The following is a 259316-nucleotide window of genomic DNA, read 5'->3' on the forward strand; positions in this document are numbered from 1 at the left end:
GCCCCCTCTGGGTCTTCTCTTTTCCAGCTTGGCTGCCGGCCCTCCAATATGGCTGCAGAAAAAGGTTTTATCCTTCCATGGTGGCCGAAGCTAAAAAAAAAAAGAAAAAACGACTGGCGTTGGAAAAGGTTCCCCAAAGGGCAACAGAAGGGAATGGGGTCTGGGACGGCTTTTGTGTGAGGAGAGATTAAAAAAAGGGGCCTTTTCAGAGACCCCGACAGGAGGCGGATAAGCGAGTGTTATTCACGCCTGGCCGTAACACAGGAACTAGGGGGGACCCGAGGAAATGAACAGTCAGCAGCTTGACGAGAAGCAACAGGAAACGTTTCCTCACTCAACACGCCGCCAGCCCGGGGATTCAGCGCTGCCAACCAGGCGGGGGGTATAAACCCGAACACAGGGGGCCGCGTTGGGCTTTTCTCCCCTCCCCCCACCGGTGCTGTGAGCAACAGGGACCCTCAGAGACCTGAAGACCCCAACAGAGGGGACTGGCCCAGGTTTGAGGGACACACCCGCAGTATCTGGAGGGGAGGAGGTGAAAGAAATTGCTTCCCCTGGTTGTCGCCTAGTGTCCAAGAGGGGTAGTTTTGCTCGCCTGCTTCTATTTTGTTGTCTTTGGTCACTGTCAGCAAGGCGCAAGGTGTCACGGGGCCGGCCCCCCCCCACATACGCAGCCAGAAGAGACTTTTGGCCAGCTGGTAGAATGGGCTTATTAGTTTTTAAAGTTTTTTTAAGTGACAAACTAACACGGCTACCCCTCTGAGAGGTTTATTGGGCGCCAGGGACACGTGTAGAACAGACTTGGCAGCACAGGAACCAGAATCATAGAAGGGGAGGGGACCTCAAGAGGTCATCGAGTCACGACCCTCATGGCAGGACCAGGCACCGTCTAGAGCAATGGTCCCCAACCTTTGGGGGCTGCCGGGCGCCCGGGGGCGGGGCCACTCACGTGCCAGGCACCCGGGGGCGGGGCTGTGCATGCGCCCCGGGATGGGGCTGCTCACGCACCTGGGGACGGGGCCACCCATACGCCGGGTGCCCGGTACTGGCGCCACCCATGCGCCGCACTCCCGGGGCTGGCACCGCGCCTGTGACGCACGCCCAGGGGCGGGGCCGCCCATACGCCCGTGCCCGGGGCCAGAACAGCCCGTGCGCTGCATGCCTGGGGATGGCGCCGCTCCTGTGCTGCATGCCAGGGGCTGGCGCTGCCTCTGTGCCGCGTGCCCGGGGGCGGGGCTGGCCCCAATCACTCGGCGGGTGCACAGAAATGGCCCGGCGGGCACTCTCGCATTGTGGACCACGGGTCTAGAGCATCCCTGACAGGCGTCTGTCCAACCTGCTCTGAAATATCTCCAGGGATGGAGATTCCACAACCTCCCTGGGCAATTTATTCCAGTGCTGAACCACCCCGGAAGTTTTTCCTAATGTCCAACCTAAACCTCCCTTGTTGCAATTTAAGCCCATTGCTTCTTGTCCTGTCCTCAGAGGCTAAGGAGAACAAGTTTTCTCTCTCTTCCTTGTAGCATCCTTTTAAGTACTTGAAAACCGGTGTCCTGTCTCCTCTTGGTCTTCCCTTTTCTAAACTAAACAAGCCCAATTCTTTCAGTCTCCCCTCCTAGCTCATGTTCTCTAGATCTTCCATCATTTTGTTACTCTTCTTCTTTCTCTCATTTCTCCACATCTCTCCTGAAATATGCTGCCCAGAACTGGCCACAGTCCTCCAGCTGAGGCCTGATCCGTGCAGAGCAGGCGGAAGAACGACTCCTCGCGTCTTGCTCACAGAAGCAGTCAGTACAATCAGAACGAGGGCCCGAACTCTCCCCCTGCACCCCAAACCAGCTGGGACGAACACCACACAGCCCAGCCCGAGCCCCTTCCCCGGGCTTTGGTTCTGCTTCCCGGGCAAAAAGGAGACATCTGCTCAGGTTAGGAGGGGCATTGGCCACTGCGTACGTGCTGGGGCCGGGGCAGCCTCCTTCAGTGAGAGTCACACCTAAAATTTTCCTCACCTGTGAAGTATTAGTGCAGTGCCCCGGGGAAACTGAGGCACACGCACAGGCTTTCCGGAGCAGCGGTTCCCAACTGCCAGTCCGCACATTGCCAGGCCACGCCCCCAGCTTTTAATTAGCCCTGCCCACTGGGGTTCCCCATAAGGCAGTGGTCATCAACCAGTCGATCGGGATCGACTGGTCGATCTTGGAGCCTCTGACAGGGGATTCTGACTGGCTTGACCAGGAAGCTCTCAAGAGCTGGCACTTCAGTTGTCCCTCCTGCCACAGTCCTGCTGCTCCTGCCCTCTGCCTTGGAGCTGCCCCCCTGGGCAGGGTGTGGGAGGGAGTGGGAGTGGCTGTGCAGGGTGTGGGAGGGAGAAGAGGGGGGGTGCTGATGCCAGGGTGTCCCTCCTCCCCCCACTCCTGTATCCCATCCCGACCCAGAGAGAAGGGGATGGAGGGAGCTTTGTGTAAGCGGGGGAATGGTTCCACTATTGTGGGGAACTTTCCTGGCTTCTATACACCCCGGTGAAATGAAGCAGCGAAAGGATCTGAGTCCCCGCTCCCACTTCCTTTACCCCACGGCTCCCTGATCCTGAGGGCTCCCCCTCCACTCTCCTGAGTAGCAGAGCCCTCAAAACCCCAACAAGGCTGGGCCCAGGTTTCCTGGGGCTTAATCCCTGACCTTGTAGTCACTAGGGGCAGGAGTTAGGGTGTCCCCACTCGGAGGTGCTCTCTTTACACTGCAGGCCTTCTTGGCCCAGTGATCACTTCATAAGGTTCAAAGCAAATACAATTTATTAAACATCAACTGATTAAAGAGAAAAGAATAAGATAAAATGAGAATGGTTAAATGAGAACACACAGCCCTGCTCTGTAGCACAGGGACATCAACACAGCAGTCTGCAGAGTGTAAGGACAGTTCACAGTCTCTTCCTTAGAAGCCCTGGATGTGCTGCAAGGGGCTGCAGGCTGGACACGCTTGCACTGGCAGTGACCACACAGCCTCAGTCTCTAAGGGTGTGTCTAGACTACATGCCTCCTTCGACGGAGGCATGTAGATTAGCCAGATCGGAAGAGGGAAATGAAGCCGCGATTAAAATAATCGCGGCTTCATTTAAATTTAAATGGCTGCCCCGATCTGCCGATCAGCTGTTTGTCGGCAGATCGGGGGAGTCTGGACGCGATGCCCCGACAAAGAAGCCTTTCTTCATCGGCACAGGTAAACCTGGTTTCACGAGGCTTACCTGTGCCGATGAAGAAAGGCTTCTTTGTCGGCGCATCGCGTCCAGACTGCCCCGATCTGCCGACAAACAGCTGATCGGCAGATCGGGGCAGCCATTTAAATTTAAATGAAGCCGCGATTATTTTAATCGCGGCTTCATTTCCCTCTTCCGATCTGGCTAATCTACATGCCTCCGTCGAAGGAGGCATGTAGTCTAGACACACCCTAAGTGGCCAGACCCCTCTCCCAGTCCAGAGCCTTTCCCCACACTTTGCAGGCCCCAGTAGCTCACCACATCCAGCTGCAGGCTGTGCTGCTTGGCCAGTTCCAGCTCCTTGTGTTGCTTCTCTGTTCCTTTTGGCTTTCTGAGCACTGCCAGTCTGCTGCTCAACACAGGGTCTGCACTGCTTGGCCTGTCTGTGTCTGGTTCTGTCGCTGCAGGACTTCTTCTTGTACTCCTCTTTCAGCTCTCTGTCTTTGCAGGACCTCTTCTGCACACAGCTGGCTCTGCTCTTTCAGCTCCCTGTTTGCTCAGAGAGAGCCAGAACAATCCCCACTTACAACCTGTCAGTCAGGCTGAGCTGGAGTGTTGACTGCTTTCCATTGTCTCTGGGGTCTGTCAGTCTCATGAACCCTTCCCCTTCTGAAGCTGGTAAACCAAAAAACTCCCACAGAGTTTTAGTAAGGGGTAACAGTCCCCTTACATTTGCAATGCAAATCTCTGTCACACTCACACAGTGTGTGTCTCTGTCACACTCACACACACCCTGTCCTTCCCTCTCCTCTCCTGACCCAACACACACGTGGGTTGTTGTTCCTGCTGCTGCTGCTTGCAGAGTGGGGTATTCTGGGTTTCTGACTGGTCTGTGCGTTTCATCGCTTTCATTTCTCTTGCGCTTACATGTAATTCTTCGGGCCGTGAGTTCTAAACTGCCGTACCTGCCGTGGCTGGAGTCATCAGCCCCGTGGCGATTGCTGCTGCTGGACGTGGCGGGCATGTCCCTGCAGCCCCTGAGAGAGGCAGAGCAGGGGGTCTCCACACGCTGTCCTTGCCTGCACACACCCCTCCTGCAGCTCCTATTGAGCAGTAACGGGGAACCGTGGCCGGTGGACGCTGTGGGCTCAGTGCCGGTAGAGGAGGAGCAGCACGTGGCGCCACGGAGCCGTTGCCGTACCTGCCAGCTGCTTTCAGGAGCGGTGCAGGGCCAGGCCAGGAGTAAGCTGCCGAAAGCCCACTGCTCCACCACCTGGAAGCCGTCTCAGTTAGACGGTGCCCAGCCAGAGTCTGCTCCCTGAACCCCTGGCCCAGCCGTGAGTCCCCCTGCACCCAAACTCCTTCCCAGAGCTTGCACCCTGAACCCCCTTCTGGACCCCAACCCCTGCCCTCGGCTGAGCCCGGAGCCCCTCCCACACGCCAAACCCCTTGGCCCAAGACCGGAGCCTGCACCCCAACCCCCTAGGCCAGCCTGGTGCAAGCGAGTGAGGCTCAGGGAGGAAGGGGGATGGAGGGAGGGGGGAGGCCTTGGAGAAGGGGCGGGAAGGGTATCTGGGGTTGAGGTGGATCTGACATCTCACTGAAATTGAAACAGTGACCTTGTGGTTAGAAAGGTGGGAGACCCCGGCCATAAGGGAATTCCCTTTCCACCCACTTCCCCACACAGCAGCAGGGTGAGCCAGGCGGGGGGCAGCCAGAGCGGGGAGGGAGGGGGACAGCAGCAGGAGCTGGGGCCACGGTGTGGCTGTCCCCACTGGGGCATCCTCACCGCAGCCCCGGCTCCAGCTCCGTCCGGTTGGTGGAACCGCGTGGAGAGCGGCTGTGTTTGTGTGTGGGGGGGGGAACCAGCTGACGCTGCGTGGTGGGCAGCCGGGGCCTGCTCCGGTGGGGGGACAGGACCTGCCACGTGGGGGCGGGGGGGGGGGGAGGCTGCTCCGGTGGAGGGGCAAATAACGAATATGCAAATATGCCAATAAAATGGTACCGCTCCGCCAAACGTTTGTGCCGGGGTGTGCCGGCCCGCGGGGGGGGGGGGGGGGGGGGGATCACTTAGCCAGTGACCCAGGGAAGTTCAGAGCCCCTGCGGCCGCTCCGGGGTAAAACATTGGCTCTAACATGGTCCCGCCCCTCCACGGCGTAGTCCTACGGGGCAGGCTCCCTCTCAGCAGCTCGGCCTTGGCTCCTTCCTTCGAGGGGGAGGGGTCGGTTACACGGTCGAACGCCCCCCAAATAGAGCCGGCTGCAGCTTTCGAGGGGCCCAGCCCGGGCGTCCTTCTCTCCGGCCCCGTCGCACTGCTCCTGGGGCGGCAGCTTCTTGCCCAAGGGCACGAGAGGGGGTCACTCCCCCTTTGCGTCCACCGGCATCAGCACCGCCCCCAGCCCCGTGTCCGCGGCATCGGTGAGCACCAGACGGGGCTTGTCACAGTCTGGGTTTACCAGCAGCGGGGCTCCGAGCTGCTAAAGTGGGGCCCAAACCTCTAGTCGTACCCCGGCATCCCGGTGAAAAGCCTGCTTCTTTGGCCTCCACCTTGGCCGGCTCCAGCTTGGAGTAGCCTCGCCGGCTCCAGCTTGGAGTAGCCTCTCCCCTCCTTGTGGCCCAGGTAAGACACCTTGGCCATCCCCACCGTGCACCTTTACAGTCAGCCCGGCCCCTGCAGCCAGCCCAGCACTCGGCTGGCCTGGGCCACGGGGTCCTGCCAGGTCTGGCTGAAGACACAAATATCGTCGATGTGGGCCAAGGCAAAGCTCTCCATCCCCCTCCGCCGCTGGTTCCCAGGCGCTGGAAGGAGGCCAACGGGCAGAACCAGGAAGTCCTAGAGCCCCACCAGGGTGATAAACGCCGATTTCAGCCTGGCCTCGGGGTCCAGTGGCACCTGCCAATAGTCCTTGGTGAGGTAGCGAGCTGACCCCAGCTTGTCCAGCAGCTAGGCTTGGGGGAGGCGTCGGACACGGGGATGGCACGGGGATGGCGTTGAGCTTCTGCTAGTCCATGCAGAATCGGATCGACCCGTCCTTGGGGACCTGCACCGCCGGAGAGGCCCAGGAGTTGGAGAGCGGTTGGATCACCCCTAGCACCAGCATGTCAGAGCTCTCTCTCCAAGTCCTGGGCTGTCTTCCCCCTGACTCTGAACGGGGAGCAGCGCTCTGGGGTGGGAGCCCGTCTCCATCCGGTGCACAACCAGGTTAGTGAGGCCAGAGTTGTCCGAGAGCAGCCCCTCCCGGATCTCTGCCTGCCGGGCTGGGGGGAGCTGGTCTGAGATGCGGCGACTAGATTCCAGCAAGGAGTCAGCTCCGCTCCGCTCCTAGGGAACAGACCCAACAGACCCACCAAGGGATCAGATTGTATCCCTGCCCTTCCCAACACCCACACACAGCCAGCATCCAATTCTCCCTGCCCCATCATACTGCCACAGTGCACCTGCTGGCCATGCCCAGCTGGCCTGTTCCACTCATTCAGCTGCTTGATGACCTTGTGGGGCCATCCAGGGCTGCCTGCAGCTTGTTCTTCTTCTGTATTGGGATGAGACCCAATGAGACCCATCGCCTGGTCCCCAGTGGTGCAGGCGCAGGCTGGTGCCATGCGGTCCTACCAGCCTTTCTGCTTCCCTTGGGCCCTGCCCAGGCCCAGGAGCTCAGCTAGCCAGGACATCCTCCACCCCCCATCAGGGCAGGCCTTCCTCTACCATTTGTCCACTCACCCTCCTCCCATACAGTAGCTCAAAGGGGGAGGACCCTGGGGATTCCCAGGGCACCTCTCTGTGTGTGAGTAGCAGCTGGGGTAAGTACCTTTGCCTATCTCCTAGAGCTGGAAGGGACCTTGAAAGGTCATCGAGTCCAGTCCCCTGCCTTCACAGCAGGACCAAGTACCATCCCTGACAATTTTTGCCCCAGTCCCTAATGGCCTCTGCAAGGATTGAACCACAACCTTGGGTTTAGCAGGCCAATGCTCAAGCCACTGAGCTATCCCTCCTAGTCCTGTGCCTAAATGTCTTCAGCTTCACTTTAGCGCCCCACTGGTGTATCTCCGCCAGCCCCCTGGTCTGGGGGTGATACACTGAGGCCTAGGTGTGCCGGACCCCGCACTTCTCCCACACACACCGGAGCTGGGATGAATTCTTCCCTGAATCTCTGCCCAAGATGGCTGCTGCAAACCCTGAAGACTGCACTGGGGAAGAACACACTTCCCGAGGCGGGGGAAAGTGTCTGGCTTGCGAGAGACACGCCTACAACAACATTCAGGGCGAGAAATTACTGCTGGCGGCCTGTTTCTTTAGCGCATTGAGCTTTGTTGGCGAGTTTGTTTGCTCAGGAATCTGCTTTGCTTGGTCCGTTTGCTCTGCCTTATGCACACTCAACACCCGTCGTTTTCCGGGAAGAAATCGGTTGTCTCCGAACCCACTTTGTGAAACTCATACCTGGGGCAGGGAGGGGTGACATAAAGCGGCGCACATCCTCCTCCACATTAAGGGAGGAGGTGACATTCGAAGAGCTGACGCACTACGGGTCTCTGTGCCGCGCCAGACAACACAGTTTGGGATTTGCGCCCCTGAGGGCGTGTGCGCTTGAGGCCGGTCCAGTGTCTTTCTCCAGCTGGCTGGGCCCCCTCTTGGGTGTGTGCTAGAGCAGGCTCCAGGGCCTGGCTCAGCCGGACGGGATGAGGGAGCCCAGGCTGGTGAAATGGGGGGAGGGACTCGGAGGTACCCCTCAATCCATCAGGCGGCACCCCCGAGTGGGGGCAATTCATCACACCAGTGTGGGAACTGTTCTCCACTGCTGACGGGGGGGTGGGGGGAATTCTGGGTATCATCGCACCTGCACAGAATTCACACGCTCCACATCATTTGGCTTCCCCCCACCCTGCACAAAATCCTTTCTGGCCAAGAAGGGCTGCAGTTCCACTTTTGCCCACCAGAGGCCGCTATGAGACCAGAACAGTGAGTGGCGTGGAGGCTGTTCTGGCACCCCAGCGACCCCTGGTGGGCCAGAGGGCGAAGTGCAGCGCTTCAGGGACTGAATCTATTTTGTGCCCAGGAGGGAGTGTGTGTGGGGGGGGGGAGGCGGGGGGATCAGAATTCCCCCCAAGAGTAGCAGTGATTTGTCCTTTTCATATTTGTTCATTTTTTTAATTGTATCCTTTGGTATATATGGTTGTGACTACTTTCTTCCACTATTTGATCTGAGGAAGTGGGTCTGGCCCACGGAAGCTCATCACCTAATAAACCATCTTGTTAGTCTTTAAAGTGCTACATTGTCCTGTATTTTGCTTCAGCTACCCCAGACTAACACGGCTACATTTCTATCACAGTTCATCACAGCACCCTATCTGTGAAGCCAGGTTAGGACAGAGGGGGGCACACAGGGCTGCTGGGGGTTGGGGGTCACAGGCTGGGGCATGGGCCCAGGAGCTAGTGGGGTGACAGCATTGAATCTGGGGAGGGGGGTGCAGGGATACATGGGAGCAGGGAGGGGGCTGCAGGGATGCATGGGGGTGGGGATTGCAAGGACAGGGGCTGATGTGCGTGACTGGATCTTACCCACAAGGTCACGCTAAGCCAATCCTTTAGAATTTACAATCTAACGGTTTATTACTAAAGGTGACATAGTGTTTTCCTCCCATAGCTTACATAATAGCTTACAACAAGTATTTAAAGAAAGCAGACATCAATTATCAATTATGTGTGAAGTGGCGATGTGTCTGTCAACTTCAGGAAGGTATCTTTGCACGGATGTGGTCCATCTGGGGATTAAAGCAGAGACATTAGGAGGACTTGACAATTGTGTATTTGTTCCTAGCACTATTGAATGTGTCATGTCCTGTCTCCCATCCTGGGTCATTAGCTCTTTGACGACCTTTCGTCCATGGGCTAGGCGGGGGGAGGGGAGTAACGATCATGTGCCGTGTTTGTGTGTCAGCTTCAGATTGGAAATTTAGAATAGGGGTTCTTAACAGAATATTATAGCCTGCCTCCGAAATGTTTACCCTACACATATAGACCAGTGTTTCTCAACCAGTGGTATGAGGACCCTTGGGGTACTCGAGAGAAGTCGGGGGGGGGGGGGGTATATAAACACAACTGCAGTTTGGAGACAACTGAATTTTTGTTGTAAGTTTTACAGCGCTTTGTTCTTTTTATACTTTTTACACCCAAACATTTCATCGCCTGCCCAGCTACGATTAAGTTCTTTGGAAAAAAAGAAATGAATGGAGATCGCCTCTCTCCTAGAGCTGGAAGGGCCCTTGAATCCAGTCTCCTGCCTTCACAGCAGGACCAAGTACCATCCCTGACAAATTTTTGCCCCAAATCCCCTCCATAGGGCTTGAACTCACAACCTTAGGTTTAGCAGGCCAATGCTCAAACCACTGAACTATCCCTCTCCACATCTTTAAACAAATGTGTTGCAATAGTAGAAAAAAAAATTTGTTTGTCTGAAAACTGTAGGTACTGGGGGTACTTATACATTTTTTTTTTTTGAAAAAGGGGTACTTTATTTTAAAAAAAGGTTGAGAAATACTGATATAGACCATAGAAACTTGGTAGTCAGTCTTTTGTATTAAGTCTTGGTAGGATAGTCCCTAAAATGAGAACCAGAAGATAATGTCTTTGTAACCAGACTAGATCTCCCCCCTACCTTTGGCTGAATGGATTGCCCTGACGTGTGGATGAGTTATGAATGGATAAGGCATCTCCGGGCAGTTGCAATGGTTGGAGAGGGGATGGAAGCCAGATCCAAGAACAATGGGACCTGGGAAGTGGGCCCATTGAAAGAAGACTGGACCTCTTGAGGCAAGGGACTACTTTTGGGAGCCCCCTCTTTGGAGGGGAATGCAGCAGCATGGAGACCCGCCCCCCCAGAAGAAGGCGCCACAGATGACTCACCGCGTAGGCATTGGGTGACTCGCCCAGATCTTGCATGGGCCTAAGATGATGGATTTGCTACTATAAATTAAAGGCCTCTTGCAGGGAGACCCCGGGTTTTTGTGTGGTCGACATGGGAGCATTGATCTGGACTGGCAGGAGCCCGGCTCCTTAAGGTTTATGGGACCCCATGCAGCACTATTAAAGTCATGCCCCCATGCCAGAGGGCAGCCGGGGGAGCAGGGAGACCTGCTTTCAAAGCGGTGAGTTTATAACCTTCAGCCACACATGCCAGTGAAATATTCTGAAATAAAAAGTTCGGCTAAGTTCAGCTGTCGACTCACACCGTAAATTCGGAAACCGACAGGCTACACCTGAGGGCTCCCAATGCTTGTTAAATGGCTTGTTACCACTGGATTGGCTCTTTCGCCGGCTCATTGTTCTGCTCTCCGGAGGAAGCAGAGCCACGGAAGAGGGCTAGGAAGAGGCAGGAGGGTAGACATTAAGACACAGGGGTGCCCCCAATTTTCGGGTGCCCTACCGCAGCTACGTATTCAGGTAAGGACGGCCTTGGTGCAGCTCTCTGGGGAGGCACATGGTTCTGTGTCCTCCGTCACCCCTTGCTGCTCCTATTGGCCGCGATTACAGCCAATCGGAGCAGCGTGGGAAAAGCTTTGCTGTGCTGCTGTTTCTCCAGCAGGGGGAAGCAGCAGCACATGGAGCAGCTTCCTCCCCCCTGCACCAGGCAGAGGCCATGGGTCAGATCCAGCCCCAGGCTTGCCTGACTCCAGTCTGTGAGTCTCGGAGCCCCCCCGTCTCCCCGCAGCAGGCAGCCGATGCTACAGGGTGGTGTGCCAGTGTAAGCTCACTGGTGCCGGGAGCTGGGGGGAGCCACAAGCCTTGGGGGCCGAATCCAGGCAAGCTGGAGCCACATCCGGCTCCCAGGCCTTAGGTTCCACACCCCTAGTCTAGAGGCAAGCTCTGAGACAGCTTCATTAGCTCCAGTCCCTCAGAGAGCAACAAACACCTCCAGGATCTCTGTCCAACCTTTTTAAAGTTACAGCGCCCACCTGGGGAAAGTGCAGAAAGAGATGGACCAGGCCAGGCATGAACAGAAGCCACCTACCACAGGACAGACCCAACAAAGAAAGCAACAGAACAGATAAAACCTCCCCGAGGACCACCAAAAGACAAACCGGTCTGTCTTGGCACTGCGGAATAAACAGACGCATGCCAGACGCCAAGCATGGGACCCTACAAAGACCAGTGGGGGACCATTTCAACCTCCCACAGGCGTAGACTTGCTCGTTGCCAATCCTCAAGCAAAAGAGCTTCGAAAATGGCCTGCAACACACCACGGCCGAGCTGGAATTCCTCAGCAAATTGGACACCGTCGGGACTGAATAGAGATTGAGAATGGTTTGTTCATTCCCATAATCCTGCCTGTAATTTCCATAATCCTCAGGACTGCCCGGGCACTCATGAATAACTCTCAAAGTCAGGGGTTGTTTTAGGCCAATTCCACAAGCCAAATTCACAGGGAGGTGTTGGAACGTAAGTTCATTTACAGGGCTGGGAGCCATCACAAAGGTATGAATAAAGACGCCACCTGACAAGCGCATTACCTTCCACAAACAATAGGTCCTTAAGAACATTCTGTACCTTCTCTAGCAGCTTCAGGTAACATGAACCCTCTAATTCAGTGTTTCTCAACCAGTGGTATGAGTCCCCTTAGGAGTACTGGAGAGAAATCAGGGAGGCGGAGTATGTCAACACAACTGACGTGGAGAAAACTGAATTTTTGTTATAAGTTTTACAGCATTTTACAATTTTTGTACTTTTTACACCCCAAAATGTCACCACCCGCCCGGCTACGATTAACTTGTTTAAACAAATGTGTTGCAATGGTAGAAAAAAAATGTGTGTGTCTGAAAACTGTAGGTACTGGGGGTACTTATAATCCTTTTTTTTTAAAGGGGTTACTTTATAAAATAAGGTGAAAAACACTGCTCTAATTCACTATTTTTTCCCTTCCTTCTCCACGCCCCATCCCCTATTTATTTTGAAACTGGATGTTTCACACTCCAGTCATCTGAAGAAGTGGGCTGTTCATTGTTTTTTAAGTTTTCCCAGTTACAGACTCACTTGGCTCTCCCACGGAAGCGTTCGTTCCCGTAAATCATTTTCCAGGTTAGATAGTCTCACCTTCTTATCCACACCCACCCTGCTTGCATGTGCTTTGATGTGACGCTCCCCCACCCTGCTCTGCACCCCTCCTTTCTGTGTCTTTTTCTTGCCCTTCATGCATCTGATGAAGTGAGTTGCCACGCACAGAAGTTTACGCCAGATGAGTCCTGAAGGTGCCACTGGATACCTGGTTGTTTTGGCTGAAACAGAGAAACACAAGCTACTTCTGCAACCTGACACGTCTCTGCAGCTGTGAACACAAGCCTTCCCCAGCCCGAATTGGAGACACGATTACATTTTAGCCAGGAGTAGTGATGCGGGGAAATCACAAAAGAACCGTACACCACTGAGTTTGCAATCTAGACAAGAAGCCATGTTAACAAGAGCCAAGCCCTTTTAGCAAACACTCTACTTATTACCATCTTTAGAATTATATTCTTATACCCACAATAAAATACTCCCTTTTGACTACAATGTCCAACCTAAACCACCGTGGCTGCAATTTAAGCCCATTGCTTCTTGTCCTGTCCTCTGGCATTACAGAGAACAGCTCTTCTTCCTCCTGCCTGTAATCATTCTTGCACCCTAGAAAACTGGTCTCATGTCCCCTTACACCTCATTCCAGGAGGAGTAGCACTTAATTCGAACTAAGGACTTAGTTCGAATTACCGTTTCACTGCTGTGTGTAGCAGTTACTTCGGGCTAGTGGAATTTCAAAATGACGGCCGGACGGGAACATGCAAATAAAGTCTGGGATATTTAAATCCCGGGCTTCATTTGCAACTTCGAACTAGGGGGCTAGTGTAGACATACCCTAACTTCTGTTCTCCAGACTAAACAAGCTCAGTATTTGTATTTACTTCACCAGCACAAACCAGCTTCCGCATTCCCTTATAGGTCAATCAGGGCACTTCTGCGTGGCAGGGCAAAAGTTGAATTAACCTTCAGCTACGTTGATTGCGTAAGCTGCCGTTGAAATAGCTTCTTTCGGCTTTGGGCACCGTCCACACCACAGAAAGTCAAAGGGAGAATGATCTTCCTTTGGCTTCCGTTACTACCTGGTGAAAGGGAGGATACAGAAGCCAGAGTAAGAAGCTTTCCGGCTCCAAATGATTTCGAAATAACGGCTTGCTGTGTAGACCCTGTGAGGAAGCGGGGAGTTTGGGGGTACAAAGGGGGGTGTTGCATACAGGGGAGCACTCAGTGCCCGGCAGTGATGGGTTTAATGTGACAAAGGGGGGGAGTTCGTTGTTTAAGAGAACAGCACAGAGTTGGAGCTGGGGTGTCTGGGACCCTGGTGACCCCGACTCTGCTTGGAGGACACAGTCGGTTCTGGCCAGAAGATGGACAATGGTCTGCAGAGAGGGACCTGGCAACCGGCCCAGCTGACCCCAGCGAGAGGAGAACATTGGATGGAGGAGGGAGGCGGAGAAGAGGGGCCCAGGTGATCCTCTTACCTGGGGAGAAGACGATGGATGGGGAGGGGCTGTTGCTGGAGGCTCTGCTCGGAGACTCGGGGGGGGGGGGAGGAGATGAAGGGCCAAGTGTGGGCACGACCTGTGAGCTGTGACAGACCCACTCTTTGTTATTTCGAAATTCCATCGGTTATTTCAATCCGCCCTGTGCCCATCAAGTACCCAGTCTTTTTTTTTTTTGTTCAACACCTTTTCCCCAGCCTCTTTTTTTTTTCTCAACAAAAAGTCCTTGGTGTTCCTCATAAAAAAAATATTGTTTGGTGTCCCTCCGTCTTAAAAAGTTTAAGAAACACTGCTGTATTCTAACTATGGCACATGTCATTCAAAATAATCTTGTTCATAGGCTGCATATCAATGCTAAATCCTGACGCAGAAATAGCTGATCAGTTAATGACTGTCCATTCAGTTGCTTATCCAAAAGACAACGTCCATTAGAAACAACTTGATCTAGGTCAACTACTGATATATCACAGAACAGCTGCAACAAGGTCCCTCACCAAAGGCTCTTGTGTAAATTACATGGCCATGGGATAAGAGGGAAGATCCTTTCTTGGATTGAGAACTGGCTAAAAGACAGGAAACAAAGGGTAGGAATAAATGGTAAATTTTCAGAATGGAGAGGGGTAACTAGTGGTGTACCCCAAGGGTCAGTCCTGGGACCAATCCTTTTCAACTTATTCATAAATGATCTGGAGAAAGGGGTAAGCAGTGACGTAGTAAAGTTTGCAGATGATACCAAACTGTTTAGGATAGTCAAGACAGAAGCAGACTGTGAGGGACTCCAAGAAGATCTCACCAAACTGAGTGATTGGGCAACAAAATGGCAAATGAAATTTAAAGTGGATAAGTGTAAAGTAATGCACATCGGGAAAAATAACCCCAACTATACGTACAGTACGATGGGGGCTAATTTGGCTACGACAAATCAGGAAAGAGATCTTGGAGTTATCGTGGACAGTTCTCTGAAAACTTCCACACAGTGTGCAGCGGCGGTCAAAAAGGCAAATAGGATGCTAGGAATTATTAGGAAAGGGATAGAAAATAAGACCCAGAACATCTTACTGCCCCTGTATAAAACTATGGTACACCCACATCTTGAATACTGTGTACAGATGTGGTCTCCTCACCTCAAAAAAGATATTTTGGCCTTGGAAAGGGTTCAGAAAAGGGCAACTAAAATGATTAGGGGTTTGGAACGGGTCCCATATGAGGAGAGGCTAAAGAGACTGGGACTTTTCAGTTTAGAAAAGAGGAGACTGAGGGGGGATATGATAGAGGTCTATAAAATCATGAGTGGTGTGGAGAGGGCTGATAAAGAAAAGTTATTTATTAGTTCCCATAATAGAAGAACTAGAGGACACCAAATGAAATTAATGGGGAGCAGGTTTAAAACTAATAAAAGGAAGTTCTTCTTCACACAGCATGTTGTCAACCTGTGGAACTCCTTGCCAGAGGAGGCTGTGAAGGCTAGGACTATAATAGAGTTTAAAGAGAAGCTGGATAAATTCATGGAGGTTAGGTCCATAAAAGGCTATTAGCCAGGGGATAAAATGGTGTCCTTGGCCTCTGTTTGTCAGAGGCTGGAGAGGGATGGCAGGAGACAAATCACTTGATCATTGTCTTCGGTCCACCCTCTCTGGGGCACCTGGTGCTGGCCACTGTCGGTAGACAGGATACTGGGCTAGATGGACCTTTGGTCTGACCCAGTACGGCCGTTCTTATGTTCTTATGTTCTTATGTAATGGAACAAAAAAGTTAAGTGTTCCTGTTTCCTGCCCAGCTAAGCTTATCCTAGAGGGTGTCACTCAGTAGTGAGAGTAAAGCATGACAGAATGGACAGTAGTAATTAATTACAAGATAATTATATCTCAAGGCCTCATTTGTAATATCATCGTTCCACATTGGTTTTACTTCTTATATTCAGAATCTTATGGGACACTCTGTAACAATGCGTATCCCAGTATTTCAAAGCAGTCACCCCTAGAGTTGCCAGATACCGTCACAAAAAATCCCGAACAGGCAGGGAAAAATTGGTTGAGCAAAAGAAAAAAAAAAAAGGAGGTTGCTGCGCCTTTAAATTAGCTTGCTCCTTGCACCCCTCGCAGACACTGCCGGCCTTCCATCCGAGGAAAACAGAAAATACCGGACATTTTGTATGTCCAGTATTCTCTATTTTTTTTTACCGGATGGAAGGCTAAAACACCAAACTGTCCAGGTGAAAATTGGACACCTGGCAACCCTAGTCACCCCAAAACCAGTAATGATACAGAGAATAACTATAATTGCCCTAATAGGAGTGTGCGCGATTGGAAAATAAATAGTTATAAGGGTGTTCCATATGTACACATACATGGTATGCCCATATCCATTACAAATATATCCCCGATATCCATTCACAGATGTGATTTGGAAGGGCTTCTAAGGCTCAGTCATAACATTACACTCCTCAGTCATGGTGCCAGGCCTAACATTCCCAGGCCCACCGTAAGGGACTAAGATACAATTGGCAAATAAAATCTGTCCCTCGGTCGTACGAGGGAATGTGCAGACTAAGAGACAGATGGGGCACGAATGTGTGAACGGTAAAACAAGGTGTCCACATACCAGTGTTTAGCCCACTGGGGCATCTTCAGTCCGTGCATCGTGCTTTTCTGGGATGATGGGTAAACATCCTCCCCAGAAAAAACGAAAGTGGGGGAATGTCGTACGAGGAGGGCGTGAGACATAAGCCGACGCAACACAGGTCTGCTCTGAGGCCTAGCTAACCATGGACAAAACATGGCGCACATGAAGCAAAGCTAAGCTGTGAGCAAAAGCAGACCTTAGCTCACAGACCTTGACATAAACAGGGCTAGAACTAACTAGTACTAGGTCCAAGGCTGAGACAGCACAGCCCCAGGTGGAGACCAGTCACTGGGGCCTTTTCAGGAGTTGTAAACACCCGGCTCATTGAAAAAGGCCATGATACTCACTCCTCATAAATACCAGATCAGGGTCAGGAAAAGGGTCTAAGATAAACAGCCTGAGAGAAAAAACAGCCTTAGAAAAGGGTCTAAGATAAACAGTCTGCTCCCCACAGATACTAACTCTGGTTCAAGAAAGAGTCGAGGTTGATACATGATGGATGGAGATGGTTTGATCAGATCACGAGGCATAAGGTGATTGGTGGTCGCCTGGCAACAGCAGAGGAAGGCAACCTCATGCATCAGCAGTGATGTGTTTGTCCCTGTATATAAGGTGGTGTCTTGGGGGACAGTCCTGGAATGGCTTAGGGGGGCAAGGGAAGTGTTTCGTTGTGTTGAGCCAGTCCATTGTTACGGGGTACAAACGCACAGTGGTTCAGCAGAGTCTATTGACAGCTATTAATGTACGTCGCTTAAAAATAAACCCAGCCTGGAGCCGTCAATCCTTATCTGATCTGCAGTCTTTGGGGGCTCTCTCGGAGTCTGCTGTGAAGACTAAGGGTATGTCTACACTTGCAGCCTAATTCGAAATAGGGCTGCCAATGTCGGCATTCGGAATTTAAATATCCCGCAGTTGATTTGCATCGTCCCAGCCGGGCGCCATTTTTTGAAATTGACAAGCCCGGAATAACTGCCCGCGTCTACATGTGGCAGTGGAACGGGTGGTTGAAATAAAGCCCTAGCTCAAAATATCTGTTAAATCTCATGGCAGGAGGAACCCCCCTGGGCAATTTGTTCCAGTGTTTAGCCACCCGGACAGTTAGGAAGTTTTTCTTGATGTCCAGCCATGATGGGGTGGGCAAACCCTGCACCAGAGCAGGAAGGGCCAAAACCCTGCTGGAAGAGGAAGTCCTGCCCCTTCAACAGGACTGGGCGTGCCCCAAGTGCTGGGGCAGCAGAAAAGGCCAGAGAGCTGGGCAGGCCAGAGAGCTGGGCTGGCCGGTGAAGGGGAAGGACTTCTAGCCAGGGCTCCGGAGCAGCAAGCACCAGTGATCCAGACAGCGGGAACCGGAGTCCCAGGAGACGGCGGCTACACGGCCCCAGCGGAGCCCCAGGGAGAAGCCGCTGCTGGGGAACCTGGAGACCCAGCTGCCACGTGGGACGTCGCCCCAGCAGCACAGGTAGGAAGCGACCCAGGGAAGGTGCCGGAGCGGCCTTTCCCATCCAGGTACACTCGGCGTGTTTTGGCCAGATTCCTGCCGAGGGAGTGGTAGACCCATCTGCTGCTCATGGGGCCCTGGGTTAGGATCCGGTGCGGCAGGGTGGGCTCGGCTCTCCCTGCTGGGGCACTTGCCCCCAGTGCCACTGACTCTGGCCCTTAGGCCACACTGCCCTGGACAAGGGCTGCTTACAGACGCTGGCTACTAGGCAATACTGCCCTGAGACAAGGGCTGCCCACAGACTCTGGCTACTAGGCCACACTGCCCTGGACAAGGGCTGCTTACAGACGCTGGCTACTAGGCAATACTGCCCTGAGACAAGGGCTGCCCACAGACTCTGGCTACTAGGCCACACTGCCCTGAGACAAGGGCTGCCCACAGACTCTGGCTACTAGGCCACACTGCCCTGGACAAGGGCTGCTTACAGACGCTGGCTACTAGGCAATACTGCCCTGAGACAAGGGCTGCCCACAGACTCTGGCTACTAGGCCACACTGCCCTGGAGAAGGGCAGCTTACAGACTCTGGCTACTAGGCCACACTGCCCTGGAGAAGGGCTGCTTACAGACGCTGGCTACTAGGCAATACTGCCCTGAGGCTAGGGATGCCCACAGACTCTGGCTACTAGGCCATACTGCCCTGTGACAAGGGCTACTGACTCTCTGTGCTGCCCTGAGGCAAGGGCTATTTACTGACGTTGGCCAATAGGCCATACTGCCCTGCCACCAGGGCCGCTTACGGACTCTGTGTTACCCTGAGGCAAGGGGATATTTACGGACTATAGACACGGCTGACGACCCTGCGGCCAATCAGCAGGTGTCCTCACCCCGGAATATTTTCACAGCCGTGACGGGCTGTGCCTATGCCGCCGCACCAACCTCAACCTCCCTTGCTGCAGTTTAAGCCCCTTGCTTCTTGTCCTATCCACAGAGATTAAGGAGAACAAATTTTCTCCCTCTTCCTTGTGACGCCCTTTTAGGTACTTGAAAACGGCTCTCATGTCCCCTCTCAGTCTTCTCTTTTCTAAACTAAACAAGCCCAATTCTTTCAGCCTTCCCTCCTAGCTCATGGTCTCTAGACCCTTCATCATTTTGGTTGCTCTTCTCTGGACCTTCTCCAATTTCTCCACATCTTTCCTGAAATGTGGTGCCTGGAACTGGCCACACTATTCCAACTGAGGCCTAATCAGCACAGAGTAGAGCGGACGACTGACTCCTCGGGTCTGGCTCACAACACTCCTGCGAATGAATCATGTTGGCTTTGTTTGCAACAGCGTCACACTGTTGACTCATATTATCTTGTGGTCCCTTATGATCCCATATGGTCCCTTATGGTCCCATATTATCTTGTGGTCCCTCTCGATCGCTTTCTGTGGTACCCCTTCCTAGACAGTCTCTCCCCATGCTGTGTGTGTGACACGGGCTGTTCCTTCCTAAGTGGAGCCCTTGGCGTTTGTCCTTATTAAACTTCACCCGACTGACCTCAGACCATTTCTCCAGCTTGACCAGATCTCTTTGAATTAGGACCCCTCCCCCAAAGCACTGGCAACCCCTCCCAGCTTGGTGTCACCTGCAAACTGCATCAGCGTCCTCTCCGCCCCAATACTGAAGTCGTTGACGAGTTAACGTTAACGTGGATGAGAGACAGTTCTGCCCACCCCAACGGATCGGACGCGGTACCGGCCAGGCCCATGAATAGCTCCGACCTTGTCCCAGATGCGCACGTGGAATCATTTCTGTCGCTAGAGTACAATGGATGACCAGAGAAACGAGAGAGCTCATTGGCCAGCGGAGCCGTATGTATCCATGAACCCACGGGCCATGGGCTGCCCCCTGCCTGTAGCTTGTTCCGATGAGGCTCAGGGCTCCCCCCCCCCGCCCTCCCATGCAGCCATGTGAACCCTCGCTGCTGTGGCTGGAGAACTAGGGCCTGCAGCGGTGGGTGGGGAGCCCCGAGCCCCGTGGGCCCGGTGAAGGGTCTCGCAGGCAATGGGAGTGACGGGGGGTCCCTGCACGAAGCCACCTGTGCCTCCCCCGGGCCCTGCACCAGGTTGGTGCCCCGTCGCCTGCCCCCCAATCCTCTCCTGCACCCCCCACCTAGACCCAGCACCCCCACCTGGTCCTGCATCCCCCTCCTGTCCGGTCCCCCGCACTCCCATCCCCGGCCCACTCCTGCACCCTCCCACCCAGCCTGCGCCCTACCCCCAGCCCAGCCCTCACCTCCTGCACCCTCACCTCCAGCCTGCTCCTGCACCCCCCAACCCCCCAGCCCTGCACCCTACCCCCAGCCCACCCCTCACCCCCTGCACCCTCACCCCCAGCCCGCTCCTGCACCCTCCCACCCAGCCTGCACCCTACCCCCAGCCCTCACCTCCTGCACCCTCACCCCCAGCCTGCGCCCTACCCCCAGCCCAGCCCTCACCCCCTGCACCCTCACCTCCAGCCCGCTCCTGCAGCCTCCCATCCCCCTGGCCCTGCACCCTACCCTCAGCCCAGCCCTCACCCCCTGCACCCTCACCCCCAGCCCGCTCCTGCAGCCTCCCATCCCCCCGGCCCTGCACCCTACCCCCAGCCCAGCCCTCACCCCCTGCACCCTCACCCCCAGCCCGCTCCTGCACCCTCACCCCCAGCCTGCGCCCTACCCCCAGCCCAGCCCTCACCCCCTGCACCCTCACCCCCAGCCCACTCCTGCATCCTCCCACCCCCCAGGCCCTGCACCCCCATCCCCAGCCTGCTCTCCTGCAGCCCCCTCCAGCACAGTGAAACTCTCATTTTTGGCCCCATCCCAGAGCCAACAGAGAATTCATAAAACACACTAGCCCCGGCCCTCAGACGAGTTCACCCAGCCCTGGGGTTAGCCTTAAGCGTGGACACTCTGTCCCCCGTGGGGCTGGAGCGTGAGAATTTTTGGGTTTTTTGCTTCTCACCCCCACAATGGCCCCCACCCCCGACCTACGGACAGGAGATCAGACCTTGCGGTGCAGTGACAGAATGGAGATGATGGTCTTGTCATTGCAAAATCACGGATCGACTCCAGGGTTAGGACCCAGACTCAAAGCTTGTGGCCCGGGGCCCTGCCTGCTCAACACAGACCTTCCTACGGACCACCAGCCAAGCACCCACCGTGACAGAATGGCTGGGGGATCTGGGTGGGAGGTAGGGTGCAGGAGCAGGTTGGGGGATGGAAGGTGTTTGAATGAGGGGGATGGGGGCACTTCCCTGGCTCTGCACCCCTCCCTCCACACACTGCTCCCAGGCCCCGCCCCCTGCTGCTCCCATTGACTGGGATTCCAGCCAATGGGAGCAGCAGGGAAAGCCTCCAGGCGACAGGGCGGGGGCGGGGGCGGGGAGGCGGCAGCGCACGGTGTCCCCACCAGCCAGATCTGGCCCACAGGGCTCACCCCCGCCCCCTCTGCAGGAAGCTGGCGCACCAACCTTGGGCAGGGGGCGGGGCTGGAGCGCCAGCGCAGGCTCCCAGCGGGGGGAGGGAGCCCTGCGCCCTTGGCCCACCTGCAAGATGGTCGCGGACCACGCGACTGCCCCGAGCCAACGTCCATGAGCCGGGCACGAGGATCTCCTGGGATCTCATTTCTTAGGGCTTCCCCCCGGAACATGCAAGCAGATCCGTGTCAGGACCCTCCATGTGCCACGGCCCCTTGCCCTGGGTGAACACAGTCGTCGTTGGATGGACCCTCGCGGTCCTTAACCCCCGGCGACGAGCATCAGGGGGTTTATCAGGGGGTTTATCCCTGATCTCGCCCACCACTCGTCTAGATGTTTGTGTTCCCTTGTGAGCTCTGAATCAACAGGTAGCGAGAGACAGGAGCTGTCTGTTGACATGGTTCGCGTCTGTAAACACAAGGGACTAGGAGTACCTGGAATTTTTGACCAGGCCGGTCGGCGTTTCAAAGTTCTAGCATATCAAGCACTGAATGACCTTAATGATCAGTGATATGCTTTTCTTACGGGCCTGTACAGGTTGACTCTGGGGCACTTGGCCTGGGGTTGTTTGTTTATTCTTTTCTGGCCACGTGCCCTGCTTGGAGCAAGGTTTGGTTGCAGCCGTGAGCTGGATCCAATTTTGTTTTCCCTACCTGTGTGCGGAATAAATTTTATTCTGTGCACCAAAGCATGTGCAGATGGGCACCACCCATTGAAATACACGCTGCCGGCGGAGGGTGCTCCACTTGCCAGCTGGGCAGCATTAGAATCTCTCCTGGGTGGCCGCCCGAGCGCTCAGGGCACAGGGAGTGCTGCCCAGGTGGCCACATTTGAATCAGATAACGGTACATCGTATTTTCTAGGCCTGTAATCATTTCCATGAGTTAGCCTGTAACTTTATAAACAACGAGTAGTCCTGAGGGATGAACGAAGATATATATATTTAGGACAGACTAGACTTCCTTGGTCCGGCACCGTCGGGACCTGACTGGTCCTGAAGGAGAAGACTTGCTGGACCAGGGGAAGTCTCCTGCCACCGACTCCCAAGGCTGCCCCAGTGGGACTCTGCCAACTCCCTGGGCTGCAGAGGCTCCCGTGCCTTCTGCAGGGGGCTCCGGCCCCGGCCCCACGCTGCTGGCAGCTGCTGGAGGCTGCCATGGGGCTCTGGCCCCGGTCTCGCACTGCCCTTAGCCAGGTTTTGGTTTTTTTTGCAAACCACTTAGACATGAGCTGATTTCCCAGTACACAGAACTCCGGAACTAGTTTTCCATCAGTAATAATTCAATTCTTTACAGAGCGGGAAAGCAAGAAAAAATGAGACTTGAGAACTTGTAAATTAAAAACCGGCGAAGAAACTTCAGAGCTGGGCATGGTACAAACGGAGGCGGGAAGGAATAGTCGAATCAACAAGTCATGTCTGGGATTAGGATATTTATTTGTGTATTCTGACGGGTTGTAGTGGGGTGGTTGGGGGGTTTTGTGGCTGTTTTGTGGTAGTTGTGCTGGTGCATAAAGGGAGGGAAGTAATATCTTTAATTGGACCAAATGTGGCTGGTGACAGAGACAAGCGATGGAACCGCTCAGGGCTCTTCCTCAGGTCTGGGGGGCTCCGATGGGCAAATCTCTCACTCCTCAAAGCTGTTCCAAAATTTAAAAAAAAGATAGGACCTCCCCCCGCCCTTGTCTCTGTGTGTTTGAACAGCTTTAAAGCTTGAACTCTTTGCATCTCCACTGTGTCGGCCATTAAAAAAACCATCTGCCCTCCCCTCGTGATTTCCCGCAACCGTGAAAAGTGTAAAAAGACAAAAAGTGTAAAACGTATTCCACGTCAAAAGGTCGTCCCGCCCAAGCCGTCGTGTAAGCCACGGGAGGGGGGAGGAGCATTGCAGAGGGGGTGCAGGGATGGGCGATATGCCCATTGTGTTCCCTGGGAGTGTAAGGGCCTGATGGGACATGCAGGTCACTACAATCGCACCTGAGCCTCCGAGTCTCACGCTAGGAACCCGAGCAGTGTCCAGAGCGTGAAGCAGGTTGGCAGCCAAGAGAATGTCCTTGTTTGTCATCCCGAGGCAAGAACCAAGAGCTTTGACAAGGCCCCCTGCCGGAGGAAATTCCAGCATCCCGACACGCACAGCTTGTGGCGTAAACATAAAACCGGAGATTGGGGGGAGCGATCGGCAGCTGATCGGGGGTTCAGCCCCCCTCCCCCGCTGTGACCCGTTTCCCTTCTCCCTTGGGAGGGGGCACACACGATGGTCAATTTCCGAAGCAGGTTCCCCCCCCCCCCCCCCAAGTGAGTGAAGCTTCTGAGCCAGCCAGGGAAGCAGGAGGACAAGACCAACTGTGGTTGCGGGGGGGCACAATTTAAAGCCCCCCCCCCGCCAACAACTCAAGTGTCATACTCCCCTCCCCAGCTGGTAGCCCAGCCCTCCCCCTCAGTTCCCCTATGGGGCTTTTAGGGGGGAAAAGGAAGAAAAGGGGGGGGTGGACCCAGACCTGCTCCTCCAAACCCCAGCCAGGCAGAACACAGAGAGAAGTTGTGCGTACACACACACACACACAAACAAGCGTGCGCACACACACACACACAAACAAGCGCACACACACACACACAAACAAGCACACACATACAGACACACACACACAAACACACACCCTGGTCCAAGCCTCAGCCAGGCAGAACACAGAGAGAAGTGTCACACACTCACATACACAAACAAGCATGTGCGCACACACACATAAACAAGCGCACATGCACACGCAAACAACTGCGTGCACACACACACACAAGCACACTCACACATGCAAACAAGTGCACGCAAACAACTGTGCGTGCACACACACAAGTACACACACACACACGCAAACAAGCACATGTAAACAACCGCGCGCACACACACACACACGCAAACAAGTGCACACGCACACACTCGCAATCAAGCGCACACACACAGACACACACACACACACCCAGGTCCAAGCCTCAGCCAGGCAGAACACAGAGAGAAGTGTCACACACACACACACACACACAAACACACACACACACACACACACACAAGCATGCGCGCACACACACATAAACAAGCGCACACGCACACACAAACAACTGCGTGCACACACACACTAGCACACACACGCAAACAAGCGCACACAAACATCCGTGCGCGCGCACACACAAGTACACACACACACGCAAACAAGCGCACGCAACCGCGCGCACACACGCACAAGTACACACAGACACACGCAAACAAGCGTACGCTCACACACACACACACACACACATTCCTACAATCCCCACCAAACTCAGCCGCTCACCCCGAACCTCTTCCAGCACAGCCTGTCCCCCTCTCTCCCCTCAGGGCTTCTACAGGGGGCCCTCTGTCCCAGGGAGAATGGGAAGCCCCCCGGACATTCGCCCTGCTGCTGCTCCCACCAAAGCAGAGGAGTTACCTAATTCAGTGAGTGAGTGAGGGCCTCTGTCCTCCCTGCCCCGGCTGCTCTGTTTCCCCTCCTGCTTAGCTGGCTGGCCCAGGTAAGGTCATGGGAGACTATTCATATGTGCCTTCAGCACATCGCCCTGGGCAGGTGCCCTGGTTGCCCAGGTCTAGGGCCCAGTGGACCGGAGAGTCCCAGTTTTTGGAGGTACAACCTGTATCACAAGCTTATGTGGGCAAAACTCACTTCCTCAGATAAGCAAAGATGTTCCCCTAACACAAGAACTAGGGGTCACCCAAGGAAATGAATAGGGAGCAGGCTTGGAACAAACCAAAGGAAGTCTTTCTTTCACACAGTGCACAGGCAACCTGTGGAACTCCTTGCCAGAGGATGTTGTGAAGGCCAGGACTCGAACAGGGTTTGTAAAAGAACGACATAAATTCAAGGAGGAGCCAGGATGGGTAGAAACGGTGTCCCTAGCCTGTGGGAATGGGTGACAGGGGAGAGATGGCTTCATGGTTCCCTGTTCTCTTCACTCCCTTTGGGGCACCTGGCGTTGGCCACTGTTGGAAGACAGGACGCTGGGCTAGGTGGGTTTTTGGTCTGACCCAGTTCTTATGTTACGATGTGATAATAAAATACAGAGACATACCATCTCATAGAGCTGGAAGGGACCTTGAAAAGTCTTCAAGTCCAGTCTCCTGCCCTCACAGCAGGACCAAGTGCCACCCCTGACAGATTTACCCTAGATCCCTAAACAGCCTCCTCAAGAATTGAACTTGCAACCTGGAGTTTAACAGGCCAATGCTCAAACCACTGAGCTAGCCCCTATTTTAAGCAGCTGGGCAGGTGTCAGGTTACACAAAGGGTGTCACAAGGAGGAGGGAGACAAATTGTTCTCCTGGGCGTCTGAGGCTAGGCCAAGAGGCAAGGGGCTTAAATTGCAACAAGGGAGGTTGAGATTGGACATGCGGAAAAACTTCCTGCCTGTCAGGGGTGGTCGTCAGAAGGCACCGGGGGGGAGAAGCCCTGAGAGGTCCCCTGCTTCTTCGGTGGCGATGACCCCGTGATGTGCGCTTCTCCGTGGGCCGTGCACAAATTGGCACCACAGCGGACTCCGAGAGAGCCCTCGAAGACCCCAAAATCAGACCAGGGCGGAAGCCGCCCGGGATTAGGCTACGAATTTGGGCCGGTGACAATGGACATGGCTCACTCACAGAACCGTAGGGTGGGAAGAAACCTCAGCCGGTGACGTGGGCTCCGTCACGGCCCCCTCGGCAGCTCCTCGGGTCCACTCCAGACAAGTTCCACGTCCCTCGCGATGCCCCTTGACGTTCCCCGGACCTACCCCCCCTTGCCAATGGCGCTTCGATAACTGTCAAGCTGCCAGTTTAGACCTTGTGTCAGTACGTTCCTCTTATCTGTGGGGAACGCGATGTGACTGAGATGTTCCTTCGCAGGCTGTGCGGTCACCACCCCTCTGGGGGGGGGGGGTGGGTAGGAGGTTGGGTGCAGGAGCGGGTTGGGGGTGGGGAGGTCTGGGTAGGAGGTTGGGTGCAGGAGCGGGCTGGGGATGGGGGGTTCTGGGTAGGAGGTTGGGTGCAGGAGCGGGTTGGGGGTGGGGGGTTCTGGGTAGGAGGTTGGGTACAGGAGCGGGTTGGGGGTGGGGGGTTCTGGGTAGGAGGTTGGGTGCAGGAGCGGGCTGGGGGTGGGGAGGTCTGAGTAGGAGGTTGGGTGCAGGAGCGGGCTGGGGATGGGGGGGTCTGGGTAGGAGGCTGGGTGCAGGAGCGGGCTGGGGCTGGGGGTTCTGGGTAGGAGGTTGGGTGCAGGAGCGGGTTGGGGTGGGGGGTTCTGGGTAGGAGGTTGAGTGCCAGAGCGGGTTGGGGTGGGAGGTTCTGGGTAGGAGGTTGGGTGCAGGAGCGGGTTGGGGTGGGGGGTTCTGGATAGGAGGTTGGGTGCCAGAGCGGGCTGGGGATGGGGGGTTCTGGGTAGGAGGTTGGGTGCAGGAGCTGGTGGGGGGTTCTGGGTAGGAGGTTGGGTGCCAGAGTGGGCTGGGGATGGGGGGTTCTGGGTAGGAGGTTGGGTGCAGGAGCTGGTGGGGGGTTCTGGGTAGGAGGTTGGGTGCCAGAGCGGGTTGGGGATGGGGGGTTCTGGGTAGGAGGTTGGGTGCAGGAGCCGGTTGGGGTGGGGGGTCTGGGTAGGAGGTTGGGTGCAGGAGCCGGTTGGGGTGGGGGGTTCTGGGTAGGAGGTTGGGTGCAGGAGCCGGTTGGGCTGGGGGGTTCTGGGTAGGAGGTTGGGTGCAGGAGCGGGTTGGGGGTGGGGGGTTCTGGGTAGGAGGTTGGGTGCAGGAGCGGGTTGGGGGTGGGGGGTTCTGGGTAGGAGGTTGGGTGCAGGAGCAGGCTGGGGGTGGGGGGGTCTGGGTAGGAGGTTGGGTGCAGGAGTGGGTTGGGGGTGGGGAGGTCTGGGTAGGAGGTTGGGTGCAGAAGCGGATTGGGGGTGGGGGGTTCTGGGTAGGAGGTTGGGTGCAGGAGCGGGTTGAGGTGGGGAGTTCTGGGTAGGAGATTGGGTGCAGGAGCGGGTTGGGGGTGGGGGGTTCTGGGTAGGAGATTGGGTGCAGGAGCGGGTTGGGGTGGGGAGTTCTGGGTAGGAGGTTGAGTGCCAGAGCGGGTTGGGGTGGGGGGTTCTGGGTAGGAGGTTGGGTGCAGGAGCGGTTTGGGGTGGGGGGTTCTGGGTAGGAGGTTGGGTGCAGGAGCGGGTTGGGGGTGGGGGGTTCTGGGTAGGAGGTTGGGTGCAGGAGCGGGTTGGGGTGGGGAGTTCTGGGTAGGAGATTGGGTGCAGGAGCGGGTTGGGGTGGGGAGTTCTGGGTAGGAGGTTGGGTGCAGGAGCGGATTGGGGGTGGGGGGTTCTGGGTAATGGCTAAATTATCTGCCCCCAAACTAGAGTTTTCCAGTGCCTAAGTAGCCCAGAAGAGAGAGATGAGATGTTTGGGGGGGGGGGGGGGGGGGAGGGTGCGAATGGGATAAGGTCCCTCCCACCTTGTTTGCTGCTTGGCTTGTACTGAGCATGCTCGGTAACACTTCTGAAGCTGCTGTCCTCAGTCTGCCCACCCTGTGCTCTTACTCTCTCCCACCCCCATCACGGTGTTCACGAGTTGCCGCCCCCCACCAAAATCTGACATGGCACCCCTGGGGTGCAGGAGTGGGGTATCGGCAAGAGGGAGGGTACAGGAGTGGGATGGAGTGGGGCAGGGTTTGGGCACGAGAGGGATAAGAACATAAGAACGACCAGACCGGGTCGGACCAAAGGTGCATCCAGCCCGGTACCCTGTCTGCCCACAGTGGCCAATGCCAGGTGTCCCGGGGAAGTGAATCGAACAGGTAATGACCAAGCGATCTCTCTCCTGCCATCCATCTCCACCCTCTGAGCCTAACCCTTACCCACACTGGCTAATAGCCATCTGTGGCGGGGCTCAGTCCACCCAGCTGCCCCCCACCTTCAGTCTCCTCCCTGCCGCCTCCCTTTCGGGCCTCCCGGCCGGCGTCCCACCCTCGCACACCGAGCGCGCTGGCCGCCCTCTCCCGGGTCCTAGGGTCTGCCGCTTGCGGTCCGGACCCTCCTGCGCCTGCGCCATCGGCATGCCGCTTGCCCTCGGCCGGGGCAGCCACGGTGCCCCCGGAGCTGCCCCGTCCTGCCGGCCAGCTGGCGCAAGTGCGGGGATTGGCTTCCCCGTCACACCGTCTATGGTCTTAGCCTTCATGAATTTATCTCGTTCTCTTTTTGTAGCCAGACAGAACCGCCCCTCTCTCTGCCCCTCCTCCCTCTGACATACTTGGGAGAGAGAATCCTTGAGCGCGAACCTCTGTCTTCAAAGGCTCCCGGGCCTCCAGAGGTGCTGGCCCTGGATGCTAGACAGGAACCAGATAACAGCGGCAATTGGGCCAGCAGCGGTCGGGGGCCTCGGGCTGCCTTGGGCTGGTACCAGTACTGATATGCCTACACACACTGTCCCAGAAGAGGAATCCGCCGCCCCATCAGAAAAAGGACGTCTGGCCCTAATGATTTAGTCATCTCCACCTCACAGGTGCAAATTAAGCTTTGGACCCCCTGCGGGAACGGGCGTCACAAAGACGTTCCAACTGAATTGGCATTTTAATGACAAGAGAAGCGTCTACGTGCCCACTGGGGTATAAAGTACGGCCCTGTGCCCCACTCTGCTTGGAGATCCACCCATATACCTGCTGGCCAGGCGGTCTTGGACCCCTGAGACTTTAGGGACGCCTTCGTCTCGTACTGACTGCTTCCCATTGGGATTGAGAGAAACGCTGGCTTCACCGGAGTAAAGATCGCAGGGGTGAGAATAGGCCTGCTAGGTGTCTGGTTTTGCGCGCATTTAATAAGAGCTCAGAGAACCAAAAGGGTTTCATGGTACCTGTAAGTGACTTTTTAGCGTCATTTCTGTCTTGTCCTTTTGTGGTGGCTGTGTCATTTGTAACACAGCAGTAACATTTGGCAGCTAAACTTGCCTTGTAACAATAAAATAGCAACTGTTTAAGCTTTAACCTGACTCCTCTTGTTGCTGTAAACAGTGGTCCCAACCTTTTGGGGCTGCCGGGCACCCGGGGGCGGGGCCACTCACACGTTGGGCACCCAGGGGCGGGGCCACTCATGGGGGGGCGGGGCCACCCATATTCTGTGTGCCCGGTGCCGGCGCCACTCATGCGCCGCACTCCCATGGCTGGCACCACTCCTGTGCCGCGTGCCGTGGGGCGGGGATGCCCATGTGCTGCACGCCCAGAGCTGGCGCTTCCCCTGTGCTGCACGCCTGGAGGCAGGGCTGGCCCCGATCACTTGGCGAGCGCACAGAAATGGCCTGGCATGTGCCATGGCGCCCGCAGGCACTGCGTTGGGGACCACTGATGTAACAGAACCAGACACAATTAAAAGACTCATAGCTGGTCAGGGGTAAACGCAGTAAGAGCTGAGCATTGAGTCGTGCCGCCTCCACAGGGCAGACTCTTGGAGCACCCGTCAGCCTCCCTGTGTGCTCCTGCTGTGAAGAGACTTTTTGTCCTAGCAGTCAAAGACTTGGGTGTATCTTTGGGGCGCTCATCAGCCTCCCTGGCTGCCCGCTGCGAAGGGACTCTGTCCTAGCAGTTGAAGACTCAGGTGTGTGATAGGGCTCACAGACTACTCACTACCCCGGCCACTGGCTAACACTTTTAAACCCTGTTCTAGTCCTAGCCTTCACAGCCTCCTCAGGCAAGGAGTTCCACAGGTGACTATGCGCTGTGTGAAGAAGAACTTCCTTTTCTTTGTTTTAAACCTGCTGCCCATTAGTTTCATTTGGTGGCCCCTAGTTCTTATATTATGGGAACAAGTAAATAACTTTTCCTTATTCACTTTCTCCACACCACTCATGATTGTATAGACCTCTATCATATCCCCCCTTAGTCTCCTCTTTTCTAAGCTGAAAAGTCCCAGTCTCTTTAATCTCTGGGGGATGGGGGATGTTTACCTGACTCCCGCTGCTCCCATTAGCCACGGTTCCAGCCAATGGGAGCCGTGGGAAAAGCCTCCAGCTGAGTGGTTTTCCGCACTGTCATTCCCTGCTTCCTGCCTTTGTCAGGAACCCAAATCTCTCCTGAGCAGCCTGGGTGTTCATCCTACATTGAACCCTGGTTGGGGATCCCATCTGGCCCCTGGGCCTTAGGTCCCCATGCTCCCCACCCGCTTTGGACCCTCATTTTAGGACACCAAAGTGGTTCAACACTGGAATCAGTTGCCTAGGGAGGTTGTGGAGTCTCCATCCCTGGAGATATTTCAGAGCAGGACCGACACCTGTCAGGGATGCTCTAGACACTGGTCCTGCTGGGGGGGGCCAGGGCTGGGCCATGATGACCTCCCGAGGTCCCTTCTGGTTCTCGGATTCTGAGTCCACGGTCCCCTCCATGCCGACCGCAGGGGCAACGACAGATGGTGGCCGATGCGCAATTATCATGGGAATCCCGAGACCCGGGACTCTGCTTCTCCTGTCTCAAGTGAGGGGGGCCACTCACCCCTGTCGGAACCTCAGGCGGGCCGGGTGTCAGAGCCCCGTGCAAGCAGGACAGGTAGGGACAAGTATCTGGCCCCGGTGCCTGCTCTGAGACTGGTTTGGCCTGTTCCTCTGTCCAAAACAAGAGCGAAATTGGCTTTCCGGAGAAGCTCTTTCATCATGGAAACCACTGGGGGCAGAATTCAGTGTCTGCCCTGCCTGCTAAGAACCAAAGTGCCCCCCCACTCCCCCGCCCCCGTGCGCTGGGGCAGTGCTTTGGTCCAGCCTACGAAAGCGATGGGCAGATTCCCCCGCGACCGATGGGCAGAGGTGGCCATGGAAAGGCAGATGGCCCGGAGGAGGGCTGAGAGCCAAGTGCATGGATTAGGGGAGGTGTGGCAGATGGGGGTGGTGAAAGCAGTGAGCAAGCAGCCGGGGAGTGGCCAGTGGGGAAGGTGCCTCTTTAACCCTCCCTTTGCCCAAAACTCTGCAGAGGCACCTGTTTGCCTGGGTCTGCACTGACCAAGGACAGCTACCGTGAGTGGGGCGCAGAGGAGGGTCGGGCGCGTGGTGAGGACTTGGGGGGGCGGGGCTGGATTTAAGGACCAGAGCGGGAATGGGCACTGTCCAACCTACTTGGGGTGGGACTTTTACTGGCGGATTTTGCTCCTGGGACCCTGGTTGGGGGGGTTTCCCACAGCAATGCCCCGTTGCTTCCCTCGCTTGCAGTAAAAGTTTCTTTTCTACCCTCCGATTCGGGGCATGCGGGCAGGGAAGCATTTGCCCCCCCTGGAGGTGCCCCGGGGTGGGGGTGTGAATTTCCCACCTGACTGGGTGGCAGCTCCAACCGGTTTGGTGGTGGATCAATGGAAAGGAAGCCCTCGATATTGAACTCGGCCCTAGCTGCAGCCGGTTCAACTTGGCAGGCAGGTTACAGTTCCACCGTTACCTCGCTCACTCCGAGTCAGCTCGTGATCCACTCTAACCCCCAGATCTCCTCCCTACGCCGCCCTCTCTGCAGTTTGTACGCGGGCCGCTGATTTTTCCTTCCTACGTGGGGCACTTTTCATTTGTCCTTTCTCTGCCTTCCACAAAAGGTGTCCAAGGCACACGGCGGAGACGGGGGCTTATGGAGATGAAGGACCCGCCTGCTTGGTGGCTGGGGTGGTGCTGAGACACGGGGGGTGTGGAGACACCCTTGGCCAGCATAGCCTTGGGCCGCTCGGAAGCCGGGCGTCACGGACAGACCGTGGCAGGGCACTGCAGGGGCTGGGCTAACTGACTGGGGAAAGCCGGGAGGAGAGGAGCGGGGGGATCTAGAAGGGAGCAGCCAGAGCTCACAGTCCAGGGCAGGCTGGGAGCCCCCAACCCGCCTCTCCGGGAGCGGCACAGGCTGAGCAGCGGGAGTGAGGGGCACTTTGAAAAACGCTGGTGCTCCAGAGGGGGGAGAGGCACGTCACGGCCTGGCCAGAGAGCTGAGCCATAGAGCACAAGGGGGCTGCCCACCCCTGCTGTTCCCCAGAACGGCCAGCAGGAGGTGCCCTCCCAGCAGCGAGGGGAGCAAGCGTGGCCCCGCTCACACTCTGCCCCGAGCCCCCCCCTTCCCTGTGTCTCCCCCAAGGCTCAGGAGGGTGGGGCTGAGTGCTCCTCTTCTGTGTGCTCACTGGGGCTAGGGAAGGCTGGGCCATGGCCCCTTTCCCGGGTGCAGGCTGGGTCTGGGCGCTGTGGCTGGGGGAGGCGCTCTGCCCCGACCCTGATCCCTCTGCCCCTCCCGTTCTCTGCGTCCCATTCCCCGTGCCTCCCCTGCACCCCGCACTCTGCTCCCCCCAATCCCTCTGTCCCTCTGGCTCTGCGCCTCCTGTTCCCCGCGCCACCCCTGTACCTCCCACACTGTTCCCCGCACCCGTCTGTGCACCCCAGCACCCTAGTTTCCCTGCATCCCCCACTCCCCGTGCCCTTCTGGCTCTGCGCCTCCCATTCCCCACGGTGAACCCTGCCCCCCCTGTTCCCCACGCCCCTCTGGCTCTGCACCCTGCACCCTACTCCCCTGTGGGTCGGGAGTGAAGGGTGCTTGTCCATAGGGAGGGGCTGGACAGGGCAGGGAAAAGGCCGTTGTGACCCAGCAGCGAGCGAAAGGGGAAGGGGAGTTTACCTGAAGCGCCTTTGCCTTTATGGAAAACAAATCATTACAATTCAATTTGCTATTTATAGGGCTAAAATGCCAGGACAAAAACGGAAACAAACAAAACACCCACCATTGCAAAGTGCAAAGGTGTAAAAGCCAACAAAAAAAAGGTGGCCAAATATTTTTGCTTGGGGCAGCAAAAAACCTAGAACCAGCCCTGCCCACAGGGCCCTGGCAGCAGGGGCGGGGCCTCGGGCAGAAGGGGCGGGGCCGGGGGCTTGCCTGCCCCTGTCCTAGAGTTCCCTGCTGCCGGGGCCAGAGACCTCGCCTGTAGGTCCTGGGCAGTGAGGGCGCAGCCCTCCAGAGACGGCCGCGGGAGTTCTGTGTCCAGTTTTGGGTACCGCTCTGTGGGGGGATGTAGAGAAACCGGAAAAGGAGGCGAGGACGCCCCCCGGGTCCGGCCCGCCAGCCGCACGAGCAAAGACTGAAGAAAGGGTCGGTCGAGTTTAGGACAGGGCCCCTCAAGCGAGGCCGTGCGAGCAGCCTGGGAAAAGTTGGAAGGCGGGCGTGGGAGAGACGGAGGCGCCGCCCTCTCCCTCGCCACGGCGGGCAGGGCGGGAGGCGAAGCTCTCCGACGGCAGGCTGGGGTGAAATCCAGGGACAGATATCCTCCCCGTGAGGCACAAGGGATACTGCGATCCTACAGTAGCCCCTTAGCGGGACAATGAAACTCCTCACCAGGGAGGGTGTGAAAACAGGGGGAGGGTGTGAAACCGCCCCCTGCTGGCGGCTGGTTGCAACGTTATCGGTTTGACATCTTAGCCAGCGGATTCAAACGGAGCGCACGGCGGGAAAGGACGAACCGGCTCGCAGGCCGACTGACCCAGGGTCGACCCCTCAGTAAAGGACAAGTGCTACGTGTGCTTAGAGCAAGGATGGGAAAACTTGGAATCGGGGGCCGGATGTGGCCCCTGGCTTGTCTGGATCTGTCCCCTGAGGCTCAGGGCCCCCCCCCCAGCATTGGGGAGCCTGCCCTGGCACTCCAGCCCCCCCCCCCCCCGGCATCTTACCACAAGGCTGGAGCACACACAATCGACTAAGCTGGGCTCCCCTAGACTCTGGGGTGTGTGGGGAGGGACTGTGGGGAGAGTCCTTCTCAGTGGGGGGCTGGGTCAGCGCGGGGTTTGTTTGGGTGTTTTGGTTCCGTTTGGGTTTTTGGCTTCTCACTTGTGTGCGGCCCCCGACTCATTCCCGCCTGGATCCTGGGCCCCCGACCCAAAAAAGGTTCCCCGGCCCCGGCATCTCTGACGTGCAAAGGTGCCTCGTTCGGAGCAGCCGTTTGCTCTGGTCTCGGGAGGGGGAACCAACCACCCGCGTCTGCCGCCACCACCGCCGCTTTAGGAGGGGCTAGTCCCATTTGTGATGAAACGGGACCGAAGAGGGACCCTCGTCTGTCTGTCTCCGGGAAAGTTGCAGTGAGCCGGCTGGGTGCTGTGCAAAGAACAAATTACTTTGCGCTCGCTCTCATCCTGTGTGGAAGATACCGTGCCAGAAGAAAAGTCCACCGTGTTCTTTGCTAAAGGAGAAAGTCCATTTGGAGAGGATCCCTTTTGTCTCTGAGTGGCTTGGCTGCTCCTTGCTGCCAGCCCTAAAGGAGGGTGTCATGATTATGAGGGTTAGCCAGCAGTCTGGGGATTAAGGGGTTAACTACACCTAGCCAGGTGGAGTGACCAGTAGGACTGTAGCTGGGACTTTCAAACTGGGACAAAGGAATTTGGGTTTTTTCCTTTCTCCCTTTTGTCTCTCTGGGGCCGTGTCCAGACTCAGGGGTTTTTTCGGGAAAAGTAGCCTTTTCCCGAAAAAACTTCCCCTGCGTCCAGACTCAAGCCGCGTTCTTTCGAAATTATTTCGAAAGAACGCGGCTTTTCTTTCGATGGCGGTAAACCTCGTTTCACGAGGAAGAACGCCTTCCTTCGAAAGTTCTTCTTTCGAAGGAAGGCGTTCTTCAATGTAAAGAGGCCGTCTTCGAAAGAGAGCATCCAGACTCGCTGGGTGCTCTCTTTCGAAAAAGCGGATTTCTCTTTCGAAAGATCTGCCTGCAGTCTAGACGCGATCTTTCGAAAGATGCTCTTTCGAAAGATGCTTTCGAAAGAGCATCTTTCGAAAGAAGCCTGCAGTCTAGACATAGCCTGGGTGTGTTCTCTGCAGCTACACAGAGGGACAAGTATCTCTCTCTCTCCCCAAGACACCATTCCTCATTTTCTGTAAGTAGGGTAAAGTTTAGGTAGTTTCGTTAGGCTTTATTGTTTTAAGGGTTGGGTATGGGATCTGAGATCTGGCACTGTTTAAAAGATGTTTTGGCTTTTCTTTGTAACTAAGTTCTAGGCCCATGGAGTTTCTCCTTGGCTGTGTCTAGACTGGCAAGTTTTTCCGCAAAATCATCTGATTTTGTGAAAAAACTTGCCAGCTGTCTACACTGGCCGCTTGAATTTCCGGAAAAGCACTGACAATGTCATGTAAGATTGTCAGTGATTTTCCGGAAAAACTATGCTGCTCCCGTTTGGGCAAAAGTCTTTCCCCTGATTACTTTATCAACATTTGGGTGGTGGCAGCGGAAGTTTTATTCCCAAGATCTAGGTTTTTAAGATTTTGGGGGAAGTTTTATACCAAAGCCTGGTAGATAAAGGTTTGGGGTACACTTGCTGGCCCCCACTTCTGCATTTATCATGCCAGAGTGGGGAAGGAGCCATGACAGAGGGGTTCCCTGGGGAGCCTGGGTCCTTTATAATGAGCTTTGAATGAATCGCTCTGGACCAGTGTTTCTCAACCAGTGAAATGCGTCTGCTCTTCTGAAATGTTTTTCGGCAGAGCAGACACATTTTTTCAGCATCCTTGTAAACCTCGTTTTACAAGGAAGAAGGGATGTTCTGGAAAAGGGTTTTTTCCTGACATTTGGGCCAGTGTAGATGGGTCAAATGTCGGAAAAGCCTCTTCCAAAAAAAAACAGGAAAATATACGCCAATTGCGGGTCGCAATTTTTCCGGAAGAACAGTGTAGTCTAGACCAGTGTCTCTCAAGCAGCGGTACGATTACCCTCAGGGGTACTCGAGAGGAGTCTGCGGGATACGTCACCACAACTGAAATTTGGAGTAAACTGAATTTTTGCTTAAGTTTTACAGCACTTGACTATTTTTGTACTTTTTATACCCCAAAATTCCATCGCCCGCCCGGCTACAGTTAAGTTGTTTAGACAAATGTGCTGCAATGGTGTGTGTCTGAAAACTGTAGGTACTGGGAGTACTTATAATTTATTTTTGAAATGGAAGGCGGGACGCCAGGCTAGATGGGCCCGTTGGCTGGAGATGGGGTGGCTGGAGGAGGAGGCTGAGATGCCTTAGAAATGAGGCCAGGCTGGGTCAGCCAGCGCCCCCTAGTGCCATGCTGGGGCAATGGGGAGAGTGCCCCCTAAACAGCCTCCTGCAGCACAGCACCCCCTTGCATCTGGCTTGCTCTGACCCACATGATCCCCTGGACCCCCACTAACCTCCCCATAGAATTGGCTGCTGCCTCTGCCCCGACCTGGCCCCTTGGGTGCCAGGGGTGGGAGGGGTTTGGGGCGACACCGTCTGTTTCATGGCTGCTGCTGTTTCCCAGACGGTTCGGGGTCATCGGGATCTGATAGCCTTAGCACCCTCCTTATCATCGGGGTGAGCGTCGCGGCCATCAGCCTCCTCCTCCTCCTCCTCGCAGCCTTTGTCTACTTCGCTAGAACCCGAGCCAGTAAGTTCCCTGCCCGGCTAGGGAAGGATCGGAGCTGCCGCTGGGCAGGGAGAGAAGGGGTCGGGCTTGGATGGGGGGCTGCAGGGAAAGCCAAGGACTGGGGGTGGAGTTCAGTGGGGGGCGCCATCCCCAGGCAGCACTAGGGCCAGCTGTGCTGCAGGGAATGGGAGCGGGGACACTGCCTGTGGATCCCTGTGCCCAGAGCTGCCCTACCCCAGAGGTGGCCGCATCTCAGGCGAGGGGTCCTTGAATAAAGAGCCACCGATGCCGCACCGCTTAGGTACCTGGGTGCTGGGGGAGCTGACCCCGGATCAGGTTCGTTATAAGTCACTAATGAGGGAAGCTTAAGGGCAGGAAAAGCCCCCAGTTAATCTGCCCCCCCCCCCCCAGCACATGGTGTTGTGCTGCCCCCTGCTGTCTGGCTCACTCCAGCAGGAGGCTCAGCCCCAGCAGGTGAAGGACTCTCCCCCCCCTCGCTCACATCGCCCCATCCTGCCGCCCTGCAGGGCTGGGTGCCTGTACCGGGATCTGATTGGCTCATGGGGGATTCTGGTTTGTGTCCCTCTGCAGGAAAAGGAGACGCCCCAAGACCCAGCAGGTAAGAACCCGGCTCCTCCCCCTCCCGATCCACCTGCCTGGGTCACAAGGTTCCTGGTTCTATCCCAGACTCCAGGAGGGGAGTGGGGCCTGGTGGTTGGGGCTGGGAGCCAGGACTCTTGGGTTCTACTACAGCTCTGGGAGAGGACTGAGCAGTAGTGCTTGGGGTGGTGGGTTTAGGAAACAGGGTAATAATGTGAGATAGGATGGGGGAAGCTCCCTGGGTGTGTTGGGGAATCTCCCTGCAGGTGGGGGGCTATGACATTTACTAGGGGATGTTTCTCTTTTAGCACCATCCCCTTGGGGGCGTTGAAGGCCCCGGCTCAGCAAGATCCCATCTGTGAGTAACACACCCAAGGGGCTACCAGGGTGAGGCAGAACCCTGGGGGAAGGGGTGTGTGTTCCTAGACTTTGCCACTGTCTCTGTGCCTCAGTTTTTATTAAAAAAAGGGTGAGAAACACTGGTCTAGACACAGCCTGAGGAAGCGAGAGGTGGCTCCCGAAAGTTTGTGCTCTCGTGCCCTAATACATTTTTTGGTACCCCTCTGAAACCTCCCCGTGGTGTAGCCGCACCTGGAGAATTGAACTCACCGGCCGGGAGGCAGGTACCCGGCTGCTAGGGATGTCAGCAACTACACGATGAACTGATGAGCCTGGGCTGATGGGTTAATCTTGTCGACTACACGCACTCCCCCTCCCCCTCCTGCTTGCTGCCTCAGTATCAGAGGCAGCTGGAGGGGGGGAGGAGCGGGAGCCGATGCCCCTGAGCTGGCTTGAAAGCTGGCTCCTTTTGAGAACCAGATCAACCTGTTCCCCCGCCCCCGCGCTGCTGTCTCTGCTAGAGAGGGGGGGCAGGGGACTGGGACGCACCGGCTGCCGCCCCCACCCCTGGGGCCTGTGGGATAGTTATGTAACGACGAGGTTTTTCGTGCTGTGACACGACTATTCAGTTACGCTCTCTAACATCCCTGCCGGCTGCACTCCGACCCCCCGACGCCCGCGGGATCACGTCAGGAGCCAGAGCCGGGCAGTCCAATCCATCTTGGGGAGAGGGGGGCCCAGAACCCAGGCCCTGACCCTCTCTCTGCCCCCAAGCCAGCAAGGATGAACCCCCTCGCCCAGCAGCCTGGTCCCAAGCCCCTTCCTCGGGGCTTTGCTCTGCTTCGGGGCAAAAGGGGTCACCTGGCCGCCCCCCTTCCCTGTCCAGGCCATCAGCCTTTGTGTCGGTGCTGGGGCGGAGGCCGCCTCCCTCCGCGAGAACAACGCCGTGGAATTCCCATCCCCATCTCCCAGTTGGCGCAGTGCCCAGGGAAACTGAGGCACACACAGGGTTTAATATAAGAATAGAAGAACAGCCGGACTGGGTCAGACCAAAGGTCCATTTAGCCCAGTGACCTGCCTGCCCACAGTGGCCAATGCCAGGTGCCCCAGAGGGAGTGAACAAAACAGGGAATAATCATGTGATCCCTTCCCTGTCGTCCATCTCCAGAGAAACAGAGGCTCAGGACACAATCCTTACCCATCCTGGCTAAGAGCCATCAATGGACCTAAGCTCTATGAATCTATCTAGCTCTTTTTTGAACCCTGTTAAAGTCCTGGTCTTCACAACATCCTCCGGCAAGGAGTTCCACAGGTTGATGGTGCGGCCAGTAAGACAGTAGAGTGCACATGCAACATCCCCAGGGGAATAAAATCCCCACTTCATTACAGGGACTCAGCCTGACCCTCCATATCACACACTCCTTTGGGGGACGGGGGTTCCCCACCCTGACTCCCTCTGTAACAAAGCAGGGAGGAGGTTGTTTCTTAATGAAAATAGTGGGGATTTTCTTAATGGTTTGCAGGAGTGCAGCGTGTCCTTCAGTTTCCCTGTGTGCTGTGTGTGTAGCAAGGTGATGGTGTGTGTGTGGGGGGGGGGTGTTGGGGCAGGGGGCCAGGCGTGCCCTCGCCTGGCAGCCTGGGCCCCGGACAACAGCCTGGAGACTGGGGAGCCCAGCGACTGACAATCGGGAGACACACCCCAGCTTGGCAGCCAGCTGGTGCTGGCCAGTGATCGCACCCAGGACAGAGGGGAGAGGACCAGGGTGACTGGACCTGTCGCTCCCAGGCAGCGGGAAGAGGGGGGAGGGTGACCGTGATCCCTTTGTTGGGAAACAGGTGGAGAAGGGACCATGGGGGGATTGGCTGGAGGGGGCGGAGGACAGAGGCCAGGGTCTCTCCCCTCTAGGGGACACCAGTCCACATCCGGCCTCAGGGCAGAGACTGGCTGGCACAGGGGGGCAGGGAATGGGTCCCTGGCCTGTCTCCTCTAGGGCTAAGTTCTCTTGGAGTCCTGGGGACGTGCAGGGGGCCCAGGACTCAACAGCCCCAGGTGGTACCCAGGACAGTCCCAGGTGGAAGAGAGGGGCCAGGATGCCTGGGTTCTATCCCTGACTCTAGAAGAGGAGTGAGGCCCAGCGGTTAGAGCTGGGGAGTGGGGGGCGGGAGCTGGGAAGCAGGACGCCTGGGCTCTGTCCTCAGCCCTGGGAGGGGAAGTGGGCTCCACGTGCCCCCTGCCCTGGGATACGGCACCTGACTGCATGGGCAGGCCGTGCCCCCAGGCAATGCGGCGCCGTTAAGCCAGATCCTCTGTCTGCCCGCAGGGAGCCACGGCCGTGATGCTCAGACACAGCTTCTCCCACAAGGGGATCCCCTTCCCCACAGAGATGGAGATCTACCACCCCGAGAGCATCGACTTCATAACGAACCACTTTCAGGTGCTGGACGACGACATCTTTAGTGTTACCTACCCCAAGTCAGGTAGGGACCCTCCCCACCCCACAGCTCCACCCACTAGGCCCCGCTTCCCTCCCAGAGCTGGGGAGTGAATCCGGGAGCCCTGGTTTCCAGTCCTCCTCTCAACCCCACCCCATCCCACAGCCTGGGGGGCGTCTCACATGTACAGCAAAAACCCAGGGGTAAAATCTTTCAGTTTCTCTCCCTAGCTCTGGGAAGGTAGCAGGGTCTAGTGGTTGGAGCAGGGTGGGGTGGGGAGTGAGGGCTCCTGCGTTCTTACCCCAGGTCTGGGAGGGGAGCAGTGTCTCATGCAGTGGTTCTCAACTTGTTTCAGTCCACGGACCACCAGGCCAATCAAAAACTTTTCATGGACCACCTCCTTTTTGAGACTTCTTACTAACAGATTTTTGGTGGCTGCCCATGCCGTGTGACTTTGGACAATGGACCACCAAAAGAGTCACCATGGACCACCAGTTGAGAACCACAGGCCTAGTGGCTAGAGCAGGGTGGGGCTGCGAGCCAGGATTTCTGAGTTCTCTCCCTGGCCCTGAGCGGGCAGCAAGATCTAGTGCATGGGTGGGGAGCCTGGGGGCCAGATGCAGCCCCTGGCTTGCCTGGCTCCAGCCCCAGAGGCTCGGGGCTCCTGGTGAGGGATGGGTTGGTTTGTTTGGTTTTGTGTCTCACTTGTGTTCAGTCCCTGACCGATTTTCTGTGGGCCAGTGGCCCTGAACCAAAAAAGGTTCCCCACCTGGTCTAGTGGTTAGATCAGGACGTGGCTAGGCACCAAGACGCCTGGATTCTCTCCCTGGTTCTTAGAGGGGAGTGGAGTCTAGTGGTTAGAGCAGGATGGAGCCTAGGAGTCAGGATTACTGGGTTTTCTCCCTGGTTCGGGGGGGGGGGGGTCTAGCGGTTAGAGCAGAGTAGGGCTGTGAATCAGGACTCCTGGGTTCTCTCCCCAACTCTGGGAGGGGAGTGGGGTCTAGTGGTTAGAGTGCAGGGTGGGGATGGGTCTCCCCCCGGCTGTGGGAGGGGAGCAGGCTGCACCTGTTTTTTGCTCCCATCCTAGGTACCAACTGGATGATAGAGATCCTGAGCCTCATCTGGCAGCAGGGGGACCCGTCCTGGTGCCGCAGTGTGCCCATCTGGGAGCGGGCCCCCTGGCTCGAGGTCACTGAGAACGTGGAGAAGCTGAAGGCTGCAAAGCCCCCCCGCCTCATCAGCTCCCACCTGCCCATCCAGCTCTTTCCCAAATCCTTCTGGGGCTCCAAAGCCAAGGTGCAATGGGCATGAGGGGATCCCCCCGCACCATTCTGGGATCCAAAAATGGTGGTTCCCTTACCCGGTTGTGGGAGAAGGCTCAGGGGGTCTCGCTCCACCCTCCCCATTCTCCATGTTCCTAAGGGCAGCGGTTCTGCTTGTGGCAGAATGGCCTAGTAGTTAGCACAAGGGGTGCTAGGTGTCCTGGGTTCTCTCCCAGCTGAGGGGGAGGAGTGGGGTCTAGTGGTTAGAGCAAGGAACCCTGATCTAGAACCTGCTTCCTCACAATTGCGACCACCCACCACCAGGAAGAGGTTGAGGGGTCCTGGCTGCCAGCCCCCCAGGACAAGCGTTGCTTATGCACCTTCTTGCAGGTCATCTACACCGTCCGTAACCCCAAGGACCTGCTGGTTTCCCTCCATCATTACTCCAAGCTGGCGAGCTTCCTGGAAGAGCCAGAGTCCCTGGAGGAGCTACTGGGTGCCTTCCTGCAAGGGGAGGGTGAGTGGTATGTGGGGTGGCAGGGGGAGCCCTCACCCCCAGTCCTGGCTGTGGGGCAAGGAGCCTCTGCTCCTGCCAGCCTGGAAAGGGGGAGAAGGAACCTCCGGAGGGGCAGGAGGACAGGGGGAGGGGCAGAACTGATGTGGAGACTGGCATGGGGCAGAATTTATTGCTGGACGGGGGATGGGCCTCCCCCATCTTCTTCAGAGCAACTTTGAACACTTTGTGAGCCTACCCCCCATACCTGCCCACCTGCCCAGTGTGCGCCCTCCTCCCCCACCCAGTCTTCTGTTGGGTCCCACTGTAAAAAGTTGTTTCCATAGCGGTGGGGTGGGGGGCACATTTTTATGCAGAAAGATTCTGCTTCTGATGGAGAAATTAGGTTTTTTTGGTCAAAGTCAACCCTCAAGAAAAATCTCTGTTTGGAAACACAGTGCCCCAGCCTGTCCCTTGTCCCTTCTCTGACCGGACTACATTTCCCATGCTGCATCATGGACAAGCGCTCCCAGAATGCACTGCATTCCAGCCTCCCCTCCCCCCGCACCAGGCTCGTGCAGTGCGACGTCACCTCCCTAGTCTTCTCAATGGGCTGAAACTCTCCAGCTGGACTACGCCTCCCAGGGTGTCATTCGCACCTCGGCTCCCCCAGGCTCAATCCGGAGTCACACCCGGTTCTCCCTGCAGCTCCCGAATCCTCCCTACAGCTACTGGCTGGGGTAGGACCCCCCCTCCCCCGATGTGGGGGGCAGTTCCCCGGGGTGACACCCCCCCCCCTTTGCATTTCCAGTTCAGTTCGGCTCCTGGTTCGACCACGTCAAGGGCTGGCTGGGGCTGCGGGGCCGCGAGAACTTCTTCTGCATCAGCTACGAGGAGCTGCAAGAGGTGGGGCAGGAGGGGGAGGGGACCAAGGGGTGGAGTGGGGGGGGGTATGGTGGAGGATGTTCCAGGTTGGGGGGGGGCGCCTGGGCTGGATGGGGGAGAAAGGGGCTGCAAGTGGAAGGGACAGTAATGAGGGAATCAGGGAGGCAAGAGGTCTGGGGGGGCAGAAGGCAGGGGTCGGGGAGTGAGTCCCAGCAGAGTGGGGAACTGGGGGGCAGAAGGAAGGGGTTTGGGGAGAGAGTCCCAGTAGAGTGGGGAACTGGGAGGGGCAGTAGAGATCGGTCTGGGGAGGGAAACTGGGGGCATAAGGAAGGAGTCTGGGGATGGAGTCCCAGTGAGGAAAGGGGGAGCAGAAGGAAGGGGTCTGGGAAGGGCAACTGGGGGGCAGAAAGTAGAGATCTGGAGAGGCGAGGTGGAGAGGCAGGAGGAAGGGGTCAAGGAAGGGGAGGTGGAGGGGCAGAAGGAAAGGATCTGGGAAGGGAGTCTCAGCATAGTGGGAAAATGGGGAGCAGAAGGAAGGGGTCTGAGGAGGGGAATTGGGGGGGGCAGAAGGAAAGGGTCTGGGAAGGGGAAAGGGGGCAGAAGGAAAGAGTCTGGGGAGGGACTCCCAGCAGAGTGGGGAATGTGGGTAGAAGGAAAGGCTCTGGGGAGAGCAACTGGGGGGCAGAAGGAAGGAGTCTGGGGAGGAGAACTGGGGGGGCAGAAGAGAGGGGTCTGGGGAGGGGAACGGTGTAGGGGGCACAGAAGGAAGGGGTCTGGGGAGGGGAAGTAGGGGGGAGAAGGGAGGTTTTGGGCCGATGAGGAGCAGCGGGGGCCGGGACAACGCAGTGAGGTGCAGGCAGGTGCCCCCCTCACCAGGGCACGTGGCCGCCCCCCCTTTCTCCACCCCGCACAGGATCTGCGGGGCAGCGTGGGGCGGATCTGCCGCTTCCTGGGCAAGGATTTAGCCGCCGCCGCCCTGGCCTCCGTGGTGCAGAACGCCTCCTTCCAGGCCATGCGGGACAACCCCATGGCCAACTACAGCCTGGTGCCTGATAACATCCTGGACAAAACCAAGGGCAGCTTCCTCAGGAAAGGTGGGCAGAGGCAGGGTCCCGGTGCCCATCCTGTGCCCACTCCCTGCCCCCCTGCCAGCCCCTCCCCCAACGTGTGCCCACTGTAGGGGACAGGCAGGAGGAACCTAGTCCGCTTGAATCCTTTCTCCCCGCCCCCACGTGCTTTGATTCCAGACTGGGTCCTGTCTACACGGCGCTGCCCCCCAGGGCTAGTAGAAGTGGAGCGACCCACCCCTGGCTGGAGCGTCCACACTCCGGCGTGACCCCGGGCTGAACCCAGGCGTCCTAGTGCCCTCCGGCAACCCGAGCCTGCGTCAAACCAGAGCCCGGGGTTCGCACCCGATGGCACTGCCGTGTAGACGCGAGCCCTCCGGCCTGGAGGATCGGGGCTGGACTTCCGGAGCCTGAAGCCAGCAGGGCTGCGTCTACATGGCAGAGCCCGGGGTGGGGGCCTGACTCAAGCTGAGCCCTAGTACCCCCCGTGGGGAGCTGGGGGGTGGGACCCGGGGGGAGCACTAGGAGGGACTAGCAGGAAGTGGATTCGAATCTCCTGTTGCCATGGAGATTCCACCGCTGAGTTTGCCGGCACTTCCTGCCGTTGCGCGTCAATTGTTCAGGGTCGGGGTTTCCGGTGCCTCCCTTGGGCCAGTTCCTCAATGCACCGTCCAGCCTAGTCCCCGCTCCACCCCACCCGGAGCAAAGGAGAGAGGGAAACTGAGGCACACTGAGGCATCATGAAAATGTTACCCATGGGGACGACCTCCCCGCTCCGTAGCGGAAGGCGGCTCTACAGCGAGTAGAAATAGGGCGCTGCCCTTTAATGAGGGGGGTGAACAGGTGCCGACCGGGTTCTGGGGAGGGGTGGGGGGGGGCCCCATGCCAGAGACAGTGGCTGGGTGCTAGCAGCCAGGGTGGGCCTGTGGGATGTAGCCGGAGAACGGGGATAGATGGTGCCCGTCGGAGGGGTGGGGGGGCTGCGGAAGGGGCAGATGAGGGGGGCAACCAGACCTGCCATCCTAGTGGGCAATCTGGGGTCATTCACTCCCTTTTGCAGAGCCAGGGAAAGACCCCGGGAGCTGTCTTGGCTCCCAAACCCCCCTTCCCACCCTAACCACTAGCCTCCACTCCCCTTCCCGAGCTCATAGACTTTAAGGTCAGAAGGGACCATTATGATCATCTAGTCTGACCCCCTGCACAGTGCAGGCCACAGAATCTCACCCACCCCCTCCTAGAATAGTCCTCTCACCTATAGCTCAGATATTGAAGCCTTCAAATACTTTGAAGACCCCAAGATGCAGAGAATCCTCCAGCTGTGATCTGTACCCCATGCTAAGAGGAAGGTGAAAAACCTCCAGGGTCTCTGCCAATCTACCCTGGAGGAAAATTCCTTCCCGACCCCAATTATGGCGATCAGCTAAACCCTGAGTATGTGGGCAAGACTCACCAGCCAGACAGCCAGAAAGTTCTCTAGAGTCACTCCTATCATCCCTCCATTGACCTATTTCCCACTGATAATGAATGGTCAATTAGTTACCAAGATCATGTTGTCTCATCAAACCATCCCCTCCATAAACCCAGGCATCCTGCCCCACCACCCCCGCCAGCACTGTGGACCCTCATCCCACCTGTAGGGAAGTGGCCCGGCTGCTGTGGAAATGCTCCCCCAGTAGGGGGCGCTGTGGGGGAGGGGCTCTGCGCTGTCCCAGCCCCCGGCGCCAGGACCGCTGGCCCACCCGTGTCTCTGCTTCGCAGGGGTGGTTGGCGACTGGAAGAACCATTTCACCGTGGCGCAGAGCGAGCGCTTTGGCCGGGCTTACCGAGAGCGGATGCAGGACCTGGCCGGGACCTTCCCCTGGGACGAGTAACCCCCCAGCTCAGGCGGGGTGCACGGGGCTGTACAGAGCTGGGGGGGGGGGGCATGAAGCCAGAGCTCCCCCTAGTGGTGTCTGCAGTACTTCCCCCTCAGCTGCTACTGACCTGTCCGTCCCCCCCACACACAGTCGGCCCCTCTCCCTGCCCCCGCCTGCTCTTTCCTTCCTGCTTTTCTGGGCCTCCCAAATTAAAACTCGCCCCCTCTGGGGGTCTGTTTACACCACACCGCACCTGAACCCCCTAGTCCGGACACCTGGATGCTCTGTCAGCATCTGCCTCCCATAATGTGTCTACGTGGAAGGCGGTGCTGAGACATGGAGGTGGGGGACTGGGGGAGGCCTCGCTAGAGACCTCGCCTACAGGCAGAGGTGTAGCGAGGGTGTTATGAACCCAGGGGCAAAAGCAAAATTTGCATCCCCCTCCCTCCACCACCATGTGACAGGGCCCTGAACCTGCTACACAGCTGAGCTGCCCAACTTGTCAAAGGAGAAAGGAAACAGGGAGGCCAGAAGGAAAGGTTTGGGGAGTGTTTCTCAACCTTCCTTTATAAAATACCCCTTTTAAAAACAATTAGAAGCACCTCCAGTACCTACAGGTTTCAGACACACACGTTTTTCTACCATTGCAACATATTTGTTTAAACAACTTCATCGTATCCACATCACTCCTTACAAGGTACACTGCCCATGGAGACCAATGGGACTGGGCTCGTTTATATGGAAAGTACTGAGAACTGTATAGGTCAATACCATGATGGCAATATGTATATTATGTAAATAATACCGACTAATAATTGCCAAAAGAGACCACTTCCCAACCTGCTTACAAAGGGCCTGATACAATTTAAATTATAAGCAAAGATTGAGCCCAAAACAATCTCTTGATATGACCCCAAAAGATCCAGATAACGTTTAGTCCCCTTCAAACATAAGGGACCAGTCAGTAAAAGCCCCATGGCTTGGTAGAGGTGCTTTGGAGAGACGCTGAATTTACTTTTTCTGACAGCAGCGCTTTCTCTCCCTGAATGTGAGGTCTTCAGGCCAGGTTTCACTCTATGTGTCAGAATAACAGAGAAATGAGTCGTCACGGCTAACTCCATTCAGGTCGAAGCAACGTGCACCCCAAAGACAGAAAAACAAGTCCCTTGAAGCTGGAAGTCAAAACACAAAGGGTCTTGTTCACCCAGAGACACGGGTCATGACAACGCTCTCTGGAGAGAGACGAAACGTCCTGCCTCTCTGTGGACGCACCAAGTGTTTCCACGTGGCATCTCACCATGCTGTTTGAGTCGACTGCTTGCATGAGGAAGACTCACAAAGAGTCTGTCCGTCATCCGCACTGGAGCAACATGGCGATTTCACCACCGTGGGAACAGACCTGACATCTCTGTGGGCTCTTGTCAAGCAGCAGGGAGCCTGCAGTGGTCTCTTGCGAGGAGAGGCCTCTGTTGCAGTGGTCCTCAAGCTTTTTGGCCCATGGACCACGAGTCTCCATGGAAACCTTACCACAGACGGCCCGTTTCTAGTGGAAACTCACTTTTCATTGCACAATTCTCCCCAAGCCGTTTTGCTAGTGCTGCAGCTGGGGAGAATGGGTTCATTTCAATTATTAAACAGATTAAATGTTTTAACTTTCTCGTGTTAGTTTATCAAACTTCATTTTAAATAAAGTAAAAAATTTACTCGCCAATTAGCCTGTCAGAAAACGGGATTTTCAAGTCTCTCCTCCACGTCCTATTCCCTTTCCATCTCGGTCTTCTCTCCTGAGCCTCCGGTCTCTTGCTCCGTCTCTCTCTCTCCCCTCCTCCTACTGCCTCCCCCCCTCTCTCTCAACTCTCCACCTGGTGCCTCTCTCTCTCTGTCTCTCTTTCTCTCTCCTCCTGCATGGGGAGCGCGGAGCCCAAATGGCTGTTTGCGCCGCTTGCTCCCGTGCGGCGGCCCGGCTGAGCGGTTGCCTATGAACGTCAGCTGCCCCCCTGCACTGAACCTGCAGCCTCCCAGTTATCCTCCACCTCCCTCTCCGCCTCGTTCCCCCACCCACCCCCCCGACTAGGGTCTGTTCACGGCCAGGGGGTAGAGCCTGGAGCCGCAGTCACGGCGCACGTCACCGGCCTTCCCCCCTCCCCCTCCCGCCGTGGCACTCGGCTGACTTCGGCGCCGGGCCGCCGCGGGGGAGCAAGGAGAGCAAGTGGCCGTTTGGGCTCTGCCGCAGCGGCCCGGCTGAACGGCGCAGAAGTCACCTAAGCGCCATGGCGGGAGGGGAAGGGGAGCGGGGTGGGGATGTACACGGCCAGGGGGCAGTTTGGGGGTAGGGTGTCTGGCTAGGAGGGAGGGTGCACCGAGGGGACTTGGCTAGGAGTTGGACTCCTTGGCCTGGCACCCTCTGGACCTCACTGGTCCCAGATGAGGGATTTTGTGGACCAGGGGAGGTCATTTCAGGGCTCCTGGGGCTACCCCCTCCCCACTAGGCTTCTTTGCACCTCCGACCCCTGCAACCTAGTTCATCTGCCCACCCCGGCTGGGTCCCTGCGCCTCCCCCAAACCATCCCCACAATCCAAGGGAGCGCAGCACCAGTTCCCTGCACCCCTCGCAGCCCAGCTGAGCTGCCCGTCTGTTCCCTGTGGCTTCCCCCATCCACCTCAGCCCGGCTGAGCCCCTTTTCCCTGCACCTACCCCAAACCCCGCGGACCTGCTAAGCCCAGCACTGATTTCCTGCACCTCCCTCCCCTTCTCCCTCCACTCGAGTCCAACCCTGGGTTCCTGGCATTTCCCTCCTCCTGCAGCCCAGCTGAGCCCAGCACCCCACATGTTTCCCACCCCTGCAGCGCAGGCCGGCTCCCCCCTTGCGAGGCACCCAGGAGAAACTGTCCCCTCTTACTTCCCCCTTGTTACGCCTCCGCCTGCAGGTCCCGGGCGGCGAGAGCGCAGCCCTCCCGAGACGGCCGCGGGAGTTCTGTGTCCAGTTTTGGGCACCGCTCTGTGGGGGGATGTAGAGAAACCGGAAAAGGAAGTGAGGACGCCCCTGGGTCCGGCCCGCCAGCCGCACTAGCAAAGGCTGAAGAGAGGGTGGGGCAGTCGGGCGAGTTTGGGACAGGGCCCGTCAAGCGAGGCCGTGCGAGTGGTCTGGGAAATGTTGGAAGGCAGGCGTGGGAGAGATGGAGGTGCGGCCCTCTCCCTCGCCACGGCAAGCAGGGTGGGAAGCGACGCTCTCCGACGGCAGGCTGGGGTGAAATCCCCAGAAAGATCCCCTCCCCGTGAGGCACAAGGGACTCTATGGTCCTACAGCAGCCCCATAGCGACAAAAGGAGACACACACCCGGGGAGGGTTAGGGTTGCCAGATGGTTTAAACAAAAATACCGAACAGTCCTCCAAAAAAGAAACCCCACTGAGAAAAAATTATGTTGAAAAAAAGCGGGGGGAGACCAAAGATGCTGAGCAAAAAAAAAGGACCCCGAGAGCTAATAAACCCAAAAAATAAAATAAAAAACCCCAGCGTGGCCCCTTTAAGAAATGTTTTTCAGGCTTTTTGGCACAAACAAGCTGCTGGCAGCTGCCCACCATCTTGCCTCCGTGCGCTGGGCCGGACAGTTCCCCTGCGTAACCTGCTAAGCACCCAGAGCTTTCGCCTCCTGATCGGGAAAAAATCCGTAAGTGCTGAACATTTTCAGTGTCCACTATTTTGTGAATTTTATTACCAGAGAGGAGGTGAAAATACCAGATTGTCTGGGTCAATTCCAGACACCTGGCAACCGTAGGGAGGATGTGAAAACCTGGGAAGGGTGTGAAAACTGGGGGAGGTTGTTTGTGGCCTTATCCCCGGGTTCCCGACCTAAAAAAGGTTCCCCGGCCCCGGGAACTCTGACTGCAAAGGTGCCTCGTTCGGGGCAGCTCTTTGCTCTGGTCTCGGGAGGGAAAACCAACCACCCGGGTCTGCCACCGCCACCGCCGCTTTAGGAGGGGCGAGTCCCATTTGTGATGAAACGGGACCGAAGAGGGACCCTCGTCCGTCTGTCACCGGAAGGGTTGTGGTGACCCAGCCGGGAGCTGCGCAAAGAACAAATTCCTTTGTACTCGCTCTTGTCCTGTGTGGAAGACACTGTGCCAGGAGAAAAGTCCGCCATGTTCTTTGCTAACAGATAAAGTCCATTTGGAGAGGATCCCTTTTGTCTCCGAGTGGCTTGGCTGCTCCTGGGGAAAAGCCGCCAGCTCTAAAGGAGAGGATCCTCGGGGAGTTGGGGTCCTTTACGATGAACATTGAATGAATCGCTCTGGCCCAGTGTTGCTCAGCCAGAAGTAGGAGTACCCTTAGAGACTCAAGAGACTTCGGTGGGGGGGGGGGGGGGAGGTTACGTCACCAGAACCGAAATTTGGAGAAAACGGAATGTTTTTTTAGGGTTTACTGCGCTTTATTGTTTAGGAGTAAGTGGTTTAAACAAATGCATTGTAATGGTAGAAAGAAAAGTTGGGTTTCTGAGAGCTGTAGGTACTTATTTCCCTATTGGTGCAGTGCCCAGGGAAACTGAGGCACACACACAGGGTTTAATATAAGAATGTGAGACTGGCCGGACTGGGTCAGAACAAAGGTCTATCTAGCCCAGTGTCCTGTCTGCCCAGTGGCCAATGCCAGGTGCTCCAGAGGGAGTGAACAGAGCAGGGAATCCTCACCTGATCCCTCTCCTGTTATCCATCTCCAGAGAAACGGAGCTGGAGACACCATCCCTGCCCATCCTGGCTAGGAACCATCAATGGACCTACCTCCATGAATCTATCTAGTTCTTTTTTGAACACTCGTCTTTATAACATCCTTTGGCAAGGAGTTCCACAGGTCAATGGTGCGGCCTGTAGGACAGTAGAGAGCACATGCAACATCCCAAGGAAAATAAAATCCCCACTTTGTTACAGGGACTCAGCCTGACCCTGCCCATCACACACTCCTTTGGGGGTTCCCCACCCTGTCTCCCCCTGTGACAAAGTGACAACACTGGGGATTTTATTGATGGTTTGCAGAAGCGCAGCGTGTCCTTCAGTTTCCCTGTGTGCTGTGTGTGTAGCATGGTGATGGCGGGGGACGGGGAGTGTGTTGGGGCTCGGGGCCAGGAGTGTCTTCGCCTAGCAGCCTGGGTCCCGGACAACAGCCTGGGGACTGGGGAGCTCAGCGACTGAATATAGGAAGAGACACGCCAGCTTGGCAGCCAGCTGGTACTGGCCAGCAATTGCACCCAGGGCAGAAGAGAGAGGACCAGGGTGACCAGACCTGCTACTCCCAGGCAGCGGGAGCAAAGGGCAGAGGAGGGAGGGTGACCGTGATCCCTTTGTCGGGAAACGGGTGGAGAAGGGGCCATGGGGAAGATGCTATTGAAGAGGGATTGGCTGGAGGGGGCGGAGGACAGAGGCCAGGGTCTCTCCCCTCTAGGGGGCACCAGTCTGCATCCGGCCCCAGGGACTGGCTGGCATGGGGGGCAGGGAATGGGTCCCCGTCCTGTCTCCTCTAGGGCTGAGTTCTCTTGGGGTCCTGGGGACATGCAGGGGGCCCGGGACTCAACAGCCCCAGGTGGTACCCAGGACAGTCCCAGGTGGAAGAGAGGGGCCAGGATGCCTGGGTTCTATCCCTGACTAGAAGAGGAGTGAGGCCCAGTGGTTAGAGCTGGGGAGTGGGGGGTGGGAGCTGGGAAGCAGGTCACCTGGGCTCTGTCCTCAGCCCTGGGAGGGGAAGTGGGCTCCACGTGCCCCCTGCCCTGGGATACGGCACCTGACTGCATGGGCAGGCCGTGCCCCCAGGCAATGCGGCGCCGTTAAGCCAGACCCTCTGCCCACCCGCAGGGAGCCGCGGCCGAGATGCTCAGACACAGCTTCTCCTGCAACGGGATCCCCTTCCCTGCAGAGATCTATGACCCCGAGACCATCGACTTCGTAGGGAACCGCTTCCAGGTGCTGGACGACGACATCTTTACTGTTACCTACCCCAAGTCAGGTAGGGACCCTCCCTGCCCCACAGCTCCACCCACTAGGCCCCGCTTCCTTCCCAGAGCTGGGGAGTGAATTCGGGAGCCCTGCTTCCCAGTACTGCCCTGAACTAATCCCCTCAATCCCACAGCCTGGGGGGCATCTTACATGTACAGCAAAAACCCAGGGGTAAAATCATGCTGTTTCTCTGCCTGGCTCTGGGAGGGGAGCAGAGTCTAGTGGTTAGAGCAGGAGGGGCTAGGAGCCAGGACTCCTGGCTTTTTTCCCCAGCTGTGGAAGGGCAGCAGGGTCAAGCGCAGGGGTGGGGAGCATGAGGCCTGGGGGCCAGATGCAGCCGCTGGCTTGCCTGGCTCCATCCCCAGAGGCTCGGGGCTCCTGGTGACAGATGGGTTGGTTGGTTTGTTTTTTGTTTCTCACTTGTTTGCAGCCCCTGACTGATTTTTCTGTGAGCCAGTGGCCTTGACCCAAAAAAGGTTCCCCACCCCTGTTCTAGTGGTTAGACAAGGACGTGGCTGGGTGCCAAGACTCCTGGAGTCTGTCCTTGATTCTGAGAGGAGAGTGGAGTCTAGGGCTTACAGCAGGGTGGGTCTGGGAGCCAGGACTCCTGGGTTCTCTTCCTGGCTCTGGGAGAAGAGTGGGGTCTAGTGGTTAGAGCAGGGTGGGGCTGGGAACCAGGACTCCTGAGTTCTCTCCCTGGCTCTGGGAGGAGAGTGGGGTCTAGTGGTTAGAGCAGGGTGGGGCTGGGTCTCTCCCCGGCTGTGGGAGGGGAGCAGGCTGCACCTGTTTTTTGCTCCCATCCTAGGTTCCAACTGGATGATAGAGATCCTGAGCCTCATCTGGCAGCAGGGGGACCCGTCCTGGTGCCGCAGTGTGCCCATCTGGGAGCGGGGCTCCTGGCTCGAGGCCCCTGGTAGCCTGGAGAAGCTGAAGGCTACAAAGCCCCCCCGCTTCATCAGCTCCCACCTGCCCATCCAGCTCTTTCCCAAATCCTTCTGGGGCTCCAAAGCCAAGGTGAAATGGCCGTGAGGGGCTCCCTGGCCCCCCATTCCGGGATCCCAAGTGGTAGCTCCCTTACCCGGTTGTAGGAGAAGGCTCAGGGGGTCTCACTCCACCCTCCCCATTCTCCACGATCCTAAGGGCAGCGGTTCTGCTTGTGGCAGAATGGCCTAGTAGTTAGCAGAAGGGGTGCTAGGTGTCCTGGGTTCTCTCCCAGCTGAGGGGGAGGAGTGGGGTCTAGTGGTTAGAGCAAGGAACCCTCATATGCAACCTGCTTCCTCACAATTGCGACCATCCCCCACCAGGGACAGGTTGAGGGGTCCTGGCTGCCAGCCCCCCAGGACAAGCATTGCTTATGCGCCTTCTTGCAGGTCATCTACACCATCCGTAACCCCAAGGACGTGCTGGTTTCCCTCCATCATTACTGCAAGCTGATGAGCTTCCTGGAAGAGCCAGAGTCCCTGGAGGAGCTACTGGGTGCCTTCCTGCAAGGGGAGGGTGAGTGGTATGTGGGGTGGCAGGGGGAGCCCTCACCCCCAGTCCTGTCCTCCAGTTGGACTACATCTCCCAGGGTGCACTGCAACCCAGTGGTGCATCATGGGAGCTGTAATCTAGCCAGGCAGCTTGGTAGTGAATCAGGGGAACAACAGTTCATGGTGCACTGTGGTCAGGCACTCCCATGAGGCACTGCAGTCTATCTCGGGTGCCCTACTGCTGCCATGCATCATGGGAGCTGTAGTTTGGGTGCCTTCACCCTGTCCCCAGTCTGCTCTCCAGCCAGGCTACGACCCCAGTACATCTCGCAGCTCCTCTGGGGTCAAGCCTATCTGGAGCGTCCCTTCGTTGCCGTGGGGACAGGGTCTGATTCGGAGCTCGGCTCCCCCAGACTCACACTCCGGGCAGGGCTAGGTTCTCCCTTCAGCTCCACTCCCTGTTCCCGAATCCCGCCTACAGCTACTGGCTGGGGTAGGACCCCCCCACTCCCGATCTGTGGGGCAGTTCCCCGGAGTGACACCCTCCCCCCCTTACATTTCCAGTTCAGTTCGGCTCCTGGTTCGACCACGTCAAGGGCTGGTTGGGGCTGCGGGGCCGCGAGAACTTCTTCTGCATCAGCTACGAGGAGCTGCAGGAGGTGGGGCAGGACGGGGAGGGTCGATCGCAGCGGGGCCAGAGGACCTAGGGATGGGTGGGGGGTATGGTTGAGGATGTTCCAGGATGGGGGGAACCGTGCCTGGGCTGGATGGGGGAGAAAGAGGCCGCAAAGTGAAGGGACAGTAATGAGGGAATCAGGGAGGCAGAAGGCAGGAGTCTGGGGAGGGGAACTGGGGGGGCAGAAGGAAGGGGTCGGAGAGGGAGTCCCAGTAGAGTCGGGAACTTGGGGGGGCAGTAGAGATTGGTCTGGGGAGGGAAATTGGGGGCATAAGGAAGGAGTCTGGGGATGGAGTCCCACCATAGTGGGGAAAGGAGGGGGAGAAGGAAGGGGTCTGGGACGGACAACTGGGGGAGGGGCAGGAGGAATGCGTCAGAGAAGGGGAACTGGGGGGCACAGAAGGAAGAGGTCTGGGGAGGGGAAGTAGGAGGGAGAAGGGAGGTTTGGGGCCGATGGGGAGCAGCGGGAGCAACACAGTGAGGTGCAGGCGGGTGCCCCGCTCACCAGGGCACGTGGCCACCCTGCCCCCTTTCTCCGCCTCGCACAGGACCTGCGGGGCAGCGTGGGGCGGATCTGCCGCTTCCTGGGCAAGGATTTAGCCGACGCCGCCCTGGCCTCCGTGGTGCAGAACGCCTCCTTCCAGGCCATGCGGGACAACCCCATGGCCAACTACAGCCTGGTGCCTGACAACATCCTAGACAAAACCAAGGGCAGCTTCCTCAGGAAAGGTGGGCAGAGGCGGGGTCCCGGTGCCCGTCCTGTGCCTGCTTCCGGCACCCGCTCTCCCCCCCGACGGCCCCTCCCTCGGTTCTAGGTGCACCACCCCAGAGAGGGCCGCGAGGCCTCCCTTGCTATGGGCCCCCCTGCCAACCTCCCCCACCATGTGCCCACTGTAGGGGGGAGGCTGGAGGAACCAAGCCTGGTGGAATCCTTTCTCCCCCTACCCCACGTGCTTCGATTCCAGACTGGGTCCTGTCTACACGACGCTGCCCCCCAGGGTTAGTAGAAGTGGAGCAACCCACCCCTGGCCAGAGTGTCCATGCTGTACTGTGACCCCGAGCTGAACCTAGTGCCCTCCTGCAACCCGAGCCTGCATCAAACTAGGGCTTCGTAGGGGGAGGCGGCTCTACAGCGAGTAGAAATAGGGCGCTGCCCTGTAATGAGGGGGGTGAACAGGTGCCGACGGGGTTCTGGGAGGGGCAGGCAGGGCCCCACGCCAGAGACAGTGGCTGGGTGCTGACAGCCAGGGTGGGCCTACGGGGTGTAGCCAGAGAACGGGGGCTGAAAAAGGGGCAGATGAGGGGGGGCGACCAAACCTGCCTCCCCTTTGTGCCGTAGGGTCAGGGCCAGGTTCTGACCTCAGGAAACTTGGGTCATTCACTCCCTTTGCAAAGCCAGGGAAAGACCCTGGGAGCTGTCTTGGCTCCCCACTCTAACCACTAGCCTGCACTCCCCTCCCCGAGCTGGCGTGGAACCCAGGCGTCCTGCCCCGCCACCCCCGCCAGCACTGTGGACCCCTTATCCCACCTGTAGGCACGTGGCCCAGCTGCTGTGGCAATGCTCCCCCAGTAGGGGGCGCTGTGGGGGAGGGGCTCTGCGCTGTCCCAGCCCCCGGCGCCAGGACCGCTGGCCCACCCGTGTCTCTGCTTCGCAGGGGTGGTTGGCGACTGGAAGAACCATTTCACCGTGGCGCAGAGCGAGCGCTTTGGCCGGGCTTACCGAGAGCAGATGCAGGACCTGGCCGGGACCTTCCCCTGGGACGAGTGACCCCCCCAGCTCAGGCGGGGTGCACGGGGCTCTACAGAGCTGGGGGGGGCATGGAGCCAGAGCTCCCCCTAGTGGTGTCTGCGGTACTTCCCCCTCAGCTACTACTGACCTGTCCCCCCCACATACACTCGGCCCCTCTCTCTGCCCCCGCCTGCTCTTTCCTTCCTGCTTGTCCAGGCCTCCTAAATTAAACCCCGCCCCCTCTGGGGGTCTGTTTTCACCACACCGCGCCTGAACCCCCTAGTCCGGACACCTGGATGCTCTGTCAGCATCTGCCTCCCATAATGTGTCTACGTGGAAGGCGGTGCTAAGACATGGAGGTGGGAGGCTGGGGGAAGGTGGAGGCGCCTTTGGCCAGAGACCTCGCCTGCAGGCAGAGGTGTAGCGAGGGTGTTATGCACCCAGGGGCAAAAGCAAAATTTGCATCCCCCTCCCTCCACCACCACGTGACAGGGCCCTGAACCTGCTACACATCTGAGCTGCCCAACCTGTCAAAGGGGAAAGGAAACAGGGAGGCCAGAAGGAAAGGTTTGGGGAGTGTTTCTCAACCTTCCTTTATAAAATACCCCTTTTAAAAAAAATTAGAAGCACCTCCAGTACCTACAGGTTTCAGACACACACGTTTTTCTACCATTGCAACATATTTGTTTAAACAACTTCATCGTATCCGCATCACTCCTTACAAGGTACACTGCCCATGGAGACCAATGGGACTGGGCTAGTTTATATGGAAAGTACTGAGAACTGTATAGGTCAATACCATGATGGCAATATGTATATTATGTAAATAATACCGACTAATAATTGCCAAAAGAGACCACTTCCCAACCTGCTTACAAAGGGCCTGATACAATTTAAATTATAAGCAAAGATTGAGCCCAAAACAATCTCTTGATATGACCCCAAAAGATCCAGATAACGTTTAGTCCCCTTCAAACATAAGGGACCAGTCAGTAAAAGCCCCATGGCTTGGTAGAGGTGCTTTGGAGAGACGTTGAATTTACTTTTTCTGACAGCAGCGCTTTCTCTCCCTGAATGTGGGGTCTTCAGCCCAGGTTTCACTCTGTGTGTCAGAATAACAGAGAAATGAGTCGTCACGGCTAACTCCATTCAGGTCGAAGCAACGTGCACCCCAAAGACAGAAAAACAAGTCCCTTGAAGCTGGAAGTCAAAACACAAAGGGTCTTGTTCACCCAGAGACACGGGTCATGACAACGCTCTCTGGAGAGAGACGAAACGTCCTGCCTCTCTGTGGACGCACCAAGTGTTTCCACGTGGCATCTCACCGCATGAGGAAGACTCACAAAGAGTCTGTCCGTCATCCGCACTGGAGCAACATGGCGATTTCACCACCGTGGGAACAGACCTGACATTTCTGTGGGCTCTTGTCGAGCAGCAGGGAGCCTGCAGCGGTCTCTTGCGAGGAGAGGCCTCTGTTGCAGTGGTCCTCAAGCTTTTTGGCCCATGGACCACGAGTCTCAATGGAAACCTTACCACAGACGGCCTGTTTCTAGTGGAAACTCACTTTTCATTGCACAATTCTCCCCATGCGGTGGCCCGGCTGAGCGGTTGCCTATGAACACCAGCTGCCCCCCTGCACCGTTTCCCTTCACCCCAGCACTGATCCTGCAGCCTCCCAGTTATCCTCCACCTCCCTCTCCCCCTTGTTCCCCCGCCTTCCCCCCCGACTAGGGTCTGTTCACGGCCAGGGGGCAGAGTCGGGAGCTGCTGTCACGGCGCACGTCACCGGCCTTCCTCCCTTCCTCTCCCGCCGTGGCACTCGGCTGACTTCGGCGCCGCTCCGCCGGGCCGCCGCGCGGGAGCAAGGAGAGCAAGCGGCCGTTTGGGCTCCGCTGCGGCGGCCCGGCTGAATGGCGAGGCCGTGCGAGTGGTCTGGGAAATGTTGGAAGGCGGGCGTGGGAGAGATGGAGGTGCGGCCCTCTCCCTCGCCACGGCAGGCAGGGTGGGAAGAGACGCTCTCCGACGGCAGGCTGGGGTGAAATCCCCGGAAAGACCCCCTCCCCGTGAGGCACAAGGGATTCTATGGTCCTACAGCAGCCCCATAGCGACAAAAGGAGACACACACCCGGGGAGGGTTAGGGTTGCCAGATGGTTTAAACAAAAATACCGAACAGTCCTCCAAAAAAGAAACCCCACTGAGAAAAAATTATGTTGAAAAAAAATGGGGGAGACCAAAGTTGCTGAGCAATAAAAAAAAGGACCCCGAGAGCTGACAAGCCCAAAAAATAAAATAAAAAACCCCAGCGTGGCCCCTTTAAGAAATGCTTTTCAGGCTTTTTGGCACAAACAAGCTGCTGGCAGCTGCCCACCCTCTTGCCTCCGTGCGCTGGGCCGGACAGTTCCCCTGCGTAACCTGCTAAGCACCCAGGGCTTTCGCCTCCTGATCGGGAAAAAATCCGTAAGTGCTGAACATTTTCAGTGTCCACTATTTTGTGAATTTTATTACCACACAGGAGGTGAAAATACCAGATTGTCTGGGTCAATTCCAGACACCTGGCAACTGTAGGGAGGGTGTGAAAACCTGGGAAGGGTGTGAAAACTGGGGGAGGTTGTTTGTGGCCTTATCCCCGGGTTCCCGACCTAAAAAAGGTTCCCCAGCCTCAGCAACTCTGACTGCAAAGGTGCCTCGTTCGGGGCAGCTCTTTGCTCTGGTCTCGGGAGGGGAAACCAACTACCCGGGTCTGCCACCGCCGCTTTAGGAGGGGCGAGTCCCATTTGTGATGAAACGGGACCGAAGAGGGACCCTCGTCCTTCTGTCACCGGAAGGGTTGTGGTGACCCAGCCAGGAGCTGCGCAAAGAACAAATTCCTTTGTGCTCGCTCTTGTCCTGTGTGGAAGACACTGTGCCAGGAGAAAAGTCCGCCATGTTCTTTGCTAACAGATAAAGTCCATTTGGAGAGGATCCGTTTTGTCTCTGATTAGCTTGGCTGCTCCTGGAGAAAAGCCGCCAGCCCTAAAGGAGGGATTCCCTGGGGAGCCGGGTTCCTTTATGATGAGCATTGAGTGAATCTCTCTGGCCCAGTGTTTCTCAAACAGAAGTAGGAGTACCCTTAAAACTCAAGAGACTTCGGGGGGGAGGAAGGGGAAGGTGGGGAGGGTACGTCACCAGAACCGAAATTTGGAGAAAACAGAATGTTTGTTTAAGGTTTACTGCGCTTTATTATTTAGGAGTAAGTGGTTTAAACAAATGCATTGTAATGGTAGAAAGAAAAGTTGGGTGTCTGAGAGCTGTAGGTACTTATTTCCCTATTGGTGCAGTGCCCAGGGAAACTGAGGCACACACACAGGGTTTAATATAAGAATATGAGACTGGCCGGACTGGGTCAGACCAAAGGTCCATCTAGCCCAGTGTCCTGTCTGCCCAGTGGCCAATGCCAGGTGCTCCAGAGGGAGTGAACAGAGCAGGGAATCCTCACCTGATCCCTCTCCTGTTATCCATCTCCAGAGAAACGGAGCTAGAGACACCATCCCTGCCCATCCTGGCTAGGAACCATCAATGGACCTACCTCCATGAATCTATCTAGTTCTTTTTTGAACACTCGTCTTTATAACATCCTTTGGCAAGGAGTTCCACAGGTCAATGGTGCGGCCTGTAGGACAGTAGAGAGCACATGCAACATCCCAAGGAAAATAAAATCCCCACTTTGTTACAGGGACTCAGCCTGACCCTGCCCATCACACACTCCTTTGGGGGTTCCCCACCCTGTCTCCCCCTGTGACAAAGTGACAATAGTGGGGATTTTATTGATGGTTTGCAGAAGCGCAGCGTGTCCTTCAGTTTCCCTGTGTGCTGTGTGTGTAGCAAGGTGATGGCGGAGGGCGGGGAGTGTGTTGGGGCTCGGGGCCAGGAGTGTCTTCGCCTAGCAGCCTGGGTCCCGGACAACAGCCTGGGGACTGGGGAGTTCAGCAATTGAATATAAGGAGAGACACGCCAGCTTGGCAGCCAACTGGTGCTGGCCAGCAATTGCACCCAGGGCAGAAGAGAGAGGACCAGGGTGACCAGACCTTCCGCTCCCAGGCAGCGGGAGCAAAGGGCAGAGGAGGGAGGGTGACCGTGATCCCTTTGTAGGGAAACAGGTGGAGAAGGGGCCATGGGGAAGATGCTATTGAAGGGGGATCGACTGGAGGCGTCAGAAGACTGAGGCCAGGGTCTCTCCCCTCTAGGGGGCACCAGTCTGCATCCGGCCCCAGGGACTGGCTGGCATGGGGGACAGGGAATGGGTCCCCGGCCTGTCTCCTCTAGGGCTAAGTTCTTTTGGGATCCTGGGGACATGCAGGGGGCCCAGGACTCAACAGCCCCAGGTGGTACCCAGGACAGTCCCAGGTGGAAGAGAGGGGCCAGGATGCCTGGGTTCTATCCTTGACTCTAGAAGAGGAGTGAGGCCCAGTGGTTAGAGCTGGGGAGTGGGGGGGCGGGAGCTGGGAAGCAGGTCACCTGGGCTCTGTCCTCAGCCCTGGGATGGGAAGTGGGCTCCATGTGCCCCCTGCCCTGGGATACGGCACCTGACTGCATGGGCAGGCCGTGCCCCCAGGCAATGCGGCGCCGTTAAGCCAGACCCTTTACCCACCCGCAGGGAGCCGCGGCCGAGATGCTCAGACACAGCTTCTCCTGCAAGGGGATCCCCTTCCCTGCAGAGATCTATGACCCTGAGACCATCGACTTCGTAGGGAACCGCTTCCAGGTGCTGGACGACGACATCTTTAGTGTTACCTACCCCAAGTCAGGTAGGGACCCCCCCCGCCCCACGACTCCACCCACTAGGTCCCGCTCCCCTCCCAGAGCTAGGGAGTGAATCCGGGAGCCCTGCTTCCCAGTACTGCCCTGATCTAATCCCCTCAATCCCACAGCCTGGGGGGCATCTTACATGTACAGCAAAAACCCAGGGGTAAAATCATGCTGTTTCTCTGCCTGGCTCTGGGAGGGGAGCAGGGTTTAGTGGTTAGAGCAGGAGGGGCTAGGAGCCAGGACTCCTGGCTTTTTTCCCCAGCTGTGGAAGGGCAGCAGGGTCAAGCGCAGGGGTGGGGAGCATGAGGCCTGGGGGTCAGATGCAGCCCCTGGCGTGCCTGGCTCCATCCCCAGAGGCTCGGGGCTCCTGGTGACAGATGGGTTGGTTGGTTTGTTTTTTGTTTCTCACTTGTTTGCAGCCCCTGACTGATTTTTCTGTGATCCAGTGGCCCTGACCCAAAAAAGGTTCCCCACCCCTGTTCTAGTGGTTAGATAAGGACTTGGCTGGATGCCAAGACTGCTGGACTCTGTCCTTGATTCTGAGAGGAGAGTGGAGTCTAGGGCTTACAGCAGTGTGGGTCTGGGAGCCAGGACTCCTGGGTTCTCTCCCTGGCTCCGGGAGGAGAGTGGGGTCTAGTGGTTAGAGCAGGGTGGGGCTGGGTCTCTCCCCGGCTGTGGGAGGGGAGCAGGCTGCACCTGTTTTTTGCTCCCATCCTAGGTTCCAACTGGATGATGGAGATCCTGAGCCTCATCTGGCAGCAGGGGGACCCGTCCTGGTGCCGCAGTGTGCCCATCTGGGAGCGGGGCTCCTGGCTCGAGGCCCCTGGTAGCCTGGAGAAGCTGAAGGCTGCAAAGCCCCCCCGCTTCATCAGCTCCCACCTGCCCATCCAGCTCTTTCCCAAATCCTTCTGGGGCTCCAAAGCCAAGGTGAAATGGGCGTGGGGGGCTCCCCGGCCCCCCATTCCGGGATCCCAAATGGTAGCTCCCTTACCCGGTTGTAGGAGAAGGCTCAGGGGGTCTCGCTCCACCCTCCCCATTCTCCACGATCCTAAGGGCAGCGGTTCTGCTTGTGGCACAATGGCCTAGTAGTTAGCACAAGGGGTGCTAGATGTCCTGGGTTCTCACCCAGCTGAGGGGGAGGAGTGGGGTCTAGTGGTTAGAGCAAGGAACCCTCATCTACAACCTGCTTCCTCACAATTGCGACCACCCCCCACCAGGGACAGTTGAGGGGTCCTGGCTGCCAGCCGCCCAGGACAAGCATTGCTTATGCACCTTCTTGCAGGTCATCTACACCGTCCGTAACCCCAAGGACCTGCTGGTTTCCCTCCATCATTTCTCCAAGCTGGCAATCTTCCTGGAAGAGCCAGAGACCCTGGAGGAGCTACTGGGTGCCTTCCTGCAAGGGGAGGGTGAGTGGTATGTGGGGTGGCAGGGGGAGCCCTCACCCCCAGTCCTGTCTGTGGGGCAGGGAGCCTCTGCTCCTGCCAGCCTGGGAAGGGAGGAAGGAACCTCCAGAGAGGCAGGAGGACAGGGGGAGGGGCAGAACTGATGTGGAGACTGGCATGGGGCAGAATTAAAGAGGGGTTGGGGGGTTAAACACTTTCTGAGCCTACCCCCCGTCCCTGCCCAGCTGCCCAGTGTGAGCCCACCCCCCGGGCTCCTGTGTTGGGTCTCTGTGTAAAAAGATATTCTGTGGGGGGGGGGAGGGGAAGCACATTTTTATGCAGAAAATTTCTGCTTCTGATGGAGAAATTAGATTTTTTTTTTCCGTCAAAACCAACCCTCAAGAAAAATCTCTTTTTGGAAACACAATGCCACACCCTGTCCCTTGTCCCTTCTCTGACCGGACTACATTTCCCATGCTGCATCATGGACAAGTGCTCCCATGATGCACTGCATTACAGCCTCTCCCACCCACCCAGTCCAGTGCATTTTGGGAAAAGCAACCTCACCTTCCTTGTCTCCTCAATGGGCTGAAACTCTCCAGTTGGACTACATCTCCCAGGGTGCACTGCAACCCAGTGGTGCATCATGGGAGCTGTAATCTAGCCATGCAGCTTGGTAGAGAGTGAGTCAGGGGAACAATAGTTGATGGTGCACTGTGGTCAGGCACTCCCATGAGGCACTGCAGTCTATCTCAAGTGCCCTACTGCTGCCATGCATCATGGGAGCTGTAGTTTGGGTGCCTTCACCCTGTCCCCAGTCTGCTCTCCAGCCAGGCTACGACCCCAGTACATCTCTCAGCTCCTCTGGGGTCGAGCCGATCTGGAGCGTCCTTTCGTTGCCGTGGGGACAGGGTCTGATTCGGAGCTCGGCTCCCCCAGACTCACACTCCGGGCAGGGCTAGGTTCTCCCTTCAGCTCCACTCCCTGCTCCCGAATCCCACTTACAGCTACTGGCTGGGGTAGGACCCCCCCACTCCCGATCTGTGGGGCAGTTCCCCGGAGTGACACCCTCCCCCCCTTACATTTCCAGTTCAGTTCGGCTCCTGGTTCGACCACGTCAAGGGCTGGCTGGGGCTGCGGGGCCGCGAGAACTTCTTCTGCATCAGCTACGAGGAGCTGCAGGAGGTGGGGCAGGACGGGGAGGGTCGATCGCAGCGGGGCCAGAGGACCTAGGGATGGGTGGGGGGATTGGTTGAGGATGTTCCATGATGGCGGGGACCGTGCCTGGGCTGGATGGGGGAGAAAGAGGCCGCAAAGTGAAGGGACAATAGTGAGGGAATCAGGGAGGCAGAAGGCAAGAGTCTGGGGAGGGGAACTGGGGGGGCAGAAGGAAGGGGTGGGAGAGGGAGTCCCAGTAGAGTGGGGAACTTGGGGGGGGAGTAGAGATTGGTCTGGGGAGGGAAATTGGGGGCATAAGGAAGGAGTCTGGGGATGGAGTCCCACCATAGTGGGGAAATGGGGGGCAGAAGGAAGGAGTCTGGGGAGGGGAAGTAGGGGGGAGAATGGAGGTGTTGGGCTGGTGGGGAGCAGCGGGGGCTGGCACAACGCAGTGAGGTGCAGGCAGGTGCCCCCCTCACCAGGGTACGTGGCCGCCCCCCCCCATCTCCGCTTCGCACAGGACCTGCGGGGCAGCGTGGGGCGGATCTGCCGCTTCCTGGGCAAGGATTTAGCCGACACCGCCCTGGCCTCCGTGGTGCAGAACGCCTCCTTCCAGGCCATGCGGGACAACCCCATGGCCAACTACAGCCTGGTGCCTGATAACATCATGGACAAAAGCAAGGGCAGCTTCCTCAGGAAAGGTGGGCAGAGGCGGGGTCCCGGTGCCCGTCCTGTGCCCGCTCCCTGCACCCCTCTCAGATGGCCCCCCCCAAGCCCGGGGGTCTGGCTCTAGCCATGCTGCACTACCCCAGACAGGGCTGCGAGGCATCCCTGGCAACGTGACCCCCCTGCCAGCCCCTCCCACCAACCTGTGCCCACTGTAGGGGGCAGACAGGAGGAACCAAGCCCAATGGAATCCTTCCCCCCCCCCCCCCCCGACGTGCTTCGTAGCGGAAGGCGGCTCTACAGCGAGTAGAAATAGGGCGCTGCCCCTTAATGAGGGGGGTGAACAGGTGCCGACTGGGTTCTGGGGAGGGGCAGGCGGGTCCCACGCCAGAGACAGTGGCTGGGTGCTGGCAGCCAGGGTGGGCCTGCGGGGTGTAGCCGGAGAACGGGGATAGATGGTGCCCGTCGGAGAGGTGGGGGGGCTGCGGAAGGGGCAGATGAGTGGGGTGACCAGACCTGCCTCCCCTGAGTGCCGTGCGGTCAGGGCCAGATTCTGACCCCAGCATCCCAGAGGGCAACCTGGGGTCATTCACTCCCTTTGCAGAGCCAGGGAAAGACCCCGGGAGTCGTCCTGGCTCCCAGCTCCTCCTCCCCACTCTAACCACTAGCCTGCACTCCCCTCCCCGAGCTGGCGCAGAACCCAGGCGTCCTGCCCCGCCACCCCCGCCAGCACTGTGGACCCTCATCCCCCCTGTAGGCATGTGGCCCGGCTGCTTTGGGAGCGCTGTGGGGGAGGGGCTCTGCGCTGTCCCAGCCCCTGGCGCCAGGACCGCTGGTCCACCCGTCTCTCTGCTTCGCAGGGGTGGTTGGTGACTGGAAGAACCATTTCACCGTGGCGCAGAGCGAGCGCTTTGGCCGGGCTTACCGAGAGCGGATGCAGGACCTGGCCAGGACCTTCCCCTGGGACGAGTGACCCCCCCAGCTCAGGCGGGGTGCACGGGGCTGTACATAGATGGGGGGGGGGGGCATGGAACCAGTGCTCCCCCTAGTGGTGTCCTGCGGTACTTCCCCCTCAGCTGCTACTGACCTGTACCCCCCGACTCGGCCCCTCTCCCTGCCCCCGCCTTCCTTTTCCTTCCTGCTTTTCTGGGCCTCCCAAATTAAAACGCGTCCCCTCTGGGGGTCTGTTTACACCACTCCGCGCCTAAACCCCCTAGTCTGGAAGCCTGGAAGCTCTGTCAGCATCTGCCTCCCCCAATGAGTCTACCTGGGAGGTGGTGCTGAGATAAGGGGGTGTGTGGAGGCGCCTTCAGCCAGAGACCTTGCCTGCAGGCAGGGGTGTAGTGAGGGTGTTATGCACCCAGGGGCAAAAGCAAAATTTGCATCCCCTTCCCTCCACCACCACGTGGCAGGGCCCTGAACCTGCCACGCAGCTGAGCCCACCCCGGGTGGAGAGGGGGGGGATTGTACCGTGTCTTCCCCCACTCCCTCCAGTTTGGCGCGGGCACCATCCCCCTGTTGAAGAGCAAAAAGGGTGGGGCTGGGGGTGGAGAGACAGGGGGGAGGCTTCAGCTGGCAGTGGTGAGCGGAGGAGGAGCAGGCGAGCCGAGGTCTGATGGGGGGAGCAGAGGAGCAATTTCCCCTCCCCCCACCTCCTTTGCTATGTCAGAGCACGTAAGAGATTAACTTACCTGTTAACATAACACTCAGAAAAATCTTTCAACTAAAACTAACACACAGCACGAGAATCACCTTCACCTCCTTGAAGGCACGTGAAACGCTAAGTAGCCAATGGCTGAGGGTACCCTGCAAGCGCGGCTTTCTGGCTGCCAGGAGGCCTTTTTCCTTCAGGCTGCTGTGAGATTCTGTCCCTAAGCAAAGGAGAGAGGTTTGGCTGAGCTGCTCTTCCAAATTTGACACAAGCCACTCAACGGAAGCCATCGATATCCAGAGTCAAGGCCAGCCTTGCTCTTGGCAGACGCCCTCGCCAGATATTCACAATCACAGCGTCCAAACAGGTATAAGACTTTTAGTTGGGAAAGCCACGTTAATGCCAAGTCTCTGGTAGGACCGGGAGAGGTGGCTGACCTATAGAAAACACCAGCATTTTCTTTGGAAAATCCACAACAAAACGTGGGGTGATCGATCCCTCAGTAATGCCAACTCCTTTCAACTGAGGTGCTGATCGTCCAGCCGCAGCTGAGGAAGAGCGGGCACTGTGTGCACACGTCTGATCTATTTTTACCAAAACTGCTAGCTGCCCAGCTTGCAGCTAGCAAAAGGGGGGGAGACCAAAGTTGATGAGGAAAAAAAATTGACCCTGAGAGTCATTAAAGCCAAAATAAATAAATAAATAAATAAAAACCCAGCGTGGCCCCTTTAAGAAATGCTTTTCACGCTTTTTGGTCCAAACAAGCTGCTGGCAGCTGCTCACAATCCTGCCTCCGTGCGCTGGGCTGGACAGTTCCCCTGCGTAACCTGCTAAGCACCCAGGGTTTTCGCCTCCAGACCGGGAAAAAAATCCGTAAGTGCTGAACATTTTAGGTGTCTACTATTTTGTGAATTTTTTTACCAGACAGGAGGTGAAAATACCGGATTGTCTGGGGCAATTCTAGATACCTGGCAACTCTAGGGAGGGTGTGAAAACCGGGGGAGGGTGTGAAATTGCCCCCCCCCCCCACTGGTGGCTGATTATGATGTTGTCAGCTTGACATTTTAGTCAGTGGATTAAAAGGGAGCACGCGGCTGGAAGGGAGTGACCACTCGCAGGCCGACTAACCGAGGGTCGACCCCTCAGTAAAGGAGAAGTGCTACATGAGCTTAGAGCAAGGATGGAAAATCTCGGGATCCGGCCCGGGGCTTGCCTGGATCTGGCACCTGAGGCTTAGGGGCCCCCCCTTATCCTTGGGGAGCCAGCACTAGCCCTCCAGCGCCCCTCCTCTCTGCACATCACCATAAGGCTGGAGCACACACAGTCGACTAGGCTGGGCTCTCCTAGACTCTGGGGTGTGTGGGGAGGGACTGTGGGGAGAGTCCTTCTCAATGGTGGCCTGGGTCAGCGTGGGGTTTGTTTGGGTGTTTTGGTCGGTTTGTTTTTTTGGCTTCTCACTTGTGTGCGGCCCCCGACTCATTCCTGCCTGGGTCCTGGGCCCCCGACCCAAAAAAGGTTCCCCGGCCCCGGCAACTCTGGCTGCAAAGGTGCCTCGTTCGGAGCAGCCGTTTGCTCTGGTCTCGGGAGGGGGAACCAACCACCCGCATCTACCGCCCCCACCGCCGCTTTAGGAGGGGCTAGTCCCATTTGTGATGAAACGGGACCGAAGAGAGACCCTCGTCCGTCTGTCTCCGGGAAAATTGCAGTCGGGTGCTGCGCAAAGAACAAATTACTTTGCGCTCGCTCTCGTCCTGTGTGGAAGACACTGTGCCGGGAGAAAAGTCCGCCATGTTCTTTGCTAAGGGATAAAGTCCATTTGGAGAGGATCCCTTTTGTCTCCGAGTGGCTTGGCTGCTCCTGGGGAAAAGCCGACAGCCGTAAAGGAGGGATTCCCTGAGAAGCCGGGGTACTCTAGAGACGTCTGGGGGGGAGGAAGGGGATGGTGCATCGCCACAACTGAAAATTGAAGAAAATGGAAGGTTTGCTTAAGGCTGACAGTTCTTTATTGTTTTTGTGCTTTTTCCATCCAAAAATGTCATCGCCCACCCGGCTAGGAGAACGTTTACACAAATGTGTTGCAATGGTAGAATAAAAAGTTGGGTGTGTGAGAACTGTAGGTACTGGGGGTACTTTCTAAAAAAGAAAGGTTGAGAAACACTGCTCCGGACGACTCTGCCTGGGCCCGGTCACTGCAAAATCCCCTTGGGCCACACACTTGCAAGTTGCCCTGCTCACCCAGAAAAGCTTCCAAACCAAACCGCAGAGAGAAACCGCAGAGCTGGACGGCAGAGGCCAATTTGAGCCCCAGAACAGGTGTCAACCAACATCCAGAATGGTTCTGCCAAGGAAAGTGTCTGCTCTGCCGAATATTTTTTCGGCAGAGCAGATACGTTTTTTGGGGACCTGTCTCCTCTAGGGCTGAGTTCCCTTGGGGTCCTGGGGACGTGCAGGGGGCCTAGGACTCAACAGCCCCAGGTGGTTCCCAGGACAGTCCCAGGTGGAAGAGAGGGGCCAGGATGCCTGGGTTCTATCCCTGACTCTAGAAGAGGAGTGAGGCCCAGCGGTTAGAGCTGGGGAGTGGGGGGCGGGAGCTGGGAAGCAGGTCACCTGGGCTCTGTCTTCAGCCCTAGGACGGGAAGTGGGCTCCACGTGCCCCCTGCCCCGGGATACGGCACCTGACTGCATGGGCAGGCCGTGCCCCCAGGCAATGCGGCGCCGTTAAGCCAGATCCTCTGCCCGCCCACAGGGAGCTGCCACCGTGATGCTCAGACACAGCTTCTCCTACAAGGGGATCCCCTTGCCCGCAGAGATCTATGACCCCGAGACCATCGACTTCGTAGGGAACCGCTTCCAGGTGCTGGATGACGACGCCTTTACTGTTACCTACCCCAAGTCAGGTAGGGACCCTCCCTGCCCCACAGCTCCACCCACTAGGCCCCGCTCCACTCCCAAAGCTGGGGAGTAAATCCAGGAACCCTACTTCCCAGTCCTGCCCTGTTCTAATCTCCTCAACTCCACCCCATGCTACAGCCTGGGGGCCGTCTTACATGTACAGCAAAAACCCAGGGGTAAAATTTTGCTGTTTCTCTGCCTAGCTCTGGGAGGGGAGCAGGGTCTAGTGGTTAGAGCAGGAGGAGCTCAGAGCCAGGACTCCTGGGTTCTCTCCCCAGTTGGGGAGGGTTGGGGAGCATGAGGCCTGGGGGCCAGATGCAGCCCCTGGCTTGCCTGGCTCCATCCCCAGAGGCTCGGGGTTCCTGGTGATGGATGGATGGGTTGGTTGGTTGGTTTGTTTTTTGTTTCTCACTTGTTTGCAGTCCCTGACTGATTTTTCTGTGAGCCAGTGGCCCTGACCCAAAAAAGGTTCCCCAGCCCTGTTCTAGTGGTTCTAGTGTCCCTGGTTCTGAGAGGGGAGTGGCGTCTAGTGGTTAGAGCAGGGTGGGGCTGGGTCTCTCCCCGGTTGTGGGAATGGAGCAGGCTGCACCTGTGTTTTGCTCCCATCCTAGGTACCAACTGGATGATAGAGATCCTGAGCCTCATCTGGCAGCAGGGGGACCCGTCCTGGTGCCGCAGTGTGCCCATCTGGGATCGGTCTCCCTGGCTCGAGTCCCCTAATGCTCTGGAGAAGCTGAAGTCTGCAAAGCCTCCCCGCCTCATCAGCTCCCACCTGCCCATCCAGCTCTTTCCCAAATCCTTCTGGGGCTCCAAAGCCAAGGTGAAATGGGCATGAGGGGCTCCCCGGCCCCCCATTCCAGGATCCCAAATGGTAGCTCCCTTACCTGGTTGTGGGAGAAGGCTCAGGGGTCTCGCTCCACCCTCCCCATTCTCCAGGATCCTAAGGGCAGCGGTTCTGCTTATGGCACGGTGGCCTAGTAGTTACCCCAGAGGGCTCTAGATGTCCTGGGTTCTCGCCCAGCTGAGGGGCAGGAGTGGGGTCTAGTGGTTAGAGCAAGGAACCCTCATCTATAACCTGCTTCCTCACAATTGCGACCACCCCCCACCAGGGACAGGTTATGGGGTACTGACTGCCAGCCCCCTAGGACTGGGGTTACTATAAGCACCTTCTTGCAGGTCATCTACACCTTCCGTAACCCCAAGGACCTGCTGGTTTCCCTCTATCATTTCTCCAAGCTGGCAAACTTCCTGGAAGAGCCAGAGTCCCTGGAGGAGCTACTGGGTGCCTTCCTGCAAGGGGAGGGTGAGTGGTATGTAGGGTGGCAGGGGGAGCCCTCACCCCCAGTCCTGTCTGTGGGGCAAGGAGCCTCTGCTCCTGCCAGCCTGGAAAGGGGGGAAGGAACCTCTGGAGAGGCAGGAGGATGGGGGAGGGGCAGAACTGATGTGGAGACTGGCATGGGGCAGAATTTATTGCTGGACGGGGGATGGGCCTCCCCCATCTTCTTCAGACCAACTTTAAACACTTTGTGAGCCTACTCCCTATCCCCGCCCACATGCCCAGTGTACCCCCCCCCCCCGGGTCCTGTGTTGGGCCCCATGTAAAAAGATTTTTCCATAGCGGGGGGAGGAGGGGAGCACATTTTCATGCAGAAAGTTTCTGATTCTCGCTGACTCCCAAATGTGGATTAACCCAGACACCCAGGCTCAGCCTCCCAGGGAGAGACAAAGTGGGCTGGGGGGCAGGGCTGGAAGAGTTTTAGTTTCTGTCTGGAATCGTGGAAGAGGCAGCCTAAGCAAGGGGGCTGGGATTTAGGGGCACAGTCTCCCCCCATCTCAAGGGGGGCTGAGGCATACTAGGCCTGGCCTTGTAACTAGATTACATCTGTGCTGTGCTGCATCCTTGGAGAAGCAATAAACTTCCTCAATCCCAGAGTCTGTTTGTGCCACTACGGGGGTGCAGGAGTCGGGAGAACCCCAAAGCATCATCACACTCACATTCCTAGTCTCCTCAATGGGCTGAAACTCTCCCGCTGGACTACATCTCCCAGGGTGCACTGCAACCCAGTGGTGCATCATGGGAGCGGTAATCTGGCCAGGCAGCTTGGGTGAGAGAGGTAAGTGAGTCAGGGGAACAATAGTTCATGGTGCACTGTGGTCAGGCACTCCCATGAGGCACTGCAGTCTATCTCGGGCGCCATGTTGCTGCGGTGCATCATGGGAGCTGTAGTTTGGGTGCCTTCACCCTGTCTTCAGTCTGCTCTCCAGCCAGGCTACGACCCCAGTACATCTCTCAGCTCCTCTGGGGTCGAGCCGATCTGGAGCGTCCCTTCGTTGCAGTGGGGTCAGGTCAGATTCGGACCTCGGCTCCCCCAGGCTCAATCCAGAGTCACATCCGGGCCAGGGCCAGGTTCTGCCTGCAGCTCTCTTCCCTGCTCTGGAATCCTCCCTACAGCTACTAGCTGGGGAAGGAAGCCCCCTCCCCCGATGTATGGGGCAGTTCCCCGGGGTGACATCCCCCCCCCCCTTTGCATTTCCAGTTCTGTACGGCTCCTGGTTCGACCACGTGAAGGGCTGGCTGGGGCTGCGGGGCCGCGAGAACTTCTTCTGCATCAGCTACGAGGAGCTGCAGGAGGTGGGGCAGGAGGGGGAGGGGGCGAGCGCAGTGGGGAAGGGACCAAGGGGTGGCGTGGGGAGTATGGTCGAGGATGTTCCAGGATTGGAGGGACCCCGCCTAGGCTGGATGGGAGAGAAAGGGGCTGCAAAGTGAAGGGACGGCAGTGAGGGCACCTGGAAGACAGAAGGAAGGGGTCTGGGGTGGGAATCCCACCAGAGTGGGAAAAGGGGGGCAGAAGAAGGTGTCTGTGTAAGGCAACTGCGGGAGTGAAAAAGAGAGGTCTGGGGAGGGGAACTCGGGGGGGCAGACCAGCGGAGTCTGGGGAGGGAGTCCGAGCACAGTGGGAAACTGGGGGGCAAAAGGCAGGTGTCTGGGGAGGAGAACGGGGGGTGGGGGCAAAAGGAAAGGCTCTGGGGAGAGCAATTGGGGGGCAGAAGAAAGTGGTCTGGGGAGGGGAACGCTCTTGGGAGGGAAAGTGGGGGGCAGAAGGAAGGGGTCTGGGGAGAGATTCCCAGCAGAGTGGGGAACGGTGCGGGAGGCACAGAAGGAAGGGGTCTGGGGAGGGGAAGTAGGGGGGAGAAGGGAGGTTTTGGGCCGGTGGGGAGCAGCGGGGGCTGGGACAAGGCAGTGAGGTGCAGGCGGGTGCCCCCCTCACCAGGGCACGCGGCCGCCCCCCCTTTCTCCACCTTGCACAGGACCTGCGGGGCAGCGTGGGGCGGATCTGCCGCTTCCTGGGCAAGGATTTATCCGACGCCGCCCTGGCCTCCGTGGTGCAGAACGCCTCCTTCCAGGCCATGCGGGACAACCCCATGGCCAACTACAGCCTGCTGCCTGGTAACATCCTGGACAAAACCAAGGGCAGCTTCCTCAGGAAAGGTGGGCAGAGGCGGGGTCCCGGTGCCCGTCCTGTGCCCGCTCCCTGCACTCGCCCCTGCCCCTCCAGCCAGGCTGCACTACCCCAGACAGGGCCGTGAGACCTCCCTGGCAATGTGACCCCCTGCCAGCCCCTCCCCCAACATGTGCCCACTGTAGGGGGGAGGCTGGAGGACCCAAGCTCGGTGGAATCCTTTCTCCCCCCCCGACATGCTTCGATTCCAGACTGGGTCCTGTCTACACGGTGCTGCCCCCCAGGGTTATTAGAAGTGGAGCCACCCACCCCTGGCCGGAGCGTCCACACTCCAGAGTGACCCTGGGGCTGAACCCAGGCGTCCTAGTGCCCTCCGGCAACCTGAGCCTGCATCAAACCAGGGCCCGGGGTTCGCACCCGATGGCACTGCCATGTAGACGCGAGCCCTCCGGCCTGGAGGATCAGGGGCTGGACTTCCGGAGACTGAAGCCGGCAGGGCTGCGTCTACATGGCAGCGCCCGGGGTGGGGGCCTGACTCAAGCTGAGCCCTAGTACCCCCCGTGGGGAGCTGGGGTGTGGGACCCGGGGGGAGCACTAGGAGGGACTAGCAGGAAGTGGATTCGAATCTCCTGTTGCCATGGAGATTCCACCGCTGAGTTTGCCGGCACTTCCTGCCGTGGCGCGTCAATTGTTCAGGGTCGGGGTTTCCGGTGCCTCCCTTGGGACAGTTCCTCAATGCACCGTCCAGTCTAGTCCCCGCTCCACCCCACCCGGAGCAAAGGAGAGAGGGAAACTGAGGCATCATGAAAATGTTACCCGTGCGGATGACCTCCCTGCCCCATAGTGGGAGGTGGCTCTACAGCGAGTAGAAATAGGGCGGTGCCCTTTCATGAGGGGGGTGAACAGGTACTGACCGGGTTCTGGGGAGGGGAAGGGGGGGCCCCACACCAGAGACAGTGGCTGGGTGCTGGCAGCCAGGGTGGGCCTGCGGGGTGTAGCCGGAGAACGGGGATAGATGGTGCCCGTCGGAGGGGCGGGGGGGCTGCAGAAGGGGCAGATGAGGGGGACGACCAGACCTGCCTCCCCTGAGTGCCGTGGGGTCAGGGCCAGATTCTGACCCCAGCATCCTAGTGGGCAAACTGGGATCATTCGCTCCCTTTTGCAGAGCCAAGGAAAGACCCCGGGAGTCATCCTGGCTCACTGTCCCCCTTCCCCACCCTAACCACTAGCCTGCACTCCCCTCCCCAAGCTGGCACAGAACCCAGGCATCCTGCCCTGCCACCCCCACCAGCACTGTGGACCCCTTATCCCACCTTTAGGGACATGGCCCGGCTGCTTTGGAAATGCTCCCCCAGTAGGGGGCGCTGTGGGGGAGGGGCTCTGCGCTGTCCCAGCCCCTGGCGCCAGGACTGCTGGCCCACCCGTGTCTCTGCTTCGCAGGGGTGGTTGGCGACTGGAAGAACCATTTCACCGTGGCGCAGAGCGAGCGCTTTGGCCGGGCTTACCAAGAGCGGATGCAGGACCTGGCCGGGACCTTCCCCTGGGACGAGTGACCCCCCCAGCTCAGGCGGGGTGCACGGGGCTGTACAGAGCTGGGGGGGGGGCATGGAGCCAGAGCTCCCCCTAGTGGTGTCTGCGGTACTTCCCCCTCAGCTGCTACTGACCTGTCCGTCCCCCCCACACACACTCGGCCCCTCTCTCTGCCCCCGCCTGCTCTTTCCTTCCTGCTTTTCTGTGCCTCCCAAATTAAAACCCGCCCCCTCTGGGGGTCTGTTTACACCACACCGCACCTGAACCCCCTAGTCCGGACACCTGGATGCTCTGTCAGCATCTGCCTCCCATAATGTGTCTACGTGGAAGGCGGTGCTGAGACATGGAGGTGGGGGGCTGGGGGAAGGTGGAGGCGCCTTTGGCCAGAGACCTCGCCTGCAGGCAGAGGTGTAGCGAGGGTGTTATGCACCCAGGGGCAAAAGCAAAATTTGCATCCCCCTCCCTCCACCACCATGTGACTGGGCCCTGAACCTGCTACACAGCTGAGCTGCCCAACCTGTCAAAGGGGAAAGGAAACAGGGAGGCCAGAAGGAAAGGTTTGGGGAGTGTTTCTCAACCTTCCTTTATAAAGTACCTCTTTTAAAAAAAATTAGAAGCACCTCCAGTACCACCTTCAGGTTTCAGACACACACGTTTTTCTACCATTGCAACATATTTGTTTAAACAACTTCATCGTATCCGCATCACTCCTTACAAGGTACACTGCCCATGGAGACCAATGGGACTGGGCTAGTTTATATGGAAAGTACTGAGAAATGTACCTGCAGGTAGCTAAGTAGAGGTAACTATCATGACATGCCTCCCATAATAGCCAAATTGCTGCTGCATCTCCTTTGGCAGCATTAGAAGGTTTGTACATGAGGATATAATGTGCCAATCTATCCTCTAGGTCAGAAATATTACAAATATCTTCAAGGGCATGTTCAATCCAAGGACTGTGCCCATATCTCTGAAGGATTTGTATAAAGGGTGTTATTTATTTTATAAAAGGCGAGGTTAGAGCTCCTTCAAACTCCGTGCCTCCCTCTGAGACTGCTTTCCCTGGACTCTTCTTAAACATCTTTAACAGGTGTGTAGTTTCCTTTATTACCCCTGAACTTTTGCAGCCTAGACTATCAATGAATAACCGTAGCTTCTATTTACAGCCTAAATTATTGCAATAATTGTAGCTTCTAGTTACACAGCCTAGATTATTTCAATGAATAACCGTAGCTTCTATTTACAGCCTAAATGATTTCAATAATTGTAGCTTCTAATTACACAGCCTAGATTATTTCAATAAATAACCGTAGCTTCTATTTACTATGAGCTCTTTTGTGAAGCCTCTATTCTCTGGAAGTCAGCAGGCTTTGGTTAACCAAAAAAATAAAAAAAAAAGAAGAAAAAGAAAAAAAACCAACAAAAAATAGAACCGCTCTCTGTAGAGTCAGCTGTGTGCACACCAATGTCCACAATACCTGAGGCTCTTTACCAATATTCCCCCTTTTGCATTCTCCACCAAAATGTTGTACCAATAAAAGCAAGCAGGCTCTTATGAGGGGGATAAGGCAAAAAGCCACATTTTGTAAAGATAATAATAATGAATAAAGAAAAGATAGAAGCAAACAACGTTGTTTAGCTACTTATTCCTATCACTACTTAACCCTTATACACTTTTATATAGATAGATAAACATTCATTCAATCATTCATCTATTCATCCAGGTTCTGCGTATTTGTTATAGTTACCAGCCTGGATGTTGCTTGTGACAGAATACTGGCCGGGTACTCTGTACACAAGTGATGGGAGTGGGGAGCGAAGTCCTGATCAGATGCGCATCTGAAGCTCCTGGTGGGCTGGCAGCAGAACCTTGGACTCTGACTCCATAGCCTTTTAGTCCAGTTCTTCTAGGAATTTCTTCCTATGCCAGTCTATGGGAATTGCTGCATCATGCTGATGTCCAGGATGGCTGTCAGGTGCTTGTCAGTGATCTCATCGGGTGGACTCCAGTACTTGGTTTTCTCCACTTGACACCTTTTGGTTGCACTGGCACCTGACGCCTTCTTCAGCCCTTTGTTGCTGCATTCTCAGGCTGGCACCTCTCAGAACCATTCATTCATCGTCCAAGCACTCTCTCTCTCTCTCTCTTCCATACATTCCCTAATTCATGTTTCTCAGACAGTATTTTGTATAATAATAACTTTACATATACAAGAGTTGTGGTTACAAAAAGTCACAAAAGTTTCTGGGTGGCATTTCTTAAAACATTCTCTCTCTGAGTGCTGAGTTAGTTACTGTTATAGTTACAATGTTTCACTTTGGGATTAGGGTTAATTGTTTCACAATGCTTTGAAGAGAACCGGCGTCAATTGTGTAACAATAAGTTTGAGCCTGCCCTAGGACACAGAGAAGGGAGCTGTTTCTGGCTACATAGTATTATATTCTTAACAGTTCTAAGTTACATGACCTAATATTACATTCCTAACGAATTATATTCTAAAGGGGCAATAATAATAAATCTAAACATTTAACAATCTTGTCGGGGACTCGAACCCGGACGGCCTCTGTTCGTTGTCTGACCGCAAAGAGACAGGCAACACCAGCAAGATCCAATCAGAAGCTCTTTATTGAATGGTGCACACAACAATAGAGAGCGGCCCATCTCCAAAGAGAACCAGCCCCGATTTCATTAACAGGTAGGCTTATATAGACAGTTCCGTCGCATCATAGACTATTTGCCCAAGCAACCCACCCTCCTTTATCGGTTAGAAACTTTAGTATCCATGCACACCTGGCCAACTATACATCATGGCCTTAAGCAATTCATAATACATCAGCAATTTCTTATCAGCCCAAAAGACAGGTACTGGGCAACAAGGAGAGAGTTTGTTATGGCCAAAGGAGAACATAAACAGGGAGTTTGGAACGAACAGGGGGAGAGCAGAAACAGGGAGTCTCCTTATCAGTTCTCAAAACAAACTGTTCCTCATCACAGCAGGTACAAAAATGCAGCTTCTTACTTATCTCATTTTGCAACTTGAGCAAGTGTGTAGGGTGCATCTCTGCTTGAACCTGTCTCCAGTTCTGTCCAGGGACTACCCAGAAACCTTTGTTACATCTGCTTTAGCATAACTGCACTAAGCCTAATTTTCTAGGGCCTAACAATCTTAACAAATAATAATAAAAAATCTAAACTCTTATATGCTTATGCTACTTAACAAACTTATGCTACTTAGACTTTAAGTTGTGGGGAACAAATTATGGGGAGTCACTTCCACTTGGGGGAATCATTTTTAATACTTTAAGATGTTATCCCTACAGCCGTGCGAGCGGCCTGGGAAAAGTTGGAAGGCGGGCGTGGGAGAGACGGAGGCGCGACCCTCTCCCTTGCCATGGCAGGCAGGGCGGGAAGCGAAGCTCTCCGACGGCAGGCTGGGGTGAAATCCCCAGAAAGACTCCCTCCCTATGAGGCACAACGGATTCTATGGTCCTACGGCAGCCCCATAGCGACGCAAGGAAACACACACCCGGGGCGGGTTAGGGGTGCCCCCCATTGGGGGGGGGGGAATTCTGTTGAGAAAAAAAAGGGGGAGACAAATGTTGTTGAGCAAAAACAACGGACCCTGAGAGTTATTAAACCCAACCCCCCCCTCCCAAAACCCAGCGTGGCCCCTTTAAGAAATGCTTTTCACGCTTTTTGGCCCAAACAAGCTGCTGGCAGCCGCCCACCATGTTGCCTCCGTGCGCTGGGCCAGACAGTTCCCCTGTGTAACCCGGTAAGCACCCAGGGATTTTGCCTCCAGATCGGGAAAAAATCCGTAAGTGCTGAACATTTTCAGTGTCCACTATTTTGTGAATTTTTTTACCAGACAGGAGGTGAAAATACCTGATTGTCTGGGTCAATTCCAGACACCTGGCAACCATAGGGAGGGTGTGAAAACCGGGGAAGGGTGTGAAAACGGAGGGAGGTTGTTTGCAGCCTGATTCCTGCGTGGGTCCCGGGTTCCCGACCCAAAAAAGGTTCCCCGGCCCCGGGAACTCTGACTGCAAAGGTGCCTCGATCGGAGCAGCCGTTTGCTCTGGTCTTGGGAGGGGAAACCAACCACCCACGTCTGTCACCACCACCGCCACTTTAGGAGGGGCGAGTCCCATTTGTGATGAAACGGGACCGAAGAGGGACCCTCGTCCGTCTGTCAGCAGAAGGGTTGTGGTGACCCAGCCGGGAGCTGCGCAAAGAACAAATTCCTTTGTGCTCGCTCTTGTCCTGTGTGGAAGACACTGTGCCAGGAGAAAAGTCCGCCATGTTCTTTGCTAACAGATAAAGTCCATTTGGAGAGGATCCCTTTTGTCTCTGATTAGCTTGGCTGCTCCTGGGGAAAAGCCACCATCCCAAAAGGAGGGATTCCCAGGGGAGCCTGGTTCCTTTATGATGAGCATTGAGTGAATCGCTCTGGCCTTGTGTTGCTCAACCAGAGGTCGGAATACCCTTAGAGACTCTAGAGATGTCTGGGGGGCGGGGGGGGGGGGGGGGGGGAGAAGGGTACGTCACCAGAACCGAAATCTGGAGAAAACGGAATGTTTGTTTAAGGTTCACAGCGCTTTGTTATTTGGGAGTAAGCGGTTTAAACAAATGTGTTGTAATGGTAGAAAGAAAAGTTGGGTGTCTGAGAACTGTAGGTACTGGGGGTACTTATCCTGTTTTTTAAAGGGGTACTTTCTAAACAAGAAAGGTTGTAAACACGGCTCTGGACGACTCTGCCTGGCCCGGGTCACTGCAAAATCCCCTTGGGCCACACACTTGCAAGTTGCCCTGCTCACCCAGAAAAGCTTCCAAACCAAACCGCAGAGAGAAACCGCAGAGCTGGACGGCAGAGGCCAATTTGAGCCCCAGAACAGGTGTCAACCAACATCCAGAACGGTTCTGCCATAAGAATAGGTCGTTTCCTTTAAGAGATGTGCCGCGTCCACACTGATCTAATTAGCACTGATGTTGCCCTCCCATCTCTGGGTTTCCTCTTTTTTTTTTTCTTTTCTGTCTTTCTTTTTCTCCTCAGCATCTGAGGGTACGTCTAGGCGGCAGGGTTTTTCCGGGACACCTCCGCTCCTCTGGCAAGGAGTTCCACAGGTTGATGGTGCAGACTGTGGGACAGTAGAGAGCACATGCCACATCCCAAGGAGAATAAAATCCCCACTTTGTTACAGGGACTCAGCCTGCCCCTGCCCATCACACACTCCTTTGGGGGTACCCCACTCTGTCTTCCCCTGTGAGAAAGTGAAAATAGTGGGGATTTTCTTAATGGTTTCCAGGAGTGCAGCATGTCCTTCAGTTTCCCTGTGTGCTGTGTGTGTAGCAAGGTGATGGTGTGTGGGAGGAGGTGTGTTGGGGCTCGGGGCCAGGCGTGCCCTCGACTAGCAGCCTGAGCCCCCGACAATGGCCTGGAGACTGGGGGCCCAGCGACTGACAATCAGGAGACATACCCCAGCTTGGCAACCTGCTGGTGCAGGCCAGCGATCGCATGCAGGGCAGAGGGGAGAGGATCAGGGTGACCAGACCTGCCGCTCCCAGGCAGCGGGAGAAAAGGGCAGAGGAGGGAGGGTGACCGTGATCCCTTTGTCGGGAAACGGGTGGAGAAGGGGCCATGGGGAAGATTTTATTGAGGGGGGATCGGCTGGGAAGGGGCAGACTGGGGGGCAGAGAATGGGTCCCCGGCATGTCTCCTCTCGGGCTAAGTTCTCTTGGGGTCCTGGGGAAATGCAGGGAACCTGGGACTCAACAGCCCCAGGTTGTACCCAGGACAGTCCCAGGTGGAAGAGAGGGGCCAGGATGCTGTAGTCAGAGAGGAAGTCCCCTGTAACATCCATCTTTGCTTGCCTGGATATGCAGGGTGCCGTGTGACCCTGAATGGCTGTAAACAGAGACACGCCAATTGCTTACCAGGAGTGCCCTTGACTAAAACCCATATTGATACAAACACACAGCCTCCGCGGGGGGAGGACTCTCTCGCCCAGTAAAAAAAAAAAGTCCAGTCCTCACAATTTAGTTATCTCCCTTGCAAGTGTAAATTAACTTGAAACTTGCTTGTAAGAACTGGCGCCACAGAAACGGACCAGTACAATTTGGCATCTTAGATAAGAAAGAGGATACGGGCCCCCAGGGGTATATAGATGAGTCCAGCAGCACATTTCCTCTGATTGTCAATCTGCCATCTATCTGCTGGTCGGGTTAGGTGTTTGAGCTCCCGAGGTTCCACCTCGTATTCATCTTTCCCAGGAATTGAGGGACCGGCCCTGGCTTGACCCGCTGGAGTAGAGAGGCACAGAAGGGGGTAAAAATTGTACCCGGATGTGTCCTTTATCTTAAGTGTAGGGCTCTGTCCCCAGCCCTGGGACGGGAAGTGGGCTCCACGTGCCCCCTGGCTTGAGGAATGGCACCTGACTGCATGGGCAGGCCGTGCCCCCAGGCAATGTGGCACCGTTAAGCCAGATTCTCCACCCGCCCGCAGGGAGCCGTGGCCGAGATGCTCAGACGCAGCTTCTCCTGCAAGGGGATCCCGTTCTCTGCAGAGATCTACGACCTCGAGACGATCGACTTCGTAGGGAACCGCTTCCAGGTGCTGGACGACGACATCTTTAGTGTTACCTACCCCAAGTCAGGTAGGGACCCTCCCCGCCCCACGACTCCACCCACTAGGCCCCGCTTCCCTCCCAGAGTTCGGAAGTGAATCCGGGAGCCCTGCTTCCCAGTCCTGCCCTGAACTAATCCCCTCAACTCCACCCCATGCCACAGCCTGGGGGGGTGTCTCACATGTACAGCAAAAACCCAGGGGCCTTGCAGTTTCCCTGCCTAGCTCTGGGAGGGGAGCAGGGTCTAGTGGTTAGAGCAGGAGGAGCTCAGAGCCAGGACTCCTGGGTTCTCTCCCCAGCTGTGGAAGGGCAGCAGGGTTGAGTGCAGAGGTGGGGAACATGACGTCTGGGGGCCAGATGCAGCCCCTGGCTTGCCTGGCTCCATCCCCAGAGGCTCAGGGCTCTTGGTGACTGGTTGGTTGGTTGGTTGGTTTTTTCTCATTTGTTTGCAGCCCCTGACTGATTTTTCTGTGAGTCAGTGGCTCTGACCCAAAAAAGGTTCCCCACCCCTGTTCTAGTGGTTAGATAAGGACGTGGCTGGGTGCCAAGACTCCTGGATTCTGTCCTTGGTTCTGAGGGGAGTGCAGGCTAGTGGCTAGAGCAGGATGGGACCTAGAAGCTAGGATGCCTGGGTTTTCTCTCTCTCTCTGGGAGGGGAGCGGGGTCTAGTGGCTAGAGCAGGGTGGGGCTGGGAGCCAGGACTCCTGAATTCTCTCCCTGGCTTTGGGAGGAGAGTGGGGTCTAGTGGTTAGAGCAGGGTGGGGCTGGGTCTCTCCCCGGCTGTGGGAGGGGAGCAGGCTGCACCTGTTTTTTGCTCCCATCCTAGGTTCCAACTGGATGCAGGAGATCCTGACCCTCATCTGGCAGCAGGGGGACCCGTCCTGGAGCCTCAGTGTGCCCATCTGGGAGCGGATCCCCTGGCTCGATCTCTCTGAGAACATGGAGAAGCTGAAGGCTGCAAAGCCCCCCCGCCTCATCAGCTCCCACCTGCCCATCCAGCTCTTTCCCAAATCCTTCTGGGGCTCCAAAGCCAAGGTGCAATGGGCATCGGGGGCTCCCCGGTCCCCTATTCCGGGATCCCAAATGGTAGCTCCCTTACCCGGTTGTGGGAGAAGGCTCAGGGGGTCTCGCTCCACCCTCCCCATTGTGCAGGATCCTAAGGGCAGCGGTTCTGCTTATGGCACGATGGCCTAGTAGTTAACACAAGGGACGCTAAATGTCCTGGGTTCTCACTCAGCTGAGGGGGAGGAGTGTGGCTTAGTGGTTAGAGCAAGGGACCCTCATCTACAACCTGCTTCCTCACAATTGCGACCATCCCCCACCAGGGACAGGTTGAGGGGTCCTGGCTGCCAGCCCCCCAGGACAAGCATTGCTTATGCACCTTCTTGCAGGTCATCTACACCGTCCGTAACCCCAAGGACCTGCTGGTTTCCCTCTATCATTTCTCCAAGCTGATGAGCTTCCTGCAAGAGCCAGAGTCCCTGGAGGAGCTACTGGGTGCCTTCCTGCAAGGGGAGGGTGAGTGGTATGTAGGGTGGCAGGGGGAGCCCTCACCCCCAGTCCTGTCTGTGGGGCAGGGAGCCTCTGCTCCTGCCAGCCTGGGAAGGGGGGAAGGAACCTCTGGAGAGGCAGGAGGACAGGGAGAAGTGCGGTGTACTGGTAGTTCGAATTAGGATCTTTAATTCGAACTACCTACTCTGGGCCGTGTGTAGCTGCTGGCACAGAGTTTGAACTAAGGGGGATTAAAAAATGGTGGCGCCCGGGAACATGCGCATGAAGGCTGGGATATTTAAATCCTGGGCTTCATTTGTAACTCCACTTGCGCTAATAACCCTATCTAGCTCGAACTAACGAGCTAGTGTAGACGTAACCTGGTATGTTTGGTGGTTGGTGGCAGAATTAATTGCTGGACGGGAGATGGGCCTCCCCCATGTTCTTCAAACCAACTTTAAACACTTTGTGAACCTACCCCCCATCCTTCCCACCTGCCCAGTGTGTACCCCCCCCCCCCTTCCGGGGTCCTATTTTGGGTCCCTGTGTAAAAAGATTTTCTATAGCAGGGAAAAGCGGGGGGGGGAGCACATTTTTATGCAGAAAGTTTCTGTTTGTGATGGAAAAATTAGATTTTTTTTTTTTTTTTTGGTCAAATCCAACCCTCAAGAAAAAGCTCTATTTGGAAACACAATGCCACGTGCTGTCCCTAGTCCCTTCTCTGACCGGACTACATTTCCCATGCTGCATCATGGACAAGCGCTCCCATGATGCACTGCATTCCAGCCTCCCCCACCCAGCCAATGCAGTGTATTGCGGGAACAGCAACCTCACCTTCCTCGTCTCCTCAATGGGCTAAAACTCTCCCGCTGGACTACATCTCCCAGGGTGCACTGCAACCTAGTGGTGCATCATGGGAACTGTAATCTGGCCAGGCAGCTTGGGGGAGAGAGGTAAGTGAGTCAGGGGAACAATAGTTGATGGTTCACTGTGGTCAGGCACTCCCATGAGGCACTGCAGTCTATCTCGGGTGCCCTGCTGCTGCGGTGCATCATGGGAGCTGTAGTTTGGGTGCCTTCACCCTGTCCCCAGTCTGCTCTCCAGCCAGGCTACGACCCCAGTACATCTCTCAGCTCCTCTGGGGTCGAGCCGATCTGGAGCGTCCCTTCGTTGCCGTGGAGACAGGGTCTGATTCGGACCTCGGCTCCCCCAGGCTCAATCCGGAGTCACACCCGGGGCAGGGCCAGGTTCTGCCTGCAGCTCCCGAATCCTCCCTATGGCTACTGGCTGGGGTAGGAGTCCCCCTCCCCCGATGTGGGGGGCAGTTCCCCGGGGTGACACCCCCCCCCTTTGCATTTCCAGTTCTGTTCGGCTCCTGGTTCGACCACGTGAAGGGCTGGCTGGGGCTGCGGGGCCGCGAGAACTTCTTCTGCATCAGCTACGAGGAGCTGCAGGAGGTGGGGCAGGAGGGGGAGGGGACAGTAGTGAGAGTATCTGGGAGGCTGAAGGAGAGATCTGGGGTGGGAATCCCAGCAGAGTGGGAAAAGGGGGGCAGAAGGAAGGGGTCTGTGTAAGGGAACTGGGGGGGCAATAAAAAGGGGTCTGGGGAGGGGTATTGAGGGGAAGACTGGAGGAGTCTGGGAAGGGAAACTGGGGGTGCAGAAGGAAACACTCTGTGGAGGGAAACTGGGGGGAGAAGGAAGGGGTCTGGGGAGAGATTCCCAGCAGAGTGGGGAAGTGTGCGGGGTCAGAGAAGGAAGGGGTCTGGGGAGGGGAAGTAGGGGGGAGAAGGGAGGTTTTGGGCCAGTGGGGAGCAGCAGGGGCTGGGGCAAGGCAGTGGGGGCAGGCGGGTGCCCCCCTCACCAGGGCACGTGGCCTCCTCCCATGTCTCCGCCTCGCACAGGACCTGCGGGGCAGCGTGGAGCGCATCTGCCACTTCTTGGGCAAGGATTTATCCGACGCCGCCCTGGCCTCCGTGGTGCAGAACGCCTCCTTCCAGGCCATGCGGGACAACCCCATGGCCAACTTCAGCCTGATGCCTGATAACATCCTGGACAAAAGCAAGGGCAGCTTCCTCAGGAAAGGTGGGCAGAGGCGGGGTCCCGGTGCCCGTCCTGTGCCCGCTCCCTGCAGTCGCCCCGCCACCCCCAGCCGGGCTGCACCAGCCCAGACAGGGCCGCAAGGCGTCCCTTACAATCTGCCGCCCCTGTCAGCTCCTCTCACCAACCTGTGCCCACTGCAGGGGGCAGGCAGGAGGAACCAAGCCCAGTGGAATCCTTTCTCTCCCCCCCACGTGCTTTGTAGCAGGAGGCAGCTCTACAGCGAGTAGAAATAGGGCGCTGCCCTTTAACGAGGGGGGTGAACAGGTGCCGACTGGGTTCTGGGGAGAGGCAGGCGAGGCCCCACGCCAGAGACAGTGGCTGGGTGCTGGCAGCCAGGGTGGGCCTGCGGGGTGTAGCCGTAGAACGGGGATAGATGGCGCCCGTTGGAGGGGCGGGGGGGCTGCAGAAGGGGCAGATGAGGGGGGTGACCAGACCTGCCTCCCCTGAGTGCCGTGGGGTCAGGGCCAGATTCTGACCCCAGCGTCCCAGAGGGCAACCTGGGGTCATTCACTCCCTTTGCAGAGCCAGGGAAAGACCCCGGGAGTCGTCCTGGCTCCCAGCTCCTCTTCCCCACCCTAACCACTAGCCTCCACTCCCCGCCCCGAGCTGACGCAGAACCCAGGCATCCTGCCCCGCCACCCCCGCCAGCACTGTGGACCCTCATCCCACCTGTAGGGACGTGGCCCGGCTGCTGTGGAAATGCTCCCCCAGTAGGGGGCGCTGTGGGGGGGGGGCTTTGCGCTGTCCCAGCCCCCGGCCCCAGGACCGCTGGCCCACCCGTGTCTCTGCTTTGCAGGGGTGGTTGGCGACTGGAAGAACCATTTCACCGTGGCGCAGAGCGAGCGCTTTGGCCGGGCTTACCGAGAGCGGATGCAGGACCTGGCCGGGACCTTCCCCTGGGACGAGTGACCCCCCCCAGCTCAGGCGGGGTGCACGGGGCTGTACAGAGCTGGGGGGGGCATGGAGCCAGAGCTCCCCCTAGTGGTGTCTGCGGTACTTCCCCCTTAGCTGCTACTGACCTGTCCCCCCCCACACACTCGCCCCCTCTCTCTGCCCCCACCTGCTCTTTCCTTCCTGCTTTTCTGGGCCTCCCAAATTAAAGCCTCCCCTCTCTGGGGGTCTGTTTACACCACACCGCGCCTGAACCCCTTAGTCCGGACGCCTGGATCCTCTGTCAGCATTTGCCTCCCCCTATGCGTCTACCTGGAAGGCGATGCTGAGACCCGGGGGGACGTGGAGGCGCCTTCGGCCGGCTCAGCCTTGGGCCGCTCGGAAGCCAGGCGTCGCGGACAGGCAATTTTTTCTACCATTGCAACATATTTGTTTAAACAACTCAATCGTATCCGCATCCCTCCTTACAAGGTACACTGCGCATGGAGGTCATGGGACCCTCTCCCCCTCCCCTTGAGTCCAGCCCTGGGTTCTTAGCATCTCCTTCCTCCTGCAGCGAAGCTCAGCCCAGCACCCTGCATCCTGCTCCCCGCAGCGCAGGCCGGCTCCCCCCTTGCGTGGCACCCAGGGGAAACTGTCCCCTCCTACTCCCCCCTCGCTGCCCCTCTGCCTGCAGGTCCCAGGCGGGGAGAGCGCAGCCCTCCCGAGACGGCCGCGGGAGTTCTGTGTCCAGTTTCGGGCACCGCTCTGTGGGGGGATGTAGAGAAACCGGAAAAGGAGGCGAGGACGCCCCCGGGTCCGGCCCGCCAGCCGCACGAGCAAAGGCTGATGAGGGGGGGGGGGTTGGTCGAGTTTGGGACAGGGCCCCTCAAGCGAGGCCGTGCGAGCGGTCTGGGAAAAGTTGGAAGGCGGGCGTGGGAGAGACGGAGGCGCTGCCCTTTCCCTCGCCACGGCGGGCAGGGCGGGAAGCGACGCTCTCCGACGGCAGGCTGGGGTGAAATCCCCGGAAAGACCCCCTCCCCGTGAGGCACAACGGATTCTATGGTCCTACAGCAGCCCCATAGCGACACAAGGAGACACACACCCCGGGAGGGTTAGGGGTGCCAGATGGTTTCACTAAAAATACAGGACAGCCCCCCCTAAAAGATATCCCCCGGGGGGAAATATTCTGTTGAGAAAAAAAGGGGGGGGAGACCAAGTTGTTGAGCACAAAAATAAGGACCCTGAGAGTTAAGCCAAAAAAAAAAAATTAAAAAACCCAGCGAGGCCCCTTTAAGAAATGCTTTTCAGGCTTTTTCGCCCAAACAAGCTGCTGGCAGCCGCCCACAATCTTGTTTCCCTGCGCTGGGCCGGACAGTTCCCCTGCATAACCTGGTAAGCACCCAGGGCTTTCGCCTCCAGACCGGGAAAAAATCCGTAAGTGCTGAACTTTTTAGGTGTCTACTATTTTGTGAATTTTTTTACCAGACAGGAGGTGAAAATACCAGATTTACCAGACACCTGGCCACACTGGGGAGGGTGTGAAAAACCAGGGGAGGGTGTGAAACTGCCCCACTGGTGGCTGGTTGCGATGTTGTCAGCTTGACATTTTAGCCGGCGGATGAAAAGGGAGCATGCGGCGGGAAAGGACTAACCGGCTCGCAGGCCGACTGACCCAGGGTCGACCCCTCAGTAAAGGACAAGTGCTACATGTGCTTAGAGCAAGGATGGGATAGGATAGAGCTTTCCTGGATCCGGCCCCCGAGGCTCAGGGCCCCCTCCCCCCCGATTAGCCTTGGGGAGCCAGGACTAACCCTCCATCCCAACCTCCTCCCGGCCCCAGGACCTCTGACTGCAAAGGTGCCTCGTTCGGAGCAGCCGTTTGCTCTGGTCTCGGGAGGGAGAACCAACCACCCGTGTCTGCCGCCCCCACCGCCGCTTTAGGAGGGGCTAGTCCCATTTGTGATGAAACGGGACCGAAGAGGGACCCTCGTCCACCTGTCTCGGGGAAAGTTGCGGTGAACCGGTCGGGTGCTGTGCAAAGAACAAATTACTTTGCGCTCGCTCTCATCCTGAGTGGAAGACACCCTGCCAGGAGAAAAGTCCACCGTGTACTTTGCTAAGGGATAAAGTCCTTTTGGAGAGGATCCCTTTTATCTCCGAATGGCTTGGCTGCTCCTGGGGAAAAGCCGCCAGCCCTAAAGGAGGGATTCCCTGGGGAGCCGGGGTACTCTAGAGACGTCTGGGGCGGGGGCGGGAGGGAAAGGAGGGGGGGGTGCGTTGCCACAACTGAAAATTGGAGAAAACAGAATGTTTGTTTAAGGCTGACAGCTCTTTATTGTTTTTGTGCTTTTTCCATCCAAAAATGTCATCGCCCGCCCGGCTAGGAGAACGTTTACACAAATGTGTTGCAATGGTAGAATAAAAAGTTGGGTGTGTGAGAACTGTAGGTACTGGGGGTACTTTCTAAAAAAGAAAGGTTGAGAAACACGGCTCTGGACGACTCTGCCTGGCCCGGGTCACTGCAAACTCCCCTTGGGCCACACACTTGCAAGTTGCCCTGCTCACCCAGAAAAGCTTCCAAACCAAACCGCAGAGAGAAACCGCAGAGCTGGACAGCAGAGGCCAATTTGAGCCCCAGAACAGGTGTCAACCAACATCCACAACGGTTCTGCCAAAAAACGTGTCTGCTCTGCCGAATTTTTTTACAGCAGAGCAGATACGTTTTTTTGGCACCCCTCTGAAACCTCCCTGTGGAGTAGCCTCACCTCGAGAATTGAACTCCCCGGCCGGGAGGCAGGCACCTGGCTGCTAGGGATGTCAGCGACTACACGATGAACTGATGAGCCTGGGCTGATGGGTTAATCTTGTCGACTACACGCACTCCCCCTCCCCCTTGCTGCCTCTGCATCAGAGGCAGCTGGGGCCGGGATGTGGGGGTGGGGAGTGGGAGCCGGTGCTTGTGAGCTGGCTTAAAAGCTGGCTCTTTGTGAAGACCAGATCCACCTCTTCCGCTGCCCCCGCCCCGGATTCCCGACACATGCAGGGAGCCAGTTTTCAAGCAGGCTCCCCGGATGTGCTGGCTCCTCAGATCTGCCTCCCTCGCCTTGCTGCCTCCTCTGGAGACAGTGGGGTGGGAGGAGGCAGGAACCAGTGCTGGGGGGAGTCAGCTTAAAAGCAGCGCAGGGCAGCAGGCGGGAGCTGGTCTGTGCGGGGAGCCAGTTTAGAAACCGGCTCCCCTTGTGGACCGGCGGCTGCTTCTGCTAGAGAGGGGGAGACAGGGGGCTAGAATGCACCGGCTGCCGCTCCCGCCCCTTGGGCCTGTGGGATAGTCATGTATCGGTGACGTGACTACTCAATTATGCTCTAACACGCCTGCCGGCTGCACTCTGAACCCCCCTCCATCGCCCGTGGGATCAGGCCAGGAGCCAGAGCCAGGCAGTCCAATCCATCATCAGCACCAGCCTGCATCCAGCCCCATGGCTGGCACAGGGGGGCAGGGAATGGGGCCCTGGATATCTCCCCTCTAGGGTCCGCCAGCCCCCATCTTGCCCCAGGGCAGGGACTGGCTGGCACAAGGGGGCAGGGAATGGGCTAAGTTCTCTTGGGGTCCTGGGGAAATGCAGGGGGCCCAGGACTCAACAGCCCCAGGTGGTACCCAGGACAGTCCCAGGTGGAAGAGAGGGGCCAGGATGCCTGGGTTCTATCCCTGACTCTAGAAGAGGAGTGAGGCCCAGCGGTTAGAGCTGGCGAGTGGGGGGCGGGAGCTGGGAAGCAGGTCACCTGGGCTCTGTCCTCAGCCCTGGGACGGGAAGTGGGCTCCACGTGCCCCCTGCCCTGGGATACGGCACCTGACTGCATGGGCAGGCCGTGCCCCCAGGCAATGCGGCGCCGTTAAGCCAGACCCTCTGCCCGCCCACAGGGAGCCACAGCCGAGATGCTCAGACACAGCTTCTCCTACAAGGGGATCCCGTTCCCCGCAGAGTTCTACCAATCTGAGACCGTCGACTTCGTAGGGAACCACTTCCAGGTGCTGGACGACGACATCTTTAGTGTTACCTACCCCAAGTCAGGTAGGGACCCTCCCCGCCCCACGGCTCCACCCACTAGGCCCCGCTTCCCTCCCAGAGCTGGGGAGTGAATTCGGGAGCCCTGCATCCCAGTCCTGCCCTGATCTAATCCCCTCAACCCAACCCCATACCACAGCCTGGGGGGTGTCTCACATGTACAGCAAAAACCCAGGGGCCTTGCAGTTTCTCTGCCTGGCTCTGGGAGGGGAGCAGGGTCTAGTGGTTAGAGCAGGAGGAGCTCAGAGCCAGGACTCCTGGGTTCTCTCCCCAGCTGTGGAAGGGCAGCAGGGTCGAGTGCAGTGGTGGAAACATGAGGTCTGGGAGCCAGATGCAGCCCCTGGCTTGCCTGGTTCCATCCCCAGAGGCTCGGGGTTCCTGGTGATGGATGGATGGATGGGTTGGTTGGTTTTGTATGTTTGTTTCTCACTTGTTTGCAGTCCCTGACTGATTTTTCTGTGAGCCTGTGGCCCTGACCCAAAACAGGTTCCCCACCCCTATTCTAGTGCTTAGATTAGGACGTGGCTGGGTGCCAAGACTCCTGGATTCTGTCCTTGGTTCTGAGGGGAGTGCAGGCTAGTGGCTAGAGCAGGATGGGGCCTAGGCGCTAGGACGCCTGGGTTTTCTCCCTGTCTCTGGGAGGGGAGTGTTACCCCAAATATATTCTCACTGGAGACCACCAGGGTTACACTAGTACGGGTTTATTGCTGCTAGGTAAAACTAATGAGGAGAAAGCAGCCACCAAAGGTTTAAGCTAAAGAAGATAAAACTCTCTCTCTCTCACACACACACATACAGACAAGCAAGCAAGCACACACCCCTCCATTCATTCACACCCATTCATTCCTGCCCTCACACACTTACACAGACATATGGCTTGCAGAAGGAGCCAAGGCATGTGGATCCTGGAGGGTCGGTGTGCTCATCATGGCTGGGGAAACTGGTCAGGAGAGAGACACTGGAGAGGAGCTTCTCAGGAGCAGGGGAAGGAAAAAAATGAGAGTCTCACATTTCCTCCTTCTCTTTATATAGTGTCTGAATGGCTCCTGTGACTCATTCATCTTGTCATCAGGGAGCATGCCCAGACTTCCCTTTATCCAGCAGGGAGCATGCCCAGACTTTGATGACTCATTGCCATGTGGTCCATTGTTCCAAGCCTTCTTCAGACACACACTCACACTCTCTCTCCATTCACTCGGGAGAATGCAGCTTAGGGAAAGTTACAAGCAGGGTGGCTGGGTGTTACAAAGATTACAAAGTTGCAGTTTACAGTAAACTTGAGAGTTACACAGATTACAAAGATTGACAAGGATCACAATAAGTTGCAGTTTAAAACCTTAGACCAGGGGTCCGAAATGTGGTGCCCGTGGGCGCCGCGGTGCCCGCGGGTGCCATGACACCCACCGGGCCATTTCTGTGCGCCCACCAAGCGAACGGGCCAGACCCACCCCCAGGCGCACGGCACATGGGTGGTGCCGGCCCCTGGGGCACACGGTGTATGGGCGGCCCCGCCCCCGGGTGCACAGCGTTTTGGTGGCCTTGCCTCCAGGTGCGCAGTGCAAGGGCTTTGCCAGCCCCGGAAGCGCAGCACATGGGCAGTGTTGGCCCCGGGCGTGCAGCACAGGGGTGGCACCGGCCCCGGGCATGCAGCACCTGGGCGGTGGCTGCCCCGCCCCTGGGCGTACGGTGCATGGGCTGTTCCGGTCCCAGTGCACAGCGTATGGGCAGCCCCACCCCTGGGCACGAGGCACAGGAGCGGCGCCAGCGCTGGCCCCGGGAGTGCAGCGCATGGGTGGCACCAGCACCAGGGGCGTGCCGTACGGGTGGCTCTGCCCCCAGGCATGTGCACGGCTCCACCCCCGGGTTCATGTGTGTCCCTGCCCCCGGGTGCCCGGCGCGTGAGTAGCCCCGCCCCCGGGCACCCAGAAGCCCCAAAAGATTGGGGACCACTGCCTTAGACCTTACAGTTTGGTGTAGCTTTAGAAAATCCATGTATATAAATCTAGTGAGCTCAGGAGGAGGTGTTTTTATGCAACAGGGAGTTGAGCCTGGTGGTTAGAGCAGGGTGGGGCTGGGAGCCAGGACTCCTGGATTCTCTCACTGTCTCTGGAAGGGGAGTGGGGTTTAGTGGTTAGAGCAGGGTGAGGCTGGGAGCCAGGACACCTGGGTTTTCTTCCTGGCTGTGGGAGGTGAGTGGGGTCTAGTGGTTAGAGCAGGGTGGGGCTGGGTCTCTCTCCGGCTGTGGGAGGGGAGCAGGCTGCACCTGTTTTTTGCTCCCATCCTAGGTTCCAACTGGATGCTGGAGATCCTGAGCCTCATCTGGCAGCAGGGGGACCCGTCCTGGTGCCGCAGTGTGCCCATCTGGGATCGGTCTCCCTGGCTCGAGGCCTCTGGTACCCTGGAGAAGCTGAAGGCTGCAAAGCCCCCCCGCCTCATCAGCTCCCACCTGCCCATCCAGCTCTTTCCCAAATCCTTCTGGGGCTCCAAAGCCAAGGTGAAATGGGCGTGAGGGGCTCCCTGGCCCCCCATTCCGGGATCCCAAATGGTAGCTCCCTTACCCGGTTGTGGGAGAAGGCTCAGGGGGTCTCGCTCCATCCTAAGGGCAGCGGTTCTGCTCATGGCACAATGGCCTAGTAGTTAGCACAAGGGGTGCTAGGTGTCCTGGGTTCTCACCCAGCTGAGGGGGAGGAGTGGGGTCTAGCAGTTAGAGCAAGGAACCCTCATCTACAACCTGCTTCCTCACAATTACGTCCACCCCCCACCAGGGACAGTTGAGGGGTCCTGGCTGCCAGCCCCCCAGGACAAGCATTGCTTATGCGCCTTCTTGCAGGTCATCTACACCATCCGTAACCCCAAGGACCTGCTGGTTTCCCTCTATCATTTCTCCAAGCTGATGAGCTTCCTGGAAGAGCCAGAGTCCCTGGAGGAGCTACTGGGTGCCTTCCTGCAAGGGGAGGGTGAGTGGTGTGTGGGGTGGCAGGGGGAGCCCTCACCCCCAGTCCTGTCTGTGGGGCAAGGAGCCTCTGCTCGTGCCAGCCTGGGAAGCGGGGAAGGAACCTCCAGAGAGGCAGGAGGACAGGGGGAGGTGCAGAGCTGATGTGGAGAGTGGTATGGGGCAGAATTAAAAAGGCGTTGGGAGGGTCTGGTATATTTGGGGGCTGGTGGCAGAATTTATTGCTGGACGGGGGATGGGCCTCCCCCATCTTCTTCAGAGCAACTTTAAACACTTTGTGAGCCTACCCCCCATCCCTGCCCACCTGCCCAGGGTGGGTCCTCACCTTCTGTCCCCCCCGGGTTGTTCTGGGTCCCTGTGTAAAATAGTTTTTTCCATAGCGTTGGGGGGGAGGGGAGCACATTTTTATGCAGAAAGTTTCTGCTTCTGATGGAAAAATTAGATTTTTTGGGGATCAAAACCAACCCTCAGGAAAAATCTCTATTTGGAAACACAATGCCACACCCTGTCCCTTGTCCCTTCTGTGACCGGACTACATTTCCCATGCTGCATCATGGACAAGCGCTCCCATAATACACTGCATTCCAGCCTCCTCCACCCACCCGACTGGTGCAGTGCATTGTGGGGACAGCAACCTCACCTTCCTAGTCTCCCCAATGGGCTGAAACTCTCCCGCTGGACTACGTCTCCCAGGGTGCACTGCAACCCAGTGGTGTATCATGGGAGCTGTAATCTGGCCAGGCAGCTTGGGGGAGAGAGGTAAGTGAGTCAGGGGAACAACAGTTCATGGTGCACTGTGGTCAGGCACTCCCATAAGGCACTGCAGTCTATCTCGGGTGCCCTGCTGCTGCGGTGCATCATGGGAGCTGTAGTTTGGGTGCCTTCACCCTGTCCCCAGTCTGCTCTCCAGCCAGGCTACGACCCCAGTACATCTCTGAGCTCCTCTGGGGTCGAGCCGATCTGGAGCGTCCTTTCGTTGCCGTGGAGACAGGGTCTCATTTGGACCTCGGCTCCCCCAGGCTCAATCCGGAGTCACACCCAGGGCAGGGCCAGGTTCTGCCTGCATCGCCCCTCCCTGCTCCCAAATCCCACCTACAGCTACTGGATCCTCTCTATGGCTACTAGCTGGGGTAGGAACCCCCCTCCCACGATCTGTGGGGCAGTTCCCCGGGGTTACACCCCCCCCCCTTTGCATTTCCAGTTCTGTACGGCTCCTGGTTCGACCACGTCAAGGGCTGGCTGGGGATGCGGGGCCGCGAGAACTTCTTCTGCATCAGCTACGAGGAGCTGCAGGAGGTGGGGCAGGAGGGGGAGGGGTGAGCGCAGTGGGGAAGGGACCAAGGGGTGGGGTGGGGGGTATGTTTCAGGATGGGGGGACCCTGCCTGGGCTGAATGGAGGAGAAAGGGGCTGTAAAGTGAAGGGACGGCAGTGAGGGCATCTGGGAGGCAGAAGGAAGAGATCTGGGGAGGGAATCCCAGCAGAGTGGGAAAAGGGGGCAAAAGGAAGGGGTCTGTATAAGAGAACTGGGGGGGACAAAAGAGGGCTCTGGGGAAGGGCACGGGGGGTAGACTGGAGGAGTCTGAGGAGGGGGTCCCAGCAGAGTGGGGAACGGTGCGGTGGGCACAGAAGGAAGGGGTCTGGGAAGGGGAAGTTGGGGGGAGAAAGGAGGTTTTGGGCTGGTGGGGAGCAGCAGGGTGCCCCCCTCACCAGGGCACGTGGCCGCCCTGCCCCCCGTCTCCGCCTCGCACAGGACCTGCGGGGCAGCGTGGGGCGGATCTGCCGCTTCCTGGGCAAGGATTTATCCGACGCCGCCCTGGCCTCCGTGGTGCAGAACGCCTCCTTCCAGGCCATGCGGGACAACCCCATGGCCAACTACAGCCTGATGCCTGACAACATCATGGACAAAACCAAGGGCAGCTTCCTCAGGAAAGGTGGGCAGAGGCGGGGTCCCGGTGCCCGTCCTGTGCCCGCTCCCTGCACCCCTCTCACATGGCCCCGCCCAAGCCCGGGGGTCTGGCTCTAGCCATGCTGCACTACCCCAGACAGGGCTGCGAGGCGTCCCTGGCAACCTGACCCCCCTGCCAGCCCCTCCCACCAACCTGTGCCCACTGTAGGGGGCAGGCAGGAGGAACCAAGCCTGGTGGAATCCTTTCTTCCCCCCCCCCCCCCACGTGCTTCGTAGCGGAAGGCGGCTCTACAGCGAGTAGAAATAGGGCGCTGCCCCTTAATGAGGGGGGTGAACAGGTGCTGACCGGGTTCTGGGGAGGGGCAGGCTGGCCCCACGCCAGAGACAGTGGCTGGGTGCTGGCAGCCAGGGTGGGCCTGTGGGGTGTAGCCGGAGAACGGGGATAGATGGCGCCCGTTGGAGAGGTCGGGGGGCTGCAGAAGGGGCAGATGAGGGGGGTGACCAGATCTGCCTCCCCTGAGTGCCGTGGGGTCAGGGCCAGATTTTGACCCCAGTGTCCCAGAGGGCAACCTGGGGTCATTCACTCCCTTTGCGGAGCCAGGGAAAGACCCCGGGAGTCGTCCTGGCTCCCAGCCTCCCTTCCCCACCCTAACCACTAGCCTCCACTCCCCTCCCCGAGCTGGCGCAGAACCCAGGCATCCTGCCCCGCTACCCCCGCCAGCACTGTGGACCCTCATCCCACCTGTAGGCACATGGCCCTGCTGCTGTGGAAATGCTCCCCCAGTAGGGGGCGCTGTGGGGGAGGGGCTCTGCGCTGTCCCAGCCCCCGGCGCCAGGACCGCTGGCCCACCCGTGTCTCTGCTTCGCAGGGGTGGTTGGCGACTGGAAGAACCATTTCACCGTGGCGCAGAGCGAGCGCTTTGGCCGGGCTTACCGAGAGCGGATGCAGGACCTGGCCGGGACCTTCCCCTGGGACGAGTGACCCCCCCAGCTCAGGCGGGGTGCACGGGGCTGTACAGAGCTGGGCGGGGGGCATGGAGCCAGAGCTCCCCCTAGTGGTGTCTGCGGTACTTCCCCCTCAGCTGCTACTGACCTGTCCCCCGCCCCCCATTCGGCCCCTCTCCCTGCCCCCGCCTGCTCTTTCCTTCCAGATTTTCCGGGCCTCCCAAATTAAAACCCGCCCCCTCTGGGGGGGTCTGTTTACACCACACCGCGCCTGAACCCCCTAGTCCGGACGCCTGGATGCTCTGTCAGCATCTGCCTCCCCTAATGCGTCTACCTGCAAGCCAGAACTCCTGGGTTCTCTTCTCTGGGAGGGGAGTGGAGCCTAGTGGTTAGAGCAGGGGGGCTGGGAGCCCAGACTCCTGGGTTCCGTCCCTGGCTCTGGGAGGGCAGTGGGGTCTAGTGAGACCAGCCCAGCTGGGTCAGCTGGTGGGACCCTGACACCCTCCGGGGGCTGCTTGTCTGGCTGTTGCCACAGGGCTACTGCTGTTTGTGAGCCCGGGATCCGATTCCAGGGTGTGGCTGGGAGGGGTCAAGGGGCAGATACCCTGAGGCAGGGACGTTTGGGGCTGGGGGTTTTGTGCCAGTGTCTCAGCCCTCTGAGGGGCATCAGCTCGTCCCAGGGAGATTCTCTTCTCTGCAAGGACGGATCCAGGCTCCTGGGGACGCAGAGAGACGGTGGGTTGGAGGGGCCCCTGTCGCCCTGGGCCCAGCCTCTCCCGGGAGCACGGGGTGGGGGGAGGGTTACCTCACCTAGGGCTCCCCCGTCGGGTGGCTGCAATAGGCCTTGGCCAGGATCAGCCCCAGGGCGAGCAGGACCCCGGCGCCCAGTGCCAGGCGGGCGATGTTGCTGTGGGTTAAATCCAGGTGCTCTAGGGGCGCTGGCGCTGCTGCTGCGGGGGAAGGGGGAGGAGTCACTCGGTCTGGAATGGGGAGATCAGTGCCCCAAATCCTTGTCTCGCAGGTCTGGCCATGTCCATGTCCCCCTCTAGGAGTGTCCCAGGCCTCACAGCTCTGGAGCCTCAGTTTCCCCAGCAAAGGTGTTGCCCAGGTAGAGAAACTGCCCCTTGGTGCTGCCCCTTTTCTGAGGCCACGCCCCCTCCCTCCTTCACTCACACTCCTCCCCCACCATCAGGATGGAGGCAGGCATGAGGGATTGGGAATGGCAGAGGGGTTCAGCGTGTGGGAGGGGGCTCAGGGCACTGGGGGGGGGGGGGGGGGGCACTGATCTCAGGAAGCTCTTAGGCGGCCAGGCAGCTCTGGCTCCACCCATGGGCACCACCCCACTGCTCCTATTGGCTGAGGTTCCCAGCCAATGGGAGCTGCAGAGGCAGCCCTGCCAGCACCTGATCAGCACCACGGGCTCCAGAAGCAAGCGGGAGTTCCGGGGAACACCTGGATCATGGGACTCCCGCCCCAGGACCCAGCACCCAACTTGTCCCAACCCCCGAGCCAGGCCCCCCCCCCTTTCTGCCCCTCTTGGGGGATCCCCCAGGAGCCACCAGGCAGCAACGTACAGAGCAGGTGGTGGTGGGGGAGATGAGGTAGGAACGTGGCAGCCCCTCCCCATAGCGTCTGGGTCCATGCACCCCCACCCACTCAACCAGCCCCAAACCCTGAGGGCAGCATGAGCCTCCGAGGGCTGGTTTGATGGTGATTCCCCCCAGCCCTGGTACCTGGTCTCTTGTTGATTGGGCAGATGGGAGCTGGCATTGCTCTGGGCCATGTTGGGTCGGTTCCCTCTGCGGGAATAGAACCAGCATCCATCAGGGGATGCGGGGAGGAGGCTGAAATAGCAACTAGGTGATTGCACCCCTCCCCCAACCGGGCTCCGGCTCCTCGGTGCAGCCCCACAGTGGGGACAGCCATCTAGGGGCCGGGATCCCCCTCAGTCCCAACTTTCCAGTGCTCACTGCTCCCCCCCGGCTGGAGAACCCCCCAGTAATGCTGTCCCTGCTCCCCAACTGGGCATCTCCTCTTCAGGGCCCAGGGCTTGGCATAGAACCTGGCTCTGTGGGTCGTATCTGGGTGTGGGGCTGGAAGTGGGGAGTACCCTCACCTGCTCTTTCCACACGGCCATCCTCACCCAGGTGCAGAATACGCAGCTGTGTTGGGGCACCAGAAAATTTGGGGCACCCCTGGGTCTTAAGTGTCCACCCTCCTGCACCTTCCTATCCCTGTTCTGTGGCCCTGCGTCCTCCGGAGAAGAGCTAGTGAACACAGAACCTGTGAAAGGGTGGCCACAGAGTCACTTCACAGGCACTTCTGCCCTGCCGGGTTCTAGCCCGTCGGTTTCTGAACTCACTGCATTAGTCGCCAGGGTTAAGTTTAAAAATGGGTTTCATTCGGGTGTTGCTGAAGATTATAAAACAGTGTTTCTTAAACTTTTTAAGACTGAGGAACACCAAACAATTTTTTTTATGAGGCATTTTTGTGGAGACCAAAAAAACCCCCCAAAACAAACAAAAAAAAAACCCGAGGGGGGGGTGGTGGTCAGGGGGAAAGTTATTGAGCAAAAAAAAAAAAAAGTCACCTGTCCCTTTAAGGGCGGCCTTTTTGAAATCTGCTGTTCTCCGCGGCACACCTCCAACAGCCTCGTGGCACACCGCTGTGCCGCGGAGCAGTTTAAGAAACACTGTTATAAAATCACAGCTCTACAAACTCGCCCCCTGGCGGCCCTCGGACATACAGCCACCGATCCAATAGTATTGCCTAGGGCCCCATAAACACTAAGGCCGGTCCTGGGCCACCGGCTCTGAGCATCACGTTAGTGGAGAGCCCCACTGGAGATCCGGCTGGGGGTGGGGCTGGAAGTCAAGCCGGGCCCCTCACCTGCTACCACCAGCCCCACGGGGTCGCTGGGCGGCGAGGAGACGAAGGGCTCTGCCTGGGGCCGGTAGCTGCAGCTGTAGCTCCCTCCGTGCTGCCGGCCCACAGGGCAGACGTGAAACTCGGCCCCGTCCCCAGCAGGGTCCATGGGGCGCGGCCGGGTCAGCTCTCCAGCCTGGTGCACGAAGAACCTCACGTCCCCGCCCGGCCCCTGGCACCGGATGGTGACGTCTGCCCCTGGGGCAATGACCCCAGTGGGGCTCAGAGAGGCGGAGGGTCTGGGCAGGCTGGGATCTGCGCACAGGAGACAGGCAGTGAGAGCCAGACCTGGCCCTGCCCACCTTGGCCGGCCCCAACCACGGGCAGATCCAGGACCCCTGGCAGAAATTCTTTCCCTGACCCCCAAATCCCAGAATCCCGCCCTGCGAGCTGGGTCCCAGCCCCATAGACACGGAGCCGCGGCTCCCTCATTCTTGGGATCCCCGTGTGCCATGGGAGGCCCCTGCCTTGTTCACTGTGTCCCAGCTGCAGGGGCTGCTCTCCAGGGCCGGCACCGTGGGGCTGAGGGTGGCCACCAGGCCTCCAGCTTTCGCCCCCAACGTTTGAGAGACAAGAACCCGGCAGAGTCCAGCCAGCACGCTGATCACCTGCACTGACTGGTCTCTGCCAGCAGGGGGCAGCAGCAGTGCCCCTAGCAATGGGGGGGGCTCATGGCTCTTCCCCCCTCCCCTCCCCCTCCCCCAGGCCAGCTGTCCCTGCTTCCCCTTTCCTCCCTGCCCCAAGCATGGCACTCTCTGCCCAATTCCCCCCATCCCTCGAGCACGGCTCTCCCTCCCCTGCCTGCCCCACTTGCCCCCCCACCTCAAGGGACGGGTGGAGGAGAAAGCAGCCAGGGAAAGAGGAGGGGGTGGGGCCTTAAAGGAAAGAGGTGGGGCAAGGGAGGGGCCTCAGGGAAGAGGGGGCGGGTCTAGCACTCAGTGTGCGGTTTTCACAAAACAGAAAGCTGGCCCCCTAGCAGGGCCCGAGCCCCACACAGGAAGGGAGTCACCCTCCCAGCCCCCGCCCTCCCCCAAGGCTGTCCGCCAGGATTCTTTATCCCCATTCTACATGGGGGAAACTGAGGCACAGAATCACTTTCCTTACCGAGCTTTCTGGGGGAGGGCCGTCTCGGCGTTTATGCCGTGCCTGGCACAGTGGGGCCCTGCTCATGTCTGGGGAACCCCCACCGACCCCATCCCTGCTCCTTGGCCAGGCATGCCCTCTTTGGGGCCCAGAGCTCACGGAGCCCGCTTGGGGTGGGGCTGGGAACCGTGGGGTTGGGAAGGGCCCCATACCTGCTACAATGATCTGCACCGGGTCGCTGAGCTCCGAGTAGGCAGCTCGTCCTGTCCTGTTGGCATAAAGACAGGTGTAGTTTCCACCGTCTTCCCGCCCGGCGCTGACGATGGGGAATTCGGCCGCAGAGCCGGCAGGGTCTGTGTAGGTCAGATAGTTCCCATCCCCGTCCTTGTAGAGCAGGAACCTCATGTCCAGGCGCTGAGTCCAGCACCGGATGGTGACGTTTCCCCCCACGGGGATCACCCCCCCGGGGCTGGCGGAGATGGAGGGTTTGGGGTACAGCCCCTCTGGATGCACAAAGAAACCGGCATTAAGTTCCGCCTGCTTCCCCCTCTGCCCATCTAGGCCCAGCGGGTTCCCCCTCGCCCGGCCCTGGGTGCAGGCCCGGCCCCGCGGCCACAGCCAGGGTGAGACACGCGGGAAAGGAGATTTCCAGCCCCTGACTCCTCCAGCTCCCCAGGGTCACTCCTGTCCTGCCCCGGGGGGGCGAATTGGGATCTACCCTGCGGGTTCCTGCCCCACGTTTGGCTCCTGCGAGCAAGCGGCTCCCGGGATCACTCACCCCAACACACGCGTGTGCAAATGTGATAAAGCGGGGGAGGGCGTGAAAGGGGAGGTTGCATGTGGGGGGCACTTAGCGTCCCTGGGTGTGACTGGTGGAACGAGGGGAGCGGGTTGGTTGTTACAGGGACCAGCACAGACCCGGAGCCCCCAGCAACTGGGGCCCTGGTGCCCGGCAGACCCAGTTGGGTCTGGCTAGTGGGAGCCAATGGGTTGCAGAGAGGGAACCCCAGTGCCCTGCCCCACTGGTCCCAGCTTGGGGGGGGCACAGGACAGAGGAGAGGAACCCAGGTGACCCCAGTTACTAGGACAGGGGGAGAGGCTGCTGGGGGGGATACTGGAGGCTCGGCTGGAAGAAGGGGGCTGCTGGGCTGAGGGAGCAGGAGAGCCCCCCCTGGCTGCAGGGCAGGCTCAGACGGGCTGGGCTGTGGGGGGCCAGGCCGACAGGCCCGAGGGTCCCTGTGCTGGGTTCAAAGCTCCATAAACCCGCCTGTGTGAGGCTGGGCTGGAGAACAGGGCTGCACCCTCCCTTCCGGGCGTGGGCCCATGGGGGGTCCAGAGCGAGGGGGGACCCCCCCAGGAGGCTCCCAGCAGAGACAGGCCCTGAGAGGCGCCTACTCGGAGGGGGAGGGGAGGACCCCCCCAGGAGAGAGTGCCCCCCCAAGAAGGGGCTGTCACACCATTGGGGGTTCTGCCCAGGCCAGGTGGGCGCCACCTGTGGGATGGTGACAACGAAATCCTCCCGTTGCTCTAGCGGGCGCCCATCCCTGTCATGAGTGGGGCGAGGGCTCAGCCTCTGCATGTGGGAGGCAGCCCCGGTCTGACAGCATCGTCCCTGGGGGGTCTGCATGTGCCCCCCCCCCCACGTCCCTCGTCCTTAATACGGAAACTTCCCTGCTGCCCCGGGGTCCACAGATACTCACGCCCCCAAGCCCAGCTCTGCCCGGCCAGCCAGCAGCCTGGAGAGGAGACGGGTCGTTAGGGGCCAGAGCCTGGAGAAACTGGATCCCGCAGATCTCAGCTCCACGTCCTTCCCCAGACACTTACCTCAGCCTCCCCCCCCCCCCCATGGGCACATGCCCTGGTCTCAGACCCCCCCCCCCCCCATGGGCACACACCCTGGTCTCAGACCCCCCCCCATGGGCACACGCCCTGGTCTCAGACCCCCCCCCCATGGGTACACATCCTGGTCTCAGACCCCCCCCCCATGGGCACACACCCTGGTCTCAGACCCCCCCCCCCATGGGCACATACCCTGGTGTCAGTCCCCCCCCATGGGCACACACCCTGGTCTCAGACCCCCCCCATGGGCACACACCCTGGTCTCAGACCCCCCCCCCCCCCATGGGCACACACCCTGGCTGTCTCTGTTACTCACCCAGGAGAAGGACGGTGAGAGCAGACGCCATAGCGGGGCAGTGGGGCGCCCAGCTCCACCCCACCTGAGGCCCGGGTGCGGGGGGGAGGAGGAACTGCGCCGGGGGTGCCGCTCCGGCCCCCTTCTTCCCCATCGGATTGTTTTTGTGCAATCACCAGGCCAAATCTACCATGGTCACTATGAGATCAGCTCCCTGCAGGGCCCAACATACCACATCCCCCTTGAGCTGCAGCCTGGTTCCCCTTTCACTCTCCCCCCCCCCCCCCACATACCCTCCCCGCCTCACAGGGAAGCTACACCAGCTGGAAACGGGGGGGGGGGGGGGGGAGGGGGGAATCTCCGGAGACATCAACAGGTGCCCAGGCTAGGGCAGCCAGACACGCTAGACATGACATCACAATCCACATTCCATCGGATTTCGGACACACCTGACAGTTCTGTTCTCTCATTCCTATTGGCTCAATTTGGTTGCCGAACACAAAGCTCAAATCCTGGACTGTCCGGTTCAAAACCCGACACCTGGTCCAGGCTGCCCTGACTTTTCTCTGCAGGCCTCTCTGGAGCAGCAGCTCAGAGTGGAGGAAGCCCTGTGCCGGCGAGAGATTCCTTCCTGACCCAGCTGGGCCCAGCGCCTGCCCTGGAGCATGGGGGTGGGAAGACCTGACCACCCTCCTGCTGCAGATGCTGCTCTTAGCCCAGTGGTGTGGGTGGAGGTGAGTTGGGGGGGGCTGTGGTTTCTGGCCCCTGTGAGCAGGGTGAGCCGGGAATTTATTTAGACCCAGAGGAGGAGCCAAAGCATCCAAGAAAGGGGAAGTTTTCCTAGAGGTCATGCTTAGGGTTGCTGCTGCTAGGTGTCCACTTTTGAACCGGACAGTCTCTGGTCTGAGCTCTCTGGTCGGGAAACAAATGAAGACAATAGAAATGAGAAAAGAGAAATGTCTGGTGTTTTCTAAACACGCTCACTTGCTGTTCCTGCGTCTACCAACGCAACTCAGCGTAAGCCTGATATCCCAGGGCTGGAAGTGGGGCGCTGGGGGGCGCCGGGCTCGGGAGTCCGGGGGTGTTGTCAGCGACAGAAGGGAACATAGAGGCTGTGTCGAGACTGGCCACTTTTTCCGGAAAATCAGCCGCTTTTCCGGAAAAACTTGCCAGCTGTCTACACTGGCCGCTCGAATTTCCGCAAAAGCACTGACTTCCTACTGTCAGAAATCAGTGCTTCTTGCGGAAACACTATGCTGCTCCCGTTCGGGCAAAAGTCCCCAGCGGGCCTGTCCAGTCTGTCTGGAGTCGCAACACAGAGCAGAGACGGGAAACCCCCCACAGTCCCCTCCTCCCCCGCCTCCTCTGGAATGGAGCAGGGAAGAGATTCTTTCCTGACCCCGCTGGGCCCTGGAGCATGGGGGTGGAAGGACCTGACCAACCTGTAGCTGCAGATGTTGCCCTTAGCCCAGCGGTGTGGGGCGGAGGTGGGTTGGGGGAGGTCAGAGGGACTGTGGTTTCCATTCCCTGTGAGCGGGGTGGGAACAGGGATTTATTTAGCCCATGCGGTGTTAAAGGAGGAGCCAAATAAATCCAAGAAAGGGGACGTTTATCCAGAGGTTGCGCTTACTGCTTCTACCACCACAACTCAGTGCAAACCTGATATCCCAGAGCTGGATGTGGGGAGCTTGGGGGTGTCATCATCAGTGAGAGAGGGGAACATACCTATCTCATAGAGCAGGATGGGACCTCGAAAACATCAAACTCTGCCCCCACAACAGGACCAAATGCCATCACTGACAGATTTGCCTCACATGGCCCCCTCAAGAATTGAACTCACAGCCCTGGGTTTAGCAGGCCAATGCAGAAAGCACTGAGTTACCCCTGCCCTCTGTGCAGCCATAGGGTGTTTGTCATAACATGTGTAACCCTTCTGCTGGGTAGTGCCAGCAGCAGCCAGGGCTGGCTTCAATATCTAGGGGTCCCTTTCTATCCATCTCACACAGAACCGGCTCAAGCCCCCACCCAGTCGCGTGGGAAATTCACACACCCCGGGCGCCTCCGAGAGGCAATGCTTCCCCGCTCCCACGCACAGAGTCTGAGCGGAGAAAAGAAACTGTTAATGAAAGAGAGAAGTCACACAGCATTAACTTGGGAAAATACCACAACAGCGTTCATAGCCTCCCCCCCATGAGTAATCATCCCAGCTCAAAAGGATTGAGCAATGTCCTTTGCCTCTCACGCTCACCAGTCTGACAATATAAGGGCCCCATTCACCTACCCAAACTTTCTCCGTACCCCACTTCAAACCCCCGACTTACAGCCCTGTCCAGTCAGTGCGGACCCTGACACATCACCTGATGACTTCACTCACTCAACCTGATGCCACCTTTGTGCTGCTCCTGGGGTCCACTTGCTCCACCTGCTGCTGTTCCTACGGGCCGCCTGCCGGTCGCTCTTGCCAGCAGTTTTACTGGCTGCAATGGGTCTGGCTCCAGGCCAAACCAGTGACTTCAAATCTTTGGCTACGTCTACACTGCAGGCTTCTTGCGCAAGAACTGTTTTGTGCAAGAGTTCTTGTGCAAAAATTCTTGCACAAGAGCACATCCACACTGCTATGTGCTTTTGTGGAAGAGATGTGCTTTTGCACAAGAGCGTCCATGGCAGTGTGGACACACTCTTGCACAAGAAAGTTCTGATGGCCAGGGCTTGACAAACCGTGGTGAGAGCCACTCACCAGCCCCGTACCACGCCTGAGCCAGACCAGCACTACGCATGTATGAAACTCCGGTGAATGGGGTGCACGGAGCAACCGGCTGAAATCTATTCGCCCCAGGCGAGTAGATTCAGCGGTTTGTTGAGCCCTGCTGATGGCCATTTTAGCCATAGGGGTTTCTTGCGCAAGAAACTCCAGTTGCCCGTCCACACTGCCTTTTTGCACAAGAGCTCTTGCACAAGAGGGCTCATTCCTCGTGGGGAGAGGAACAACTCTTGTGCAAGAAGCCCCGTGTTCTGACACTTTACTGTAAATTTACTTGCACAAGAATGCGTGTGCAGTGTAGACGCGCCGCAAGTTTTTGCACAAGAACAGCCTCAGTGATTTCAACTCTTAAGCCACCCCCTAGGCTGGCAAAAGATTCCAGCTTCCCCTGAACTAACAAAAAACTCCTGATGGAGTCTGCCTTAGGTCTGTGCTTAAAACAAGGCAGAAAGAAACAGGTTGAACCAGTCTTACATAAGCGGCGAGGTGTCCTGTGGCACCTTATAGACTAGGGCTATGTCTACACTCGCGGCTTCTTGTGCAAGAATCTGCAGGGTCTCTTGTGAGCTGTTGTGAGCACTCTTGTGCAAAAGTACAGCTCGCACATGGCAGTGTGGACGTTTTCTTGCGCAAGACTTCTTGCACAAGAACACTTGCGCAAGAACATCTTGCGCAAGTGTGCTTGTGCAAGAAGTCTTGCGCAAGAAAACATCCACACTGCCACGTGCGAGCTGTGCTTTTGCACAAGAGTGCTCACGGCAGTGTGGACGCTCTCTTGCGTAAGGAAGTTCCGACGGCCATTTTAGCCATAGGGCTTTCTTGTGCAAGAAATCCCTGTTGCCCGTCCACACTGCCCTCTTGCGCAAGAGCTCCTGCGCAAGAGGGCTTACACCTGTTAGAAAAGAGCGTAGCTCTTGCGCAAGAAGCCCTCTCTTACCACGCCGTGCTGTAAATTTCCTTGCGCAAGAGCGGGCGGGCAGTGTAGACGCTCTGCGGATTCTTGCACAAGAACGGCCTGTGACGGCGGGTTGGGGGTCCCCCGTCTCCTGCACCCCGAAATGGCACAAACAGACTGCACCAGCCGGTGGAATAGAGGAAGTTTATTGCCTCTCCAGGATACAGCACAGCACAGATGTAGTCTGGTCCCAGAGCTGGGCTAGGATGCCTCAGGCCCCCTTGAGATGGGGGAGACTGGGCCCCTAAACTCCAGCCCCTTTCCCTAGGCTGTCTCCTCCATGCTCTCAGACCGCAACTAACTAACTCTCTTCCAGCCCTGCCCCCCAGCCAGGGCAGCATTCCCCCTTCCTTTGTTCCTCTCCATGGGGGGTGTCTGGCCATACTGGTTTGCATAGTGACTCATCCTGTTTTGCTGGGTCCTGGTACCCACGGCAGCCAGTGGGGGTTACCCCAGAGCCAGCAGCATAGAAACCAGCCAGGTACCCCCACTACGTCACATGGCCATACTTGCGCAAGAAGCCACGAGTGTAGACATAGCCTAACAGATTTATTGGAGCATAAGCTTTCGTGGGCAAAGAGCCACGCTGTCAGGTGCATGTAGTGGAAATTCCAGAGGAAGGTATAAATATGCAGGCATAGGAAAAGAGTGCCAATCAAGAGTAAGACTGGCAGGTATGAAGCAGGCTGGCTCAAACCCTTTCCCCCCAACTCAGTTCACTCAACTCTGGAAGGGAGAGACCACTTACAATGATGGTGTCTGTCCTGCAAGCACTGGTCTCATATTTTGAAGTTCCCACATTAAGGGGTAGCACGGTTTGTGACCCCACAACAGCCCAAATTAGTTACAATACATCACATTCCAGTCTAACAACCGATCCTCCATCAGCCCTGGCTGAATTGGGTTTATAGAACCACACCTCGGATTTTTTTTCCATCCCGGCATGAGCTGTATTTACAAATCAACAGTTAACAGTTAATTATCTTGCAGAGCTAAGCAACTTGAGTGAGCACGACACCCACCCCAGGGCAGAACTCTCCTTTTCCCTGGCTGATAGGAAGCAGTAGTTCAGCCCCTGCTTACAAACGTTTCAGAAGAAAAATGGCAGCGGGCGTTATTTTGCTCTCTCCTTCACGCGGCTTGAGCATCCACCGAGGAAAGATTCGGCCGAGCGAGGCAACACGAGGAGACCCAAGGGGCTGAGTGACTTTAATAAGCTGCTGGGGACAGGAAAACACTCTTGAACAAGGGCACGGATCTTCCCCAGAGACGGGCCCATGAGGAATTTTTGGCCTCAGCGGCTTTGGGGATCCGGCTCCCGCTGCTGGTCGCCGTCGCGGGGGCTGAGGGGAGCTTTCCGAAGCTCGGACTCATTAAAAGGGATTTCAGTGATGAGCCCACCCTGCACGCCGACTCCACTCTGCTGTGTAGACGAGGCCGTCTGTGGAGGGGGTGTCCTGGAACGGCCTCCCACCTGCCTTCCAGCCTCAGCCCGACACATTTCCGAGGGAGCGGGGGGACGCGACGTCCTGCGGCAGGACAGAGCCGGGCTGCGCCCGCCAGCAGCAAATGACCACAGCGGCCTCTGGGGCTCGGCCTGACCCCGCAGAATCCTTCCTGGGGTCTGGCTGCTGGGTCTGCCCCACAGGCCCCGGGCATGGCTGGTTGCCGTTTGGGGTCAGGGAGGAATTTGACAAAGATTGGGGGAGGAGGGGTGTTTCACCTCCCTGTGCTGCAGGGGACCCGGGGCCCGGGCGGGTTCAAACTGGTGCAAATGGTGGCGTCTGTGTAACCCCAAAAGCCCCAGGGGCCGTCGGTCTCTCCAGAGGCTCCGGCCTGGTACAGGAGGGGGCGGCACAGAACGGTCCCTTCTGACTTTAAAGTCGATGAGTCTTGTCCCCCGGGGGGCCGGTGCCCCGTGGTTCTGGGGGGCTCTCATGGCGGGGCCCCCCGGCTCCTGCTGACGGCGGCGTACAGGACGGGCTCCGGGGCAGGGGCCCCCCGCTTGGCCTGCAGCGCCTGGTGGTCCAGCTCGGCGTAGGTGAGTCCGTCGGGGTCGGGCTCCTGGGGCTGGGAGGGGAGAGAGTCACTGGGGTGTGGATGGGCCTGTACATCCAGCAACTGTCCCCCCCCCAACACACACAGAGCAGGGCCTGTCCCCTCCAGCAGGGGGCACAGGGACACACACACACACACACACACACACACACACACAGAGCAGGGTCTGTCCCCTCCAGCAGGGGGCGCAGGGACGCACACACACACACACACACACACACACACACACACACACACAGAGCAGGGTCTGTCCCCTCCAGCAGGGGGCGCAGGGGGACACACACACACACACACACACACACATGGTGATCCCATAATCCCAGCTCCACCCCCACGCTGCGAGCCAGGCCAGGCGGGCGGGGCCCACGTGGGGCAGGGTTGGGGCTCAGGCCCCCTGGAGGAACAGGGGACACTCACCAGACTCTGCGGCTGTTTCCCTTCGTCGACGGAGGCGTCTGCAGAACAGAGACACCCGCTGAGCAGCGCCCCCCAGCCAGCCTGGAGCAGAGCCCCACCCCCTGTGCTCACCCCCCCCACCTGTCCATCCAGGGGGCTCTGAGCCCACCACAGTGCCTCCTACCCCACAGCACAGGACATTGGCACCGTGTTACAGAGAGGGAAACTGAGGCACAGAGCTGGCGGCAGAGTCTAGGGGATTATTGGGGGGGGTGGGCAGCTGGGAGTCAGGACGTCTCAGTTTTCACCCCAACCCTGACAGGGGAGCAGAGTCTAATGGTTAAAGGGGGCGGAGCCAGGACATTTGGGTTCTGTGCCCACCTCTGGGAGGGCCGCGGGGGTCTCATGTTTACAGCGCGGGGGGGAGGGGAGATTCCCTCAGGGCTCTGGCTGGGATGGTCTGAGGGAGAAATTAAGGGGGGGGGGATGCACAAAGGCCAGAGGTGTGGGAATGGGGGGGCGCAGGGCAGTCCTGAAATTGAGGGACCTGGGGGCAGCCAAGGGGCTCCTGGGGATACAACGTGCTCAGCTGGCACCAGCTATCTCGGGGTCCCCTCCTTAGTCCCACTCAGCAGCGGGTGTAAAGCAGGCCCCGCCCTTGTGGGTGGGGCCCCACAAGCCCCTCCCCTCCCCCGGGGTTCCACCCCTCTGGTAACCCCTTGGGTGTGTTACTCACAGACGGGATCTTGCTGAGCTGGGACCTTCAACGCCCCCAAGGGGATGGTACTAAAAGACAGAACAATCCTCTTGTAAATGTCATAGCCCCCCACCCACAGGGAGATTCCCCAACACACCCAGTGAGCCTCCCCCATCCTGCCTCACAGTCTTACCCAGTCCCCTAACATCTTCCCCCCCTCCAACTTTTAGAGCATCGGCCTCTCCCAGAGCTGCAGTAGAACCCGAGAGTCCCCGCTCCCAGCTCTAACCACCAGGCCCCACTCCCCTCCCAAAGCCTGGCATAGAACCAGGAGCCTTGTGACCCAGGCAGGTGGATCGGGAGGGGGAGGAGCCGGGTTCCTACCTGCTGGGTCTCGGGGCGTCTCCTTTTCCTGCAGAGGGACACAAACCAGAATCTCCCATGAACCAATCAGAGCCCGGTACCGGCACCTCGGCCCCTCGGCCCTGCGGTGAGGCAGGATTGGGAGGCGGGGGGCGGGGGGAGCCCTTTGCCTGCTGGGGCTGAGACTCCTTCTAGGGTGAGCCAGACAGCAGGGGGCAGCACAACACCATGTGCTGGGGAGGGGGGCTGATTAACTGGGGGGCTTTTCCTGCCCCCAAACCTCCATCATTGGTGACTTGTTATAATGAAATGGATCTGTGGGTCGTCTCCCCCGGCACCCAGGTATCTGAGCGGCACGGCGCCGGCGGCTTTTCCGACAGGGACCCTTTGCCAGTTCTGAGATGCAGCCACCTCTGGGGTGGGGCAGGTCTGTGCACAGGGATCCACATGCAGCCCCCCCCCTCCTTCCTACTGAGCCCCCACCCCATTCCTTGCAGCACAGGCTGCCCTAGTGCTGCTCAGGGATGGCGTCCTCCACGGAGCCCCACCCCCCCATCCTTGGCTTTCCCTGCAGCCCGACCCCTTCCCGCCCTGCTCAGTGGCAGCTCCGACCCTCCCCTAGCCGGGCGGGGCACTTACTGGCTCGGGTTCTCACGAAGCAGACCAAGGCCGCGAGGAGGAGGAGGAGGAGGCCGATGGCCGCGACGCTCACCCCGGCGATGAGGGGGGTGCTCAGGCCATCAGATCCCGATTGCTCCGAATCGTCTGGGAAACAGCAGCAGCCGTGAGGGCCGGGAGCAGCTGGTCTGTCCTCCCCCCGTCCTCCCCACAGAGTCCTTCCCACCCAGGCAGTGCTCAAGGGGCCAGGACACCGCAGGGCAGAGGCAGCAGCCAATTCTATAGGGAGGCTGATGGGGGCCCATGGGATCAAGTGGGGTCAGAGCAAGCAAGCGCTGGGCTGCAGGGGGCTCAGGAGGGGGCGCTCTCCCCATTGCCCCATGTGGGGCAGCCTGGTCTACCCAGCCTTGGCCATAACTGGTGATGTCTGCCTTGTCCACAGTGCGGAGTTCGGGCCTGTCTCAAGTCTGGTGCGCCGAAGGATGCAGGCCGGGCCCGAGAGTGGGGAATCGTTTTGCATAACACGGCCGATGGAGCGGGTGGTACGCGAGGCCACGTGAGGAACACGGGCCAAGCGGCCTTGTACTGGGACTTGGTTCTGATCAGCAAAACGTGCAGATGCAGCCACGAAACTGTCAACTGCGCCCAGAGCAGCAACATCCTGAGCAGGATGTACCCAGATAGGGGCATTGGGCATCTGACGTATCCCACCCAACACGTAATCAATGGGCAAATAGCATGAGAACAACCGAGTCTCGCTTTGCTAGAAATTGGGTTTAGTAGGAACAATCGGCGGGAGGGACTGGGCAGTTACACTCGATGTTACTAGAAGTAATTAGGCCCTTCACAGTGCCTGGTGGGGAAGAACGGAAACAGGACCCCCCGCCTGGCACTGTAGGTAGCGTACGGGTGACGTGTAAGTGAATTAGGCTTTAGTACTGCATGTAGTATAGTAGATCTTTGAGTAATTGCTTTTGCGCTGTATTTGCTTTAGAATTTATAGTGTTTAAGGTGTTAACTGTCCAGTCACTGTTCTTAAGGCTTGTAGCTGTTTTAGCTGCTGAAAGCTTGCAATAAATAAGGACGTGGTTAGGTAGCTCTGAAGTGTCGTCCTTGATTTCCTGTGGATCTAAAATAAATCGAACCACCCCCCAGCAGGGCACTAGGGGGCGCTGGCTGACCCAGCCTGGCCTCGCTGCTAAGGTATTTCAGCCTCCTCCTCCTGGCTGCCCCATCACCAGGAGGGGGAGTCACTGCCCCTGTGAACAGCCTCTGTCCCTCCCCCGGGGCAGCCACTGTGGGGAGCTGCCCTATAATTGGCAAGTCACCAGATTCTCCCCAGGCCTGGTACCTGTCCCCGCGCTGCCTGGGCGGGTGGGATCCGGCGCCGCTCTGGGCTGGGTCAGGTCCGTTTCCCCTGTGGGAACAGAACCAGCGTCTGTCAGGGGGTGGGGCTGAAACACCCACCCAGAGATCACCCTGCAGCCCCGCTGGCCCTGCCGCCAGAAGGGGGTTTAGCCACTGGGACTGGGGCCCAGGAGCCCTGACCAAGGCGGGAAGGTCCTGAAGGCCTGGGCATCGTGTCAGCAGGGCGGGGAGGGACCCAGCACCCAGCCCCACCCCCGGTAGCAGAGACGGCCTTGTCCCCACAGCCGCGGTGGGGGGATCCCACAGGGAGCCCGGCTGGGGCTGCGGGGTCGGGGACGCTCTGGCTTCCTGCCACGGCTCCAGGGCTGGGCAGCTGCAGCCTGTGGTCGGGCGGGAGAGGGGGACTGAGCGTCTCTGCTCTTGGGGGTTATGGTGCGGGGGGGGGGGGCAGGAAAGTAGCAAACGGGCTGTGGGGCTGCAGTAGGGGGATGGAAGAGGCGGGGCTGTGGGGAAGGGACAGAAAGGGGAGGGGCTGTGGGCGGAGCCATGGGTGATGGGGAAACGGTAGGAACTGCAAGTAGAAGGAGGCGACCCCCATTTGTTCTGCCTCAGGGCCCCAAGAATCCTTAATGAGCCCCTGTCACAACCCGGCATCGACTGTCACTGTGAGTCTCAGCGTGTGTGTGTATGTGTGTGTCTGCCTGTCTGTCTGTGTGTGTCTGTGTCTCTGTGTGTCTATGTGTGTGTGTCCGTGTGTCTACCTCTGTGTGTGTGTGTGACGTAGTGGGGGGGGCTGTCTGCTCTATAACCCAGTGTGCTATGGGGGTGCCTTGCTGGTTGCTGGGCTTGGGTAGTGGGTGACCTCCACTGGCGGCTGTTTGTAGCACAGCTCATCTGGACAGCGGATGAGTCACTAGGCAAGGGGCTCCCAACCTGTCTGACAGGTCGCCTCCCAGGGAGAGAGACAAAGGGAGGAAGGTGGGGTCCAACCTCTGGCTGGGGGGAGGGATGGAAGAGAGTTTAGTTTCTGTCTGGGAAGCAGGGGAGAAGGGGCTAGGGAGGGGGCTGGGATTGTAGGGCCCAGCCACCCTCCATCTCAAAGGGGGGGGGGGCCTGAGGCCTCCTAGCCCCAGTTCCTGTAACCAGATTGCATCTGTGCTGTGCTGTATCGTGGAGAAGCAATAAACTCCCTCAACCCTACTGGCTGGCAGAATCTGTTCATGTCACTATGGGGGTGCAGGAGTCGGGGGAACCCCAACGCGCCGTCACAGCGTGTCCACGTGTGTGTGGCTGGGGACACTGCTCAATTGGCTGCCCCTGGGCCCCGACTCCTCTGGGCGTCCCCACGAGCGGGAGGTGCAGCTGCAGGAGCACCCCCTGGGAAAGGCCCCCGGTTTGCAGCTCCCCCTGGGGCAGAGATCCCCCCCCCCAGCCCTGAACCTACAGCGGCTGCTGCTCCCCCAAGGCTGGGACCCCGCACTGATTCCATCCCCACCCCGCAGCCAGGTGGGTCCCAGGCCTCAGGGCCAAGCCTGGCTCTGAGTGTCCCATCGGGATGGAGACCCCCAGACGATCTGGCTGAGCCGGGCCCCTCACCTGCTACCACCAGCCCCACGGGGTCGCTGGGCGCCGAGGAGACGAAGGGCTCTGCCCGGGGCCGGTAGCTGCAGCTGTAGTTCCCTCCGTGCTGCCGGCCCACGGGGCGGATGTGGAACTCGGCCCCGTCCCCAGCAGGGTCCATGGGGCGCGGCCGGGTCAGGTCTCCAGCCTGGTGCAGAAAGAACCTCACGTCCCGGCGCAGCCCCTGGCACCGGATGGTGACGTCTGCCCCTGGGACAGTGACCCCAGTGGGGCTCAGGGAGACGGAGGGTCTGGGCAGGCTGGGATCTGTGTGCAGGAGACAGGCAGTGAGAGCCAGACCCGGGCAGCCACCCAGCCCCATTGCCCCCGGCCGGCCCAGCCCCATGCAGATCTGGGGGTCCTGTGCACAGATTCACTCCCTGATCCCAGAGCCCGTCTAATCCAGAATCCTGAGGGATCCCAGCCCCACAGACACGGAGCCGCAGCTCCCTAGTTCTTGGGATCCTCATGTGTCGTGTGAGGCCCCAGCCTCGTTCACGGCCTCCAGCCCCGGACACAGAGCGACTCAGGGGCTGCTCTCTGGCACCGCAGGACCTGAGCCTCTGGAGCAGGGTGGTCACCTCCCTCCTGGCACAAAACGGCTGTAACTAGCGGCCAATCATGAGGGGCCTTGTGGCAGCCAATCAGCGCCAGGAGGGTGCTATAAAAGAGATGGCTGGCCAGGCTGAGTCCTCACTGCAGCTCTGGAGGGAGATAGGTTTAGCTGTTTGCTGGTCTGGTTACAGTAGACCCAGCAGGGCTGAGGGAACTTCAGCTTCAGCGGTCCCAGGGGGAGGCCCAGTGACAGAGGCCTGAGGGGACTGGGGAGGCAGCTGGGGCAGGGGAAGGCAGCAGGATCCCCCCTTGCCTATGAGGAGTGGCCAGATCAGGCTGCGGTTTCCCCTGAGGCAGGGACTGGCCGACAACTGGCGGGGGGTCACTGAGGCAAGGTGGGTATAGGGGGTAGTGGGTTCCCTGAGGGGAAGGACCCCAGCGGGTGGGGGCAGGGCCATGGGGCAGCACCTGGAGGGAAGACACCACGGTCTGGGAGGGACCTGGTCTGAACTCAAGCTGACAGAGGGGAAGAGCAGGCGAGACACCAGCCGAAAGAGGCTGCTCTGGTGCTGAGTGGAGCTAATTCCCACAGTGACCAGCAGGAGGCACCGTGCTGGGGAGGCGCATCCTGTTACAGCCTCACCCAGGGAGGGAGTCAGCACCTTTGTCCCCATTCTACACTGGAGGAAACTGAGGCACAGAGAGATTTCCTTAGGGAACATGATGGGGGAAAGGATCTCTCTTGACTCTCAGGTGGGCCCGACCTGCTCCCTCAGCACAAGGGATCCAGTGCTACTGAGGTCAGAGGTTGCAAAAGCCCCCCCCAAAGTGGGTGTCTCAGTTTGTGGGTGCTTGGCCTGAGATCCCCACGTTTGATGCCCCCCAACAATGAAGGGTCCCTTCTGAACCACATGACGTGCTCTCAGCCCACGGGGCAGGTGTGGCCACACTAGGAGCTGGGCCGGATCCACCGAGTCGCCGCTTCTCCTGCAGCCCCTGCCTCGTTCAGCTCCAGCCTGGGCACTGCCTGGGGCAGAGGCTGGAGAACGCGGGGGATGGGATCCCGGCATTAAACAGCGACTCACGGTTCAGGGGCAGCGTTACAGTAGCCGGTAGAGTTACCAGGTAGAGCCCCCCCCCCAAAATACTGTACACACTTGATCATGGGCAGGGGACAGGCCGGGAGAGGAGTGGGGCTGACCAGTAGGAAGGGGGCAGGAGGCGGGGGGTGGGGGGTAGGGGGCCGTGGGGCTGGCCAGGAGGAAAGGGAGCAGGAGGCGGGGGTGTGGGTGTAGGGGGCGGTGGGGCTGGCCAAGAGGAAGAGGGGCGGGAGGTGGAGCCGGCGGCGGGGGGTGGGCTATGGGGCTAGCCAGGAGGAAGGGGGGCGGGAGGTGGAGCCGGCGGCGGGGGGTGGGCTATGGGGCTAGCCAGGAGGAAGGGGGGCAGGAAGCAGAGGTGGCGGGGCGGGGGGTGCAACCACTGGCTGCAGCCAGCGTCCAACAGGCCGCACCCCAGGCAGGCACTCCCTCTAGTTGCTAGTAGAAGCCAGGCAGGGGCGGGCAGAGATGCTGGGAGCCCCTCTCCCTTCCCGGCTTCTGCGAGCAACCGGAGGCTCCTGGGGCCTTGATTAGCGCTGGGAGCCTCTGGTCGTGCGCAGAAGCCGGACAGGCAGAGTGGCTGGGAGTCCCAGCTCCCGCCCCACCCCACTCGGCTTTTGCACGTGACCACAGGGCTCCCAGCACCAACGTGGCCCCGCCTCCGAGTCGCTCCCCCGACCCCACCAGGCTTCCGTCCTGCACCCAGCCGGGAATTCAGAAAATACTGGACATTGCACAGGGCACATTGCACCTGTTTGGTATTTTCTGACTTTTTCTATCAGACGGTGCAAATACCAGACTGTGCGGTAGAAAACCAGACACCTGGCAACCCTAGTAGCCAGTCCCAGGTCTCCAAGGGCAGCTGCTCCCCACTGGCTGGGAACCCCCCACTCCCCGCGATTCCATCCCCCTTCCCGGCTGGGCGTCCACTCGCTGGGCCCAGGACAGACCCTGGCTCTGCGCGTCCCTTTGGGTATGAGCCCCCTGCCTGTGGGGCTGGAAGCGGGGAGGCCGAGCCGGGCCCCTCACCTCTCAGCACCAGCTCCACGGGGTCGCTGGGGTAGGACACGGTGAACAGCCCCGATTTGCTGTGGTAGGAGCAGCTGTAGCTCCCGCCCTGCTCCCGGTGCAGGGGGCTGAGGGGAAACTCTGCCTCATAGCCGTCTGGATCCTTGTGCAGAAACTGGCCTCCCGCTGTCTTCAGCACGAACTGCCTGCCCAGGCGCTGCCCCCGACACCGGACGCTCACGGATGCCCCCAGTGACACCCCCCCGCTGGGGCGCAGGGAGATGTTGGGTTTGGGGTCGCTGGGCTCTGCAGAGGGAAGCAGACAGGCCGGGAGACGCAGGCCCCGTCACTCAGCCCTGGGGCCCGGCCTCGCCACACAGCCTGAGGCAGGTCAGACACGGGGCCCCGGAGACAGGCCCCTGGACACCTTCCCACAGGGGCCCAGAGCTTCCCCTGAGACACGGTGCAGCCCCAGCCCTGGAGCCCAGAGCTCTGCTCCCTGGCAGGTGTCAGGGCAGACCGGTCTCCAGGGTCCCAAATCTCCAAGCGCCGCTAACCCCAGTGTGGCTGGGGACCCCCAGTGACTCTCCCTGCCCCAGCTGGGCGTCCCTCTGCTGGGCTCAGGGCTCAGGGCAGAACCTGGCTCCCCACATCCCAGTGGTGCAGAGACCCCCCGAGGGTCCGGCTAGGAGTGGGGGGAGCAGGACACCAGGCCGGGCCCCTCACCTGCTACAATGATCTCGACGGGGTCGCTCAGGTGTGACCAGCGAGTCGGCTCCGTTGTGGGTCGATATTCGCAGGTGTAGCTCCCGGCATCTGCCCGGCCCACGCTGGGCAGGGGAAACTCAGCCACGGTCCCAGCAGGCACCACCCGCTGATACACGGTCGGGTGCCCGGCTTTACGCAGAAAGAACTCCATGCCTGGGTACCGACCCTCACAGCGGATGGAGACGTTTTCCCCGGGCGCCACCACCCAGCGGGGGCTCCCCCCGACGAGGGGCTTGGGGAATTCGCGCTCTGCTTTCGACAAGAGACAGGAGTTAAATGGAGACACGACCTGCCCTGCCCCCGCGCACTCAGCCCGTCCCCGTTCCACTGCCCCAGGAGCTGCCCTGCCAGCGCTGGCACTGCCGGGCCACGGGGCTCAGGGCTGGGGGTTCACCCCACGTAGCTCAGGGCCCGGCTGTAGGGGGAGCACCAGGCCCTGCCTGAGGCAGCCTAGGCCGTGGGCCCCCTGCAGCTCTGCCCCCTGGCGCTCCTGGGGTTGGCAATTTCCTTTGGTGCTTGCTCCGTGCTTCTCAATACACGGGCTGTGAGGAACCCTCCTTTCCCCCAGGGGGTGGGAAAAAGGGGGAAGTGGTGTTGGGAGGCTCTGAAACATCTGGGACAATCTAGCTCTTCCCTCCCCGTGCACCCTTATCTTCCAGGTCCAGTATTCTGTCCGTCTCTTGTCACACACACATTCAATGATACAGGCCCGGCCAGGCAGCGTCTGTCTGAGCTGAAATAATTCGGCATGACCCCACTCCCCGACCCGCACAGCACTGAGCCAGGGACGGATCAGACCCCAGCTGCTTCCTCAGACCCGCACACGCCGGCGCCTCGTACCCACACTGGGGATGGGGAGGGAAAGAGAGGAGGGGTCGGAGCCCACAGGGGCATCTTGGGGTTGGGGGGAGGTTCAGGGCTCAGTTCCTCCCTTCCCCTCCCCCAGCAGCCTCCGCCCAGCCTTGAACTCAGAGATACTCACGTCCCCACGTCCCACTGTGCCCGGCCAGCCAGCAGCCTGGGGAGGAGACGGATCCTTAGTGCCCAGAGCAACTGAATCCAGCACCCTGGTCTCAGATCCCCCCCCCCCCCATAGGCACACGCCCTGCTCTCCAATCCCGCCCCCCCAGAGGCACACGCCCTGGCTGGCTGTGATACTCACTGAGGAGCAGGACGGTGAGAGGAGACACCATGACAGGGCAGTGGGGTCCCCTTTTCGTAGCCACCAACACCCCGGTGCCCAGCTGCACCCACCCTGAGGTCCGAGTGGGAGCGGAATGAGGAACTGCGCTGGGGCTGCGGCTCCGGGAAGCTGACGAATCACTCGGCCCCTTTCTTCCCCGTCAGATGGTTTCTCTGCAATCTCCAGGCCATATCTACCGCGGGCAGAGCAAAGCCAGCGCCCTGCAGCACCCAGCAAACCACATCCCCCGCACAGCCTCCAGCACCTCCCAGCCCCACAGGGGAGCTGCCCAGTGCGGGCACCAGCCGGGAACGGGGGAATCTTGGGAGGTGTCCGGAGGGGCCCAGGCTGCCCCGGCCTTTCCCACCGGGCCCGTCCTGCCTGTCCATAGCTGCAATGCAGAGCAGAGACGGGGAACCCCCACACAGTCACAACCCCATCCCCGAGCACCCCTCTCCCACGGAGCAGAGCAGAGATTCCTTCCTGACCTGTCTGGACTCCGCATCCGCCCTGGAGCATGAGGGTGGAGGGGCCTGGCCAACCTCCCGCTCAGGTAGTGGCACTGCCCATGCTGTTCTCAGCTGGGGGCCCTGAGACAGAGGCAGGACGTGGCAGGGAGAAGGCGGATGTTTGTGGCTTCTGGCCCAGTGAGTGGAGGAGGCTGAGACACACATGTAGGCTACGTTTAGACTGGCATGATTTTCCGCAAATGCTTTTAACGGAAAAGTTTTCCGTTAAAAGCATTTGCGGAAAAGAGCATCAAGATTGGCACGGACGCTTTTCCACAAAAGCACGTTTTGCGGAAAACCGTCTGTGCCAATCTAGACGCGCTTTTGCGCAAAAAAGCTTTTTTGCACAAAACAAATCTGAGCTGTCTACACTGGCCCTTTTGCGCAAAAGGACTTTTGCCGGAATGGAAGCAGCATAGTATTTCCGCAGGAAGCACTGATTTCTTACATGAGATCGTCAGTGTTCTTGTGGAAATTCAAGCGGCCAGTGTAGACAGCTGGCAAATTCTTCTGCAAAAGCAACTGCTTTTACGGAAAAACTTCCCAGTCTAGACACAGCCGTAGAGTCTGTGTTGTGAAAGGAGGTGCTGAAAAGGCTACTCAAGCCTTCTCGGAAGCACTACGGCTCCATCTTTCTTGGGTTCTTCTTATAATTTTGCACAGCTCTGTTAATGAACTTCTCCAATGCAGCGCGTTCATCTTCGGAGGCTTCTCGTGCGTCCGGCACTTCCATTCCTTCACTGGATATGCTCATTAGTTCATTCACATGATCAGGCAGAAGGTGACTTCTTTCAGAACACAAAATTCTATTCAGTGATGAAAAACAACGCTCAACGGTAGCTGTTGCGACCGGGCACAGCAAGAGATGAATTCCTACTTCTTTCACCCCAGGAAACACGGCACAAAGATCCGGTCGAGCCACTAGTGACGATAAAAAGAAGTTGAAGTCAAATCTTCATTCATTTGTCACATGATATTCCACTCTGTGTTCAAAATCTCTATTCTCTCCTGAGCACATGGCAGCCCCCTTGCTGGTAGTGCCTCACTCCGCTCAACTGTCGGTGTTTGATAGGACAGGCTTCTGTAAAAGCTACGTAGAGGTTGAGTAGAATCTAGAAGTCGCTGTTGTAGATTTTTAAGAATCAAGTCTGTGTACTTTTCAGTTGTCTTAACAAGCACTTCGTGTCCTCTTCACTTAAGGATTCAATATAAATGCCTTCATTAGTCAACTTCTGGACTGAAATCTTTGCTTCTTTGTTTTGATCTGAGGAAGTGGGACTGGCCCATGAAAGCTCATCACCTAATAAACCATCTTGTTAGTCTTTAAAGTGCTACATTGTCCTGCACTTCTGGACTGAAATCTTTCCTTCTTCAGTACTTTTTCAATGGATAGCTCTCTGATGGAGACAAATGTAGCTTCTATTGCTGGACAAAGATCTACTACTGTTGTAGTAGATGCCTGGATGGCATTGTTGAATGACCCAAGTGTTTTCAAAAGTTGATTTATGAGAGAGAGAGAATGACAATAGTCTTCTCTGAACGTAGTAGCAAAAGTAATCCCCCAGCCTCACTACTTAGATCCATCTCATCTTGGTAGATACTTTCCAAAGCCAATAATAACGGCTGGAGTAATTTTAAGCCAAGGATCGCTCATGAGAAAGCCAGCGGGTTTTCCTCAGGAGGTCAAGTCCAGCCCCAGGACCAATCCCAGCTAAATCAACCCAGCCAGGGCTTTGTCAAGCTGAGACTTAAACACCTCTAGGGATGGAGACTCCACCACCTACACAGGGAACCCATCCCAGTGTTTCACCACCCTCCTAGGGAAATAGTTTTTCCTAATATCCAATCCAGACCTCCCCCACTGTAACTTGAGCCCATTGCTCCTTGTTCTGCCATCCCTCACTGCTGTGAACAGCCTCTCTCCATCCTCTTTGGAACCTCTGTGAGGAAGTGGGGGATTTGGCGGTTCAAAGGGGGGTGTTACATACAGGGGGACACTCCGTGCCCAGCAGTGATGGGTTTAATGTGACAAAGGGGGGGGGTGTTTGTTGTTTCAAAGAACAGCCCAGAGTTGGAACTGGGGTGTCTGGGACCCTGGTGACCCCGACCCTCCTTGGATGACACAGCTAGCTCTGGCCAGAGGACAGACAATGGGCTGCAGAGAGGGACGCCGGCAACCAAATCCAGCTGATCCCAGCAAGGGGAGAACATTGAATGAGAAGGGAGGTGGAGAAGAGGGGCCGGGGGACCCTCTTACCTGGAAGAAGACAATGGACAGGGGAGGGGCTGTTGCTGGGGTTTTTGGAGGCTCTGCTGGGAGACTGGGGGGTGTTGTGAGTTTTGGGGACTGAGAGCAGGGCAGGCAGAGCTGAGCTGGCTGCAGGGGAGACTGATGAGTGGGCTGAGGGCCCAGGCCGACTGGCCTGAGAGACCCGTTGCTGCGTTCAAAGCTCAATAGACCCTCCTGTTTGGTGCTGGCTGATAGTCGCTCTGGTCCAGAGAACAGGGGGACGCTGTTCCTTCTGGGAGTGGAGACCCCGGGTGTCCAGAGGGAGGGGACCCCCCGAAGGGCTCACAGAAGAGGCAGCCGGCTGGAGGCCCTGAGAGGCACTGCCCAGAAGCGGAGGGGCAGACCCCCCAGGTGAGAGTGGGCCCCCCAAGAGAGGGTGGCTGCACTGCAGTGGACCCCTGAGGAAGGGCTGTCTCACTGCCGCTGGAGAGGAGGGGGCTCCCCAAGAAGGGGCTGCCGCCCTGGGCGAAGGGTCTGCCCAGGAGCCGAGGGGCCAAGTGTGGGCACCACCTGTGAGCCGTGACGGGGTGTCCAGGAACGGCCTCCCACCTGGCTCCCAGCCTCAGCCCGACACGGTTCCGGGGGGCAGGGGGACGCGGCGCCCTGCGTGGGACAGAGCCGCGCCGCCAGCCGCAAATCTCCACAGGGGCCGCTGGGGCTCGGCCTGACCCCGCAGAATCCTTCCTGGGGCCTGGCTGCAGGGTCTGCCCCACAGGCCCTGGGCCTGGCTGGTCGCCATGTTCGGGGCCAGGGAGGAATTTGACAAACTCCGGAGGGGTGGGAGCAGGGTTTCACCTCCCTGTGCTGCAGGGGGCCCGGGCGGGTTCAAACTGGTGCAAATGGTGGCGTCTGTGTAACCCCAAAAGCCCCAGGGGCCGTCGGTCTCTCCAGAGGCTCCGGCCTGGTACAGGAGGGGGCGGCACAGAACGGTCCCTTCTGACTTTAAAGTCGATGAGTCTGTCCCCCGGGGGGCCGGTGCCCCGTGGTTCTGGGGGGCTCTCACGGCGGGGCCCCCCGGCTCCTGCTGACGGCGGCGTACAGGACGGGCTCCGGGGCAGGGGCCCCCCGCTTGGCCTGCAGCGCCTGGGGGTCCAGCTCGGCGTAGGTGAGTCCGTCGGGGTCGGGCTCCTGGGGCTGGGAGGGGAGAGAGTCACTGGGGTGTGGATGGGTCTGTACATCCAGCAACTGCCCCCCCCAACACACACAGAGCAGGGCCTGTCCCCTCCAGCAGGGGGCGCAGGGAGACACACACACACACACACACACACACACACACACACACCCTGGTGATCCCTTCACCCTGTAACCCAATTCCCAGCCCCACCTCCCCACTAAGTGAGCCAGGTCAGGTGGGCAGGGCCCACGTGGGGCAGTGTTGGGGCTCAGGCCCCCTGGGGGAACCGGAGACACTCACCAGGCTCTGTGGCTGTTTCCCTTCGTCGACGGAGGCGTCTGCGGAACAGAGACACCCGCTGAGCAGCGCCCCCAGCCGGCCCGGAGCAGAGCCCCACCCCCAGCGCTGACCCTCCCCCCCACCTGTCCATCCAGGGGGCTCAGAGCCCAGCACAGCGCCCCCTACCCCACAGCACAGGACATTGGCACTGTGTTACAGAGAGGGAAACTGAGGCAGAATCTAGGGGGCAGCTGGTAGCAGAGTCTAGGCGGCTCTGGGAGTGGGGGTGGGCAGCTGGGAGTCAGGACATCTCAATTTTCACCCCAGCCCTGCGAGGGGAGCAGAGTCTAATGGTTACAGGGGCCAGGACGTTTGCGTTCTGTGCCCACCTCTGGGAGGGCCACAGGGTCTCATGTTTACAGCGGGGGAGGGAGGGGATTCCCTCAGGTCTCTGGCTGGGAAGGTCTGAGGGAGAAATGGGGGGGACGCACAAAGCCCCAGGCCAGAGGTGTGGGAATGGGGGGGCCTATGGAGCCCCTGAACTTGAGGGAGCAGGGGGCAGCCAAGCGGCTCCTGGGGATACAACGTGCTCAGCTGGCACCAGCTTTCTCGGGGTCCCCTCCTTAGTCCCACTCAGCAATGGGTGTAAAGCGGGCCCCGCCCATGTGGGTGGGGCCCCACAAGCCCCTCCCCTTCCCCGGGGTTCCACCCCACTCTGGTAGCCCCTTGGGTGTGTTACTCACAGACGGGATCTTGCTGAGCCGAGGCCTTCAACGCCCCCAAGGGGATGGCACTAAAGGACAGAACAATCCCCTTGTAAATGTCATAGCCCCCCACCCACAGGGAGATTCCCCAACACACCCAGGGAGCCTCCCCCATCCTGCTTCACAGTCTTACCCAGTTCCCTAACACCCTCCCCCCTTTCCACTTCTAGAGCATCGGCCTCTCCCAGAGCTGCAGTAGAACCCAACAGTCCTGGCTCCCAGCCCCCTGCTCTAACCACCAGGCCCTCCTCCCCTCCCCTCCCCTCCCCTCCCCTCCCACAGCCTGGGATAGAACCAGGAGCCTTCTGACCCAGGCAGGTGATCGGGAGGGGGAGGAGCCGGGTTCCTACCTGCTGGGTCTCGGGGCGTCTCCTTTTCCTGCAGAGGGACACAAACCAGAATCCCCCATGAGCCAATCAGATCCCGGGACCGGCACCCAGCCCCTCGGCCCTGCGTGGAGGCAGGCAGGGGTAATGGGCGGGAGGGGGGAGCCCTTTGCCTGCTGGGGCTAAGCCTCCTGCTCTGGTGAGCCAGACAGCAGGGGGCAGCACAACACCATGTGCTGGGGGGGGGCAGATTAACTGGGGGCCTTTTCCTGCCCCCAAACCTCCATCATTGGTGACTTGTTATAACGAACCGGATCTGTGGGTCGGCTCCCCTGGCACCCAGGTATCTGAGCAGCGTGGCACCGGCGGCTTTTCCGACAGGGACCCTTTGCCAGTTCTGAGATGCGGCCACCTCTGGGGTGGGGCAGCTCTGTGCACAGGGATCCACGTGCAGCCCCTCCCCTTCCTCCCCGCCGAACCCCCACCCCATTCCTTGTAGCACAGTAAGCCCTAGTGCTGCCCGGGGTATCGGGGCCATAGTGACCCAGGGCTCCCCATTGAGCCCCACCCCCCATCCTTGGCTTTCCCTGCAGTCCCCCATCCAAGCCCGACCCCTTCCCGCCCTGCTCAGTGGTAGCTCCGACCCTCCCCTAGCCGGGCGGGGCACTTACTGGCTCGGGTTCTCACGAAGCAGACGAAGGCTGCGAGGAGGAGGAGGAGGAGGCCGATGGCCACGACGCTCACCCCGGCGATGAGGGGGGTGCTCAGGCTGTGAGATCCATCTGGAAAACAGCAGCAGCCATGAGGGCCGGGAGCAGCTGGTGTGTCCCCCCCTCCCCCAGAGTCCTTCCCACCCAGGCAGTGCCCAAGGGTCCAGGACACCGCAGGGCAGAGGCAGCAGCCAGTTCTATGGGGAGTCTGGTGGGGGCCCACGGGATCAAGTGGGGTCAGAGCAAGCAAGTGCTGGGCTGCAGGGGGCTCAGGAGGGGGCTCTCTCCCCATTGCCCCGTGTGGGGCAGCCTGGTCTACCCAGCCTTGGCCATAACTGGTGATGTCTGCCTTGTCCACAGTGCAGAGTTCGGGCCTGTCTCAAGTCTGGTGCGGTGAAGCACGCAGGCCGGGCCCGAGAGTGGGGAATCGTTTTGCATAACACGGCCGATGGAGCGGGTGGTATGCGAGGCCATGAGAGGAACACGGGCCAAGCGGCCTTGTACTGGGACTTGGTTCTGATCAGCAAAACGTGCAGATGCAGCCACGAAACTGTCAACTGCGCCCAGAGCAGCAACATCCTGAGCAGGATGTACCCCTGGTAGGGGCATTGGGCATCTGACGTATCCCACCCAACACGTAATCAATGGGCAAATAGCACGAGAACGACCGAGTCTCGCTTTGCTAGAAATTGGGTTTAGTAGGAACAATCGGCGGGAGGGACTGGGCAGTTACACTCGATGTTACTAGAAGTAATTAGGCCCTTCACAGTGCCTGGTGGGTAAGAACGGAAACAGGACCCCCCGCCTGGCACTGTAGGTAGCGTACGGGTGACGTGTAAGTGAATTAGGCTTTAGTACTGCATGTAGTATAGTAGATCTTTGAGTAATTGCTTTTGCGCTGTATTTGCTTTAGAATTTATAGTGTTTAAGGTGTTAAGTGTCCAGTCACTGTTCTTAAGGCTTGTAGCTGTTTTAGCTGCTTAAAGCTTGTGTAACCCACACACATGGGCTGTGTCTAGACTGGCCAGTTATTCCAGAAAATCAGCCGCTTTTCCGGAAAAACTTGCCAGCTGTCTACCCTGGCCGCTTGAATTTCCGCAAAAGCACTGACTTCCTACTGTCAGAAATCAGTGCTTCTTGCGGAAATACTGTGCTTCTCCTGTTCAGGCAAAGGTCCCTTTTGCGCAAAAGGGCCAGTGTAGACAGCTCAGATTTGTTTTCTGCAAAAAAGCCCCGATCGCTTTTGTGGAAAAGCACGTCTAGAGTGCCAATCTAGACGCTCTATTCCAAAAATGCTTTTTTCCGTTAAAAGCATTTCCGGAAAATCATGCCAATCTAGACACAGCCCTAGTGTGGTTACTGAGTACTGCAAGTGGCACCTAGACCCCTGCAACAGTTAATACCAAGAGACCTCTACAGCAGGGGCTGGGAGCCAGCTGGCTTTTATCTCAGAGGGTAGAGGGTCCTATAGTCAGCTCCTGAGATCTCAGGTTCAACTGTGCCTTGGTGGTAGTTACACTTGCAATAAACAAGGAAGTGGTTAAGTAACCCTGAAGTGATCCTGGTTTCCTGTGGATCTAAAATAAATCGAACCACCCCCCAGCAGGGCACTAGGGGGCGCCGGCTGACCAGCCTGGCCTCGCTTCTAAGGTATTTCAGCCGCCCCATTGCCAGCCAACGGGCCCATCTACCCTGGCGTCCCGCCTTCCAGGTGGGCCTGCTTTGCTTTGCCAGGGTTCTCTTGTGGCCACGAATGGGCCTGGCTGCCCCCAGAGGGAGTCTCCGGCTGCCCCATTACAGGCGGGTCGGTGTCTGAGCAGGAGGGGGGAGTCACTGCCCCTGTGAACAGCCTCCCTCCCTCCCCCGGGGCAACCATTGTGGGGAGCTGCCTTGTGATCCCTGTGACCAGCAGCAGAGTTTCCCCCAGCCCTGCTACCTGCCCCTGTGCCTCCTGGGCGGGTGGGATCCGGCACCGCTCCGGGCTGGGTCGGGTCCGTTTCCCCTGTGGGAACAGAACCAGCGTCTGTCAGGGGGCGGGGGAGGGGCTGAAACACCCACCCAGAGATCACCCTGCAGCCCCGCTGCCCCTGCCACCAGAGGGGGGTTTAGATGCTGGGACTGGAGCCCTGGCCAAGGCGGGAAGGTCCTGAAGGCCTGGGCACTGTGTCAGCAGGGCGGGGAGAGACCCAGCGCTCAGCCCCACCCCCGGTAGCAGAGACGGCCTTGTCCCCACAGCCGGGGTGGGGGGATCCCACAGGGAGCCCGGCTGGGGCCGTGGGGTCGGGGACGCTCTGGCCTCCTACCACGGCTCCAGGGCTGGGCAGCTGCAGTCTGTGGTCGGGTGGGGGAAGGGGACTGAGAGTCTCTGATCTTAGGGTCACAGTGGGGGGGCAGGAAAGTAGCAAATGGGCTGTGGGGCAGCAGTGGGGGGATGGAAGGGGAGGGGCTGTGGGCGGAGCCATGGGTGAAGGGGCGGGGCAGAGGACTGCAAGCGGAAGGGGACCCCACTTCCTCTGCCTCAGGGCCCCAAGAAACCTTAATGGGCCCCTGCCACAATCTGGCATCGACCATCACTGGCATTTCCAGCAGAGGGGTGTGTCCGTCTGTGTGTGTCTGTGTGCGTGCGTGTGTGGCTGGGGACACTTGGCAGCCCCCAGTCCCCGACTCCTCTGGGCATCCCCACGAGCGGGAGGTGCAGCTGCAGGAGCACCCCCTGGGAAATGCCCCCGGTTTGCAGCTCCCCCTGGGGCAGAGATCCCCCCCCCCACCCCAGCCCTGAACCTACAGCGGCTGCTGCTCCCCCAAGGCTGGGACCCCGCAGTGATTCCGTCCCCACCCCGCAGCCAGGCGGGTCCCAGGCCCCGGGGCAGAGCCTGGCTCTGAGTGTCCCATCGGGATGGAGACCCCCAGACGATCTGGCTGAGCCGGGCCCCTCACCTGCTACCACCAGCCCCACGGGGTCGCTGGGCGGCGAGGAGACGAAGGGCTCTGCCCGGGGCCGGTAGCTGCAGCTGTAGTTCCCTTCGTGCTGCCGGCCCACGGGGCGGATGTGGAACTCGGCCCCGTCCCCAGCAGGGTCCATGGGGCGCGGCCGGGTCAGGTCTCCAGCCTGGTGCAGGAAGAACCTCACGTCCCCGCCCGGCCCCTGGCACTGGATGGTGACGTTTGCCCCTGGGACGCTGACCCCAGTGGGGCTCAGAGAGATGGAGGGTCTGGGCAGGCTGGGATCTGTGCACAGGAGACAGGCAGTGAGAGCCGGGCAGCCACCCAGCCCCATTGTCCCCAGCCGGCCCAGCTACGGGCAGATCTGGGGGTCCTGGGCAGAGATTCACTCCCTGATCCCAGAGCCCCCCCAGCCCAGAATCCTGCGGGATCCCAGCCCCACAGACACGGAGCCGCAGCTCCCTAGTTCTTGGGATCCTCATGTGCCAGGTTAGGCCCCTGCCTCGTTCACGGCCTCCAGCCCCGGACACAGAGCGACTCAGGGGCTGCTCTCTGGCACTGCAGGACCTGAGCCTCTGGAGCGGGTTGGTCACCTCCCTCCTGGCACAAAAAGGGTTAAAATAGCACTGGGAGAGGGCTGTAGCTAGCGGCCAATCACGAGGGGGCCTTGTGGCAGCCAATCAGCGCCCAGGAGGGTGGTATAAAAGAGATGGGTGGAAAGGCTGTGTTCTGACTCCAGCTCTAGAGGGAGGAGGATCTAGTTGCTTGCTGGACTGGGTGGTCCCAGGGGGGTTTAGCTGTTTGCTGGTCTGGGTACAGTAGACCCAGCAGGGCTGGGGGAACTTCAGCTTCAGTGGTCCCAGCGACAGAGGCCTGAGGGCACTGGGGAGGCAGCTGGGGCAGGAGAAGGCAGCAGGATCCCCCCTTGCCTATGTGTGGCCAGGTCAGGCTGCAGTTTCCCTTGAGGCAGGGGCTGGCCGACAACTGGCAGAGGGTCACTGAGGCAAGGTGGGTATAGGAGGTTGGGGGTTCCCTGAGGGGAAGGACCCCAGAGGGTGGATGCACGGCCATGGGGCAGCACCTGGAGGGAAGGACACTACGGTCTCGGAGGGACATGGGTTCCAACACAAGCTGGTGGAGAGTAAGAGCAGGCGAGACGTCAGCCAGAAGAGGCTGGTCTGGTTCTGAGTGGAGCTAATTCCCACAGTGACCAGCAGGAGGCAACCAGTGACAGCTTCATGCAGGAAGGGAGTCAGTGTCTGTATCCCCGTTCTACACTGGGGAAACTGAGGCACAGACAGTCACTTAGAGAACACGGTGGGGGAGGGGCCTTCTCTTGACTCTCAGCTGGAGCTTTACCTGCTCCCACAGCACAAGGGGCCCAGTGCTGCTGAGGTCAGCATTTGCAAAAGACTCCCCCCAACGTGGGTGTCTCAGTTTGTGGGTGCTTGGCCTGACAGCCCCAAATTTGATACCCCCCAACAATGAAGTGACACTTCTGAACCACTCAGCCCACGGGGCAGGTGGGGCCACACTAGGAGCTGGGCCGGATCTCCTGGGACCCACCTCAGCGCCGTATCCACCGAGTCTCCTGCAGCCCCTGCCTCGTTCAGCTCCGGCCTGGGCACTGCCTGGGGCAGGGGCTGGAGAACATGGGGAATGGGATCCTGGTATTAAAGAGCAACTCACAGTTCAGGGGCAGCGTTACAGTAGCCGGCCCCAAGACTCCAAGGGCTGCTGCTCCCCACTGCCTGGGAACTCGCCACTCCCAGGCTGTGTCTAGACTGGCAAGTTTTTCCGCAAAATAAAAACTTGCCAGCTGTCTACACAGCTTGAATTTCCAGAAAAGCACTGACGATCTCCTGTAAAATCATCAGTGCTTTTGTGGAAATACTATGCTGCTCCCATTTGGGCAAAAGTCTTTTTTCGAAAGACTTTTGCGCAAAAGGGCCAGTGTAGACAGCACAGGACTGTTATCCTCAAAAAAGCCCCAGTTGCGAAAATGGCAATCGGGGCTTTTTTGCGGAAAACTGCACCTAGATTGGCCATGGACGCTTTTCCACAAAGAGAGCTTTTGCGGAAAAGCGTCCTGCCAATCTAGACACGATTTTTCCAAAAATGCTTTTCACGGAAAGCTTTTCCATGAAAAGCATTTTCGGAAAATCATGCCGGTGTAGACATAGCCCCAGCGATACCATCCCCCTTCCCGGCTGGACGTCCACTCGCTGGGCCCAGGACAGACCCTGGCTCTGCGCGTCCCTTTCGTTCTGAGCCCCCTGCCTGTGGGGCTGGGAGCGGGGAGGCCGGGCTGGGCCCCTCACCTCTCAGCACCAGCTCCACGGGGTCGCTGGGGTAGGACATGGTGAACGGCTCCGATTTGCTGTGGTAGGAGCAGCTGTAGCTCCCGCCCTGCTCCCGGCGCAGGCTGCTGAGGGGAAACTCCGCCTCATAGCCGTCTGGATCCTTGTGCAGAAACTGGCCTCTCGCTGTCTTCAGCACGAACTGCCTGCCCAGGCGCTGCCCCCGACACCGGATGCTGACAGATGCCCCCAGCGACACCCCCCCGCTGGGGCTCAGGGAGATGCTGGGTTTGGGGGCGCTGGGCTCTGCAGAGGGAAGCAGACAGGCCGGGAGACGCAGGCCCCGTCACTCAGCCCTGGGGCCCGGCCTCGCCACGTGGCCTGAGGCGGGTCAGACCCGGAGCCCTGGAGACAGGCCTCTGAGACACGGTGCAACCCCAGCCCTGGGGCCCAGAGCTCTGCTCCCCGGCAGGTGTCAGGGCAGCCCAGTCTCCAGGGTCCCAAATCTCCAAGTGCCGCTAACCCCACTGTGTCTGGGGACCCCCAGTGACTCTCCCTCCCCCAGCTGGGCGTCCCCTCTGCTGGGCCGAGGGCAGAGCCTGGATCCCCACATCCCAGTGGTGCAGAGACCCCCTTGGGGTCCGGCTGGTTGTGGGGGGAGCAGGACACCGAGCCGGGCCCCTCACCTGCTACAATGATCTCGACGGGGTCGCTCAGGTTTGAACCGTGAGTGGGCGCATTTATAGGTCGATATTCGCAGGTGTAGCTCCCGGCATCTGCCCGGCCCACGCTGGGCAGGGGAAACTCAGCCACGGTCCCAGCAGGCACCACCCGCTGCTGCAGGTTCGGGTACCCGGCTTTATGCAGAAGGAACTCCATGCCTGAGAACCGACCCTCACAGCGGATGGAGACGTTTTCCCCGGGCGCCACCACCCAGCGGGGGCTCCCCCCGACGAGGGGCTTGGGGAATAGTCGCTCTGCTTTCGACAAGAGACAGGAGTTAAATGGAGACACGACCTGCCCTGCCCCCGCGCACTCAGCCCGTCCCCATTCCACTGCCCCAGGAGCTGCCCTGCCAGCGCTGGCGCTGCCGGGCCACGGGGCTCAGGCCTGGGGGTTCACCCCACGTAGCTCAGCCTGAGGCAGCCTGGGCCGTGGGCCCCCTGCAGCTCTGCCCCCTGGCGCTCCTGACAATAGTCTGACCAGTGGGAGTCACGTGTGACCCCCTTTTCCCGGCCTTGGACGCCAGGGGGCTGGCCGTGTGGGGGAGGGGGCTGTTGAGGGCAGGTCTGGGGGTTTCTCCCCCATGGCTGCACTGACACAGCTCTGATGGCTCTGAGGGGAACCAGAGCCCACGGAGTGAGAGAGGCCGTGGGCTGGGCCCAGCTCCATGGGATGTATGGGGGAAGGGTACCCTAGGGCAGATGAGGGGGGAAATTGGTGGGAGGGGAGAGGCCCTGGAGGGGAGCTGTGGGGGGGAGGGGGCACTGTCTGGACGGGGAGCACTAGGGTCTGGGGTCGTTATAGGGCCATGTTCGGGTTGGCCCATTCCCACCCCAGCTGCTCCAAGACCCTCCCCCCTGCCTTAGTGTTTCTTTCCGTGGCTGCACCGCACGTGCCTCACTGTGCTTTACGAGCCTCTGCGGCCTCCGCTTCCTGCTGCCCTCGCGGGCGTGTGTGTGGGGGGGGGGGGGGGTTGGCGGACAGCTCTGTGGGCTGCAGAAAGGCCGGGAGCAAGAGCTGGGAGCTCAACCCTGGTCCATGGAGGGTGAGGTCTGTGATTTAATAAGCGAAAGCTGATCTGTGCCGGGCACCACACAGACCGTCCCTGCTCCAAGGGCTCTGGACCTGACGGGGGAGGCAGCGCTAATGTACCGGCCTTTCTGGGCACCGGTCAATGTAGGATCAGCATGTGGAAAACACAATCACAGTCGATTGCTTTGGGGCTCTGTTCTGTTAGCGAGGGAACGAACACAGAGACTGGAACTTGCTAAAGTCGCAATATGAGTCACCGTCAGGCACCGAATCCTCAATTTCCTTTCGTGCTTGCTCAGTGCTTCTCAATACCTGGGGGCTGTGTCTAGACTGCATCCCTTTTCCATAAAAGGGATGCAGATTAGACACATCGCAATTGCAAATGAAGCGGGGATTTAAATCCCCCCCGCTTCATTTGCATAAAAATGGCTGCCACTTTTTTCCGGCTCGGAGCTTTGCCGGAAAAAAGCGCCAGTCTAGACACGGATCTTTCGGAAAATAAAGCCTTTCCCGAAAGATCCCTTATTCCTTATTTTAAGAGTCATAAGGGATCTTTCGGAAAAGGCTTTATTTTCCAAACGATCCCCATCTAGACTGGAGCTTTTTTCCAGCAAAGCTCCGAGCCGGAAAAAAGCGGCAGCCATTTTTATGCAAATGAAGCAGGGGGGATTTAAATCTCCGCTTCATTTGCAATTGTGATGTGTCTAATTTGCATCCCTTTTACAGAAAAGGGATTCAGTCTAGACACAGCCGGGCTGTGAGGAATCCTCCTTTCCCCCCAGGGAGTGGGAAAAAGGGGGAAGTGGTGTTGGGAGGCTCTGAAACATCTGGGACAATCTAGCTCTTCCCCTCCCCCATGCACCCTTATCTTCCAGGGTCCAGTATTCTGTCCGTCTCTTGTCACACACACATTCAATGATACAGGCCCGGCCAGGCAGCGTCTGTCTGAGCTGAAATAATTCGGCATGACCCCACTCCCCGACCCGCACAGCACTGAGCCAGGGACGGATCAGATCCCAGCTGTTTCCTCAGACCCGCACATGCCAGCGCCTCGTACCCACACTGGGGGCGGGGGAAGAGGGAAGAAGAGGAGGGGTCTGAGCCCACAGGGGCATCTTGGGGTTGGGGCGAGGTTCGGGGCTCAGTTCCTCCCTTCCCCTCCCCCAGCAACCCATCCTTGATCTCAAAGATACTCACGGCCCCACGTCCCACTGTGCCCGGCCAGCCAGCAGCCTGGAGAGGAGAAGGATCCTTAGTGCCCTTAGTACACTCTGGTCTCCGATTCCCTCCCCTACACCATGAGCACACACCCTGGTTTCCAATCCCCCCCATGGACATACACCCTGGTCTCCGATTCCCCCCCCCCCCCATGGGCATACACCTCGGTCTCCAATCGCCCCCATCTCCAGTCCCCCCCAATAGGCACACGCCCTGGCTGTCTCTGATACTCACTGAGGAGGAGGACGGTGAGAGCAGACACCATGACAGGGCAGTGGAGTCCCCTTTTCGTAGCCAGCAACACCCCGGTGCCCAGCTGTACCCAGCCTCAGTGGGAGCAGAATGAGGAACTGCGCGGGGGCTGCAGCTCTGAGAAGTTGGCAAGTCGCTCGGCCCCTTTCTTCCCCATCAGATGGTTTCTCTGCAACCTCCAGGCCAAATCTACCGTGAGCAGAGCAAAGCCAGCGCCCTGCAGCACCCAGCAAACCACATCCCCCCGCAGCCGCCTGGCCCCTCCTGCAGCACCGCCCAGCCCCACATGGGAGCTGCCCAGTGCGGGCACCAGCTGGGAATGGGGGAATCTCGGGAGGTGTCCGGAGGGACCCAGACTGCCCTGGCCTTTCCCAGCGGGCCCATCTGTCCTGTCCACAGCTGCAATGCAGAGCAGAGACGGGGAACCCCTCCACAGTCACAACCCCCATCCCTGAGCGCCCCTCTCTCGTGGAGCAGGGCAGAGATTCCTTCCTGACCTGTCTTGACTCCGCACCCGCTCTGGAGCATGAGGTTGGAGGGGCCTAGCCAAGCTCCCGCTCAGGTAGCGGCGCTGCCAACGCTGTTCTCAGCTGGGGGCCCTGAGACAGAGGCAGGACGTGGCAGGGGGAGGGGGATGTTTGTGGTTTCTGGCCCAGTGAGCGGAGGAGGCTGACACACGTGTAGAGTCTGTGTTGTGAAAGGAGGTGCTGAAAAGGCTACTCAAGCCTTCTCGGAAGCACTACGGCTCCATCCTTCTTGGGTTCTTGTTATAATTTTGCACAGCTCTGTTAATGAACTTCTCCAATGCAGCGTGTTCATCTTCGGAGGCTTCTCGTGCATCCAGCACTTCCATTCCTTCATTCTGCTCATTAGTTCATTCACATGATCAGGCAGAAGGCGACTTCTCTCAGAACACAAAATTCTGTTCAGTGATGAAAAAGAAGGTTCAACGGTAGCTGTTGTGACTGGGCGTAGCAAGAGATGAATTCCACCTCCTTTCACCCCAGGAAACACGGCACAACGATCCGGTCAAGCCACTAGTGACGATAAAAGAGAGGTTGAAGTCAAATCTTCATTCATTCTTCGAATGATATTCCACTCTGTGTTCAAATTCTCTATTCTCTCCTGAGCACATGGCAGCCCCCTTGCTGGTAGTGCCTCACTCCATTCAACTGTCGGTGTTTGATAAGACAGGCTTCTGTAAAAGCTACCTAGAAGTTGAGTAGAATCTAGAAGTCGCTGTTGTAGATTTTTAAGAATCAAGTCTGTGTACTTTTCAGTTGTCTTAACAAACACTTCTTGTCCTCTTCACTTAACGATTCAATATAAATGCCTTCATTAGTCAACTTCTGGACTGAAATCTTTGCTTCTTCAGTACTTTTTCAATGGATAGCTCTCTGATGGAGCCAAATGTAGCTTCTATTGCTGGACAAAGATCTACTACTGTTGTAGCAGATGCCTGCTTGGCATTGTTTAATGACTCAAGTGGTTTCAACAGTTGATTTACAAGAGAGAGAGAATGACAATAGTCTTCTCTGAATGTAGTAGCAAAAGTAATCCACCGGCCTCACTACTTAGAAATCCATCTTGGTAGATACTTTCCAAAGCCAATAATAAGAGCTGGAGTAATTTTAAGACAACAGCCAAGGATCGCTCATGAGAAAGCCAGCGGGTTTTCCCAGGTTAGATAATCATAGAGATGGAAGAGAGACCTCAGGAGTCATCAAGTCCAGCCCCCTGCCCAAGGCAGGACCAATCCCAACTAAACCAACCCAGCCAGGGCTTTGTCAAGCCGAGACTTAAACACCTCTGGGGATGGAGACTCCACTACCTCCCTAGGGAACCCATCCCAGCGCTTCCCCACCCTCCTAGGGAAATAGTTTTTCCTAATATCCAACCCAGACCTCCCCCACTGTAACTTGAGACCATCGCTCCGTGTTCTGCCATCCCTCACGACTGAGAACAGCCTCTCTCCATCCTCTTTGGAACCTCCCATCAGGAAGTTGATTGCTGCTCTCAAATCCCCCCTCACTGGTCTCTTCTGCAGACTAAACAAACCCAAATCCCTCAGTCTCTCCTCGTAGGATATGCGCTCCAGCCCCCTAATCAGGTTGGACTAATTTGAACTTCAGTCCCAGTGTATCTTCTATATGTTCCAAGATGGCCTCTGCAGTGTGTATAGGCGAGATTAGAGTTACACTTTTCTCCGAGCAAAGCTTGTTCTCCACCATGTCTTCCAGAGAAGTTTGCAGTTCCATCAAATGCACAAGCAACCATCTGTTTGGGGTCCAATTGACAAGCACTTAACTCTTCTAAGATGTGGGTTGTCACAGATGCAGCTGATGTGTTTTCTATAACTTGAACATCTAGCAATGCGTCTACCGGCCTTCCACTGACATCAAGATGACGTGCACAATGGCTTAATACTTGATGCTCATTTGCATTGGCGCATTCATCAGCCATGTATATATGCAAACTTTTTGAATGTGGGGAGAGACTTCTTCACTTTTTCAACTGCTGAGTCTTTCACACCGCATGCTTCTAGCCAGTCCGTTGAGTTTCTTGCAGAAAGATAGCGAGCATTTGCTGGTCTTGTTCGGAACCAGCGTTCAACGTCAGGATGAACAAGTGACAACGCACTTAACATTGGCCTCCAGTTTGCAGTGTGTGGTAGCTCTTGCTTAAATAGAAAGTATGATGCCACAGCCATGTGGTCTGACCCAGTGTGACCATTCTTCTGTAAAAATTCATTACAGGCAGTCCCCGGGTTACATGGATCCGACTTACATCGGATCCCTACTTACAAACGGGGTGAGGCAACCCCGCGCTAGCTGCTTCCCCCCAGCAGACCAGGGAGACGCGAAGCTAGCACCCCCCCCCCCCCAGCAGACTAGGGAGACGCGGAGTGGCTTTTTTCAGCAGACACCTCAGCTTGAGAATAAAGGACTGAGGGAAGTGAGGTGTGGGAGAATAAAACTGAGCTCTGGAGAAATGTTTGGCTAGTGTTTCCCCTACAATATGTACCAGTTCCGACTTACATACAAATTCAACTTAAGAACAAACCTACAGTCCCTATATTGTACGTAACCCAGGGACTGCCTGTATAATAATAATAATGTTTAGTACAGAAACTCCCCAACATAATGCCCTCTCAAGATAGCAACGATGTGAGATAACAACCTTGGCAAATAATGCATTTTAAAACTCTTGGCCTGCTAGGAGACACATTTATATAAGTTTCCATTCCCAGTCACAAATCTAGCATTCTGGAGCAAAGTAACTAAAATATAGTCCAACAAACAAATGTTTATTTCATGTGCCCCTCATTTTTCCCTCCACCTCACCCCACTCACGGATGTTGTCCTTGCTCAGTGGAGACTCAGAGTTCAAAGGTGCTGTCCCGTGAGTACACCTCCCAGGTGGGGCAAGGAGGCATCTTGCTTGTTCCTCCAGCTGCTCACTGTTCGCTCGGGCCACGGTTGTTCGTTGTGCCACCATTCACTCCATCGTCTGTTGCCGTTGGCCCTGCGCCGTCACCTTCTGCTGCCACCTGCCACCGTGACCTCTGCGAGTTGGTCTCTTGAGGTTCCACCCAGCTCCCGGTGATTCCAGCTGAGCTCTCGGCGGGGGAACCTTGCTGATTATCAGTGATTTCAGCTGGAGTGGTCATTTAAGAAAACAAATGACGATATAACAGGACTATGTAGGACTTTAAAGACTAACAAAGATGGTTAATTAGATGAAGAGCTAATCAGCTCTGTCTTTAAACAGGGGAGAGGGGCAGGTCAAATAGCACTTGTGACTCAGACAGACCATCAAGCAAAACACCTGTCGCCACCCTCTTTCTTGATGCCCTCAATCAGTCCAGGTTAAGTACAGTTCTACTGCCCTTTACTCATACAATAAGAACAACAACATTTCATTTCATCCCTCCCAACCCTCCCCCCCATTCAAGTGATTTGTAACCCAACCGCAGCCAAAATCTATCACTTGGGCAACACAGCTCTGTTTGCTGGATACCTAGGTAGATTAGGTGTGAGTGTAAATACAATCTGGTCCTGAAGCCTTTCCCCCTCAGCTCCCAGCTCATCATGAGCTGTCAGGGAGAGCTCATTTGGACACTGTATAGGCTCTTAAAATGTGTATTAATGTTTCAGTTTTAATTCAAATGTCCAAACAATCACTAAATGGGCATGTAACTAGTTCACAAAACTGGGGGGAGGGGGTTTGGGGATATTCAGAGGGTATACACCCCATAGGGGGGTGTGGGGAACCCCCCCCTTTGAATTCACACAACCCCCCCACTTTCTCACAGATGTGATTACAGAAAAGGGGGGGAACCTTTTTTGGGTCGGTGGCCACCGACCCACAGAAAAGTCAGTCGGAGGCCGCAAGTGAGACGTGAGGGGCTAGTAGATTTTGTGGGGAAAAGCCCCCAGGCAGCGTTTACTGCCCCAGCCAGGGAGGGGAACGGGCGGAGCCACTTCCACCCCCCACCAGGCAGAGCCCGGGGGTCGGATTCGTCTCTGGGTTCCTGACCCCAGCACGACACGTTTCCGAGGGGGCGGGGGGACGCAACGCCCTGCAGCGGGACAGAGCCGGACCGCACCCGCCAGCAGCAAATCTCTGCAGTGGTCTCTGGGGCTTGGCCTGACCCCGCAGAATCCTTTCCCGACTGGGGGTCTGCCCCACAGACCCCGGGCCTGACTGGTCGCCATGTTTGGGGTCCGACTGACAAAAAGCTGACCGGGGTGGGGGGTGTTACACCTCTCTGGGGCCTGGGTCACAGGCGGGTTCAAACTGGTGCAAATGGTGGCGTCTGTGTAACCCCAAAGCCCCAGCGGCCGTCGGTCTCTCAGCCAGAGGCTCCAGGCCTGGTACACGAGGGGCCGGGCGGCCAGTCATAGGGAGTCTTTGAGTCAGAGTCCTGTGGTTCTGGGGGCTCTCACGGCCGGGCCCCCTGGCTCCTGCTGACGGCGGCGTAAAGGACGAGCTCCGGGGCAGGGGCTGGGGCCCCCCGCTTGTGATGCAGCGCCTGGTGGTCCAGCTCGGCGTAGGTGAGTCCCTCGGCGCCGGGGTCGGGCTCCTGGGTTTGGGAGGGGAGAGAATCACTGTGTGTTCATGGCGGGGTGGGGCATCCACATCCCCTCCCCCACAGCGGGCTTGTTCCCTCCAGCAGGGGGCGCTCACCCCACTACACACACATCCTCCCATAAGCCCAGCCCTCGCCCAGCAACACCACCCCGCACTGAGTGAGCCAGGCCAGGTGGCCGGGGCCCACGTGGGGCAGGGTTGGGGCTCAGGACCCCTGGGGGAACCGGGGACACTCACCAGGCTCTGCGGCTGTTTCCCTTCATCGACGGAGGCGTCTGCGGAACAGAGACACCTGCTGAGAGGCGCCCCGAGCCAGCCTGGAGCAAAGCCCCACCCCCTGTGCTGACCCCCTCCCCCCCACTTGTGCATCCAGGGGACTCAGAGACCAGCACAGCGTCCTCCACCCCACCCCACAGGACATTAGCGCTGTTTTACAGAGAGGGAAACTGAGGCACAGAGACAGTGGCAAAGTCTAGGAACACTCCCCTCCCCCAGGGTTCTGCCTCACCCTGGTAGCCCCTTGGGTGTGTTACTCACAGACAGGATCTTGCTGAGCCGGAGCCTTCAACACCCGCAAGGGGATGGTGCTAAAAGAGAAACATCCCCTAGTAAATGTCATAGCCCCCAACCCGCAGAGAGATTCTTCAATACTCAGACAGCTCCCTCATCCTGCCTCACAGTATTACCCTGTTTCCTAACCCCCCCCCCCCCCCTACAGCACAGACCTCTTCCAGAGCTGCAGTAAAATTCAGAAGTCCTGGCTCCCAGCTCCCAGCTCTAACCACCAGGCCCCACTCCCCTCCCACAGCCAGGGATAGAACCAGGAGCCTTGTGACCCAAGCAGGTGGATCGGGAGGGGGAGGAGCCGGGTTCCTACCTGCTGGGTCTCGGGGCGTCTCCTTTTCCTGCAGAGGGACACAAACCAGAATCCCCCATGAGCCAATCAGATCCTGGTACCGGCGCCCGGCCCGCCCTGGGGCAATCGGGAGGGGGGTGGAGGGGGAGGATCTTTATCTGCTGGGGTGAGCCAGACAGCAGGGGGCGGCACAACTCCATGTGCAGGGATCGGGGGAGGGGCAGATTAACTGGGGGCTTTTCCTGCCCCTAAGCCTCCCTCGTTAGTGACTTATAATGAACCTGATAAAGGGTCAGTTCCCCATGCACCCCAGTGCCTGAGCGGTGCGGCATCAGTGGCTCTTTATTCAAGGACCCCTCGCCTGAGATGCGGCCACCTCTGGGGTGAGTCAGCTCTGGGCACAGGGATCCACAGGCAGTGCCCCCGCCCCTATTCCCTGCAGCACAGCCGGCCCTAGTGCTCCCCAGGACATCAGAGCCCCAGTGCTCCACCCCCCACTGAGCCCCACCCCCCATCCTTGGCTTTCCCTGCAGCCCCCCATCCAAGCCTGAGTCCTTCCCACCCTGCTCAGTGGCAGCTCCGACCCTTCCCTTGCCGGGCGGGGCACTTACTGGCTCGGGTTCTCGCGAAGCAGACGAAGGCCGCGAGGAGGAGGAGGAGGAGGCCGATGGCTGCGACGCTCACCCCGGCGATGAGGGGGGTGCTCAGGCTGGAAGGTGTCGGGGGTCCCAACCCCTCTGGGAAACAGCAGCAGCCATGAAACAGACGGTGTCTCCCCAAACCCCTTTCCACCCCGGCACCCAAGGGGCCAGGTCAGGACAGCACAGGGCAGGGGCAGCAGCCAATTCTATGAAGAGGCTGGTGGGGGGCCCAGGGGATCAAATAGGGTCAGAGCAAGCCGGACGCAAGGGGGCACTGATCTGCATGGGGCGGGGTGCCCTTTAGGGGGCGCTCTCCCCATTGCCCCAGCACGGCAGTAGGGGGCGCTGGCTGACCTAGTCTGGCCTCATTTCTAAGGCATTTCAGCCTCCTCCTCCAGCTGCCCCATCTCCGGCCAACGGGCCCATCTAGCCTGGCGTCCCGCCTCCCATGCTGGCTGCTTCTGACTGTTTTGCAGGGAGTCCAGGGCACCCTTGTGGCCATCAAAGGGCCCAGCTGCCCCGTTACAGGCGGGTCGGTGTCTGAGCAGGAGGGGGAGTCACTGCCCCTATGAACAGCCTCCATCATCCCTGGGGCAGCCATTTGCACCTGTAATCGGTGACTCAATAGATTCTCCGGTACCTGCCCCCACGCTGCCTGGGCGGGTGGGATCCGGCGCCGCTCTGGGCTGGGTCAGGTCGGTTTCCCCTGTGGGAACAGAACCAGCGTCTGTCAGTGGGTGGGGGAGGGGCTGAAACCCCCACTCAGCGATCACCCTGCTACCCCGCTGCCCCTGCCCCCAGAGGGGGGTTTAGCCCCGGGGCCTGGGCCCAAAAGCCCCAGTGGGGGGGTGGGTCCTGGAGGCCTGGACACCGTGTGAGCAGGGCAGGGAGAGACCCAGCACTGAACCCCACCCCTGTGGGGGGGGAACTGAGATTTTCTGGTCTTGGGGTCACAATGCGGGGGGCAGGAAAGTAGCAAACTGGGCTGTGGGGCTGCAGTGGGCAATGGAAGGGGCGGGGCTGTGGGTGGAACAGGGGCAGGTCTCCGGGAAAGGACAGAAAGGGGGAGGGGCTGTGGGCGGAGCCATGGGTGGAGGGGGCGGAGCAGAGTCTGCAAGTGTAAGTGGTGGAGCGACCCCCACTTGCTCTGCCTCAGGGCCCCAAGAAACCTTAATGGGCCCCTGCCACAATCTGGCATCGGCCATCACTGGCATTTCCAGCAGAGGGGTGTGTGTGTGTCCCTGTGTGTGTGTCTGTGTGTGTGCGTGTGTGGCTGGGGACACTTGGCAGCCCCCGGGCCCTGACTCCTCTGGGCATCCCCACGAGCGGGAGGCGCAGCTGCAGGAGCACCCCCTGGGAAAGGCCCCCGGTTTGCAGCTCCCCCTGGGGCAGAGATCCCCCCCCAGCCCTGAACCTCCAGCGGCTGCTGCTCCCCCAAGGCTGGGACCCCGCAGTGATTCCGTCCCCACCCCCGCAGCCAGGCGGGTCCCAGGCCCCGGGGCAGAGCCTGGCTCTGAGTGTCCCATCGGGATGGAGACCCCCAGACGATCTGGCTGAGCCGGGCCCCTCACCTGCTACCACCAGCCCCATGGGGTCACTGGGCGGCGAGGAGACGAAGGGCTCTGCCCGGGGCCGGTAGCTGCAGCTGTAGCTCCCTCCGTGCTGCCGGCCCACGGGGCGGATGTGGAACTCGGCCCTGTCCCCAGCAGGGTCCATGGGGCGCGGCTGGGTCAGGTCTCCAGCCTGGTGCAGGAAGAACCTCACGTCCCCGCCCGGCCCCTGGCACCAGATGGTGACGTCTGCCCCTGGGACAGTGACCCAAGTGGCACTCGATGAAATGGAGGGTTTGGGCAGGCTGGGATCTGTGCACAGGAGACAGGCAGTGAGAGCCAGACCCGGGTAGCCCCCCAGCCCTGCCCTCCCCCGCCGGCCCCAGCCACGGTCACATACAGGAGCCCTGGGCTGAAATTCACTCCCTGATCCCAGAGCCACCCCAGTCCAGAATTCGGCTTGATTCCAGCCCCACAGACACGAAGCCGCAGCTCCCTAGTTCTTGGGATCCTCATGTGCCGTGTGAGGCCCCTGCCTCGTTCACGGCCTCCAGCCCCGGACACAGAGGCTACGTCTACATTGGCAAGATTTTGCGCAAATCCTCTTTAACGCAAGAGTTTTTGCCTTAGAGTATTTGTGCAAGAGAGCGTCTACACTGGCATGTGCTTTTGTGCAAGAGCATCCGTGCCAGTGTAGACGCTCTCTTGCACAAGAAAGGCCATTTTAGCCATCGGGCTTTCTTGCGCAAGAAATTCATGTAGCCTGTCTACACTGGCCTCTTGCGCAAGAACTCCCCGCCAGTGTAGACAGGCAGCAAGTTTTTGCAAAAAAACGGTCGCTTTTGCGCAAGATCGCTCCAATGTAAACACAGCGTTAGTCTATAAGGTGCCACAGGACTCCTCGTTGTTTTGGCAGACTGCAGTTCCTCTCAGGAAGGGGCTAGGTAACGGCTGGCAGAGGGTCAGTGAGGAAAGGTGAGTGTTGGGGGCTCCCCAAAAGACATGGGCCCTAACACAAGGTGATGGAGAATAACCAGTAACAGCAGGCAAGACACCAGCTGGAAGAGAACAGAAGAACGGCCATATTGGGTCAGACCAAAGGTCCATCTAGTCCAGTATCCTGTCTGCCCACAGTGGCCAATGCCAGGTGCCCCAGAGGGAGTGAATCGAACAGGTAATGACCAAGCGATCTCCCTCCTGCCATCCATCTCCACCCTCTTACAAACAGAGGCTGGGGACACCTTTCCTTACCCACACTGGCTAATAGCCATTTATGGACTTAACCTCCATGAACTTATCTCGTTCTCTTTTAAACCCTGTTCTAGTCCTAGCCTTCACAGCCTCCTCAGGCAAGGAGTTCCGCAGATTGACTATGGGCTGTGTGAAGAAGAACTTCCTTTTCTTTGTTTTAAACCTGCTGCCCATTAGTTTCATTTGATGACCCCTCGTTCTTATATTATGGGAACAAGTAAATAACTTTTCCTTATTCGCTTTCTCCACACCACTCATGATTGTATAGACCTCTGTCCTATCCCCCCTCAATCTCCTCTTTTCCAAGCTGAAAAGTCCCAGTCTCTTTAATCTCTCCTCATATGGGACCTGTTCCATAAGTGGCTGCTCTTGTGCTAAATCCCAGAGTGACCGGCAGGAGGCACTGTGTTGGAGAGGTACATCCTGTTACAGCCTCACTCAGGAAGGGAGTCAGCCCCCCAGGAGACAGACAGTGCCTTTTCCCCATTTTTCAGTGGGGAAACTGAGGCACAGATTGACAACGGGGCCCTGCTGACAGCTGGGGCCCCATCTGCTCCTACAGCACAAGGGACCCAGTGTGACCGAGGCCAATGGTTGCAGAGGTCTCCACTAAGTGTAGGTGTCTCGGTTTGTGGGTGCCCTGCCTCAGACCCCCTGAAATTTGACACCTCCCTCCACCCAATGTGGGGACATTTTTGAACCACACGATGTGTTCCCATCACACTGGGAGCCTGTGGCCACTAGGAGCTGGGCCAGATCTCCTGGGTCCCAGCCCAACACTATATCCACTGTATCGCTGCTTCTCCTGCAGCCCCTGCCTCATTCAGCTCCAGCCTGGGCACTGCCTGAGGCAGGGGCTGGAGAACACGGGGGATGGGATCCCGGCATTGAATAGCGACTCCTGGTTCGGAGGGACAAAGAGCAGCATTAAAGTAGCCGGCCCCGAGTCTCTAGGGGCTGCCGCGTCCCACTGGCTGGGAACCCCCCGTTGACTCCATCCCTGCTCCCTGGTGGGTGTCTCCTCAGCTGGGCCCAGGGCAGACCCTGGCTCTGTGCGTCCCATTGGGTCTGAGCTCCCCCCTCACCTGTCAGCACCAGCTCCACGGGGTCGCTGGGGTAGGACACGGTGAACGGCTCCGATCTGCTGTGGTAGGAGCAGCTGTAGCTCCCGCCCTGCTCCCGGCGCAGGCTGCTGAGGGGAAACTCCACCACAAACCCGTCTGGATCCTTGTGCAGAAACTGGCCTCCCGCTGTCTTCAGCACGAACCGCCTGCCCAGGCGCTGCCCCCAACACCAGATGCTCACGGCTCCCCCCAGGGTGACCCACCCGCTGGAGCTCAGGGAGATGCTGGGTTTGGGGTCGCTGGGCTCTGCAGAGGGAAGCAGACAGGCCGGGAGACGCAGGCCCCGTCACTCAGCCCTGGGGCCCGGCCTCGCCATGTGGCCTCAGCAGTGGGTCAGACCCAGGGCCCCTGCGACAGGCTTCTGGACGACTTCCCCTAGGGGCCCAGGGCTTCCCCTGAGACACGGCGCAGCCCCAGCCCTGGGGCCCAGAGCTCTGCTCCCTGGCAGGTGACAGGGCAGCCCAGTTTCCAGGGCACAGTCACTCCCTGGCTTCTCCTCAGGAGGGCTGGGGCCAGGGCTCCTGGGTTCTCTCCCAGATCTGGAAGGGCAGTGGGGGCTAGTGGTTAAAGCAGAAGGACTTGGAGTCAGGACACCTGGGTTCTCTCCCCAGCCCCGGGAGGGGAGTGAGGGCTAGTGGTCAAAGTAGAGGAGACAATGGCTGGCAGTCAGAACTTTTCAGTTCTCTGCTCAGCGCCACCACTGACATGCAGGGGACTGAGCAAGTCTCCACATACACTGAGCTCTGTAACCGTCAGCTTCCCCCATGACCCCGCAACTGATGTGGTAGCGGGGACAGGCCTGCTCTGGTCTGCAGCCCTCCTGGGGCAGAGGTCCCCCCACCACCGACTCCAATTCCATCAGCTGCTGCTCCCCCCTGGCTGGGGAACCCCCAGGGACTCCGTCCCCCCTCCCATCAGGACAGCCCCTCTGCTAGGCCCAGGGCTCGGGGCAGAGCCTGACTCTGAGGGCCCCACTGGGGTGGAGCCCCTAAAGATCTGGGGGGTGGGCTGGGAGTGGGGATGCTGAGCCGGCTCCTTCACCTGCTACCACCAGCTCCAGGGGGTCGCTGGGATGTGACCAGCGAGTCGGTGCCGTTGTGGGGTGATATTGGCAGGTGTAGCTCCCGGCATCTGCCCGGCCCACGCTGGGCAGGGGAAACTCAGCCACGGTCCCAGCAGTCTCCACCCACCGCTGCAGGTTCAGGTGCCCGGCTTTACGCAGAAGGAACTCCACGTCTGAGTACCAACCCTCACAGCGGATGGAGACGTTTTCCCCGGGCGCCACCACCCAGCTGGGGCTCCCCCCGACGAGGGGCTTGGGGTATTCGCGCTCTGCTTTCGACAAGAGACAGGAGTTAAATGGAGTCACGACCTGCCCTGCCCCCGCGCACCCAGCCCGTCCCCATTCAGCCGTCCTAGGAGCTGCCCCTGCCACTGCTGGCGCTGCCGGCCTATGGGGCTTGGGACTAGGGGTTCACCCCATGGGACTAGGGGTTCACCCTACGTAGCTCAGCACCCAGCTGCAGGGGGATGACCTGGCCCCCGCAAAGCCCCACCTAAGGGGGCACCTGATATCCCCCTTCCTTAGGCCTTGGTCAGTACTGGGGAGCTGGGTGTGTGGGGGAGGTAAATGTTGGGGTTGGGTCTGGGGGTTTCTCCTCCCAGCTGCAGGGACAGTTTGGGGTTGGGGGAGGTTCAGGGCTCAGTTCCTCTTTTCCCCTCCCGCAGCAGCCCCCTCCCATCCTCAAACTCCTCGTCCTCCCACAGGCAGATACTCACGTCCCTGCGCCCCACTGTGCCCGGCCAGCCAGCAACCTGGGGAGCAGACAGATCCTTAGTGCCAAGGCCAGAGCAACTACACTGTGGTCTCACCCCCTCCCCCCATGGGCACATGCCCTGGTCTCAGACCCCCCCTGCCCCATGGGCACACGCCCTGGCTGTCTCCGATACTCACTCAGGAGGAGGACGGTGGGAGCAGATGCCATGGCAGGGCAGTGGGGGACCGTCAGAGCTACCACCGATGCCCCAGTGCCCAGCTGCACCCAGCCCGAGTGGGAGCAGAATGAGGAACTGCGCCGGGGGGAGGCTCCGGGAAGCCGGCGAGTCGCTCGGCCCCTTTCTTCCCCGTCAGATGGTTTCTCTGCAACCTCCAGGCCAAATCCACCGCGGGCAGAGCAAAGCCAGCGCCCTGCAGCACCCAGCAAACCACATCCCCCCGCAGCCGCCTGGTCCCTCCTGCTGCACCGCCCAGCCCCACACAGTCACCCCTCCCCCCCGAGCGCCCCTCTCCCACGGAGCAGAGCAGAGATTCCTTCCTGACCCTGCTGGGCCCAGCACCCGCCCTGGAGCATGAGGGTGGAGCTAGCGCTGGTCTCAGCTGAGGGCCGTGGGACAGAGGCAGGGCGTGGGGGTGGGGGGGTGTTTGTGGTCTCTGGCCCCGTGAGCGGAGGAGGCCGAGGGACACGTTTTGAGCCGGTGTTGTGAAAGGAGCCAGCTCTGGCCTGGGGCTTCTGGAGCTGCCCCGACACTCGGCCCAAACCCCATTCCCCAGCAGCTCCCATGGGAATGGCTCTGGGAGGGCAGTGGAGGCCAGTGGTTACAGTGAGGGGGGGATGGTCTGGGAGTCAGGACTCCTGGGTTCCCCCCTAGCTCTGATGGGGGTGAGGTCTAGTGGTTAGCGAAAAGGGCACAGATAGAAGTGGCCCCCTGGAGGTGAAAGGCCCCGTGTCCCCTTCCCTGGCCCGTTCCATGGCCCCCATCTGCCCAGGCTCCCCAAGGGCAGGAACCCCCGACTGCCATCAGTTAACATGGCCACCGCCCCCTCACTGCCCTCACACTACGGCCATGCTGCCCCTGGCTAAAATGGCCGACGCCTGAGTCTTGTGGTGAAATAATCCTGCACCCCCCCAGACCATCAAAGGGGCAGTGGAAAGAGCCCCCCCCCCAGCTTATATGACCCTGCCCTGGCCCCCAGCCTGTGCCCCCAAAACCCATCTCTAGATCTCTCCCCACCGTCTTAAGGGGTCATTGCCCCACATCCCCCCTCTCCTGGCTGAAGCTGCCCCATTGCCACAATCCTGCTCTTTTGCTGTGTGGGGGGAGCTGCCTGGAAAGGAGCCCCCCGGCCTGCCCCTCCATGCTCACCCCCACATCAGCCCAGCACCCCCAAGCCCCCATCTCCTGCCTGTCCTGTCCCTGTCAGGGAGGGGGTGAGAGGATGTGGGGGCAATTATAGGACAGGCAACATGTGGGGCAGGGGGGAAAAGGGAGGGGGAAGAGGGCTGAGACTGAGGGGGCAGGAGCTGAGGGGAGGCTGGGGGCAGGGCAGTGAGGGGGGAGGGGTTCTGAGGTGAGTGGGGTCCCCCCATGTGTGATTCAATCTACTTTGCCCCATGGCCATGGTGGTACCCAGTTCCCAACCCCTCCCGGCTCAGCAGGGGTCTTCACAGGAAATAATCCTGCCCCCTCAGCACAGACCCACTGAGGGGGGCTGTGGGGCAAAGTGTGCGGAACAGGGAAGAGGGGTGAGTTAGGGCACTGGGGCCGGGAGAATGGGGGGGGAGTTTTTTGGGAGAGGGATGTGTCCAACGTTCTGGGTCTGGCTCCAAATCTGGAGCCTCCTAGTCCACCCCAATGCCGTCCCCCCCAGAACGCCCTTCTCCTGTGCCCCAACCTCCTCCCTCAGCCTGCACCCCCCTTCTGTACTCTGATTGCTCGGCCCCTGCCTCGAGCCCTCCTGCACCCCAAACCCCTCATATGTAGTCCTACCCCAGAGCCCCTGTGCCCCAAACCTCTGCCCCAGCTCTGGGCCCCTCAGCCCCGCCGCACCAGCCAGAGCCCTCACACCCCTGAATACCAACCCTCTGCCCCAGCCCTGGGCCCCTCAGCCCCGCCCCACCAGCCAGAGCCCTCACACCCCTGAATACCAACCCTCTGCCCCGGCCCTGAGCCCCCCTCCCACCCTCAGAACCCCTTGACCCCACCCCACCACTTAAATTTCGTTCTGTGTATCAATCCAAACCGGACGTGTCTTCCAGCCCCTCCGTGTCGCACCCCCCCACACACTGGGCACACCCCCAAATCCCCCCTCTCCGGGGCGGGGATGATTAGAGGGAACCTTGCAGGGGGGGGGGTCACGGCGTGTGGGGGAGTCCCCGAGCCCTGCACCCCCATCTGCGGCCAGATGAGACCCTCAGCCAGTCCGTAGAACAGGAGGTTTATTGGGGCACAGGGACACAGCGCAGCTCAGACTTGTTGTGACAGGAGACAGGAGCATTCAGTGCAACACACCTCGGGGAAAGGGCCCCAGGCCAGCTAGGCTGCCTCCTCCCCCAGCCAGCTGAAAACTAACCCACCCACCCAGCTACTGCTCACAGCCCCTAGGGAGCCCCCCCCCTCCTACTCTGTCCTGTGTTCAGGCCCAAGTGTTATTTGCTGGCCCTGGGGAGTGAGAGACTGAACTTACTTCCCCCGTGAGTCGTGCCCGGCCTCCCCCTCCTCATCCAGTTAGTGCTGCAGTGCCCAGGGAAACTGAGGCACACGCACACACACACACACACACACACACACACACACACACACACACACAAAAATAGTCACAGCAGAACAGGGCAGGGCAGCAGAATCACATGCAACACAACCAAGGAAACCAAGTGATTACAAAACAGAGTGAACACAGTGACCACAGGGCCCACACAGCCCCGCTACGTCACAAAGGATGCGACACGGTGAGCCACGGAAATGCAAAGAAAGCGAGAGTCTGGCTCAGCGTGAACACAAGGAAATCCTTGAAAATGGTTTGAGGAAAGAACCAAACGAGGAGCAAAGGCCGCGGCCGAGCGTGCGCACTCCGAACAGCGCCGCAGCCCTTTACAGACCAATAGTCCTTGCTCCACACCAGCCAGGTGCTGATTCCAATGACACGTTCGGTTTGGGGTCATAGAGAGTTTTGCCATGCTCCGGGAGGCAGGGGGGTGTTGGGATTGGAGTTCTGGTTCCATCGTGCAGCAAACCACATGGGCACGCGGAATTCAAAGTCCTAATCTAATAAATACTTTCCCCCTCCCCCGTCCTACCCTCCAACAACTTAAGCCTCCATATCTAGCCAGAAAAAGTCCAATGCGTGTTTTGCCCGGATTGTCACCTGTCCACGGTGCTGTAGTCAGCAACCCTGGGAAATTCCTGGGAAATACGAAAGCAAAATAAAAGCCGGAAAGGAAGAGCCCTAAACACACCCCAAGAGGGGTGTCAGGAATGGCAGCCCATCCCCTTGATGTTTTGTCCATCCTTGAGGCATCAATTGTGACACCCCAACTTTGGGCCATGGATTCCAGCTCCCCCACTTCTCCTGTACCCCAGCCGTGCTCAGGGGCTCTGTCTGGCACCTCATCATTGAAATCTAGAATCCCAGGGCTGGCAGAGACCCCAGGAGTCATCGAGTCCAGCCCCCGGCCCAAAGCAGGACCAACACAACTCAATCCGCCCACCTGCTTCCTAGGGAATCCATCCCAGCGCTTCTCCCCCTACTAGGGAAAGAATTTGTCCTAGTCTCCCACCTAGACCTCCCCCACTGCAATGTCAGACCATTGCTCCTTGTTCTGCCATCTGCCACCCCTGGGAACAGCCTCTCTCCGCCCAATGGAACCCCCCTTCAGGGAGCTGAAGGCTGCTCTCAAATCCTCCCTCACTCGTCTCTTCTGCAGACTAAACAACCCCAAATCCCTCAGCCTCTCCTCGCAGGCCATGTGCTCCAGCCCCCGAATCGTTTTGGTCGCCCCCCGCTGGGCCCTTGTGACGGCGCGTTGGGGGTCCCCCGTCTCCTGCACCCCGAAATGGCACAAACAGACTGCACCAGCCGGTGGAATAGAGGAAGTTTATTGCCTCTTCAGGATGCAGCACAGCACAGATGGAATCTGGTCCCAGAGCTGGGCTAGGATGCCTCAGGCCCCCTTGAGATGGGGGAGACTGGGCCCCTAAACTCCAGCCCCTTTCTCTAGGCTGTCTCCTCCATGCTCCCAGACAGCAACTAACCCACACTCTTCCAGCCCTGCCCCCCAGCCAGGGCAGCATTCCCCCTTCCTTTGTTCCTCTCCATGGGGGGGGTCTGGTTCAGCAGGTTTGGCATCACCTTTGCATAATGAGGTTTTCCCTGCTGGGCCTTGCTCCAGACAGCAGGGGTCACCACAGCCCAGCAAGTACCCCCACTACATCACAGCCCTCTCCAATGCGTCCACACCCTTCCCATAGAGCAGGGTTCCCAAACTTTTTGGCATCAAGCCCCCTTTTCAGCAAAAAAAAAAAAAAAAAGGAACTGACCGGGGCCAAAAAACAAAAATAGGAAGGGGATTGATGGGGAGCGGGGCGGGGCTCAGATGCCTTGCGCCCCCCCTGGAATTCCTTCATGCCCCCCCAGGGGGGCACACCTCCCAGTTTGGGAATCCCTGCCACAGAGGGAGGCCCAGAGCCGAACACAGGGGAATAATCTCTTCTCTGGCTCTGCTGGCGATGCTCCCACGCGAGCAGCCCGATGAGCCGTCGGCCTTCTCGGTCGGGCTGGACCAACCCCGCCCCCCCGATTCCCCCCAATGTTCACTCTCATGCCGCATGCAGAACCTCCCACTTGACACTGGGGGCTCCGGTATCCCAGCTGCTCCCGCGTGGGGAGGTTTGGGAGCCGGGGGGAGAAGGCTCTGGGGGGCTGCAGAGCGAGGAGGGGGGTCAACCCCTGGGGGCAGCATGTGACGTTATTCCTGGTCCGGATGCAGCCCCCCCAGGAACCAAGGGCTCTGTCTCGGGGCGCGGAGGCTCCGCAGGGCGGGGACCCCAAAGCGCTCAGGGCAGGGGTGGCTCTTTTAGCTGTTCCCAGGGGCTGGTGCTCCAGGCTGGCCGTTGGGGTTTGCTCCTGGGGTGCAGACGTTGGGTTGGTCCCTGAGGCTGGGCTGTTGGGGGCTGGGGTTTGTGCCGGCGTCCAGTTCCTCCCCCGGGAGAGTCTCTTCCCCGCACGCCGGACCCAGGCTCCTGGGGGCGCAGAGAGACGGCGGGTTAGAGGGGCCCCCGTCGCCCTGGGGCCAACCCCTGAGGGGAGCACGGGGCACAGACGGGGGGGGGTCACCTCACCTAGGGCCCCCCCCTCGGGCGGCTGCAATAGGCCTCGGCCAGGATCAGCCCCAGGGCGAGCAGGACCCCGGCGCCCAGTCCCAGGCGGGCGATGTTGCCGTGGGTGAAATCCGGGTGCTCCAGGGAGGCTTCTGTGGGGGAAACGGGGAGTCACGTGGTGGCGGGACGGGGAGATCAGCAGCTGGTGCTGCCCCAGGAGCAGAGCACCCAGGTGCCGTCTGGCAGGTCCGACCTGACTCCACCCCCCCCGGGTTCTCCCAGGGAGTGCGGCTCTGGGGCCTCCTTGGGGCTGACCCCTCAGGGGAGGCTGCATCCTGCTCCCCTGGGGGACTGAGCCTCAGTTTCCCCAGTGAAAGTGGCTCCTGGGTGGTGAACTGTCCCCTGTGACTCCTCTGTGCCCCCCACAGGCACCTCTGCCCAGCCTGTCAGCTGAGCTGGGAGCCCATCCCCGGGGCGTCCTGGCTGCTGTGAGACACAGTCCAGCCCTGTGTGAAGGGGGAAGCTGGGACAGCACACGCTACCCCCCACACCACGGTGCCCAGGCCCAGCCAGAGGCAGGAGAACATCTATGGGGGGTTGGTCGGGGGGATCCAGAGGGGGAGGGGAAGCAAGAGCAGAGGGAATTCTGGGTCATGCAGCCCAAGAGCTTTTACCCCAGGGCCTGGGCACCCAGCTGGCACCAATTTCACAGCCTGGACCCACAGATCCTGCCCCCTGCCGGGATCTCCCTGGAGCTTCCAGACAGGCGACCCACCGGGGAAGAGGGTCGGGGGAGCTGGGGGTCTGGTGGGGAGGGAGGGGTTGCAGCTCCCCCTTTCCATGGTGTGTGGGCCCCCCCACTAGAAGTCACTGCCCCTGGCCCACCCTCCCCAGGGGTGGCTCTTTGGGCACCAGGAGTCTGTTCCCAGGGCTGTTTTCAGGGGCTCCCCCCCATCCCTGGTACCTGGCCCCGCGCGGGTGGGATCCGGCGCCGCTCCAGGCTGGGTCAGGTCAGTCTCTCCTGCGGGAATAGAACCAGCGTCTGTCAGGGGAGGGAAGGGACCAAAACAGGGACTCAGCGAGCCCCACCCCCCATAACACAACGCTCAGTCCATGGGGCTGCCTTGGGCCCGACTCCTCTGTGTACCCCAGAGCTGAGATGCATCCCTGGGGACAGGCCTGGCTCTGCAGCTCCCCCTAGGAGCAGGGATCTCGCAGGTCCGGACTCCAAAACGCCAGCAGCTGCTGCTGCCCCCTGGCTGGGGGTCCCCCCTTCGTCCATCCCAGCATCCCCTCTGCGGTGCCCAAGGAGAGCTTGGTCTGAGCAGCCCGTCAGTGCAGGGCCCCCTGAGGTACCAGCCGGGTGAGGGGTTGGGAGCAGAGACACTGAGCCGGGCCCCTCACCTGCTATCACCAGCCCCACGGGGTCGCTGGGCGCCGAGGAGACGAAGGGCTCTGCCCGGGGCCGGTAGCTGCAGCTGTTGCTCCCTCCGTGCTGCCGGCCCACGGGGCGGACGTGGAACTCGGCCCCGTCCCCAGCAGGGTCCATGGGGCGCGGCCGGGTCAGGTCTCCAGCCTGGTGCAGGAAGAACCTCACGTCCCCGCCCGGCCCCTGGCACCGGATGGTGACGTCTGCCCCTGGGACGGTGACCCCAGTGGGGCTCAGAGAGACGGAGGGTCTGGGCAGGCTGGGATCTGTGCGCAGGAGACAGGCAGTGAGAGCCAGACCCGGGCAGCCACCCAGCCCCATTGTCCCCAGCTGGCTCAGCCCCATGCAGATCTGGGGGCCCTGGGCAGAGATTCACTCCCTGATCCCAGAGCCCCCCCAACCCAGAATCCTGCGGGATCCCATCCCCACAGACACGGAGCCGCAGCATCCTCCTGCCCATAGAAGGTCACATGGAGCCTTGCTAATTAGCATATCCATTGGCTGAGCATTCCTTGCCCCGTGCCCAGCCGCAGACAGAGGATTTTCCAGCATCCCTGCTGAATACGTGTTCATAACTCCACATACAGACATTATACAATGACAGGAAGAGCATATACAGAATCAGGAGAACAGAAGCTTTCATGTGATACCTCACATGACCCCCTTTGTACAGACTTTTGGGGCAAACACCCCCCAGGGGTGCAGCTGCTCCCCTTAAAATCCAGCAATGTGACAACAGGGCGGAAGACAAAATGGAGGGTTTCCAGGGCCTTGTTACCATCTGCCAGGTGGGGGAATCCCCTTGTTCTCGCTGTGGAAAAGTACAGCTACAAGATGGCGGTTGGGGTCACATGGGCAAGATGGCGCCATTTGCGCCTGTGTTGGTCTGATGTTTGCCGGAAAGCTCATTGGATGAGGATTGGCCCCGCGCAAGGCCCATGGTCAGGCGAGTTCTTGTGTTCAACTAGGCTCATCCCTTCGTCCTGCTGGTGTCTTCCCATGGCAAACATTTGCAATACAAAGGCAGAGCCAAAGCTCATGACTTCCCATACAAAAATGCCACCTGTATGCAAATGGTATAATCATGGGTCAGGGAAGATAATGGAGCAAGTAATTAAGGAATCCATCTGCAGACATCTGGAAGTTCATAAGGTGAGAGGGAACAGCCAGCATGGCTTTGTAAAGAACAAATCATCTCAAACCAACCGGAGACCTTTCTGTGATAGAGGATAACAAGTCCTGTGGCTAAGGGGGAAGCGGTGGATGTGGTATACCTAGGCTTTAGTAAAGCATGTGTTATAATCTTGCATGATCTTGTCAATCCATGAGGGAAATACTACTTAGATGGGGCTATTCTAAAGTGGGTTCATAACTGGCTGAATAAACGTTCTCAGAAAGTAGCTATTAACAGTTCAGAGTCATGCTGGAAGGGCATAACAAGTGGGGTTCTTAAGGTTCTGTTCAATATCTTCAGTGATTAATGGCACAGAGAGGATGCTTATTAAGACTGCAGATAATACCAGGCTGGGAGGGGTTGCCAGTGCTTTGGAAGATGGGTCCTAATTCAAAATGATCTGGACAAGCTGGAGAAATGGTCTGAGGCCAATGGGATGAAGTTTAATAAGGACACATGCAAAGTGCTCCACTTAGGAAGGAACCACCCATTTCACACACACAGAAAGGGAAGTGACTGTCGAGGGAGGAGCCCTGCCGAAAGGGATCTAGGGCTCGTAGTGGACCACAAGCTAAATATGAGCCAATAATGTGACACTGCTGCAAAAAAAGCAAACACGATTGTGGGCTGCAGTAACAGGAACGTTGTGAGCAAGACACAAGGAGTCATTCTTCCTCTCTACTCCGTGCTGATTAGGCCTCAACTGGCCACGTCTACACTGGCCCTTTTACGCAAAAGTTTTTCGGGAAAAGACCTTTGCCCGAACGGGAGCAGCACAGTATTTCCGGAAAAGCAGTGACAATCTTACATGAGATCGTCAGTGCTTTTGCGGAAATTCAGGTGGCCAGTGTAAACAGCTGGCAAGATTTTCTGCAAGAGCAGATGATTTTGCGGAAAAACTTGCCAGTCTAGACACAGCCCTGGAGTCTTGTGTCCAGTTCTGGGCACCGCATTTCAAGAAAGATTTGAAGAAATTGGAGAAGAGCAACACAAATGATGAAAGGTCTAGAGAACAGGACCTGCGAAGGGAGGCTGAAAGAATTGGCTTGTTTAGTTCAGAAAGGAGAAGACCGAGAGGGGACATGACAGCAGGTTTTCAGCTCCCTAAAAGGGTGTCACAAGGAGGAGGGTGAAAAATTGTTCTCCCTGCCTCTGAGGAGAGAACAAGAAGCAATGGGATTAAATTACAGAAAGGGAGGTTGAGTTTGGAGACTAGGAAAAATGTCCTGCCTGTCTGTAGGGTTACCAGGTAGACCCCCCCAAAATACCGGACACACTTAATTGTGGGGGGGGGGAACTGGGTGGGAGGGGGTGTGCTGGCCGGGAGGAAGGGGGGTGGGAGGAAGGGGGAGCGGGAAGCAGAGCTGGGGGAGATTGAGGGCCAGGGGAGCTGGGCCAGAGGAAGGGGGGCGGGAAGCAGAGCTGGGGGAGGATTGGGGGATAGGAGGGCTGGATGGGAGGAGGGGGGCCAGAGGAAGGGGGGTGGGAAGCAGAGCTGGGGGGGAATCGGGGGCCAGGGAGGCTGGATGGGAGGAGGGGGGCTGGAGGAAGGGGGGCGGGAAGCAGAGGTGGCGGGACGGGGGGTGCAGCCACTGGCCGCAGCCGGAGTCCAACGGACTGCACCCCCGGCAGGCACTCCCTCTAGTTGCCAATAGAAGCCGGGTGGGGGCGGGAGAGTGGGTGGGAGAGTGGCCCCTACCCCCACCCCGCCCTGCCCCGCCCAGCTTTTGCTTTGACCACAGGGCTCCCAGCACCAATTGCGGCCCCGCCCCCCAGTTACTCCCCCACCCCCGCCAGGCTTCCGTCCCGCGCCCAGCCGGGAATTCAGAAAATACCAGACATTGCACAGGGCACATTGCACGTCTCCGGCATTTTCTGAATTTTTCTAGAGAAAAGGACACCCAGCAACCCTAGCTGTTTGGCTGGTCAAACACTGGAATAAGTTGCCTAGGGGGGTTGTGGAATCTCCATCTCTGGAGATATTGAAGAGCAGGTTGGACAGACGTCTGCCAGGGGTGATGTAGATGGCGTCTGGTCCTGCCGTGAGAGCCGGGGACTGGACTTGACCTCCGAGGTCCCGTCCCGTTCTCGTGTTTTATGGTTCTGTGATTCTACGCGAGGCAGCAAACCCTGAGCTACCCACGGCCCCCTCGCCTGGCACACCTGCTGCAAGAGTCTTATCCACACGTGACCGTGGTTCCAACAGTGACCTGCATCTTCATATTTCTGTCATGTAACGTCATCCCTGGACACAGACTGGGCCGGGGCTGGGAGAACACGGGGGCTGGGATCACGGCTACTCACAGGTCAGAGTTACAAGAGGCAACATTAAAGTAGCCGTCCCCGAATCCACAGCAGCTGCCCCCAAAGGCTGGGAGACCCCCAGTGACTGAATGCAGGTCCCTGACCAGGCATCCCCATTCTGGGCCCCAGACTCGGAGTGTCCCCTCAGGTCTGAAACGCCCTGAGTGTGTGGCTGGGAGGCCGGGCCGGGCCCCTCACCTCTCAGCACCAGCTCCACGGGGTCGCTGGGGTAGGACACGGTGAACGGCTCCGATCTGCTGTGGTAGGAGCAGCTGTAGCTCCCGCCCTGCTCCCGGCGCAGGGGGCTGAGGGGAAACTCCGCCCCGAACCCGCCTGGATCCTTGTGCAGAAACTGGCCTCCCGCTGTCTTCAGCACGAACAGCCTGCCCAGGCGCTGCCCCCAACACTGGACAGTCACGGCTCCCCCCAGTGACACCCCCCCGCTGGGGCTCAGGGAGATGCTGGGTTTGCGGTCGCTGGGCTCTGCAGAGGGAAGCAGACAGGCCGGGAGACGCAGGCCCCGTCACTCAGCCCTGGGGCCCGGCCTCGCCACGCAGCCTGAGGCAGGTCAGACCCGGGACCCTGGGGATGGGCCCCTAGATGCCTTCCCCCAGGACTTCTTGGTTCTGTGCCCAGCCCCACCACTGACATGCAGGGAACTGAGAAAGTCTCCACAATACACTGAGCTCTGTAACCGTCAGCTTCCCCCATAACCCCGCAACTGATGTGGTGCCGGGGACAGGCCTGCTCTGGTCTGCAGCCCCCCTGGGGCAGGTGACCCCCCCCCCACCGACTCCAATCTCCTTCAGCTGCTGCTCCACCCTGGCTGGGGAACCCCCAGTGACTCCGTCCCCCCTCCCATCAGGACAGCCCCTCTGCTGGGCCCAGGGCTCGGGGCAGAGCCTGACTGTGAGGGTCCCACTGGGGTTGAGCCCCTAAGGATCTGGGAAAGGGGGGGGGCTGGGAGTGGGGATGCTGAGCCGGCTCCTTCACCTGCTACCACCAGCTCCAGGGGGTCGCTGGGATGTGACCAGCGAGTCGGCTCCGTTGTGGGTCGATAATCGCAGGTGTAGCTCCCGGCATCTGCCCGGCCCACGCTGGGCAGGGGAAACTCAGCCACGGTCCCAGCAGACACCACCCGCTGATACATGTTCGGGTGCCCGGCTTTATGCAGAAGGAACTCCGCGCCTGAGAACCGACCCTCACAGCGGATGGAGACGTTTTCCCCGAGCGCCACCACCCAGCGGGGGCTCCCCCCGACGAGGGGCTTGGGGAATTCGCGCTCTGCTTTCGACAAGAGACAGGAGTTAAATGGAGACACGACCTGCCCTGCCCCCGCGCACTCAGCCCGTCCCCATTCCACTGCCCCAGGAGCTGCCCTGCCAGCGCTGGCACTGCCGGGCCACGGGGCTCAGGGCTGGGGGTTCACCCCACGTAGCTCAGCACCCGGCTGCAGGGGGAGCACCTGGCCCTCCACCATCCCACCAGAGGGGTCCCCAGATACCCCCCCTTCCCCAGGCCTTGGATGCTGGGGGGCTGGGCGTGCGGGGGAGGGGCCTGTTGGGGGTGGATCTGGGGGTTTCTCCCCCACGGCTGCGCTGACACTGAACGTTGCGGTTACGCTGAGGGGAGCCAGAGCCCACGGACGGGCCCCATTAGCACCTGTCAGAGCTGAAATGAATCCACATCCCCCCCCCCCCGACTCGCACAGCCTGGGGGGGCAGGGCACGGAACCAGCTGCTTCCTCAGACCCCAGCTCCTCGTGCCTGCTCTGGGGGCGGGGAGGGAAGGAAGAGGACGGGCGGGGCAGGGGGGATAAGGGGCAGAGTGTGGGTGGGACCACACCTGGCAGCTTGGGAGGCAATTCCCAAGGCTGGGGGAGCTTACGGGGGGCGGGGGGAGACCTGCCCCTGCAGGAGATGGTTTGGTGCCCACAGGGGGCGGGGCCTCAGGTGCAAGAGGCGGAGCTAAGGAGTTGCCTCCCCCTGCCCCTGTTTCACCCACTGCCCATGAACACAGGTCTGAGCCCACAGGGGCAATTTGGGGTTGGGGGAGGTTCAGGGCTCAGTTCCTCTTTCCCCTCCCCCACCAGCCCCCTCCCACCCTTGATCTCCCCGTCCTCCCACAGGCAGATACTCACGTCCCCGCGCCCCACTGTGCCCGGCCAGCCAGCAGCCTGGGGAGCAGACAGATCCTTAGTGCCAAGGCCAGAGCAACTGGGTCCTACAGCCTGGTCCCAGAGGCCCCCATTGGCACCTGCCCTGGTCCCTGCTCCCCCCCATGGGCACACGCCCTGGCTGTCTCCGATACTCACTGAGGAAGAAGATGGTGGAAGCAGACGCCATGGCGGGGCGGTGAGGGCCCCTTGTCACTGCCACCAATGCCCCGGGTGTCCAGCTGCACCCACCCTGAGCTCCGAGTGGGAGCGGAATGAGGAACCGCGCCGGGGCTGCAGCTCCAGGAAGCCGGCGAGTCGCTCGGCCCCTTTCTCTGCAACCTCCAGGCCAAATCTACCATGGGCAGAGCAAAGCCAGAGCCCTGCAGCACTCAGCAAACCACATCCCCCCCGCAGCCGCCTGCTCCCTCCTGCAGCACCGCCCAGTGTCCGGAGGGGCCCAGGCTGCCCTGGCCTTTCCCAGCGGGCCTGTCTAGCCTGTCTGCAGCCACAACACAGAGCAGAGATGGGAACCCCCCCCCTCCCCAGTTATACCTTCCTCCCCCCCGAGCGTCCCTCTCCCATGGAGCAGGACAGAGATTCCTTCCTGACCCAGCTGGGCCCAGCACCTGCCCTGGAGCATGAGGGTGGAGGGGCCTGGCCAAGCTCGCAGTCAGGTAGCGGCGCTGCCAGCGCTGTTCTCAGCTGAGGGCCGTGGGACAGAGGTGGGACACGTGTGTGTGTGTGTGTGTGTGTGTGTGTGTGTGGTTTCTGGCCCCGTGAGACCGAGGGACACATTTAGAGCCGGTGTTGTGAAAGGAGGCGCTGAGAAGGCAGCAAAGGGGAAGTCTGCCCGGAGCCAGCTCTGGCCTGGGGCTTCTGGAGCTGCCCCGACACTCGGCCCAAACCTCATTCTCCAGCAGCTCCCCTGGGAATGGCTCTGGGAGGGCAGTGGGGTCTAATGGTTAGAGCAGGGGGCGGGAAATGGGCTGGGAGTCAGGACTCCTGGGTCCTCTTCCTAGCCTTGGTGAAGGTGGGCTCTAGTGGTTAGAGATAGACGTGGCCCCCTGGAGGTGAAAGGCCTCGTGTCCCCTTCCCTGGCCCGTTCCTGGGCAGCGGGTCGGCTCCGCTCCGAGCCCCGGGCAGAGCTCACGGGGTCGAGGGCTGAGCCGCGTTTCCTGCCCGACCTCAAGATGCTGCGTAAGAGATGGGGGAGCGACAGCCGCCAGCCGGGGGGAGGGGGGGGACGAGGGACAGAGCCCACAAGTAACTGGCCCCCCAGCCTCGGTCGCTTCCCCCATTCACACCCCCCAGCCTGTAGACCCCTCACATCCCCCCATCAGGTCCCCATCCTCCCGTTCTGCCCCGTCCTCTGTCCCTTCTCCCCATTGTGTCCCCTCCCCCGCCCATGTGTCCCCCACCCCCAACAGCCCCCGTCCTCCCTCCCCTCCCATCTCCCTGCCGCCTGCTCTGCCCCAGCCTGTGTCCCCACCCCCAATCACAGTCCACCCCAACACCATCCCCAGCCTCTCCCCCTTCGCAGCCCCCACTCGCCATGGCCCCCATCTGCCCTGGCTCCCCAAGGGCAGGGACCCCTGGATGCCCTCAGTTAACATGGCCCCCCCACCGCCAAGACCCTTATTTCTTCTGCTGAAATAATCCTGCACCCCCCAGACTGTCAGGATGGTGCCATCAAAGGGGCAGTGGAAAGAGCCCCCCCCCCACCTTATATGACTCTGCCCTGACCCCCAGCCTGTGCCGCCAGCTCCCATCTCTTCATCTCTCCCCGCGGCCTTGAGGGGTCCTTGCCTCCACCCCACGTTCCCGCTCTCCTGGCTGACGATGCCCCATCCCCACAGCCCCCTTCTGTACTCGGATCCCTCGGTGCCTGCCTGGAGCCACCCTGCACCCCAAGCCCCTCACACGTAGCCCCCCCGAGCCCCTGCACCCCAACTTCTGCTCCAGCCCTGGGCCCCTCAGCCCCGCCCCACCAGCCAGAGCCCTCACACCCCTGAACCCCCAACCCTCTGCCCCAGCCCTGAGCCCCTCAGCCCCGCCCCACCAGCCAGAGCCCTCACACCCCTGAACCCCAATCCTCTGCCCAGCCCTGGGCCCCTTAGCCCCGCCCCACCAGCCAGAGCCCTCACACCCCTGAACCCCCAATCCTCTGCCCCAGCCCTGAGCCCCTCAGCCCCGCCCCACCAGCCAGAGCCCTCACACCCCTGAACCCCAATCCTCTGCCCCAGCCCTGAGCCCCTCAGCCCCACCCCACCAGCCAGAGCCCTCACACCCCTGAACCCCAATCCTCTGCCCCAGCCCTGACCCCCTCAGCCCCGCCCCACCAGCCAGAGCCCTCACACCCCTGAACCCCCAATCCTCTGCCCGGCCCTGGGCCCTAGATTTCACTCCCTTCCCAGAGAACACACCCCAGCGCCTCCCCACCCACCTAGGGAAATAGTTTGTCCTAATCTCCAACCTAGACCTCCCCCACTGCGATGTCAGACCATTGCTCCTTGTTCTGCCACCTGCCAGCCCCGGGAACAGCCTCTCTCCAGCCGATGGATCCCCCGTTGAGGGAGTTGCAGGCTGCTCTCAAACCCCCCCTCACTCTTCTCTTCCGCAGACTAAGTCCAAATCCCTCAGCCTCTTCTCACAGCTCATGTGCTCCAGCCCCCGAATCATTTTGGTCCCCCCCCCCCCCCGCTGGACCCTCTCCAAAGCATCCACATCCCTCCCATAGAGGAGAGCCCAGGACTGGTTCCCCCTCATCCAGCCCTGGGTGCAGGCCCGGCCCCACAGCTTCAGCCGGGGTGAGACATGAGGAGGGGAAAGGAGATTTCCAGCCCCTGACTCCTGCAGCTCCCCAGGGTCACTGGGGGCCTGACTCGGTGTTTCCTGGGGGCAGAGGCTTGGGTGCAGGTGAATCCTCCCGCCATGGTGCCCATCCCTGTACTGAGCCGGGCGGGGTCTCAGCCTCTGGCTGTGGGAGGGAGCCCCAGTCCCTCGTCTTGCCCCACAGATACTCACGTCCCTGCGCCCCGCTCTGCCGAGCCAGCCAGCAGCCTGGAAAGAGACGGGTCGTTAGGGGCCAGATCCCAGGGCAAGTGGATCCCACAAATCTCAGCTCCCCCTTCCCCCCATGGGCACACGCCCTGGTCTCAGATCCACCCAGCACATGGGCCCACGCTCTGGCTGTCCCCGATACTCATCAAAGAAGAGTATCGCCTCATGGTGGGAAGGTGAGGGGCCCCTCCGCTCTGCCACCCACGCCCGGTGCCCAGCTGCACCCAGCCCCAAATACAGAGCTCAGCTGGTGGCTGCAGCCACAGGAAGGTGAGGATGTCTCATCTCTTCCTGTGTCCTTCTCACTTTGGCCCTAATCTGCAGCTGCCATCTAGAGCGGTCGCAGTGAGCACAAGTCTCTGCACAACCCTGGAAACCTTGGGACCGGCAGCCTGGCCAGGCCTCCTGCAGCCCCAGCTTGTGTGTGTTTCTGTGGGGGAGGGGGCCATGACACCCTCCAGTTCACCCTGCCAGCATGAGGAAGGTGCCCCAGGCTGGGAGCCAAGAGACCTCAGGCCGTGTTCTTCAATCTTCCCGGAATCACGATCTCCATTCAGACGTCCCTCCTTCCTCGCAGCTTTTCTTAGCATCTGGGTTCAAGTGGCCGATGACCCATGTAGGCAAAATTAATAGGTGATCGTGCAAGTAAAGGTTGGCATGGGAATGAGGGGCAGAGTTAAGGGTGTTTAGGGAAACTGTCACTGTGGTGTTTCCTGGTTTTGAAGGATTTCACTCTGCTGCCTTCCTATCCAGTCTGCAAGGCAGCCCACATGCGACACGCGCCTTGGCACCGTGCGAGGAGCGGGCACGATGGGGCACGCCTGGGTTTGCGGCTTCTTGAGCCACAGCTGAGCGGGATGGCGGCTTTACACTGTAACAATGTAGTAAGTTGAGGGTCAGGTTGGAAGCAATTCCTTCCCCCTCCCTCCCCCGCCCCACATCATCTCCATCCTGGGGCTACTAAGGTGCTGGAAAACTCTTTTTTGGCAGACAACGTAGCCGGTAGCAGGAGCTCTGTGTCTAACTCATATAGAAAGGAAAATAAAGTAAATGAATATTAGAGCCGCTCAGCTCTGACACTAGCATGTTCTGACCTCTTAAGGGACACTGGTTCACCTTCAAATATTTATGTCTAGTCTTACTTAGTGACTGACTCTGGGGAGAAAGAGAGAGACCCCAGCAGGACTCCTGGGCTCTCTCTCAGCTCTGCAACGGCAGTGGGGCCTAATGGGTTACAGCAGGGGGCAGATACATTTCAGCTCTATGTAAGAATATCAGAACGGCCGGACTGGGTCAGGCCAAAGGTCCATCTAGCCCAGGGTCCTGTCAGCCCACAGTGGCCAATGCCAGGGGCTTCAGGAGGAATAAACAGAAGAGGCAATCATCACGCTCATTCCCAGCTTTTGCCAAACAGACCCCAGGGACACCATCCCTGCCCAGCCTGGCTAGTAGCCATTGATGGACGTATCCCCCTTGAACTTATTCTGTACTTATCGGAACCCTGTTATGGTTTGGGCCTTTCCACCATCCCCTGGCAAGGAGTTCCACAGGTTGATTGTGAAAAAAAATGTATTTTATTGGTTTTACAGCTGCCGCCTGTTAATGTAATTGAGTCGGCTTCTTGTGTTCTGTCAGCGAAGGAATGAAGAACATTTCCTTATTCCCTTTTTCCACACCGTTCATGATTTCCTAGACTTCTAACACATCCCCAGTGACTAGTCACCGGCACGGGCGTCGTCTGCCTCCAAGCCTCAGCCTCTAGGGCGCCCTGTGTCCCTGTAGCCCCCGTGCCTTGTAGGGCCCGGAGCTCTCCCCAGGGCGCCCTGTGGTGCAGGCTCCGCATCCCACCGCCGCTAGCCGTCTCTGCCACCCCCAGAGGGAGGTCCGAGCACTGCCCCTCCCCAGCCCCATGCCGCGGTCGGTGGGCCCGTCCAGACGCACTGGGGCCACTCAGCGGGGCCGGCTCAGATGGCTTCGGCCGCTCTGGTCCCTCCGGCTCCGTCCCGACGATGCGGTGTCACGTCGCTCGGGGTGACAGTGACCCACTGCCCCTCCCCCGCGCTGGAGCTGCCAGGCTGGAGTGGGGTATGATGGGGGGGTCACTTCAGCTAGTGCCTGCCCCTCCCCCAGCCGTGGGCAGCCTCAGCCAGGATCAGGGCCAGGCCCAGCACGACCCCGGCGGCCAGGGCCAGACGCACGATGTTGCCCCGAGTGTAATCTGGGGGTGACAGAAAGGGAAGGGGGCTGGTGCCGTCAGACCCACTGAGCCCCTCCTGCCCCCCACAACAGGAAACCGCGACAGCTTCCTGTCCCCCTCCCCTTCCTGTCTGGCTCTGTGTGTCCCCGTGCGAACCCCTCGGTCCATCCCACTGCAGGGACCCCTCCCCATGGTGTCTGGTCGCACACGCCCCCAGTGACTCCAGCCTCTCTCCCCTCCAGCCTCCGCCCTGCGTGTCTTCCCCGGGGGAGGGGGCTCCCAGGACCGAACCAGCCCATTTCATAGTCTGAGGGGTCCCCTCCCCTGCCCCCCAATATCCCCTCGCTGCCCAGGCCCGGGACTGGCACAGAGTGACCGGGAACGGTGGTTCTGGGCCCCTCACCTCTCACCACCAGCCGTGCGGGGTCGCTGGGGCGGGACAGGGCGACCGGCTCCCGCGAGGTGTGATAGGAGCAGCTGTAGTTCCCTGCATCCTCCCATCCGGCGCCGGCCACGGGGAACTCGGCCACGTGCCCCACGGGGGCCGCGCGCCCCCAGTAACCCCCGTCTTTGTAGAGAAGGAAGGTGGCGTTCTGGGGCCCAGCCCTGCAGCGGATGGTGGCGGCTGCCCCCAGGCGGACGCCCCTGCTGGGGCTGATGGAGATGGAGGGCCGGGGCAGAGTGGGCTCTGGGAGCAGAATGAGACAGGCCGTGAGACGCAGACCCCGGGGGGGAGGGGCCGTAGGCTGGGGGGCATCTCTCAGATCCCTCCCCCCTCCGTGGGAAGAGCCCCACACAGTCCTGGGTTTGCAGGGGCTGGGGATGAGCCCTGGATTCAGAGTGTGAGGGAAGGGCCGGCTGGGCAGCCCCTGGGTCCTGACCCCTCTGTGCCCCCAAGATGGGCAGCATCCCCTTAGAAAGGCCCCTGCTCCGCAGCGCCTTCTGACAACAGGGTCTCCCCTCCCCCAGACTCAAAATTCCCCCCGTTACTCAGTCCCTCCTCCCCCACCGGGCGTCCTCTCTCCTGTCTTCACAGCCCCACCATTAGGTTCCAGGGCCAACAGAGTGTCCCTCCAAATGGCCAGGTTCCCGTGGTAACGCCCTGGCTGCCTGGGTTGGGAAGTTCCAGGTTAACACCCTGCTGTGCAGGCCTCATGTGAAAGGGGGAGCCCTCTGTCTGTGGGGCCCAGGGCAGAGCCTGGCTCAGTGCTGAGTGCCCCCAAGGGCCCAGCTGGGTGTGGGGCTGGGAACGGGGATGCGGAGCCAGGCCCCTCACCTGCAATCACCAGCCCCACGGGGTCGCTGGGCGCCGAGGACACGAAGGGCTCTGCCCGGGACCGGTAGCTGCAGCTGTACTTCCCTCCGTGCTGCCGGCCCACGGGGCGGATGTGGAACTCGGCCCCGTCCCCAGCTGGGTCCATGGGGCGCGGCCGGGTCAGGTCTCCAGCCTGGTGCAGGAAGAACCTCACGTCCCCGCCCGGCCCCTGGCACCGGATGGTGACGTCTGACCCTGGGGCGGCGACCCAAGTGGGGCTCAGAGAGACGGAGGGTCTGGGCAGGCTGGGATCTGTGCACAGGAGACAGGCAGTGAGAGCCAGACCCAGGCAGCCACCCAGCCCCATTGCCCACCCAGCCCCATTGTCCCCGGCCGGCCCAGCCACTGGCAGATCTGTGGACCCGGGACAGAGATTCACTCCCTGATCCCAGAGCCCCCCCAACCCAGAATCCTGCGGGATCCCAGCCCCACAGACACGGAGCCGCGGCTCCCTAGTTCTTGGGATCCTCATGTGCCGCGTGAGGCCCCTGCCTCGTTCACGGCCTCCAGCCCCGGACACAGAGCGACTCAGGGGCTGCTCTCTGGCACCGCAGGGCCTGAGCCTCTGGAGTGGGATGGTCACTTCCCTCCTGGCACAAAGGGGTTAAAGCAGCCCGGGGAGAGGGCTGTAGCTAGCGGCCAATCACGAGGGGCCTTGTGGCAGCCAATCAGTGCCCAGAAGGGTGGTATAAAAGAGATGGATGGCCAGGCTGAGTTCTCACTCCAGCTCTGGAGAGAGCAGGAGCTTGTTGACTCCTGGTCTGGGTACCATAGACCCAGCTGGCCTGGGGGAGCTCCAGCCTGATTGGTCCCCGTGTGAGGCCCAGCGACCGAGGCCTGAGGGCACTGGGGAGGCAGCTGGGGCAGGAGAAGGCAGCAGGTTCCCCCCTTGCCTATGAGGAGTGGCCAGGTCAGGCTGCGGTTTCCCTGAGGCAAAGAGGGTATCGGGGGTTAAGGGTTCCCTGAGGGGAAGGACCTGGAGGGAAGGGCACTGGGTCCAAATACAAGCTGGTGGAAGAGAAGAGCAGGCAAGACCTCAGGGCTTCGTCGACACTGGCATGATTTTCCGGAAATGCTTTTAATGGAAAATTTTTCCGTTAAAAGCATTTTTGGAAAAGCGTGTCTAGATTGGCAGGATGCTTTTCCGCAGAAGCACTTTTTGCGGAAAAGCATCCGTGGCCAATCTAGACGTGTTTTTCCGCAAAAAAAGCCTCGATCGCCATTTTCGTGATCGGGGCTTTTTTGCGGAAAAGAAATCTGAGCTGTCTGCACTGGCCCTTTGGCGCAAAAGTTTTTTGGAAAAAGACTTTTGCCCGAACGGGAGCAGCATAGTATTTCCGCAAAAGTACTGACAATCTTACATGAGATCGTCAGTGCTTTTGCGGAAATTCAAGCGGCCAGTGTAGACAGCTGGCAAGTTTTTCCACAAAAGCAGATGATTTTGCGGAAAATCTTGCCAGTCTAGACACAGCCCAGCTGTAAGAGGCTGGTCTGGTGCTAAGTGGAGCTAATTCCCACAGTGACCAGCAGGAGGCACCGTGCTGGGGAGGCGCATCCTGTTAGCACCTCGTACAGGAAGGGAGTCAGCACCTTTGTCCCCATTCTACAATGGGGGAAACTGAGGTACAGACAGACTTCCTTAGGGAACATGGTGAGGGAAGGGGCTCTCAACTCACACCTGGCCCCTACCTACTCCCACAGCACAAGGGACCCAGCACTATGAGGTCAGTGGTTGCAAAAGCCCCCCCCCCATGTGGGTGTCTAAGTTTGTGGGTGCTTGGCCTGAGATCCCCACATTTGATGCCCCCCAACAATGAAGGGGCACTTCTGAACCACAAGACGTGCTCTCAGCCCACAGGGCATGTGTGGGATGGGCCAGATCTCCTGGGTCCCAGCCCAGTGCCGTATCCACCGGGTCGCCGCTTCTCCTGCAGCCCCTGCCTCATTCAGCTCCAGCCTGGGGCAGGGGCTGGAGAACACGGGGGATGGGATCCCGGCATTAAACAGCGACTCACGGTTCAGGGGCAGCGTTATAGTAGCCGGCCCCGAGTCTCCAAGGGCAGCTGCTCCCCACTGGCTGGGAACCCCCCACTTGTCTAATCTGCATCCCTTTTCCGGAAAAGGGGTGCAGTGTAGACACAGCCCCAGAGATTCCATCCCCCTTCCTGGCTGGACGCCCACTCGCTGGGCCCAGGACAGACCCTGGCTCTGCGCGTCCCTTTGGGTCTGAGCCCCCTGCCTGTGGGGCTGGGAGCGGGGAGGCCAAGCCGGGCCCCTCACCTCTCAGCACCAGCTCCACGGGGTCGCTGGGGTAGGACACGGTGAATGGCTCCGATTTGCTGTGGTAGGAGCAGCTGTAGCTTCCGCCCTGCTCCCGGCGCAGGGGGCTGAGGGAAAACTCCGCCCCGAACCCGCCTGAGTCCTTGTGCAGAAACTGGCCTCCCGCTGTCTTCAGCACGAACCGCCTGCCTTTGTGCTGTCCCAGACACCGGAAGCCCACGGATGCCCCCAGTGACACCCCCCCGCTGGGGCTCAGGGAGATGCTGGGTTTGGGGTCGCTGGGCTCTGCAGAGGGAAGCAGACAGGCCGGGAGACGCAGGCCCCGTCACTCAGCCCTGGGGCCCGGCCTCACCACGCGGCCTGAGGCGGGTCAGACACAGGGCCCCGGAGACAGGCCCCTGGACACCTTCCCACCGGGGCCCAGAGCTTCCCCTGAGACACGGCGCAGCCCCAGCCCTGGGGCCCAGAGCTCTGCTCCCCGGCAGGTGACAGGGCAGTCCAGTTCCAGGGTCCCAAATCTCCAAGCACCGCTAACCCCACTGTGGCTGGGGACCCCCAGTGACTCTCCCTGCCCCAGCTGGGCATTCCCTCTGCTGGGCCCAGGGCTCAGGGCAGAGCCTGGCTCCCCACATCCCAGTGGTGCAGAGATCCCCTGGGGGTCCGGCTGGGTGTGGGGCTGGGAGCAGGGAACCGGGCTGGTCCCCTCACCTGCTACAATGATCTCGACGGGGTCGCTCAGGTGTGACCAGCGAGTCGGCTCCGTTGTGGGTCGATATTCGCAGGTGTAGCTCCCGGCATCTGCCCGGCCCACGCTGGGCAGGGGAAACTCAGCCACGGTCCCAGCAGACACCACCCGCTGCTGCAGGTTCGGGTACCTGCCCTTATGCAGAAGGAACTCCAGGCCTGAGAACCGACCCTCACAGCGGATGGAGAGGTTTTCCCCGGGCGCCACCACCCAGCGGGGGCTCCCCCCGACGAGGGGCTTGGGGAATTCGCGCTCTGCTTTCGACAAGAGACAGGAGTTAAATGGAGACACGACCTGCCCTGCCCCGGCGCACTCAGCCCATCCCCATTCCACTGCCCCAGGAGCTGCCCTGCCAGCGCTGGCACTGCCGGGCCACGGGGCTCAGGGCTGGGGGTTCACCCCACGTAGCTCAGCACCTGGCTGCAGGAGGATCACCTGGCCTTCCATCACCCCACCTAAGGCAGCTTGAGCCGTGGGCCCCTGCAGCTCTGCCCCCTGCCGCCCCTAGGGTAGGAAATAGACTCTGATCTGCGGGAGTCACGTGAGACCCCCCCCCCCCTTTCCCAGGCCTTGGACACTGGGGGGGCTGTGTGTGCAGGGGAGGGGAATTGTTGGGGTGGATCTGGGGCTTTCTCCCCCCAGCTGCATGGACAGTGAACGTTGTGGTTACCTTGAAGGAAGCCAGAGCCCACAGATGGGCCCCATTAGCATCTGTATGGGCTGAAATGAATCCACGTCCCCCCCCCCTCCCGATCCGCACAGCCCTGGGGGGCAGGGCACAGATCCAGGGATGGGTCAGATTCCAAATGCTTCCTCAAACCTCAGCTCCTTGTAACTACACTGGGGGTCTGTGTCTAGACTGGCAAGTTTTTCCACAAAGGCAGCTGCTTTTGTGGAAAAACTTGCCAGCTTTGTACACTGGCTGCTTGAATTTCCACAAGATATTAGGGGGAGGGATAGGTCAGTGGTATGAGCATTGGCCTGCTACGCCTAGGGTTGTGAGTTCAATCCTTGTGAAGGCCATTTGGGGCAAAAATTTGTCAGGGGTGCTTCTTGGTCCTGCTGTGAAAGCAGGTGACTGGACTTGATGACCTTCAAGGTCCCTTCCAGTTCTAGGAGATAGGTAATCTCTGTAAATTTAAGAACACTGATGCTCTCATGTAAGAAATCAGTGCTTCTTGCAGAAATACTATGCTGCTCCCATTTGGGCAAAAGTCCTCTTGTGCAAAAGCTTTTCCACAAAAGGACCACTGTCGACAGCTGAGATTTGTTTTGTGCAAACAAGCCCTGATCACGAAAATGACGACTGGGGCTTTTTTGCACAAAAGCGCATCTAGATTGGCACGAACACATTTCCGCAAAAAGTGCTTTTGCGCAAAAGCGTCCATGCCAATCTAGACGCTCTTTTCCGCAAATGCTTTTAACAGAAAAACTTTTCCGTTAAAAGCATTTGCAGAAAATCATGCCAGTGTAGACGTAACCTGGGAATGGGGAGGGAAGGAAGAAGACAGGTCTGAGCCCACAGGGGTAGTTTGTGGGGTTGGGGGAGGTTCAGGGCTCAGTTCCTCTTTCCCCTCCCCCAGAAGCCCCCTCCTATCCTTGATCTCCCCGTCCTCGCATAGGCAGATACTCACGTCCCTGCGCCCCACTGTGCCCGGCCAGCCAGCAGCCTGGGGAGCAGACAGATCCTTAGTGCCAAGGCCAGAGCAACTGGATGCTACGCCCTGGTCCCAGATCCCCCCCATTGGCACCTGTCCTGGCCTGAGACACCCCCCCCCCCCCCCATGGGCACACACGCTGGTCTCAGATTCCCCCTCCCCATGGACACATGCCTTGGCTGTCTCCAGTACTCACAGAGGAGGACGGTGGGAGCAGACGCCATGGCAGGGCAGTAAGTGGAGGGTCTCTCCCTGCTGCCACCAATGCCCCAGTGTCCAGCTGCACCCACCCTGAGGTCCGAGTGGGAGGAAAATGAGGAACCGCGCCGGGGCTGCAGCTCCAGGAAGCCGGCGCGTCGCTCGGCCCCTTTCTTCCCCGTCAGATGGTTTCTCGGCAACCTCCAGGCCAAATCTACCGTGGGCAGAGCAAAGCCAGCGCCCTGCAGCACCCAGCAAACCACTTCCTGCCGCAGCCGCCTGGTCCCTCTTGCAGCACCACCCAGCCCCACATGGGAGCTGCCCAGTGTGGGCACCAGCCAGGAACGGGGAAATCTCGGGAGGTGTCCAGAGGGGCCCAGCAGGCCCGCCCAGCCTGTCTGCAGTCACAACACAGAGCAGAGACAGGGAACCCCCCCGCAGTCCCTCCCCCTCCCGCCCGAGCGCCCCTCTCCCACAGAGCAGGGCAGAGATTCCTTCCTGACCCGGCTGGGCCCAGCACCCGCCCTGGAGCATGAGGGTGGAGGGGCCTGGCCAACCTCCCGCTCAGGTAGCGGTGCTGCTGACGCTGTTCTCAGGGGGTGTTTGTGGTTTCTGGCCCCGTGAGCGAAGGAGGCCGAGGGACATGTTTAGAGCCGGTGTTGTGAAAGGAGGCGCTGAGAAGGCAGCAAAGGGGAAGGCTGCCCGGAGCCAGACAGCTCCTCATTCCCCGGCAGCTCACCTGGGAATGGCTCTGGGAGGGCAGTGGGGGCTAGTGGTTACAGTGAGGCGGAGAATGGGCTGGGAGTCAGGACTCCTGGGTCCCCCCTAGCTCTGATGGGGGTGGGGTCTAGTGGTTAGCGAAAAGGGCACAGATAGAAGTGGCCCCCTGGAGGTGAAAGGCCCCGTGTCCCCTTCCCCGGCCCGTTCCCTGGGCAGCGGGTTGATGCGGCTCCGAGCCCCGGGCAGAGCTCACGGGGCCGAGGGCTGAGCCGAGTTTCCTGCCCTGACCTCAAGATGCTGCACAAGAGATGGGGGAGCAACAGCCACCAGACAGGGGAGGGGCGAGGTCGCGGGGACAGAGCCCACAAGTAGCTTGCCCCCTCAGGACACGCCCCAGCTCCTGGTCTCAGCTCCCCCCCTGGGTTTTGCGGTTTGCGGTGCGGTTTGGGTTTATACTGGGCTCAACACACGGCCTGTGGGTAGGATCCTTTGAACGCGGGCTCCACTGGGAACACGTTCCACAACGGCCAGTCGATGTAACGGTCTGATGCTGATCTGCGGTTCAGTCGTTCGATTCCTGGCCTGTCGTTGCTCTTTCAAAGTGCTGACACATGGGTGGAAATCGAGTAACAGTTGCATTTTATGAGCATCAGCAGGACTGACTTAAATGGGGCCGGCGTGGTGTGTGGGCTTGCCTTAATCTTTGTATTCACACCCATCAGTGTGAAAGAAGCTATTTGCATATATTTGCATGTATATTTGCATGTTTATGCGACCACACTTCAGCTGCGGCCCTTGGCATGTGCTGGGAGTATCACTGTGGGCTCCGGTGCTTCCGAAGTTGAGTAGACCTGGTCTAGTGGTTAGAGAAGGGGAGTTTGGGAGCCAGGACTCCTGGGTTCTCTCCCTGACTTGGAGAAGGAAGTGGGGTCTATGGGTTAGAGCAGGGGAATCTAGGAGCCAGGACTCCTGGGTTCTCTCCCTGACTTGGAGAAGGAAGTGGGGTCTATGGGTTAGAGCAGGGGAATCTAGGAGCCAGGACTCCTGGGTTCTCTCCCTGACTTGGAGAAGGAAGTGGCCCATGAGACCTAGCAAGGTTACAACCATCTCCTACCACTAGATGGCAGCACAGGCTCAAATAGCCCAGAATTTTTCCCAGGAAAAATCCTTACAAACTTCCTACATTAGAGATCTGAAGAGGTAACCGGTTACCCAGGAAGCATCACCCATACTGGAACCGATGCCCCGGTGCAGCCCCCCACCCCACCCCACCTGCCGCCTGCTGTGGGTAAAGGGCTGTTCCCTGGAGCTGGGATCCCACTTAGTCAGTGAACTGCGGGTTGAACATTAGACCCTTAAAACACTAGAACGGGAAGGGACCTTGAGAGGTCGTCGAGTCCAGTCCCCGACCCTCACGGCAGGACCAAGCACCATCTAGACCATCCCTGACAGGTGTCTGTCCAACCTGCTCTTCAATATCTCCAGTGAGAGAGATTCCACAACCCCCCTCGGCAACTTATTCCAGTGTTTCACCACCCTGACAATTGGGAAGTTTTTCCTAATGTCCCACCTCAACCTCCCTTGCTGCAATTTAAGCCCCTTGCTTCTTGCCCTGTCCTCAGAGGCCAAGGAAAACAATTTCCTCCTTGTGACACCCTTTTAGGTACTTGAAAAACTGCGATCATGTCCCCTCTCAATCTTCTCTTTTCTAAACTAAACAAGCCCAATTCTTTCAGCCTTCCCTCACAGCTCCTGTTCTCTAGACCGTTCATCATTTGTGTTGCTCTTCTCTGGACCCTCTTCAATTTCGCTACATCTTTCCTGAAATGTGCTGCCCAGAACTGGACACAATCCTCCAACTGAGGCCTAATCAGCACAGAGTAGAGCGGAAGAACGACTCCTCGTGTCTGGCTCACAGCATTCCAGAATCAAGTTGACTTTTTTTGCAGCAGTGTCATGCTGTTGACTCATATTTAGCTTGTGGTCCACTACGAGCCCGAGTTTCCTTTTGGCAGGACTCCCTCCTAGACAGTCGCTTCCCATTCTGTGTGTGTGAAACTGATTGTTCCTTCCTAAGTGGAGCACTTGGCATGTGTCCTTCTTAAACTTCATCCCATTGACCTCAGACCATTTCTCTAGTTTGTCCAGATCCGTTTGAATTAGGACCCATCCCCCAAAGCACTTGCAACCCCTCCCAGCTTGGTATCATCCTCAAACTTAATACGCGTCCTCTCTGTGCCACCATCTAAATCGCTGATGAAGATATTGAACAGACTCGGTCCCAAAACAGACCCCTGCGGAACCCCACTTGTTATACCTTTCCAGCAGGATTGTGAACCATTGATAACTATTCTCTGAGAACGGTTATCCAGCCAGTTATGCACTCGCCTTAGGGTAGCCCCAGCTAAGTTGTATTTTTTTAGTTTAATGATGTGAAGGTCATGCGAGACCATATCAGATGCTTTTCTGAAGTCTAGGCATACCGCGCGTCTCCCTTATCCACAAGGCTTGTTATCCTATCAAAGAAAGCTCTCAGATTGGTTTGACATGATTTGTGCTTTACAGAGCCATGCTGGCTGTTAACTATCACCTTCCAGATGTTTGCAGATGGATTCCTTAATTATTTGCTCCATTATCTTCCCTGGCTCAGCAGTTAAACTGACTGGTCTGTAGTTCCCTGGGTTGTTCTTATTTCCCTTTTTATAGATGGGCACTAACCTAAGATTTAACCAGTTAACTGATTAATCAGGAGTTTACATCCTTATTCTAAATGCTGCTGAGATTTTCTCTCCAGGCACAGCAAAACCTGTTTGTCAGCTCCTGAGAGCTGCAAAAATCACAATTCACCTCCCCCCCCAACACACACACACCAATGTGCCCTCTAATCTTTTCTATCCATTAGTACAGGGGTTCTCAACCTGGGGTACGCGTACCCCCAGGGGGTACGAGACGCTTGTCAAGGTGGAATGGGGAATATTATCCTCATTGAAATATTCCAAAAGTAGTAGTGTTAGTGAAAAAAGTTGTGGATTCTAGAGTCTAGAATTGATTTCCTTTCATATTGAATAAGGGGTACGGGAAGGTTTACTAAAAGCTAAGGAGGTACGGGGACTGAAAAAGGTTGGGAACCTCTGAATTAGTGGATTTTTCCCCATCCATGTGCGGAATAAATTTATTATGTGCACTGAGGCATGTCAGAATGTGGACCACCAGTATAAACAGAAAACCCAGCTGTGGATGCTCTGCTAATCGGCTGGGTGACGTTTGAACTTCTCCTGAGCAATCGCACAAGCGCCCAGTTGATAGCGAACATTGCCACACATCCGCTGACACAAATTAATCAGCTCTGCTCTGACATTGTAAGGCTGGTTTGAAAAATACAGAGCGTGGTGTATAAACTAGGGTGTGTGGCTTTCATCTTTAGGAGTTCTCTTAAACAATGGCGAGGCGGTTTTAAAACTCAGATTATCGGCTCGTGCCTCGCGGGTGTGGTTAAAAATATCCCCCACGGGAGCGGTTTAAAATTTGTGCGAGTGGTTAAAAGCTCACAAGATGGGTTCACAAACAGCGACCATGGTTTTTAAACCGTCGTCGGGCTGGCTTGAAAATCGCGGAAGTGGTTTACAAATTGGGAGATGCATTTAAAAATCACAAGCACTGAAACCCACAGGACTGGCTTCCCCTCTTGCAGTATGTCTAGACTGCATCTCTCTGTCGGCAGAGGGATGCCGATTAGGCAGGTCAACATTGCAAATGAGGCAGGGATTTAAATATCCCATGCCTAATTTGCATAAAAATGGCCGCCACGTTTTGCCGACTCAACACTTTGTGAGCTGGGCGCTTTATGGAGAGTAGGGATGTTAAATATCGGTTAATTCAATAGTCGATTACCCTCATGAATTCTTATTGGTTACTCGTCTAGTCTATAATCCCTGGGGGCGGGGCCAAGCAGCCAGGTCGCTCCAGCCCCACTCCTGAGAAGACCCCTGCCACTGCGCTGCTGCTTCTGTATCAGCCCAGGCCCTGGGAGGCCATCACACACACACACACACACACACACACACACACACATGCATGGGGGTGGGGGGGAGCAGTACTGATCTCAGCCACCAGGGGGCAGCAGGACACAACCACACCCCATCTGCCTGCAGGGCTGTGGTTGCAGCTGCAGCGCCCTTCCTCTAGGGAGCGCCAGCTCCCACCCGGCCCCGGGGCACACCTGGCTCAGCCCCAGGGCAGCTGCCTGGAAAACTGGGATACAGAGAAACCCATTTCTCAACCCAAATTACAGAAGGGATTTTACATCCGGTCATTCTTCAGCCTTTGTTTCTGCAAGAAAGAAAGAAAAAGAAAAAAAGGGGGGTTGTATGGGGACAGAGAGACAGAGAGAGAGAGAAGGGGTGTGTGGATGAGGACAGATAGATAGATAGATAGATAGATAGATAGATAGATAGATAGATAGATGGGGTGGGTGGGGATAGATAGATGGATGGATAGATAGATAGAGGGGGTGGGTAGGGAGAGATAGATAGATAGATAGATAGATAGATAGATAGATAGATAGATAGATAGATAGATAGATAGATAGATAGATAGATAGATAGATAGATGGGGTGGGTGGGGATAGATAGATGGATGGATAGATAGATAGAGGGGGTGGGTAGGGAGAGATAGATAGATAGATAGATAGATAGATAGATAGATAGATAGATAGATAGGGTGGGTGGAGATAGATAGATGGGGTGGGTGGAGATAGATAGATAGATAGATAGATAGATAGATAGATAGATAGATAGATAGATAGATAGATAGATGGGGTGGGTGGGATAGACAGACAGCTAGATGGGGGGGTAGGTGGATTGATCGATCAATCGATAGATTCTGCCTCTCCCCAGGGCCTATGCAGATCCGGGAGGAAGCAGATGATTCTACTGTGTCCTCCGCGTCCTCTATTCCTCCGTCCTTCCCTTCTGCCTTCTCTCCATTCCCCCCCCCCCCACACACACACACACCTCCCTCCTCCCCCAGCCTAGCACCTTGTGCTACTGCAGCAATCTCCTGAGCTCAGCAAAAGGGAAATGAACTGCCAAGGCCTGAGCTGAAGGCAGAGTTATAACGGAGGCTAGTCATGTGGTGGGGGGGGTGTGCGTGTGTCTGTGTGTGTGTGCGCGCACGCACGCGCAGTCTGCATGTTGTGAGTGGGGTGTGATGTGTGTTAGTGTCCACACTGGTGTGTAGCTTGCGGATCTGTGCAAGTGTTGGTTGGTCTGTGGATGGCAATGGGGGTGTTTATGGCTGTGTTGTGTGTAGGTGTGATATTTGTGTCGATTTGGGTGTTGGTTGGTGGGTCCAGTGCATTCCTGGCTGTGTTGCGGGCATGTGTGTCAGTATGTAATGGGATGGGTGTATGTGTATTTGTAGAAATCTATGTGTGGTATGTTTATGGCCGTGTTGTGTGTTTGTGTAGACCTGTGTGTGTGTGTGTGTGGAGGGAGTGTTTATGCCTGTGTTGTGTGGCTGTTGTGTGTTTCTGTAGCTCTCCGTGTGGTGTGTTTATAGCTGTGTTGTGTGGCATTTGTGTAGATGTGTGTGAGGTGCATGTTGTGTAGATTTTTGTGGGGAGGGCATGTATGGCTGGGCTCTGTGTAAGTTTGTGAGGGGATTATGGCAAGGCTGTAGTGTTTGTTGTGTAGATGTATGTATGGTGTGTAGATTTGTATGAGAGGGAGTATCTGGCTGTAGTCTGTGTTTGTGTAGATGTGTGAAGGTTTGTGCGTTGTGTAGATTGGGGGGGAGGGCTTATATGGCTGTGATCTGTATTTGTCCAGATAAGTATGTAGGGTTGTGTGTTGTGTCGATGTGTGGGAGGTGTGCATGGCTGTAGTGTATGTGTGTGTACATTGTGAATATAGTTGTGCAGTGTCTGGGTGTGGATGTATGTATAAGTTGTGTAGATCTGTAAAGTGTGTACATGGCTCTGTGCAGGGGGGGCTCTGTGCGGTCGTACTGCCTGACAGTGCAGCTGAGAAGTGGGGTGTGGAGAAGTGCCCTGTGCAGGCAGATGTGGGTGTAACACACACACACACACACAGTCTCCATGCCCTGGGCGGGAGTTGGGGGCCTGGGGGGCATGCTGGGTGGGCGAGGGAGGGGCTGCCCAACGCAGGGAGGTTGCTGGCAGGGCCCAGTGGAGGGGGGAGCTGCCGAGGGGACACGGGGGGGGGTGCGGACACCGCCCTGCACCGGAGCTGTTCTCATTCTCATGCCAGGCCGCGTCTGCAGCGCTGCAGAGCCCAGCTGGGACCGCCAAGCACAGCGGCCTGGCAGGGCCCCTCCCCCAGCTCTGCGGCACACGGCCTCCCCCCCCCCCCCGCCTGCCCGAGAACCCTGGCGCCCAGCCCCTCTGCTCTAACCACTAGCCCTCATGCCCCTCCCACAGCCAGGGAGAGAACCCAGGAGTTCTGGCTCCCGGCCCCGCCCCAGCCGCTGCTCAGACACTGGGGCTGCAGCCGGGCCCCCGGTTTAGGGCACAGGGTGTAATTGGAGAACCAGACTGGCCCAGAATAACCCCGCCCGTGGCCTGGGCCCCAGGGGTGAGCTGAGCTCATTGCACCATGCGCGCACCTCACCCCCCCGTGCTGACCTGCCTTCCTGCCTGCAGCTGCCCCCCAACTCCTCCCAGCCCCCCAAGCCTCCACCTGGGCCCCCCAACCTCCTCCCAACTCCTCCCAGCCTCCCAAACTTCCACCCACCCCAGGAACCCCCCCAACCTCCTCCCAACCCCCCAAACTTCCACCCACCCAGGGACCCCCCCAACCTCCTCCCAGCCCCCCAACCTTCCACCCACCTCAGGGCCCCCCAAACTGCCCCAACTCCTCCCCGCCCCCCCAAACTTTCCCTAACTTCCCCTCCCCCCAAACTTCCACCCACCCAAGGGTTCCCCCAACTTGCCCCCCACCTCCTCCAAGTCCCCCCCAGCTTCTCCCTTCCCCAAAATTTCCACTCACCCTGGGGTTCCTCCAACCTTCCCCCAACTTATTCTGCCCCCCGACCTCCACCCACTCACCCCTCTGATCCCCAAACCTTCTCACCTCCCTTCCTCCTCAAACCTAACCCCAATCGCCCCCAAACCTCCCCGGAGTGCCCCAAACCGTCTCCCCAAAACTCATCCCAAACCCCTAGTCCTTCCACCCAAACTCCCCCCAGTCCCTAACCCCCCCCCCCCCCCCAAAAAAAACCCCTTCTCTCAGTTTTCCTTCAGACTTTCAGCTGCAAATGGAAACACTACACTGGCCGGCTAGGTGCCAGCGCCCCCTAGGGGAGACAGGCCCCTTGCCTGTTCCCCACCCCCCTGGGCCAGCCAGTACCTGCCCTGGGGTTCTCCTCCCTCCCCTTCCCCCATTAACGCTAGCGTCGCCCGATCACTTTCATTCGTTCAGCCATGCGCCCGTGTCCTCCCCGCCTGGAAGCCACGGCCGGACGGAAACGTGGCTGGTCCGAGCAGCTGGCCTGTGTCGCCTGCAGCGACAGGAACAAGCCGAGAGCTACTGCCGGGGCTCTTCACTCAGACCGGGTCCTTAGTCTGAACCCACTCTGAATTCCGCGCTTGGTCTAAACTGAGTAAATCTGGACTGTGGATTGGCACCCCCACCCTAGGCTAGAATCAGAAGTTGGCCCTGCCCCCAATGCAATTGGAAGTTACTCTGGATTGACGCCAGGAGCTGAGCTCAGAACCCAGCCATGCCCCCAGTGAAATCGGAAGTGACTCTGGATTGATGCCAGGAGCTGAGCTCAGAACTCAGCTCTGCCCCCAGTGCAATCAGAAGTGACTCTGGATTGATGCCAGAATCTGAAAATAGAACCTGGCCCTGCCCTGCCCCCAGTGCACTCAGGGGTGACTCCAGCTTGACTCCAGGAGACTGAAGTCAGAGCCCAGCCCTGATCCCACTGCAATTGGAAGTGATTCTGGATTGACGCCAGGAGATGAGCTCAGAACCCAGCCATGCCCCCAGTGCAATTGGAAGTGACTCCGGATTAACACCACAAGATGACCTCAGAACCCAGCCATGACCCCAGTGCAATTGGAAGTGACTCTGGATTGACGCCAGGAGCTGAGCTCAGAACCCAGCCATGCCCCCAGTGCAATTGGAAGTGACTCTGGATTGACGCCAGGAGCTGAGCTCAGAACCCAGCCATGGCCCCAGTGCAATTGGAAGTGACTCTGGATTGACGCCAGGAGCTGAGCTCAGAACCCAGCCATGCCCCCAGTGCAATTGGAAGTGACTCCGGATTAACGCCACAAGATGACCTCAGAACCCAGCCATGACCCCAGTGCAATTGGAAGTGACTCTGGATTAACGCCACAAGATGACCTCAGAACCCAGCCATGCCCCCAGTGCAATTGGAAGTGACTCTGGATTGATGCCACGAGATGAGCTCAGAACCCAGCCATGCCCCCAGTGCAATTGGAAGTGACTCTGGATTGACGCCAGGAGCTGAGCTCAGAACCCAGCCATGCCCCCAGTGCAATTGGAAGTGACTCTGGATTGATGCCAGGAGCTGAGCTCAGAACCCAGCCATGCCCCCGGTGCAATTGGAAGTGACTCTGGATTGACGCCAGGAGCTGAGCTCAGAACCCAGCCATGCCCCCAGTGCAATTGGAAGTGACTCTGGATTGACGCCAGGAGCTGAGCTCAGAACCCAGCCATGCCCCCAGTGCAATTGGAAGTGACTCTGGATTGACGCCAGGAGCTGAGCTCAGAACCCAGCCATGCCCCCAGTGCAATTGGAAGTGACTCTGGACTGATGCCAGGAGCTGAACTCAGAACCCAGCCATGCCCCCAGTGTAGTCAGGGGTGACTCTGGATTGAGCCGGGGGGAGGGGGGGGACTGAGACCAGAGAGACGCCCCCTCCAGCTAAAAATAGCCATTTATAAAACCCAGGAAGAAATACAGACCTGCTGACTGTTAGCGCTCCCCCCTCTTAACACCCCGCGTCCCGGCCCCTTCCCGCGCTCGCCAAACACCCCAGAGGTTCCGTGGCAGGTGGGAGGAACAAACAGCTCCCAGGTTGGGGGGGGGGCTGATCCGAGGCAGGGCCCCCCCCCCCCCCACAGGCAGGGCATTGAGAAAGAGTTTGTCTGCGACCCCCTCCCTCCCCCGCAGAGACTCGGACCCCCCCCGGGAAGGGGTCTGTCAGGTGCTGCTGGCAGCGGTGCCCCGCAAACAGCACTGCCAGGGCCTCTTGGGCAGGGCCGGGAGGGAGAGCAGGAGGAAGCAGCCGCCGCTGAAGATCTGCACGATGCCGGCGGCCACGGCGCAGGCCACGGACCACGAGTACTCGTACTCCAGCGGGATGCTCTGGTCGCTGCCCATCAGCCACCGCACCGAGTGGCGGAAAACCTCCAGGCTGATCAGCACCATGATCCCTGCGGAGAGAGAGGGAGAGTGGGAGCGCCGCGAGGGGGTGCCATGGGGCAGGGGTTGGGGGGCCCCGCAGAGGGTGCGGGGCTGCAGGGAGAGGGCCCAGCAGGGGGCGCTGGGCTGCGGGGGGGCAGCAGCGGGCGTTGGACTGCAAGGAGAGGGGTGGGGGGACAGCAGGGATCTCTGGGCTGCAGAGAAAGGGAGAGGGAGGACCAGTAGGGGGCACTGGCTGCAGAGAGCAGGAGAGGGACCAGCAGGGGGCGCTGGGCTGCAGGGAGCAGGGCAGAGGCCCCACTGGGGGCAGGGGGCTGCAGGGAGTGGGGCAGGTGCCCCACAGAGAGCAGGGGGCTGCAGGGAGCAGGGCAGGAGCCCCACAGGGAGCAGGGGGCTGCAGGGAGCAGGGCAGGGGCCCCACAGGGAGCAGGGGGCTGCAGGGAGCAGGGCAGGGGCCCCACAGGGGGCAGGGGGCTGCAGGGAGCAGGGCAGGGGCCCCACAGTGGGCAGGGGGCTGCAGGGAGCAGGGCAGGAGCCCCACAGGGGGCAGGGGGCTGCAGGGGGCCCCACAGGAGGCAGGGGGCTGCAGGGAGCGGGGCAGGAGCCCCACAGGGGGCAGAGGGCTGCAGGGAGCGGGGCAGGAGCCCCACAGGGGGCAGGGGGCTGCAGGGGGCTGCAGGGGGCCCCACAGGAGGCAGGGGGCTGCAGGGAGCGGGGCAGGAGCCCCACAGGGGGCAGAGGGCTGCAGGGAGCGGGGCAGGAGCCCCACAGGGGGCAGGGGGCTGCAGGGGGCGGGGCGGAGGCCCCACAGGGGGCAGGGGGCTGTAGGGGGCGGGGCGGGGGCCCCACAGGGGGCAGGGGGCTGCAGGGAGCGGGGCGGGGGCCCCACAGGGGGCAGGGGGCTGCAGGGGGCGGGGCGGGGGCCCCACAGGGCGCAGGGGGCTGCAGGGAGCGGGGCGGGGGCCCCACAGGGGGCAGGGGGCTGCAGGGAGCGGGGCGGGGGCCCCACAGGGGGCAGGGGGCTGCAGGGAGCGGGGCGGGGGCCCCACAGGGGGCAGGGGGCTGCAGGGGGCGGGGCGGGGGCCCCACAGGGGGCAGGGGGCTGCAGGGAGCGGGGCGGGGGCCCCACAGGGGGCAGGGGACTGCAGGGGGCGGGGCGGGGGCCCCACAGGGAGCAGGGGGCTGCAGGGGGCAGGGCGGGGGCCCCACAGGGGGCAGGGGGCTGCAGGGAGCGGGGCGGGGGCCCCACAGGGGGCAGGGGGCTCCAGGGGGCGGGGCGGGGGGCAGTACCAACCAGAGACCACGAAGAAGCAGGAGGCGGGTTTGAGCAGGAACTCCACCCCTTTGCTGAGCGCCATGGTGATGCACAGGGACCCCAGCACCATCAGGGTGATGCTCAGAGTGGAGACCACGGCGGCCGTGATGTTCAGCTCTGGGGATGGAGACAGAGCGTTACCCCCCTTCTGGGAGCACAGTGCCTGGGCACCCCCCAGAAACCTTGGCTGGATGGGCCCACGGGACTGATCTTGGGCAAAGCAGAGGCAGGACGCCAGGGCAGATGGGCCCGCAGGGCAGGGAGCAGGCAGGACAGGGGGGTAGATGGGCCCATGGGGCTGGTCTGGAGCAGGAGGGGATGGGACATTGGGGTAGGACATTTTCAGCTTGGAAAAAAGGAGATTGAGGGGGGATAGGGTAGAGGTCTATACAATCATCAGTGGTGTGGAGAAAATGAATAAGGAAAAGTTATTTACTTGTTCCCATAATATAAGAACTAGGGGTCATCAAATGAAACTAATGGGCAGCAGGTTTAAAGCAAATAAAAGGAAGTTCTTCTTCCCACAGCGCATAGTCCATCTGCGGAACTCCTTGCCTGAGGAGGCTGTGAAGGCTAGGACTAGAACAGGGTTTAAAAGAGAACTAGATACATTCATAAATGGCTAGTAGCCAGGATGGGTAAGGAAAGGTGTCCCCAGCCTGTGTGTCAGAGGGTGGAGATGGATGGCAGGAGCGAGATCGCTTGATCTCTGTTCGATTCACTCCCTCTAGGACACCTGGTATTGGCCACTGTGGGCAGACGGGGTATTGGACTGGATGGACCTTTGGTCTGACCCCGCATGGCCATTCTTATGTTCTTAGATGGGCCTATGGGGCTTGTCTAGGGCAGGAAGCAGGCGGGACACCGGGGTAGATGGGCCCATTGGGCCTGTCTAGGGCAGGAAGCAGGTGGGACACCGGGGTAGATGGGCCCATTGGGCCTGTCTAGGGCAGGAAGCAGGCGGGACACCGGGGTAGATGGGCCCATTGGGCCTGTCTAGGGCAGGAAGCAGGCGGGACACCGGGGTAGATGGGCCCATTGGGCCTGTCTAGGGCAGGAAGCAGGCAGGACACCGGGGTAGATGGGCCCATTGGGCTTGTCTAGGGCAGGAAGCAGGCGGGATGCCAGGGTTGATGGGCCTATGGCTCTGATGGGGGGAGGGGAATTCCTGACCTTTTTTTGTCGTTCTCTGGAATATGTGGGCATTCTCCCCGGTGCTGAAGAATCTGAAGTAGGAGCAGTTGGCTTCTGGGAAGGGAGAAAGCAAGGACGGGGGTGAAGGGGGAGCAGGAGGAGCCGGCGTGGGGCAGCATGGGGGGGGCCGAGGAATCAGGATGTGGGGTGGGAACACCAGGCAGCCAGGCTGAGCATGGGGAGAAGGGGTCAGGGAGGGTGAGTTAGCAGCAGCCCCCCCCCGTGTTTCCCAGCCTTGGGCTCCTCTCCACCCCCCCAAACCTTCCTGCAGGAACTTCGCACCCCAAGCTCACCCATCCCATCAAACCTGCCCTCCATGCACCCAGGCCCCCCTTCCCCCCGCTAGAAATATAACCCACAGAAAGTCACCCTGGGCAGCTGAGGGGGTGTCCCGGTGCACTGCCCAGGGTGTGGGGAAAGCAGGGAGTGCGGGCAACTCATTAATACACTGGACACTCAGTCACAGATAGATAGATAGATAGATAGATAGATAGATAGATAGATAGATAGATAGATAGATAGATAGATAGATAGATAGATAGAGGGGGTGGGTGGGGATGGATAGAGAGGGTGGGGATGGATAGAGGGGGTGGGTGGGGATAGATAGAGGGGGTGGGTGGGGATGGATAGAGAGATAGATGGATGTAGGGTTGCCAGGTGTCTGGTTTTGAACAGTCCAGTATTTGAGCTTTCTGTTCAGGAAGCAAATTGAGAAAACAGAACTGTCGGGTGTTTTCTCAATCCGATGGAATGTGGATTGGGATGTCATGTCAAGTGTGTCCGGTATTTTTGTTGAAACCGTCTGGCAACCCTAGAGGGGGTGGGTGGGGATAGAGGGAGAAGGTGGGTGGGGAGGAGGGAGGAAGGATGGGGAGGGAGGAGGTGGGTGGGGAGGAGGGAGGAGGGCTGGGTGGGGAGGGAGGAGGTGGGTGGGGAGGAGGGAGGAGGGCTGGGCTGGGTGGGGAGGGAGGAGGGAGGAGGGCTGGGCTGGGCTGGGTGGGGAGGGAGGAGGTGGGTGGGGGCAGACAGATGGGGCGGGTGGAGACGGAGGCAGGATAAGATTTTCAGAACACAGCCCCCTGCTCTGTCCCCTGCCAGCTCCGGCTCCATAGCTGCTTGGAGCCCCAGTCCCCAGCGCCCCCCTGTGCCCAGGCCCAGCTCCTGGAAGGAGCACGGGTCTGAGCCAAACACACCTGCATGGGACCACCCTGGGGGCGCCGGGCTGGGGGGCAGGGAATGGGGCCCAGGGCCTACAGTACACTGGGCCTCAGAACAGCCCTGCAGGGCGCTGGGTCTCCGGTTGCGCTATTTCCAGCCCAGCGGCACTTGCTGGCCCCAGGCCCCACCCCTTGCCCTGCCTGGACTCCAGCCCAGGCCTCGGGCGCTGCAGCAGCGTCAGGAAGAAGCACAGAGACGGAACCCAAAGCACTCCTGGGCATGGCCGAATACCTGCAACCCAAACCCAGGAGTCCTTCTGCCCAGCCCCCTGCTCCAACCACTGAGCCCCACTCCCGTCCCCGAGCTGGGGAGAGAACCCAGGAGTCCTGGCTCCTGCCCCCCTGCACAGACCCAAGTGGGATCAGAGCCCGGGTGGGTCGTGCGAGGGGGCGAGGGCAGGGGGTTATTTACGAAACTCCAGCTGTGCAAAACTCTCTACGGCAGGGACAGGAGGATGGGATGAAACCTGAAAGGGAGGGGAGGAGATGGAGAAATGTAAACAAGGGAGAATGGACGGACGGACAGACAGACCCGGGGGTGGATGGGGACAGCTGGGGAGAGATGTTTGGGGTAGATGGGGACAGACAGACAGACCGACGGGGGTGCATGAGTGGATGGGGATAGACAGACAGATGGGGGTGGATAGGAATAGACAGACAAACGGGGGTAGGTGAGGACAGACTGACAGCCCAACAGGAGTGCATGGGGACAGACAGACAACCAGCCTGACGGGGGTGCATGAGTGGATGGGGATAGACAGACAAGACAGGCAGGGCTGGATGGGAATAGACAGACAGACGGGGGATGCATGGGGACAGACAGACAGACCGACGGGGGTGCAGGAGTGGATGGGGATAGACAGACAGAAGGGGGTGGATAGGAATAGACAGACAGACGGGGGGTGCATGGGGACAGACAGACAGACCGACGGGGGTGCAGGAGTGGATGGGGATAGACAGACAGAAGGGGGTGGATAGGAATAGACAGACAGACGGGGATGGGTGGGGACAGCCTGACAGGGGTGCATGGGGACAGACAGACAGCCAGCCTGACAGGGGAACATGAGTGAATGGGGATAGACAGACAGACTGACGGAGGTGCATGGGGACAGACAGACAAGCAGCCGACGGGTGCACGGGGCCAGCTAGGGAGGGGTAGGCCGGGGGGCGGCGAAGTGGGGGGAGAAGGGAAACGGGCAATGAAGGAACAGGCGGGGGGCCGGGGGGGCGGGCCGGGGCCCCCTCACCTCCAGGCAGCTCGGCCGGGCCGCAGGTGGCCCGCGTCTCCTCCATGTCCTCCACCCAGAGGCGCTTGTAGCAGAGCTTCCAGAGGCCGTAGTGGGCGGCCTCGCACAGGGCGCTGTGGTTCTGCTTGTAGGTGTTGAGCTCCACCCAGAACTCGGTGCCCACGGCCAGCACGGTCAGCGTCAGCCCCACGATGGCCACGAAGAAGGCCAGCTTGATCTTGCCCTCCTGGGCGTCGGAGAGGGCCGGGCGCCGCTTGGCCGGCCCCCGGCCCCGCCAGCTGCCCATGCGCTCCTCCTCCTGCTGGAGGAAGAAATTGGGCCACATCATCTGTGGCGCGACCCCCTTGTCCCCCGCTCTGCCCCACGCCCGGCCCGGCCCCGCTGCCAGGCTGTCCTCTGAGCCCAGACGCCTGCTGCTGCCCAGAGCCCCGGCTGCCCGCCCCGCGGCCTGGCGGTAAATACGCCCCACACCTGTTCGGAGCCATCACCCATCTCCAAGGCGATGGAGGCTATTTTTAAGGCACCGGGTGCCTGTGTCTTAAAGCGGCACAGACAACCCCGGGAGCTGCCCACGGATCGCGCCCACCCACAGCCCTCCTGCTCTGCGCCCCACAAGCAGCCCTCCTGGCCTGTGCCCCACGGCGCCCCACAGCCAGCCCTCTTGCCCTGTGCCTTACAGTGCTCCTCCCCCATGCTCCACAGCCAGCCCTCCTCCTTTGCACCCCACAGTGCCCCACAGCCAGTCATCCTTCCCCCATGCCCCACAGCCAGCCCTCCTGCCCCACAGCGCCCCCTGCTGGGAGAGGCTCCTTGTGCAGCCAGCACATGCACACTGCAGCCCGGGATGCAGGACAGGGGTTAAACCAGGGCTGGGCCCAGTGCTGAGCCCCTAAGCGGCTGCTGTTTGGTGCTGGGAGTCCAACAGGGCTCACGGGGCACAGCAGGGGGCGCTCTCCTCTCAGTTATGGCCCGCCACAGGGCTGCTGGTGATGGGGCCCTGTGAACACAGCCCTTGCGCTCCACCCCAGAGCAGGTCACACCTCTGCCCCGGCTGCGTGGCTTGTGATAGAAGAAGTCCTACAGCTCCCGTCAGAGAGCCTCTTCTATCAAGGGGCTCGGTGTCTGGGCAGCGCCCGGCCCCACGGGCCCCGATCCCAGTGACTCTGTGTCTGGGCAGCGCCCGGCCCCACAGGCCCCGAATGAACCCCAGCCCGGAATTTTCCATAGTACTTTATTTTTAAAGAGCGATTCCAGTAAAAATCCATGCATTTGGGCTGAGGTTTTTTTCATTGTCGCTTTTCACATTGAACCGGTTTGTTGTATTCTTCCTTTAAATCACCAGGACCACAACAGCTGGGTGCGGGGGGGCGGTTTAAGTAGGGTTTTTTTTGTTTTTTTATTTATATATATTTATTTTTTCCTTTTATACGAAACACACTTTGACAGGTGACTTCCACTGGCAGACACGGCTGCTCCACATGTTTCTTTTTTGTCGCTTTTCTGATTGTTTTTTTTTTTCTTTTTTTACGTTTTTTTTTTGGTCCTTTTTGATAGCTTTTTTTTTTTTCCACAAAAAGTTTTCAAGGTCTTTCCCTCCTCCCCCCCATCTGGATGGCACAAAAAACGGGAAAGCAAAATCGACATCCCCCCGCCCCATTCCTGATTCAGCCCCCATCCCCATGAAATGAACCAACTGAAACCACACGGGGAGAGAGAAATGGAAATAAATAAATAAATAAGTTAAATAAACCCCCAGCTAAAACCACTCAGAACATCTTTGGAGAGGATTGTCTACTATGTATCCTGCCCCCGGAAGGACTTTTGGGTATTGCCCAGATGGGAACAGGGGAAGATGACCGCCAAAAAGGAGGTGAAATTGCAGGTTATGTGGGTATGAAAAACCCTTGTTCCATGTTTGATCTTCTATTCCAGCCGGTGGCAGCCGGGTGCACAGACGTGGCCTTTGTGCTCTGGGTTTGTACAGCGCCAAGCGTAATTCTTCTGCAGGAAGCCGGACGCGAACAGGCCTGGCTCGAAATTGCTGAATCTCAGAGGAAGACCTCTTCCCACATTCACAGGAGGGTTCGAGTAGAGACCAAAATCAGTTTCGTCTCCAGGACCTGGTATTTCTCCCTCTTGCCTTCTCTGTGCATCTCCCCCGCAATGCCACGGCTGCTAAAAAAAAATCCCCCCTCCCCACACACACACAACACATGCACACGGCGCAAAAAACATGTCAATAAACCATAAAAACGCAAAACAACCCGACACGGCCTCTCCCCAACGGTGCAAAATCTGGTATCGACAGACCCGATGAGAACCGAAACCTAAGAGAAGCGCAACACCGATTCGCTATAGATAGGTCTCTCTCTAGGTGTGTATATATATCTATATCTATATCTATATTTAAGCTCTCGCGTGAGGGACTGGGGCTGGGGGGAGGGAAGTTTTAAAAAGAGGTTTCTAATTTTTTGGTGGGCGGAGGGGTGGGGTGGGGGGGTTGGAAGACAACGGAAACAGGAGGGATTCACGGCCGAAGAAACGAATGGGAGTAGGAAATCCGTCTCGCGGGATCGGTGTGAGCGAGCGGCTTTGCTCAGATCCGGCGCGGGATGGTTGGTGAAACAGCTTTGACACCACCCCAGAAGTGGCTGCAGCTCGGTGCTGGGGAAAGGGGCCTTTTGTAAACATCGCTCTTACCAGAGGTGGCTGCTTCAATGCACTCGGCGAGGACCCTCCTGGGTAAACCACCCCCTCACCCCTACTCCACAGTGCCTTGGGCGAAGGGGCCCCTAGATAAATAGCCCCCCTGCCTCACCCCAGCCTCAGCTGCATCTCAGCGCAGTGTGTGCCTGCCTGCGAGGTTCAAGTGCATGTGATACACAGTCCTGTTTGGCTGGGCAGCCATGGTCCCCTCGGAAGGGGGTCCCCTGGGGGGTGCTGGCGGGGATGCTGCGGTCGCTATCTCTTGGAAAGGGGGTTTTCAGCCATGGGCCGAGCTGTGGCCTGTGTTTGTTGATTGCCCGGCAAGGCTGGTGATGATGGAGGCCATCGCCCACCGGGGGGGCAGAAGGGTTATTGCCTGCCAATCCTGTTTATTGTAGGGTCTCTAGCGCCCCTGGGGGCTGTTTAGTCTATGGACACTGAGCTTAGCAGGGCTGCTTGCTGCGGGTCCACGTGGCCTGGGGAAATGGCTTGTTTTATAGTCCCAATAGGGACCGCGTCATCTGTGTGAATTGTTCATGAGCCGCTTGGGCCTATGGGGTGGAAGGGGGGCCAAGGAATAGCTACAGGGCGGGGCAGCCCAGCCATGCCTCACCTGCCCTCTCTGGGCCCTGGGGTCAGGGAATAGACACAGTGCCTGGGGGGGGGGGGCTATGGCGAGAGGCAAGGAGCTGTGCATGGGGCGGACTATCGGGGGGCAGCTGTAGGGAATTTCTTCATTCTGCTCCCCCTGCTCCGGGGTGAACTCTGCCCCCTCTTGGATCCGGGGTCATTCAGCTCACGGCCCTTGCTTGGGGGGGGCGGGGGCACTGCTAAGGGAAGTTCTCCCCCTATGGAAACAACGCTGGGTGCAGAACTCCCCCATCCCCACTCTGGGGGCCCCCCTGAAGACCAGGGAAAGGCCGGGCTGGAGGTGGGAGGGTGAAGCAGACAGAAGATGGGGAGGGCACTAAAACAGAGAGAGACCCCTCCCCCTGAAAATACCAGCACACTGAGTTACCACCCCCCGCCAGCAGGGGGCGCCTGGGGGGTAACATTTTGGCACTTGGATTTGGCACGACTATGAGCCCTTGGTGGGTGGGGAGGAAGGGAGAGGGGGTGATTCTAGGTCATTGACACCCCCCCCTTTTCAATGTCCCCCCCCAGGTACAAAGTTGCCCCGTTGTGAATTTGGCACTGGCAAAGTACAAGCCTCCCCCATTCTAACCCCTCCCTCGTGATCCCCCAGAGAGGGAGGGGTCCAGCCTGGGGACAGGTTCAGAGGGAAGGAAGGGGACCCCAGCACTGAGACTTGGCCACATCCCCCCTGCAGGGCCCATACCAACAGGACGGTGCTTGAATCGTTTCAACCAGCGCCCATGCTGATCCAGACTTTCCCACGGTCTCCTGGGACCCCCATCCAGTCCTCCCCACGGACAGCGACGGCTGGGACGTTACGTCCTCCGGGCGGGGAAATGCAACCGGCAAGAGGGGAATGGTGGGGAAAGGGGAGAGGGATGGATGGGGATAGGAGAGGAGAGGAGAGGAGAGGGATGGATGGATGGATGGATGGATGGATGGATGGATGGATGGGGATAGGAAGGAAGGAAGGAAGGAAGGAAGGAAGGAAGGAAGGAAGGAAGGAAGGAAGGAGAGGGATGGATGGGGATAGGAAGGAAGGAAGGAAGGAAGGAAGGAAGGAAGGAAGGAAGGAAGGAAGGAAGGAAGGAGAGGGATGGATGGGGATAGGAAGGAAGGAAGGAAGGAAGGAAGGAAGGAAGGAAGGAAGGAAGGAAGGAAGGAAGGAAGGAAGGAGAGGGATGGATGGGGATAGGGATGGATGGGGATAGGAAGGAAGGAAGGAAGGAAGGAAGGAAGGAAGGAAGGAAGGAAGGAAGGAAGGAGAGGGATGGATGGGGATAGGAAGGAAGGAAGGAAGGAAGGAAGGAAGGAAGGAAGGAAGGAGAGGGATGGATGGGGGGATAGGAAGGAAGGAAGGAAGGAAGGAAGGAAGGAAGGAAGGAAGGAAGGAAGGAAGGAAGGAGAGGGATGGATGGGGATAGGAAGGAAGGAAGGAAGGAAGGAAGGAAGGAAGGAAGGAAGGAAGGGAGGAAGGAAGGAAGGAGAGGGATGGATGGGGATAGGAAGGAAGGAAGGAAGGAAGGAAGGAAGGAAGGAAGGAAGGAAGGAAGGAAGGAGAGGGATGGATGGGGATAGGAAGGAAGGAACACCGGGTTCAAAAGACACTTTGCTAAGAATGCCCCTTCTTTCGCCTGAGGCCCTCCCGTCCTGCCCCGCGCCGCGTCTCCCGGCCCCGCCGCCGGCCCCCCGCCGCCCCTACACGGGCGTGGTCTTCCGGTTGAGCGTGTTGGTGTTGGAGGAGGCGTCCTTGCCCAGGGTGCCGGTGGCGCCGGCGGCGCCGGGCCCCGTCACCGTGACGGTGACGCCGGGGTCCTTGGGGAAGGTGTTGTGGAGCTGCAGGAAGCCCCCGCCGGCCCCCTCCCGCTCGGCCCCGTAGAGCCCGCTGACGTTGGCCTTGGAGGGGTCCCGCGAGAGGGTGTACATGGAGATGTCGGTGGAGGGGACGCCCTTGAGGCCCACGGGCGAGGCGTCCCGCGACTGCGAGGGCTCGGTGGAGCGGGAGCTGGAGCGGGAGCGGCGCCGGTAGCGGAAGCGGTAGCTGGGCAGGCGCAGGATGGCGGAGGAGGACGAGGGGTTCTTCAGCAGCTCCGTGCGGCTCTTGCAGTGAGCCTCCCGGTTCTTCTCGATGTAGATGTTGACGGCCAGCACCCCGATCATCTCGGCCAGGATGAAGGACAGGCCCCCGAAGTAGAAGGACCAGCCGTAGGAGTAGTGGCTTTTCTTCTCGTCGTCCCGCTTGGTGCCCGGGTCGCCGGCGTTGGCCGAGATGTACACGATCACCCCGATGATGTTGCTGAGGCCTTGGGGGGGAGGCGGGAGTCAGGGGAGGGGCAGGGGGATGGGGGTGGAGGAGGGGTGGGAAGGAGGTGGATTCGGGGGAGGAGTGGGGGGATGGGGCCGTGGGTGGAGGAAGGGCGTGGAGGGGAAATTTGGGGGAGGGACAGCGGGATGGGGCAGTGGATAGAGGAGCGGTGGGAAGGGGGAGGATTCAGAGGAGTGGCGAGGGGTGGGGTCGGTGGATGGAGGAAGGGTTGGGGAGGGGGAGGATTCAGGGGAGGGGTGGGGGAGTGGGGAGGAGATAGATTTGGGGGAGGGGTGGGGGGAAGAGGCCGTGGGTGGAGGAAGGGTGGGGAGGGGATGGACTCGGGGGAGGGATGAGGGAATGCGGCCGTGGGTGGAGGAGGGGTGAGGAGGAGGTTGATTCGGGGTAGGGACAGGGAGGATGGGGCCATGGATGGAGGAGGGGTGGGGGTGGATTTAGGGGACAGGGACAGGGAGGGGCGAGAGGAAGGGGCAGAGAGGTGAGGAGGCAGCAGAGGGGGAGTCGAGTAGCCAGGGCAGGAGGGGAGAAAAACAGAAGGTGCAGGAGGGGCAGGGCACAGAGCGCCATTAAGGGGGCAACCATGGAGCCCTCCCCACCCCAGACTGCCCCATGGGGACCCGTCCAATCCCCCACCCCTGAACCACCATGGTGGATCCTCCCTGTGGGGGGCGCAGGGGGAGGCTTCCCCCGTCCCCCAGCCCAGCCTCAGCCAGCCCCACACCCAGATGAAGGCTGGGTAGGTTCCTTCCTCCCTCCCTCCTTCCTCCCTCCCTCCCCCTCCCTCCTTCCTTCCTTCTTTCCTCCCTCCCTCCTTCCTCCCTCCCTCCTTCTTTTCTTCCTCCCTTCTCCCTCCCTCCTTCCTTCCTCCCTCCCTCACTCCTTCCTTCCTGCCTTCCTCCTTCCTTCCTCCTTCCCTCCTTCCTCCCTCCCTTCTTCCTTCCTCTCTCCCCCTCCCTCCTTCCTTCCTTCCTCCCCCTCCCTCTCTCCTTCCTTTCTTCCTCCCTCCCCCCTCCTTCCCTCCCTCTCTCCTCCCTCCCTTCCTTCCTTCCTCCTTCCATCCCTACTTCCTCGCTTCCTTGCATCCATCAATCCAGGTTCAGTGCCCGTGGGTGGCCTGGCTCATCCTAGACAAGCTTGGGGATTGGACCAGAATTCCCTAAATCTGGGCCCGTGTGCAAGAATTCTCAACCCCCCACCCCCACCCCAGCTGTGCCCACGGGCCCCTCCCACTCGTATGACCCCAGGCAAGTTCCATGACCTGGGCTATACCTGAGCCTGGTAGGGTGGGTGGGAAACATACCCTGCCCCATTAAGCCCCTCCCATTAAGCCCCGCCCATTAAGCCCCGCCCACTCACCCGCAGCGACGAATAGGATCCCAGCCCCCAGGATGATGTTGCGCTTGGACTTGTAGACCCGGCTGGCGGCCACACAAAACCCCCCCAGCAGCAGCAGGATGGCGCTAAGGATGGGGAAAATGCTGGAGGCGCGGACCACACCTGTAAGGGAGGGGAGCAGAGGAGATGTGTCAAGGGGCGGGATCTCCAAGGCTGGCCTATTGGTGAACAGGACAGTGCCCTGTGGCCAATCAGAATCTAAGCTATTCTAGCATGCTGAGGCCAATAGCCAATCAGAATCCAGGGTTTCTTGGCTCTCTGAGGCAGTGACCAATCAGAATCCGGGGACTTCCAGCCCTCTGAAGCCAGCAGCTTATCAGCATCTGTGATTTTTTGACACTCCAAGGTCAAGAGACAAATTACAATACAAGGTAGGTCAACAGCCAATCAGCGTCTCTAATTTCCCCCATGCTTTGAGGTCAAGAACCAATCAGAGAACAGGACTGCTTAAGGGTCTCAATCTGCCAGCCAATCAGCAGGATTACTCAAAGATCTGCAATGATCACACAATGTACAGATTTCCCGATGCGCTGGTGCCACAGCCAATCAGAAGGCAACTTCTGCGATTGCCAGCCAGTCAGCATTCAAGGCTTCTCCTTATTCCCAGGCCAACTGGAAAACACAATGTCACTGTGAGGCCAACAGCCAACCAGAACTGTGCGTGTTCCAACGCTCTGACACCCCCACCCAATGAGCATCTGGGGTTTTCCCAGCATATTAATGCCACCAGGCAATCAGCATCTGGTATCAGCCTCCAAGTCCGTCTACGCTTCGAAAGCTCTTAGCCATTGAGAGCCTGGGATTTCCCTGCCCAGGGAAAGCCATTAAGGCAGCCAAAAACAGGGAATGGCTCACGTTAAGGATGTCTAAATCCCCTTAACTCTCCCCCCTTGGTAAAAAAAAAAAGCATCTCTAAGGATGCTGCCCCATGCTATTCCTTCAGTAGAGGGCCCTTCACGCCCAGTGGATGGGAGGGAGAAAAGACTGGGGTGTATTGAATGGCCAGGTATCTACCCAAATGATATGAAATAATACAATATTTTCTGCTGAATCCAATCACTTCGACATTGATTGTTGAAGATGGGCAGACAGATACAGTTGCCCCATCCACCCATCCCTTCTCATACACACCCATCCACAGATTAATGCTATAGACTACATGCATCAGCCCCCTCTTCCCCTGCCTGCCAGTACATTTTTTTAACAGGCTGGCCACAGCCTGACTCAGTCCCAGCTTGTGCCGGGTCTGGGACCCACCCCTGCTGCAGCTCTGCATTTAAAGAGCATTAGGATCCGGGCGGGCAGGCAGCCCGGCTCTGTTCCAGCTCACACTGAGTCCAGGAGCTCAGACTCCCTCTGTATCAGAGGCAGCAGCATGGGTTGACAGGCAGCCAGTCCGCAAAGGGAGCTGGTTTTTAAACTGGCTCCCCTCGCAGACCAGCTCCCGCCTGGCACCCCACGGGAGTGGCAGGGGACACCTTGGGCGTGGGGCCAGGAGCACACTGGCTGCCGGCCCCACCCCCAGGGACTATAGAATAGTCGATTAACCAATAAGAATTCATGAGCTTCATTGATTATTCGGTCAAATGCTATTTAACATCCCTAATGTACACCTGTAGGGCAGGGGTGGCCAACCCGTCCCAGAGGAAGAGCCGGTGGCGACAGTGACGAGCTGGGGGAAAGTCTTCACTGCTATTGTGACTCACAAAAAAAGCCCTGGGAAGGGAGGAGAGGGGCAAGTTCTGGGAGGGAATTTGGGTGAGGATGCTGGCTCAGGGAGGGCTGGAGAGTGTTGGGGTGAGGGGGAGGGTTGGGGTGCTGAGCAAGCCGCAGGCTTGTGGCTGTGAGGGTGAGGAGTTTGGGCTGGGATACAGGAGGGGCTCAGGGCAGGGAGACTGGGGGTATGATGGGCTCAAGACACTGATCTGCAGTGTGTGGATGGTGCAGGAGTGTTGTAGCGGAAGACTGGGGGTGTGAGGGTGCAGGAGTTTGGGGATGTGAGAGGCTCAGGACAGGGGGTTCCAGTGTATGATAGGTTCAGGTTTGGGGTCTGGGGGGGTGCAGGAGTGTTATGATGCTGCGGCTAGATGGGGCTTGGTCCCAATTGGGGGCTTGTTGGCCAGGCTTCATTTTTAAATAAAATATTATTATATTATTAAATTAAATATTATTATATCCAACACAAAGGCTGTGTCTACATTGGCATGCCTGTTTACACTGGGGGGGAGTTCTTGTGCAAGAACACTGATGCTCTAATGTGTGAAATCAGTGCTTCTTGCACAAGAACTCTGATGCTCCCGCTCAGGAATAAGCCCTCTTGCACAACTGTTCTTGCACAAGAGGCCAGTGTAGACAAGAGGCAGGCAACATGAATTTCTTGCGCAAGAAAGCCCAATGGCTAAAATGGCCATTGGAGCTTTCTTGCACAAGAGCATCTACACTGGCACGGATGCTTTTGTGCAAAAGCACATCTCTTGTGCAAAAGCACATGACAATGTAGATGCTCTCTTGCACAAATACTTTAACGCAAGAACTCTTGCGTTAAAAATATTTGCGCAAGATCATGCCAATGAAGACACAGCCAAAATGTTTCAGCCTTGTCTTTATTTATGAGAGGGGCGGCTTTTTTTATGTTTTGAGTCAGGGGTCACTGACCCACACAAAAGTCAGTCGGGGCCACACAAGTGAGATGCAAAAAAACAACCCCTCCAAAACCCTCCAAGCCTCACTAATGTGGCCCCAACAGTGCTGGTGGGGACAGCGGACAGGGTGCTGGTGGGTGCTGGGGCAGGGTACTCATGGGGGGGGCTGACCAGGGGAGGGGACAGAGCCAGGCATCTTCCCCTCAACCTTATGCCCGGGTCCCAAAACCACTGCCAAAGCCTCTGCCTGCAATCAGCAGCCGGCTGCTAGCACGTGTAGGCTGGGACGCTGTGTGTGACCCGGTCTGCACGTGCAGGATATGACACAGTGCGGTGGGGGCCGTGAGTGGAACGGCGCGGGCCGTGAGACCAGCTGACCTGAGTGGTTCTGGATTCCGTCCCGGTTCCATCAGGAGCCGCAATTATTTTTCTTCGCGAGCCGCATGCGGCTCATGAGCCTCTGGTTGGCCACCCCTGCTGTAGGGGAACGCTTCAACCTTCCGGGACATTCAATAATGCCTTTAAAAGTAGCCATCCTTCTACCAAAAAAACCCCAAACTTCAAAATCCGATTGCAGAGGGAAACAGCGAAACTCTAATTCGTTTATAAATTCGAGACAATCAAATTAGACCTGAATGAAGATTGAAACTGGTTAACACACTACAAAGGCAATTTCCGCTCACTTGGTATTTACATCTCCACATCCGCTGCTCATTAGCCTCATTAACACTGGTCCTACACTTGATAAGTAACTTCTTCAGTGTGTATATCCACACCCCTGCCTCTGTAACTTTCACTCCATTACATCTGATGAAGTGGGTTTTACCCACGAAAGTTTATAAATCTGTTAGTTTCCACGGTGCCGCTGAACGCCTTGTTGTTTTTACATCTCCAGTTTTCATCTGGATGGTCTCTGGCAAGCTCTTCAATTGTCCCTCTCTGTTGAATAACTAATTTTGCAGGATGCATTTCAAAACAATTGGTCAAGGACCGCAACGCAGGGGACTCAAGTTTCCCTATAAAAAGTGCGGTCGAAAGGGAAGTTCTTTGGAAAATAACTCCTCCCCACAGCCCAAGATCAACGCAGCCAAACCTCAGCATCCTGACAACTGACCTCAGCTTGGGCTGGCCACTGGGAAAAATCCACCTGCCTTAGTGGGAGGGGGGAGTATTTTACACTTAGCTCAGGCCTTCTGTGTTGGGGAGTGTTAAGGTTAAGGGATTTCGGGGTCAGGCTTTTGCACTGGGAAAAGGCCCCACAAACCCAAAGAGGATTAGGCCTTGAGTCCTGGGAACTAGACAAAGGTAGGTGCCTTTCGCTCAGAGCTGTAGGGAACTGGAAAGGGGGGGGGGGTGCATAAATTAGCTGAATTACGCCTCGAGCCCATGGAAGGGTAAAGGTGGGGTGCCGTCGCATGTGATGGTGACACTCTATATGCAGAGAGCCTTTGATAACAGCTCTTAGACTGTGAGTTGCCCCTATCAATATTGGGGTGGGTGTTTACTCTGGAACCTAATGATGATCATTAAAATCACCTCGACTCAATTATTTGTTTTATACATTTAAGAAGCGACTAGAGGCTCTCACTGAAATTAGGGGCCTCAGATGTGCTGGGGGCTGTAGCCACAAAGGGGCGGAGACTGGTGCCCCATTGCACCGGGCGCTGCCCAGACAGTCGCCCCAATATCAGGACCCATAATGCCAGGTGCTGCCCAGGCATAGAATCCCTGAGATCGGGGCCCCGTTGTCCCAAATCGGCACAAACCAAGAGGCAGAACCCGACCCTAGCAGCTTACTAGCTATGTCAGGGGTGGGGAGCATGCGGCCCACTCCCTGACTTCCCCACCCCGATCTGTATGGACAGAAAGGAAGTATTCCTGCCTCTGCTTCTGAGCCTTGGACTGTGAAAGTTTCCTGGCTTCTCCGCAGATCTTTTTTATCTTGTGCGAGTGCACAGGGAATTTCCCGGGTTTTTCTTCGGTGGGTCCTCCCCCCAACCCTCCAAAGGGAGCCATCTGCTCCCACCAGCAGGCCGGAAAAAGGAGAGACAGCCTGAACGCGACGCCTGCTCCGCGGAGGCTGCTCCTGGCCAAATCGCAATGGATTTGCACCGAGCCGGGGGAAAGAACTGGACTGGCCCAAGCGCGATTTTGCTGCCAAACCTTCCACTCCGGCGCCCCAGCTGGCGTGGGGCACCAGAGTCGTGTCCAAAAAAAACCAAGGTCCAAGATTGCACCGTTCCGATTCGGCGCTTCCGAACCCCTCCAAAGGGAATGGCACAAGGTCGGGCTCGGAGCACAGATGGGGCCCTGGGGCCTGGGGTATTTAACCCTAGAATGGGAACAACATTTAAAAAAGGGGCTTAGAACGGGAACCTTACCTAGAGGTGGGCACAAAGCTCAGTTAGGGTATGTCTACATTACCACCCTAGTTCGAACTAGGGATGCAGTGTAGACATACCCTTAGACTCCAGTTCCTTTCCAAGTCACCCTTCCCACTTGTATTACAGCTTGTCAGCAGCCCCAAGGCTGAGATCCCCCCCCCTCCTCGACAGTATTACAGCCCCCCAGAAAGCTCCAAACTGAGATATCCCTGGGTCCCCTCTGCCATTTCAGCCCCCAGGAAGATGGCATGTGGCAAGCTACGTAGGATCTCCACTCCAGCGCCAAGTGCCCAAGCATGGCACAAGGCCATGACGGGGCCTGCCAGCTGGGGAGCCTGATAGATACGTACGCAGGAGGTACTCCGCACTGTCGTGATCGTAATCCGTGTCCTCGGGGAAATGGTTAATTTTCACGCACACGCCCCTCTTTAGGCTGCAACGGAGATGGGAGAAATCAGAGTCCTGGGCCTGTCTCCCGCTCAGTATCGCGCTCAGACCAAGAGGGATGCCAGCCTGGGGGGGCATCCCTGCCGTGGTGCCCAACTGGGTGCTCCAATGCTGCGTCCTTCCCCACAGCAGTGCCCCAGATGCTGTCAGTTTCTCCACCATAGTGCCCAGCTGAGTGCTCCGATGCTGTGAGCTTCCCCACAGCAGTGCCCCAGCCAGGGACATCAATGCTGAGAACTTTCCCACAGCAGTACCCAGATAGGCACTCTGATGCTGCAAGCTTCCCCACAGCAGTGCCTCAGATGCTGTCAATTTCCCCACTGTGGTGGTGCCCAGCTGGGTGCTCCGAAGCTGTGAGCTTTCCCACAGTGGTACCCAGAGAGGCGCTCTGATGCTGCGAGCTTCCCCACAGCAGTGCCCCCACCCGGGATGGTGAAGCTGCGAGCTTCCCCACAGCAGTGCCCCAGATGCTGTCAGTTTCCCCACCGTGGTGCCCAGCTGGGTGCTCCGACGCTGTGAGCTTTCCCACAGCGGTACCCAGAGAGGCGCTCTGATGCTGCGAGCTTCCCCACAGCAGTGCCCCCACCCAGGATGTTGAAGCTGCGAGCTTCCCCACGGCAGTGCCCGGCACGGGATCCCCCAAGGGAGGTACCTTCCAAGCAGCATATCCTCCAGAGGCCGGAATGGGTGAGACCCCCCGGGTCCTTCTTGTCCTTGTGGGGCATCTCCTCGCTGGAGATGTTGGTGGTGTTACAGATGAAGGCGCGGGCGTAGAGCCAGTAGTCGGTGCCAATGGCGATGGTCATGAGCCGAAGGCCGCGAAGGCTCCGACGGTGGTGAGGAGGATCTGGACGCCCTTCTCACACCACACCACCCTCTCCTCGTTCCAGCGCTTGAGGGACTCCAGCTTGGCGGGGGGGCGGGGTGGGGCCACCCACCGGACCAGACGACGGGGAGTTCCCTACACCTGCTGGGGGCCGGGGGCCGCCTATGGAACCCAGGAGTCCGGGTCCCAGGACTCTGCCTGGACCCCACGCGCCTCCCGGAGTAGGAGACGGAATCCGGGCTGACAGCCGCCCTCCCCTGTTCTAACCGCTAGCCCCTGCTCCCCTCCCAGAGCACAGATCTTTCTGAAGCAGGTGTCTCCTTCCACAGCTTCAGCCCCGAGCGCGGGGCTGGAGGCCGAGCGGGTCGAGGGGGTGAGGGCTCCCGTACTGGCAGCCCCAGGGGCGATTCCATGGGTGGTGCCTGCCTTCTCGGTGCGCAGCCTCTCTCCAGTGTGAGGTGCGGTGCCAGCTGACCTGGGGGTGGGAGAGAAATGGAGGAGCCAGGTCAGCAGGGGATGGGCCAGGAGACGGGCGAGGGACAGGGACAGTTTGTGCCACCGGGTGGAAGAGCCAAACCAGCCACACGTGCATACACACACACGCACGCTCACACAAGTGTGCACACTCACTTGTGCACACGCTCACCTGCACGTGACGTATGCATATGCACACACACACATGCACACACTCACACGCACACACGTGTGCACGTGCACACGCCTGTGCACACTCACGCATGCGCACCCACTCGTGCTCACACAAGCACACTCGCACATGCGCACACACTCACTTGCATACACAACCCTCTTACACCAAGCATCAACCCCACCACAGGATTCTACCCCCAACCCCAACTCCTTCAGCCTGCGTGCCCAACACCTGCCCCCCCCATGCCTCCCATACTGCAGAAATCCCTCCCCTATTCCCCTCACGCCTCTGCGCTCCTGTGGAGGGGGAGGGAGGCTGGCAGCCAGGACCTCTGGGGTCTGCCCCTAGCTCCGTGACTTTGGGCCTGGCCCTTTCCGTCATTTAAAACGCAGGGCACATGCAGACTAGCCACCACACGTGGCTAGAACAACTGTGCACATGTGTGCGTGACATTTACACAAGCACTACCCACCAACTGTAGCTAGAGCACCCATGCACACGTGTGTGTGTCATGAACACCAGCACTAGCCACCATCCATGGCTAGAACACCAGGGCACACGACTGTGTCGTTCACACAGAGAAGATCACCCAGAGACACAGTCAACGTCACGTCACACACAGCGGCAACACCAAGACACACACACGCAGAAAAACACACAGGAGACACATGCTTCATTGACCAGCTGCGCGTGTGTGTGTGTGTGTGTGTGTGTGTGTGTGTGTGTGTGTGTGTCCTGTTCCCAAAATTCCTGGCCTGCCCAACAACCCCTCCACCTGGCTCCTACCCTTGCACTATTCCCCCCTCCCCTCCTGTTATGCATTTCTGTGCTGCCTTTGCAGCCGCCTGGCGATGCAATTTCTTTCCAGGATGCAGAATCCAGCAACCCCCCCACCCCCGTCCGCTAGAAGCCCTGCAATAAAGCGACCCCCTCTTCCCAGCCCCCCCCTTTCCATCCAAGCCCCACTTGCTCCCAGCCAGATGCACGCATGAGCTGCCCGTGGATCCCCGGCACGGCCGTGCGGCCATGAAATCACCAAGCAGATCTGTTGCATTTTCCACGCTTGTTTCCTGTTCCCTTCCCCCCCACAGACACCCCCAAAAGCCAGCCACTGAGCAGCGGGAGGGCTCATTTCCTCAGCACCCCCCACTCCCATGGAGCCCCCCAACATCCATTAGGCCCCATTTCTTCCCACCCACAAAGATACTAACCCCCCCAGTCCATCCCCTGAGCATCCATGGGCCCCATTTCCTCTGCCCCCCCATACACCCCGCAAATCTGCCTGTTTGAGCATCTTTGGGTCTCTCCCCCTACCGTGCGTGCACCCCCAAATCCTCACCCACTGAGGGTCTTTGGGGCTCATTCCCCCCCATATCCATCTGCCGAGCATCTGTGGGGTTCGTTTTCCCTGCTCCCCCATACACCCCGAATCCCTCTGCTGAGCATCTTTGAGTCTCATTCTCCTGCATCCCCCCCGTTCCTTCCCAAATCCACACCCACTGAGGGTCTTTGGACTCTTCTCCCTCCATACACCCCAAAATCCCTTCACCCAGCATCTTTGGGGCTCATCTCCCCCTACTCCCCAAATCCATCCACTGAACATCTCTGGGCCTTATTTCCTCTGCCCCCAGGCACCCCATACACACCCAACATACATCTTTGGGCCTCGTTTCCCTGCCCCTCCTACACCCCCAAATTCATCCACCAAGCATCTCTGGGCTCCTTTCCCCTGGGCCCCCATGCACCCCATATGCACCCATCATGCGTCTTTGAGGCTCATCCCCCTGCCCTCATGCACCCCCAAATCCAGCATGTTTGGGGCTCATCTCCTGAATACACCCCCAAATCCATCTGCTGAGAATCTTTGGGGCTCATCTCCCCTGCCCCCTATGCACCCTGAAATCCAGAATCTTTGTGCCCCATCTTCCCCCATACACCCCAAATCCATCCACTGAGCATCTTTGGAACCCATCTCTTCCTGCCCCCCCAATCCCCCCGAATTCCAGCATCTTTGGAACCCATCTCTTCCTGCCCCCCTAATTCCCCCCGAATTCCAGCATCTTTGGGGCCCGTCTCTCCTGCTCCCATGCACCCCGAAATCCATCCGCTGAGCATCTTTGGGGCCCATCTTCTCCTGCCCCCATACACCCCGAAATCCAGCATCTTTGGGGCTCATCTCCCCTGCCCCCATACACCCCGAAATCCAGCATCTTTGGGGCCCATCTCCTCCTGCTCCCCGCACCCCCCCCCCAAACGCCTCCACGAGCTTATTCCAGTCCCACCCCCCCGCAGCCCCTGTCCCGGGGGGTCCCCACGCGTGGGCCCACCGGCTGGCCCGGCCCCGGTTCTTTGGGGAGCCGCGGGGGGGGGCGCTTACCGAGCACTGGCGGGGGGTCTCTGGTCCGGGCCGGCCCGGGAGCGGTCAGGGGGCGCTGGGGGCGCCGGGGCGCGGGGCGATCTCGGCGGGGCGCAGGGCGCGGGCGCCCCGGTCCATGCCCCGCTGCAGAGCGGCTCGGGGCGGGGGGGAACGCAGCAGCCGGCGCGCGCCCGGCAGCCCGCGAGTGTGGCACCGGAGGGACCGCGGGCGGAGGCTGCGAAGGAGCTGGGGGGATGGGGAGCGGAAGGGGAGGGGAGAGGAGGGGAAGGGGCCACGGGGAGCCGGGCGGGGGTGCAGGAGGGAAGTGGGGGTGCAGGGAGGAAAGGCACGGAGGGGAAGGGCCCTGGAGGGGAAGGGGTGTAGGGAGGGGCACAGGAGGTGGGAGGGGGTGCAGGAGGGAAGTGGGGGTGCAGGGGGAGGGGCACGGAGGGGGAAGGGCCCTGGAGGGGAAGGGGTGTAGGGGGGAGGGGCACAGGGAGGTGGGAGGGGGTGCAGGAGGGAAGTGGGGGTGCAGGGGGAGGGGCACGGAGGGGGAAGGGCCCTGGAGGGGAAGGGGTGTAGGGAGGGGCACAGGGAGGTGGGAGGGGTGCAGGAGGGAAGTGGGGGTGCAGGGGGAGGGGCACGGAGGGGGAAGGGCCCTGGAGGGGAAGGGGTGTAGGGAGAGGCAAAGGAAGGTGGGATGGGGTGCAGGAGGGAAGTGGGGGTGCGGGAAGGAGGGTCACGGAGGGGGGAAGGGCTCTGGAAGGGAAGGAGTGTGGGGGGAGGGGCAAAGGGAGGCAGGAGGGGTGCAGGAGGGAAGTGGGGGTGCAGGGAGGAGGGTCACGGAGGGGGGAAGGGCCCTGGAGGGGAAGGGGTGTAGGAGGGAGGGGCACAGGGAGGTGGGAGGGGTGCAGGAAGGAAGTGGGGGTGCAGGGAGGAGGGTCACAGAGGGGGGAAGCACCCTGGAGGGGAAGGGATGTATGGGGAGGTGCACAAGAAGGTGGGAGGGGGTGCAGGAGGGAAGTGGGGGGTGCAGAGAGTTGGGTCATGGAGGGGGGAAGGGCCCTGGAGGGGAAGGGGTGTAGGGGGGAGGGGCACAGGGAGGTGGGAGGGGGTGCAGGAGGGAAGTGGGGGTGCAGGGGGAGGGGCACGGAGGGGGAAGGGCCCTGGAGGGGAAGGGGTGTAGGGAGGGGCACAGGGAGGTGGGAGGGGTGCAGGAGGGAAGTGGGGGTGCAGGGGGAGGGGCACGGAGGGGGAAGGGCCCTGGAGGGGAAGGGGTGTAGGGAGAGGCAAAGGAAGGTGGGATGGGGTGCAGGAGGGAAGTGGGGGTGCGGGAAGGAGGGTCACGGAGGGGGGAAGGGCTCTGGAAGGGAAGGAGTGTGGGGGGAGGGGCAAAGGGAGGCAGGAGGGGTGCAGGAGGGAAGTGGGGGTGCAGGGAGGAGGGTCACGGAGGGGGGAAGGGCCCTGGAGGGGAAGGGGTGTAGGAGGGAGGGGCACAGGGAGGTGGGAGGGGTGCAGGAAGGAAGTGGGGGTGCAGGGAGGAGGGTCACAGAGGGGGGAAGCACCCTGGAGGGGAAGGGATGTATGGGGAGGTGCACAAGAAGGTGGGAGGGGGTGCAGGAGGGAAGTGGGGGGTGCAGAGAGTTGGGTCATGGAGGGGGGAAGGGCCCTGGAGGGGAAGGGGTGTAGGGGGGAGGTGCACAGGGAGGTGGGAGGGGGTGCAGGAGGGAAGTGGGGGTGCAAGGAGAAGGGGCACAGAGGGGGAAGGGCCCTGGAGGGGAAGCAGGAGGGGCACAGGGAGGTGGGAGGGGGTGCAGGAGGGAGAGAGGATGCAGCGAGAAGGGAGGGGAAGGGGACAGGGTGCAGGAGGAGAAGGGGAGGGCTATGGGGAGGGGAGATGGGGTGAAGTAGGGGGGATGGGAGGGAGGAGGAAGTGCGAGGAGGATGCAGGAGTGGGGGAAGAGGCCACAGCTGGAAGGGGAAGGAACGTGCAGAAGAGGGGGGGAGGGGGTAAGGGAGGGGAGGGACCACTGTTTGGGGGGAGGCAGGTGGGGGTGCAGGAAGGAAGGGGACACAGGGAAAGTGGTGGGGCACAGAGGTGGGACGGGGTGAGGGCAGGAGGGGGCAGAGATTGCAAGGCCCAGGTGAGGCCTGGGAGTGTCGGTGGTCTGAGCCACGCTCTCTAATCCGGCGTATTGCGTGTCTGTGCGCGGGTGTGACTCCAGGTGCGGGCAACACTATGCCCACCCTGGCTGCCTCTATCACACGCAGGTGCACCAGGTGCGCACGGGTACCAGGTGGGTGTGTCTCGTGTCTGGCACGCGTGTCACATGATCTCAGCGGATGGGGGGGGGGGCTGGAAACTGGAGCTGGACAAATTCCGGTTGACACAAGCCTCCGTTTTGAACAGGGCAGGGAATTAATCCTGGGAGCAAGTGACCCCACGTCGGGTGGATTCTCCAACCCAGGCGAGTGTCAGACCACATGGAAAAGCCACGCTCTGGTTCAACCAGGAATCATTCCAGGGACACCCTAGAGGCTGCGTCATGCAGGCCTGGCTGATCACAGGGGGACCTTGTGGCCTTCAAGGCGAGGAAACTGAACTGTGCATCGTGTGCACTCACGAGCACTCGGTTCGTGCGCCTCACACGCGGGTGGCATGCTTGTGTTTCAAGGCTCTGCAGTGTCGTGAGCGTGTTTGCCCGGGGCTGGTGTCTCCTGAGTGGGTCGCACGTGGCGTGTTTGCCCGCGCCCCTGTGTATGTCTCGTGGGCGTGCGTCATGTGTGCGTGCATGCTTGTGTCTCACAGAGACGTCTTCCAGACACTATGGTTGTGTCTCGGGGGCGTGTCTCCGGTGTCATGCCTGTGCAGAATGTGCCGCCGCGTGCGTCACGTGCACATGCAACCTGTGTCGTGTGAGTGTGTGCGCCCCAGGCAGGCGCTTCATGTGCCACGCGTGTGCGCCCTGTCGGGCAGGTGCACCATACGCGTGCATCACAGGCGCACGACTGTGCAGGGGCTGGCATGTCGTACCCTGTGCCGCAGCAGCCGCTGCCTCCCCTCCCCCTGCCGGTCTCTCCCACCCGCCTCCAGCTCCGGTCGCCATGCCAACGGGAATGCTCGGAGCCGGCTGTGTGCTGCGCGGCACCTCCCCCTTTGCTGTGTGTGTCAGGCTGTGCCCCCCCCCCCCCCGCATTCTAGAGCCAGGCACTAGCCAACTGCGGGCCTCCATTCTGCAGTGCTCTAGAACAATACCCCCATGCTGCATTGCTCTAGAGCCATAGGGCCCCGTGGCACGGCACTCTAGAACCCAATACCCCAGTGCTGCAGCACGCTGGAGCACGGGGACTGCAATCCCATCATGCTCTAGAACAATTGATTCCCAGTTCTGCAGCACTCTTAGGGCACGCTATCCCTATACCCCTAGGGTACCACCCCGCGGCTCTCTAAGGGTATGTCTACACTGGTGCGTTATTTCGGCGTCACTGCCGCTACTCCAAAAGAACAAAGTGTGTCTCTACACTACCAGCTGTTCTTTCGACACAATGTCGAGCGTGGGGGGGCTTCTTCCTCCGACTCACGGTAGCCCTCATTTCACGAGGAGCAAGGGAAGTGGGAGGAAAAACGCTCTTCCTTCGACTCCCCGCTGTGCAGACAGTGCCAAACACTGAAATAAGCTATTCTGACTTCAGACACACAACTGACATCGCTGAAGTTGCGTAGCTTATTCCGGCTTTAGCCCTGCTGCGTACACATCCCCTAAAACAAGATAGGTAACCCATCCCGCAGGATCTCGGCCCTGGAGCGCAGTGTTTCCCAATTGTATTTGGCCGTGGGACCCTTTTAAACGTGAAAGAATTTTGCGCCATCCCTAATAACAGTCTAATAGCTGGAGCTGCAAAAGACGACCACAAACAAGTACGGATCATAATAAACACGTGCTAAACAAGGTCATGAGATCGACTTTTCGTTTAATTGTACATATTTAAAAAGAAAAAAACCGCGTCATATTAATTGTTTTTAATCATACAATGTTATTGTAATGGAATTTTCTCACAGAACCCTTCTTTTCTCGCGGAACACCGTTTGGGGGAAACTGCTCTAGCACAAGCGATAACAATGCCACACGGCTCTAGAGCAATATGTCCCCGTCCCATCATGCTCTAAAGCAGGGGTCTCCAAACTACGGCCCGCGAGGCCCTCTCATCCGGCCCGTGGAGACCTTTTTGTCTGGCCCCGCCTTCTTCCGCGTGCCGGTGTGACGAGGCGACCCCCGCCCGTCCCTGGGGTGCCGCCGAACGGGCCCTTCTTGCCGCGGGGGGGGGGGCCCTGTCAGGGGTGTGCGGCGTGTACTCACGCCGCGCCGGGGCAGGAGAAGCGGGCCGCTCCGCTGACAAGCGGCCGCGCGGCGGCAAACGGCGCAGGGGGCGGGGGTTAGCACGGGCGGCGTTCCCCCGCCCAGACTGACAGGGCAGCCGGCCAATCAGGGGGCAGGATGGGCGGTGGTGGTAACGCCCGCCCGGCGACGTGCGGGGGAACGTGAACCCCGGCGGGAACTTTAAAAAGGTGACCCCTTCCGCCCGGGGGGGGGAAGGAGTGAGCGGTGGCAAGCAGGAGGGGAGGACAGCGTGCAGAGGAAGGGGAGAGCAGGGGGAAAAGCCCCCCCCCCCGAATCTCAGGTCACTGTTGATGTTAGGGACAACAAATCTAAAGCCAGAAATGTCTGCTATTTTGGCATCCAGGAAACAATTTCACCATTCACACTAATACAGGTGTTCATGTGTAGTGTATCAATGTGTTATTAAATAATAACTGAATAAAATAATATTAAATAAATAATTAAAAACAACATCCATGTTTTGATTGTTTTTTATTTGGACCTCAAGTGTGTAGTCGGCCCCCGAACTGCTGTTTGATAGTTAATGCGGCCCTCAGGCTGAAAAGTTTGGAGACCCCTGCTCTAAAGCAAGACACCCAGTCCTGCAGCGCTCTAGAGCAGGGGTTCCCAACCTGAGGTACGTGTACCCCCAAGGGTACGAGAAGCTTGTCAAGGGGGTACGGGGACTATTTGGGAAATAACTAGATTATCCTCATTGAAATATTCCAAAAGTAGTAGTAGTGAGTGAAAAAAGTTGTGGATTCTAGAGTCTAGAATTGATTTCCTTTCATATTGAATAGGGGGTGCGGGAAGGTTTACTAAAAGCCAAGGGGGTATGGGGACCGAAAAACCCCTGCTCTAGAGCAAGCTACCTCAATCTGGCAGTGCTCTAGAACAGTATATTCTGCTCCTGCTGTGTTTGAGAGCAAGAAATCCAACCCTGCCTTGCTCTATCGCAATAGAGTCCAATACCACACGGCTCTTAGCACAAGATATCACAATGCCACATTGCTCTGGAGGAGGGACGGGGAACCTTTTTTTGGCCGGGGGCCACTGACCCGCAGAAAAAATCAGTTGGGGTCTGCACATAAGTGAGAAGCAAAAAAGAAACCCCCATTGACCTCAGCTTGGGGTGCTGGGGCTCCACTGATGCACCAGGCTTTGGGGGGGGGGCAAAGACTTCCCATGGGGGCTGGAGCATGAGCGCTAGCTCGCCCCCCTGCAGGGGTAAGCCCTGAGCCTTTCTGTGGGTCAGATCTGGCCTGTGGGTCATAGGTTGCCCACCTCTGCTTTAGAACAATGTAGCCCAACTAGAAGATTTACCCACTGTTGCGTGAGTCCTTAGCTCAAATACATTTTGTTTTTCTTCATTTAAATAATTTCTCTGGGGTGAGGCTGGGGGTTTGGGGCTCGGGGTTCAGGCTGCCCTGGGAAGAACCAGCCCTCTCTCACCGCAGCAGCTTGGGGAAGGTGAAAAGCACCTCTCCATGGGCGCTGCCGCTCCAGCGGGCACAGCTGGGGGAGGAGTACATGGTGGGGGACAGACAGACACACACACAGACACAGAAACGGACAACCTCTCTCAAATATAGAGTAGAGAGGTGTCTCTCTCCACCCCTGCCCTCTGCTAGTCCAGTGGGGATATAGCTGTCCCAGTCCCCATCTCTGGCCCCTTACTGCCCCCCTGTGGCCATTCTACAGTATAACCGTCCCTGCTACCAGACCTCTCCTTTTCCATTTGATGAGCAACAATCCCATTCCAGGCACACCCCGTGGTCCTGGCACAACCAAACCCCGACCTTGCTTTATGTTAGGATTCGAGAAGCTGCCTGCCGAATGTGGTGGCCCTCGCGCTTGCCGCTTTGGAGGAGTCCTTGAATAAACAGACTCACAGATGGACGGAGGGATGGACAGACAGACGGGCACAAAATATATAGTAGATTTCATGGGTATAACACCACCAGACAGACACGTGCATTTATAGAACGTTCAACTGGCAAATACCTGCAGGACGGAAAGCATCAGCCTCGATGTACCAAGAACAAATCAGGCCAGATTAGCTCGATGTCCTTCTTTGGTCAGGAGCGGGGGTGGGGAGAGTCACTGAATTAGCCACTAGAGCAAATGTGATGGGCCCAACATACCTGGACTTTAGCAAGGCTTGGCGCCGAGTTCCACACGACATTCCGACAAGTCAGGTGGAGAAACGCGGGTTTGGCAGAATGACCATTAAGTGGCTACAGAATCGAGCGTGTTCTGAGCACCCCTGAAGGGCTGGCTGGGGGAAGCTAGCTGAAGCCATGGCCCCCCTGTGCCCACGGCCCTGTCCCCGACATTGCCAAGACTTGGGAGGAAAACGCTACAATTCAGTGGAGGGTTCTTGTAGTTAGGAGAAGCGGGCTCTAGATGACAACATGAAATTCAACAAAGACAAATGTAACAGCCATTGATGGACCTGTCCATTAACTTCTCTAGTTCTTTCTTGAACCCTGTTAAAGTCCTGGTCTTCACAACATCCTCTGGCAAGGAGTTCCACAGGTTAACTGTGCACTGCATGAAGAAAAATTTCCTTTGGTTTGTTTTGAACTTGCTACCTATTCATTTCATTGGGTGACCCCCTAGTTCTTAGGTTATGGGTCGCAGGGCAGGGACAGTGCCGCGCTACTCGGTGTGGGTCCAACCTTGAATGGAGGTCTGCATCCGGCTGGGGTCACTACTGTACAGAAAGGATGGGAAGAAATGGGAAAGGTGACTGGAGCCAGAGGATGGCTCAGGCTCAGATCCTGAGCTTTGAGGGGCCCCGCAGCAGCCACCTCAATCGTCCTACAGGTGGCTTTGTGGGGACCAGGGTGGCCCGGGGCATTTCCAGGGGGCCTGGTGTGGGGCAGCAGCAGGAGTAGGAGCCAGAGTGACTCAGAAGCTGCTCTGCTCCCACGCTGTACTGCAGTGGGTGGAGGGGTAACCCCTGCTGCTGTCGCATGCTCCCCAAAATCCCCCAGTTCACATTGCTTGGGAGGAGGGGCTTTGGGCAAGGGGGTGGAGCATGAGCAGAGCTTGGGGGAAGAAGCAGAGCAGGAGCGGGGCACAGGTGGAGCAAAGGCAGGGTGGGGCCTGTGAAGGGAGGTTCCCCCCCCCAGACCGCACACCTGGGGCACTGGGGGGGCACTGCCCCAGGCCCTGCACCCCCTTCGGGACAGCCCTGAAGATAACCAAGGGGATGGAACTGTGGTCTTCAGATATTTGGAAAGGCTGCTCCAGGAAGCGATGGAGGCAAGTTGTTCTCACTCCAGCCACGGAGGGCAGGACACGAGGCGCTGGGTTCCCAGCCAGCGCTGTAGAGTTAGAATCATAGAATAATAGGACTGGAAGGGACCTCGAGAGGTCATCGAGTCCAGCCCCCCGCCCTCAAGGCAGGACCAAGCTTGTCTAGACTGAATCTCAAGACAAACTCCCTCACCCTGAGGACAGTCGGACGACGGAACTGACACCTGGGAGGCAGGGGGAGCTCCTTCGCTGGAGCCATCTGTCCGAGAGGGCTGGACACCAGAAAGCCTGGCTCCTGGCAGGGGGTTAGACGGGCGGATTCTTCGGTCCCGCACTGTGGTGCGGTGATTCAAAGTGGGCTCAAACCCACATCGCTCTAGAACAGGCGGTCACAAGCCTCAGCACTCTAGAGCACCAGACCCTAATATCATGGTGTTCTAGAGCACATGACCCCCCCATGCCATGGTGCTCTGGAGCAAGGGGTCTCATTCTGCAGCGCTCTAGAGTGTGAGACCCTAATACCATGGTGTTCTAGAGCACATGACCCCCCCCATGCCATGGTGCTCTGGAGCAAGGGGTCTCATTCTGCAGTGCTCTAGAGTGTGAGACCCTAATACCACGGTGTTCTAGAGCACATGACCCTCCCCCCAGGCCATGGTGCTCTGGAGCAAGGGATCCCATTCTGCAGCGCTCTAGAGTGTGAGACCCCAATACCACGGTGTTCTAGAGCACATGACACACACACCCCACGCCACGGTGCTCTGGAGCAGTGTTCCCCAATTTTATTTGGCCCTGGAACCCTTTTAAACTCAAAAGAATTTTGCGGAACCCCTAATAACAGTCTACTACATGGAGCTGAAAAAGAAGACCACAAATAAGTACGGATAATAATAAACAAATGCTAAACAAGGTCATGAGATCGACATTTCGTTTAATTGCACGTATTTAAAAACAAAAATCACATAATATTTATGATGATGATTATTATTTTAAATCATACACTGTTACTGTAATGGAAATTTCACACGGAACCCTTATTTTCACTTTGTGGAACCCCGGGGGTTCCGTGGAACACCATTTGGGAAACACTGTTCTAGAGCAAGAGACCCCCCCCCCAGTACCATGGTGTTCTAGAGCACGTGACACCCCCCCCCCCCCCGCCATGCCACGGTGCTCTGGAGCAAGGAGTCCCATTCTATAGCACTCTAGAGCACGAGACCCCACTACCAGACCACGGGCCGGACACCAAAATGGGGCGGCCAGAATGTATTAAGGGGTCCCGGGGTTGGCTGGGCTCAGCTCTGGATATTGGGACCTGATACCCAGGCTCTCCCCTCCCCCAGTTATTAGGGGCGGGGGTGTTCTTCCAGTGTGGGAAGCTGAGCCCCATCTTCCACATCCACACCCCCTCCTCCACCGCCCCCCTCCCCCAACATACCCGCTTCCCCACGGCTGTCAGCCCCCCCTCTGGTGCACCCCCACTAAGATTTCAGGCGGTTACACGACTGTTCAGTTACATGCGATCTAACATCCCTTCCGTGCATGTCACTCCCCAGTGCTAACCCCCCCTCCCTGGTGATGGGGGGATAATAGTGTGTGGGCTGCCCCCTGCTGGCTGGAATCAGAACAGCCCCCATGCACCTGTGTGTGTGTGTGTGTGTGTGTGTGAGAGCCTATCGCCCCCTAGTGGCCGTGTCCTTCACTGGGGTGTTTCTCTCTCTCATGCCCAAACCCCCCTGCAGTGGGAACCGATTCTCCAGGGGGGGTAAAGGCTGGAGGGGTGGCAGCCAGTGGGGGGAAGGAAGCCAATTAAAGGGACACCCCCCCTTCTGTGGCCCAGACAGTCTCTTTTTTTCCCTGCTGCACTCCTTGCTTCCTCCCTCCCCCCACCCCCAAAATCTCTTCCTCCGCTCCTCCCCCCCCCCACAGCAACCCCTGCAGCTCCCTGCCCCACACTTCTCCTATTCTCCTTACAGAATCCCCCCATCTCCTCCCCCACACACATCCTATTCTCGCCCCCCCCCCCCAATAGCCAGTCTCTCTGCGGGCGCTGCAGCTCGAGGTACCAGAGCCTGGCAGGTCACCATAGCGACCGTTAACCCCTGCTGCACTGGACGGCTGCCAGGCGGCTGAACCATCGCCAGCCTCCGCCCGCTGGCGCCATTTCAGCTGCCAGCCTTCCGGCACCTTTGTGCCCCTCTCCCACCCACTTCCACCGGGAAAGCGAGGCCCAGAGAGAGGGGGCAGAGCTGGGTGGCAGCCAGGACTCACCCCCACCATTGCACCCTAACCACTAGACCCTACTCCCCTCTCTGAGCTGGGGAGAGAACCCAGGAGTCCTGGCTCCCAGCCCCCATGGAGCCCTAACCACTAGTCCCCACTTCCCTCCCAGAGACAGGCAGAAAACTCAGGAGTCCTGGCTCCCAGCCCCTCCTGTTCTAACCACTAGCCCCCACTCCCCTCCCACAGCCAGGGAGAGAACCCAGGAGGCCTAGTCTCCAGAAGGACGAGGTGTGGGGTGGAAGCCAGGACACCCCAGTTGCCTGCTTCTCTCAGACAGCATGGAGGCAGGCGAGCCTAGTGGTTAGGGAGCTTGCCTGGCCATGACGTGTGAGTCAATTCCCCACTCTGCCCCAGCTGAGCCTGAGCCCAGCCCTTTGGCTCCCTGCACATGGGGGACGGGCCCAGTCAACCACTGACTGGTTATACTGGGCTGCCGCTGCTTTGTACAGGGGTGACTGGTGCCAGGTCACGGCTATGCCTAAATAGATCCCCCCCCCTTCCCACCCATTCTTCGCCCTCCACAGAGCTCCCCCGAGGCCAAAACCTCCTGGGGCCATCCCTCCCCCCATCTCTATGGGACTAGGGGGAGGTTGAGTGGGACGGTCCTGCCCCCCCCCCAAATCACACATCCTGGGGGCTGAAAGGAGAAACACCCCTTGAGGTGGCAATGGAGGGCAGATGGGTCCCACGGAGCAAGGGGCTGGGGGCAGTAAAACACCCAACCGGAGGGGAGGGGGGGGAGAGAAATAGAGTGGCTGGGGGCAAGGGATGGAGAGAGATGGAGGGGGCGGGGGGAGGAGGAGAGGGCTGGAGACGGGGGAGGGGGCCATGGATGGCTGGGGCGTTGGATGCATGAGGGATATATGGAGCGAGGGGAGGGGTGAATGTGGGGGGTGAAGTGTGGGGGGCGCTGCATAGATAATTGGATGGACGTGGGACAGCCAGACACGGGACGTGTTTGAAATAAAGTTTATTGCAGTCTCTCAGTCCTATGTACATATGGTACAGAGTAAATAAGGGGGGCCCCGGCCCCCCAGCATGGGGGGAGAAGACTATATGACAATAAAAAGGGGTCCCTCCTTGGTTACAGGTGCAGTATGTGCATTCCCCCCCATCCCCACCCCGCAGCCTAAGAACACCCCCCCCCACGCCCGCTCACAGATACCAGCCCGGTTACCACCTGTCCCGCCAACGGGGGGCACCAGGCCTGTGGGGAATCCTCCCCACCCCACTATCTGCCGGTTAACTCCTGCACCGCCAGGATCCCCCATTGCGACTGGATGGGAGCTGTGCTATTATTAACCCTACAATCCCCCACCCCCACTCCTTTATGGTTAACCCTTCCATCACCGCCTCCCCCCTACACACTGATGGGGGGAACATGGAGCTAGCTAGTTAACCATTTCCTTACCCCTGCCCCCCCCCCCATGCCCTGTGCCAGGGAAGGGCCATTTATAGTGCTATACTTTTAACCCTTCCCTTGCCACCGACACTCAATGATGGGGGTGCCATGACTTCCCTCCTCAAGCCCCCACCCCCACCCCCATCCCCAATTGGCAGGTCTAAGTGCTGATGGGTCCTCTGATCCTGGGGAACATTCAAGAGCAGGAGCTGGGATTCCTAAGGGTAGAGGAAGAAAATTTCTGGCCTTGTAAGGGGTTGAGGGCAAAAGATGGTGCCTCCGGCTCCCTGAGGGCACCCAAACTCTCCCCCCCCCCCATCTGTTCCCCTAGACATCATTCCCCTCCAAGAGCTGGAGGTAGAACCCAGGAGTCCTGGCTCCCAAGCTGCCCCCCTGCTCCAACCACTAGACCCTACTCCCCTGACAAAGCAGGGAGAGAACCCAGAAGTCCTGGATCCCAGCCCGCTCCCTACTTTAACCACTAGGCCCCACTCCCTTCCCAGAGCTGGGTCCCATCCAGCATGTACCATCCTCTGTTGGATGCCATGAGAACAGCTCCTCTCTAAGGGTATGTCTACACTGCCACCCTAGTTCGAACTAGGCTGGCAGTGTAGACATACCCTAAGGGTGTCATAGACCCACCATCATGCCAACAGATGAAGAGAGTGACTCTCCCTAGCTGGGAGGCACTGCCATGGGGAAGTTTGCAGCGCCAGAGTCTCCCTAGATGGGGACACTGCTGTGGGGAAGTTCGCAGCACCAGAGCCCATGGGGATGCTCACAGAGCTAGGTACAGATGACCTTCTCAAAAATACCTACATGAGACAGGGGCCAAACACTATCAGCCAAGTCCAGCATCACTGTCATAGCAAAAGCCCTGAGCTCTGGCAGGCCCAGGCAGCAGAAGGTGTCCAAACTCAGCTGTGATGCCAGTTATCCCTCCCCGTGCCCCCCTCAGCCCATCCCTCAATGCCCAGGTATCTATAACCTGTCTCTTTTCTTTCCTCCATCACCTCCCACAGCCCCATTCCTCTTCTCGCCACCTTCCCTTCATTCTCTCATTTCCCCCTCCCCTACTCCCCTTTCCTCCTTCTCTCCGCTGGCAGTTTTCTCCTCCCCTGGCAATATTTGCTCCTTCCTCTTTTCTGCATGGCTGGAGACGGGTCCCCCTCTGCAGCCACATACGCAGCCGCTGTGGCAAAAGAAAAGCAGTCTGAGCACCACCCCCTGCATGCGGAGGTGGCGGAAAGAGAAACGATTCAATGGAGAAAGCATAAAAGAGCATGGAGAACGGAAAAGGAAACTAAAAGGGAAGCTGAAAACGGGCAGCTAACGAAAATCGACAGAGAAGAAGAGCAGCGAAATGAAGCAGGAAAAAGAGAAAGCGTGTGTAGAGGCAGGCAGGAAGCAAAGAAAACTGGAGGCAAGCGATCAAAAGAAAGAAGGAACAAAAAGACAGCGGCGAAAGGAAGCAGGAAAGAGCTGGCGAATGAAAAGAAAAGAAGCACGGAAAGAAAGAATGGAGAAAAGGAAGAGGGGAAAGAACGCAGAGGAAGGACGAATGAAATAAGCAGCACATTGGGAAGTCATGGGGCATCGAAGGAATGGAAAAAAGAACAGAAGAAAATGTGCAAGTGGCAATCAAAAGAGAGAAAGGAACCGACTGAAGGAAAGAAAGAGGGTAGAGGAAGGACAAACCCGAACGAGCAGGGACTTTCACATGGGAATCAAAGGAAAAAGGGCAGAGCAAAGAAGGAAAGAGCCTGCAAATGGAAAAGAAACAGGCGGAGCGAGAAGAAGAACGAAGGAAGGAAGCAAACAGGAAAGAAGAGCCAAGCAGAGCCAGGGGCGGCAGCCGGGTTCACAAAGGGCCTTGCTAATGCGTCATGAAAAGAAAGGCCCAAGAAAAGGGCTTCTTTGCACTTTCTTCAGTGGGGGGGGAGGGGGGACAAAGAGACAGGGCCGCGAACTGGTAGTGAAGGGGGAGCAGGTCTCTGAGGGAAGGCGCTAGCAGTCAGCAGCCGCGGTTGCTTGAGCCGGACCTTGGAGTCTGTATTTCCAACTCCCCTTGACTCATCTCTGGTTTGGGTTGCTTCCAAGGAAAAAAAGTTGCCTGGGCCATTTGCCTGCGTGCAGGGGCAGCCCGTCCATATAGGCGAACTAGGCGGTCGCCTAGGGAGCCAAGTTAAATGGGACATCAAACGGGGGTGCAATATCATCGAGGGGTTTGGAGGTGGGGACGCCGATTGCTTGGTTCGCCTAGGGCGCCAGTTGCTGGCAGCTAGTCTAGGGCCGCCCCTGCCTGCGTGTCCCCGTTTGCTGCCGCAGCTCTGCCGCCTGGCTCATTTGGAAAACAACAAAGATGGTGGAGGAGCCATTGGCTGGCATGGCGGCAGGAAAAATGGCTGGCGAGCGACTTCCTGTCTGGGCCGGCCATTCTGGAACGGGGGTGGAATTGCTCTAGCAGCCATTTCCTCTCAGCCTCCATGGCTAGAGCTTGTGTAATGAGAACCAGAATGGAGGATGGGCAGCTCTCTGTCTGGGGTTGGCCATTATGGGGCAAAAAAAGATGGCGGAGGAGCCACTTCCTGTCTGGCTCTGGGGGGAAGGGACTGGAGCAGGGAGAGAGAAAGGGACTTCCCATCAGGACTTGGACTTTGTGGGGAGAAAAAATGTATTTGGTGCTGGACCAATGATGGCTACCAAAAGGTTGACAGGATGACTTCCTGTTGGAGGAGCCCTGCCACCTGCCCATGGCTACCAAATTGGCCGGCAAGTTAACTTCCTGTCACAATCCTGCCAAGTTCCCATGACTACCAAAATGGCTGACAATGTGAATTCCTGTCATTCCCATGGCTACCAAAATGGCCGACAAGGTGACTTCCTGTCAGAAATCCACCAAGCTCCCAGGGCTAGCAACATGGCCAATGGGGTGACTTCCTGTCAGGAATCCACCAAGCTCCCATGGCTATCAAAATGGCCAACACGATGACCTCCTGTTGGGAGTCCTGCCAAGTTCCCGTGGTGGCGACCAAAATGGTCGCCAAGGTGACTTCCTGTTGGGAATGCCACCAAACTCCCATGGCAACCGACATGGCTGACGGGATGACTTCCTGTCAAATCCACCAAGCTCCCATGGCTACAATCATGGCCAATGGAGCGACTTCCTCTCCGGAATCCCGCCAAAATGGCCAAATGGGGGAGGCCTCCGGGGATGGCGCAGGGAGAGCGAGAAAGGGGGGGGACAAGGAGGGGTTTCAGTCCAGTAGCACCCAGTCTGTGATCCACGCGGGTGGCCCCCACTGCAGTCTTTGGGGGAAGGTTGAGGGGACTGGCTTAGCAGGGCGAGGTGGATATATGCATATGCTCAGGGTACTTGATGGCGGGCGGGTAGTTCTGGGTCATCTGGATGGAGACGTCGCTGGAGATGTCGGAGGGGCTGCGCCCGCGGTGCCACACCTCCGGGTGCAGGAACTGGCCCGAGTAGTCGGAGCAGTCGCTCAGGCGTGGGCGGTAGAAGGCCGGGTGGGGGCGGTACATCTCCTCCTCTGCATAGCGCTTGGTGAATAGGTACACAGACATCACGCCGGCGCCCTGCATGAGGGGGGAGAGTGAGTGGGGAGGCGGAGGAAATGGGGCAGCAGCATCCTGATTGCTTCCCCGAGCAGGCGATATAACCCAGGAGCCCTGCCGCCTTCGGCTCTAACCACTAGACCCTACCCCCCTCCCAATTGGGCCCATGGACATCATCTATTTTAAGGACTCCACAGTTTTTAAATGGAGATCAGAGACTTCCTAATCTCCCCCAACAGCTCTCACCACTGCCCCCTGCTGGATAGATCAGAAATGCCCTCCTCCATGTGTCATAGCCACCGTACTGCTGCTAGCAGAGGGAGAGTCTCTGTCAGTTTAGCCTGCAAGGTCAGGGAAAAGGGGTTTCAAGTACTATCACAGGAGGTAGAAAAGAGTCAGCAAGAAATCTCTAGGGTCCGGAGGGCGAGGGATAGCATGGGACAAGGAGATGGGTCCAAACCTCTTTGAGCAGGAAGGAGGAGGCTGCGAAGGCGAAGGACCAGCCATAGCGGTAGTGGAAATACTGCTCCGACCCGCTGGGCCGATTCATCACCTCATCGTTGATGCTGGAGATGTAGAGAACTAATCCCACCACGAGAGACAGGCCTGGAAGAATCAGGGCCAATGAGAAAGCTGCTGAGAGGCAGTCGGGGCTGTTTACACTGGGACTTCTTCCTATGCGGAGCATGGGGGAGGGTCTGAATAAACAGGGTCCCCCTTTCCCAAGGCTGAGATGCAACCACCTCTGGGGCAGAGCATGGCAGGTCTGTTTATAAAAGGAACAGCCCAGCGCTGAGATGCGACCACTTCTAGGAAAGGGCATGACGTCTGACAGAGGTCTGTCCAACCCTGGCTGACAGAGGTCTGTCCAACCTGATTTCAGACCCTCCTCTGACTGGGATTCCACAACCTCCCTGGAAGCTGATTCCAAAGCCTTTGGAACATATTTTCCTAATATCGAACCTACCTCCTCCTTCCTGAGGATTCAGATGGTTACTCCCATTACCATGCTAGAGAAGAAGAGTCGCTTTTTTTTTTTTTGGCACCTGCGTCATTCCTTCAGTTTATGACCCTCTTTAACCTACCCTCCCCTATGATCCCTTAGCCAACTAGTTCCCCCATTTTGTTGCCAGGCATTGGATTTTTCCTTCTCGGGTGCTGGATTTTCCCTGGTCTGGATTGAATTTCATCCAGTCCATTTCAGACCACGTCTCCTGAGCCATCCTTACCGAAATGCAGAACATACAGCTACGCAGGGCACCCAAACATTTGGGGCACCCCGGGGTCTTAAAGTCCACCCACCCGCCCCTTCCAATCCCTGTTTGGAGAGGAGCTAGTTAATTTAAAAGCGAACAAGCCGGTTGACCTATGAGCAGGACAGAGACCCTGTGAAAGAGCCATTTGAACAGTAAGGGAGCCCTTGCCAGCCCCGGGTCTATCCTGTCAGTTTCTGAATTTGTTAGTCTCTAAGGCTTAGTCTACACAGCAGGGCTATTTTGGGATAGCGGAAGTATCCTGAAATAGCTACCCCCATCTTTTGAACACGCCTGCTATTTCGAGATAGTTCTATTTTGCGCTATTTCACCTTGATCCATGAGGGTTAAGGGATGTCTTGAAATAGCATGCTATTTCGAAATTTGGCGCTGTGTAGACGTGCCAAATTTTGAAATACTCTATTTTGAAATTCAATCGAAATAAGATATGCAATATGTATCTTATTTTGAGTTTAGGGTGCTGTGTAAACACGTCCTAAGATGATATCTGCACTGCAGGCTTCCTGCGCAAGAACTATTTTGCGCAAGAGGTCTTGCACAAGAGTGTGTCCATGTGCTTTTGCACAAGAGCATCCATGGCAGTGCGGATGCTCTCTTGTGCAAGAAAGCTCTTATGGCCATTTGAGGAGCCCCCCAACTGCCCTACATTTTGGGCCCCCCCCTTAGTGTGCCAGGTGCATCCATCACCAAGCTGATCGGGGGCTGTCCCCAGACAGCGGGGGAGTGGGGTTTGAGCCCTCCACCTTTGGCTCTGCAGGTGGGTACCTTAGCCACTGTGCCACTGGAGGAGCCCCCCACATTTTATGCCCCCCTTATTTTTCCTATGTCCCCAGGGTGCCAAATCCGTACATCACCAAGCTGGTGGGGGCGTCCACACTGCCTTCGTGCGCAAGAGCTCTTGCAGAAGAGGGCTTATTTCTCGTGGGGAGAGTAATAACTCTTGTGCAAGAAACCCTCCCTTCCGACGCTTTACTGTAAATGTACTTGCACAAGAACGCGTGTGCAGTGTAGACACGCCGCAAGTTTTTGCACGAGAACGGCTCTTCTTGTACAAAAAGTCTGCAGTGTAGACATAGTCTAAGAGTACATCTACCCAGCAACATTATTTTGAAATAACTAGCGTTATTTCCAAATAATTTAGTCCCCCTCTACGCCACAGGCAGTTATTTCGAAATAATGTTGAAATACTGTCAAGCTGGAGGACGTCTCTCTCCGACCCCTGTAACCCTCATTGTATGATTCAAAGGGTTTCCAACCCCTATTGACATGGGAGCATGTGTCAGTTTCACTCTCCACTCCATTATCTGAGTCATTAATGAAAACTGGAAGCAGGGCTCGCTAGATTCCCCCTTCTAGTTATCAAAGGCAACTATGCTGAATTTCTGGTCTTCCAACTAATTGTGCTCCTACCTGCTAGTAAATTCATCTAGAAAGATCCACCTTTTCCTAGTCTGCACCATATTTTAGGAGAGATGTGGAAAAATTGGAGAGGGTCCAGAGAAGAGCAACAAAAATGATGACAGGTCTAGAAAACATGCCCTGGGAGGGAAGACCGAAAGAACTGGGTTTTTGTTCAGTTTGGAAAAGAGAAGATAGAGCAGGGACATGGTACCTAAAAGGGTGTCACAAGGAGGTGAGAGGGTAAATTGTTCTCTGAGGACAGGACAAAAAGCAAGGGGGGTTTAGGTTGGACATTAGAACAAAATTCCTACCTCTTAGGGTGGACGAACACGGGAATAAATTGCTTGGGGAGGTTGTGGAATCTCCATCATTGGAGATATTAAGGGTCTAGACCAATGTTTCTCAGCCAGTGGTACGAGTACCCTTAGGGGGTACTGGAGAGAAGACTGAAATTTGGAGAAAGCTGCATTTTTGGTTGAAGTTTCACAGCACTTTATTATTTTTGTACTTTTTACACCCAAAAATTTAACTGCCCACCTGGCGATGAGTAAGTTGTTTAAACAAATGCATTGCAATGGTAGAAAAAATTGTGTGTGTCTGAAAACTGTAGATACTGGGGATACTTTTTCTTTTTTTTTTTTCTTTTTTTGAAAAAGGGGTACTTTATAAAAAAAAGGTTGAGAAACACTGATCTAGCTGGCGCTTGGTCCTGCCGTGAGGACAGGGGACTGGACTCGACGACCTCTCAAGGTCCCTTCCAGTTCTAGTGTTCTGTGAGTCTATAATGTCACATGGGACTATGTCGAAGGCCTTGCTGGAAATCAAGATCTCTCACGTCTTTAAGATTTGTGTTGGTGTCTTTCTCCGGTGGGGCGTGGAGGCTGTTTACAGCAGAATTCCACAGCCGGTGCTGAGATGCAGCTGCCTCTGGGGTGGGATAGCAGGAAGTGTTCATGTGGGGACCCCCTTGTGATGAAGTGGGTATTGTACTCATTGGTTTGCTTTGTGATGGTGTACGTGATCCCTCCTGTGCTGCTCTCTAGTAACTCAGGGCTGGGGCCCGTTGCTGAGTGTGTGAATGAGTCTTGGCTGGCTTAGGAGGCAGGGAGGGGGCCCAGGGAGCTGGCTCTGGGCTCCCCTCACCCCAGGTTGCTGCTGGTTCCTGCATTAACAAGTTGGTGCTACGCTGTGTCTCTGCGAAGCAATAAACCTTCTGTTCCACCTGCTGGCTGGAGTCACGTCTGGCGGCGGATGGGGGCCCGGTGACACCCCCACACCCCGTGACACCCCTCTCCAGGCACTATTTAACGGATGCACTGCACAAAACTTCGGGACAGGAAGTGAAAGAGAAACACACACCCAACCGCAGCCTCCGCCCCCCCCCCCCCCCGAGCCTTCCCCCACCCCACTCCCTGCAGGACAGCCCCCCCCCCTCCAGTGCCACACTGGGGCACGGGGGCCAGCCTTAAGTGCTTGAAGAGAGCGCCCCCTGCTGGACCCCCTTACCCGAGAGGATGAAGAAGATGCCGGAGACGAAGGCCAGGATGGTTCTCTGGGGCCGGATGTGGCCGATGTTGCTGATGACGAAGGCCGTGAAGACGAGGAAGAGGCTGACCATGGGGAATGGGGTAGCCGTGCGAACTGTCTCTGGGGTAGGGACACCAGACATCAGGTCACCTCCCAGCTTCCCGCTGCCCCCCTCCCACCTCCTCCATCCCTGTCCCCCACCGAAGAGTTGCCCTCCCCCAGAAACTGCCCTCCCCCAGACCCTCCGCACTTTATGTCCCCCTTTTATACCCACCTTCTCCCCCCCCCATCTTCCCCACGGCCCCTACACACTTCTCTCCCTCAAAAGGTCCTGCTGCTAACAGCTCCCACCGCATATTCCAGGGGTGGGTAGGAGCGGACACGTTTTCTCCCCGTGCACACCCTCTTGCTCGTACCCTCGGACTCAAAGCCCCCCAGGGCTGAACGAGCCCCTCTCACTTACTCAAGATGTTCTCCGTGTTTTCCGTCACCAGGTTTATCTCGGGCTCCAGGAAATACTCGGAGGCCACACACCGGCCCTTCTCCCGGCCTGCATGGGACCAGAGAGAGCCTTACTTGGAGGGCACTGCTATGGGGAAGCTCACAGCACCAAACAGTCCCGAGCCAATGGGCAAGGAGGCCCCCGCTGGCGGAAGCTCACAGCACAAGGTAGTCCCCTCCCACTGCACCCCACCCCTCCACACACAGCTGGGGGCACCGCTTGGGGAAGCTCGCAACGCACGGCTCATACCAGCAAAGAAGCAGACCCTCCAGAGCCCGGCGTGCAGAGCCATTTTGATCTCGGTGGTCTGGTTCTGCTGCAACACGATGCCCTCCTCCATGTAGAGCCAGTAGTCGGTGCTGACGGCGATGCCCACCAGAAGCAGCCCGCACGCCCCGAACACGCTACTGAGCAGCGTCAGCGCGCGGCTGCTGCAGTTACTCATCCTAGGGGACAGGGGGCGCCACACGAAGCACGGGGACCTGGGGTGGGGGGAGAGAGCGACCCATTCAAGACCCGCTGCCAGCGCCGCTCCCCCCGCTCTAACCCACTCGCCCCCAAGCCTCTCCCAGAGTGGGGGAGAGAACCCAGGTGTCCTGCTTCCCAGGCGGCCTGGTCTAACCACTAGACCCTACTCCCCGCCCAGAAACAGAACCCAGGAATTCTGACTCCGAGATAATCTGTTCTAATGGACACATTTTACTCCCTGTTGGCCCCCCACCCCGCTCCCTATAGCCCAGAGCCCCATGCTGGGCTCCCACCTTGATCCCTGCAGCCCAGCGCCCCCTGCCGAGCCCCCACCCCACACCCTGCATCCCAGAGCCCCCTGCTGGGCCTCCTCCCTTATCCCTGCAGTCCAGCGCCCCCTGCTGGGCCCCCACCCTGCTCCCTGCAGCCAGCGCTCCCTGCTGGGCCCCCACCCTGCTCCCTGCAGCCAGCGCCCCCTGCTGGGACCCCACCCTGCTCCCTACAGCCCAGCGCCCCCTGCTGGGACCCCACCCTGCTCCCTGCAGCCCAGCGCCCCCTACTTTGGCCCTGGGCAGTGGGGAGAGCCTTGGCAGTAAGCACACAGAGAGCTGGACGTAGGGGTGGGTCTATGGCGTTCTGCTGTGCAGTAGCCAGTGAGCCCGCTGGCCCCAGTAACTGGCCCGGGCAGGGGAGGGTGCCACAGGCCAGCGGCCGGGCTGCCTCCCCTAACTCCTGCGTCACTGACAACGGGCAGGGTTTAGTTCAGCCGGAGCTGTGTGTAGCAGCTTGTATTTTAAAGCCCCTCCCCCCCACCCCATGAAGTTTTTGCAGCATGTTGGGGGAATAAGGAAAAGTTATTTACTTGTTCCCGTAACATTTTACCTGTTCGGTTCACTCCCTCTGGGGCACCTGGCAGTGGCCACTGTCGGCAGACAGGATTCTGGGCTAGAGAGACGTTTGGTCTGACCCAGTCTGGCTGTTCTTATGTTCTCATGTTTGTTCCTGCCCCCTGCAGCCTAGCGCCCCCTGCTGGGCCCATCCCGCCCCCTGCAGCCCAGCGCCCCCTGCTGGGCCCATCCCGCCCCCTGCAGCCCAGCACCCCCTGCTGGGCCCCCACTCTGCCCCCTCCAGCCCAGCACCCCCTGCTGACCCCCACTCGGTTCCTTGCAGTTAATGAAAAATATTTGATGAGAGTTTACGTCCTGTGCATAAGCTCTGTTAATATAATCCCACCATAACAAATCAGGAGCCCGAGAGGCCCTACAATAACAAACCAGCCTGGACAGCCACAGAGACCCCATCATAACAAACTAGTGCTACTGAGAGACCTTCATAACAAGCCAGTGGAGACAGGCACAGGAGCTGGCAGAACCACCCTTCCATTACAAGCCAGCTCTCCTAAGACACCCCACATACCCCTGTCCAGAACCATACAGGCTCACTCTCCATCCCCCATTATTATATGGGCATAACCTGCCCCCCATTGCCTCCCTCAACCACTGTACGGGCTCACCCACCCCATCCTTCTCATACTACACCAGGGGTTCTGAACCGGGGGTCCATGGACCCCCAAGGGGTACGTGAAGCCAAGGGGTACATGGACCGAAAAAGGTTCAGAACCGCTGTACTACACCAATACCCACCCACCCCACCCCAGCCACCAGTGAACACAACACACACACTAGTGCAACACACAAACACGCGTCACTCAGAATCACGTATTAACTGACACTCAGAAGCACTTGACATTAGTGCAACACACACATACCAGCCACTAGCACACACTAAGTACACTAACGCAACGTACACATTAGTGTACAGTGGCATGATCCTCACACACACAGAGAGGCACTATGGTAATCACACAGACACTGACAACACAGACAGGACTCAGAAACACACACACAAAGGGGCGCTCAGCAAAACCTCACACACAACTTGCCATCTATGGGAACCAAAACACCACGTGTGTGCATCTGCACACAAGTATGCACCCACACATTTGCAAAAGTTCGCAATGTACTCTACACAGCATCTGCACACAGACCATGCACACACACTCACATACACACACAGATGGCAGGGTCCATCCCCTCCAGCAGGGGGCGACAGGAGTACACACAGCAGTGCCAAAACCTTCCAGCAGGGAGGCAGCAGAAACACACACACACACACACACACACACACTGTACTGTTCACAATAGCAGCAAAACAATACTCAGATACCCACTGGGGCACATACCCTAGCACAACACCTCACATGCACACACCCCACAATGTACTCTACATAGCGACTCCCAATAAAGCATGTGCACACACACTGGGTACTAATGAATATCACACACACTAGCGCAGCAGTCAATGTCTCACACACACACACACACACACACACACACACACACACACACACACACACACTCCGTCCTCGCGCTGGAAAATGGTTTGGGAAAATACAACCGAGACTGAAAGTCACCAGCTAGCACTGGAGACAGAACTCCACACCACAGTACAGTGGGGCGCGCGCGAGCACACACACACACACACACACACACACAGGGGTGGCAGCACCACTTTCCCTCTCCCTTTCTCTCTCACACACTCCCATGTACATTTGTACATACACACACAGTGTACCTACATCCTCAATCCCTCCCAAAGTACCCCCTCACACACACATAAAAACACTCTCACACTCAGTGTGCTCCCCCTCACAGGCACACACACATACACAAATACTCTCACAAGGTGTACCCCCTTTCTCTCACACACGCACACAGTCTATACACACACGCACTCACACGGTGTGTACACATACACACACAAGGTGTACACATACACGGTGTACACACACACACACACACATGGTGCGCACATACACACAGGGTGTACACACACACACATGGTGCGCGCACACACACGGGGTGTACACACACACACGGTGCGCACACACACACGGGGTGTACACACACACGGTGCGCGCACACACACGGCGTGTACACACACACACGGTGCGCACACACACACGGAGTGTACACACACACACGGTGCGCACACACACGGGGTGTACACACACACGGTGCGCGCACACACACGGAGTGTACACACACACACGGTGCGCACACACACACACACACGGTGCGCACACACACACACACACGGTGCGCACACACACACACACACGGGGTGTACATACCCTCGCTCACCTTGGCTTTATTCTCGGGGGCGCTGGCCGGCTGGCGGCCCCCACATCCTCTGCCCCCGCCGCGCCGCTCCCGCCCCGGCCTCAGACCCCCGGGCAGCGGCTCCGCGGGCCCCGAAGAGCCATGGATCGGGGGGTCCGGCAGGAGCCGCAGCAGCCGGCAGGGAGCCGGGCGGGCGGCGCAGCGGGGAAGGGGGAAGGAGACAGACCGGGCGGAGGACGCAGCGGCAGGGGAGCCCCGGGCTCTGGGAGGCGGGATGCAGCAGCGGGGGAGGGGGGGCAGAAGGGGACAGAGGCCCGGTGGGGGGGGCAGGGGCAGGGATCCGGCGCGAGGAAGCTGGGGGAGGGGACAGATGCTGCTCGGGGTGGGGGGGAAGGGAACAGGGGCGGGGGGGGCAGAGGGGCCTGGCGGAGGGATCAAGGTGGGGGAAGGGGACAGAGGCCCGGTGGGGGGGGCGGGGACAGGGCTACGGCTCGAGGATGCTCAGGGTGGGGGGGAGGGACAGATGATGCTGGGGGGGAGGAAGGAGACAGGGGCCCGGCGAGGGATGCTGCGGGGAGGGAGAAGGGCCCGGGGATGCTGGGGGGGGGGGGGAGCGCGGGAGGGGGAGGGGAAGCAGATGAAGACCCGGAGGGGGGGTTCTGCCCTTCCCAGCTCTGGGTCCGGGGGGGCAGCGAGAACCAGACGCGCTGCAGGGCGGGATGGGGAGGCTGCTCCGGGTGGATCGCGGGGGCTGGACCGGACCGGACCCGGCCGGACGCTCCGGAAAGCGGCTCCGCTCTCGCTGCTGGAGAATCCACGGGAGCTTCCCCCCCCCCCCCTCGCGCCGCGGACACCGTGATGTCACGGGCCTCATTTAAAGGGACAGGCCCGGCCGCCCTCCCCCCCCGCAAGTCTGCAGTCGCTGCCCCGCGCCTGCACCCCCTCCCGCAATGACCCCCCAGCCCCTGCCCCAGCCTGCAGCCCCTCTGCCAACCCTGCCCCTTCCCCAAGCCCCCTGCCTCCCCCTCCCCGCATGCTGCACCCCTCCCCCAACCCTGCCCCGTTCTCCCAGGCCCCTGTTTCACCCCACTCTGCACCCCTCCCCCAACCCTGCCCCTTCTCCCAGCCCTGCCCCTTCTCCCAGCCCCCTACCTCATCCCTCCCCCAACTCTGCCCCCTTCTTCCAGCCTCCTGTCTCACCTGCTCTGCACCCCCTCCTCCATCCCTGCCCCCTACCTCCGGCCTCGGGAGTTTGGCTCCTGGCTTCTTCCTCAGGCTTCACTTTACTTCTTCTTTAGTCACACCCCTCCCTCCCCATCACACCCCATCTTCCTCCCCATCACACCCCTCCCTCCCCATCACACCCCATCTTCCTCCCCATCACACCCCTCCCTCCCCATCACACCCCATCTTCCTCCCCATCACACCCCTCCTCCCTGCTCCAGGACACCCTTCCTCCCTGCCCATCACACCCCATCTTCCTCCCCATCACACCCCTCCCTGTCCCCAGCATACCCCTGTCTGCTCCATCACACTCCTCTTCCCTGCCTCAACACACCTCTCTCAGCCCCCCAGCACACCCCTCCTCCCTCCACCCAGCACACCCCTACCTCCCCCATCATACCCTTCCCAGCCCCCATCACAACCCTCCCAGCACATCCCCCCGCCCCCATACACCCCCATGAAATCCCCCTTTGTGGGCCGTAGGACCATTTTGAAGAGGGAGGGAGCAAGGCGGGGGGCAGAACTCCTGGGTCCTCGCCCCAGCTCTGGGAGGGGTGCGGCTGGTGGTGACGGAGGGAGCAGGGCGCCGGGACGCCTGGGTCGCCTCCCGCCATCTCTGTGCGCACGAAGATTTCTCCCCGCGATGCGCTTTGAAATCACCAGTCGCCCTCAGGGACTTTCCCCGCTCGCCCCTGCCTCGGCCTGCACCCCAGGAACCCCCAGTCGAGGCACCGCGGCCCTGAACCAGCGCCCCCTGCAGGGGAGAGGCCGCGTCCCATTCGCTGCCCCGCGGAGCCAGCCGGGCCGGGCCCTAGGGCCGGATGGGGACCAGCACCCCTGGAGCGGAAAGGCCCCGACACCCATTCCTCCCCCGGCACGAGCGCGTGGGGACTGTGGGAGACCAGACACAGAGTCCCCGGGATCGGGGCCCGTGACCGGCAGCCCACAGCTTGGCTTCCTAATGGGCAGGGGGCAGGACGACGGGGGGACGTTTTGTTTCCTTGAGGAACCCTGTGCCCAGAGCCGCAGGGCGGGGAAACCTGAGCCCTGGCCCGTGACCCTGAAACTGAGAGTCAATAGTACAGAGACAGGAAGGGAGAAGAAGCTGCTAAATTCCATCCAACCTGCCCAGCCCTGCCCCCCCAGCCCTGCCGGTGCCTCCTCACTCCCGTCCTGCCCCCCCCAGCCCTGCCGGTGCCTCCTCACTCCCGTCCTGCCCCCCCAGCCCTGCCCCCCCAGCCCTGCCGGTGCCTCCTCACTCCCGTCCTGCCCCCCCCCCAGCCCTGCCGGTGCCCCCTCACTCCCGTCCTGCCCCCCCAGCCCTGCCGGTGCCCCCTCACTCCCGTCCTGCCCCCCCCAGCCCTGCCGGTGCCCCTCACTCCCGTCCTGCCCCCCCCCCAGCCCTGTCGGTGCCCCTCACTCGCGTCCTGCCCCCCCAGCCGTGCCGGTGCCCCCTCACTCGCGTCCTGCCCCCCCAGCCGTGCCGGTGCCCCCTCACTCCCGTCCTGCCCCCCCCAGCCCTGCCGGTGCCCCTCACTCCCGTCCTGCCCCCCCAGCCCTGCCGGTGCCCCCTCACTCCCGTCCTACCCCCCCCCCCAAGTCCTGCCGGTGCCCCTCACTCCCGTCCTGCCCCCCCAGCCCTGCCGGTGTCCCCTCACTCCCGTCCTGCCCCCCCCCAGCCCTGCCGGTGCCCCCTCACTCCCGTCCTACCCCCCCCAGCCCTGCCGGTGCCCCCTCACTCCCGTCCTGCCCCCCCAGCCCTGCCGGTGCCCCCTCACTCCCGTCCTACCCCCCCAGCCCTGCCGGTGCCCCTCACTCCCGTCCTGCCCCCCCCCAGCCCTGCCGGTGCCCCCCTCTCCCGCCCCGCAGCCCTGCCCCCCCCCCCCCCCCAGCGCTGCCGGTGCCCCTCACTCCCGACCCGCCGTCCCAGCCCGAGGACCAAGGTCGGAGTCGGATTTCCCCGGCTCAGCACTGCGGGCTCCGAAGTGCTGACCGCTCGGTTCTCTGCCGCTGTCTCCGTTTCCATCCCTGCCCCCCCCCCCCCCCCCCGCCTGGCTCACTGGCCGGGAACATGGAAGGGGGGGGTGAGTTCTGTCTCCCCATCATTCCCGCAACCCGCACACAAGCCCCCCCCCCGCTTCCTCTCAGAAAGTCCCCCCCAAATCTCCTCCCCCCGCCTCTACCTGCCACGAGCCTCCCAGCCCATGGGGGGAGCCCAGGTCCCGCCCTTGGACTCTCTGTTGGGGGGGGCAATTTGGAAGGGGGGGCTTTGCAACCAGGGTGCCTGCCAACGAGCCTGAGAACTGGCAAACTCGTGAAACGCAGGAGCCACCGCTTGAGGGACGGGAGAGGCCCTGGGTCCCAATCCCTGCCCCTCCCAGCCAGCTAGCCCCTGCCCTGGGGCCATATGGGAGCCAGCGCCCCCTAGAGGGGACAATCCCTGCCCCGTTCTCTGCCCCCCACCCCCCGGAGCCAGCCAGCCCCTGCCCTGGGGCCACATGGGAGCCAGCGCCCCCTAGAGGGGACAATCCCTGCCCCGTTCTCTGCCCCCCACCCCCCGGAGCCAGCCAGCCCCTGCCCTGGGGCCACATGGGAGCCAGCGCCCCCTAGAGGGGACAATCCCTGCCCCATTCTCTGCCCCCCACCCCCGGAGCCAGCCAGCCCCTGCCTTGGGCGGGAGGGGGGGGGAGCCGGTGCCCCATCACCTTACCTGCCTGGGGGCCCCTTTAAGCCACCTCCCCTCCCCAATCATACTTCCAAATTTCATTTCTCAACCACAAATCTTTTAATCTCCTCCTGAGTCCCTGCCTCGCTGGCAGCTGGCAGCCTTGACAGGTGGGCGGGGGGGGGGGGGGGGAAGAAGGCCCCCAAGAACCCAGATTTGCAGAGAGGGTTAGAGAACAACCCTTCCCCTCCACCCCCTACCGCAGATGCAGGCCCACGGGGCTGGCGCATGGGGCTGTGGGGGCCCTGGGCAGGGCGATAGAACCAGAGAGATCCGGGGGGGGGGGGGGCTCAGAGCCGCTCCTGGGAGGGTGGGGGTGGGCAGACACGGGCAGGGAGTGAAGGGGGCCCAGATCGATGGGGAGAGCAGGGACAGGAGCCGCAAACGAGACATGAGACTGGGCAGCCCCCAGGCCCTTTGGGCCAGGCCTGGTACCCAGGCGTCCTGGCTGCCCGCCGCCCTACCTTGCTCTAACCACTGCTCCCCGCTCCCCTCCCAGCAGGACAAGTCAGAAAGGAGCCGGAGCCACTGGGGGTTGGATAAATACCTTTTATACAGCTCAGCCGCAGCTGGGCTCGGAGCAGGGCGAGGGGGTCGCTTCTGGGCCAGGGGTGGAAGACTCAGACCAGACCCTGGCCGGAGGGAGGGAACAGGAACTGGCAGGGGGAGGGCGGGGACCAAGAGCAGACCCCCCCCATATGTGTCTCAGGACAGCATCTCCCCTCCCCCTGGCCTCCTATGATCCTGCAGCTCCAGGAGGAGAGGAGGGGGACTGGGGAGTACAGCTGGCGGTTAACAGCCTGCTCCCCTACAGCTGTAACCACCAGACCCCACTGTCCTCCCCGAGCCAGGGAGAGAACCCAGGATCCCTAGCTCCCAGGACCCCCCCGCTCTAACCACTAGCCCCCACTCCCCTCCCTGGCCTGGGGAGAGGACCCCAGAGTCCGGCTGGCCCTCACCAGTCAGATGAACCCAGGAGGAGGGGGGCCGTCGCCTCCAGCCCATAGATCATCCGAGACCCCAAGCCCTGCACCCCAGCCCCATACCGGCGGGGGGCACAACGGGGAGAAGCCACAGTGGGCTGGCCGGAGGGGGTACAGCGGTAAATAGAGATGTGCTTCTATGTAGTCCATGCACCAGAGAAGGGGAGCCGCAGATTGGGAGGGGGGCACATTAAGCAGAGACTCAGGAGTAAGCAGCATTTGTCCTCTGACCTTCAAGATCCCCCCGGGGTTATGGACAGGGTCAAAGCTATTTAATGCAGCATGCCCAGTAGGGGGCACTCTCCCCTGGCAGGCAGGGCTGGCCCGGAAGCTCTAGGACAGCGCTAGGGGGCGCTGTACTGCAGGGAGCAGACGGGCTCCCTAGGGGGCGCTCTCCGCCAGTGGGAGGGGCTTCCTGAAAACCCGCCCACGTTTGTGACGCTCCCTTTCGCTTCCTGTCCCAAATGTGTCTGCCATTAAATAGGGACGGGCGTGGGGTCCCCATACACCCAGCCCCCACCCCAGAGACAGACGCATTCCAGCGCCGGGCGTGGGGTCCCCATACACCCAGCCCTCACCCCAGAGACGGACGCATTCCAGCGCCGGGCGTAGGGTCCTCATATACCCAGCCCTCACCCCAGAGATGGACGCATTCCAGGGCCGGGCGTGGGTTCCTCATATACCCAGCCCTCACCCCAGAGATGGACGCATTCCAGGGCCGGGCGTGGGGTCCCCATACACCCAGCCCTCACCCCAGAGATGGACGCATTCCAGCGCCGGGCGTGGGGTCCCCATACTCCCAGCCCTCACCCCAGAGGAGGCTGCATTTTCTGTGCACACAACGCAGGGGCTGGGGGTCGGGACATGTGTGGGGGGGGAGTCATCGGGACGGGGGAGAGAGGTTACAGGCAGGTCAGGCCATGGAGGAGCCAGGAGGCCGGCGGGTCAGACCATGGAGATGGGGGAGGTGGGGGGGCGCAGCGAGGAGTGCACAAAGTCGGTGTTGATGTAGGTGAAGCCCTGGAATTCGCTCTGGTCCAGCCCCGCCAGGACCAGCTGGTCCGGGGGGGTCAGCATGGGCACGGCCCGCGTGAAAAACTTGTCAAAGTTCTCGCCGCTCCTCCCACACTGGGACAGACGGACGGAGAGGCAGGCCAGGAGCCAGACACAGGCGGACAGACAGACGACGAAGGGTGGGGTGGGGTGGGGGGGAGAGAAAGAAGAGCTGGGTTATTTCCCCAGGCTTCAACCTCCCCATTGTTCCCCTCTCTCCTCCCAGCCCCTCAGTCCCCCCCCAGCTGGTCCAGCCCTTGATGCCCCCACCACCGCCCCCTCCCTGCAGTCACTTTGAGCTACAGGAGCGCTGCTCCCATGGGGGTCCCCTAATCACAGCAGTAGCCACATTCTCTGTTGGGACCCCCAGTTCCACACAGGGCCCCGCCTGCTCCATGGGGGGGGCTTTCAGGGGGTGGCCAGATGGAGTAATGGGGTTCATTGGGGGTGAGGGGTGTCACTCACCAATCGGGGGGCAGGCGGGGTGGGGGGGTGCCACTTACCGGGCGGGGGGTGAAGGGCGGGGGGATCTCCAGGCGCTCCAGTTGCTCCCAGTCCAGCCAGCGGAAGAAGGCGTGTTCCCGGATGTCCTGCTCCCCCGCCGGCCCCGAGCCCAGGCGTTTCAGGGGGTGCTTGGTGAGGAACTGGGGGGTGGGGGGTGGACACGGTGACATCAGCATCACAGAACCCCCAGGCCAGCTGCTCTGCCCCTCCCAGATCCGTTAGGAGGCACCCTGCCCCCCACCCACCTTGGCTTCACCCCAGCCTGTCCCACCCTGAGAAATGGGGGGATCAAAGGCCAGGGATCGGGCCCCTCCCCAGGGTTACTCACCCCTTTGCAGATGGAGACGGCCTCGCGGGACAGCGACTTCGGGTAGGACACCGTATGCTCCATGATGGCTTGGAATAGCTCATCCTCGTCTTCCCCATCAAAAGGGGGCTGGGGGGGGGAGCAAGGATCAGAGCCAGCCCCCCCCAGAGGTCTTCACCCCCACCCAGGACACAAAGGCTTGGCTGCTCTACCAATCCCCCCGCCCTAGGGCAGTGAGGCCAGACCATGCCCCTAGCCCTCCCATGCGGTGCCAGGATCCCCCCCTGCTCCCCCCCATCCCCTCTGTATTTACCTGCCCCGCTAGCATCTCATAGAGCAGCACCCCGAAGGACCACCAATCCACTGACTTCCCATAGGGCTGGTAGGCGATTATCTAGGGCAGGGAGAAAGGGGGAGCAAGTTGGGGGGGGATCACAAACCCCCAGCTCCTTGCGAGGGAGGCAGAATCACCTTGAGAGAGGGGAAAGCGCTGTGACCTCCGACACCCCCCCATGGAGGGACTTTAAAAAGGTGCACTTCCCCTTTAAGAGTATCCCTCCCACCCCACCCCGCAGAGCAAACTGGGATTTGGGATGAGGGAGGGGCGATCTGCAATGCAGGCAGTGCTAAAGCACAAGGGGGGGCAGGACCAGCCTTGTTACAGCCCCTCCCATTGGTTTATCCCTTCCTTCCTGTCCTCCCCAGCTCCCAAAGCTAGTGGCTAATGTGAGGGGGGAGGAGTCACTTCCAAAAGACCAGCCCTGCCCAAAAACAGACACCTACTGTGACGCCCTGTATCCCATATGACACCCTGTGCCCCACGTTCACCACTTTGTATATGGTGAGGTTACCATTTGTACAAAGCATGTCTTGCAAAAAAAAAAAAAAACTCATTTGAAAACTCATAATCTGCTGAATATCATTGTCCCTGTGCTAGCCATTGTTGTGTACAGTGCGATAAGATCTTATAGCCTGATTGCTACTATAACTCTGGCTGACACCTACAAGCCTGTTTCTTGGAGACACAGGCACATTTGGCTGGTTGGAACCATTATGTGGTTAATCAGATGTTAAACAGACGAAGGGGAAGGTATAAACGAACCAATGTGCAATTTATATGAAGAGCGACTGTTTGCTGAGCTCATCCACCAGGGAGCTGCCTAGCCCCACGAGCCAGCGAGGACTTTCCCCACACAGGGTACGAAAGGAGAACACACAAGTCACCAATTACCGCCCCTCATCACCGTAGCACCAACGAAGACCGAGCAAAGGGGAGTGGGTTGAAATGGACGGCTGTGCTGTTGGCACAGACTGGGTGTCTCTCCCCCGAAAGCCTTTTGAGCTTGATCATCTTAGGAATTAGCCTGTTTCTTTTGTACCTGAAACGTATTTCGTCCCTTGCAATCGGACTCCCTCGTGTAACCGCCAGGAGCTCTTTCCCAGTGCGGTTTGGGAAACCTCTCCCCAGGTCAGCAAAGGCCGGGGCGTATTCCTAACAACGGCTGAGTGCGCTGGATGGTGCGCATGTCGGGGGGGGCAGGCAGGGGCCGGGGAATTTGTGGGAGTCACCCTGTGTGTATTTCCTGTGTGGCTGGGTGAAGGCAGCGGGGTGTGACTCCACACCCCGAGGGCTGTGTGGGGGCAGAGCCCCGAGAGGCACCTGGAGCTGGAGAATAAAAGGGAAACAGCAGTCCCACCGTCGTCACACGCCCCCCCCCCCCCCCACGCCTCCCATGTAAGGCTCAGGGAGCCAGGACACTGGGAGGGGATCGGGGTCTAGTGGTTAGAGCAGGGGGGCTGGGAGCCAGGATTCCTGGGTTCTCTCCCTGGTGCTGGGAGGGGAGCGGGGTCTAGTGGTTAGAATAGGAGGCTGGGAGCCAGGATTCCTGGGTTCTCTCCCTGGTGCTGGGAGGGGATCGGGGTCTAATGGTTAGAGCAGGGGGGCTGGGAGCCAGGATTCCTGGGCTCTCTCCCTGGTGCTGGGAGGGGATCGGGGTCTAGTGGTTAGAGCAGGGGGCTGGGAGCCAGGATTCCTGGGTTCTCTCCCTGGTGCTGGGAGGGGATCGGGGTCTAATGGTTAGAGCAGGGGGGCTGGGAGCCAGGATTCCTGGGCTCTCTCCCTGGTGCTGGGAGGGGATCGGGGTCTAGTGGTTAGAACAGGGGGCTGGGAGCCAGGATTCCTGGGCTCTGGCCGTGGCAGGGGAGTGCGGGCTAGTGCCAGAGCGAGGGTGGCTACCTCCGGGGCGATGTAGTCGGGGGTCCCGCAGAAGGTCCGGGTGGTGGCTCCGGGGAAGATGTTCTCTTTGCACATCCCAAAGTCGGTGATTTTAATGTGGCCCTCAGCGTCCAGCATCACATTATCCAGCTTGAGGTCCCTGCGGGGAGCGACAGGGCTGGGCTCTCGCCTCCAGGGGGCGCCGGCTCCCACCCGGCCCCGGGGTGGGGGGTAGAAACTGGAGCCAAGCAGGGGCAGCTTTCCACTCACCGGTAGATGATGCCCTTGTTGTGCAGGAAGAAGAGGCCGGTGGCAATCTCCGCTGCATAGAACCTGTGTGGGCCGGGGAGAGGGAAATGTGGGGTGGGCAGAGATAAGGAGCCGGGGGAAGGAAATGCGAGCGGGGGGGGGGCAGAGATCGGGGGGGGGGGGGAGGATGGAAATTCGGTGGGGGCAGAGATAAGAAGCCGGGGGATGGGGGAGAGGGAAATGCAGAGGTGGTGGGGGGTGGAAATAAGGATCCAGGGGGCCGGGAAATGTGGGGTGAGCAGAGATAAGGAGCCGGGGGGGGCGGGAGGGAAATGTGGGGTGAGCAGGGATAAGGAGCCGGGGGGGGGGGGAGGGAAATGTGGGGTGGGCAGAGATAAGGAGCCGGGGGGGGCGGGAGGGAAATGTGGGGTGAGCAGAGATAAGGAGCCGGGGGGGGCGGGAGGGAAATGTGGGGTGAGCAGAGATAAGGAGCCGGGGGGGGCGGGAGGGAAATGTGGGGTGGGCAGAGATAAGGAGCCGGGGGGGCGGGAGGGAAATGTGGGGTGAGCAGGGATAAGGAGCCGGGGGGGCGGGAGGGAAATGTGGGGTGGGCAGAGATAAGGAGCCCGGGGGGGCGGGAGGGAAATGTGGGGTGGGCAGAGATAAGGAGCCGGGGGGGCGGAGGGAAATGTGGGGTGAGCAGAGATAAGGAGCCGGGGGGGGGAGGGAAATGTGGGGTGGGCAGAGATAAGGAGCCGGGGGGGCGGGAGGGAAATGTGGGGTGAGCAGAGATAAGGAGCCGGGGGGGGGAGGGAAATGTGGGGTGAGCAGGGATAAGGAGCCGGGGGGGGGGTGGGAGGGAAATGTGGGGTGGGCAGAGATAAGGAGCCGGGGGGAGGCGGGAGGGAAATATGGGGTGAGCAGAGATAAGGAGCCGGGGGGGCGGGAGGGAAATGTGGGGTGGGCAGAGATAAGGAGCCGGGGGAGGCGGGAGGGAAATATGGGGTGAGCAGAGATAAGGAGCCGGGGGGGGCGGGAGGGAAATGTGGGGTGAGCAGAGATAAGGAGCCGGGGGGGCGGGAGGGAAATGTGGGGGTGAGCAGAGATAAGGAGCCGGGGGGAGGCGGGAGGGAAATGTGGGGTGGGCAGAGATAAGGAGCCGGGGGGAGGCGGGAGGGAAATGTGGGGTGGGCAGAGATAAGGAGCCGGGGGGGGGGGCGGGAGGGAAATGTGGGGTGGGCAGAGATAAGGAGCCGGGGGGGGCGGGAGGGAAATGTGGGGTGAGCAGAGATAAGGAGCCGGGGGGGGGGCGGGAGGGAAATGTGGGGTGGGCAGAGATAAGGAGCCAGGGGGGCGGGAGGGAAATGTGGGGGGGGCAGAGATAAGGGGTGGGGGAAGGAACAGAACAATCAAAGGTGACTTGGAAAATCAGTTTGCCGTTTCCGTGTCCTCCCCGAAGCCTTTCCCCCTCCACAGCCACAGAGCCCTCCAGGGCCCCCCCCAAGTTACGGCTGCCTTGGGGGAGACATGGGGGCTGGGTGTCCAGGGACCCCCCTATGACGTAGCGGGGGGGGGCTGTCTGCTGTCGTGCGATTCCCACTGACTCCCCCACGTGTGGATTGGCCCGACACCTAGTCCAGCCTGGGCAGAGAACAAGGCTCTTTGGGGGGAGGGAGACGAGCACCTGGCTGGGGGGCAGGGCCTGGGAGCGAGGGGGCTGCTGGCTGGGAAACGCGAAGGAAGCAGCCGAAGCTGAGGGGCTGGGGGGGCGACGGGCCCCCTAACCCAAGAGGTCTGAGGCATCCTGGCCCTGACTCTGTGCCGTACCCTGGAGGAGCAATAACCCCCCCTCTGTCCTACGGCTGGCGGAGCCTGTTCTGGCTGCTACGGGGGCGCAGGATCGGGGGGTCCCCGACGCGCCATCACCCCCCCTCACTGAGCCTTTGGGGTGGGGCGTGGGAACAGGGCACGTGGGGGAGCCCCTCCCCGGCACCAGGAGGCAGCCAGCTCTGGGGTGGGGCGTGGGAACAGGGCACGTGGGGGAGCCCCTCCCCAGCACCAGGAGGCAGCCAGCTCTGGGGTGGGGCGCGGGAACAGGGCACGAGGGGGAGCCCCTCCCTGGCACCAGGAGGCAGCCAGCTCTGGGGTGGGGCGCGGGAACAGGGCACGAGGGGGAGCCCCTCCCTGGCACCAGGAGGCAGCCAGCTCTGGGGTGGGGCGTGGGAACAGGGCACGAGGGGGAGCCCCTCCCTGGCACCAGGAGGCAGCCAGCTCTGGGGTGGGGCGCGGGAACAGGGCACGAGGGGGAGCCCCTCCCTGGCACCAGGAGGCAGCCAGCTCTGGGGTGGGGCGTGGGAACAGGGCACGAGGGGGAGCCCCTCCCTGGCACCAGGAGGCAGCCAGCTCTGGGGTGGGGCGTGGGAACAGGGCACGTGGGAGAGCCCCTCCCCGGCACCAGGAGGCAGCCAGCTCTGAGGTGGGGCGCGGGGGCTGGGCAGGAGGGGGAGCCCCTCCCCGGCACCAGGAGGCAGCCAGCTCTGGGGTGGGGCGCGGGGCTGGGCAGGAGGGGGCCCGGCGCGGAGCCACGTACATGGCGTGGGGCTCCTTGAACTTCCCGACCTGCTGGATGTGGTACATGAGGTCCCCGCCGTTGACGTATTCCATCACGAAATAGAGCCGGTCCTGGGCGGGGCAGGCGAGACGCAGCCATGGGGGGCAGGACAGACACAGCCCCATCCGCCCCCACACTGACCCCACGGGCCCATCCCCCACACTCACCCCCCACACTGACCCCACGGGCCCATCCCCCCACACACTCACCCCCCACACTGACCCCACGGGCCCATCCCCCCACACACTCACCCCCCCCCACTGACCCCACGGGCCCATCCCCCCACACACTCACCCCCACACTGACCTCACTGGCCCATCCCCCCACACACTCACGCCCCCACACTGACCCCACGGGCCCATCCCCCACACTCACCCCCCACACTGACCCCACGGGCCCATCCCCCCACACACTCACCCCCCACACTGACCCCACGGGCCCATCCCCCCACACACTCACCCCCCCCCACTGACCCCACGGGCCCATCCCCCCACACACTCACCCCCCACACTGACCTCACTGGCCCATCCCCCCACACACTCACCCCCCACACTGACTCCACGGGCCCATCCCCCCACACACTCACCCCCCCCACACTGACCCCACAGGCCCATCCCCCACACTCACCCCCCCACACTGACCCCACAGGCCCATCCCCCACACACACTCACCCCCCACACTGACCCCACGGGCCCATCCCCCCCCCCACACTCACCCCCCCACACTGACCCCACAGGCCCATCCCCCACACACACTCACCCCCCACACTGACCCCACAGGCCCATCCCCCCACACACTCACCCCCCACAATCAGCCCCGTAGGCCCATTCCCCCACACACTCACCCCCCACAATCAGCCCTGCGGGCCCACCCCCCACACACTCACCCCCCACAATCAGCCCTGCGGGCCCACCCCCCACACACTCACCCCCCACAATCAGCCCTGCGGGCCCACCCCCCACACACTCACCCCCCACAATCAGCCCTGCGGGCCCACCCCCCATATCCCACCCAACACTGATCCCCCCCACACACCTAGGATCAGCCTCATGAGTTCCACCTCTCCCCCGCACATGCCCCCCCCCCCGGGTCGGCCCCCCCGGCCCATCCCCCGCCCCGGCGGGTACCGTGGTCTGGAAGGTGGAGTGCAGCTGGGTGAGGAAGTGGGGCCGGTCGCCCAGCGCCAGGACCCGCTTCTCCACCATGGTGCACTCCACGTCGTCGTCCTGGATGATCACGTCCTTCTTCAGGATCTTGATGGCGTAGAGCTCGTCCGTGCCCCGCCGCTCGGCCAGCATCACCTGCGGGGCCACAGCCCTGAGCCCAGCGGGGACCGGCCCCGGGGTCCCTGCCCCCGCCACGGTGCCCCCCAGCTGGGGCTGTGCCCAGGGCCCAAGGTGACGACTGAGCGGGTGGGCAGGGAAAATGCCTTCGCCAGGGTGACCCCCCCGACGCCATCGGCCCCCGCTCCGACCACTGCCCCCCACTCCCCCCCCGGAGCCTCACCTTCCCGAAGCTGCCTTTGCCCAGCACCATGAGGAAGTTGAAGTCGGAGATGTGGAAGCGGCTGGTGCCGAAGAAGCTGACGTGCTTGGAGTCCGTGGGGCTGGGGGTGGGCGAGGGGCCCGGGCCGTGGCGCACTTTCTGCAGGGGGCAGAGAGGGGCACGGTGACCGGCTCGCCCAACACTGGAGGGGAAGCAGGTCGGGAGGGGGGAGGCAGGGACTAGGGTGAGGGGAAAATGGGGCAGTCATATGGGTCAGGGTGGGGGGCAGCAGGACAGGAACAAGGGCAGGGGGCAGTTCTGGGTGGCAGGACAGTGAGCGAATGGGGCAGGCACACAACAGGGGGGCAGGTTGGGGTGCCTGGGGGCACTGTGGGGGGGATCACAGTCCAGGGACCCTCCTCCCAAGGCAGCCCCCACTTTGCACCCCAAGGAACCTCCCCCTCCAACCCCAGCTCCCCCCACCCCAGAGCGGGGCAGCCGCCTAGGGGTCCCCCCCACAGCCAGACAGCAGGGATCCCCCAATCTCCATCCACCTGCGTCACCCGGCTCTGGTCACTGGCCCCTCCCCCCACAGGCCCTGCCCCCCGAAATTTCGGTAACTGTTCTGGAGTTGATAAAAAGAGTGAGCTGGGAGAGGACCCAGGAGTCCTGCCCCTTCCCCCCCCCCTGCCCTGCTCTAACCCCTGGGCCCCACTGTCCTCCCAGAGCCAGAAAGAAGAATCCAGGAGTCCTGCCTGCCCCCCCCCACTCTAACCACTAGACCCCAACTCTTCTCCCAGAGCGAGCGAGAGAACCCAGGAGTCCTGCCCCCCCACAACTCACTGCCCCCCCCCCATTGGTGTTGCCTCGATGCTCTTCACTGCCCTCTGCTGGGGGGAGGGGGAACCCAGGCCCTGCCCCAGTGCACAGGGGCCGTGGGTGTTACCTGGTACAGCTCCAGGGGGTAGTTACAGGCCTGCAAGAGAGAAGGTGGGGGTCAGTGACCCAACGCTGCGGCCCCCAGCCCAGCGGACCCCACAGCTACTGGGGACGAGGGGGCTGGGGGGCCCGACTGGGAATCTGTCCTGGGGCACCGTGGCCAGGACACTGGGGTTCACGCCCAACTCCACAGTCGCCAGGGCTTGGGGGTTATGACACCACTGAAAGGCAGGGTCCCTGGGGCAGGGTGTCCTGGCCAAGCCCCCGTGTGACCCCCTCCCCCGGAGCACAGCACCCCCTGGCCTGCCCCCTGTAGCACAGTGCCCCCTAGAGCCACACTGGGAGCCAGCGCGTCTCCTATGGCACATGGCAATTTCTCCCTCTGCCTGCCAGTAACTCCACGGGCCCGGCCTTGCTTCGCCAGGGGGCAGGAACAGGAGAGCTTCTGGGGAGTGGGGGCGGGGTTACCTCAAATTTCTGCAGGAGCCCACAATTTTCAGCATCAGCCACGGGGACATTGTAATACTCCCCCTCCTCCTGGTTGAGTAACTTGTACCTGAGACAGGGACAGAGACAGGCACGACACCGGGGGGGGGGGGGGGAGGGGGGCAAGGAGAAAGAAAGAAAGAAAGAAAGAAAGAAAGAAAGAAAGAAAGAAAGAAAGAAAGAAAGAAAGCAAGCAAAGGCAATAGTGCAAAGTGTAAAAAAGACAAAGGAAGGTGCAAAGAAAAAAGTGAAAGTGCAAAGAAAGGCGTGCAAAGAGAAAGTGAAAGTGTGCAATGCAAAGAAAAGAGTGAGTTCAAAGAAAGGAGTGCAAAGAGAAAGTGAAAGTGTGTAAAGAAAAAGTAAGAAAGTGAATATGTGCAAAGAAATTAAAAGTGCAAAGAAAAAAGTGAGTGTGCAAAGAAAAGTGCAAGACGTGCAAAGAAAGAAACCAGGCGTGCAAGTAGGCAAGGCAATAGGATGACCGTGCAGAGAGGACGAAAGGCACGAGTGCAGAGGGGAAGCACGTGGAAAGGCGAGAGTGCAAGAACCGCATGTGGGGGGAGCACGGGGACGTGGCAGCGCCGTGGCAGCCGGGCACAGCCGACAGGCGCAGACAAATACCCAAACAGACAGAACGGTGGAGAGAGAGAGCGAGAGTGAGCCGTGGGCCTGGCTTCCCCCCCAGACGCCCCTTGCACGGGCGCAGCCCCCCCTTACCATCCGTCCACGTGCGCCTTGAGCAGCTCCGACACGCCGAAGGACATGGCGCCCATGAAGTCGTTGCGCGAGGTGCGGTCCCAATCCCAAACCTCGACGGACAGCCGCCGTTCCATGTCTCCCGGCCTCAGCGTGCTGGGAGGGGAGGGGGAGAGGGGGGGTTAAACCACCAACCCGGCCGCCTGCCCGTAGGGCACAGGGGAGAACGTTTGCCCTCTGGACAAAAAGTGAGGATAAAAGCCCTACTACTACTGCTGCTGCAGCCGTGGCGGGGATCAAGAGTGCACTGGAGGGTGCTCCAGGATCCTGGTTTATTTGGGGGGCAGAAGGGACTGTGGCTGCTGGCGACTGTCCCCCCAGCCCTGGGAGAGGAGGCGGCGCTTTGGGTACCGGAGGGGTGGGTGGATACCATTTGCATCGACCACACGATTAGTCGATAAAGGGAGGGGGGTCCCCGGGAGCACAGGCTGCCCGGCTCCTCCTACGGTGGGTCCGGCAGAGGCGCAGCCGTGGCTCACCGGCTACTCTCCCCCGTCTCTAGTGGCAGCCCCGTGTTCCAGGCCCCGCAGACCCAAGCCTCCCCGCCCGCCCGGCCCACTCACAACAGGAAGGTCTCGTTCCAGATGGGGTTGAGGGTGGATTTCACCGTCCGGGTTTTCTGCTTGCTCATGTTCTTGGGGTCCGGGATGAGCTTCAGCTTCACGTAGGGGTCCGACAGCCCGTTGGGGTCCATGGGGATGAGGTTCCGGGCCTCGCCCACTACGGGGAGGGACCGGAGATCAGCATCCCGCCCCGAACCGTGGACACGGGCAGCACTGCGGGGGATAACCTCCCTGCCCACCACACGCAGAACCCGGGCTGAGCCCCTGCTAGGAGCGGGGCTGGGAGCCGGGACTCCGGGGTTCTACCTACAGCCCGCGGAGGGGAGTGGGGTCTAGTGGTCAGTGCAGGAGAAGGCTACGAGTCCGGACTCCTGGGTTCCATCCACAGCTCTGGAAGGGGAGGGGGGGTCTAGGGGTTACATCGAGGGAGTCTGGGAGCCAGGACTCCTGGGTTCTTTCTCCCCCCCCCCCGCCCTCCGCCTCTCCCCCACACCATGGCCCAGGGGGAGCATGACTGTGGCTGTGGAGGAGGGCTGCGCACAGGGCCCCGCCGAGGAATCCCCGTTATGCAAGCGCGGCTGGATGGGTTTCTTTCCACCTCCTACATGCTCCTGCTGGGAGAGCGAGAATGCGCAGGAGGGTGAGAAGCAGAGGAGCAGGCAGGGCTGGGAATAGAACCCAGGAGTCCTGGCTCCCCCCCAACTCCCCCCCCGGCTCTAACCACTAGATCCTACTCCCCTTCTAGAGCCAAGCCAGAGCCCAGGAGTCCTGGCTCCCACCCAACCCCAGCTCTAACCACTAGACCCTACTCCCGTCCCAGAGTCAAGCTGAGACCACACTGTCTCCAGCAGCATAGCGCCCCCTAGTGCCACCCTGTCTCCAGCAGCTCAGCGCTCCCTAGTGCCACCCTGGGGCCAGCAGTGACACCCCAGAGAGCACCCCCCTATTGAGCGAAATCAAAATTACCACTAGGTGGCAGCCTTAGCCACTGGAACAGGCCTAGGCGGCCCTAGGCGAGGGCGAGGGCGGGGGGCGGGATGGATTGAGGGGGTGAATAGTAAAGAGAGAGAGAGAAATAGGGGGATGGTTGGTTGGAGAGAGAGAGAGATGGGGGCAGGGTGGGTCAACAAGACAGATGTGGGGGCGGAAGGTTGTGGAGACAGACAGATGTGAGGGGAGGACAGATAGACAAGACAGACAGATATGGGGGGGTCGGAGAGACAGATGCGGGGGGAGGGTGGGGAGACAGACACAGATGTGAGAGGCTGGCGAGAAACCGCTAGAAGGGGAGGTCAGAGCGACAGACAGATGTGAGGGGAGGTCAGACAGACAGACAAACGGTTGTGGGGGTCACAGAGAGACAGATGTGGAGGTGCAGGTTGTAGAGACAGATGCGGGGGGGGGCGGTCAGAGAGAGACAGACAGACAGACAGAGGCAGCGGGGCTGGAGAGACAGAGACAAATATGGGGAAGGGGGGAGAGTCAGATGTGGGTGGGGGGTGGAGGGACAGACAGATGTAAGGAGAGGTCAGACAGACAGACAGGCAGATGCGGGGGGAGGACAGGACAGACACACAGACATGGGGGACCAGCCCTGCCATCATGAACCCCCCCCCCGACAGCCTCTGAACCCCATGCCGGTGGCCTTGAACTTTGCTGTGTCGGAGGGGGGCTGGGATGCCAGTCTGGGGCGACCGGAGCCGGGGCTCCTGAGACGCACCCCCCCCGGCCCCCCAGCCTTTCCCCAAGCTGATCCCATTGGAGCCAGGGGGTCTCCTCGCCTGCCTCGGGGCCCCAACCCCAGCACCCGTTTTGCCCCCAACGCACGGCTGCCCCTCGCCCTCCCCCACCACGAGGGCCTGGGGGGGTGACCGGGGGGGGAAGCCCCAGCCGGGGCCTGGCGGAGCAGCTCTGCTCGGGCCGGAGACACCCCCCTCCGGCGGCACCGGCAGGTCGGGAGGGAATTCTGCTCCCGACCCCTCTGCCGGGGCGGGAGGCTCCTGGGGGAGGAGGCCGGGGGAGGGGCCCGTCGCAGCCGCAAATCGGGAACCCCCCCCCCCGGCCCCGTACCGAAGACGCGGATCTCGTCCCCGGCGAGGGTCTCGATGCGGAGCTGCAGCCGCCCGCGCCGCTCCGTGTGGTCCACCCCGCACAGGCTGGGCACGCTCTGCACGCAGCGCTTGTGCACGTTCATCTCGCAGCCTGCAGGGGGCGCCAGAGAGCCAGGGGGAGACTGGGATCTCGCACACCCCCCCCTTCACAGAATCCCCCCCCCCCCCGCCCCCAGGCCTCGCTTCCACCCACCCACCCCCAGCCCCCTGCCTCTGGCAGCCCATCCCACCCGACATCTCACGCCCCGCCCCCGGGATCTCCCTCCCAAATCTTGCCCCCAGCTTGCCACAGGCCTTGCTCCTCCCCTCCCCCCACTTCCAGACCTCACGCCCCCTGCCTGCCACCCTCCAAGGCCTCGCTGCCCCCCTCTGCCCCCCTCCCCCCGCAGCCCCCGCCACTCACAGGAACATTTCATGCCCTGGTGCACCAGCCCATAGAGCAGGGAGCCGCAGTGGTCACAGAAGGTCGGGCTGCTGTAGCTGTGAATCTTGAACTTGTGCTTGTTCCGAGGGTCCTGGGGGGGAGATAGTGGACAGATCAGGCCCCCCCAGGCGCAGGTGGGGGCGCGCACTCAGGGTGTGTGCGAGCACCGAGGGCAAGTTTGCAAGGGGGCAGGCAAGGCTGGCTGCACACACAAGCGGGGGCAGCGGGAGGGAGGATGTTCTCTCCCCAGGACGTGTGCGAAGGATCTGGCACGGGCCTGCGTGTGCCACAGTGTGCCTCAGAGTGCAGCTGCGAGCTTGCACGGGGCATGCGTGAGTGCAGGGGCACGGGGGAACTTGCCCTAAAGGCACACGCTTGTATGCAGGTGCAAGCCGTGCCAGTGTGAGTTTGCACACACGTGCAAGTGTGCAAAGGTGAGCTTGACTGGGGAGGGAGTGTGCGTGTGCACAGGACGGAGCGTGCACTGACATGTGCACAAGTCTCCAGGTGCGCACACAAGAGCTTGAACCCAGGATGCATAAGTGTGCGTGCACATGAACCTGTGGGGGTGCATTTGTGGGATTGTGCAAGGGGTGTGTGCTTACACAAGGAATTACAGGAGCGTGTGTGCAAATGTGAGCTTGTATGGGGAGTGGACACGCACATGTGAAGGGAAGTGTGGCTAAGTGTGTGTATATGAGCATGCACGAGGGAATGCACTAGTGTGCCCACAGGTGCAAACATGAGTTTCCCCAGAGGGGAATGCAAGGGGGCAGGTACTTGCAAGGACTGTGAACATAAGCTGGTGGGGACTGCACAAGATTGGGGAGGGATGCACCCAGAGGCGGGCTGGCACAGGCTGAGCGTGCAAGGGGAAAGGAGAGCTTGGAGGGGGCCAGGCACCGGTGCGTGCAAGGGATGGGAACACCATTGCGCACAAGGCTGGGTGTTTCACGGCGTGCAAAGAGTCGTCTGAATGGGGGCGGGCGTGGAAGGAAAGTGACTGTTAACGACATTCATGCCTCCTTCCGCCTTTCCAGGCCAAGGACAGCAGATTCTGGGCCGCGGCCGTGTTTTTTCCCATCCGCACCCCCCACCAGGCAGTAAAAATAGCAGGTGAAATTGGGACACTCACCTGGGAGCGGGGGCGGGCAGGCCTGCCTCCTCCCCCACCAAAATATTTCCTCCAAACCCGGGAGTCTTGGTTCCCTGCCCCCCCCCCTCTAACCACTAGACCCCACTGCCCTCCCAGAGCCCCGGAAAGAACCCAGGCGTCCTGTCACTCACATCTGTCTGGGGTCCTTTCCCGGCTCCAGGGCATTCGAAGGTGACAAACTCATGGCACCGCTTGTGCACCACGAAGCTGCAGACTTGGCAGGAGGGAGGAGGGGGGCAGGCAGGGGGGGAGGAAACAGAGCAATTAGCAGAGCAAGCTCAGGACGGTGACACCCCCAGTCCCCGCTCAGAGCCCAGCCCACGCCCAGGGGCGGTGCAAGGAAACCCGGGACCCCTGGGTCTGCCACAGAGCCTGAGACTCAGGGCTCTAGCAGCTGCTCCGCTGGGGGGCACAACCCTGGGACCCCAACGCCAGAGGGGCTGACCAGCCGGGGCAGTGGGGGATGGGGCGGGGGAGGCTCAGGGGCGAGTCGGGGGGACAGTGGGGGGGTTCAGGGAGGAGTCGGGGAAGGCTCGGGGGATGTCAAGGGGACAGGTTGGGGGGTGGCTGAGGACATCTGGGGGTTGTCTCTCTCCCCTCCCCCTCTCGCAGCATCTTAAGGCTCCAAGGAGCCAGACAGGAGATTTAGGAGACGGGTCTCCATGGAAACAGGCAGGAGCAGAACCAGAAGCGCCAGGAGCTGGGGGTGGCAGATTGGACTCGGGGGGGGGGGGGGGGCAAGGTGGCAGCTTGACTCCTCCATGCGTCCTCGGGGCAGGCCACCCAGTCCATGCCACAAAAGCTGCCTCCCTGCTCCCACCACTAGCCCCCACTCCCCTCCCAGAGCCAGAGCGAGAACCCAGGAGTCCTGGTCCCCAGTCTCAGTCGATCTCTTTGCCCTGGGTGGGACGCATGAGCTCCCAGGATCTGGGCTGGGACAAAGGGAATACATTACCATGGGTGAGGGGGTGCATTGAATAACCCCCCATGGGAGCTGCCTGATGGTTCTCATGGCAACAGCTCCCCCACACCGCCTCCCCCTGGACAGCTGCACGGAGAAGTGAAGGGAGGAGGTGCTGTCTGGGAACCTGCTGCATCCCACCGCTGCCACCAGCTGTCCCAGGTCTGCTCCCCTTCTCCAACGGGTCCCCCGGCAGCCTGGGCTCTCTCTGCCCAGGGTCTATCCAGAGCCTGCCACATACACTGCCCAGGGCAAATATGTGCCCACCAGTGTTCCCAGTCCCACCCACCCCTGCCATGTACCCTCCCCTCCACACAAACCAGCTTGACAGTGCCCCCTGCATACCCTACAAATGCCCGATACTCCAAGGCCATCCATGTGTACCCTGGCCGTGCTTGAGCAAATGCACCCCTGCCTTGTGCTCTCCCGACCACCGCACTGTGACACTAACACAAAGGGCATTCACACCCCACCTCACACTCAGGCCAATGCACACATACGTGCACATGCCCACACCACACACTTGTGCAAATGCAGGCCCCACTCGCTTGTGCAAATGCACGCATTTGTGTGTATGCAGTTTGCACACACTCACTTGCATCCCCTTATGCGTGTGTGCAAACACATATACTTGTGCAACCCTCACACGTGTCCAAATGCATGCACTCATCAGCACACCCTGCACCCTTGTGCGAATACATATACACGTGGAGATGCACACTCGTGCAAATGCACACCCACTCCTGCCCATCGCTGCTAATCCCACGGCTGTGCCCATCAGCTTCACCGCACTGCACCAGCACGCGCGTGTGCAAAAAGTGACATAGCAAGCCTGATGCACCAGCAGGCGTCACATGCCCCTACCCCCACTGGTGTGTAAACAAACCCTTCTCCTAGCCTCCGGCCACACACTTGTGCAAGGGTGTCCGAGTCACTCCCTCACACATGCCATCTGGGCATGGGCACGCCTATCCCCCTGCCCTGACATGCGTGTGCAGCCCTGGTAGCTGCCCTTGCACACCCAGCTGCCACAGCCTCCCCCTCCGTCACCGTGCACCCCCCCAATCCCTGACACCCTCTCCACCTACACCCATGTACATGCTCCCCCTAAGAACCACCCCCAGCTCCTTCCCTCACCCTGCCTGCTTGGGGGGGGGCAAAGCCCCCTCATAATTCTGACCCCTTCTAGAACTGTCAGGGATTCCTCCCCCCCATTTCATCCCTCCTCCCCCCACCCTGCCCACAGCTGCTAGTCGCTTGGCAACGGCTCCCCCAGTTCATCACTGACCAATCAGCCGCAGAGCCACACCCCCATTCAGAGCAATTTGGGGTTTCCCTGTTACCCCCCTCCCACACACACACACACACACACATCCCCCTATGGAGGGTGTGTGTGAAAAAAAATCTCCCTGCCCCACATAGAACCCCCAGACCCCTACCCAATTAGCCCCACCAGCATCCTACACCCCCACCCAATGCCCCATGCCCTCCACATCTCTCCCCGAAACACAACCCCCTCAGATCCGACAAACACACACGCCCCAGTTAGGACTAGAAGCGAGGAGACCAGGCTCCTTGACAGCCGTGCTCTAACCACTAGCCCCCGGTGCCCTTCCCAGAGCCAGGGCTAGAACCCGGGAGCCCTGGCTCCCCGCTGTCAAGGAAGAATCAAGAATAAAGCACTAAGCATGTGAAAGGTCGCCCAATGTTCGCTCTTCGGGGGCTTTTTTTTTTTTAAAGCAGAAACATGGAATTTTCCAACCAGTCCCTAAAATCGCGGGAGAATTCTAGCCCAGCATCAAATGGAGCCATGGAACGGGTTGCAAGGTTCCACCCTGACAGGCGGCTGCATCTGGGGTGGGGCAGGGGAGCTGGGTACACCAGGACCCCTCATCCAGCGCCTGGACATGGCCCCTCTAGGGTGTGGTGCGGGGGCCAGCTATAAAGGGACCTGGGTGGGCGTGAGGCCCGGCTATTCCAGCACCAGAGGGCAGAAGAGAAGACGCCCAGGCTGAAAGTGGAGGTGACAGTCTCTCCCCAAGCAGGGGTCTCAGTGGAGGGTGGGGGTCTTGGTGGGGGGGTCAGACACTGCAGGGGGGGGTCTCTTACCTAGACACTGCAGGCCCTGCTTCCCGATCCCCCTGCAAGCAAGAAACACTGTTACTTAAGGGGGGTCCAAGGTGTCATGGGTTGCCCACCCTTTGCCCATCCCAGTCCCCAGCATCTGCCAAGCCACAAAGCAGGGGACTGGGAGCCAGGATATCTGGGTTCTCTCCCTAGCTCGGGGGGGGGGGGGGGTCTAGTGGTTAGAGCAGGGGGGCTGGAAGGAATGTTAGTCACTTGGGGATGGAGTTGGGGGCTCTAGCAGGCTGGGGGGGGTTCAAGCCGCTCTCACCAGAGGAAGTGGCTGCAGAGCGTGGGCAGGGGGCTTAGGGGGCGCTAGGGGGGCTCTCACCAGATGAAGTTGGTGCAGTGGCTGCAGAACGTGGGGGGGCGCTAGAGGGGCTCTAAGGAGGCACTGGGGGGGCGTGGGGGGGCGTCTCAGCAGCTGAAGGTGCAGTGGCTGCAGAACGTGGGAGGGGGGCTCTAAGGGGGCTCTGGGCGCGCTAGGGCGGCGCGGGGGGGCGTTAGGGGGGCTCTCACCAGATGAAGTCGGTGCAGTGGCTGCAGAACGTGGGAGGGGGGCTCTAAGGGGGCTCTGGGCGCGCTAGGGCGGCGCGGGGGGGCGTTAGGGGGGCTCTCACCAGATGAAGTCGGTGCAGTGGCTGCAGAACGTGGGAGGGGGGCTCTAAGGGGGCTCTGGGCGCGCTAGGGGGGCGCTAGGGGGGCTCTCACCAGATGAAGTCGGTGCAGTGGCTGCAGAACGTGGGAGGGGGGCTCTAAGGGGGCTCTGGGCGCGCTAGGGCGGCGCGGGGGGGCGTTAGGGGGGCTCTCACCAGATGAAGTTGGTGCAGTGGCTGCAGAACGTGGGGGGGCGCTAGAGGGGCTCTAAGGAGGCACTGGGAGGGTGTGGGGGGGCGTCTCAGCAGCTGAAGGTGCAGTGGCTGCAGAACGTGGGAGGGGGGCTCTAAGGGGGCTCTGGGCGCGCTAGGGCGGCGCGGGGGGGGGCGCTAGGGGGGCTCTCACCAGATGAAGTCGGTGCAGTGGCTGCAGAACGTGGGAGGGGGGCTCTAAGGGGGCTCTGGGCGCGCTAGGGGGGCGCTAGGGGGGCTCTCACCAGATGAAGTCGGTGCAGTGGCTGCAGAACGTGGGAGGGGGGCTCTAAGGGGGCTCTGGGCGCGCTAGGGGGGCGCTAGGGGGGCTCTCACCAGATGAAGTCGGTGCAGTGGCTGCAGAACGTGGGCTGCTTGAAGAAGCGCGCCGTGAATTTGTGGCTTTTGACCTCGTGGATCACCTTCTGGCGCAGCGCCCCCTTGCGGCAGAACAGCGGCTTGGCCAGGCTCTCCAACTCGGTGGGCGAGGTGACCAGCGCCATGGCCCACCTGGGCGCCCCGGGGCGGCGGGGGGGGGGGGGGGAGAAAAAAAGAGAGGGAGGGAGGGAGGGAGGAAGGGAGACCGGGGGATGGAGAGAAGGGAGGATGGAGGAGAAGGCAGGGGCCGGAGGGAGGAAGGGAAGGGAGGATGGACGATACAGGGGATGGAGGGATGAGGAGTGCAGGAGGCAGCGGATGGAGAGAAGAGAAGGGAGGATGGAGGAGGCAGGGGAGGGAGGATGCAGCGAGGGAGGGATGGAGAAGGAGGCTGGAGGATACAGGGATGAGTGGAGGAGGCAGGCGATGGAGAGAAGAGAAGGAGGCTGGAGGATACAGGGGATGGAGGGATGAGGAGTGGAGGAGGCAGCGGATGGAGAGAAGAGAAGGGAGGATGGAGAGAGGAAGAGGATGGAGGAGGCAGGGGAGCGAGGGAGGGATGGAGAAGGAGGCTGGAGGATACAGGGGATGGAGGGATGAGGAGTGCAGGAGGCAGCGGATGGAGAGGAGGAGGGAGAGGAGAATTGAGGGAAGAGAAGGGAGGATGGAGGATACAGGGACGGAGGATACAGCCAAGGAGGGATGCGGAGAAGGCAGCTGATGAGAGACAGAGTCCCGGGTCCGAGGGGTGAAGGCGGCGGAGGAGCGGACGGTTCCCGCAGCCGCGGCCGGGCCGCCGGGGACTGAGGTGTGGACGAGCGCGCCTGGAGGGGAGCGGGCGGCCGGTCGGGCCGTGCGCTGGCTGTGGGGGGAGAGCAGCTGGGGGGCGGGTCTCTGACGGCTCTGGGGGGGAGGAGTCGGCCTTAAAGGAGAACGGGACGCGGGGGGGGGAGTTCCCTGAAGGGGGGGCTGAAGAATCCCCCCAAATGTAGCTCCCACCGTCCAGACACTCTAACCCCCAAGATCCGGATCCCTCAAATCCCACCAAATCCAGATCCCTCTAAATTCGGATCTCCCCAAATCTGGATTCCCCAGATCCCTGGTCTAGGAGGCTTGGAAGTTAGAGGTGATGGAGAGGGGCTGGGGGCCAGGACTCCTGGGTTCTCTCCCTATTCTGAGAGGGGAGTGTGGGCTACTGGGCAGAGCATGGGGCTGGGGGGGCAGGACTCCTGTGTTCTCTCCCTTGCTCTGGGAGGGGAGTGTGAGCTAGTGGGTAGAGCATGGGACTGGGGGGGCAGGACTCCTGTGTTCTTTCCCTTGCTCTGGGAGGGGAGTGCAGGCTAGTGGGTAGAGCACGGGGCGGGGGCAGCCCTCCTGGGTTCCCTGCAGTGACATGGGGTTGTTTTGCTCCTGCTGCTTGGCCGGGAGGTCAGAGTCCCAGGGTTGGCTTCGGCCCAGCCGGGTTAATCGATAACCTGGGCAGGGTGGTATTTATACCTGGCTCGGGAGGCGCGGGGCACCACAGGGACATCACAGGCCCCCGCCCGCCATGCCCCACGGTGCCCCCCTCTTCCTGCTGCTCCTGCTGCTCCAGGGAACTCACAGCACCGAAGGTGAGGGGCAGGGGACCCCCGGGACAACCCCTGCTCAGCCCCCCTCGGCCGCCTCCTCTGGGCTCAACATTCCTCCCCCCCATCCTGGGCCCACACACTTTCCCCTCCCCCCTCTGAGGGTTGCCCCCATACGCCTCCCCCGCCTGCCAGTGTCCTCCCTTCCCCCTCTACGTCAGGAAAACCCCTCCCAGCTCACTCCCCCCATGAACCTATCTACCCCCTCCCCCATTGTCAGGCCTAGGGTACCCCATTGCAGGCTCCCAGCATCACCACACCCCTCCCCCAGGGGTCCTTCCTCCCCCGTCTCTACCCCCAGGGTGCAGGGCTACCGACTGGGGGTGACCACAGCCCCCACCCCCTCCCATGCAGAGGGTCAGTTAAACCGCTCTGGCCCCACTATCTGCTCTTGTCCCGTGTCAATTTGGACCCAGGAGAGAGAGTTTGGGACTGTAATAGATAGATAGATAGATAGATAGATAGATAGATAGATAGATAGATAGATAGATAGATAGATAGAGTGGGTGGGGCTAGATAGATAGATAGATAGATAGATAGACAGACAGACAGATAGATAGAGGGGGTGGGTGGGGATAGATAGATAGATAGATAGATAGATAGATAGATAGATAGATAGATAGATAGATAGATAGATAGATAGGTGGGTGGGGATACATAGATAGATAGATAGATAGATAGATAGATAGATAGATAGATAGATAGATAGATAGATAGATAGATGAGGTGGGTAGGAAGAGGGCATGAGGAGAGAGAGGGGATGGGGATGGGAACAGGGACGGGGGAGGACAGGAATAGAGAGAGATTTGAAGACGTAGGGAAGGATCAATTGACAGTGTCCGTGGCCAGGGGGATCGAGGGGTGTCTGAGGGAGGGCTCCCCAGCCTCCATGGAAGGGAGTATTCTGCACCCAGTCCTGCTTCAACCACTCCCCGGGTACCCACAGGTCTCCCCTCCCAGCTGGAGACCCCCCCTTCTCCTTAAAGTGGGGAAGGGGCCTGGGAGGGGAGTTGGTAAAAGGCCCCTTCCCTCTTCTCACAGGATTGGGGGAGGACCCTGTACACACAGGTGCCTGGGAACCATGAGTCCTGGGTTCTATTTCATGTGACTTCGCACCTCTTTTGTGCCTCAGTTTCCCCAACTCTCCAAAACCCTTTGCCAGCTCTCCTTCCTGTCCCCCCAGGCGCAGACGGGCCCAGTCCCTGCCCTGCCCGCAGGGAGGAGCCGGCGGAGGAGACAGGCCAGACCTGCCAGAGGAGCTGCCGCCAGGACCGGGACTGCTCAGGCCGCAGGCAGTGCCTGTGCGATGGGGCATGTGGGCTCAGCTGCGTGACCCCCGGTAGGGGCTGGGCTCAGAGCGAGGGAGGGCTCGGCTGGCTCCTAGCCCGCACTCTCGGAGCTAAGGAGAGGACTTAGGCATCCTGGCTCCCAGCCCCCTGCTCTAACCACTAGCCCGCACTCCCCTCCCAGGGCTGAGGTGAGAACCCAGCAGTCCTGGCCCCCCAGCCCTCTGCTTTAACCACTAGCCCCCACTCCCCTCCCCTCCCAGGGCTGAGGTGAGAACCCAGCAGTCCTGGCCCCCCAGCCCTCTGCTTTAACCACTAGCCCCCACTCCCCTCCCAGGGCTGAGGCGAGAACCCAGGAGTCCTGGCTCCCAGCCCTCCAACAGATTTTGTCCTCCCCAGGCCGGAGCTGCCCATGGCCCGTGCAGATTGAGAATGCCGAGACGCACTTGGCTCAGGCTTCCCGCAGCTTCGGGGCCCTCATGGAGGTGACCTGCCAGCCGGGCTTCAGCATGTCCCAAGGGCAGGGAGCGGTGCTGAGCCGATGCCAAGGGGACAGGAAATGGAGTCGGACAGCACCCTGTGAACGTAAGGGACCAGAGAGCCACCACTGGGCACCATCTGGGGCTTTCACCATCGTCCGCGCTGCAGTGCCCAACACCATGACTCTGCCTTTCGCCATGGTCACGCAACAGCTTCCACAACACCATCACCCAATGCCCATCCCAGCACAGTGACCCTGCCCCAATACCATCATCTCACGCCAACACCGTCACCCTACACCCGCCCCAACATATCATGCAACAGCCACCCCAACACCGTCACTCAATAGCCACCACAACACTGTCACCTCACGCCCAACACTGTCACCCTATCCCCAACACCATCAGCCAATGCCTGCCACAGCAATTGACCCTGCCCCAACATCATCCTGCAACAGCAGCCCCAACACCGTCGCCCTGCCCACAAGACCATCACTCAACCCGTCACAGCACAGTGACCCCGACCCAACACTGTCACTCAACACCTGCCTCAACACCATCACCCAGCCCTCTCCCCAGCAGTTACTCCACCTGAACACCATCAACCAACTGCTACCCCTGCCCGTCACCATCACCCACCTACTCAGGCACCATGATCTCACCCCAACACCATTACCCATCCCAATCCCTGCTCTAACACCATCACCCAACACTCATCCCAACACAGTGAATTCACCCCAACAGCAACACCCACCCCCTGCCACCAATGCTGTCACTTCACCCCATACCCTTCCTCAGTGCCACCACTCTACCAGCAACACCTGCCCCAACACCATCACCCCATCACCAACAGCATCACCCAACACCTGCCCCAACACCATCACCCCACCACCAACAGCATCACCCAATACCTGCCCCAACACTATCACCCCACCACCAACACCATTACCCAACACCTGCCCCAACACCATCGCCCCACCACCAACACCATCACCCAACACCTGCCCCAACACCATCACCCCACCACCAACACCATCACCCAACACCTGCCCCAACACCATCACCACACCACCAACAGCATCACCCAACACCTGCCCCAACACCATCGCCCCACCACCAACACCATCACCCAACACCTGCCCCAACACCATCACTCCATCACCAACATCACTTAACACCTGCCGCCAACACCATCATCCAACTTCTGCTCCAACACCCCTCCCCACCCCAACAGCCACCCTGTCACTCCACCCCACCCCAACACCCGCCCGCAAAAGCATCACCTTGCCCCAACACCATCCCTCACCCCAACACTGGCACCCTGCACCCAATGCCCCCCTACCCACTGTCCACGCTGCAACATCAGCTGCCAACACCCTGACCCAAAAAACAGCCTCTTGGTTTCTTTACCGCTGTCCCAAACCCAGAGATGGGGCTGGACACCAGGGTCCCACCTCCCTGGCACTGTAACCACTAGACCCCACTGCCCTCCCAGAACCGGCAGAGAACCCAGGCCTCCTGGCTGCCAGCCACGCTCCCGGCAGCTGCCAAGGGCAGGCTGCTCTCCGAGCAGAATGAGTCCCGGAGCCGATTCAAGGGTAACGACTCCCCTGGCAAGCAGAGACCTAGATACGGAGCCGGGACAGCTTTCCTGCTCCTGCGCCCGCCCTCAGCCTGCCCCAGGGGGGCCCAATAGGGCTAAGGGGCCGTCTCCCCAAGGGGATCAAGTTCTGGGCCAGATGAAATTGCCCCTCCATCCCCCAGGATACCTGGGGAAGCAGCTACTGGTTCTGCCGAACACCTGGGGGGAGAGGGGCAAGGATGGGAGCTAGGACTCCTGGGGTTCTCACCCTGCTCTGGGAGGGGAGCGAGGTCCAGTGGTTAGAGCAGCGGCTTTGGGAGGCAGGGCCTTCACCTCCAAATCCAAGAAACTCCCCTGAAGTTTCCCTTCAGAGGCAGGACTTTGCCTCCTCCCTACGATGCCAGTGAAATCAGAGCAACTTTCCCCTCCAAGCCCCAGATGCTGGGTCCTGCAAATTAGAGCCAGATCCTCCAATAACTCTGAACCCCCAAAGTGGGGCCTGGTTCCAGGCCTTGACCCCGACACTGTGAGGTGACCTAACCCCTCCCCCCCAAGACATGGGGGGTGGATCCAAAGTCTTCTTTATTCCCCCCTCCCCAACCTGCCCTCTCCCATGCCACCTGGGGTCAGGGGTACTGGGAAGGGAGAGAGACAGTGCCCTGTGGCAGAGCCCAGGAGTTGGGGAGAAGCAGCAGGGAGGATGGGCCCTATGCCCAGTGCAACTCCCCCCCATCTGGAGATTACAGCTGGGGACACAGGGGTCTGGACAAGGAGAGATGGTGCTAGATAGGGGGAGGAGCCAAATGTGATGGGGTGGGGCCTGCTGGGAGGGAGAAGAGACAAATGGCACAGAGGGGAAGGAGCTCACACTGAGAAGGAGGGGCCAAATCGGAAGGGCGGAGCCAAATGGGGGCAGGGGCGGGTCTTATATGGAAAAGATAGGAGGGGTGGAGTTTAATGGGACAAGGAAGGGCCTAAAGGGGAGGAGTTTATTGAGAGAGCAGGCAAAGGGGCAAGGGAAGGGCCCAGTAGGAGAGGGAGGAGCAAGTGGAAGAGGGCGGGGCCTAGTAAGAGCAGGGAGGAGCAAGTGGAAAGAGGGCGGGGCCTAGTAAGAGCAGGGAGGAGCAAGTGGAAAGAGGGAGGGGCCAACTGGAAGAGGGCAGGTCTCTTGAATGGAGACCATCCTGCCCCCCTGCAGCTGTTTAAGAGGAACCTAAAAAAAATCTGCCCTGCGCTGAGGCCTTTCATGGCTCTTTGATCTGGGGGAGGTGACGGGCTAAGCGGCGTCGTGGGGGGGGGACTTGGCTGCCACAAGACAGGGGTGAACCCCCCCTTTGACTCCCCTCCCCTGCTCTGTTCCAGAGGATCTGACCCCGTCGTCCTTCTGCAGCCCCCCGCCGGAGATCGCCAACGGGTTCCACTCCGGCGCCTCCTACAGGCCCGGGGGGGAGGTGCAGTACAAATGCCGGCGTGGGTGAGTCCCCCCCCTCCCGCCCAGGGCACCCCTCACTCCCGACCCACAGCCCCTTGCGCCAAAGCCCCGTCTCTGGCCTTGCCTCTTTCTCCCACCCAGGTACCGGCTGCAGGGACCGGACACCATCCGCTGCCAGGAGAACAAGGAGTGGTCTGGGCCCGCCCCCAGCTGCCACCGTGAGTCTCCCTGTCCCCGTCTGCCCAGAGGGCACCTGGGCTGGCCCCCGCCCTGCTGGGAGGGAACGTAGGGGGCCGGGTGCTCGGATTGGGGCACGAGGGGCTTTGGGGATTCCCTCCAGAGAGAGAGAGAGAGAGAGAGAGAGAGAGATCCGTCCCCAGCAGCCCCCTCCCCAGTGCCCGCCCCTTATCCCCCTCCACTGCTTCACCCTGTGCACCCCCTATAGCCCTGCATCCCCACACCCCCTGTAGCCCTGTAACCCCTATAGCCCTGTACCTCCTATAGCCCTGCACCCCTATAGCCCTGTACCCCCATACCTCCTATAGCCCTGCACCCCTATAGCCCTGCATCCCCACACCCCCTGTAGCCCTGTAACCCCTATAGCCCTGTACCCCACACCTCCTATAGCCCTGCACCCCTATAGCCCTGCACCCCTAGACTCTTCCATCCCCATAACCACCCCCTACAACCACCCTGTTTGTGTTACCAGCCTCCCTGTGCCCCTTAGCCCTTGTTTCCCTCCCTTCCTCTCCTCCCAGTTCACTCACTCCAGGGCCAGCCGTGACCCCTCTCTCCCCGCAGCCGTGTTCTGCCCGCCCCCGGGGGACATCGCCCAGGGCTACCTGGTGGCTGTGGAGAAGGCTCAGTATCAGGCCGGCGAGCTGGTCTATTATCTCTGCAAGCGGAACTACCTGTTGGACGGCAGCAACAGGGTCATCTGCCGGGGCAACGGCACCTGGTCACCCCGGCCCTTCTGCAGAGGTACCTCAGCCCTGCACCCCTAGAAGCTCCTGCCAGCATGTGGACCCATCTACCCTGGTATCCCGCCTCCTTCCTCTCCCCACTAGCCCATGGGCCCATTTACCCCAGTATCCTGCCTCCTTGCTCCCCCTGCCAGACCACGGGCCCATCTACCCTGGTATCCCACCTCCTTTCTGTCCCCGCATCAGCCCAGTGGGACCATCTACCCCAGTATCCCGCCCCTCTGCCCCTGGATCCATCCCACAGGCCCGTCACCCTGGCCTCCCGTCTGCCCCCAGCACGCTGCGTGGTGCCGGCCCAGCGGAGCCGGGTGCTCTACCAGGGCCGCAAGCTGTGGATCCAGGAGATCCCGGAGGGGCAGGTCCATCATGGGGAGATCGTCACTTTCTACTGCCGGAGCCAGAACCAGACCCAGAGCAAGAGCTGCAGCTACCCGGCCCCCTCAAGCTGCTTCGACGGCCTGCTGCCCCTGCCGGCCTGCTACCTCGGTGAGGGGCAGGGCAGGGGCAGGAGAGAGCCCTGGGGAGCTATGGGGGAGAGGCAGAATAAGAGGTGTGGGGAAGCTATCAGGGAGGGGCAGGAGGAGAGGTGTGGGGGGAGCTATGAGGGAGGGCAGAAGGAGAGGTGTGGGGAAGCTATGGGGGAGGGGCAGGAGGAGAGGTGTGGGGGGAGCTATGGGGGAGGGCAGGAGGAGAGGTGTGGGGGAGCTATGGGGGAGGGGCAGGAGGAGAGGTGTGGGGGGAGCTATGGGGGAGGGCAGGAGGAGAGGTGTGGGGGGAGCTATGGGGGAGGGCAGGAGGAGAGGTGTGGGGGGAGCTATGGGGGAGAGGCAGGAGGAGAGGTGTGGGGGGAGCTATGGGGGAGGGCAGGAGGAGAGGTGTGGGGAAGCTATGGAGGAAGGGGCAGGAGGAGAGGTGTGGGGGAGCTATGGGGGAGGGGCAGGAGGAGAGGTGTGGGGGGAGCTATGGGGGAGAGGCAGGAGGAGAGGTGTGGGGAAGCTATGGGGGAGGGGCAGGAGGAGAGGTGTGGGGGGAGCTATGGGGGAGGGCAGGAGGAGAGGTGTGGGGAAGCTATGGGGGAAGGGCAGGAGGAGAGTTGTGGGGGGAGGTACGGGGGAGGGGCAGGAGGAGAGGTGAGGGGAGAGCTACAGGGGAGAGATGTGGGGAGAGCTATGTGGGGGGAACTATGGGGGTGGCAGGGCAGGGAGAGAGCCATAGGGGCCAGCGATTTCCTGGGGGAATTGTGGGGGGCAGAAGGCAGGGGGGGCAGGTAGCTGTGTGGGGAGGGGGAGGGGGGCACAGGGCCTGGGGGAGGACCCTGGGGGAAGAGGAGAGCCCTGGGGGCAGGGACGTGGAGGAGGAGGAGAAGTGAGCAGTGGGGGATCCGGGGCTACTGTTGCCCCACTTGCCCCCTCACAGGCCCCCTCTCGTTTCAGAGCCCACTTGGCTGCAGTACACCCTCTTCCCCAAGCGGGTGGTTTCCGAGATCCGCCCCTGCTGAGCCCCCGCGGCACCCCCATCACCCACACCCAGCCTGGCCAGGTGAGGCCACAAGCCCAGCAGCCAGCGAGGGACCCGTCGGACAAAAGTCCCTCCGTGGGACCACCCTCGTGCGAGGGGCTGCTCCAGTGTGCGAAGGCTGCTTGTGCGAAGGGTCATCTGTGCGAGGGCGAAGGCCCCATTGCTCGAAGGAAGTCCTGTCGTGAGAGGGCCTTGTCATGCATAGACTGCTAGGCAAAGGTCCCGTCGTGCGAGGTCCCATCGTGCAACGTTCCTGGCAGGAAGGGCCCGTCGTGCAACGATCCTGTCAGTACCAAGGCCCGTACCCCAGTGGGAGCATCCATTCCTGGCGGGGAGGATAGAAAATCCATGCAACTCCATTCCAGCTGGTGGCAGGATTCAGTGCCAGGTTTTCCTCCCCTCTCCCCTCATAGGGCACAGTTGGGCAAATCCCTAGTGGGGGAATCCAATGGAGTCTATTCCAGTTGGCAGGGGAATCCAGTGCCGGGTTTTCTCCTCCCCACAGCCTCAGTGAAATCCCGGCCTGGATTCTCACACCTGGGGTGAATTCTGAGCCCACCTCTGAAGCAGGAGGCGAGGGGATCCTGCTTCCTGGAGAGCAAAGGGGATGGGATGGGGGGCTGTAAATTCACTTGTATTTATTGGGTGGAAGCTTGCCATTTTTTTAGATAAATAAAACAAAGCAGGATGCTGAGCTCTCTCCCAGAATCCTCTGGGGCCTGGTCTGGAATTGAGGGGGGACACCCCAATTTAGGAATGATGTTGGGGTTCACCAGAGAAACCCCTTGCTGTGAGAAAATATCAGAGTCACCCAGGGAACTCCGCACAACAGCCTAGCAGTGTGCACCCTGGGGGAATTCCTCATGTAGGATAATATGATGGAAACCTGTGGAACTCCTTGCTACTGGATAATAATGGGATCACCTGGGGAACTCCCCGCTATGTGACATATCAGGGTTCATCTGGGGACACCCTTCTGATATTAGGATACATGCCAGGCATTCCCCCCACCATCACAGGTTAATAATTTTCATTTTCAGGGTCCCTCTCTGGATAATATTTCACTCAGGATCTCTCTGCTACAGGATAATATTGGGGGTTTCACCAGGGATCTCTCTGCTATGGATAATATCAAAGTTGACCCAGGGGATCCCTGTCCTGTGGGATAATTGTGGGGTTCATTCTGCCCTGGCCAATCAGGCCTTTTCCAGGGAACCGCCTGCTGCAAAGGGTCCCCCTTTTCTCTCCTTCCCAGCATGTCTGGCCCTGCCCCTCCAAGTCCCTCTCCCCAGAAACTTACATAAGTTTCCCCAGGGTTCAATGGTGGCATTGGGGAGTTCCCGCATCCCCTTCTCCCAGGTAGGCGACTTCCTAGAATAGGCCCTGGGCCATGTCCAATGCTGGCAGCCAGGGAACAAAAGGCCAAAGACCGGGTACTATTCACGCACAAACAGAACAAGGGCAGGGAGTTGAAGGACTCAGGGATGGGACCAAGAACAGGGAGGGGGCGGGGAGGACATGAGATCAGTCAGCCGGGGCTCAGGGCACAGGATCCCCTGGAGGGAAGGGGTAGGATGGGCCCTTCCCATAGCACATTACATAGGGGGCTGGAGCAGCCTTTCCTTTTTGGGAGTCAATTCCTGCCTCCTTCCCCCTCCCCGTAAGGGCCTGTTTGGTGTCTTCCCCCCACTTTCACACAGCTACAACTGACCACTATATGGGCCCTGGGGGTCTGGTTGGGGGAGGAAAGGAGACGGGAGGCTGGGAGCAGGCAGGATACCAAGGTAAAGGGCCCATGGGTCTGATCGGGGAGCAGGGAGGATGTGGGATACCTGGGTGGGATACCTGGTAGAGGCCTGTGAGTATCTCACGCAGGGGCATGGAGGAGGCAGGATACTGGGGTAGATGGGCCCATGGGGCTGAGCTAGGGGGGCAGGGCGGGGTGGGATACTGGGGTAGATGGGCCTGTGAGTCTCTCACTCAGGGGCACAGAGGAGGCAGGATACCGGGGTAGATGGGCCCATGAGGCTGACTCAGAGGGGCAGGGAGGGACAGGCTGCCCTGGGCTTACGGCTGTCCTGGCCCTGAGGGTTAATGATTAGGGGCTGGTGGGAAGTCTTATCAGAAGTCCAGGGAACAAATAGGGGGGCGGCGGGGGGAGGATTTCCCAACCCAGGTGCAGGGGGAGGGGCGTAGAACAAATAGCCCAAGGAGACACGGTTCCCATCAGCTCCTCCCCCCCCCCCCCCCGCCCAGCTGAACAGAGGGGCCCAGGTAGGGAAACTGAGGCACGTGCCATGGCCCAGGTAAGGAAACTGAGGCACGGAAAGGTGCGGGGACCTAGCCAGTGCCCTACAGACCCATAATGCAAGGGCCGGGGCTAGAACCCAGGAGTCCGGGCTCCCACCATCCCCCCCCCCCCGCCCCAGAGGCGGAAACGGAGGGCAGGCCTGGACTCTGTTTCCCACAGCAGCCAGCAGGTGTCGCTGCAGCCCCAGGGATTCAGACGCTTCCCCAGAGCGAGCGGGGGCGGATCGTGTGCGGGGCGGGGGGAGGAGAATGAGGGCGCCTGGACACCGAGGTGATGGGCGCAGCTGGCGAGGGGGAGGGGGAGGGGGTGGGTGGAGGGGGTACAGGGAGGGATGGAGCCAGAGGGATGTGTGGGGAGGGATGGGGGATGTGTGGAGGATACATGAAGGGAGGGGGAGTGAATGGAGGTGGGGGGGAGGGGAGTGTCGAGGTGGGGGAAGGATGGACGGGTGGGGAATGGGGATTGTGGGGGATTGTGGGGAAGGATGGACGGGTACGGGGGAAGGGGTGGGGAATGGGGGATTGTGGGGAAGGATGGAGGAGTGTGGGGGGGGAAGGATGGGGAGGGGTGTGAGATGGATGGAGGGGTGGGGGAAGTGTAGGGGAGGAAGGATGGGGGTACAAGGATGGAGGAGGGGTGGGGGCTGGCAGTCTGGAGGCAGGGGTGGGGGGGGGGGCTGGATGATGCCCCAGTGCATACTGGGCCGGGGCAATGTGGGGTGAGCTGCTGGCTGTGGGGCTCCCCAAGTGGGTCCCATTTTGCCCCGTTATGCAGCAGGCCTTGGCCAGGTGAAGGGCCCTGCCGAGAATAGCTGGGCCCTGACTCACGCGCTTAGCTCATATGTCCCCTCCCCCAGGACCAATAAACCTCCCTTCCTGAGAACAGACTGATTCATCCTGGCTATAAACTGTGTGCGCAGAGGGAGGGGGACTGGGCACCAAGACTCCTGGGTTCTCCCTTTGTCCCTGGGAGAGCAGTGGGGGCTAGTGGTTAGAGCAGGGGCTTGGGCTCCAGGACTCCTGGTTCCTGCATCAGTGGAGAACCCCCTGCCTCCCGCACCCACGGCCAAGCAGGGCTGCCTCTGCGTTCATCCGCACAAGCGGCCAAGCCAGAGCACACAGAGGACCAGCAGGAGCCGGGCCGAAGGAGCAACAGGCTGTCGCGCAGCCGGCCGGAGAAAAGTGGTGCTTTTAAGGGGAAAGCTCCATGCTCCAAGTCCTCTGACCCCACGAGGGCCGCTTGCTGCTGGGGGCTGAGCCCGCAGGGAGCAGCCAGGGGATGGGGCTGAGGGCAGATGAAATGTGGGGCCCCAAATTTTGAGGGGCCCTATATGCGGCCGTGTGGTTTGCATATGGGTAGCTACGGCCCTGACACTAACCCCGCCCCGGGCCTAATCAGCACAGGGCAGAGCGGAAGAATTACTGCTCATGTCTTGCTTACAACACTCCAGCTGTATCTGCAAGGTTTGACTTTCTGGCACCAGTGTGACACTGTTGACTCATATTTAGCTTGTGGTCTGCTGTGACCCTTAAATCCCTTTCCGTAGTGCTGTTCCGTAGGCAGCTATTTCCCTGTCTGCACGTGTGCAACGGATTGTTCCTTCCTTAGCGCAGTTCTTTGCATTTGTCCTTGTTGAATTTCAGCCTATTTACCTCGGACCATTTCTCCAGATCGTGCTGAATTAGGACCCCTCCTCCAAAGCACTTGCAACCCCTCCCATCATCCGCAGACTTAATAAGCGTCCTCTCTATGCCAATATCTAAATCATTGATGAAGAATATTGATCAGAACTGGTCCCAAAACAGACCCCTGCAGAGCCCCACTTGTTATGCCTTTCCAGCATGACTGGGAACTGTTAATAATTACACTCTGAGAACAATTATCCAGCCGGTTCTGCACCCACCTTAGAGTAGCCCCATCTAGGTTGTATTTCCCTCATATGTTGATAAGATCATGCATGATTGTAACACATGCATTACTAAAGTCTAGGTATACCAGACTACCGCTTCCCCCTTATCTACAAGACTTGTTATCCCCTATCAAAGAAAGCTCTCGGCTGGTTTCATGCGATCTATTCTTTACAAATTCACGCAGTTACTTACCACCTTATTATCTTCTAGCTCTTTGTAAGTGGATTTCCCAGTTATTTGCACCATTATCTTCCCTGGCACAGAAGTGAAGCTGACTGGTCTGTAGTTTCCTGGGACGTCCCTTAATTTCCTTTTTATAGATGGGCACGATATTTGTCCTTTTCCAGTCTTCTGGGATCTCTCCCATCTTCCATAACTTCTCCCAGATAATAGCTAAGGCAGCTTGAGGGTTGTGGCCCCAGTACCTGGTATCACCCCCACCTTGAGCCCACTGGTCCCAGCACCCCAAAACTCAGGCTAGCTGCCAGGCCCCGGGGCCTCAATGCTTTACATGAACCATTTAAACCTGTGCCCAGAGGCCACTGTGGCATCAGATCATATGCTGTATGGCAGTGGTCCCCAACCTTTTGGGGCTGCCGGGCGCCCGGGGGCGGGGCCGCACATGCGCTGCGCGCCCGGGAGCAGCACCGCACATGTGCCATGCGCCCAGGGTGGGGGCTGCGCATGCGTCAGGCGCCCAGGGCGCAAGAATGGCTCAGGCTGGCCCTGGTAACTAGGCGGGCGCACAGAAATGAAGGGGACCACTGCTGTATGGGTACATGTCTAGAGGGCTGGGAGCCAAGGGTATGTCTAGACTACATGCCTGTCGCCAGAGGCATGTAAATTAGGCCACCCAACATAGTCAATGAAGTCAGCATTTAAATATCCCTGGCTTCATTAAAATAAAAATGGCCGCCGTGCTGTGCCGGCTCAGCTGATCGTCGGCACAGCGCGGCAGTTAAGACGTGGATCGGTCGACAGGGAACGCCTTTGTCGATGGACCAGTGTTCCCTGTAAGCTGAACACTTAGGCGGCCAACCAGAAGAAATTCAAATGCCGCCCAGCTTATCAGCAGGACGCGTTTCTGCTGGTGGTGCACATCCACACATGCCTCGATGCACCTGATAAAATTTATTCCGCACGTGAGTGGGGAAAAATAGAGGGAAGATGGGCCAGGACTCCTGGGTTCTTTGGTGGATGCTCTTCCTGTGACTGCAGCAAGGATAGGGCTAGGAAGGGG

The 259316-nt window shown here is 59.3% G+C and overlaps 14 protein-coding genes and 1 long non-coding RNA gene across 30 annotated transcripts; 7 read left to right on the top strand and 8 right to left on the bottom strand.

Annotated features, from left to right (window-relative positions):
* Positions 1-12318: 12318 nt before the first annotated feature.
* Positions 12319-26061, bottom strand: LOC142823857 (uncharacterized). Of its 2 annotated transcripts, none has more exons than XR_012898941.1 (3): positions 25951-26061; positions 13198-13313; positions 12319-12455 (listed from the first exon to the last, which is right to left on the bottom strand). It is a non-coding gene; the product is annotated as an uncharacterized LOC142823857 (long non-coding RNA). The 2 variants fall into 2 exon arrangements; XR_012898942.1 differs by having other exon boundaries at positions 12321-12455; positions 13116-13313.
* A 5119-nt stretch (positions 26062-31180) lies between these two features.
* LOC102455996 (sulfotransferase 2B1-like) lies at positions 31181-47234 on the top strand. Of its 5 annotated transcripts, XM_075915449.1 has the most exons (10): positions 31181-31304; positions 36547-36672; positions 37243-37270; positions 37560-37609; positions 39912-40068; positions 41111-41319; positions 41676-41802; positions 42590-42684; positions 43577-43757; positions 45489-47234. In XM_075915449.1, exons 5-10 carry the CDS (start codon positions 39927-39929, stop codon positions 45599-45601), a joined length of 867 nt encoding a protein of 288 aa, XP_075771564.1. In that variant the 5' UTR covers positions 31181-31304; positions 36547-36672; positions 37243-37270; positions 37560-37609; positions 39912-39926; the 3' UTR covers positions 45602-47234. The 5 variants fall into 5 exon arrangements, with proteins under 5 accessions (XP_075771564.1, XP_075771567.1, XP_075771565.1 ...); XM_075915450.1 differs by lacking the exon at positions 36547-36672 and having other exon boundaries at positions 31240-31304; XM_075915451.1 differs by lacking the exons at positions 31181-31304; positions 36547-36672 and having other exon boundaries at positions 37173-37270.
* A 628-nt stretch (positions 47235-47862) lies between these two features.
* Positions 47863-55709, top strand: LOC142823839 (sulfotransferase 2B1-like). Of its 2 annotated transcripts, none has more exons than XM_075915444.1 (7): positions 47863-49256; positions 51430-51580; positions 52376-52584; positions 52941-53067; positions 53607-53701; positions 54267-54447; positions 55374-55709. In XM_075915444.1, the coding sequence occupies exons 1-7, from the start codon at positions 49008-49010 to the stop codon at positions 55484-55486; spliced, it is 1125 nt and encodes a 374-aa protein (XP_075771559.1). In that variant the 5' UTR covers positions 47863-49007; the 3' UTR covers positions 55487-55709. The 2 variants fall into 2 exon arrangements, with proteins under 2 accessions (XP_075771559.1, XP_075771560.1); XM_075915445.1 differs by lacking the exon at positions 47863-49256 and adding an exon at positions 50704-50853.
* A 2051-nt stretch (positions 55710-57760) lies between these two features.
* LOC142823841 (sulfotransferase 2B1-like) lies at positions 57761-65829 on the top strand. Of its 2 annotated transcripts, XM_075915458.1 has the most exons (7): positions 57761-57905; positions 60082-60232; positions 60952-61160; positions 61516-61642; positions 62709-62803; positions 63297-63477; positions 64303-65829. In XM_075915458.1, the coding sequence occupies exons 2-7, from the start codon at positions 60097-60099 to the stop codon at positions 64413-64415; spliced, it is 861 nt and encodes a 286-aa protein (XP_075771573.1). In that variant the 5' UTR covers positions 57761-57905; positions 60082-60096; the 3' UTR covers positions 64416-65829. The 2 variants fall into 2 exon arrangements, with proteins under 2 accessions (XP_075771573.1, XP_075771572.1); XM_075915457.1 differs by lacking the exon at positions 60082-60232 and having other exon boundaries at positions 57785-57905.
* Positions 65828-74392, top strand: LOC102445634 (sulfotransferase 2B1-like). Its single transcript, XM_075915456.1, has 7 exons — positions 65828-65966; positions 67840-67990; positions 68597-68805; positions 69162-69288; positions 70523-70617; positions 71295-71475; positions 72887-74392. Exons 2-7 carry the CDS (start codon positions 67855-67857, stop codon positions 72997-72999), a joined length of 861 nt encoding a protein of 286 aa, XP_075771571.1. The 5' UTR covers positions 65828-65966; positions 67840-67854; the 3' UTR covers positions 73000-74392.
* A 2271-nt stretch (positions 74393-76663) lies between these two features.
* LOC102445395 (sulfotransferase 2B1-like) lies at positions 76664-84327 on the top strand. 2 transcript variants are annotated; one of them, XM_075915442.1, is made up of 7 exons: positions 76664-76794; positions 79480-79630; positions 80427-80635; positions 80992-81118; positions 82454-82548; positions 82995-83175; positions 83990-84327. In XM_075915442.1, exons 2-7 carry the CDS (start codon positions 79495-79497, stop codon positions 84100-84102), a joined length of 861 nt encoding a protein of 286 aa, XP_075771557.1. In that variant the 5' UTR covers positions 76664-76794; positions 79480-79494; the 3' UTR covers positions 84103-84327. The 2 variants fall into 2 exon arrangements, with proteins under 2 accessions (XP_075771557.1, XP_075771558.1); XM_075915443.1 differs by lacking the exon at positions 76664-76794 and adding an exon at positions 78214-79302.
* Positions 84328-85358: 1031 nt separating this feature from the next.
* Positions 85359-94198, top strand: LOC142823840 (sulfotransferase 2B1-like). 2 transcript variants are annotated; one of them, XM_075915455.1, is made up of 7 exons: positions 85359-85458; positions 87986-88136; positions 90416-90624; positions 90961-91087; positions 92285-92379; positions 92835-93015; positions 93860-94198. In XM_075915455.1, the coding sequence occupies exons 2-7, from the start codon at positions 88001-88003 to the stop codon at positions 93970-93972; spliced, it is 861 nt and encodes a 286-aa protein (XP_075771570.1). In that variant the 5' UTR covers positions 85359-85458; positions 87986-88000; the 3' UTR covers positions 93973-94198. The 2 variants fall into 2 exon arrangements, with proteins under 2 accessions (XP_075771570.1, XP_075771569.1); XM_075915454.1 differs by having other exon boundaries at positions 85390-85500.
* Positions 94199-94216: 18 nt separating this feature from the next.
* Positions 94217-100420, bottom strand: LOC102453359 (osteoclast-associated immunoglobulin-like receptor). Of its 3 annotated transcripts, none has more exons than XM_075915448.1 (7): positions 100099-100420; positions 99644-99679; positions 98156-98446; positions 96825-97115; positions 95669-95734; positions 94746-94842; positions 94217-94651 (listed from the first exon to the last, which is right to left on the bottom strand). In XM_075915448.1, the coding sequence occupies exons 1-6, from the start codon at positions 100229-100231 to the stop codon at positions 94790-94792; spliced, it is 870 nt and encodes a 289-aa protein (XP_075771563.1). In that variant the 5' UTR covers positions 100232-100420; the 3' UTR covers positions 94217-94651; positions 94746-94789. The 3 variants fall into 3 exon arrangements, with proteins under 3 accessions (XP_075771563.1, XP_075771562.1, XP_075771561.1); XM_075915447.1 differs by having other exon boundaries at positions 94746-94882; XM_075915446.1 differs by having other exon boundaries at positions 94746-94885.
* A 3261-nt stretch (positions 100421-103681) lies between these two features.
* On the bottom strand, positions 103682-131807 carry LOC142823838 (alpha-1B-glycoprotein-like). Of its 3 annotated transcripts, none has more exons than XM_075915441.1 (11): positions 116013-119323; positions 115324-115359; positions 114300-114590; positions 113595-113879; positions 110890-111180; positions 109277-109342; positions 107947-108072; positions 107329-107356; positions 106984-107033; positions 106269-106306; positions 103682-105863 (listed from the first exon to the last, which is right to left on the bottom strand). In XM_075915441.1, exons 1-11 carry the CDS (start codon positions 116041-116043, stop codon positions 105729-105731), a joined length of 1377 nt encoding a protein of 458 aa, XP_075771556.1. In that variant the 5' UTR covers positions 116044-119323; the 3' UTR covers positions 103682-105728. The 3 variants fall into 3 exon arrangements, with proteins under 3 accessions (XP_075771556.1, XP_075771555.1, XP_075771553.1); XM_075915440.1 differs by lacking the exons at positions 113595-113879; positions 114300-114590; positions 115324-115359; positions 116013-119323 and adding exons at positions 126781-127065; positions 127446-127736; positions 129712-129747; positions 129967-131807 and having other exon boundaries at positions 103683-105863; XM_075915438.1 differs by lacking the exon at positions 116013-119323 and adding an exon at positions 115504-115973 and having other exon boundaries at positions 103683-105863.
* Positions 131808-133023: 1216 nt separating this feature from the next.
* LOC112545992 (uncharacterized) lies at positions 133024-166304 on the bottom strand. The gene is made up of 25 exons (XM_075915087.1): positions 166112-166304; positions 165892-165927; positions 164221-164511; positions 163513-163797; positions 161194-161484; positions 160321-160605; positions 159862-159938; positions 154817-155012; positions 154643-154678; positions 153496-153789; positions 152701-152985; positions 149000-149290; positions 148560-148616; positions 146870-147517; positions 142455-142760; positions 142280-142315; positions 141542-141832; positions 140462-140746; positions 138147-138437; positions 137183-137281; positions 136546-136671; positions 135956-135983; positions 135616-135665; positions 135316-135353; positions 133024-135076 (listed from the first exon to the last, which is right to left on the bottom strand). The coding sequence occupies exons 1-25, from the start codon at positions 166137-166139 to the stop codon at positions 134930-134932; spliced, it is 4797 nt and encodes a 1598-aa protein (XP_075771202.1). The 5' UTR covers positions 166140-166304; the 3' UTR covers positions 133024-134929.
* A 9440-nt stretch (positions 166305-175744) lies between these two features.
* CACNG6 (calcium voltage-gated channel auxiliary subunit gamma 6) lies at positions 175745-181654 on the bottom strand. The gene is made up of 4 exons (XM_075915459.1): positions 181224-181654; positions 178739-178813; positions 177545-177682; positions 175745-176261 (listed from the first exon to the last, which is right to left on the bottom strand). The coding sequence occupies exons 1-4, from the start codon at positions 181549-181551 to the stop codon at positions 176029-176031; spliced, it is 774 nt and encodes a 257-aa protein (XP_075771574.1). The 5' UTR covers positions 181552-181654; the 3' UTR covers positions 175745-176028.
* Positions 181655-185760: 4106 nt separating this feature from the next.
* Positions 185761-194708, bottom strand: CACNG8 (calcium voltage-gated channel auxiliary subunit gamma 8). The gene is made up of 4 exons (XM_075915362.1): positions 194389-194708; positions 193663-193738; positions 188248-188388; positions 185761-186868 (listed from the first exon to the last, which is right to left on the bottom strand). The coding sequence occupies exons 1-4, from the start codon at positions 194563-194565 to the stop codon at positions 186264-186266; spliced, it is 999 nt and encodes a 332-aa protein (XP_075771477.1). The 5' UTR covers positions 194566-194708; the 3' UTR covers positions 185761-186263.
* Positions 194709-208471: 13763 nt separating this feature from the next.
* CACNG7 (calcium voltage-gated channel auxiliary subunit gamma 7) lies at positions 208472-221150 on the bottom strand. 3 transcript variants are annotated; one of them, XM_075915150.1, is made up of 7 exons: positions 220867-221150; positions 218546-218608; positions 217445-217677; positions 217157-217243; positions 216673-216813; positions 212952-213097; positions 208472-212512 (listed from the first exon to the last, which is right to left on the bottom strand). In XM_075915150.1, the coding sequence occupies exons 3-7, from the start codon at positions 217638-217640 to the stop codon at positions 212255-212257; spliced, it is 828 nt and encodes a 275-aa protein (XP_075771265.1). In that variant the 5' UTR covers positions 217641-217677; positions 218546-218608; positions 220867-221150; the 3' UTR covers positions 208472-212254. The 3 variants fall into 3 exon arrangements, with proteins under 3 accessions (XP_075771265.1, XP_075771262.1, XP_075771264.1); XM_075915147.1 differs by lacking the exon at positions 218546-218608; XM_075915149.1 differs by lacking the exon at positions 218546-218608 and having other exon boundaries at positions 220857-221150.
* A 4179-nt stretch (positions 221151-225329) lies between these two features.
* On the bottom strand, positions 225330-245830 carry PRKCG (protein kinase C gamma). Its single transcript, XM_075915045.1, has 18 exons — positions 244906-245830; positions 243707-243738; positions 240768-240850; positions 239460-239571; positions 239016-239147; positions 236946-237102; positions 236344-236478; positions 235609-235696; positions 235148-235177; positions 234223-234360; positions 233844-234017; positions 232696-232787; positions 230127-230189; positions 229878-230016; positions 227955-228035; positions 227663-227770; positions 227334-227474; positions 225330-226905 (listed from the first exon to the last, which is right to left on the bottom strand). The coding sequence occupies exons 1-18, from the start codon at positions 245070-245072 to the stop codon at positions 226723-226725; spliced, it is 2055 nt and encodes a 684-aa protein (XP_075771160.1). The 5' UTR covers positions 245073-245830; the 3' UTR covers positions 225330-226722.
* Positions 245831-246426: 596 nt separating this feature from the next.
* LOC142823739 (beta-2-glycoprotein 1-like) lies at positions 246427-254549 on the top strand. Its single transcript, XM_075915046.1, has 8 exons — positions 246427-246560; positions 247759-247914; positions 248261-248446; positions 251285-251396; positions 251496-251572; positions 252156-252335; positions 252614-252823; positions 253771-254549. Exons 1-8 carry the CDS (start codon positions 246497-246499, stop codon positions 253833-253835), a joined length of 1050 nt encoding a protein of 349 aa, XP_075771161.1. The 5' UTR covers positions 246427-246496; the 3' UTR covers positions 253836-254549.
* Positions 254550-259316: the final 4767 nt, after the last annotated feature.

Source organism: Pelodiscus sinensis, unplaced genomic scaffold, assembly GCF_049634645.1.
Source record: "Pelodiscus sinensis isolate JC-2024 unplaced genomic scaffold, ASM4963464v1 ctg34, whole genome shotgun sequence".
NCBI classification, from domain to species: Eukaryota; Metazoa; Chordata; order Testudines; family Trionychidae; genus Pelodiscus; species Pelodiscus sinensis.

Bases quoted from the DNA above. Each gene is read 5' to 3' on its own strand.
- LOC102455996 (XM_075915449.1), top strand. From the start codon at position 39,927: ATGCTCAGACACAGCTTCTCCCACAAGGGGATCCCCTTCCCCACAGAG. The intron at 40,069-41,110 runs GTAGGGACCCTC...CTCCCATCCTAG, and splicing joins TGTTACCTACCCCAAGTCAG to GTACCAACTGGATGATAGAG. The intron at 41,803-42,589 runs GTGAGTGGTATG...TTGCATTTCCAG, and splicing joins TGCCTTCCTGCAAGGGGAGG to TTCAGTTCGGCTCCTGGTTC.
- LOC142823839 (XM_075915444.1), top strand. From the start codon at position 49,008: ATGTTGAAAAAAAGCGGGGGGAGACCAAAGATGCTGAGCAAAAAAAAA. The intron at 49,257-51,429 runs GTAAGTGCTGAA...GCCCACCCGCAG, and splicing joins TCCTGATCGGGAAAAAATCC to GGAGCCGCGGCCGAGATGCT. The intron at 53,702-54,266 runs GTGGGGCAGGAC...CGCCTCGCACAG, and splicing joins GCTACGAGGAGCTGCAGGAG to GACCTGCGGGGCAGCGTGGG.
- LOC142823841 (XM_075915458.1), top strand. From the start codon at position 60,097: ATGCTCAGACACAGCTTCTCCTGCAAGGGGATCCCCTTCCCTGCAGAG. The intron at 62,804-63,296 runs GTGGGGCAGGAC...CGCTTCGCACAG, and splicing joins GCTACGAGGAGCTGCAGGAG to GACCTGCGGGGCAGCGTGGG. The intron at 63,478-64,302 runs GTGGGCAGAGGC...TCTGCTTCGCAG, and splicing joins GGGCAGCTTCCTCAGGAAAG to GGGTGGTTGGTGACTGGAAG.
- LOC102445634 (XM_075915456.1), top strand. From the start codon at position 67,855: ATGCTCAGACACAGCTTCTCCTACAAGGGGATCCCCTTGCCCGCAGAG. The intron at 67,991-68,596 runs GTAGGGACCCTC...CTCCCATCCTAG, and splicing joins TGTTACCTACCCCAAGTCAG to GTACCAACTGGATGATAGAG. The intron at 71,476-72,886 runs GTGGGCAGAGGC...TCTGCTTCGCAG, and splicing joins GGGCAGCTTCCTCAGGAAAG to GGGTGGTTGGCGACTGGAAG.
- LOC102445395 (XM_075915442.1), top strand. From the start codon at position 79,495: ATGCTCAGACGCAGCTTCTCCTGCAAGGGGATCCCGTTCTCTGCAGAG. The intron at 80,636-80,991 runs GTGCAATGGGCA...ACCTTCTTGCAG, and splicing joins TCTGGGGCTCCAAAGCCAAG to GTCATCTACACCGTCCGTAA. The intron at 82,549-82,994 runs GTGGGGCAGGAG...CGCCTCGCACAG, and splicing joins GCTACGAGGAGCTGCAGGAG to GACCTGCGGGGCAGCGTGGA.
- LOC142823840 (XM_075915455.1), top strand. From the start codon at position 88,001: ATGCTCAGACACAGCTTCTCCTACAAGGGGATCCCGTTCCCCGCAGAG. The intron at 88,137-90,415 runs GTAGGGACCCTC...CTCCCATCCTAG, and splicing joins TGTTACCTACCCCAAGTCAG to GTTCCAACTGGATGCTGGAG. The intron at 93,016-93,859 runs GTGGGCAGAGGC...TCTGCTTCGCAG, and splicing joins GGGCAGCTTCCTCAGGAAAG to GGGTGGTTGGCGACTGGAAG.
- LOC102453359 (XM_075915446.1), bottom strand. From the start codon at position 100,231: ATGGGGAAGAAGGGGGCCGGAGCGGCACCCCCGGCGCAGTTCCTCCTC. The intron at 97,116-98,155 runs GTATGGGGCCCT...TCCTGTGCGCAG, and splicing joins GGTGCAGATCATTGTAGCAG to ATCCCAGCCTGCCCAGACCC. The intron at 95,735-96,824 runs GTGAGGGGCCCG...CTATTCCCGCAG, and splicing joins CGTGGGGCTGGTGGTAGCAG to AGGGAACCGACCCAACATGG.
- LOC142823838 (XM_075915441.1), bottom strand. From the start codon at position 116,043: ATGCTCCAGGGCGGATGCGGAGTCCAGACAG. The intron at 114,591-115,323 runs GTGAGTATCTCT...TGTCGAAAGCAG, and splicing joins GCACAGTGGGACGTGGGGAC to AGCGCGAATTCCCCAAGCCC. The intron at 108,073-109,276 runs GTACCAGGCCTG...GCTGTTTCCCAG, and splicing joins CCCAGGCAGCGCGGGGACAG to ACGATTCGGAGCAATCGGGA.
- LOC112545992 (XM_075915087.1), bottom strand. From the start codon at position 166,139: ATGGCGTCTGCTCCCACCGTCCTCCTCT. The intron at 153,790-154,642 runs GTGAGTATCTGC...TCTTGTCGAAAG, and splicing joins GCACAGTGGGGCGCGGGGAC to CAGAGCGCGAATTCCCCAAG. The intron at 138,438-140,461 runs GTGAGGGGGGAG...TCCTGTGCACAG, and splicing joins CGTGGAGCTGGTGCTGACAG to ATCCCAGCCTGCCCAAACCC.
- CACNG6 (XM_075915459.1), bottom strand. From the start codon at position 181,551: ATGATGTGGCCCAATTTCTTCCTCCAGCAGGAGGAGGAGCGCATGGGC. The intron at 177,683-178,738 runs GTCAGGAATTCC...CTCCATCCCCAG, and splicing joins CCAGAGAACGACAAAAAAAG to AGCTGAACATCACGGCCGCC. The intron at 176,262-177,544 runs GTTGGTACTGCC...CTCTCTCCGCAG, and splicing joins CTGCTTCTTCGTGGTCTCTG to GGATCATGGTGCTGATCAGC.
- CACNG8 (XM_075915362.1), bottom strand. From the start codon at position 194,565: ATGACCATCGCCATTGGCACCGACTACTGGCTCTACGCCCGCGCCTTC. The intron at 188,389-193,662 runs GTACGTATCTAT...CCTCCCTTACAG, and splicing joins CAGTGCGGAGTACCTCCTGC to GTGTGGTCCGCGCCTCCAGC. The intron at 186,869-188,247 runs GTGAGTGGGCGG...CTCCCCCCCAAG, and splicing joins GATCCTATTCGTCGCTGCGG to GCCTCAGCAACATCATCGGG.
- CACNG7 (XM_075915147.1), bottom strand. From the start codon at position 217,640: ATGAGTAACTGCAGCAGCCGCGCGCTGACGCTGCTCAGTAGCGTGTTC. The intron at 216,814-217,156 runs GTAAGTGAGAGG...TCCCTACCCCAG, and splicing joins AAACACGGAGAACATCTTGA to AGACAGTTCGCACGGCTACC. The intron at 212,513-212,951 runs GTTTGGACCCAT...CCCCTCATGCAG, and splicing joins CCTCCTTCCTGCTCAAAGAG to GGCGCCGGCGTGATGTCTGT.
- PRKCG (XM_075915045.1), bottom strand. From the start codon at position 245,072: ATGGCGCTGGTCACCTCGCCCACCGAGTTGGAGAGCCTGGCCAAGCCG. The intron at 243,739-244,905 runs GTGAGAGCCCCC...TCTTGCTTGCAG, and splicing joins CACTGCACCGACTTCATCTG to GGGGATCGGGAAGCAGGGCC. The intron at 230,190-232,695 runs GTACGTGGCTCC...CGGCCCACACAG, and splicing joins TTCAAGGAGCCCCACGCCAT to GTTCTATGCAGCGGAGATTG.
- LOC142823739 (XM_075915046.1), top strand. From the start codon at position 246,497: ATGCCCCACGGTGCCCCCCTCTTCCTGCTGCTCCTGCTGCTCCAGGGA. The intron at 251,573-252,155 runs GTGAGTCTCCCT...CTCTCCCCGCAG, and splicing joins GCCCGCCCCCAGCTGCCACC to CCGTGTTCTGCCCGCCCCCG. The intron at 252,336-252,613 runs GTACCTCAGCCC...GTCTGCCCCCAG, and splicing joins ACCCCGGCCCTTCTGCAGAG to CACGCTGCGTGGTGCCGGCC.